Genomic DNA, 237,076 nt, shown 5'->3' with positions numbered 1-237,076 from the left:
AGCTTAGAAATGCTGATGGTAGATGCATGTTAGTATTTTTGAAAGGACCTGAGTCCTTTGCAATGTAACTTGAGTTGCCTTTTAATGTTTATCCTAAGTCTCCACTTCCCTGTTGTACAGCACGTGGATCAGCTGGCAGCACCCTGCAGGTGTGGCAAGCTGTCCTTCTCTCGAATTGCCTGAAAAGCCCTCACAAGCTCAGCAGTAAGAAGCAGTGACATTTGGCTGTAGCACTTTTTGCTTTTCATGGTTTGCATTTCTCATTCCTTCCAGGAGCCAGCTGCCTGAGAATTAATTCACGGCCTTTCTTATCAGTTAGGCATCTTTTGCCTTGTTTTATACAAGCTTTGTACAGTTTCTGTGTTGACTTGGTCAGTAACTTGCAACTATGCAACTATGAAGCTTTATATTTACCTGAAACTTGTTAAAGTGGAATTAGCTTTTACAGCCACATGAAACAGGATATATGTGTGCATATATATATATATATATATACACACATATTTATATATGTATATGTATGCACATGAGCCAACAACTTTGTGGTTTTCTTTGTATTCCTGAAAAGGGCAAGGAGTTCTTTTGCCAGCTTCCTTAGCACCGAAATAAGTGCTAGAGACAAACAAGCAGATTAATACATCACAACTCAAGCTAAGAAAGTTAAAGATTTCCAATAGGCTTTTCTACAAATTTATTAATGTGCTGTCCTAAGTGTCAGAGTTAAGAAGTTGTAGAACAATGAAGGATACACGGATCAGCTACAGTGTTAGTGTATCCGGGTGGCAATAACTCTTGCCATAATTCATCACAGAACAGGCATGAAATGATCTTGTCTTCTTCAAAGGGGAATGTTTAATAGCTGTTTGCCCTACCATGGGGGCGCAATGGGTAGGTGCTTCCGTAGGAAGTAGGTAGTATGCAAGGAGTGACACCAGTTGGAAGGCTTGAAGAGGCAATGGGTGATCAGTGATCAGCTTGTTTCATTTGAACTGCTGTTCCTTACCAATTAACCAAGAGGTTTCTGAGTACCTCAAACTCACCAGCTGAAATAGAATGGAGAAATGGTGCACTTGAGGTGCAGTTCAGAAAGGAGCAAAACTACTCCCCACAATTTCACTGACAAGTAGTGCCACCGCACACGACACAGATCAGAAGCAGCACAGAGGACACTGCCTGCAGCAGATAAATCTGCAGCAGATAAACCTGTACTCTTGATACCACCTAACGTTTAATTCTGAGGGGATGCTGAGCTGAAGCATCTGTGGGCTTTAAGGTCTGTTTTCCAAATGTCAGTAAAAAGACCAAAGTCTATCTCTGTGTATTTGGTATTAGAATAATGTATCCTTGTAGTGCAAAAGCTTTTTTTATGATGTCCAATTGGAACCTCTCAAGGCACAACTTCTGCCTGATTCACCCTCTATATCTATTGAGAAGTATTTGTGTCCATTGTGTTTTTAACTGTCTTTCAAGTACCCCATAGGTTGCTTCTAGTTCCTTTTTTAGCCTTCTCATTACCCAACCAAGTCCAGTTCCCTTAATCTCTTTCCCTGCCACCTGTTTCAGACCCCTAATTATTATGGTAGTCTCCTGCAGGGCAATTGCCAGTTTCTCAATCTCTCTCTTCACAGGGCAGCCCCAGACTGGACACAGTAGTGCAGATATGATCTCACCAGTATCAAGTAGAGGGGGATAATAATTTCTCCCAGTTTACTGGCCATGATCATCCTGGTGCAGCCCAATACACTATTTGCATATTTGCAGGTTTTGAACCCGGATCCCACAGTAACCCTCAAATCCTTTTCTGCAGGGGTCCTGGTTCGTTCCTGTTGTGTACAGATCTATCCATTTGCAAATCTTTGCAGTTCTCCTTGTTGACCTTCATGAAGTTGCTGTTAGCCCAGTGCTCAGGTTTCACAGGGTCCATCTGAATTCTCCCACCAATCAGCACAACTCAAAATGAAGGTTTCCACCTCAACATATTCAAACCACAAAGAGAAAAATGTAGATTAAACTGATTTACTGCTGCTAAAATCAACGTCAACCTTCTATATATAATATGAACCCTCCTATCCTTTCACTTGGTTAGGAATAATTCTACCCCAAATCAGCTCCTTCCTCTTAGTTCCACGGAAGTACGCCTGTATTCAGCTCCAGGGACCTATGTCGAGTTATACCAGTAGAAGATCTCAACACCTTTTCTTGTGCTGTCTTGAAACTGATGGCTACAAGTCTTTTTTTCCCCTGAAATGCTGAGGACTTGTGATGACCTGTAAATCGGTTTGCTATGTGCTGCAGGTGTTCTGCACTGACACACACACTTCTGTCTGATATGTTGATATTTAGATTTCTCTGTCCTTCAACATTTGGTAGCAACTTAATATTTTGTGGAAATCCAACTACTTTAATTTTAGGTAGACATAAAAATGCTGCCAACCACATTAGTGGAAAGGAATAAGTGTTGTCTCAATAAACTGCTAGGGGAAGTCAGTTCACATAGTGAAATGTCTGCCAGTAACTTTGCTGACCACATAAATTCAGTTCTGTGTGAAATGTATTTGTGAAATCAAATTAAGAGGACCAGTTATGCCTTTTACAATATAACTGCAAAGACAAAATCAGCACTGAAAGCAGAGACCTCTCACTGATTTCTCTGAAAGCTGTAACAGAAAATTTCATGCAGTTTGGCAGTTCTACTCCTTACTGCTATAAATATATATAGACTAGTGCCTCAAAATGCTCATATTCTTATTCCTTTCAGGATCAGGGAAGAAATACCATATGGTAATAAGTGGGGATGGAAGAAATTTTATTGTGCACCTAGATAAAATGTAATTATTTAATGATTATGATCATAGTTTAAGAGTATGGATAGATCTAAAATATGATTATCTGCTCAGTTTTACAGATGCATTGACAGCAGGAATGGAACTCTATACTTACTTATTCTTTTCAGTTACAAATAATATAAAACAGCTTTTTAATAGCATAGGGAAAAGTATTCTTTCATTTATTTTTCACAGGAAAAAGACACATTTTTAAAGACAATTAATGGTTTCAGATGCTTCCACTTCTGAGTAGGCTTCTTTCAGGACCTGAAAGCCAAAGGCTTGGGGAAGCACCTTGGAAAAAGCAACATCTGAAGTATCCTAAGTAGGACATACGACACCATGAGTCATTTCTCAAAATCTCTCCAGAATCAGTGAAGATGGTAAGACGATGTCATGTGGGAAGCATTTTGTAACCAACACTAGAACTGCTGTGTATAAAATGAGACTATAACCCAGCTCTGAATAGCAAAGGGGATATATCAATAACTGGTGTATTTTAACAGCTATGTGAGGTACCAGATTACTTTTGCTGTGTATATTGTCACCTTCTGATTAGAAAGGGAGATACATAAACACACACAAAAGTAACATCATGATTCTACAATATTCTAATATGCAAGACATAATTCAAGATCTAACCAACCAACCAAAAATACATCATTTTCCTATTTTAAGTTTGGCAAATATTAATCTAAAACTCACCATTTTTATCTCTATTCTCTTGTTCACATAAAAGGCTTGCTTTCTGCTACAGGCTACTTTAATGGGATTAGTTACTAAAGTCAACAGGAAATAAATCACTCTTTCCAATAGGGCCTATTTGAATTGGACTTTTTTTCCTGACACATCAAGTTAAATCTTTCTTAAAGAAAAAAAAAAAAAAAATCGAGATATGACTAGTCAATTACCATATTAATCCATGGTAGACATTCCACAGATTCATAGAAAGGGACCTAGAAGGTCCTCGGCTGGAAGAGACCTTAAGAATCGTCTAGTTCCAACTCTCCTGCCCTCGGTAGGGACACCTTGCTCAAAGCCCCATCCAACTTTAAACACTTCCAAGGATGGGGCATCCACAACTTCTCTGCACGATCAGTTTCAGGGACTCACCATCCTTCAGTGAAGAATTTCTTCCAAACATCTAATCTAAATCTCTCCTTCTTTTAGCTTAAAACGATTCCTTCTTGCCTGTGTAAAAAAGTTGCTCTCTTTTTTATAAGCCCCTTTTAAATACTGGAAGGCCACAGTGAGGTTTCCCCAGGGCCTTTTCTTCTGCAGGCTGAACAACCTCAGTTCTCCCAGCCTGTCTTCATGCGAGAGGTGCTCTCTCCTGGTAAATCGGAAGAAGCTGTGCACACATCTACCCTGCACAGGCACAGAATCTCCATTACATACACGATGTTAGATTGAGTAGTTGTATAAAAATGTTTGTGCCTAACGATGCTATTTGCATATTGTAAACTGCAGCAAGTGTGGGTTTTTTGATTGCTTTGCAAAAATAATTCTACCTCCTCTCTCTCTCCTCAACCTTTCCTTCCAAAATATCCCATTTATTTTTTTCCTAGTGACATTACAACATTTGTCCCTACATAATAGCTTTCTCTTTGTGTCTCTCTTTCAAGATCACGACCTTCACCAGCTACATGCCCCTGGAACAATGAAACTGTCGAGGACAGGAAAAAAATGAGGCATTTAGCCCATTAAATTTGGAAGCCTCTCCCAAAAGTGATCATGTTGACTATGGACATCTGTGTCTTCAAAGTGAAATGCAAAATCCACTTCTTTGATCTAATCCTCTGCTCAGTAACACCACATTTATAAACAAACATGTATAATATAAAATCAATATTAACTTTCTCCTGTTGAGCAGAGAGAGAAGAAGGCTCTTTCTGTGCCAATTTTATTTTTGGGAGGCAACTGGACATCACAGAAAATAGATGTTTTATATAAGGACCTAGATAGGTGGAGATTTTTCAAAACTAACAGCACATTGTGCACTGCCAGTGTGGTAAGTGAGTCAGCTTTTACCATTAGTGCCTTGCAATTCTAACCACATATTTAGCTGAAATCCCACCTGAAATCTGCCGATGAAAGCAGCTTTAGCTTGCACACAGCAGTGACAGGGAATGAAGATACACATCAGGCTGATGAGCACTAAAAAGTAAATTGTTTGTCCAGATGGAAATCAATAGCTCTCTTCACACTCTTCATTCTTTGGCAAGATCAGGAGCTTTGGATGGCAATTAAAGCTTACCCAGCTGCCAAGTGTCCTAATTACACAAACAAGAAATCCCACATTTCTCCTTTTACCTGAAATATCCCTTGTGCCACATTCATTAAGCTCATTACAGTCAGACCTCCTGCTGTTGCTAGCACTGATGTATATTTTAACACAAAACCCCCAAAGAAATCCTTGCTTGCACCGGGCCCCACCAGTGAGCCATCCTCCCAAAGCCCTGCAGATGCTCTGTGGTGGCCACCAGCCCCTGTGCCACAACGGGATTTTCACAAGGCCCTTCCGGGCAGTGTTTTCCCTCATCCACCCCACTTTCAGTGCTTTTCACCTCCCATTGAATTTTCCAGCCCACCCTCCCTTACTCAGGGCACTTCCCATTCAATCACTGCCCTCCTGAATACTCATTCCGTGGCCATTTGTTTCTTCTGCTCACACTGAGCTTCCCCACATCCTTTCCAGCCGTTGCCCTGCCCACAGAGGATGTGCATTGCTGGCCACGTTTGGGCTGTGTCCGAGGTGCAGTGCTAACAGGCTGTGCAAGGGCTGTGCGTGCAGGGCACCCACAGGGGCTGCCTGTGGTCGCTCACCTGCACGAGCAGGTAACCGGCTGCCCACGGCGCTGGCTGCGTGCAGCACAGAGAGCCTGCGAAAGGCAGCGCAGACTGGTGGCATTTTGACCAAATCATTTTGATCTGATTCTCTTGGAAATGAAGCCCAATCTTTTACGTATTTTGTAATTACAGTGTTCATCAATCCTTTGTGAACTGAGGCAGGTCTGGATTCTGAGGAAAGAGCAGATTTTACTTCACTTGTAAGGAACAATATAGCAAAAATTTCTCATAGAATTTCATAATTACTTTAATTTTCCTGGCATGTTTTTGGAGCTGTATAAATAAAAGTAGCTAATGGACAGCTGAGTTTGAGCAGTGCAAACAGTTTCCAGGAATTCCTCCTAATTATCCTTGACCAAAATATGCATTTTTTCTAGAAGTTTTCAATAAATCAGGTCTGAATCTAATGCAATTAGTGAAGCTGTGCAAAATATGCTAACGAAAAGAGACACTAAATCTTAGGCCTCTTTTTTTATCATAATGATTAACATTTTATTATGAATTAAATTGGAAAAACCTATTTAGTACCCATGGATCCAAATGCAAGGGGTCTAAAAAGCTCTAAAACCCCAAACGTAATATAGCAGTCCAGTCAGCCCAACAGCTTCAGACCACATTGCCCAAAACATTCTGTTGTATAAATCACTTTGTTTATGCACAAAATGATTAGATTATATTAAATAAGACTAGATGAATGGGGTTAACAATATCCACCATATAACAACTAAGTTATGGGAAACATCAAGGGAGAAAAGAAAGGGCTAGAGGGAATCCATCAGTCCCCTTGAGCCATCCATAACCTTTTAATTTACATCTTAGGAAGAGGAAGGTTAAAAAGACCATTGTGAACATTAAAAAGCATTAGCTTGTGTTATGCTTTTTTTTGGTGCCTTTAATAGCATTTTGGTTGTCATTTATTCTCAGCCTCTGGTGCACTGCTCTGGAAGGGCAGAGAGGTCTTAAAGGCAGGCATAAATGAATTTATACTGCCAGAGAAACACGGGGGTACCTTAGAGCTAATAAAAATGGTCTCCACTATCAGAGAAAAAAAAATATTGAACAGTCAGTACCATTGTTGATGCAAAAAGTAGTTAGAAATTTCACTTCATCTCAATGTGTTATAGTTTGCCAATAAATGCCATACTAATTCTCTTTTAATACAAATAATTCACATGCACATAAACCATTGCAAATAAAGCCTGATAGGAATCCTCCTTGAAAGAGAAAAAGACCATCTGTCTGCCAGTTAGGCACCAAAGGGATGCCCTGCTATTTTATAAAAGCTGCCAGTCAGTTCTAGGTGTGGGATCATCTATCACAATAGGCAAAGTGCCATCTCTCACACTGGTGAAGTGCTGTGTAATTTGCAGTGCTGTGAACATGGTTTGTAGTTATATTTGATAGGGCCACAGGACATGAATTACATAGTTTTTACGTTTCGCTGCTACTGCAAATTCTTAACTGACATTAGCTCCTAGGGATTTTCCAGCAGGGATGAGGAGGAAGAGGGTGGGGGGAAAAGACATATTCTGAACTCTTTAGGAGACTTTACTTAAAAAAAAAGTTTAGGAAAAAGAATTAATAATGTCTATATAGCAATATTTTATTATTACTATTCTTGTTTTGTTGTCAGTTCAACTGGACAACATCCCAATAGGACTAGCGTGCCAAAGGACACAATTTTTAATTTTTTGTTTTTCTTTTTTTAATGTCTAGGGCTGGAAGTATCTGTCTAGATATGTCACAGCAAGACCAGTTTTCTTCTCCTATTTGCAATGATTTGTAAGCACTGCTGTCAGGGAATATTTGGGTCTGGAAACCAGGTCCATAAAAAATGATAGCTTATAACCTCTTATGAACCTTTTGGGTGCAATATTGATCATACTTGCTGACTATTGTGACAAATACTCTCCAGGACACAAAGCAAGAAGGCCCTTCCTGCAGAGACCTTCACAATGGAGTTTGAGGAGAGAGACCCTAATCATAGTGCAAGAGTACATACTCTGAGATTCCCTGGGGTTTACTGTCATTAAGGAACCAGAGGCTGAAATGTTGGAATGCCAATGCCATCCTCAAACCCTGATCCCAGGGAAATGCTGAATGATTGAAGATTAGCAACTATTTAATCCATTTTGGCCTGGAAAGAATTTAAGAAGAATGAGAAGCTTGAATCAAAACTTGAGTAAGCCTGAAGCTATCTTGACATGTTTGTGAAATAAATTCCCTCCCGACACTTTTCTATTATTTCAGTTCTTGGATCATCATTCTTTGCATGCTGGGACCAACAATGCCTTTTATTGTAGCCTGCCCAATTTTCCTCTTGCACACAAAGGGAAAGCTCCCTTGGTGAATGCCAGAGGCAAATACTGCTTTCTCAAAAAGTTACATGGGAGAAGTATGCTTTGGCTTTTGTTTGCATACTGTAATCTTCAGCCACACTGAGAGCAGGCTGAGTCATTCATAAATATGGCCTTTGGACTTTAAAGGTTGGCCATGCTTTTCAAAATAAAAACCTGTTAACACAATCATCCTGGCAAACGCAAGCAGTGGTTTTAAGTGAGGTATCACAAAGGACCCATCAGGATAAACACCCCACCCATAAACTGTTGCTCTGCAGTCTACAACAAGCAGTACCAAACCAAGAAAACGTTTTCAAGTGAAGGTGGTCTTGGAAAGGTCTAGGAAAACCTACGATATTTTTCACATACCATGGCTTGGGGAAGAAGTTTACAGAAATGCCTGACACAGCTGAACTTGAGAACATGCGGACTTCTGTCTACAGTGGCCAGCTTAGGAAAGAAGTGGCATGCAAAGGACCAGCTCATGGATGAGAAGACTTCAAGAGAAACGACAAGGGCTGGTTGCAAATAAGAGAATAAGATTTGAGGCCTAGAAAAGAAGCACAAGCTATTTTCTAAAGATAATGAAAAACTCGAACTTTTTCAGGGGCTTAAGGGTATTTAACTGCAAATTAACTTCCTTCACTCAACCCAGAATCAAGACCTGCTTAGAAATTGTTGCGCTATTTTCTGCTGAGTAATCATAACACTTGAGCATCCAGCATACTTTGAGCACGGTGGCTGGGTGTGCATGGGATTGTCTCCTGTTAAATAGCACCAATGTCTGTCCTAAATGTCGTAGCACCTTTGCAGCTGGGTTTTGTGTACACCTGTTTAGTGGAGACCAACTCCCTTACACGTGCCTAAATGCCAGTACTCAATTAAACCTGCTATTTTTATGAAAATGAGTTAGAAATATATAGAAGAGTAGCATAGAGTTACTTTATACAAGAGCCATAATATATTTTAAATATATTGGGGTTGATGAAAGACTGAAGGATGGCAGACAGACACCAAAGTCCTCCAAGCTCATGCAAGGAGTGGGAAGCAGCTGGTCCTTGTACTGCATTCTGGCTCACCTGCCTCCTAAGCCCCTTCTTCCCTTCCATTCATGCCAGTAGTCTCACCACCTCCCTTCCATTCAAGCTCTCTGACTTGGGTAACTTCCACTTCTCCATTTCCTTGCCCTTTTTGTCCTCCTAAAACATATCTAGGCTCCAATATTTCACTACAACTCTACTGACAGGTCTGGGCTGACCTCGTCGTGCCTGCAGAATGGCATCACTTTTGCCACCCTGGCTCTGGGCCACCCCACTGGCTTGTAATGTTTCTTTTCAAATTGGCCAAGTCTGGGGTCCCTCAAAGCCACAGTTCCTCGTGATTCATCCCACCTTCATCAGGTTTGGGCTTCTCAGAGTAAGCCCAAGGTCAATGGGAGCTGCCCTAGGTCCCTCTGGCCTCAGTATAAATGCTTTTATCATCTTCATATCTACTTCTTGCTTCTCCTTTGAAAATCCAGCCCTGGCCTCATCAGACTCTAATACCATCTCTGATATACACACATCCCTGGTGCTCCTTCCAGGCTCATCCAGACCGATGTTCTCTTCTCTTTCTTCTGTACCACCTCTCCACATGGAAATGTTTTGCTAATTCTGCTACTTTATCACATCTTGTCTTTTAAATCCCTCCTCAAACTCCCTCTCACCAGCCTGCTCACAATGCAAGCACAGTAATGCCCACTGATTTGCTTCAGCTTTATGTCACATTGCAGTATGACTTAACTCTTTCCCTGGGTGCTTGCTTGCTGGGGTGCCAAAGGAGCAAGGTGAGGGGACAGGACAGGTTCCTGAACACGGGGGAAGGCTGAGGAAGAACCAAACACTTCTCCCAGCTGCCCATATCAGTTAGTGGCCACCATGGTCCCCATCCCCAGGCTCTTCATCCCCTCTTCTGTCAGAAAAACTCAGCTCTTGGTCGTGCTTAAATTTGCAGTATTAAGCTCTCTGGCCAGGAAACTTGTGCTATCTCTGGTAAGAGAATTTCTCTGAAAACACCTAGCAAATTTCTGGGCACTGCCCATTTAGCAAAGGGAAGGCTATTTCTATTTCCAAATAATATGAAAATGAATTGATTTGGCAATATTTCTTTATAGAGTTTGATAAATATTTACTCGTGCTGATTAGGAGTGACACTATTCCTATGCCCAGTTTATTTTGCTGAGTGTAATTAGAATTATGTATCATTTCAGCTGACTGCCTCTTAGACCAATTTAAAAAGCCAATGCTGGAAGCCTTCAAGTGAGCATGTGAAGATGGAAAATGAAACAAGAAATTAGCCACATTTTAGAATATTTGGGCTACTGGATTTCTATTGCAGCTATCTAAATGTTGAAATTCCTCGCACCGTACTGTTTCCCTGTTTCTACATCCAAAAAGACATCAGAGCTATTGTCATCGTTTCTACATTTTAACTTCTTAAGGTTTGAGCCTGTAGCCTCTGCAGATCATGAAAAGGTCTATCCCTAGTGACATATGTATTTAATTTGTATTTAAAGTAATTTTTTTTTAAACTAGACCCAGGTTTATTTTATACAGAAGATTGCAAAGCCTTACGGATGACATTTTCTTAAGTTTCAAATTGTACTCCAATGAGTAAGATCTTATTTTAACTTGCTTATAAGGATTTCTCTTGGCAAGTGGTTGCAATGTGCTATTTTATTTGCCATTAATGTCCTGAAAATTAAGGCATCACAGGCATGTTTTCTCCTCTAGTATTAGAGCGGTAGTGAAGAGATGTGCCAGTGATGCCTGAGTGAATTTATGAGACAAGCTGTCATGAAGATGGAAAACAAGGGGAGAAGTGGCTGTGAATGAAGATGAGTGAGCCCATGCAGGAAGAGTGCTCCGAGTCCACACAAGTTCCGCCATGGGGTAGCTGTGACCTGCGTACTGAGAGACATTTATTGCCTTAGTAATGAAGGGCAAGATGAATATCCCAACCAGGCAGCAAACGGGCTGAAAATGAATAGCAGCAACTGGATACAAAAAATTTATAAAAGCATGCTGTAAAGCTAAGCAGAGAGATACTGGTATCATTTAGAGACCCAGCCTAGGCAAGTGACCCAGACTAGAAACTCTCCTGAAAGCATAGGTCTCTGTGTTTTAAATACACCAAAGAAAAATTCTGATTTAGCCAATCACCTAAGTGTATATGCTTGTATCTTCAAGCAATATTTTAAATTTGCAAAGCAAGGGTGCTAGCCCAAGCATATGTCATTTCCCACAGAGAAAACTGAGCTTAGGAAGAGCAGATCACCTTTCTGCCTCGAGCCTACACACCCTGATGCTGACTCAAGGGAGACTTTTCTCGGAAAAACTGAGAAGGAGGATGAGAATAAAATAACAGGTGGAGAAAAAACTGTTGAGACAGGGTGGGTATGTTTTGGTTACCATTAGGAGAAACAGGTTAGGGATGGGTATCTTCTCAAGTGTTAGTATCTCAGTGAAAATCTGACCCAAAAACTCAGCATTGCAGTAACGCATTTTCTGTGTCTGGATCTAGGGAGGAAAGAAGTCAAATCCATTTCTGCGACACAGCTGGGGGTCTTTAGTTGGGGCAGTTTTCCCACCCCCTCCTGTCCAGTACCCAGGCAATCATCTCACAGTTCACCACACACAGGTACAGGATGGACCTTGTTTTTAAAAGTCAGATGTCAAAAGGACACCTTTTCCCTCTCAAAGTGGAAAACTCCTTGTGCTAGAATCAAATAATTGAAAAGTTGCTGAAACAAGAGAGTAACAGTTAATCCTGCCCAAAGGGTAGATCTAAATTCTCCCTGGAAAGACTACTGCATTTGGGATTATATATAGTGGTTAACCAAATATTCAAGGGACATTAGTAATTACCATAACATCCCACCACTTACTCTGTCAAATGCACAATTTATGCAACAAACCCACAACTTCAAAAGGAATTTGTTTACTTTAAAAATAGTTGGAAATACATTTCCAACCCACGGTTTTTTCCCCAATGCCCTCCTGTCCCCACCTCAAAAAATGCGTGAAAGGCTTCTAGGTGTTCTGTGCAAACACCTTCCCCAGGGAATTTTCCCTCAGTGCCATTCATTTCTAATGCATGCCGTGCCAGGGCACACAGCTCCTTCCTTTCTCTGCTGTCCTGGCAGAGGTGTCTGCTGGCTGCCAGTAGGGGACGGCTACTCCTGCTGCTGGCCCCCAGGTCCAGAGCCCTCCTGCTGCCCCATGCATCTGCCGTGGGGAAAGTCAATTGGCTTTCAAGGTCAATGGAGTAAGGAATAGGGTCACCAAGAAGGTTGCTGAATAGAAATCAAACTTTATGCTGCCATTTCTAAAAATCTAGTAATTATGAAAAATACACATCTGAAAGGAAAAATACATCAGGGAGTTGTAGATGGGTGTCAGAAGCCAACAGTTACCACCCTTCTGCAAAACCGGCACCAGCAATCCAAGCACCAGAGGTGTACTGGGATGCAGGAGAGCTGATGCTTCTTTTAGCTGCTTTACCCTGGACACTGAACAAGCTGCAGCCCTGGCAGGACAGCCTCTGCCCAGGGGGAGCAGCCCCTCTCCATGGGAAGAAGCCAGCTCTTCCAACAGGAACCTACAGCTGTCAATGGCAAACCAACCAGCCCTTGTCGTTCGAGGCCACACTGACTCAGGACCCTAAAAATAAGAGCAGCTGGTGCCAACCTCTGTGCTCTTTGATCCCGTGGCCCTGATGCAGAGCTGACCCATGGCTCTTGGAGCACTTTGCCAGCCGGGCACTAGCCTGTCTGGACTTGTTGTAACCCATAGCTCTGCCATTTCAGTGAGGTGTCACACTGCAAACTGAACGCTTGCTCTTTAAATCTGATGCATGTTTGGTAACTTGCGTCTTACGTACACTCTGGGAGCAACAGACACTTTTAGGGACAAGGGATCAGGATTTGTCCCTAATAATGCCATGTTTTTAGAGAAGGACTTCAGTTTATGATGGCATTTATTTAAGACTGCGGCATATTTATAGGCAAATGGAACAGAGAAGTGGAATAAAAATACACTTTATAAATTAAGCTTATGCTGTTAACTGACAGTACTGGTAACCAAGAAAGAAATAGTGCTGGGTTATATAATTTTGCTTGATCAGTCCAGCTTAACATGTTAGGGTGAACTTGACCAGTCCTTTGAGCTTGTGCCCACTGCCTTCATCTGGACCTAGGACAAGGATCCCAGTCTCCCCCTTCCCTCAGCACAGGCACAGAGCTGGCTGCTCCTTGCAGCATGGCATACTGGCCAGAGAGAGCCTCAGCCACACAGGAGGCAGCTCCCACACTTGGACACAGCTTGTGTCCATCTGTCCCCCTGCCCAGTCCCTGGGCACAGCATCACCTGCAGAGCTCTCCTGACCACCCCTCTCCTGCCCTGCTTTCTGCTCAGCTCTGCCTCTGCCCTTGATGGCTTTGCAGCTGAGCCTGCGTTGGCAGAGCCTCATTACTAGAAAAGCTCTGTAAGGCTTAAAGAAAAGATCTTGCAGAGGTATGGGAACTGAAAGCCCCACTTTGTTCATATTTGTCTTCCCTTGGCAGTGTGCATGCCACAGGGCTATCATCTTGCTTCCAGGCTGAAATAGAAATTCAGTAATGCATACTTGGGGAGTTCTGTCACTACAGTAATAATTTAATAGTGACAAATAAGACAGGGAATAAAACAAACAGATGGAAAATGGTCATCCCCATCCACGAACACCTGCTCTGGGATGCAGTCTGTAGTGATCTATATACACATTAGAGACAAAATTACTTTACCACCTGTTGGAGAGTATCTGTTCAGATCTGGGAATCAACAGTCTAAAAAATACTTAGTTGTAGTTTTGAAAATAGCAGATTGTCTCATTCACAAAAAAAAACCCCTTTTGAATCGGGAAACAAAACAAGGGTAAAAATATTCTTTAAAGAAAACCAGTATGAGGCCCAGCATTATTCACCCCCCAAGACAAGTCACTGATGTTGTAACTTCCAGGACTTCTTCAAATGTGTGTTATTGAACCTGATTTTGTTCAAAAGAAGCATTCCTTCCATACATTTAGTTTCCAGGCTCAGGTCCTAAGGCATTTAAGCAGAAGTGAAGAATTTTAAAGATTTTTAAAGCTTCTGAAGCCCATATTGAATTCGGGAAACCTACGTACTCAATACTTCCAAAAGGCAAGGCCAATGCAATGGTATGGCTAAGCAAGATTTTTGGAGCATAATAATACTGGCAAGCAGCCCAGTCTGTATACAGTTTACCATAAAAAAGAACCTTTGCAAGAAGACCTTGTATCTGTTCCCTCAGAAAAATTAGCCATGTTTATTAGATTTTTCCAGAGAAGTGGAGAAATGAAGCAAAGAAAACATGCCTCTGTTCAACAACACCCTCCCAGCAAAAGCTTCCAGTCTCCATCCCTCTGCTGGAATGTATTTTCATTCCTGCATTTTGACAGTATCTAAAAATGCAGATGGCCAGAGTGCTCTTACATAAAACTGGTGTGGCCTTGTGCTATGAAGTCACTGTCCAGAAAAATTTCAGCTGTTTCTGTACATGAGGATTTTAAGACTGGGATTTCTGGTCTTTATTTGTAAGAAGGACATATTTAGATTTCCACAAACTGAGCAGAAAGAATTCTCTTTCCCCACTCTACCCTCCCTTCTGGTGTTTAAGGGAGAAGCAGAATAGGTCCTGAACATGCACTGATTCGTTCTCTTGTCTTTTTGAGTACATATAAACACATTAACATAGTTCATTAGCTTTCCCCCAGACAAAAAGCCCAGGTAGATGGCATCATGTGACAATTAATTTACTAAGGCAGCAACATTTGTGCACAAACAGAACAGACATAATTGCAGCTCCGGACTTTGAACTGAATCTTTGATGTCCAACAATGTGTTTGAAAAAAACTTAATAATGGGAAGGAAAGAAAAGCAGATGTAAACATGAGAATAAAATTGAAAGCAAGTGGGTTGAATTTTGCTGGTGATTACATAAAACAAGTGTGAGCACAGAGAATATATATAAAGCCTTACTGCATACTTCAATATCAATTATAAACCATCATTCCAAAAATAACTTTCCCGGCATAAAAACATATCCACAGGAGGAACAGAAGACTGTTATATAAAGTGATTCAGGGTCAAAAAGGAAGGTCCAAGAACAGTGATCTATTCACAAACTCTGAATTACTTCACCTCTTTGATGGAAAAATACAGGGCAAGCATAAGGCTTTCTCGCTTCATGTGGTTAAAACTATAAATACATCTTCTGCTGACCTGCAGGTACTCACTGATGCCAGGCAGACTAAAAAGGAATTCTTGCCAGCCTTTCACTCCTTTTTTTTTTTTGATAACAGGTACATGTTCACAGCCCTTAGCCACAGCATGGTTCAAAAATTACTTTGGGACTTTTACCAGTAATGGTGCATATTTTTATAGTCTTCTTGCCTAGATCTGTGGGATTTTCCCCATTAGATAATTGCTATTTTAAGAGTAATTTGTCAGCCAACACAAGAAAGATGAGATCCAAACTTTGCACTGTTTGTATCACCATCTTGAGTCAGTAATTGGTAATGCTGTGAAACAAATCACTTTAGGCATCTGAGGCACATAAACAACCTTTGACCAAACCAGGCACTGTGAGTAGACCTGGCCCCAAGAGAAAACCATTCAGCATGTTTCAGATGCTGCCTACTGCTTTTTGGCAGGGAAAACTAATTAACCCTGTATCAAGATGCAGCCAATATTGCTCCTAACCCCCTGTATCAGCCACTGGAGAGCCTGCCAGCGTCCACTGGATTTACCTTTCCTTGCAAAGGGCATCCCTACAGGCGCATGCCCTGTTGCTGCTGACCAGTATTGAACTTAGAGCAATGCAGACTGTGAAACAGGTCAGCTGTATGGGAAAGAAATTGTTACTTTTTTTCCTGCACAGAAAGGAATGGATTCAGCATGTGCCAGACTTGCCTCTTTTTTTTTTTTTTCTTGACAACTTGTGGCCCATTGTTTATCAAATGGCACCCTGAATCTTCTGCATCACATCTGCTTTGACTTAAATACTTCTCTTTAACATAATACACAAAGTGTATTATGGCAAACAAAAAATTTTAAAAAGCAGGACTGCTGTGGAAACAAAGTTTACTATTTCCCACATGGATTAGATGCTAATTTTCCTAATGAAGTAAAACATTTGCATATAACTCTGCTGCTCTCTATTCCAGATGAACCCAGAGTCTCATGCTGGCTCTTTTCAGTGTGACAGCTGATTATACACATGGTGTAATCACTTCACCTTTTTGCCTTGTGACCTTTTTTGTTTCTTCTAACTGAAATGAAACTGTTCCAAAAAACACCTTTGTCATCCTCTGCACCAGGGAGTTTTGGGGCAGTTCAAAACAGATGATCTGTGTCTCTAGCCTACACTGGGGTGATGCTCTATTGCATGTGATCCTGTGCCATCACCAAGCAGAGAACCTGCCAGCAACTCAGTGGACACAAGAAGATTTTGGCTGGATCCCAGTGCACTCCAGGATGACAACTGCTACAATTTATTAATAGCTTGAAAAATTTAGAGCAGTCTTAGCACTGCTCCAAATCCCTCTGAGGCTGCTTAACCCTCCCTGCTGCACCATTGTGGCTATCAGAATCCACCTCCTCAGTCCTCTCAGTGAAACTCTTCGAATTTTTGCCTTCAAACAGGCAAACAAAATGAGAAATTCCAGATGCAGTTCATGAGGACAGCTGGAGACACCTGCGAGGGCCTGCCAAAGACAGGCAGCTCCACAGTGCCCTGCTGGCACCACTGCCTTCTGTGCATCCTTCTCATCCATCCTCCACTCATCCTCATTTGCAATAAAAAAAAAAAAATTAAAAAAATCTCACTCCTTATAGTCCCTACCTGTGAACTATCAGACTATCTTGTGGGGTTCCAGGTGGCTGCAGCCCTTCCAGGCTAATAGCTTTGCTGTAAAGGAGTAATGCATCAAAGTGTTCAAGTATTTATGAACATGAAACGAGACCAGGAGACCCACAAAGGGTACTAGTACTCTAACACTCATTTAGCATTTTTTAATGGTACCATATTCTCCTAAAGACAATATGCACATTTGGGGGTTTTTAAAAACAGACAAACAATATTGTTTTGAACTTACTTAAAATTTTCTTTGGAAATTTTTTGTTCAAGCAGCCACATGATCTGTACTTGCTTACAGAAGGTCTTCAGTCCTTTTGCTTTGGGTTTTTTTAAGGAATCTATATTTATAAATAAGGCCTCTGATGACTAAAATGGCATGGGATCAATGTGTAAAGCTTTTTCAGGCTGTTATTAGAACATCTAAGAAAACCTGGTTCACTTTTTCCTCTGTACAGGCAAGTTTCCTCTGCCTCTGTGTACAGCAACAGAGAAGAGAAAAACACTGGGAAGATGTTGGAAAATATGATAGTAAAACTGCAAATACTGACAGGTGGGCTCAGAGGAGGTAAATCTCTCCATCATTTTGTTTTTAATGGACTAGATTTGATAGTGAAGCACTGCCTTCCCCTCCTGTTTAGGAAGGAGCCTATTTACAGAGGCAGAAGTGAAGGTCACAGGGCTGGAGCATCGGAGGATGGCATTAGCGTTTCACTACAATTCCCTAGCTCTGTGGAGCCACTGCAGTCATCTTTGCCTGCCTGCGTCCTAAACCCTCCCAGAGACCCCTCCTGCAAGCAGGAGTGAGCTGGCTCAGGCCGGGTTGTGCATGGGTTCATCCCCAGGAGCCGCTCACACGCCCTGTCCAGATGTGTCATTTCTGGGCTGCAGCTGGCCGTGAGCTGCTGGCTGCCTGCTTCAGCACAGGCACTCAGACCAGCAGCGAGGTGGCCAGCAGGCGAGGACAGCTCGGGCAGTGCAAGGAGGGCACTGGTGGCACCTCCCCAGCCATAACCTAGCTTTCGGATACGCAGTGTTTGTGCTGGCTGGCAGCTCCCTCTGCCCAAGGCAGGGCTGTACCCACAGCCTTGCTCTGCGCCCACGCTGCTGGCGGCCATGTGGGACCACGGGCAAAATGAGTAGCACAGTTTCTTGTTAGGAACATTTGAAAACAATTTGAGAGAAATGTATCACTTTTGGAAAACTCTGTGTCACAGAACTGTTGTGTTTCTGGAGCAGGGAGATGGGAGGTGGAAGCGCAGCTTTACACAAGCGGGAGGAAAAACCTTGGCAGTGCTTTCAGCCCCACAGAATCGGAGCTGCTGTTAGCACGGACAGAACAGTGGTTGCCCAAGCATTCAGGTAGTTTTTCCCAAGCAATACTCCTGAAGGACTATTTTTTTTCCCTTTTTTTTGGCCTCACAGCATCTCCCAGGTGCTGTGCTACTACCTCCCATCACTCTACTGAGCAGGACTGAGTGGCAGGAAATGTCCCAACAGGAGCCCAACCCCAAGAGGCAGCACCACCACCCACAGCACCCCTGACCCTCTTCCCTGCCGAGCCCTGCTGCCTCTATTCCCAGTGTGGATGCTCACCCTCCCACGTGACATTAACATTGCCCACAGTTTCTCTGCATCACAGATGAGCTGCGAAGCTGCCAGCAAGGGAAGAGGAAATGGCACCTTTGGGCTCCTGCCCCAGTCTCTCTCCTCTGGCAGCCAAAAGCAGGGCAGAGCCTTCCCTCAACTGCAGCAGTGAAGGCTCACCCAGGGGTGCTGGAAGGCATTGGGGGTGGATCCAGCCACGTCTCCATGCCCGGGTGGCACGGCCAAGCTAACCAGCTGGAGTGTGGAGGAACAAGGACTGCTCAGTGCTTTTAAAAGGGGAAATTATTTTTGCGCCAGACCATCCCAGCCTTCCGCCACTCGCCACACCATCTGAGCATTTAAAACATGCTTTCTGGCTCTCTCTTGCCAGGGAAAGGATATGAATAACAAGCTGGTACAGCCTTCTTATAATGCCACATTTTTCTGGTTAGTAAAATCTCTGGCAAAAACATGAAGATCCGGATGGCTTGCAATGTGCCAGCATACCAGATGCAGGCTGGATGCCTGTATGATGATGGACAGCTGGACATCGCCTTCTCTAGCAGCACCCTGGCCTGTGAAACACCCTGACCCTGGGGAGGTGGAAAGGTAGGGTGACTCAGAGAAGACATGTGCCCATTTTTCAGTAGCCCTTCTACCAAACCAAACACTTGGAAGCACTGGTGGAGCCGTGAGCAAGTTGTGGGCAGTAGTACTAATGAGACTTCACTTCCTATGGATTTGTGTCTTGTGGTTGTACTTTCCAGTGTCTGAAGACCATATGAGCACCAAGGAGACACTCTCTGTGGTCAGCATGTTTATGGCCTCTTCCTCGGCATTTCCACCTTGGATTCCTCCTCCAGCCTCTAACTGGAGCTGGGCTCAGGCCATGAGCTCTCCCAGGGCATCGACAACACCCTCTTCTCCCAGCTCCTCACCTTCCCTTCCTGGGCTCTGCCTCTGGCTTAATCTCTCAGAAACAAATACTTTCATTGCATGGTTGGCTGAAATAGATCCAGTGGACTCAAAAATAGAGGGCAAACTAGCAGGCAGAAGTGACTAACAAAAATGCCTATAGTACGAAAGCCAGCATAACAACCTTACATAAACATTAAATATAAAGCAGGAGCAGCCCACATCCTTGAGTCTAGAAGCCACAAATGAAAACTTTCTCAGGGCCAGGAGATGCTGGGCATGTACCACACACCCCTGGCGCTCAGGGCAGTGAGGGAGAGAGTCATGATGATGGCTCCCAGTTACCTCCCTGGACATCAGCACTGTTCCCTTCCCAAGCTCCCCCTGCATCCCTGGAAAGTTCAGCACTGCGGTCCCTGCTGTTCCACCTCCTGCTGTGGGTGTGAGGATCAGCGAGCATCCCAACCACTGCACAGTCCTGCCACAGGTCACCCAGCACAACAACACAGGGGTGAGTGGAAAAAGGCTGGTAAACTCATCTGTTTGGTACATACAGCTGGGCAGGCACACGCTGCATTTCCCACATTAAAAGTGGATCTGTTTTGCATATGGTGCTTACCCTCAGTGAAACTAATTATGTAGTGCCAGCAAGGAAACACTGAGCTTTGCTGACCTGCACATGGTTCAGTGCCACTGTCTCACTGTTGTTGCACTAAACACTGCTTCACATTCATCTCTTGCAAGGGCAGAGAGACTAATATTTCACTGTGAAGATACATGACAAAATAAACGGAACAGATCAGATGCAGAAACGAAAGGTTACCCAGCTCTATTTACAATGTTGGAGGTGTCATGTGCCCAAAGCTATATAGTTTTTAAAATAGACCAAAAATGAGGTCAGGCACGTTCTAGTGGCCATGGAGTTTGCTGTCAAAGGCAGGAGCACGGCGCAGCCACAGCACAGCGTCACGGTGCCCACAGGAGGGGACCAGCGACTGCCCCCGCAGCGGGGCTGCAGCAGGGGCGGGGAGCGATGCAGGCACGGCGCCCTGCAGGCACAGCGGGCAGGAGCCAGCAGCAAAGGTGGCCGGGCTGAGGCAAGGCTGCTCGTCGCCACGGAGAAGCAAAGGCCCCCAGAGTGGCCCTGGCACCTCTGGAGTGTTATCCATAAGGCAGGGCCAGACTGATCACAGCGGTGCACACAAGAGATACGCTAGGCATAAACAGGAATGAGAGAGGTTCAGACTGGGTTCAGAATTCCAGCCTGAATTATCCAGTGATCTTCTATTCTCCCTATGGCTTGGCTTCCCACGTGTAGAGGCACATATAGATAGCTTTTCCCACTCACAGGAGAACACATGTACTAAGACTGTATGGCACCAGGGGCCACAGAGGTTTAAAAATAAACACCTTTTTAAGACAATGAAGAATAAATACCCGTCACATGAACAAGTGCAAAATTAGCTGGAACTGTGTTGACTGTGGGACAGGAATTCACTTTGCTGTCAAGCCGGTTTGTGGCAGAGCTGACTGGCCACAGGGTGTGATCCAACAGCACATCCCCTGCTGCAGAAGATGACCAGGACAGCAGGACATGGCCTTGGTCTGTATTTACAGCTCGCTCCATGCATCCCACACCTTCTCTCTTTGCGTGATAATCTGCTTCCCACAATATTTTTCTTCCTAAAACTAACATGAAAACGAGAGCAGAAGAAACATAGCCTCAGCCTGCTGTTTGAACAGCCCTGGGTTACTAAAAGTAAAAAAAACCCCACAAGCTGAAGATGCTATCATCTGGAGTAGAAGAGAATAGACTGATAGTCAGCAAGAGGCTTCCAGACAAGCTGAGCGAAAGATGGCTCTCCTTCCCATCAACAGCAAAACATCACTCAGCAGTTGAATCAGGCTCCCTCTGCACTGGAAATCAGCTTTCGGATTGGGCTGGCCACTCTTTCGTATTGACTTGTCTGTGCACAGTGACACTGCCACCAACACCTAATTTATTTTGTCCATTTAGGAGACATCTAGTTATCTCAATTATTTAACAATGTGTAAAATTACAAACATATTCAACTACAATAGGTTCCTCTTGCGTAAACCTCTCCTCTTGGCCACATACATAATGAAAACCCTGTTGAGTCAGTAATAAAATCCAGAAAGCTTTCAAGCCTCAGAACTGAATGTTCAAATTTTGTAGCTCACTTCCTTTTCTAACCAGACAGCAGGGCTGCCAAGAGAATTTCTGGGCGTTCAGCCCCTTTTGATATACATACACACACACATATATATAGCACTCTACTGGGACTGGCAGAGTGCAGTCACTAATTGTTTTAAATGCAGTTATGAACAAATGCATTTTAAAAATAAATCAGAATACTACTTGTTTCCATCTGACAGAACAGACATCTCAGACCTGGACAGGGAAAACAATCAGCTCCAGCTCTGTCAATAAATAAATATTTGCATTTCACTCCAGCAGAGGAAAAATGCAGCACTAATTTGGGAACCAACCTCAAAAATCCCTGTGTGGAAATACCATGGTTCTTTATGCAAATAGACCGTCTGCACATGCAAATGCATGATTAAGGTACTATATGCATGTACAGGTCAGACATGATCTAGAGCACCAAGGTTTGGAGACCAAGCCTTGCTCCCATGAAGAGCAGAGCATCCTCACCCTGCACTGGAGCCAAACAGTAATGACTGAACTAGACCAATCACAACTGGGAAGACTTTGATAGCTAAATACAAGAGCTTTAAGGTTATAATACACAGAACACTTGTGGATCCTACCCAAAAGACTAAATAGCTTCTAAATCCTTTGCACTATTTATAACAACAACCACAACCACAATTATATTTATTTCTCTTCAGAAGCACTGCCTGCTTTTGTATTTATACAGTAAGCAGCATATTAAAAAGAAGACCAAATAGATTTCACATATGTCAGTGCAATCCAAGAGCAGCAGCCATGTGAAGGGCCGGACAAATGCTCAATGAGTTTCATATGGCATTGAAATACAAAGCGAAGTTCAAGTCTGAGAGTTTTCCCACACTTTGGCTAAGTACATTCCCAACAGCCACTGTATGGGAGCGGGGGGATCCAGGGCATGGTGCAGCATCCCCACAACACTTGGAGTTACTCATACTGGTGTGGGAGCAAAGAACCACTGAATGCGAGATTCTCTGGCAAATAAGCATTGGCTGAGGAATTAGACTCTGTGGCTCTTCACTTGACAGGCAGAGCAAGGTCATCCTAACCTACCCTGCACTCTAAACTGGGAGATTTTTACATCACTTTCATGATGAAATTTTTCCACTGTCAGTGGGCAATGAGTTAGAAGGGAGAGGGATGCTGTTTACTGAAAAGCTCTTGGCTCTAGAGGGAGGAAAAGGGAAATACATAGGAGAGGCTAAGGATGGGTTCCAAGAAGAAGATAAGAAAAATAAAACACAGACAAAATATGGAACTGAGGGTAGAGGTGGAAGCAGAAATACCAAAGAGAAGACAGAAGGGAAGACACAGCTAGAAGAACCCAGACAGAAAGCTGGATACAGGTTAAAAATAGCAGAAAGATGTAAATGGGAAACAGAGATGAAAAATCGGGGGATAAAAGGTGGTGGGTTCCCAAATTGTGTGCTATTGATTTACATGTGCCCTTTTTAAATGTAAATCCATAGCAAGATGACCCTGATACTACCAGGATACCATTGATCCTATCAGGGCAGCCAGCTTGCTCTGGCAGAGGGTACAAAATAAAGGTGCCTGACTAGAAAAAACCATGACATTGACTAAAATTACTGGGATCAAAGGGAAGACCCATTGCTCCCCACAAAAATACCATTCCTCCTCTTGAGAGGGGTCAACCTGCGCATTATAGCCACTCTGCATATGCTCCTATCATTCACAAGCACCCATAGTATTCTCAATTCTGCTCCAGGTACCTTGTCCTTAGCACACCCTCCTGACCCCCAGGAGTCAGGAAATAACATTTATCTCCTCTCTACAGAGAGACATTGAAGCACAGGGAGATGAATGACTTGTCCAAGACCATGCTGGCAGACTCTGGCAACCCAGAGCTTGAACCCAGCTCTCCCAAGTTCCAGGTCAGAACTGCAGCTGCTAATGAGAAGCAACAAAATTTAAAAAATGCAAATGAACCATCTTGAAAATTTTGTAAGTGAAACTCCTGCTGCAGGCATGAATGGAGGAAGTGCAGACTCCAACAGGCAAATTCTTTGCCATCCAATCTCCTGAGTCGCAGAAATCCCATTGATCTGGGCTAATAAATTTCCCTGAGCCCTAGACATTCTCTTGGCCCTCATCCCAAGCTCACATAAGAAGCTATTTCATAGGCGAAGTTCTTATTTACAGTTACTCAACTCCCATAATATTTTATCTGAGGTGGCATTTTTAACACTCCCCTCCCCAATACTGGATGAACTGTCTCTTTCTTTGCTTTATAGGTTTGTAACTAATCTAGTTAAAATCCCATAAATATTGGGATGTTTCTGTGCTCCCCATTCAGACAGGAGGCTGGCTGAGGAAAAAGTCCATTCGCATTAAAATGATGGTGACATCCAGACTGGAGCTGACAATTAGTTCATTTTCTAAGGCTACTGTCCCCGTGCCAGCTGCCCTTCAGGAGCTGACTGTGCATCAACTGTGTAGCCTCCTAAACATGTGGTACTTGGGCAAGAGTATCCGTAAAACCCATTGAGAGTCAGCAGGCCTTGCCAGGTCGCACAGGGGGTTAATGTGCTGTTTGCTACCCCTGGGGGGCCCAGGCGGGAGCCTTTGCTTTACTGCAGCCCTGTGTGCCACTCCAGCATCAAGGGATGTGGGGGGGTCATAAATGCAGGGAATGTGGCTGCAGGGAGCAGCCAGCAGGGTGCCTCAGGCCAGCAGGACTGCTGGAATCAGCAAGTCTCAGTCTGGGCCCAGGACGGGTTTGCTGGAGTCAGTGCTCACAACTGATGCGCAGCCAAGAGGGGCAAGAGGGCTGTAATGAAAAATGGGCTGTGGTTCAGCTTGCAAAGAAAAGGTTGTGCTACTCCACCCCTTCTCCTGGTTGTGCAGTGGCCCCGAGTGCTGCTGTGGCAGTGTCAGTGTCAGCATAGGATCCCCCTTCCCTTGGCACCCTCCTGTCCTGATGCTCCCCGGGCAATGAGGTGCTCTGTACATCGTACTTGTCCCAAAAGGAGCTGGCAGGCAAGGGAGCTGCAGCCAGGGCTCGAAGGTAAAGGCATCCCCCTCACCCCTGTGCTGGAAGGCCCCAGCAAGGAGAGGTGCCGAGCTGCTTTCACCAGGATGATGCTGTCCTGCACTGAACAGGTACCCATGGGATGGCCCTGTCCCCATGTGCCACCAGGATGGCAGGTCACCTGCAGTCAGGAAAGATGTCCTTGGCAGGTGAAGCTGGGGAAAAAGCAAAACCATCTCACCAAGACTCCTGGCATTCACACACACCTAAGATGACTATTAAATTTTTTTATACATGCATATATATATTTATTCATAAAGTGCTCAGCTAACCCTAAGACAAACTTCTGCTTCCTAACTCTACTTTTCTTCAACAGAAAACCTTTCCGAGAAGTTAATCAGCCCAAGATCCCCTTTTAAAAGTTAAGGTGTTTTTTTTCTTCAAGAGGTGCCAGCTATTTAATCAGATTATTGAAATAAACTCACTCCTCAACCAAGGATAACTTCTGAGGAAATCAGAGAGAGACAGATGCAGCCACCCATGCCTTGGGAACTTTCCAAAATCTCAAATGTCAGTTGTTTCAGTTAATTAACGTGTGCTAATTAATTGATGCCATTAATTTTGACCAGATATGTCAGCCTTAGTGTCAGAATAATTAAAGAGAAGCTAGTCCTCAGAAAAGACCTCAACCAATGTCAAAACGAACATATAAAAAATCTCCCTGAATGTGGAAGTGGGTTTGTGACCATTCCTGTCACCTTCTCATGTGTGTCCATATTATTAGGTGGGGAGGGCTCTGCACATTTTGCTTTCCCCACAGCATCTGGTTCCTCTCAGCTTTTAGAAACATGCCTCCTGATAAACATCCAGGATCTCAGCTGTGGTCCTGAGCACCAGCTCCTTGTCCACGGAAAACCACAAGCACTGCATGCTGGCCTGTGTCCCCACCTCCCCACGCTTCCCTGTGCACAGGGCTTGCTGCCCTGCTCTGCTCACTCCTGAACTCTTCATTTCACACCCCACCTTCATCAGGGCCATTTCAGCAACAACCATCTTCTCCTGCCAGAAGATGTCAGCTGCCACCGTGACTGTCCCTTTCCCTGGCTACATAAATGAGGAAACGCTTCTTACCCCACATCTCCACCACCCAGTCCTCTATTTTTGAAGTATGTAAGGCCTGAAATATAGAATTTGGGATTTTACACCAGCTAATATCAATAGAAACATTCTCAGGATTTTTTTCCCCCCAATGTAAATGGAACACTTTTATTTTTTTAAGCATGTCCCTGCAGCGCTTGCAGGCCAAACACTGCAGCATTGTGCCTGCCCGGGGAGCGCGCTATAAACACATCTGTCTAGCTGCTCTGTCAGGCCCACTGAGCTGTCTATAAACCAGGAAAAGTAAACCTGTACATTAAATATTTACTGTTTTCAGTGTGGATAATCTAGAAGTGTTTTTAGCAGCACAAGCAAGGCACACTTTTAATCAATGATTTTTATTTTGACATGGCACTGTTGAAGGCTGCATGGGTACATCTGTGAAAGCAGAGACTCTCCTCTCACAACCAGTTACAAACATTATCGTGTTATCACAAACTGCTCACCTGAAAGACCCATCCTATCCACCATTTTTCTGCTCTGATCCTAAATTATCCTGTAAGTCTGAAATCTGAGCTCATGGGGGGTTTCAGAAGCAGACTCCAGGTTAGTCAGTGAGAGAGGACAGTGGCAAACACATAGCTGACTGTGTACAAAAGAATAGAGATGGATGCAAAGTGTTAAAAGAATTAAAATGCAAAAGAAAACTTCTCTGAAAGTAAATAGGTGGTGGCCAGCACTAATTTTCTTTTACAAATAATGTATCAGCTAGCTTTTAATGCTTGCTCCATGCAGAAGAGCTTCGCTTTCATCTCAACACTGATAGTAGGAGCCATAATTTATGTACAACAACAGGAAAAGTGATGTTAATGCAATCATAAAAAAGTCTCTGCACCAAAGTAGTCTGCTGACAGCCTCAGCTAACCTTTTACTTCCTGAGGACATTGATCCCTGGGAAAACAGTGGGCAGTAGACAGGCTTCCTGGCTGGCTCCAAGAGGTGTCCTTCTCCCTGAGGCTCTGCACACAGCTGCTGGATGGAGCCCATGTGTGGACCCCTCCTCAGAGCAGCCCACCAGCTCTGACCAGCTGGCTCCCTCCAGTTTTACTTTAGTCCCCAGCAGAGAAAAGGTAAACAAAAGATTCCGTTCATGTAGCGTCTTCTTTGCTCACCTAGAAAAATCACCCCAACCAGCTCCCCATAACAAGACAAATCTTTTGCGTTTGATGCTAATCAAGTGTAGAGATGGTTTAGCACTTGTTCCTGATCACAGGCATGTAACACAGGGATGGGCAGCTATTTGCACATTCTTGGATCATAACTCCATCTCCACAAGCATTCCTAAGGCACATACATGATCTGCTGGCTGCCTGAAAATCCTCCCTATCTGCAAGGATGACATCGTATCTAATTATCTGTCTGCTATTGATTTTTCCACTGCACTATCATAGACTAGAAGCAAGAGGCAGAAGCAACTGATTTCCAGCAGTGGAGTATCCCTGGAGGAGGTTGTGGCTGGCTTCCCTGCATCATTTAGCTCGCAAAATAAGCATGCTCAAGAGAAGAACACAGCTAGCTGCCACTGCAAGGTGCTCACACAACATACTGGTGGGCAAAGGGTAGGAGTTCAGATGGAGCAGAATAGAAATGAGCAGTAATGCAGCAAACACAGCTAAGGTCTCACCATGTTTTAGTAACAGAGAACGAGTACGTAGCAGAGAATGAGTAATTATTTTGGACAAAACCAAAGGACAGGCACCTCAGGGGATTCTGAAATTAATCCTGTGACATTTCCAGCAGCAAGCCTGGAAAGTGCAGTAAGTGACAGATAGCACTGTGTGGCAGAGCACGTTCAGCATCCTGCCACAGCACGCCTCTTCTCCCATTTGCGTGCAAAGAAAAGAATAATTAATCAATACTCTCTTATTTTTTCAAGAAAACAGCTACAAAAACCTGTTATTAAAATCAAAAGTTAGGCAACTCCTTTGAATGCCCACAGATCAGTGACAGCAAATTATTCCATCAGGTCATAAACAGCAGGGAGGGAAAGCATCAGCAGGACGGCAAAAGGTTCCTGTACCTTTAACACAAACTAACCTAAAGGAAATGTAGCTGTGATTATTAATTATAATGAAATAAAGCACCTGCAGGAAAAGAAGAGTTTGCAATATAGTTCAAATGTAGAAAAAGAAAACAAACAAACCTGAACCTGCCAAGGAGAGCATGTTCTGGGCAGACAGTCCCACAACACAAACACAAGCAGGAGCTGGTTGTCTCTGAGGTGCAGCTAAGCTGTAGACTAAGGCAGACAGCAGCTGACAACCATTATGGATCACAGCCTGGAAGTGTGCTTTGATGAAGGATTTCTCAGGCACAGCCCAGTTGACAGCAATCTCAGGTTCAGCTGGCTCCAGTAACTCCTTGCCAACATGAGCAACTTTCTTCTGAGCATGGTTATTTTGTCTTAGCAGATGTCAGTGCTCATGAATTGCTCCACTGGGAAATCCTCCACTCTGAAGACCAAAGTTTAAAGTTAAGATGTTTCTACTGAGGTCACTTCGGATGATTAATTCTCTGTGGTGAGATCTCTGTCTGAGACTTTCATCTCAGCAGATGCTGGGAAAGAACCTGTGTATGCCTCTGACACCTCAGCCTCCTTCATGAAAGTCATGAGACACAGCTGTGAATTCTTTTCTGGAATCTATAAAGAGATTACAGGCTATATTGCTACCTTCTGCAAGCTTCATAACTGCATGGGATGAAAACAACAGACATAACTAAGAAATCCATATGCAGCCAGGTGCTAGCTAGGACCACCTGATTGTTTTTATTTTGTGCAATGGAGAGACACAGCCCACAATAGTCTTACCATTGCAAACTTCAGCTATAGGGATGTCCTCGATGCAAACTGCATCTTCTGGATGTAGCCTAGTGTTGAAATACACCTGCACGAGAGTAGGTGAACATGTGTTAAGTAATTCACCCATCTCACTGAGGTAATGGTAGTCCCTGATGCCAAAATAAAGTTAATGTCACATCCTTGAATGACCATGACAAAGGCATTTTGAGTCTGTGATTGGAGGAACTAAGCAGGAGCTGGCTGTAACTGCTGCATGTTTCTGCATCCAGCCCGGTGTGAGGAAGCCATGCAGTACAGACACACTGCTTGTCAGGGGTTCATCAGGAGCCTGCCAACTGTGACTGTCAGCAGGGATGCTTCCTGCCTCTGCCACATTACTGTGTCCCTTATGTCCACGTAAGTTGCAGGTATCCTGTGTCCATGTAAGCTGCAAGTACAGCCATGCAGCTCACACACCAAAGCAGCAATAAGCACAACTGAATATGACATCAAATTTTCCTTCTCTGCTTCCCTGCTGGATGAGGAGGCTCACAAGTCCTCCTTGCCCTTCCACACAATGGGAACTTCCACGACACCTTGACAGCCACCAGAGGAAAATGCAGCACACTCACAAAGCCTCTCAGTGCACAAATACTGCAAAGCAAACCCCCTGCATATTAGAAACCACAAGCAAGGCACAGACTGTACAAAAACTGACAGGCATGAGCATAGCTGAAGGGAGGGCAGTAGGGAAGAGGAAGAAAACAAATAGGAAATGCCATACTCAAAAGAATTTAGCATAAACTCTGAGCAAATCAAAGCAAGGAAAAAATTCTGAACCCACTTGAATTTTAGCTGCCGAAGCCTCCTGGCTACTTGGCTGCTCTGCCTGTGCATTGCTATGCTTAATTTGCCCCACTGGATTTGCACCTCCTGTGAGTGACTGAGAGGAGCCATTGACTCTGGGAGGACTGATTTAGTGCAGCAGGAACCAGCGGCCTGGCAGAGGCTGCGGGAGAGGCCCAGCCCAAGGTAGGTAAACACTGTCGTGGTTTAACCCGGCAGGCAGCTCAACACCACGGAGCCGCTCACAGACTGCAGCAGGGTGGGGGAGGGAATGGGGAAAAACAGTACAATTCATGGGTTTAGATATAGACAGTTTAATAGAACAGAAAAGGATGGAATAATAATAATAATAACGATAAAAGAATTGGAACATACAAAACAAGTGATGCCCAATGCAATTTCCCACCACCCCGACCAGCGTCCAGCCCATTCCCAAGTACTGGCCCCTGGCCAGCTTCCCCCTAGCTTATACACTGACCGTGTGTCATATCATACAGAATGTCCCTTTGGCCAGTTGGGATCAGCTGTCCCTGCTGTGTCTTCTCCCAGCTTCTTGTGCTTCCCAGCCTCATTGGTGGGGTGGGGGGAGGAGCTGAAAAGTCCTCAACTTAGTGCAAGCACTGCTCAGCAACAACTGAAACAAGTGTGCTGTCAACATTCTTCTCATCCAAATCCAAAACATAGCAATGTACCAGCTACTAGGAAGAAAATTAACTTTATCCCAGCCGAAACCAGGACATACCAGAAGAGGGAAGGATGCAGGGAAAAGATCAGAACAGAAAAAAAGAGAAGAAAGAGTAGGAGAGATGGAAGAAACACATAGCAATGGATCAGCAACAGAAAAAGAGAATGAGAAAGAGGAAATTAAACACAGTACAAAAAAAGGGCTGGATGCTGGATTGAATAAGATCTTTCTCTAGAGTCCACATGGTTGTAAACCTCTGGTGTGCTCCAGTTTGGTGCTGGATACTTACTGTCAGTGGGAGCACCAGCACCTGGGGGAGCCTCTGTCCCACACTGCCCTTCATGCTGCTCCATGGTCCCTATGTACAGCTGGGAAAAACTGATGCTGGCTGGAGGGAAATCAAGCCAGTTGTTTTTTCTTGACTTGTTTCTCTGGAAAGCCCTTTCCCTGGAGAGACACAGGCCTGTGAAAATGACAGGATATACTCAATAAATCTGTAATAGCTGCTACATAAGCCAACAGTGTCAAATTAATGCTTTGCATTAGCCAAGGTCCCAGCAATTCTCTACAGCACAAAAAGTGAGAAACCAGTAGAATACTCTTCATGACATGAAGCAGGGGCTATTTCTCAGTTCACATAGGCCAACAAAGTTCTGGAACAGTACATTACACTGAACAAAATCTAAAAAAAGGAAGATACACCAAACTTCTTCCTGTTTCCTGATCTACATCCAGGATATGTAGGCACAGCCTGGAGTGTAAATGCTGGGTCATGGTTTAAGACAGGGAAGTGTGTGCAGGGAAAGGCTCACAGTCTAACCTGAACACCAAAGAAACTCAAAGTATCTCAAGTGTTGTCAACTACTTGAAATTCAGGACAGGTTTGTTAAAAGGTTCTTCAAAGCTTTCGAAGTGACCTTTTCTTGAGCAAATGTAGGTTCAGTTAGTTTCCCATCAAAATTGTGTGAATGTGTGGTAAGACACGAAATCAAGTGAGAAAAGGCACTATTCATTGACTTTTCCTGTGGCATTTGCTGAATGTTGTGAAAATCATAGATCAAAGCAAAATGCTTGGTGTATGTCCTTAAATTAGATGTAATTAAACAAACAAGTGTTTGCATAAATCCCTGAAAGGCAAAACTGGCCAATTCACACATGCAGTGGTGTGTTAGCTTCTTCTTTTTCAAAATTTTTAAAATTTTTTGAAAATTTTCATTAATCAAGGTGTTCAATCACAAATGTTTTCCTCCTCATCATAATGCTGCTCTGTGAAGAGTCATCCTGGGAAAAAAGTACCAGTCAGATTCCCCATCTAAAAAGTACTTTGGATTTTTAAAACTAAAGTACCACAGAAAAACCCATACACCTGTAAAACCAAGGGAAGACCAGCCTAGTGGATAGCTTGGAGTCTGGAAATGGCACAGAGCCCTGCTCCTCCTTGTCACCAGCTGGGGCTCAGCTAAATCAGTAGGGATGGAAAGTCCTTACTACCATTAGTGGCAGCCATCAAAGCTTGCTGGTGGTCTCTCTCCAATTCTTGATGGACACAAAAAATAACTCCTGTCATCAGAAATGGCATTACAGGGTACATACTGGCAGTCTCCAGAGACAGCTGCATATCACTGAGAACTGGTTTTCCCTTTCAACCATTGTCATTTCTGGCCAAATTTTGAGGCATACAAGTAATGAATGAAACCGCTGCCACTTTCTGAAGCACAAGTTCTGGACAAAGAGTGCCTGGAGCTTTCATCCCAACACCTTTCCCAAACCCCCAAACCGCCACAAAGTAAAAAGTCACTCCAATTTACTTGAATGAAAAGAAAACCATGAAGACAAGAAGTTGAGGAAGGGAAAAACCCTACAATGGGAACTCCATCAGGCCTGGCCTGGGAGGGGCCTGGCCACCGCTGGGAGGAGGGTCGGCAGTGCTGAGGACACGATCCCCTCTGCCGGGCACGGCCAGGGCCGCGGGGACACCCCCGAGGAGGAGGAGGAGTTCGGGGCCGGGCTCCGCAGCCCGGGCGGCAGCGACATCTCTGTCCCCTGCGGGACACCCATCGCACCGCCCCGTCCCCGGCGTTACGGCATCCCTCTGCGGGAGAGGCTGCCCCATCCCACAGCGCCCACCCCGCCTCGTCCTGGCCCACCCCATCCAGTCCGGTCCGGCCCCGTGCTGCCCGCGGAGCCCTGCGGGGCTGGGGACAGAGCCGGGCCGGGGGCAGAGCCGGGCTGGGGACAGAGCCGGGCCGGGGGCAGAGCCGGGCCGGGGCCAGAGCCGGGCTGTCCTCACGGCCCCGCGCCCGCCGGGGCTGGGCCGGCAGCCGCAGGTGCGCGATGGCGAGGCGAGACCCCCCGGACAGGTCCCCCCGTCCTGCGGCCCCGGCAGGGTCCCAAAAGGTCCCTCATCACTCCCGCTGGTGTGGGAATGCACCGGGAACAGCACACGGCCCCGGGAGTGGCACTTACCGGAGCCCTGCGCACCGTCCTTTCTGTCGCGGCACCGGGCAGGCGACGAGACGACCAGACTGGGCTCCTCCGAGCGGCGGGGCTGCGGCTACCTCCCCTCCCCGGCTGCCCGTCCCGGGCGGGCGGCACGCAGGGACACCCGCTGTATGGGAATGCCGCAAGCAGGTTAATCACATCCCTCCTCTCCGCATCCTTCCCTCCCCGCTGTCCCCCTCGCCCCCTCCCCCTCCACTTTTCATGGCCTTTGGAGGGGTTTTTGCAAGCTTTCGCCTCTCCTTTGAATCCGCTTCTCTACCTTCCAGCCTTGAAGGCGACAAGAGAAACCCCAAACTCGTGTTGGGAACAGTAATCTCATTTGCAAAGAAAAATCCCTGGAATGGGGACTCATTGTAACGCCTTTGGGCAGCAGACCCAACTGCTGGGCTATTTCAATAAAGGAGCGAACTGCAGCAGAACGCCAGTTGGCTCCTCCAGCAGAGTTCTCCTAAATCATGATAGACAGATTGCGTGAAAAACAGGAATTCCAAAGAATTTCCTGCCCTGGGAACAGAAGTTAAGGCTATATTTAACAACATCTGAAGCTGTCAAGAATGCTTTGTGGTTGGATAACAGAGCAGAAAAATGTGAAAAATGCGGGCTACTGCTATACCAAATATGGAAATATTGTTACGTCTGGGGTCTAAATCCCATCTGGAAGTACTTACAGGCAGGAAAAGAAAAGACGCCACAACAGAAGCTAAAGCTCTCCTCCTATCCCCAAACATTAAACTTCAACGAGGCAATACAATTCAAGGGCGCCCCACTTGCGTGAGGGCCACTGAACCCGGGGATACACAGGCTGGCGGGGGGCTGTTCGCTGCGCGGCCATCCCGTTCCTGGCCTGGAATCCGGGCCCCTCGGTGCGGCCGGGCATCGCCAGGCTCCCGGGCTCTGCCGCGCCAGGAATCGTTTGGATGCTCGCGCGCACAGCAGCAGCAGCACGGAGCGAACCCCGGCACGGCCGGGTGACCCTGCGGGCAGTGTCACAGCGCGGGGCAGCCGCGGGCGCTCACGGCGGGCGCAGGTGGCCGGTCGCGGCGCGCCACCGGCACAGCCCCGGGTGCGATCGGCCCCTCCCGGTGACACCGTCGCGCTCATGTGCGCGGCGCACGGGGCGCGGACCCCGCGTACCGGGGAGAGGCCTCCGCGCCCCCCCGCGCTGCCGGCCGGGCCGGGACCCCCCGCGGTAGCGCCGGCGGCCGCGGTGCCGGGAGACGGGGCGGGGCGGGGCGGCCGCGGCGCGCGCCAGCCGCATTCCTGGGATGCCGCGAGCGCTGGACGCGGCCGCGGCCCGGAACGCGCGACGTCAGCGCCGCGGCGCACGCGGCGGCCCCGCGCCCTATATAAGGCGGTGGCGCCCGCCGCCGCCTCAGACCGCGCCGGTCGCGCTCCCGCTCCGCTCGCACGGGCTCCCGCTGCACCGGCGCTGGACATGGGTTCCGCGGGCACCCGTCCCGCTCTGGCGGCCGCTCTCCTCTGCCTGGCCCGCCTGGTAAGTGCCGCGGCTCTTCCCGCGGTCCGGGAGAGGGAGGGAGAGGAGGCGGATCGGGTGGCTCCGCTCGGCTCCCGGCGCTCACCGGACGCTCCGCTCCGCAGGCTCTGGGCTCGCCCTGCCCCGCCGTGTGCCAGTGCCCGGCGGCCGCGCCGCAGTGCGCCCCGGGCGTGGGGCTGGTGCCGGACGGCTGCGGCTGCTGCAAGGTCTGCGCCAAGCAGCTGAACGAGGACTGCAGCCGATCGCAGCCCTGCGACCACACCAAGGGGCTGGAGTGCAACTTCGGGGCCAGTCCCGCCGCCCTGAAGGGCATCTGCAGAGGTAAGCGGCGACCCCGCTCCCCCGGGACGGACCCCGCGCCCCGCGGTGCCGGGGTTCGGTAATTTCGAGCCCATGTATGGTTATGCTTTGTTGTCGGTAGCTTGGCAGAAAGGCACATGACTTCAGCAGTCTGGAATGCGATTCAGTATGTCTGGGCTCCGCTAAACGCACATAAGGAAAAGTGATTCCTGACTAAGTTATTGTTCTGGCCCCGCGTCCCCGGGGGGTTGTAGGGAGCTCCGCCGTACATTTTTAACAGACCAGCAAATACCTGTGCTTAAACCAGCGATTCGCGCCGCTCACTCCCTTCTTTCCCTTCCTGTTGGTCTCTGCAGCACAGTCCGAGGGAAGACCGTGTGAATATAACTCCAAAATCTACCAGAACGGCGAGAGCTTCCAGCCGAACTGTAAACACCAGTGTACGTGCATAGATGGAGCTGTGGGCTGCATCCCGCTCTGCCCGCAGGAGCTCTCTCTTCCCAACCTGGGCTGCTCCAGCCCCAGGCTGGTCAAAGTCCCCGGGCAGTGCTGCGAGGAGTGGGTCTGTGACGAAAGCAAGGATGCGCTAGAGGAGCTGGAAGGCTTTTTCAGCAAAGAGTTTGGTCCGGATGATTCCGAAGGCGAACTAACCAGGAACAATGAGCTAATTGCCATTGTGAAGGGAGGCCTGAAAATGCTACCTGGTGAGTGTGGGTTTATTTGGGTGACAGTTAAGGGGAGGAGGCCAGAGGGTGGCTATATAACTCCTTAGACCCCAAGGGAAAGAAAGAAACCTAGTGAGAGAATGTATTTAGACTAACCCCTCCTCTTCTTTCCCAGTTTTTGGATCCGAGCCACAAAGCCGAGCTTTTGAGAATCCCAAATGCATCGTGCAAACAACCTCTTGGTCCCAGTGCTCAAAGACGTGTGGAACTGGCATCTCCACAAGGGTGACAAATGACAATCCTGACTGCAAGCTCATCAAAGAGACCAGGATATGTGAAGTGAGGCCATGTGGCCAGCCCAGCTATGCCTCCCTAAAGGTAAATACAGACTCTTCTGGTGTTCCTTTTCTATCTAAGCTGCTTGAGGTAGCAGTTAAAGGCTGAAAAAGAATCTCCTGCTAATAATGTTATTGCCTTTCCTTTACAGAAGGGAAAAAAATGTACCAAGACAAGGAAGTCCCCCTCCCCCGTGAAGTTTACTTATGCTGGATGTTCCAGTGTGAAGAAGTACCGCCCCAAGTACTGTGGCTCCTGTGTGGATGGCAGGTGCTGCACACCCCAGCAGACCAGGACTGTCAAGGTCAGGTTCCGCTGCGATGACGGGGAAACCTTCACCAAGAGTGTCATGATGATCCAGTCCTGCCGCTGCAACTACAACTGTCCACATGCAAATGAAGCCTATCCCTACTACAGACTAGTCAACGACATTCATAAATTTAGGGACTAAGTTGTGTTGGGGGTGGGATGCAAAACAGAATTTTGAAGTACCCAGCCATGGAGAAAGGACCTTTGATGGAAGTGGTGCCTTGCCCATTTGGGGGCAACATCAAGATGTTACAGGAGTGCACTGTGCAACTGGACACTAATGCAACAGAGATTTAAGCATACTTAAAGCTTCATAATACTGGAGCAACTTTACTGCTTCTTTTTGGAGCACCTTATCTAATTATATACTGTTTTCTGTTTGTAAGTGATCAGATAAATGTTTTGTTCCGGTTATGAAAACTTTTCTATCCTGTTCAATTTAACACTGCTTCTCCCCCTCCCTTCAATCTTCTCCCACCCTTTCCCAACTAAGTTGGAAGTTACATTCCTTCCTGAGGTGGGCACTTGTGGGGTGTTCACAGTGGCAGCTATTATGTACCAACTGTAGTTTAATGGCAAACAGAAATCAGTTGTTTTAAAGCTGAGTATTTTATTTATCGAACTGTAGCTTTTTGTTTGTTTGTTTCCTCTGAGTTTTTTTTACCCCTTTCAGCCCCTGTAATACTGGAATAAGTTGTAAATGATTTTAATTTTATATTCAATGAATTAAAAGAATTTATTTATGGAATTAATCATTTAATAAAGAAATATTTACCTAAGTACTCTTAGTAGAGCATTCTGATAGGCAACAGGCTTAAATACAGCAAATGGAAGAGGTTTCTGTGAAAACTTTGAATTCTGAAAAGTTTAGATTCTCTGAAAGTTAAAACAAGTTCTACTGCAGATGCAGCAATGGACTAAAAAGCCAAGTCTAATTCTTTGGGTAAATGATGTTTTGAAGGGGTGTCTGCAGTCTACAACCCCCTGCTCTAGAAAGTTTACACAAAAAGAGCTTCTTGGCACTGAATGCAAATCTTTGATAGACTGAAATGTTAATTAGACTGTCAGATTATTCAAACTGTCCTGGGATTTGCAACATAAGGAACTTCAATAGAATGCAGTGCATGCACAGTGATGTTGAACATTGGGATGGAAGTGGTCGTCAGGTCTCACGTTTTTTGGTGGCTGGTTTTTGCAAATTAATACATTTCTGTGGCAGAGGAATGCTTCCTACAGGCTGCAGGAGGTAGTTTGCTTTCACTAAATTCAAATTAAATGAGCTTGAAGCAATGACTTTTGTTAATCCTAATAACCCAGTGATGAAAAGTAAACATACTGTTAACAAGAGAAGAATGTGAGGAATTTCAAGTACTTGTCCAATAGAGTAGAAAGCAAGGGAGCTACTCTTTTCCTGACTTCCCACTTTTTAAATATGCAATTATACTTTACTCTGTGGGACACAGATGACATTTGGCTAAGCAAGGGAGCTAGCTGGCATGAAGTAAAAAAAAAGACATTTAAAGAAATGAACTGGAGCAGGATCTGAGAAAGCATCCAACATTGTATCCTTCTGGTTAGCCTAAAGCTCTGCTACAGAGAAGAGTGAAAGGAAACCCGCAACAGGGTATTATTTTCTTCTCCTTGTGTAGGTATTTCTCTGTCAAAATATTCTCCCACAATCTTTATTAAGAAAGACACTGCTCATAAAAAACTGATTTCGAGGTTTTAGAATTGTGAAGGGGTGTCATCCAGTGTCATTAGGTAAAAGCAGAATTAGTTAAGGGTCAACTTTTTAGTAATTAGACATAAATATCTCAATAAAATAAATAGCCAAATACCTCAGAAGCTTATCTCTGGCAGCTAATGCTTTGCCTGAGAAATTACAGCCCTCCCTCTTCTGCTCAGTCAAGTTTTCTCCCTGAAGGCATTCAAAAGTTGAGCTGTTCTGGAATTCACCACCTGGCCCCCAGTCTCAGCTGTACCTAAACTTGTCTGTGCAGTATTTGTTGACAGCAGAAGGGTAAAACGCTAGGAAGCACTTTTGTTTGGCATCTATGTAGATCTAGCACTGAACACTTCACTATATCAGCAGCTCGTTGAGAAACCATCAGGTTTACAAGCTGAGTTAGGAGAGAAGAGGGATACACTGCTCCCAGACATGCAGCAGCTGCAGGCGCATTCCTCGCCATCGCCACTGTCACCTACACTTGAATGACATCCATCTTCACACCAACGTAAGTAGCAGCTCCCCAAAAACCACACGTATGTGTAACTGTACTGTGCACACACACCGTACCTGTAACACACACGTCATGGACAAACAGTGGCCCTGCTGACTCCTGCTTGAAGTGTGGCTCTAGCCAGGCACCGGGGTTTACAACCTGCACTTTGGTTTTTCCATGTTTTCCCAAATAAAGGGGTGCTTCTGTATTCTGCTCACTGGAAAAATGTACTGTTGGGAGAGTAAGGGCTGCAGAGGCAAGTCAGGTAAACGTACGAGTAAAATACAGTAAGTGAAATTATCCTGATATAAAGACAGTAAAATGAATCCTACTAAAAAAAACTGCAAGTCTTCCAAATTTGGGCTGTTAGACCGATCATCATCCATACAGTCCTCTCTTCTATTTTGCATTTCACAATTACATGGCAAAACTACTTCTACAACACTATAAAAGGAATCAGACATTTTTTGTGTGTCATCTTTGCACTTGCTTTGAAACCTTTATATCCTCTGTTGTTCCAGATGAATAAAAAGACCCCTAAGTAGCAGGTGTGCATATATAAAGGATTATAAACTCAGGTTCCATGAAGTGCAGCAGCAGGGTTTACAGGTAAAGTAATGAGCACAACTACCATTTTATTTCTTGTCAAAAACTAAAATATCAATATCCAGAGTAATACTAGGAGATGAGAAGTTCGGGACTCATGTACACGACAAGAAGCTGTGCATTTGGACCAAATTCAAACCCTGGAAGTAAAGCCACCAGCACCGTATGGCTCTCCCTGGAGCCAGGCAGAACCGCGGGAGCCCGGAGGGAGGGAGAGAGCGGCACCTTCAGCGCAGGTTCCAGCACTGTCCCCTCCGCAGCAGCCCTGTTACAGTCATTCCCCCTGTCCCCTCTCCCGTGTGCCCCGGTCCTTCGGCTGCTCCCTTCCCAGCCGCTGGCACTGTCACGCTGCACCGGGACGGGGCACTCGGCCGAATCCGGTGCTGCCGCCACAAGGAGCGCTTCTCACACTACAGGTTTAGGATCGAAGGAATGCGCAGCCTTGTATTCCGCGCGCTTATTTACAAGGGCTTGATGGTGGCAAGTGCTATAATATCAAGGTTACGCATAAAATCTTCCCTACTATTGAAGGCAACACAGTGAAGACAAAGTTTCAGCTTCTGTAAGTGCTCCATGACAGGAAACAAAACAAAAGCAGGAACACAGACAGACTTCCATGACTACACCAACTCCTTGTGGGATGCTGCCAGCTCACTCTCCCGAAGCAGCAGCAGGTGGAGGAAAAGCTGATACCGTACTGACAGTGGGACAACTGAGCTACTACAGTGGAACTGTGAGAGTCTCAGTATCCACATGTGAATTACTGCAGAGCCCACGGCACAGCCCATGGCAGAGCAGCCGCGCGGGCTGCCCGACCCTCCCACTGACAGTGTCTGGGAGCAGGCCCATCTCCCTGCTACTCGTGGGCAGCCACTGGGCTACGCAGGAACAGGCAGTGACCCTAAGATCACTGGGATTGCTGCAGGAGGATTTCCAGTCCACTGAACCTGCATGAATCCCTCATGGGTCTTGAGGACTGAAACAAAAAAAGTCTGCAGTGGGCAGTCATTCACGGCTGGAAGTCAAACCTACCTACCTACAAAGAAGCAGTTAGTTAAATGTGCCACACCAGAGGCCTGCTCTTGCCAGATGCTTATCCTTCTGAGCTGATCCTGCAGAAATGCATGTGCACAATTTAGCTCCCTTGTTTAATCAGTGAAATTATTTCGATGCAGGGCTCTGAGTGCTCAGCACACAGCAAGTGAAGGCTGTGTAGTTTTACCAGCTGCTCTGCCTCAAGCCAGTTTCTTTCATGTAGACATGTCCCCGTTTTCACCTTCACAGTTTTTTCCTCCATATCACATAGCCACAAATAAAACAGCACACAAAAACATGGAGGTGTCACAGTGAAAGCAGTAACACAAAACTAGCTTTGGAGATACCCAGAAATGCACTCCAACGCACAGACAACTGAACTGTGTTGAACTGCAGTGAGACTTGGTGTCTAGAAAATGTAAATCTTGCAAAAAACTACTCCAACCAACAAAATGATACAGTAAGCATCTGTCTCTCATTCTGTAAAGACCAAACACCAAGAAACTGAATAGATGGCATCCACTATGCTTTGGTTTCCCCCCCCCCCCATGACTTCCATGTACACAATTTATACTGGAGAAGATCCTGAAAGACCCCAAGGCACCACTCACATAAGCAACTTCATCTGTCTTGAAGTACAACCACTTACAGGATGGAATGCAGCAACCATCCAGGAGGAAAACATTACACAACCTTTTCTAAGTTTTCATTTACTAGACAGAAAAAATTAAAAGGTAGGGTGCACACATTTGCCCAGATGGGAATCCAGCTGGGACATGTACATGAACAACTTCACCTCCTGACGAATGCAGTTTCAACCAGAATGAGGGGACTGCATTTAAGTATGAATGAAACAATCAGCAGTAGCCCAGCAGTGTTTTGAGACTGCCGAACATCAGATCAAAAGAAGCCCAGTATACCAGCCAAGTCAAAGACACCAGTTTCTCTGAAACTACTCATTTCCTTCAGCATCTCAAACCAACCAGATTAGATCCTATTTAGTTCATTGACAGAATCAGACATCAAGATGTCATGGATGTAAAACCAGCAAGTCTATTAAGAACTTGAAACAAGAAAATGGATTTTTCTCTACAGAGGCAGATATTTGTGCTGTAGTGGAACAATGCCACTAAAATCAATATGGATGAAAGTAGAGGCTGGGAAAAAAGGTCAACAAAGAGATACCACTGAGAATTTAGATAACAGAATCACAGAAATGACAAGTTGGAAGGGACACAACAGGATCAAGTCCAACTCTGGGCCCTGTGCAGGAGGAAACCCCAAGAGTCACACCATGTGCCTAAGAATGTTGCCCAAACAACTGGTCAGGAAAGTGAAGAGTTCAGTACCTGCCCCTCCTCTTCCCCTCCTCAGGAAGCTGGAACTGCAGTGAGGTCTCCCCTCAGTCTCCTCCAGGCTGAACAGACCCAGTGCCCTCAGCTGCTCCTCACACGGCTTCTCCTCAAGGCCCTTCACCACCTTTGTTGCCCTCCTTTGGACACTGCAATAGCTTCATGTCTTTGTTACCTTGTGGCACCCAAAACCACCCCCAGGACACGAGGTGAGGCAGCCCCAGTGCAGAGCAGAGCAGGACAATCCCACCCTTGCCCGGCTGGCAATGCTGAGCCTGATGTCTCCAAGACATGGTTGTCCCTGCTGGCTGTGTGAAAGTGATGGGGACTTCTTGGCAAGCTTTTAATACCACCCATAAATTCTTTTTTGTTAGTATCTATACCTCATCCACCAACTTAATTTCTATCCCACTTTAGCACAGCTCTGCTCCCTATTGGCACTCTTGGCAAAACAGACAAGTTCTGGAGCTACAGTACAGACCCAGTAGAGAACCTGGAAGCAAGGAGTGGGAAGGCAAAAGCTGCTTTCACAGTCGTTTCCTCCTTCTCCTTGAGGCAGAACACGGATGATGGGAAGAAAGTGGCAATACCATGTTAAACACACTTTTGCTTTTCCACCAGCTGGAATGATGCAGGAACCAGCCAGCTCCTAGTGTAGTCATTTATTCTCTAAAAAAGACCCCCTTCTCCCTTCTCATTTCTATCCCTCATTCTCTAGCAGATTATTTTGAACTCATTCTGATTTGTCATGCAACCACAGGAACAGCTGTACTGATGCAGCTGATGCAAAAAAGTCTCATGCAAATGGATTAGATGAACACAAGGACTACTGTGACAGTTAAATAAAAAGGAATTAAATCCACCATTTCTATCACGAATTCTCAAAGACTTCCCTTACCCCAAAGGTAGGCAAAGCTCCAGTGGCTTTCCATATGTTATCACCCTATTGATTTTTCCTGCCAAAAAGCCTACTATAGCAAGATATCCTAAAAATGCTTTTCTGCAGGAAAAGTTAGCAGTGGTGAAATCAGGCCAAGACAGGGGAACTTTGCTTCCAAAGCAACAATGAAAAAGCTACACAGGGCCATTGAAGGAAGGAACCTCTCACAACAAAAGCACCACTAGAGCAAAGTCACTGTACCAGCGGTCTCTGAGACCTGCTGGGGCACAGTGAGAACACACTTCTGTTATCAAATCAAAAACAGCAAAACAACTAGCCCTCTTTTTACCTGGTTTTACATGTAATCTGTTACTTCCCTTTCAATTTCTGTATTTCTTTTGAGTTGCTTTTCCTGCCATTTCTTGTCTTGCATACATGTGACTTCTTTCCATTTCACCACAGATTTCCAGCAAATAAAACCATATGCACTACCATAGCAACATTTTAATACAAACACAGTGTAATCTTTGTTCACTGAAGTACACAGTTCATTTCTTTTTCGCTTATTAACAGAACCTGCATCTGCATACAGTTTAACTGAATGTCATAGCAACAACATAAACATCAATTCAAGATATTTTTTCCTTTGGAGGGCAGAAGAATAAATGTTTTCAGGAAAAGAGTGTAGGACTTCAAGCAGAATGAAATGTTTGTGACTAAACAGGGCTGAAGTTACATCATCACAGCTGTATATTTACCCTTGGAAAGCCTGCTCTTGCACGGTGTTATACATTCTCAGCTCCTACAGATGTCAACAGAGAACAGCCGCATGTGGCAGGGCAAGGACTGAATCTCAGCTATGCTGATACACAACACGTAGCTGGGACTTGCTATCAGCACTCCCATGAACTTAGAATCCATGTACTGCTTCAGACTAGAGTCCACGTTCTGCACCGCAAAGAGTTTTCCCCAATGCAGAGTAAAACTGCACTGTTGACTGGAGTAACAAAAACTGGTCCAGCATGTCTCTAAGGACCAGTGCCAGCCACACATTCTGTGGCATGACCCTCTTTTCCTCTACGGATCAACAATCCCCAATGCCAAGATAAATGCAGCAAAACTTAGAATTCAAATGTGTTCATTCAAAACTGAGCTGTTACACTGACAGGGGGTAGAACGTTGTTTACCCATGGCAACTCAATTATGCCTCATACCCCCAGGAAGTTATACAAAAAAGGAAAAGAACCAAGTTCTCTCCCATGGCTGACTCAGTCCTACCTCCCAGCTATTGCTGCGTGCTTAGCTATGCTCTATTTTTGTCCTTTAAGGTTTGTGAAAGGGATGACATAATTGAGCTTTTAATTTTTTTAAGTAGTGTGTTCATTCAAGAGAAGAGACTTTACTCTTTGTAAGCTGATAGTCCTACAGCTCAAGCATGCTGGAAAGTCTAAACATTAAAAGAAATGCTGTAACGACGTTACACAGAAATAGCTTGTTCCTTCTGTGACAAACAGTTTATAGAGGAAAATAAACGAGTAAGCATAGTAGGCTTAAAATCAAGCACTCAACGCAAGCTGGTGTTGAATGATGAAGATTAAAACAACATCACAGTTTTCATTCACAGACATGATCTGTTCTGAATCAAGGCAGAGTCCTGTAGGGATCTGTGTGTAATATGACTACAATAGTATGTTTTCAAAATGGACAGAACTGAAGCCTTCTAGACAGCCTCAGCTCCATGTCTTAAACTTCTAGTGCTTGACCAGAAATTTAGAAATACAGAAGATGCTTTTTCCCTCTTCAGTTTATTGCAAGGTGCCTGTTCCAGCTTAAGTTACTCAGAAAGAAATTAAGAACTTTCCTTAACTGCCTATGAACGTGTTAAAAACATCTGCTCAACAAAAGAATGCATAAACTTTGATTAAACCAGTAAACTCATTATTATGAAGAATTACCACTAATATGAAGAAATTTGATTTCTTGTAAAGAAAAATTGAAAAAAGTTTGAATAAAATATTTGAATTGCATTTTGGTTTGTATTTGATGAATCACCTCTGTTCAAACTAGTGTAACTGTAAAAACAGGTAAGTAGTAGCCTAGGAATGAATGGCAAATGCTACCAAGGCCTTTTAATCTCAGTTTGACTGAACTCTGAAGATGATTCTCAGCTTCATCTGAGAATTCATCTGGGAAATTTCAGTTCTAGTAACCACCACAGGAATGCTCCTTAATAATTTTTTAAAGCCTTCTTTAAGGTAGAGAAGGATTTAAATCTGAAGGACAGATTTAACAGCATCTTCATTTAAAAATAAATTATGTTGTGTTTGACTCACAAGGAAGCTTAACGTAGATTTATATAAGAAAAAAAACCCCACAGGCAAACCCTTTCCTACAATTAATGAAACCCCCAAGAGCACAGGAAAGTAATGCAAATCACAAATCTGTGTTCCTCTGCCAAAGACTAATCACACACACATGCAGATCAACACTACTACTTGCAGCACTCTCATTTTCACTGTGCTGTGAGTCCAACAGAAATGCCATGCTTTTACTCCAGATGAAACATTATCTGGCAAGTGAACTGTGGCAGTCTTGCTGTTCTGCTCTTTTACTGGTATTACTATGAATGAATTCAAGACTGGTCTAAAGTAATTTGTGGCTACCAAGTCAGTGTGCAGCAAATATGCAAGCAGCACCTATAGCTAGGAATCCTGGTCCTTTAAAAAGGGTTAAAAAAACAAATGCTCAAACAAGGGGTGGGCAGAGGACCAACAATGACTAAGAAAGAAAACAGAGCACAGGTGGCTACTGCCAGGCAAGAAGAAAAACTTTCCTGTTTTACCAGAGGTTGCAAAAATCACAAGAGAAAGGACATATGATACCACTGGGAGAAAAAGTAGTATGTGACTACTGACACTCTGTCCAAACTTCAGTAGTGAGACGTCATGGCAAACAACTTTTTAACTACAGTTTCTTTACAACAGAAAAAAACCCCTTCTAAAACTCTGAATGTCTCAAAAATCCTCTCCATGCAGCACGACTGGCGAGGACCCAGCAGCCTGGTGCCCTGAATCCCAGACTGAGAGATTGGAAGCCTGAGCCCTCTCCTGTACTGCTCCCACAGCCTCCTGTTGCCTCCACAGGTTCCTTCACTGCTTTCTGTTGTGTTTCTACCTACATCATCAGCACTCACGACTGAAAAAGCACCTTCACGGCAATTTAGCACACACACCCCAGGCCACCAACACGCAAAGGTGCTCATCTCAAGCAGGAGACAGAGACTGGGGAGCTACAAAGGCAGCAACAACCTCTGAGAATTGTTTAGATTATGTCCTGAAGACTTTACAAAGGCTGGCTCAGCCAGACCCTTGCAAAACTAAGGCAAAGGCTGATGCTGGTTCCTGAGAATGCCCTGGTGCAGTGGCGAGAGGGGCTCATGTGGCTTGCACTGCTTGTGGCATTGCTGTTCTCATCCTCCAACAGACCCCACAGGCACGGGGGACTTGGATACAGGGTAAGTGCTCTGTGATCTAGGAATCTTTGAAGAAGCTAACAACTGTCAGCAGACAATACCGTACAGGAATTCTTTTTTCTTTTACTATTTATTCGTTTTAAAGTAGGTAAATCTAGCTGATATGCCAGTTAGTATCTACAATACCTAACTTCAGAAGGTACTAGGAATATGAGACGCATACCACAAGCATTCTTTAGAAGTCCAGCGTTATTTGCATTAGTGCCAGTCTACATATCCATTTCTATGGATTTTAAAACCCAAGGTAATTTAGAAGATCTGGAGAGAAGACTATATACACAGTAACATGCCACCCTGCAAAGACAGTCTGACCTGACCATTAACACATGAAACAAGATGCAACTGAGTAACGAACAAAAAAAAAAGTATTGTACCGAGCACCCAAAATGTCACCAGAGATGATTACAGTCAAAAGTAACATAAGAGCATCTTCAGCAGCTCAGTGTTACACAGAAATACTGTAGAAGGGAATTGATCTAATGAAACAACCATGCTTTTTTATCCAGTCAATTTAAGCATTAAGGCTCAAATCCACATATAAATATAAATATATGATCAGATATTTAAACCCAAAAATTTGGCACTGAGCTGGTTAGGGAAAAAGGAAAAACAATGGTGCAATTTAAGACTGCAATTAAATTAGAACACAGTATTTTTTTTCTGGAAGCACAATTCCCCATTTTTTTATTTACATCCCTAAATATGCATTATTAAATCCAAAAATAGTCAAGCACTTTGAGCATGCTAGCTGTAGTAAAGGAAGTTAAGCCAAACCTCTAGGTGCTTAGTAGCATAAAAAAAATTTAATTAAATAATTAAAAAAATAAAAGCTCATTGCACCCTCTTCTCTCAAAGAACTGTCATGAATTGTCCCGAATCTCCCCTTCTTCCACAGATGAAAGGGATGAGCTTTCACTGTCCGAGTTCTCTGCAGGTTCACTGCCATCTGAGGATATAGAACACAAAAAACAAACAAGCAATTAGTTTCAGCAATGTTGTTTGCTCATCAAACAAAAGCAGTTTCGTATCTTCTTTTCCTTTTAACTGCACTTTTCTTTAGGACAGCTATTTCATAAGACATAACCAGTCTCATGACATGTGATAAAGCCCTGGGTAGGACAATGCTGAGAATTCCTTTCAGCTTTTAAATCTTGGTCTTTCAGCCAAGTTGGAAAGCAGAGTATTTATCCCCCACAAAACTGCATCTACTAACAATTTAAAATTATTCTTTCGGCTTATGTGTTGTTTTCTGGGACGCTACACACATATATCACAACTGTAATGAATTATAAATAATTTACACTTTTCTTAGCATTTCAGTTAAGATGTGGAACTACAGAGAAATTGTAAATGGAAATGGAAAATGAAAATGATGTAGCTTTGTGTTTCTTCCACATATTCCAGCACCCCAAAGATAGTGATAAGCTGTGTAACTCCCTAAGCTAAGTCTGGTGAGGGTCAAGGCGCACAGTAACTTGTGCTTTAGGGCATGGCCACTGTGCTCTGCTGAGATCATATAGTGAAACTCTCATCTCCAAAACTGGTCTTCAACCTCACAGCCCATGGATCCTTCTTTAACAGGCACTGACCCTGGTCACCTTGTGGTGAGGTCACCAAATGCCACTGGTTGGTGACACTCAAGCAGCACAAAAATAAACTACAGCAAACCAGGCCCATGATTCATATTCTGCTCTCATTGTTATTTTCAGTATTTGATCTATGAACTTAAAGATGTTTTTGAGCATTTATTATCAGAGGTTTCATTAAGAGAATGTTACCAAAACGGAGTTGATGAAGTATGGTTACTGTCTGGTCAAGATAAATTCTACAGCTGGCAAACATGGAAAATACATAGGACGCAGTGTGCACCTGTACACTTTCCACGGAATTTGTTCAAGAAAATAGAAGCATTTCACCCAGAAACATCAGAGGTCACATTTTGTCTATATTAAATCTAGTGTATAATCAATTAACATTTATATGCCAGATATGTACTGAGTAATGCACAAAGTAAGGCCTGTGAAAGCTTCTATAATCCCCTACTATCTTCAGCCATGACTGACCTTCTATGCTGAAATCAGAGCACCTGTAGTTTTTGCTATTAAGCAAGTCAAGCATCAAAACATCACATAAAAGAATGTGGCAATCTTCTGACTCACAGCAAAGCTGCACAGTCAGATTTTACTTTTGTCTGTTACAGTAAAATTTAACAGGAATTATAGATTGTCTTCACTCAAAAAGAGGATATTTGTATGGTGCTGATAGCATTGCCTATAAATTAAGATTGCCCAATCCTTCTCACCATAAAACTGTCTGCAGTTTACTTAAAATGTAAAATTGAAACACTGGGTTTTTCAGTGGCAGTTTCCTTCCTCAATCTTTACTTTCCTTATGCAGTTGAAAGTTTCAGCCAAAATACTTCAGCCATTTCTGAGAAGATGAATAGAAGAAATAGGCTTTATACTCATTAAATCCTAGCAGTTTCTCTTTGAAGGGGCTCAGCTCTAGCTATCCCCCAGTCCTTGGGGGCTACTACTTGAATCTCAGGGAGAATGGTGATCTTTCCCCAGCATATGCCTGTTGCTGTGGTTATGAAAACTTGACTCTGTTCTTCCTGGGAAAGGGGGTAGATCTGAGATTGCTCAGGAAGGAAACAGTATTTTAGCAGTTAAATTCCTGCAAGACTTTTCTCCTTGTTCTAGCCTGGGTCCCATGCAAACAGGGTTAGCAGGGTTATGGCAGCCTGAGCCCCCATGCTCAGCACACACCCTGCCACATGTCCACTCATCAGTGCGGCAGCTGTTTGCCTGGAATACAAAGGGAGGTCAGCCGGACAGGCTCTGAGTGGGACAAGTGTCCCTCCGGGCACGCCAGGAGGGAGAGAGGAAAGGCAGCATTGGTGGCAACAGGATAAGTGAGAGCAGGATTGATGGATTGGGAGCAGCAGACTACTGATACAAAAAGCCATACATGGCAAAGAAACTGGACTGCAAGAAACACAGAAGATGCTGCAGCAGAAAGGTCACTTCTTGGGAGATGGGAAGGGGCTAAAATACTTCTCTGATTACAACAGACCTCTCCCTGGACAGTCTGGAGGTTAACCTAAGATTTGCACTCTAAGCAATTATCTGTGAATGCAACTGCTAAAGCAAACTGAAAACTGTTTTTTTTCTCCTATGTTCTGTAAAGATGACGTACAAAAGAAGAGCACAATGATTGTGACACAGTCTGAAGTGATACTTCGTCTTCAGACAGAATAACAGCAACAAAAAAGTCCTCCAACTTTCATGTTCATGTTGTGAACATGCTTTTCCTCCAAGAATCTATAATTACTGTCACAGATTTCCACTCTTAACAGAAAAAAATACCAAGAACAGAGGGTCCAAACCTAACTCAAGGCCAAAGTTGATTATTATTATCTTAACCAAGAAGATTGCAGTAAGTTATGATAAAAGTTGTGAAAATCATGACATTTTTGCCATTAGCTGTAACTTTTGCTATGCTATACCCAAGACACCTTAACAGGGAGCTATTAAGTTAATTTTTATGGGCTCTATAGAAACACTTAAAAAACAACAACAAAAATCAATGCTTCTCAAAACCTGAAATGGCTGTTAGTGTTCTCAGAATCCCTGCAAGGATGACTAGCAATCAAATGATTCCTGCAGCACAGGAAGGTTACTGTCCTTAAGACACACACTTGCACTGCCCTATGATAGAGCTGTCGGCACTTCCCAGCTATTACTGGCTCCTCTCTTCCCCTTCTCCTCTGACTTCTACAGAATCAGGTAGGTGCTGCAGCAGCATGACCTCAAAATACCGTTGTTCAATCAGCACTTACTTGAATCTATAACCTTAAAAGGACAACCTCCCTATTAGCTCAGGAGACAATGACAACCCTATACAGATTAAGTATATGACTCAATCAATTGTAATTTGCTCCTGACCTCTAAACCATAGGGGTACAGCTGACTACTGAAAAGCCAGGGTCCTAGACCAAGAAATAATGGATAAACTCAGAAGCACCCAGCTTCATGTACTCCAGTGTCTGTATGTGCACTTCCAGGGTATGTATCACAGGGCCCAGTTACTCAGACCTGACTCCTACCTTACCACCTGGTGTGCTGTTTCCCTCTCAGAAGCCCTTGCAGTACATAGCACAAGGAATTTTTGTGCCATATCTTTGGCTGCAGATTGCTCTCACTTAGGGGATCACTTGGTGTAATCTAGCTAGAGCAGCCAAGATCCATGAAGGTCCAGTATCACTGGTACAATATTCTCAGTTCCGTATTTAATCAGTCAAATTATATACATTAGAGCCATGACTGAACAGCTGCAGGGAAATAGTAATTGCAAATACATCTCAAAGCTTTTCTGTAAAAATCTGTAAGAATGAGAGACTGGCCCATCACTGAAAATTATGGGATATGATAACTAAGGTGACCAGGAAGGGGACTAGGAGATGAGAATGGATTCCCTGTTACAGCAGCTGAAATATCTTTTAGCAATCTTTTAGCTTCAGAAAGAGATGAAGCCTTTATACTGGGGAGAAAAATGGAAATTAACTTAAAAACTAAAAGCGAATTCCTGCTATATCTGGATTCTCTTCCAAATTAACTCCAAGATGAAAGCTTTCTCTCAACAAAGTATTTTTTAAAAGACAACACTGTGTTTTTAACCCACCTTAAAAGTGACTTTGCCATTATAATTTCCAATAACTATCCCACAATTCAGAATTATTTGTCCAATGTTAGAAGCTATGCTAGAAAATAAAGGAGGATGATTCCTTTGCATGACTAGGAGGATTACTTAAAACTCATCTTCCTTAGACAGCCTGACTCTTCAGAAATAATCAACTCTGTCACACTTTGCTACATAAAAAAAACTAGCACAAGTCTGAATAGTTGTTTTACCTTAGTGGCTAAAAATATATTAAAACCCCCAGTGAAGCACCAGTAAACAAAGTTAGACAAAACACCTCCAGTACAGTTCATGGATGTATGCCATCAGCCAGCAGTTTTAAGACAAGAGCATTCATAACAGCTTTTTTTACAGCAATCTTATAGCTTCAGAAGGAAATACAAAACATATTGCTCATTCCTGGAAATATTAGTAGGTATATCCTTAACTACTGTTATATAACAAAATATATGCATATGTAATATATATATATATATATATATAATATATATATATAACAAAATATATATAACAAAATGATATAACAAAAATATCCAAGTATAATGTAACAGGAAATAAATATATGCTCACCTTGGCCAAGGACCACCATGTCATTCTTCAATGTTTTCAAGACCACAAATAATGTTGGATACTCAATTATTACTTTGCCTTTCAGATTGTCTAGAAGGCTTCTACTGGCATCCAGTTCATTGTACCTTAAAAATAACAGGAAGTTTACTTTGGATTTTAATACTAGCAAGGACATAATGTACATTTGCTGGGGAAAAACAAAAGTAAAAGGCTTTCTGTCATTTCACATGATTTTCATGTGATACCATGTCCAGAAGAACTATCTTATAATTCAAATTACATATCCAGTCTTATTCTCCAACTGCACAATTTTTTTAAACCCTCCTAACACATAAAGAACAAAGGGAGAATGAAAGACAAATTTCTCTGAGGTTTGAAATGTTTTATTATGTCTTAATGAATATCTTCAGCAAATGAGATATGGACATAGGGCTATCAAAATGGATACATTATCAAAATCTGATTCTAAATTAAATAACACTTAATATTCTACTTACGGGTTTTAACACTACAGGTTTAATTTACATGATTACTAGTGTACCTTATTTATCACGTTTGTGAATTACCTAGTGAAGCCCTAGGAAGATGAAATAAAAAGCTTATCTGAACAACTATTAAAGCACGGGTATACTGGAAGCACTTAGAGCTCTGTTTTTGTAGGAGAGACACCCTTGTTCTGATACAGGAGCATTGCAGCAATAATTTCTAAAAGATGGTACAACACCCCTGTTATGCCAGAGCAAATCTCTGCTTACAGCATCATCAGAGCCAAGCTCCCTGCAGAAATCCCCATGTACGTGGGTGCTCCAGAGGCACAGGACTTGGATGTGCGGTCTTTTCCCAGGAAAGGGCTCCTCTTCACCCCGGAGGGTGAAACCAGGTACATAACAAATGATACCACAGTAATGAAATGTAAATTCAGCACCCTCTCCACAATTACTCTCTCAAACTGTAACGTTCTCTCCCAACTGTCTAACTAGAAACTTGGATGTGGGATTTTGGGGAAAGGAAGGAGTATTTCAAAGGCTTCTGAAAGAGGGACCTTGTTGCTTTCACTTGCTGTCACTGCGGCATCCAAAGGATGCTCTGATACTTTTACGCTGCAATCTGAGTGATGCAATTCTTTCTGTAAGCAGCATTATTAAATTACCACTAAACTGTTGTATCAGCTAAGGGCAAATGAAGTTCAAAACCAAAATACACTGTAGGCAGTACGTGGAGTATTACCCATAGCTACTCTATCTCCTGTGATCATTAACATTATGCAGTTGTGTTTTCTTTTGCCAAAACCAACATGGGATAGGTGAAGGAAATTATATACTTTACTATTTACAATAATGTGTGATTAAAAGCAGTACACTGGGAGTCAGCACACAAGAAGAATATTGGAGGTAAACCAAGAACTGAGTTCCTGGGATTTAAGGGAGACTTAGTTTGAGCAAAAATTCTGTCATATTCAACTTCAAATCATCATGAAAATATTTGGTTTCATGTTTCTCTCAAGCCAAAGTAATTACGACCTCTTCTTACTGAAACCCTTTAAAAGGGATAACAGTGTATTACATTTCTTATTGAATGAATGCATTCATAACCTGTGGATTAACACACGTGAACAGAAACATATTTACTGCTTTATTTACAGTACTCTAAATGCAAAGTACAGCAATACCTTTCCTTTGGCAAGAACCCGAACACATTCCTTTCTGGTTAAGCAAACATTTACCACCAAGAGGCCAAAGTAATTCACATGCCACAATACACTTTCCATTATCTCATATTTTAGACAAAACATCTTTAGCGTCCAGCTTGGCATAAGATAAAACATTTGTACTTAAAACTATTTTATGATAGTAAATTACTGAAGTGTTAGATCACTGAGTCAGAGCTTTATCTTTTTTTGTTAAAGTAAATTTTATTGGTTGACAGTGATAGAGAAAACATTTAAATTTTTAGTGCATAATGTGAGCTGTAAACTTCAGGAAGAATATAACAAAGGAACTTAATGCTTCTCTTATTTAAACTTGTCTGTTACTGTATATGCTATCCAAAAGACCTCAGTCTACCACATTCTCTACTTCATACACAAGTGCAAGTTGAGGTTTTCTGCTAATCCACCTGTCAGGCTCTTCCTTGACTGTGCATGCTTAAGACATCTCAAAAGAAAACTATTATTTGTCACATCAATTCCAAAGTCTAGTAAGGAACAGCTCCTGAGCAAGACCGATTTTTCAGGTTATCTCTGCAAGACCACTTCATGATAAAAATCTTCACAATTTCATCCCAGAACTAGAACAACGTCACACATCAGAGGGTGAACAACAGATACCTAAGGGCAAGAGAAAACTGCTCTGTAGGGTTTAACCAGAAACCTACACACACACACACTTTCAATTTTTACTTATGAAAAGGCTAGACCTCTTTGGAGAAAAATGAAATGAAATGGCATTTGTAACTTCCTGTAGTGATTATTCACCAGGATGAGCTGAGGATGTAGGGTAACACTGGAATAGTAGACCCTTCCATGTATGTGCAGCAAATTGGTCTCACCACAAGCAGGAGATAGAACAGGGAGAACCTCACAAGCAGATATTACCAGATACCCTTTCATCACCACTTTTACCTACTAGTTTTCTATCTCTGGGACTACATAGCCTGCTTAGGAAGAACCCATAAGGAGCTGTAACCTTCTCCAAACCCATCCTTCACTGTGCATTTCAACTGACAACCCAGTAAAATGAACAACCAGTCTAAGTCTATCCTTTCACTTGGACTCTCAAGATTCAGGACCAGCTGTAGGAACCAGCTTAACTGAGGCTGTCATCCTAAGCAAGCTCCTTCAGCCCTTCATGCCAGGATGGATTTGAGATAAGCCTGGCTCCAAACTAACTGACCATACCAACAAAACCATTGCCTTAATACCCATCTTCACATCTTTCTTTTAAACCCTTTCCCTGCTTTCTCTTTTCTCCCACTGTCCCATTCATACTAATCATCTGCACTATGGCTTCCCAATCCCTGTATTCAGCAGGACTTCTCTTCGCATCTTCCCTCTCAATCTCCTTTCTTCCCTGGTATTTACTTTCCACATAGTTTCTCTTTCCCTTCCTTACGTTCCCTCAGCCTCCCTGAACAACACCCACCATCTAATAATACACTTTTCCTGATTATTTTCTTGCTCCAAGCAAAGCTTCATGCCCATGTCGCAAAGCAAAAAATAGGCCTGGATTTTTTCTTAATAAGAAATGACTCCATTTATAAGGACCACAAAGAGATGATCTTAGCAGACAACAGCTTTTGATTTTAGCTGGAATGAAATAACAATAACTACTTTTTGAAGAACCAAAATTAAACAGAATTTGCCTGCTAGCAGGCAGTTTAAAAGCCTACAAAAATTGTGACAATTGAGAAAATTTAGCAAGATTCAGCAATCCCAGATCAGTTCCCACATAAGCTGTTGTATTTGCTCTATGAACAGTTCTGTTACCTTTCACAAAATACTGAAATTAATGGCTCTGCACTTCTGATAGCATCTGTGAGTTTCTGCAAAGGCTAGTTTCACTATCTATAGTTATTCCACCACCTTCCAGGAATTCAACAATTCAGTCTCCTAATCTGTCTCCCACAGGCAGGAATGCCACATTAGGTCACTGCATCAGAACAAGTTCCCCTCAAATGGAGCCTGTGGCTATCATCGCAGTGGCGTAACTTGTCTCCATGAATTCAGACAGCAGGAAATTCCCTGCTGATCAGGTTTTCCTGAATGTCATCTACAGGAACTTCAATTTTAATAATAATAAAAAAATCTGCAATCTGGAATTAAAGATAAATTGTAGCCAGATTATTTCTTTAGTTTAGTCTTCTAGACACTGAAGAGAGAACAAACAAGTTTTTGCCATCTAAACAATTGTATATATTACCAAAACGTGGATTTGTATAATGACATTCATGATTCCCTGTGAGAGAGATCAACTAAACTGCTTGCACGTATTTTACACAAAGATGACTTTTCTTCCTAGAACTGAGTGGAAACATCGAGGTATTTACTTGGCATAACTCGGATACAATAAATCACGCTATCTGTTTTGGGCCTAGTCCTAAAAATCCATAACCAAACCTATGCTAACATATGGGAAGAAAGAAGGACTCTTTTTCACCAGACCAAAGAGGGTGGCATTTCCTAGGTATCTGCATATGCCTAGAAGGAGGCAAAGACTGGGTACAGCACTTAAAGTCTCTCCCAAGCACTCATTCTGAAGTGCTGCAGTACAGCAAAGATAATAACTAACAGATGGACTTTCATTCCTAAGTGGTGAATAACCTCTTCGTGTGGTTATGATTTGGTGAACATGGAAGCAGGGAAATGCTCTCTTGAATTAGGTATGACAGGAAAGTTGTATGGCAGCAAATACAATGTATTGAAATAATGCACAGTATTTATATTTAACTTCGTCACTAGAATGCTGACATTCTAAAAAACTTAAACCAGTGAATTTTATTAGTCCAGATACATGACAAAATTAGAAAACTCAATGAGCAAAACAGCAGAAATCTTAGAAACAAACAAAAAAGACTTGCCATAACACTTCCTTTATAACTAACTCTTATCAACAGCAGAACAATATTAAGGAATACTTTGCCGAACACTCTTTTAAGAAAAGAGAATGGGAACCTAGCTCAAGTTGATATTTTTATATGAAAAAAATACATACTACAGTTTACAGAAGTATTTAAAACCTGATAGGTCCTCCTTCCACTCTTGGTTATTTTTCTTCTCCTGGTCTAGGACCTCCATAATTTGCCTCAACAGACGTTCACTAACCTCTCCTCCTTACTACTGATACCTGCATAACTTAATCAAGACCAGTACAGACCAGATCCCTGGCCAAATCCCTTTCAAGTCAAATCCCTATCTTAAGTAACACTTCCATCAAAAACGTGCTTTTTCTGGGGAAAAAAAAAATAGATCAAGAAACCTTCTTTTTATCAACCATTTGGACCACAAACCCTGCTAGGAACCAACTGAAAAAGTACAAGAGAAAAAGCTGCCAGCATACCAGGGAAGTATCTTGGACATCATCACCATCTCCCAACTACACCTACATTCACAGAGTACATAAAGGCACATCCAATTAATGAGAAAACCATGAAGCTGTTCCTTTTCCTTGCCGTATTTCAGCCATAGGTCATCCTCACACAATGACCATATTAAGACAAATTGTAACAATTTGTAACAACTCCTCTCTTTCATGGGCTCTAAGAGGCTCTGCCACTAGAGAAACTCAAGAACTGTTGAAAATTCAGGTGTAAAATGGGGAAAAGAAAAACTGAACTCACAAACCCCTCTTGTAACATCCTGGAAGAAAAAAAAGTAATACTCAAGTGAAGATAGCAGGAACGCCTAAATTATTTGACAAAATAGTAGATGTCCAAAAAGATTCATTGGTTTGTTCACTTCTACCCTAGAAAACACACAAAACAGTTAATGGAAAGGAGAGAGAAGCAAAGTAAGACTACAAGTATGTCCCCACAGAAGCACAAAGGCTGTCCTTGTTTAAGCCTCTTGAGAATGAGGCAATTGCACAAAGGAAAAAAGCATAGTAAAAGTTGTTTAATGACAATAATGGAAAAATATATCAATTGATGGCAAAACCCATAAAGCAGATAAGGCAACTGCTTCAACAATTTAGTGGACTGAGCTGTAAGAGTAATGAGGTAAAAGGATTCAGGATCACAACAATGATCCAAAGAGTAATTGAAGTACAGAACATTCTGCATCTTTGAGTTACAAAACAAATTACAACAAAACAAAAGGAAAATGTGAAACCAGCAAATGTCAGTTTCTTGCATTTGGCAGAATTTGGGGCAAAGAATACAGAAATAGTGATACTGAATTTCAAGAATGCAAATACTTTCCCCATGTCATAAGACATAATGAAAAAAAAGAACAAAAATCCAGCTTCAAGTAAAGATGCTGTAAGTCAAGTGCATCACAGCAATAGTTCTTTACACACATGGGAATTTACTTACTTTGTGAAGCCGGGCAGCTTCACAAAGTGCTCAAAAGCTCAAGGTGTACAACTCTTTAAATATTATAGAGCTGACATATGAAAAAAGTGTAAACCACAATCATGTAAGGCCACTATATGACTCAAGATAAAGAAACAAAACAGCCTGAGTTACCACAAGCCAGAAGACTTAATGTGAATGTGAAATTTCACAAGGGAAAAGTTCTGATTAGTAAGACTAGTGAGGTGGCTACTGCAGATGAATGTCTTAAGTTTCAAAAACTGAAAAGGTATCAGTGGCATATTTAGTACAAGTAAAAGCTGTGCATTGTTCCCCAAAAATATGAAGAGGTCAAAATATGAAACTTGTATGACTAATACAATACTGGCATGATCACAGGGAAAAAGTCAGTCATAAGTCTACTTTAATGACAGCATTCTGATACACAGCCCCATGAAACCTAACTGTAAATAATTTGAGGTATAAGTTGTACCAAGGAGTATCAAAGGATGCAATTAGAAACTATTAATACATCAAGTTCAGAAAACTAATACGTCAAATTTCATTTGACAAATTAACATAAGCAGTACACTGCTAAACTAAACAAATATAAAACTGATGAGAAATCAGTCACTGTAAATTTGCAATACTTTTGTCATTATGCTTGGGTTAATCTAATGAACCTCCACTTTAAGAAGAATTGATATTTCTCTAATTTCGAATCCCCAAATAGCAACTATTAACTTCCAAATTTGGCTCATATGGAGAAAGTCTAAATGTCTTTAATGCTCTGTACTGAATGGTGGAAACATATTCACAAATTTATACTTATTTTCATGGGAATCAGTACCATAACCATACCATTAAGGTACAGGTTGCCAATGCTTTACAATGAAAAGGAAAAATTATGAAATAAAGAAAACAAATTATTCTCTTGGGTAACAAGCAGGAAGGTCAATTCCCTACTTGGCAATGTTGAAACAATCAGTCCTAGCACACTTCCGTCAAGAAAGAGAAAAAACAGAGGGATTCCCTTTTGGCGGGATCAGGAGGAAATAACAGGTTTTCTCCTTCCTGACAAGAACATGTAAAAGTTCTCCTCTCCTCTGTCTCTGTAAAAACACTGATGGCTATGCTGCCGTGTTTCACAGTGCTGCAGATTCCACACTCAGCCTATCACTTCAACTGTCCAGGGCAGAGTTTGTATCTTTGCTTCTAGAAGCCTTTTCAGCCTTCCCATGCTCCCAGTCCCTGAAATTAAGGAACTATGCTCACTTTAAATCAGCATCTCATTGTCTTTTTCTTCCAAGAAACCAGCAGAAAATCCTCTTTTTCCTTCATAAAAATATTTTAACAGCAACCCACAGAGTTGAATTAAGCCCGTCAATACATGTCACAACACCTAATCTACAGTGGAAGAGGACAAATAGTTTGAACCTCACTTTGGCTCTACAGCTCATTTTTACCAGCTCCTTCCCTCAGCCAACGGGCTACAGATTATTCAACAGGGTTTTTCCAACTATAGTATTTTCTTGAATTTCATAGCCTGTTTTCCTGCCTTCAAGTCTGCCTTATATGTGCATGCTACACAGCAGATGAACTTCCATGAAGACTTTTTCCATACCATACATATGTTACATAGTTACATACATACATGGGCGGTGCCCTCTGCTCTCCAGTAGAAATGTCGGGCTGGAGCAAACCACAAGATCTGTTCTTGAAACAGCCTTTTCCAGCTGCACATTCTAAGAGAGGACAGAAAATCTGCCTGTGCATGTGCTGGGTAGGCTGTTCCCATGCTTTAAGCCCAGATACGATGAGAAAAGAGGATACTGTGTACAGTTTTTCTGGTTTAGAATTTGGGGTCTGCCTACCTGCTCTGCAAACATGAAGTATCTGAAGGTCTTCAGATCTGCCTGTGGTGCTTATGAACACCACAACATGACTGGACAGGTCAAACTACCGGCTGAAGCCAACTTAGCACTTACTGTTCTCTCATCCTCCACCTCTATACTTACACATTCCTCCTCTACAAGTTGTCTGGATTTAACTTGCTGCAACACAGATAGCAGAATTTTGGAGTGGACCTTATGATTTCAAATAAATCTTTGCGCAATAAATGTCTCAGTCAGCAACTCTCTAGCTGGGACACTCTAGAAACCCTAATGCAATACCATTAATTGTAAAACAGTTCATCCAAAAGAATTCAGCATGGATTACAAAACACTGGATTGTTACTTTAAAAAAAACCAGGCGTCTACTGGTTCATAAAGGAATCCCTTTCAAGAAAAAAATGATTGCACAAGATAGTAAGATGGACAAACTCTGGGTTTTTTTGAAATCATCCCAAAAATCTTTTGAAAGGTCAAGTAATTGTAGTCAGACATCACAAACATTTAGCTATGCATGCTACAGATTCAGACCCTACACACTTATTATACTCAGCAATGAGTAGTTTTCTGCTTTCCATCTCTGTTGTGTAATACAGGATTTCAATGAAGAATGTAAGCAGCTAGGAAGGAAAGTGACTGCTTTTTACAGTAAAAGCTGTGTAACCTGGCATCCACTGCTCTGCATCGCTTTTGTCAGCAGAGAGACTGATATTCAGATAGAGATGGAGCATGTGAGAAATACACTGAAATGGCTGCAGTAACAAACCAGGAAGCCTGAAATGACCTGCAGGAAAACATAAGTATTCAGTAAGAAAAGCAAGAAGTTTCAATTAGAAAAACCCCACCAACTAAAATCCAACACTCTGGGAAAAAACAGCAGCAAGTATTAATACATAGGAGCGCTGTGTTTAAGAAACAGACTACAGGCCAAATTCTACTTCCCCTTGAACAGCACGAAGTCACCAGTGCCTGACTACAGTTGTGCAGTGAAGAATGACTATTGTAAGCTGGTTCCCTGCTTTTGTAAAGCTGGCAGAGCTGCTTTTGTGCCAGCTGCTGCAAGCTACAGAGGAGTAATGAATTCTACTGTCAATCTTCTGGCATAGGTTAAAGCCAGCTTGGGGTCTGTTCCAACTCATGCCAAGGCCAGCAGTTCAGCCAAGGATTTGTATTCTTAATTCCTGTCTCATGTATATTGTGTACTACACAAATGTGAAAAGAAATTGCTTCCTAAGTAAGACTAGAGAATCATAAATAAAGCACACCACTTTTCAACATTTGCAGAAAATGCAAAGGAGGAAATAATGCTTGAAACGTGTTAATTCTAGCACACTTGTTTTGCAAGATGAAGCAGTATTTTTGAAATGAGGTCATAATATGATAATAAAAAGAACTGATTCCTGAACCACATTAACAGCAGTGACTTTTTAAAGAAACTCAGTTATGTATGAAAAGCAGGAAGCAAAGACTATAAGCGCTCTTGGTTTTACATGAAGTTATTCACAAATGACAATGCAGAAGAAGTGCCTGAGGAAGACAGTATGAAAAATTAAGGAAAACATTAACAGATCAGTACTTGAGGCTACCTTCAATGTATTTTAATATAACAGGGTTTTAAAAATAATCCTGAAGTAACTCATGAAACAAGTTCTAACAGACATTTTTAAAGATAAGAAAATAAATAATCTACATACTACATTAAAAAGTATTTGGTTCCATTACATTTCTACTACTTTTTGAATTCCAAGATGATTTTCCAAAAGTGTGTTGGCTTATTTGCACATAGTAAGACAAAAAGCTTCACCTTCCTAAATCTATTACTGTGACTACTGCAACCTACTGATGTGATCTAACCCTTAGTTATTTAAAAACAATAGACTACAAAAGAAAATTCTCTTTGAGCACAGAGCTCAGTCATCCAAGGAAATAACTCTCATTTCTGCCAGCTGATCTTGAGACAGGGCAGTGATCCAAAATTACTAACATCATCCAGCCTTCTGGAAAGCAACTGAATTAAATCAGTTAAAGCAAAGTAAGTGTTCACCACCATAAAACAATGGCACTTAGTAGAGGAGAACCTCTGATACTTGTTGAGTAGATTTTCTTCCCTGTGGTCCACAAGAATTAAGTGGCAAACATGCCATTATTCTCATGTGCCCCAGCCAGTGCCGCCACAGACAGTTAAGAAGCTCCTTGATGTTGGAACTGGCACAAAAATCCTTTTGGTATTTTTTGCTTTCTGAGTAACTGGAGAATGAGCTACACCAGCACCTACTGATACAGAATACAATTCTACAACTGATTCTGTATCCATCCCTGTATGATGTGGCAGTTTTACAACAGGAAAGCAACAGGATACAGTCTGGTACAGCTCTGTACTCCAGCTCCTTCACGGATGTGGGTCTACTCGAAGCAGTGGACTTTGCAAAGCTTTTAAAGCCAACCAGACTGTATTTTCCAGGCACCTAAATATTCTGTCAGGGCCTACTCCTACCTTCACATCCTCAAAGTTTTCTGCACCAACTGATTTTGAAATAACGCTCATGTGGTATTCTGAATAGGCGAAAAAAGAACATTACTATACAAAAGACCTAACACTGATGTTTAAGAAAGCATTATTTTTTAATTCTATTAAACCAAATGCATGGAATTAAAGTGTCAACTACCTAAACTAGATTCACGCAAGATGTTACCGAGCCCAGTAAGAGAGGTATTTAATTTGTGGGGTTTAACCTTATTTAGATTTGTCTCTGAAAGTATCAGTACTTAATTAAATTATACTTAATTTTTAAAATTAAGTTTAAGTTGCAGTTATTTCTCTTCTAGAAATAGGATCACCTTATATGATAAGGCTGAGTAAATGAATTTCTCATGAGGTATCCGTAGTTACAAAACAACCTAACTCTGACTATTAACTTACTAATAAAAAAGACCAACGATCTGTTTGATTAAGGAATTCTTTTTGGGAAGGGCTGGTTGCTGTTTTGGTTTAGTTTTTTTGTTACATGAAGCTTGATAAGGCTATTCTCAGGAAAATGAGAAGGTGTATTTCCCAAACCACACTGTGTAATTTGGCTGTTGCACCTTTCCTTTCCTTACTGGAAAAAGCAATACTCTTACCATATGAAGTCACTTTGAAGGCATCCCAAATAAAGGTCTGAAGATAGTCAGGACACTAATTTATCCTGAAGAAAGAAAATACTACTTTATAAAAGAATGTAGACTATAAAAATCATCCAAGAGGCAGAAGTTAAACCTTTCTTGGAATAGCTACAGCCAAGGAGAGAATGGACACCAGCCACTAACTAAATATTGCATAACAGGTGATCGAAGCAAGCAGTACCAAATGGAAAACTATTCTGACCCACTCAAATGCAGATTTTTTCCAAACTTACTTTAAAAGCAAAAGGTTTTAAGTGAAGAAGACAGTTATGTAACGCTTGTTTTTTGAAACCCTCCTTTGCAAGATTCCTCATAAAGTAAGTGTAGCTAATGAGAAGACAACCAAGTGTAACTGAGAGTTATAGAGCATGAGATGACAGGTAGGACCAAGAAGACATGAGGAGAAATTATGCTTTAGGTTACCCCAATTAACTGTGGAGTGCTACCAATTAATACTGAAAGCAATTCTTACAGGCTGGTTTTAGGGAAGACAGAAATAATAACTTATCGCAAAGTTCCCTAGGAACTGTCACCACTGATGGTAAAAGACACACAGCAAGAAGAAAGCAAGCACTGTATTTGGCAGCTATCCACAATACCTGCACACCAGTGGCTTTCTGCAGTTCTGCAAAATTCCTGTGAGAAAACAGAAATCAGTACTTCATGGCTAATTTCTATTTCTGAAGAAAGAAAAAAATAAAACCCCAAAAATTTAAAGCATTCTACAAAGGACCTTCAAACTAAAAGGGTGATTTGCTGTGAAACACAAAAACCAGCCAAACTAAACCACAAACTCCTGTTTCATAAACAATTACAGGAAATACTAAACTCCTTCTGTAGCATACCTACCTTAAAACTAGAAGACTAACATTTTATAACCCATAATAATCCTGCTTAGATTCTCTCCAAAACACCACTGCACTTCCTCAATAATACACAATTGTAAATACGAAAAGGACTTTTTTCCAAAAGGTTCTGCTAAGCCTAAAACCAACATCTGACATAACAACGTGTGTTTACAACTTTTCTATCATCTAGTGCTTGTGGAGAAGAAATTTTTCTGGTGGGCACAGAAGTTGTAGATAATACAGCATTCATGTACACTTACATGTATGAGTAGCCTACACCAATCCTATTCCTTCAGTCTGCCCACCGAGTGATGGAAGATCTTTTTTCCGTACAGAAATATACAGCCTAAAATCATGCAGAATGAGGAGGCACAGGATGAGAAATTACACTGAGCTGACAGTGGCACTCAAGGCTACACAAACCAGCAGTTAATGCTTCCCACTGTTAAAGAAACATAAAGAAAGGTAAGGGAGCTCTGTCTCCACTCAGTTTTTGTTCCATAGGGAACACCACTAAGCAGCAAGCTGGTTATGTTACATCACAACTACTTCCACTGCAATTCCACATATTGATTCATAGAGTAAGAGCCAATATTCTCCAATTAACTTAGGGGCGAGGAACAAAAAGGAGAAGAAATCAAAACAAATTCCCTCTTACTTAACTGTAATGCAACTACAATAAAACTCTGAATTCCCTCACAGAGCCTTTGTCACAACAACAGCGTTGAGAGTGCCTGCTGGCACAGACACAGCTTATGTCGACAGAAGTGACTTTATGCTGACATAGCAGTCCCATCATTTCAAACAAACTTTGTTCTTTCCTTTCAGAGGAGGAATTTTTCTTCAGTATGCTGTTTCTTTGACCTGTCTGCACTGCCCCAGCTGGGCCTGCTCCACCAACTTATATGAAGAGATTCATGTAATTTCCAACTGCAGAAGTGCTGTCCTCAAGTCAAAATACACTTCTATTTTAACTTTCTACTGGTGTTCCTGTACTTCCAACTTTACATTCACTAAGTGGGATAAATACCAATTACTCCAACCTCATCATCAACAAACAGGCTGATTCTGGGAATACAGATGAGTCTCAGACTTAAGAATATTTAAGTTAATTTAATTTAATAAAAAAGAATTCTTGCTCAAATCTGCGACGTAAGGAAATATTATAAATACTTCAGAAGAGGCAAATGGTTAAGTAACAAAAAAAACCTAAAGAGCACAAGAGATAGTCAACTTCTGTATTAAACTGGTTTCTTTCCAAACCTTACATACTTCACTTCCAAACAGCTTAAATACTACACTTGAAAAGATTAAAATGTGGATTTTATCTACTATTACAAAACCAACTTTTCCTTCTTTCCTAAAAAAGGAAATGTGAAAGACCACTGCTGATACTGTAGTATAAAGGTCTTTTCAGCTCCTCACACCACCCCACCAGCAAGTAGGCTGGAAGGCACAAGAAGCTGGGAGAAGACACAGCAAGGACAGCTGATCCCAACTGGCCAAAGGGATATTCCATACCGTATCACACATGGTCAGCACATAAATTAAGGGCAAAGCTGGCCAGGGGCTGCTGCTTGGGAACTGGCTGGACACTGGCCAGTGGATGGTGAGCAACTTCACTGGGCATCACTTGTTTTGTATATTCTAATTCTTTTATCATTATCACCCTTTCCTTTTTTGTGCTAATAAACTATCACAACACAAGAATTTTAATTTTTTCTTCCTGATTCTCTTCCTCATCCCACTGGGGATGTGGGGTGTTGTGTGAGTGCCTGAGCTGTGTTTAGCTGCCTGTTAGGTTAAAACATGACATCCAGTCAGCAGGGACCTCCTCAGATCCCAAGGCCTTTAATACATGATCAAGAGAGGTCTTGCTGTAACATCCAATACCTCTTTCAGTACTCTAGGATGAAACCCATCAGGCTCCATGGACTTCTGAACACTCAGCTGAAACAGCTGGTCCCTTACAATTTCAGTGTTCCACAAATGAGAACTCACTATTCCCACACTTATAACACTCAGACACGGGGTACTGGTCAGTCCAAAGCCTTTCATGTTTTCCCCCTGCTTATAAGAACCATGGCTCTCTATCTTCAAATTCACTTACAACCAACAGATTTCTAGCTGGCAATTCTGATGGCAAATGTTACAACCATATTTCAAATAATGATTGCAAAGAGAAAAAATCAATCAACATCATTAAGAGCTTGCACTTGAACTTGAACTGAAAAGCACATTACGCATTTTTTAATATTACTGGGAAAAAAACCCAGCATAAACTGGAAGCTAAGTTACAGCTAAAATTCTTATAATATACCTTTATTCCCCCCTTGGAAATAATGTATCATATTTTAGGGAAGCATACTATTTACATTTGTTACATCTGAAGACCAGAATGTACTTTCAGATGCCTAACTAGGAATCACTTGTGAACCACAGTAAGTTATGATACTATGCTGATATATATCCTTTTCAGCAGCAATGACAACAGGATGGAGTGTTCAGAACGGTATTTATATTAGCAAAAAGTATTTATTTAAAGTTTGATTTTGAAGTTCAAGATTATTGTCTGTTCTGGAAACAAAGAAAACAATTCTGCACAAGTCTGAATTCTGAAGACATAAAAGCCCACACCCAGAAATAAGGTAACATGAAGAGCGATGAGCAAGTAACTTTGAGAAAAATGTGTAATTTTAAATGCAGTGACTGGGTTGTGATAAACACATAATTTTTGCTGCAGTGATTTAAAAAGATAACTCTCCTTGACTATCACTTCAACTCCCTGAGGGAGGTTAACATATCCAGAGAGGAACTTCCAGACAGGAAGATCTATGGATCAATACAGTTCTTTAGCATTTTAACACAAACCTGTGTTCTGTTACACTGGCACGGACTTCTGCTGAAGCAGTTTAGGTAGGGGCTTGCTTACTCAATAATAGCACCGAAATGTCAATGTTGACATATTAAAAGACAAAGAATCAGCATTTTTGCCAAATCATTTTTAAGACCATTTGTAATTACTGACTGAAGTTTAATCCATGAGATTATGTAATCTCCAACTGTAAAATTAAAGACTAAGAAACATGTTAAATCCTTTTGTTATTTTTAATTAGTAAGCACACAAACTGAAGAACCACCTCACCTGATAGAGTTTCGGCTCCTGTTTTCTATTTTCATTAAAATTCGTAGATCTGACTGAGGAGATGCTGTATAGATTTTTAATCTGAAAAAAAAAAAAGGCAGCGAAGATGCAGAAATGATGTACAATGACTTTTCTTCCTGTCATCCATAAGATATGCATGTCAACTGCCAAAACAATGTATTTTTTTCATGAAAACAATAATTTGTCACATATTGTTTCCTATAAATGAGGGTTATAATTATTAGCATGTTTTTCTAATTATTTTGAAGATGTAAATCCTCACCTCCACTGAGGTTAATTATGGTTACATTTTTCAGAATTATAATTGCTTTACTTGGTCTTTAAGCCGTGAGTCAGTTTCTTAATGTTTTGCTGGTTTAAATTTGGTGGCTATACCCCAGGGTTAGTTGGTTGGTGAATGTTAGGATGGTTTTCACCACAGGAATTAAAGATGTACTGCTGACTGGGAACTCAGCTCTGCAAGCTGATAATGCAGCTAATTTAAGCCATTTATTCAGAACCATTCCCTTCTTTTATTAGTGCATTATATCAACTAGGCAGAAAAGTTATTCAATACACACCTTTGACAAACTACAGGATCTGACTCCACTGGATCAATGTATGGCTTGAGGATATCAGCAAGTGTTTTATCATCAGGCACCCTTTCACCAAAGATAAAAATCAAGCATGTGAGACATTGATCATCATATACACAAATAACTATTATGAGTCACTTGGAGGAAGCTGTATATTAGCATGTTATAGTGGCACAGTTGAGTAGTTTATGGGAGGATCATAAATGTGTATCAATACTGCACAGATATGGGCAGCTTTATCTCCATTTCAGCACTGGGATTTCACAGGCACGTATGAGGAGTAAACAGATGCATATCTCTAGTTTCTAACCCTGCAAAAGAAACACGCTGTTCCTGCAGCCCTAGAAGCAGACAAGGGCATACTTCTCACCTCCCTTCAGGCTAGGAAAAAAGGAGAAACATCTGTCAATAAAAGCTTAGTTTTTTGCCTTTTCGAAACATGTTTGTGGACTTTCCTACAAAGCAAACAATGCAACCATTTCACCCTGTATGAAGGTCAGCTCCACAGTGCAGGTGAGGAGAGGTGGCAAATCTTGCTGAACATCTGCTCCATGAGAACAGAATACGTTAGGTGTAGGGGTACTGCTATCGTGAATATACAACCTCTCTATTTACATAAATAAAAGGACTAACAACCAAACATTTTGCCTGATTTGAAAAGTCTGCTAGCTTTCAAAGAGGAAAAGACTAAACAACTTTCAATATTTTTTAAATTGAAATGCCCTTTTAATTAAGACTAAAATTAATACCTGAGTTTACCTTGTATAACAGAACTCAGTAAGAACTGATCAAAATATTTTGCAGTTTAACTTCAGCAGATTAATTTAAACCTTATAAAAATCTTTTTTAAAGCTCTGTACCCTTTTAAAGTGTATTCAGCATGACAGTGAGGAAATACGAGCTTCAAATGCCAGTAGAACTTGTTCTCCCTGAAAAGAAAAAGAAATGCATATTCTTAGTGTTAGTTGGTAACAACTACTATTTATTTTTTCTATGATAAAGCTTGGTAGCCGACAGCATGGGTGCAGAAGAAAATACAGAGTTAAGATTTTGAATGGCTTCAAATAGTAAAAGGGGTGTGCAGAGAAGCTGAGATGTTCTTTGAAAGATGTAATGCTCCCACATCCTGCTGAATTTCAAGTCCTCATGGGATGAAAATCTGTTCCTTACAAATATAGTAAGATATCACCCATTAACTGATCAACGGTATTTCACATTTTAAAAGGGAGAATATTCCAGCTGCCCTTTAATTTCAGAAAAGGAAACTGCTTTTTGGCATATCACCCAGGACAGATTACCAAACCTCTGCAACAATAATAGCCAGAGCTCCAGCTGAGGCCAGGTCCTACAGAACACAGGGGACTCATCTTTTCCCAGCAATGATGGCCTCAAATGTGTCGTGGCCAGGGAGGGAAGTTGCCTTCTGGCATAATATGGACAAGAGAAGTCAGAAAGAACAAACATTTTACAGCAAGATCGTAAAACTTTTGGTACAGACGAAATGATGTCACATTCCCTTCTTCTGTATGTTAGCTGTTATTTTTATGAGGCATCTTCCCTTTCCAGCTAGCGCAATGAATACCTGAGAAAAGAAGCTCCTGAAGCATAGTTCGAGACTAGTATCACCTTAAGAAAGGCAGTATTAGGTAGAGAGTACTTTGCTACATCAGGCAGTCTATATTGGCCTTTTTGCTCATTTGCAGAAAATCTGCAGAAACCTTTCTAAAAGATTCCCCTACGAGAAAGCACAACCTAAAAGATAGGTTCCTGGCCTTTTGCTCTGGTTTAGAAATTCACACTCATGACAAACAGCAAAGATTTAGAAATCAGAGCTCAAACACCTGTGAAGGACAGGGACATCTAATGGTGTCTCTTTTTTAACTACTTTTTTAAACATTATTTAAGGCCAATGATTCATTGTATCCAGGATAATCACCCTCAGTTATGCAAAAATTCTGGTCTACAATAAAAAGTAAACACAGTGTTGTTCCAACATGTTGTTTAATTTGTTTATCAGGCAGATGAAACATCATCCAGCAGGTTCTAGCTGGCTGCAGAGATGAGTGTACGTGCATCCACCAGCAAAATAGTAAACTTAGGTGCTGTGATCAATTAACTCTTACAGCAATTTTTAAATGCAAGCACTTTTTATAAAGTGAGATTATCAAATAAATAATTCCCTTACCTAGTTGTTCCTAGGAGAAAACTGAGTTTTACAGCTGAACTATACTTTCTGGAGTACAAGTAAAATCAGACATATTAGTATTTACCAAGAAAAGAGCAAGCAGGAACCCCCTTCCCAAGAAGGTAGTAATTAGAATAAAAAGAATTAATGAAGCCCAGGGTCCCCAAAACAATGTGTGCCTCAGCAGAGTTGTGCAGCATGCCTTGTGATTCCTCCTTTCTCTCTGCTCATGTTTGCTAAAGTGGAGAATGAGAATGCCTTCCTTGAATGACAAGGTGAAATTAGAGATCATCAGGTCTGAAAGAGGTAAGAAGACCAGAGCTGGAGGATAACACAGAAAACATTATTAATCATACAGCATATATATAAAATCAGAAGCTGGCATAGTATTTGGACCCATGATTTTTATCCTGTTTTGCATATTGGTATGATAGTCTAGAATTACCAAATTGCAAAATGTTTTTAAATAACTCAAAATCATTGAGTGGAATTTTGGGACTTTTTTGCAAGGTCAGGGAAACAAGGTTTTGCAATTCTTACCTTGACAGCTGAAGGAAGCACCAGTGATACCATACACACAGAGTAAACTGGAATATCAATAGGGTTATGTAACCAGTTCAGTTCCCTTGCAATTAACAAGCTTGTGATTCCTCTCAGACACATTAATATCTGCCATTTAACATGGAATGGTATTATTTCAAAGCACTTTCCCAGGGAGACCTTAGTAAAATTTAGAAAGCTTTAGACACAGAACTAGGGTCACCACCATTAGCTGAAGGAAACACTAATGATAGGCACATTTATTAAAATGTTTATAAGGACTGTTCAGATGAGGGTTTTGTTCTACATTATTAACTAACATGAGGCTTGCTAGCATTTTTTCCTTTAACTCACCATCTTCCACAATTTTTTCAAACAGGCCATGTTTACCTATTCTAAATATTTGAAGATATAACCCTTTCTGTGATACTTTGATCTTTAAATCAAGACAGCCAAATCAATGTGACAAGACAAACCATGACACAGCTCACAGAAACATGCATGTGGCCCAGAGGACTGTCTCTAATACAGGCACTTGAAAAACAAATGCTCCAGAAAAGTACTTTAGCTATCTGCTATCTGTTGCTAGGAACACTCTTCACGTGTCTGTACAAACGGTTGTCACACAGCACATGCTCATTTCACATGCAAGACTGGTTCCCTGTGGGCTCACTGAGGCAGACTCAGTTCATCATCGCAGCTGAAAAATCAGCTTAAGAGGGTTCTTCTCAGACATCTGCCCCCCCTCCCCCTTCCAGGCACAATCTAGTCTATGGAATAGTGCACAGAAAGTGCTGTGAAGCTGAAGTTAAAAAAGTTCATTTCTTGTCAAGAAGTTCCACTATGAAAAACAAAATGTTTGATTTCTTTCTCAGCAAACGAATACCAAAACTGCAATTAATGACTTCATCTCTCTTCAAAGTACTCTTGCCTGGAAGTAAATGGCAAGCAGAAAGAGGCAAGACAGATTAAAAACAGGATAAAAGTAAGAAAGAGGAAAAAGAAGCCTGGAACAGGATAGCCTCATACTCTTCACTGTACAATGAAGTCTTGAAAAACAGCCTGCTGGGTGCCTGTTGAAGTGAAGCATCCCTCACCATCACTGATCTGTGCCCAGAGAACTTGATGTCAACTGTAGATGCTATCAAAGCTGCTTCACAGCAAGTTCTGATTAAAGTTAGATATCCTGGCTCCAGATCTCACTGACTTCATTTTCCATTATGGCTCACTGGGGTAGTATTTCCTTCAAATACAACAGACATGTACTATGTTCATTTTCTAAATGAAAATGCCTAATTGCGTAAGTCATCTGCACTTAAGTAAGCTCACTCCATGAAGCATTCCATGCCACTCTGCTGCCATGGGCTGGAGCAAGGCAGCACAAGCTGCAGAGCTCAGGGAACTGCACTGTCCCATTTCAGTATCACTACATCATCTCCTGCCAGCGTACCAGGAGCCATGGACTTGCAAGCTCATTCCCCACTTCCCATTTGACCTGCTGGCTGGAGCTTCCCAGCTGATGCTCCTGCTGTTGGTTTCAGCCTGGCCTCATCCTTCACCCCTTTCCCAGAGGCTTCCTATCCCAGCAATTCACCCCACCAACTCCATGGCAGAACATATCCAGTCGGGAACTCTCAGTTGTATTGAAAATAAGGGCACCACAGGAAATGTAGGGTGAAGCAGTACATTAAAAATAATTCATGAATAAAAAGTCAGATGTACCATGAGTTAACACTGTGGACTCAGACTCTACTTTCTAATGACCCTCCATTACCTAGATATTCAATATTACACATTAGTCTAATCCCTGTGTTGCCCAGCATTGGCACGTATGCTTCCACAACATCGGATTTAGCAAACAAACTCATGGAATCCAGGAAATGAAGAGTCTGGTTAACACATTGAAACGACACAGATCAGTCCTCCAGCGCTGGCACAGGCAGGAGATGACACAAGAACACATCTTGTACTTCCTAGTTTTGGACTACTCTCATTCCTGCCTTGTACTGCCCAACAGCTTGGCTCACAGGGAGAGTGTGAAGAGGACATGGGAGAAGCCTGTTCTCAGTTTTCCACGCACAGATGTTGAGCAGCTTCCAGCCTCCACCCTCTGGAGCAATCAGTCTATAAATCTTGACTAACAAATAGCATGAGAAGGGGCTCACATCTACAGGAGAGGGACACACCAGACCCTAAGCACTGTCAGGTGCTAAGCTCATATAATAGATATATGACTATTTGTGCAGCTTTACCTCATTCCAATGTGAGATTTAACAAAATGTTATGGGTGTCATGAAGTCCCATGAGATAGGTGCTAAATGCCTGATATTCACTGGTTTGATCAAACTGGATTCCTTAGAATCCATTTAAAGAGAGTAAGCAGTACATGCCAATTAAAAAAACAAACCCAACAACCAAAAACCAAAAGAAACCTGCCCAAAAAACAGATGTTAATTTTTAACATGCATCACTGAATTTGAACAGCCTGTGAAATAATTCCATGCCTATTTGCCAAGAAGTCACCTTCTTTGCCCCATTCTCTTAGTTTTTAAATCTGCTTCTACAAAACCAACAAAAATTACACAATACACATGAACGTGTAATTTGCTCAAAGTTTAATTTGTCCCCAATGCAAGCTATGCTTCAGTGTGTACCTAAAAAGGCTTTCTAGAGGAAAAAGAACACGGTACATGAAGGCAAATGTCTGTCAGCACAACTATGTACCATGCCCAGGATCTTCCCAACAGCGTCAAACCTCCCTGTGTCTGCCCCCTTTCTGTTCTTCTGTCCTCTTAGCTACTGACCCCAGCATTCCTGGGCTTCCTGCACTTGCTCTTGAAGGCTACTCCTTAGCCTAAACCTGTTAAGTGTCTTTATTGTTTTATTCAAAACATTAAGGAACTTCCCTGTTAAAGTGAAATTCAACTCTAAGCCTGAGATACTTTTTCCAGCATGAGGCTAGTAAAAAGGATCTGTAAAAGGCAGAATATGCAGCCAAAGACAGGGAAGTCAGTAAAGAGGGAGGTAACCTCTGCAAGGTCTGGGGTAGACCTGGTCTGTTCTGAGGGGAGACCTATAAATCTGGGGCAGAGAGACGAGAAAATACCTCAGATTTCCTTTCTTTCCATTGGTTCACCCTGGGTTTTCTTTAACAGAACTGATAAATATGTAACTTTAAAAGGTTACACCTCTACATCTATTTGATGCTTACGTTCTGCTAAAAACTACTTTATGTGCAAAACCAAAGCCCCCTATGCTTTTCTCCAGAACTGCCTAAACGATCCAGGTGTGTGTATGGAGCAGTTTCCAGGTGGGTTATTACTCTGTCAGAGACAGACCTCTGGTGGCCAGCCAGAGACTGACACTGTAGAGTGCACAGCTCCGAGAACACAGGGAAAATGCATCCTGAAAACACAGCTTGCCACCAAAACTGAGACCATGAACAATACAAGTAAAGGAGCCATCAGGGGGATGTGAGTCATCAGGGATCTCCCTGGTGTGAGAAGCTCAGAAGGCATTTATATTTCACCTCAGTACATCACTGAGTTGAACTGTAGACCTGATTTCTGTCACAACGAAATACTTTGTCATTTCTTTTATTTTTACTGTGAAAATACTTTGAAACACAAATTCTGAATATAAGAGAAAAACCACAGAGTGGATAAAGGAAAAAACATTTAAATTTTCCTTAGCCTTCTTCCTGAATTCGCATCTGTCTGTACTTGTCTCTCTAAGCTGTGCTGTATCAAACACGCTCTCCAGCACAGCAACTCCCGTCACAGAATACAACACAGGTACTGAAGCACCTCCTCAGATCTGAAGTCAGCCTTTTCAAAGACAGGGACTTGTGCGAGCTTTCTACATCAATCCCTTAGCATAAACCTCTAAAGAAGCATTTTCTTCTTCCAGCAGAAAAACTAAGTGTTAATTAAAAGGAAAAAAAGCACCACAGCACTGATTCTTCCTATTGTTACTCAGTGTTAGCATTTTTCAAAATACAGCACGAATTATGTAAGCCTTTAAACTGAGCTCAACCAACCTTAAAAAAACAGAAAACCTGAAGCATAAAATATTAAATAGTTTTTGAAAAAAAAAAAAAGTGCATCTAACAGATTTTAAAGCAAGCATATTGGTATGAACTCAAATTCTCATCATTATATGCTCAGTAAAAATAAAATATTGCTGACTGTAACCAACTGAAGACTCACATGAAATTGAAGGTGGTGGAATTTTCTCTTCTTTTTGTAAATCCAACAGGCAGTGTCTTTAGCTCAATATTACACCCTCGAGCTTTGTTCCTCAAGCAGTACAACTGGCAAAAAAAAAATACCATTTTTTTTTAAAATATGAAAATATTAAACCCATGAAAATTGAACAATAAAAAGCTGTAGAAAAGGCCATATTTAATTAAATACTCTGAATTTTTAAAAAACCAACCTGAATGGAAAAAAAAAAATGAAGTAAGCCTAGAAACTCTCTGAAACATTTTCATAAGTTTTTTTATTATTAAAAAAGAACATGCCAATTATCTCCTCATAGTAAAAGTTCTTTAACATACCATGAAGGTCACAGTGTGACCACTGTGGGTGCAATACCACCACAACGATGCTTTTTGGGTTACAACCCTGCTGGCAGAAGGGATGCACAAGCACCATCCCAGCCACTGACAAATTCTGATTTGAAGGTAGCACTAAGGGCATCATCCCATTAACATGCCCAGTATCACACCCCTAAACCTGCTACCCATGCAGTCTCACCATCTTCAGCACAAATTTTCAGGACATCATGGTGCTAAATACACACACACACAGAGTAATGACTCCAGCCAGAGAGGAAGCTGGAGTCTTCTGAATTTATTCTGTTATCAATGTAAATTCTGAGTTCAGTGCTGTATTTAAAGATATCTTCACAAGACTGGAAAATAAAATGGCCCTGATGCCTTTTTGTGACTTATCAATGAGTCTAAGTACTTCGGAGTAGACTTGGTTGGGCTTTTTTGTTTCATTTGTTTGCTCACTGTTTTTAGTTTGGGGAGTGTGTTTAGTTGCTGAAAGAGCCTCAGCAAAAACCCCCTCTCCCTTAGAAGGCTGGCTTTTATATCACTGTTGCTTAGATTTATTCTTTGAGGAGCTCTAGCTGCCTTCATTTGGTATGTAGGGAAGCATGTAAAAATTTTTAGGCAATTAATAAATCCACTGTTTATCTGGGAAGTGTGTACTTAAAAATTCAAAAGTTGTGGAGGTGTCAGGAAACATTCAGAATTTCTTAACTCACGTCTATCATTCAGCAGCAACAGTGGTCATGCATAAATTTTAAGAATGCATATAGTTAGCAATCTATTCTTCCAAGCAACTGGATGTAGCCATCTATTACTGCATAAACCTAATGACTTCTTTTGATTTCTGTCTCTAAAATTCAGGGTCATTCATACCTTCATAAGAGAGGCACCAGCTCTGGAGTCTGGATTGGGACTGCCTCAGTGGGAATTCAAAGGTAGCCTACCCTAACTCCAACACAGCAAGAGGATAATCAAAAACTTACAAGTCTTTTTGTTGCTGGACTATGCACCATACAATGTCGAGCAGCAGCATCAGCTGTCCTTCCTACATCTTCCAGGAAACGATAATCTGAAGGTTTAAAAAAACAAAGAAAAATGTAGCGCCAACCTAGTAAAACCAGAGAGTTTTAGAACACACAAGGTATGTTCTTACCACTCAAAAGGTTCAAGTCAGTAAATTCATTTACTGAGATAAATGCTGTTTTATCCCTGACTCCGTTGCAGCTCAATGCAAGCTTATGTTTCTTTACACACAATAGGCTGAAATGACAAAAAAAAAAACCCCAAAACATTAACATGTTCAGCATGAGAATGGGAAAAATAATCGAAACTATTTAGTTCAGATAATAGATACCTGCACGAATATTTCATGCATCGTGGACATCTGTACTTAGCTTCTTCTTTGCTGCAGGTTTCACACCTGAAAGAAGCAAAAAACACTTCTCAATAATGCAGCATTTTTGCACCTGACTGGCCTATAAAAATGCCTGCTCAACAACCAGGCACTAGGCCATCCATCAGCATTTTTAGGAAAAGCTATGTGCACCTTGAAAGGAAAAAGAGAAAATACAAATGCCCTGGATTAGGAAAGGTGGCAGACAAAACATAAGCTATGTGGAGTATCTCCAAACACATACATATTAAAATACAGTAGATGCTTGAAAGAAAAAAAACAAACCACGTGCTAATTCCAGAATTGGAAGCATAACAAGCCTTTATCAGTTTATGCTTTGTGGCCTGGTTGTATCAGTGCTTTTCTCCTTTTGCCTCACCTGTAATGTGCACTGTACCATGCTGGCTTATAATATTCCCAGTTTTAGGCAGATGGAAAGTAAATTTCAAGGATTCACACCAAAGCCTGAACAATGCAACCCATTTTTTCACTGAAACAAAAAGACCATGACAACATGGTCAGCCAAACAGCTTCTGGCTGTCAGCTGTGCAAACTCCAAAGTAAGGGAACCTTTCAGGCACAAATGTGTAAGCCTTACCAGTATAACAAACAAATATCAATGAAAAATTGAGTTCCTCTACAAATATGATCATGTGTTTTTAACGAGGCTATTAAAAAAGATGTTTCTGCCACTCTTAGGAAAAAGTTCTTGATATGTCAACTGAAATAATCATCCTTCTTATTTTAAATCTGACAAATAAAAACGAGAAATAACATTTCTCACATATCAGTCAAGTTTTCAAGAATAGTACAAAGCCACCATTTTCAACCATTAGGGGATAAATGTCAGCCCTAACCCATTTCTCTTCCTCTCCCCACCACGTGCTCGCTGCTTGCTGGTAGCGAGGGCCTGAAGAACAAGTTCAGCAATACCATCTCCTGACGAGCTCTGTGTATTAGCAGCACGAAGCCACTCCAAAAACCAGAAAAAAGGGTTTCAAACACTGCAGACCAGAAGCGGGGAGTTACTCTGAACAGGGATTCCTTCTCCGTGCTCTGCAGGATCTCCGCAGTGCCCGCTGCCCGTCACCGCTCCAGCGAGGCTCTGCCCAGCGGCCCCTCGCTCGGTCGGGCCGAACCGCGGGGGAGCAGCGCGGGGGCTGCAGGGCACAGGGCCGCTCGCCGGGCCCCCGGGGCGGGCCCGCGCCGCCCTCGCCTCCAGCAGCCCCGGGGACGGCGCTCCCGAAGCCCGTGCGGCCGCTGCCCCGCCGTACCTGTGCAGGGCCATCTTCCCGCCGCCCGCCGCCCGCCCGGCGCCGCCGAGCCCGTCCCGCTCCGCCATGGCCGCGCCGCGGGGCCTCACGGGGCGGCGCGGGGCACGCGCGGCCTCTGCTGCGAGGCGGCGCCGCCTGGCGGCCGCGAGCCACAGCGCAGCCGCGCGAGGCGATCCCGGACCCGGCGCTCCGGGACCTGCGGGAGTCCGGGGCTGGTGGCCCAGCCAGGGAGGGTTCCCAAGGCTCCGAGGAGGCTTCCCAAAACGCGTCCCGCGCCGCACACCAGCACGCTGCCAAACGGGTGCTTCCGCCCCGCGGCGCGACACTCCCCATCCAGGTGACACGGGACATCGCTCTTACCTGGCGGTGCCCCGCTGCCCCGCTCCATCGGCCCCGCTGTCTGCGTGGGATGTGCGGCTTTGCCTCAACTAAGGAAATGCACATCCGAGCAGCCTTATAAGAATTTAAGTTCCTCGTTTTTAAAATAGGTAATTTCTGAGATGAACAACTCCCAAAAATAGGGCGAGATTAATAAAAATATACATGAAGCACACATCTTCTAAAAAAATTATGATCTTACAAAATACCCCCAAACACTTGTCAAAACATCACCTCCAAAGCCAAACTAAGGGCAAATGTCAAATCATAATGTCAGTGCATTGATATTGAAAATGCAAAAACGTGAGACATTTTCTCATCTTTTTGTAGTATGGTTTGATCTTTTGTTTTATCAGATTTTTCTCGAAGTGGTCAAAAATGATGCTTTGATACAAAATGTAAGGTGGGATGTGCATGTACCTTACTTTGCAAAAGCAAACATTGTCCCTCTGGCAGTATTCCACGACACAGAGCACACCTTCCCTAGGGAAGAGAAGCACTGCCACCTAACAAAAGTGCCCTTCTAGAAGATTTTCATCATTTCTAAGAATGACCTATACAGTATGAAACAGAATAGTAAAAGACAAACAGATAGCTTGGAAGCTTACTTTATTGTACTTTGGTGGTGTGGTTTCCTGCAGATCAAGACAGACAGGTTGTTTGAACACTCCCGGGCTCCCCCAAATACAGTCTGGTATCACCTTGCTGTGTACTCCTGAGCACACTTTGAATTGATAATAGATAGAGGCATATCAATGTAAAGAGTGCTTTTCCTAATGGTAAAACTGTTCTTTTTTACTAAAAAAAAAGTTCATTGAACATTTTAATCTTAGTTTTAAAAACTCAAAATGATCTAATAAATTTTGCCAAAAAAAAAGGAATTTCTAAGAGGATGAAATGCTGATTATCATTTAACAGCAGCCATTCAGAAGACACGCTATGGTAGGTTTTTTCAGAAGTTACAAAATATATACAGAATATATCATCTTAAGATCGCTTTGGCATTAACAGTGTTAACTGAAATACAGAATTTAAAAGTTAAAACTACTTTATGCAGCTCTTCTACAACAATTTTTACAATGGCTGTAATGCAAACTGTTCTGACTATATGCGCCCTATACAATATGCTGTCTTATACACCATTTCCAAAATAGTACACAAAAATATTTTAAACACAAAATCCACATAAATAATGTTTTCATTATGTGAAGTATGTGACCAACGGTTTAAAACAAGTACCTTTACAACAGAAACATATCCTGATGTAGCCAGCACATACAGTCTGAAAGATAAAAAGGGACTCAAATAATCTGTTAAGGCCACAAGCACCCTGTGTTATGAAGAGCACCAAGGCAACACAGACAGGGAACACAAAAGAGGTAGTGTGCCATCTGTTCAGATGTGTGTGTCCACAAGGGACTAGAATAAAACAACGTTTAAGAAAAGAAGACGTATTGTACTGTACTGTGGGATGGTTCACTTTTCAAATAAAAGCTATTGCACATTTAGGAGCATTAGCAGGTATTGCTCCTTAGTATCATATGTCTCCAGCTCTCCTCAGGATGGTTTTTGTGCAGTGCTGTTAAAAAAATCGCTAAGAACACTTGATGTCCTGAAAAACTCCATGTTCAGATAATCCATTCCAGAAAATTATGCAAGGAAGCACCGAGAAATTTATTTTTAAATACTTTAAGAAAATTGCCTTAGTCTTTTCTTTCTTTCTTTTATTTTTAATGCCATTTCTCCTTAGGAGGAAGTCTTTTTCTTCCTGAGATTCTTTAACCAACAACACTTGAAATGATTCTTCAGTTTCCTAGTAATTTTGCCTGTAACGGATCATTACTTTTGTATTCAATCTGTTCAGAAACTCCATGCTGATGCAAAAAGAAACCTAGGACAGAAATCCTAAAGGAAGCATACTGAGCCACTTTCTATGAAGTGCTGCTGTCCTGGTTTGAGATGAGGAAGTGCATTAACTTGAACAACTGGAAGCTGATTTGTGTCCTGAGTGTGAAAAAAGAACTGTGTCTTACGCCAGCTGCCATCTTCAATCTGAAACACACAGGAGAAGCATATTAGAGTCACATAAAAGATGAGCTTCAAAACACAAATGAAAATTGTGCTTACAGAGCGAAAGAGAAGTAGTGCACAGAAACATTTCTTCTCTCATCAGTTCCTAAAGAAACTGTGTAATTTAACAAGTGCCATTTCTAAAGCCTGAATTTTCATTCTGAGCGTAACTGTTTCTGAATTTTCCTGGAGGACCTCCCTATTTCTGTGCTGATGTCTTCATACAGTCTCAAAATGCATGAGACATAATGCAAACAGCAAGTACAGATACCCTGTATCACTGCAATTGCTTTTACCCTTGAAGAGATGCTGAATTCAGTATCTAAAGGCTGGCATATGCAGAGCTATGCAAAGAAGCAAGCTATAAGGTATGGGAATCTAAATAATTGTTATTTATTTGCAGAAGGTTAGTAACATCTAAACAGTACCTCCATCATAATTAACGCTGCTGCTAAAAGTATTTACCATGCATTCATCCAGAAGCACTTTAGGTTCAAGTAGCGTATTTGCTTTAAATATTTGACCGTTCCATCCTTTGAAGGTAACCGATGTCTTCCGGCCACCTGCTTTATTTATTCCCCACATCGGTGTGTTCAGACAATGGACTGTGATGCTGTGGGTTGCTTCTGAGCTCAGTAAATGAAGGAAGTTCATCTGCACTTTTCCAACACCAAACTCCAGCTAAATACCGAGAGAAAAGCATTGTCAGACTTACAGCTGGACTGTGCTGACTGGCCACAGCGACACAAAGTGCCATGAACATGTAAGTGTGGTGTTCAGGCATTGGAGCATGTATACATGTTTATATACATTGGGGTCAATGCCAAAGAGCATGATTTGCATTCCTCAGCAGAGATGTTATGTTCTCTTACAGTGATTACTGTAAACAGAAGCTTTCATAGGACATTTTCAAAGCTTAAACATAAACATTTGCTAGTGCTTACAACATTGCTGAAGCACAGCTGGCCAGAAAACACTATTTTTAAATAAGGAAACTGAAACAAATGCTTCTGTGATTCAAACAAAGATATTAGCAGCAGCAGTGTTTTAACTGAAGCCACATCACACTGCTGTTTAGTCTTCTTAGACCACAGGTTCCAGCAATACTGATAGCCCATTACAGATGCAAAAGTTCATACGTATATTTTGATTTTAGACAGAAAATACAGTAACTCATTACTCAAGAAGAATTTCTCCAAGACCATTTCATATTCAGGGTTCTTCCACATGTAGGAATGCATATGTGAACTTCACAGTATTTTTGAAGCTCTTCAGTGACTACAGTATATATACAGAACTTCACAAACAGAAAATTTCTGCTCCCAAGAGTTCAAGAACTACATGTAAGGAGGAACATGAACTAATGATGTAAAGGAAACGAGTCCCTCCTTAACAGCATTTAAAAGTACCTAAGTGTTGGAAAGCAGTAATAATTTCATCCTTTCTATTGTAACAACCTTAGCATCTCTATGCTTAGGTGCCCTGAGTGATGAGATACTAATGTAGCTTAGAAGTATTTCAGGCTTATTTTTATGCCTTGTATAAGAAAGTATAAAGCAAAACAAAATAATTTTGTTGGCATAGTGAGAATTACTAACATATATAGTCTCCAGAAAAACTGTAACTTCTGTACCAGAATATATAACATGTCCTTCCACAAAGATGCACAACAACCCCCCGAAATCTAACACCTTTCCATGAGTTAAGTAAGTAAACATGCATTTGTTTAGAGTTCAAGCACAGACACAGTGTCTCTAGAAGCAATGCATACCTTTGTCACAGACAATGGTGTTAAACATGTCTGACCACCTGCAGTGAAGTTGCAAAAAACTTCAATGGCATCAGAAGGACATCCAATATTTGGGTCAATCCAGTATTTTCCTGTTAGTATATAATTTCAGACAAAAAATAAAACCTAAATATAATTACTACTAAATAATTTGCTAAAATATTCATACTTCTTGGCAAACATTACATATGTTATCACCATACCTTCACAAGGAAATGAAAGAAAAGGAACATGAAAATATTTTCACTATTAAAATTATACTAATAACAGATACTGAGAAAAATGACCGTAATAAACCACTTCTGATTACAGTTAGAATGGCATTACATGTTTAAATAGGATGGGGATTTTATTTGAAATATTGATTCGGGAACTTCTGAGATAAAATGACTGTCAGTGTATCTGACTGTGGTAATGTATTGTATATAATTTTCTCATTAGGAATCTAGAATCTGGTCCACACAAAATTCATTGCAAGATTAGCTATAAATTCTTGGAAAACTTCGAATCACAAAATTGCAGTCAGTTTCAAATTTTCTGGATACATCTGTTTACTGACAGATAGAATCTGTCTAATATTTATATAATACTAGTTATCTATATACTTTCACATTTAAAATTCAGAAATTTTATCTTAAAGATGATATATAGATAGTTGTGACAGGCGTACTGCAAGAGAATACAATAAAAAAGAATAAAACCATTAAATATAGCACATCAGAATTTTAATGTAGAAAGCAGCATTTGGAAGCAACACCTTTCAAAGGTACTTGTGTTCAAGCTTTAGTGAAAGTGGACACTTACCATCTGACACTTTACGTTCACAATTAAGCAAATCCCTGCAGATACGTGCTGGGTTATCCCGTGTGCCAAGAGGGTTCTTGATGCTGTGCAGTAAATTGCTAAGGTAGTGGAGCGTTTTGAATATCTCTGTACTGTGATCTAGTAAAGTTACTTCAGTATTCTGGTATTTCTGCCAAGGGCCATTAGCAAATGTGTTACCACAAAGAAGTGTCACAACAACAGTAAATGCAGTAAGAGTCAAATGGCCATTGAATAGCCAGACACAATCAAAGTGTTTATATGAATGCAATCAGCCATGTAAAACAACGTAAAGATAACATATCCCAGTAAACAAATTAGTACATTTTATTAAAATTGTCAGAGCAGTGATGTTAAGGCAGGTTTAGGTATGCACATTTGTCATTATGACACATTAACATAAAAATATGGATACAGGGGAAGAAAAGAAAAAAAAGACGCATTTTTAAAGTAAACTTAGAGGTTTCAGATTTTGAATACTGAAATCTACTCTGAGGCTTAACCTAGAAATAATGTGCAACTTTATTTGACTTCACCCATGTAAGGGATTTTCTTGCAACCAGTGCGGCCAGACACATATATGTTGATTTTTTTTTTGATCAAACCCTAAATGCCACTATAATTATCTGTCTGAACAGATACAGTCCACTATGTGTGATAGGCAGTAGATGTTCATTACTACCAATCATGATGAAAGGTAGAAGTCTTGCTGTTTCTCTTAATTTCATTTCTGCTATGTCCTGTAAATCCTAGCATGTTTCATTGCATTCTACAATCGTTATCTATTATTCGTTCTAAACTAAGTCTTTGAAAGGAAACCCTGTTATGTCCTCAAAAAATAAAGTTATAATAGCATACCCTGTATGATACTACAAATACATTTAAATATATACCTCCATCTGCAAGGCAGCATTTGACTCAAACAAAGCTTGAACAGCAGCATTGAGATCCACTTGCTTCTAAAAAACAGGTATTTCAGAATATAAAAACATGAATAAGAATATACAAAAATGCAGGTGGTAAATTCTTTGAGCACTGGCACAAGTAGTACATTTGAAGAGGATCCTGTTATTTTCACTTTCGATAAAGCACTGTGTTGTAGGTAAAGGTTGTTACAGAATTTACCCTTGGTCCTGGTGGTCCAGGTGGTCCCTGGAAAATGGGAAAAAACAGATATTAGGTACTTTACATCTTTATATAGTGCAGTCAAAATGGAAAAACACAGGCACAGTTTTTTATGCACTTACAGGTGGCCCAGGCTGGCCCTGCCGTCCCTGAAGCCCCTAGAAGAAATGGAGATAGAATGCAACAGTTACACATTAAAATCTCTGGTTTTACATTTATGTATTTATTAAATCACAAAATGCCCAATGTGTATAAGGAAGAAGGTGTGATACCAGCTGTGGTAAAGCAGTAGATTATTAGTTACTATTGTTAATGCACCCTGCTTTGTTAACATATGAATATTCATGTTGGAATTGCTGTGTTGTCTGGTTACTTGTTTCTCCAATTACTTCTGGTATTAAGGGAACATTAAAAGTCATAGAAAGTATTAATATATAATACACTATACATTATGCCAGTGTTATATGTGTGTTGACAATATAAGTACTAGAAGGGGTAAGTAATCACAAAAACATTGTAAATAATATCAGTAGTTGCAAAAAACTAACTGCTCCACTTTAATCCATGAGCATGTGCCAGGCATTTATCAGTTTAATTCATTAGCAGTGTCAATTTTCAGCCAGAGCATGTTATGTTCATTGTTTTACAGTGATGTGGCAGGCTTCCTTTTTATTCAAGAAGTTATGCCCTTATTTTCTCATTGTTAAGTGGCATCATTTTAGTGTGCAGGATGATTGCAGTGGAGAGGAAGAGAAGGAACAGCTGCTTTTCCTTAGCTTACAGTGCCTACAATGCACGTAGCCTTAAATCTGAGTTTTAGGCTGCCTTAGGATTGAACATGGACCTTTCCAATACAATAAACCCATCTGGGTTATTTTTTCTTTAATCAACTATTCCCATTAAGATGGAATGGTTGTGAATATTTAATAACATGCAATGACATTTGTATCTCTGTTAGATTCTTATCTTCAAGCTCTATATACTCAAAGTTTCTAGGAGCTGTTGTAACGTAAACAGTGGCACAAATGATGGCAAGGAAAAGAATAGGTGGCAGCGCCTTGAGAAAAAGAGAAGGAATGAAAGGCATGGGCTAGATCTGCACCTTAAATTAGTAAAAACCTTTCAACACAATTAAGTCAATTTAAGCAGAACATTCCTTTGTCAGTGCTGCTTCTACCAATTACTTGAGCACAATAAGCTGTTCCAGCAAAAGCCCTCATACATCAGTGTGGTCACGCTAGTACTAAATCTCTGCCAAAAGAGAAATGATCTGATGTGACGTGGTCATGCTGACAAATACTGTGAAACTGATCTAGTCAAATAGGAATTAAGTTGTAAATCACTTGATTTAGTAATAAGAAATGTTTCTGTTGTGAGATTTCACAGCAAGCAAGCAAGCAAGCAAGATCTGTGTGTCACTTCATGCTACAACTGCTGAACTCAGGCTGTGCTCAAGCTGCCAAAAGCAAGGGCAGCTAGAAATTGTTAAAGAAAGGCCAGATTCAATCTAACATGAACTCATTCATATTTTTTAAGAAAAGGATCTCAAACAAGATAGAAGCAATGTACCTAAGTCACGAGGCTGCAAATTTTCACTTCTTAGGAGAATATAATCTGCATTTCTTACTCTCTCTAGACAGTCTCAGACCTACTCTTAAGGCAGAGCATGTGGTAGTACCAGGGAATGCATCTGCCAGGGGTCACAATGACAGCTGCACACGTGAAGTTTGTTTATATGTCACCTGCCCTGGCCATGCCAGAGGGGCTCAGGTGCTGGATTCTGAAGGGTGTGAAAAGTGGGGGCCATCTTTTAGTTCCAAGCACCAGCTCTATACAAGGCTCTGTTGATGGACTGTAAATGGCTTGTAGGTGTTCTTTGGAGAATAGAGGAAATTCAAAACTGAAGCAACTTCTGGGTGTTTAGATAGATGATTTTCTGATACTTAACCAAGAAGACCTTAATAAGATAAGGCCTATGGATTGTAAATATTGTCAGCTTTTCAACTGATACATCCTGACCTTATTTATGTTTCATCCACTTACACCTATAGAAGGGACTGGAAGCCATCTTTCAGGTAAAAATTTAATGATTAACATCTTTATAAAACATGTTAATCATTAATGTTGGAAAATGGAAATAAAAGAACAAGTAATTTTAGCATATGTAGTACAAATAGTATGGAAATCCCTGTAGGATGTGTCAAGTATTTAGCTTTCTTTTACTCTTCTGAGTTTGATTATTGCCCAGCTGGAAATTTTCTTTTAAATCCTATTACTATTAAATATGCATAAAATATTGTTGTTATTCAGTATTACAAAACTGATTTGAGTTTACAAAGATTATATTCACTATTTTGGTGTAGTTCTTCAGCTGTTGCAAATCGATTGGGTTTCAGAGACCCATACTGTTGTATGCCAGCTGGGAAGGCTGACTCCACATTTAATTTATCAGATCACATGCTCAGGTACTGTTAGACTGCTCCAGGATACCTTCAGTCACATGTGAATATCTTACTGGCCTGTCTGATCATGCTTGGCCAAGTAGGTTTAGTATAAAATGAAAGAGAAAGTGTGAAAAAGAATCTTGAGAAACAAATTTTACATTGTAAGGATGTATTTGTTTATCTTGGTTCAGGGCTTGATTATGCAAATACCAAGTCAAGGAAAGGTACAAAGTCTTCAACAGTTTGTCCCTAGGTAACCACTGCTCTTGGATGAATAAATGTCCTTGTTCTGAATGCTGAGATTTAGACATTCCAGTGTATTTTTCAGATGACCGAATGCTTCAGTTAATGTTCTGTGTTCTTGGCATGTGTCACCATTTTAAGACTCAAAAAGTCTTGGGACAAGAGCAGTTCAAATTTATAGTGGTTTTTGAGATAGAACTGAATGTTTTAAAAATAAAAACCTGCACTGTTCCAATGAGTTTAAGGTATTTTGCAAAAGAGGAATGTCATTTGTCTCAATCCACTGTCTCCTTGCCAGTAAAACCCATGGGGGAAAAAAAAGGTAAATACTGAATGCTATTTTTTAACTATAGTGAACTACTTTGCAGAATATCACATTTCTTAATTGCACCAAAACTTCAGAGAGCTATAGCAATTATCTTTACAAATCTTAAAAACATAATGATACTGCACAGAGTAGGGCTTTTACCAATGTTCTTTCTTTTTGCTGCAGAGCAGAAAAATAAGGCTAAGTTACACTTTTCATGGACTAAGTTAATTGCTAAATGTTTTACTGGAATGTTCTGGATTACTTTTACAAATCTACTTAATTTAACCTTTGAGCGCATTAGAATTTAAGTGAGAAAAGTGTAATTCCAGTTCATAAAAACAAAAGCAGATACTAAACCAGTTAGTTTCAGTGTGTTCTTTAATTCTTTAATCACTTCATTTGATTGAACAGAAGTTCAAAGGCCGAAATCCCAATCTTTTTCTAATGCTGAGAGGCCCTGATTTTACATACAATAGTACATAGGCTCAACTTTGAAAGCATAAGCAATCCCAAGGACACTAGTATTTTCCAAGACTTTTTAAATTCTTGAAGACAGTATTTTAACAAAGAAAGAATGTGTGCTTCACCATTGACCTCAATAAGAAGACATGATTTTACATGCCATGTTTTTCTGGGGATAAAAGGACATTTCTTTCTAGTAATGAACTCTGTAACCCTGACAGACTAAAAAATATAACTAAATATACTACAAAAAGGTTAAAATCTATGTGATTCTAGGAAGAATGCCAATATAAATCTTAAAGGTATAAATTAAAGCTCAGAATACACAGTTGGATGAAAAAAAATTTGGTCTCCTTTGTGTGTGAAAGTAGTTAGAAAGAAATCCCTTTCTTGGAGGAAAGTAATGCCTCTGTATATGATTTAAAATTAAACATTCTTCTGAAGGCAGCCTTACTAGATTAATTCATCTCGATGAATTCAATAACTTTTTTAGGAAATAACTTCTTAAACATCAGCACCAATAATGGAAACAGATGTTTCTTTTTCACCATTTTGGATGTTTTTTAAGGATTATTTTTGGATTTTTTTTAAGTGTCAGCATTTTTAGCTCTATGCTGTCATAACAATTCTTATGAACAAACAGTAGAAAAAGACAGCTAAGATGGATAACAGCAGCACAAATTGAGGAACCAGTTTTCCTCTTATTCTGAGACAGCAATTGCCTCAAGAGCATTGAAATCAAAGAGGAGCGTTCTCCAAGACACAGACAAGAAGCTTCGTTCCAAGCTTTAATTCTTTAAGATGTTTTGAATATTTCAGATTTTTCAAAACTTTTAAAAGGCAGTTTGATTGAATTTTTTGGAGGTGGCGGCTAAAAGCAAAATACAATAAGTGAAACTGATTAATTTTAAGTGTGATGGCAGGGTAGAGAGAAACAGGAACAAGATCACATCTTCTAATTACTGGAAAAGGAGCTAATACGTCTGTCATGGAAGGTAATATCATTGTTATCAACTTTGTGCTCATGTTTGCTGTAAATATGATAACTTAATGACTTTTCACATAGCCATAATGAATTTGAGACTTTACTGGCTCTAACACAAATTTAAAATTAAATCCAGCATTCATGAATGTACAATAACTCTTGCTGAAAAATGAAAGACAGCAAATCCATAACTTATCAGTGCTGCCTATGGTTCCTGTGGTTGGAATACATTTCAGGGGCACCCACCCGCAGGTCTAGGCTTCTCCTGAGCTTGTTCCTCTCTAGACAAGAAGATACTGATCTATGAACATGTGCATGCTGTGAGGCACTACATCTTTGACAACAAATGTGACACAAGATTTTCCTTTTAGATCTGAACATGGACAGATTTGGAGTATGTGACTGCTGTATGACCAGGGGCCATACAGCCCAGCATCTCACACCCACTGGGCGTATCTACATAAGTCAACTTGAACAAGAAAAGCTCAGATTTCTAACACAGGCTACCAGCTTTCTTGGCCAGTGTGCTCCACAAGCACAACACAACTGCCTGGCATTCAGAGCACTCATGAGTACATTCAGTGTAACACAGGAATAGATTTTACACAGCCAAAGGAAAGCACAAAAGTTGTTTCATCTTACCATTTCACCCCTCATGCCCTTCTCACCTCTCGGTCCCTGTAAGAAAGAGCAGCTGTTATTCTGATATACTTTCTAGCTGCCTAGTACTGAGATAAGCAGATTGATATCCATGAGAATTATACTGCTCACATGAGAAGTCCAATCTCATCCGTGGAAGTATTTACAGCTCTGGGGGTTTAATTTTCCTGTACTAGTAGAAAATGAAATTACTTGAAAACATCTTGTAATTCCTTGTGGAAAGCTGTATTCTTCAGCTTGCAAATATGTGTTCTTTCACTAATTCTAACTGTGTTGTCCCTGTCAATCACCTGTGTTCTCCACAATTTCATCCACATTCAACACATCAGTGCTTCACCATCTTTAGAGAACATAACTCAGTACTCTTCATCACTGAAGAAATCCATTCACCACATATATATTTTTATGATGTTATTAGTTCTAGTCTCATAATCAGATTAGACACTATTTTTCTATCCCTATTTTTGGTCAGTTTTACACTTGTGTTCCCAAGCATGGCAACAATCTTACAATTCTTCTCTGGAAAAATTGTGCATCTTGATGGCTGCATTTCATAACACGTAGAAGTAATCTTCAACTAAAATGCTTTCTTGATGATGGCAAACTCTTGCATTCAATATGAAGTCTATTATAAGCCTTCATACAAGTACACACAACTGTAAAGTTTTCTTCCTCAGTGCAATTGAAAAGAATGGAGCAAGACAAAGTACTGATTTTTCCAACAAGTGGAAAGAATTATAGAATTCTTTCTATTTCACTTGTAAATATTTGCATTTATTACTTATATTTTATGTTTGTTATTGTTATGATTATTTTGATTTTTAGACATTCTCATTCACTCCAAGTCTAGTTGATCAGGCAGAGGAACCTTCATGGTACAAAGGGCTCCTAAAACTGCCTTACATGGTTGCGTGGTCTGGAGACATGAGCCATAGGGTTCTCTTGCAAAACAAATCTGGCTCTGGCACCATGAATGTCACAAGAGAGGGAAACAGGGATGAGGACAGAGCTCCCCCAGTGCAGAGAACCTGGGGTGCATTGAAAGTTGTCAGAAAGACCAAGATGATGTTTGAGCTGTAACAGGGACCTCGTCAGCCCCTGGAACAGCCTTGCAAGGGCTCATGGGCACTCCCAGAGTGTCTGGAGGGGCACTCTGGACAGTTCAACCCACAACAAATAAGAAATAAACTATACTGAAACTGTGGATACTCTCTAGATATATCTCAGACCAAAGGCTGAGAAAGAATATCCAGATGGTGATTACTATGTGCTGTTTTACATGTAGACTTGCCCACTGCCCCTGTAGACATGCCCTCTGCATACTCCACTTAGCCAGAAAGCCATTGCAATTACTTTTGTGTCACTGTTTTTTGTCATTTTTTTCTTGTTTGTATTACAGATGCTGGAGTCACATGCATTAACTTTCCAGCATCATATAACAAGGAAAGTCCTGCTAGTTGCTATTCGTAAACAAAAATAAGAAGGTTGGTAGTTTGAAAACAAGATGATTAAACACAAGAGTAATGAAATAACTAAATTGTGCAAGAGTGAAGGGAAACTTACAGGCCTGCCAGTTGGGCCTGCTATGCCTTCTTGACCAACAGGGCCAATATATCCCTGTAAACAAGCAAAGAATTTATTAGTTCACCATGTTTCCAAAATGAAGAAAATCCTCATGACATGTCCTGGTTTAAAGTTGCTCAGCACACAGACCTGTCAAATATCCAAAAGATCATGGTGATACTCTCTAAATATTGAGCGCACATTGCAACAAAATCAGTAAGGTAAGTATTTAAATAATTTGTAATAGTTGCGCTTGGACAGCCCCCACACATTCTTTAATGTGAAAACTGATCCACTAAAAACAGTGGAAACTTAAGCACTCTGATTACAAAAGACCACATATTTATTGAGCTACAACCAACTATATCTTGACCTATATTACTGCCCACAAGTACTCTTGTAAGGCTGCCAGTAAATGCTGCTAAAACGTCACTTTTCTGTTCCATTTCTCCTAGAGCAAACTGCTCGTGTCCAGTGTTTATCTTGTGTAGGAATGTTTAGAAAAATAAAGTAGCTATTAGAGCAGTCCCCTAAAGCTGCTGCTCTGCATCTGGTTAACTGAACAAATTCAGTTCTGTGAAGGCAAAGGCGGCAGTGAGAGAACATGCTGTAGTAGGCCTTCCATGCTTCAACCTTTCACACTTGATGCCATAAGCTGGATGCATGAAATATTAAAGATGTTTGCACATTTTTTGGTGAGTAGTGAAGCAGAATGTCATGAAGAATGAGCAAATGAAGGTTAGGAGCATTTTAGACAAGAAGAAAATGTTCATTAAAAAAAGACTACCTATTAATCAATAATGCCTGAGCACCACTGTGTCTTACTGCAGGCAAAGTTTGATCCCTATTTTCTTTTGCTGTAGAACACAGTTACACAATCAGCAGTTTTGCCAGTAAGAAGAATGTTCAACCCCAAAAGGAAAAGAAATACAAGGTCATAAGATTACAGTAGGAGATCCACACTTAGTCAGCAGAGCCTGCTTTTTTCTTTCAAGATTAAGGGCCCAGCTCTGTTTGTGTGTCTGTAAGCATGGTGTAACCAGAGCAGTATTGCAGTACAGGCAAAGGGCATCTGGACAGAAAGGTTTGGTTAGAGGGTTCTGGCCTTGTTAATAAGAAAAAATGAGATTCCCTAAGTTAAAAACATGTGCCACTTGCAAACCATCCTAACAATCACTTCATGGAGTGAAACACTTACAACTTGGCCTGTTGGACCTTTTGGGCCCAGAATTCCAACTAAGCCAATGTCCCCTGCAGGACCCTGAAAATGCAAAGGAACAGTTTAATCAAACATGAACATTAGCTATCCACTTGTTTCAAATTCCTGTAATGAGTGAAAGTAAGATAATTTCTAAGAGCAGGAACAGTGAAAATACCAAGCACTGACCCAGAATGTTTGTCCTTAGACACTGAGTACACAGTTTTGCCTACCATGTTCCAACAGTTCAGAGATATTTTGAACAAATTAGTGTTAAAGCTGATTAATTTTATGCTTTCATAATGTTCTCACTCTGTAAATAGCTTACAGTCTAAGAGAAAAGAACGAGCACATACTTTTGGACCTGGGAATCCTTGAAACCCCATTAAACCTTGATCTCCATCTTCTCCCTGTAATAGGAGCAGGAATCCTTATTATTAGTTCATGTTGCCAATTCTTGGACTACTTGTTTTGCATCAACCACAGTGGTTACGTACAGTCTGTCCTTTCAGTCCAGCGTCTCCTGCTGGTCCTTGGTCACCTTGTGATCCTGGAAGGCCTCTTTTGCCTCTCTTTCCTGGATGACCTAGAAGCCCTCTCTCACCCTGTCAATAAGAAGAAAATATATCTTCTATTACAATTATGGAAGTTACAAATGTAAATACAAGTTTCCTTTTAAATACAAGTCAGAAGTGTGGAACATGCTTTCTCTCTAAGTAGACTTATTCCATTCATTTCCCACAGGAAAATAATTAAACATACACTAAAATGCAAACATGACTTGATTGCTCCTTGACTTGGAAACATAAAAACCATACATGTTGGATCAGTTCTAATATGGTATCTCCCCGTGTAAGCAGTAAAATTCACAAAATGAAATAGAGAACAGACAGGTTAAAAGTAAATTCTAAAAATAATCCTCTGCTCAAGACACAGCGTACTTGTCAAACTCCCTGCTGTTATACTAAAAATCTACATTGATTCAAATGGAAACTAGACAAGTTCCTGCAAATCAAATACAATAGAAGGACTATCAAATACATAGAAGTCATGTCTAGCTCAGGAGATTACTGAGCTGCAATAAAGGCTGTGAATAAACAGGTTTCATGTTTTGTGCTTATATTCTTTCCCAGGTTTTACCTTTGTATTATTTGGCTTGAGTCAGTATGTGCTTTATTAATGCTTATTCTGTACTATATGTGGCAACAGTTTTCCCTCAACTCATCTATTCCTTGCCTTTTTCAGATTGCAGGCACTTCTGAGCAGGAACTACCTCCTACAGCTTATTGTCCAGGCAAAGGAGTAAAATTCAGAGTGGGAGCACTGGCAATAAACACTGCAAATAATGAATACAGTTTATACTGAAATATATTCATGAAAAGATAACAAAGACAGTATTTCCAGTTTCCAAGTAACATAAGGTTTTAAAGAATGGCTTACCAATAAAATCTCACAAAGAAAATTAGTTTAGATAAAAATAGTGATTTTAGAAAAAAAATTCTATTCTAAATAAAGAAAATTCTATTGTAAATGAAGAAAATAATCTGGAATGTTTCCATTGTTTGCTTGTTTTAAAACTGAAATGAGTCTAATTAATATGAGGATGTGCTAATATCAGGTACCTGGAACTGCCTGGAAAATGGAGCACACTCAGATTTCTTTCTGACAGGGCTGAACAAAAACAATTTAACTCCTGTGATAAATTTCAAGCCGGGGATTTAGGCTTGAGATTATGGTAATTCTCTGCTATTAGATCGCTTAGATACTTAAATCATCCCAACTGTTCTAGTAGCTACAGAAGTTTAGAAGTAAAAATCAGGAAACATCTGACCCTAAAGCTGGAATGAATAAATACCAAGTGTTTTGATGGCTTCTGGAGTTGGGAATAGCATTCAGATGGATGAGATCTCTATTTTCAATTTACAGTTTATAGAAATGAGGTAAACACCACTTGTAGTCTTACCTTTCAAATAAGACTTGCTGTCTGTTACTCACATGATTAACAGTAGCATGGTGGTTCCACAGCCACTAAATGCAGCACAACTGTACTAAAACAACAAGATCCCATGTATGTACCTTTAGTCCAGGTGCTCCCATGGGCCCTGGCATGCCTGGCAATCCCTTGGGACCTCGTGCTCCAGGATAACCTGCTAGACCTGGTAAGCCTGAGTTTCCTTTATTGCCCTTAACAAATTGAAAATAATGGTTACAAGCAGAATAGCCAAACGTTTCTTCATTGTATGCTGAAACAGGCAAATAACATAAAATCAGTCAAAACTACTCAATGCTTTCTATATATATGGACACACACTGAAAGTACATCAAAATATATAGAAAGACAATGATCAGCAGTATCATCTAGATTTCTGCTAATATTCCAAAAGTTAAAGGCTGAAAATAGTTTGAACTTCACAGTATTCATTTTTCAAGAAGAAGTAACTCCATGTGAAACAAAATGAGACTACCTTCCCAAAGAAATATTCAAAATTCTACATGTTTATTTATAAGGATCAGGCATACTGATAATACTAGTATGGCTGTATATACTCTGTAAAGATTCACACACAATAATCTTGCCATATGAAGAAAGATCAGAACGTTTGTTACGAAAATGTACGAGAACATCAAGCTATCAATGAAAGCAGTTGTTTTAAATGAAAAATCATGGTTACTGAGTACATGGAGTTAAGTCACTCTTGGCATGTTAAAAAATACAAAATGGAAGTTTGCTACCATACAAATGAATATTTCTGTGATGTAATTTAATAGAAATGCGTATATAAATCTTCCTTATTTCCTATGACATTCAGTTAAGCACTCATAGAAATAAAAGGGTTGTATAAAACATGATTTTTGTATTAAATGTGATTTTTTTTGGCTTTTGAATATGGTGCTGTGGCTTACAGATTGATGGACTGATAAACTTACATTGCAAAAGTTCTTTTCTTTTTGTTCATTGTAGCAAAAATCAGTTTTAAGCCTCCCTTTATTACAAATTGTAATGGGATAATGGAGTTGCCTTTACTATGATTGTATGAAATTTTCAGTGGAAAGGCAAAAATGTAAAAATTCTTTGGGGTAATTCTCCTAAATCCAGCTCCAAAGAATTTTAAGAACGTGGAAGAGGTTCATGACCGGAGACTGGAGAGGCTTGAGTAGGGTGCACCTGCCCCCTATGGGTAACTTGTTTAATTTCCTCTTCGTTCAACCAGATTGGAAATTTATATCTGAAACAGCAGTGCCTCGTCCGGCATCTTGATTAATTCCTAACACCAAATCTAACTTGGCAACCTTTTATAACAATTACTGGTCCATCTGAGTAGAACTACTGAGAAATACATACTTGAAATCAAAGTGATCAGACCTTCAATGATGAGAACTACTCAAGGAATCTTCTCCCCCTCTCTGGAGGGACTAATTGAAGAGCTGTGTCACTGCTCCCAGAGGCAGCAGGTCACAACCTTGGGCCCACAGCAAAGAACAGTCAGACAAAAACCCTGTTTCAAAGAATGCTCTTTGATATCTCAGATGCCTAATACTCTTTTTAACTGGTTTTGGGCATAGCTTCAGAATTATTTAGGTAGAGAGGCATTGGTTACAAATACAAAAGGAAAACGTGGGATTATCTCAGACCCTGAGAGGAAACAGTGTCTTTTGGGATCCATGGCTCATTTTCAGGAACAGATTTGTGCAGCCTTTCTAAGTAATCACTTTCACTTAGCTGTAGTTACTACTGTCATATACCAATGAAACAGTTCTTCTCACAGCACACTTCCCTTATGCAAACTTTGTATCTTGGCTGGAATATCAGGAGCAAAAGAGAAGGAAAAAAAAAAGTTGGTCTAATTTTCAAGATACTCAGGGAACTGAGAAAGGTCCCTTCTTTTTAAATATCTTAACCCTAGGAAATCTGTAATGCAAAATTGACATAGAGGAAATGTGGAAAGTTACTTACTTTAGGGCCAGGCTCCCCTGACAGCCCAGTCTTGCCAGGGTTCCCAGGAATGCCTTCTGATCCAGGGTACCCAACTGCTCCTTTCTGCCCTGGTTGCCCTGGTTTTCCCTTGAAACAAATTCAAATCAAATATAGCACTGTTGGCTCTCTTCATCTTCACTCTCCCATAACTAGATTTCAGTCACAGTGTTTCCTAAACCCTACCTAACAACAGACCCAGTGATATGAAAGAATACTCACAGAGGGAGCTCTGAGTTAGGATGTTTGCTTTAGAATTCTACTGGTTTAACCTTAGACTTGCTCTGTCATGGGATCTGAGCAACTTCAGCTGAAATCATAAGACTGACCCCTTTGTGTGCCAGGTCTGGAAGATGCCTGCAAGTGTTGATTCTTAAACTGAAGTGAGGAAACCGTATAAAGTCATCTATTTATCCCTGAAAAAACCCAACCATATACCTTTTCAGCCTTTATTTACTAAATACTCAGTACTGGACATCCACAAATTTGTGCTGTTCAAATTTGAACATACCAAAAATACAAATTTACAATATGGCAAGTTTGTGTAACTGTTGCTATACTTGCATAAAAAGGCCTCATATCACATCCAACGGAGGAACATTGATTTATTTCCTTGCAATTATTTCCCTTTAGACTGAGATACACTATCTTAAAAGGCTTGGAGTTCTGCACTAATGTCTCTATAAATGCAATTTCTCAAAAATGTAAAATGTTCTAACTACAACACATTTTGTCTGAAAAATTATAGGTAACAACAGCCATATAGAATATAAGTGTGCCAAACTTCTGGTTGCTTAAGTATCTTGCATTTGGCATGTGCTTTGAAACTTCCTCAAGTTCTAGTTTTATTGTCTTCTCCTCACTTCTCTGCATGTCTTGCTTTCCTTGTTTTCTGTTGTCTGCTGAAAGATCCCTGTAGTCCTCCAAAAGAAAATGCCGAGTATTTACAAAGGACACACAGTTCCTTGTCTTCAAAAGCCTCCCCTTGCTCTCTGCCCAGCAGGTACAAGCCCTGTGCAACAGCTGCATTTCTCCAGTTACTGACAATGTTTTGATGTGAGGTAGTAAAAGTTATCTACAATATGTGCTTGTGTGGTATTATTTATTAGGGGACCAAAATAACCTTGATGCATTTTGTTCTTTGTTATGTTTACAGAACACCTACTGCTTCCTGCTCTGTTTTCTCCCTCAGGGAGAAGGGAATGCAAGTCAGCTCCTCTACAGTAACTCAAGAAAAAACATTAAAAATTTCAGCTCAGGGCAAGCAAGAGAAATAAATAAACCTCAAGGATACTACATGTATCCATCGCGGACAAATGGATCCAAGCTTCTGTAGGCTGCAGAGGATCAAAGAACTGATGAGGTCAGAAGCGAACACAAGTACAGTTCTGTGCAATATAATGTGATAACCTCCAAATGGACTCCAAAAATGACCTAATTTAATAACTTTACAAGTGGTAAGGCCCTTGTTGTTAGTTGCACGTAACTTCCATATGCTGAGTAACTGAATATATAATTCAGTACAATTTAACAAAATTTTGAAAACTTTTATTCAAAAATGACAGAGGTTCCTTTATACCTCCTGGATAATAATAAGATTCTTTAGAGTGAACACAAGACCTTCTGGTAACCCTGGCATGATTCAATTTTGGTTTTGTCAGTTACTAGTTTCATTGTTTTATAATCTGAAGATAGATGGTAGAATTTTGTTACTTACAGGAATTCCAGGTTTGCCTGCCTGACCCGTCGCTCCTTTCTTCCCTGTGGGTCCCTAGAAGTCACAAGTACTTGTGAACTGACAAATGTCTTAAACTCAGTCCCCTAAGAAGAGCTGAGGAATGTTGCTGTCTAGTATTTATGTTCACATTGCCTGACTTTGGACTGGATTATTCACATTTCAGGAGACAGCAGAAAGCTTTTCAAGTAAAAGCAACTATATTTTTGGCAGAATTGTGTACGTTTTTCCCTTTTGTGAATCAGTTTTGAAAACTTTTTCAACAACAAGCATAAAATGTTTTTCATCATGAATCTGGCAATTTCTCCTGTATCAGCCACCCCTGTGTGAGGAAGTACACTTTTACAGCATTTCCTGTACTCTTCAAAAGGGAAGTCTTGAAAAGTAGGCAATGTAAATGCACTGAATGCCTGTGGAAGAGAATACTAGAAAATAACAGTGTCACATATCACAGATGTAAACATTCTTTTTTATCTAAGATCTACACAAAAGATAAAATTTACTTAAACCAGACTTTTTTTCATCTTGACTGATCTAGAAATTGGTAGTCTTAGAAAACGGAGAGATACTGAGCAGATGACATTCTTGTAAAGTGGTTTAGTGACACAGGAGGTCAAGCACCAAGGAAGAAAAGCTCAGAATGGGTCAAAAGATTCTCAGAGAACTTTGTTAAAGGATAGCCTCCACAGAATATAAAGATCTAGAGCATTAATTTTATCCTACCTCTAAAAGATGCAGCCAGTGAAGAACAGGGACAAGAATAACACTTGTTATCATAGAACAAGTAGAAAAAAGTTCCCAAGATTTTTCAGACTAATTATCTCAAACACTCCTCTTAAAGCAAAAGTTATGCTGTAACTACCATGCTGCAATATGACACAAAATGCAAAAAGGGGGAAAGCTTGGGTCATTATAAGTGTAACTGTTGTATAATTAAGTAAACATGAAAAAAACTAGCAAAATTTTGTTTTATTGCTCAATTTAATGCCTTTTTTGTTAAGAATGGCATGAAAAAGTCCGCCAGTCAGAACTAGAATGTGCATATTCAAATAACTTAATATTGTTTTCATTAAGATTTCTGGATGCACATAAAGTAAAGCCAGATGATTCAGCATTGCAGTTTACGGGATTAACTTTGCAAGGCTTGCTATAGCAGCACCAGTAATGCCACTGGAGTTAAGACTGCATGAATGTTTTCACTACTAACATTTTTGTGGAAACCTTTAAGCTCTTATGGGTTGCTCCATGCTGGATATTAGCTCCATATTTGTAAATGGCAGTATTAGTCTGAGGAGCATTTGCAAGACAAAGAAAACACTCTCCAAGAGGAATGGCTGATTTTGTCCCGTGATGTGATTGACAAAAACAATATATCCGAGTTCACAGCTAGAGTACATGCTGACAATGCCTCCACATCACGTTTCCTTACTGTTGCTCCTCAGTTCTAGTCTACTACAGATTCTTGTATTTACCTACAAAATTTTGAAACTCTAACAGAGTTGCTCTATGGAACTTCTCAGATAAAATAGCTCATTAAAATTGCAATGGTAATTGGTATTGTAAGAAATCTTTTAGCCTAAATCTTTTGAAATCTCAAAAGCCAATGACATTCAGCCCATGGGAGAGTATAAACACTTTTGGCAATTTCCAACACATCACCAAGATGAACTAACATTTCTAAAGAGAAAGATTTCGACTTTGATCTTTGTCAGGACTTGCTCTGTCATTATTGCTCCAGTATTCTGTAGTAAATTCATTTTTTCCAGGTCTCTGAAAACTCAGTACAGTGCAGTACTAGGAGGCTTCATTTACAGATCAGAGAAGCAAAATCCCAGTTTCTTTCCAGAGCTACTATCCCACAAGAAACTCCATTTTAGGGGATAACTGACTATCACTCAAACATTTCCAAAAGAGCCTCTCTTAATGCTTTATATCACTGCAAAGTAAAACTACTTACCTATCAAATAACACACACTTACTAACCAAGATAATTATATTTTTTAATTTTTTTTTTGTCCCTGCAGGTATGAAAAGGGAGCTCAAACACTCAGTTTTAACCATATGGAACAGTTTCCCAAGGATAGTCAGTGAACAATAAAACCCTACAAATTCCAATTAAGTGCAGTTTTGTTTCACTTTTTTCTACTTACTTCTGAGCCCCTTTCTCCTTTTGGTCCTTGCTCTCCCAATTCACCCAGCTCTCCCTTTGAAAAGAACATACATTAAATAAGTGAAAAGAGTCATTTGAATGCAGACGAAAACAGATTTTCAACAGTCAATAGAGAAATCTCACTTGTCGAACACTTACTGGGGGCCCCTGTTGTCCAATAGGTCCTCTGAGCCCTGGAAGACCTATATGACCCTGGGAAGGAGAAAATATAACATATTGCTATACAGGTAACTCAGGCTGGCATGCTCAGTGAGCTACAGACCTCCTTGTAAAGCCCATCTTGGGAGGTGCCAGGTGGGCACAGATTCACTGACGCGACCTAGATAAAGTATGGTCAGATCTCCAGGATCAAACCCTGTGGAGATTTTATTCTTTACGTTCTCTACTCCAAGCTGCAAGTGGGAATTACATATTGTTTAAACATTTCTGCACTTCTGTAAGCACAGATTTGGTCCATTCATTTATTCCTATGTCTATCTGTATTACTATGTAACTTGGATATTCTGTGTCAAGGACTGTCTCTCTTGTATTTCAGCAAACTGCACCAGTGATAAGCATCAGTTACCATCCAATTTTCATGTGCTGAAAGACTGAATATAACTCATTAATAATTTTTAGGATTAGATTTACAATAAGTAGTGCTTAAATGTCAGAGAAAAATATTAACTACTACAGTATTACAGAAACATGGAACTGTTTAGGTTGAAAGCGACTTTTTGAGATCTATGGAGCCCTCTTTCTCCAGCAAGGCCAGCTAGAAAAGATTGTCCAGGACCATGTCTAGTCAAGTTTTCAGTATACCCACAGATGGAGACTCCACAACCTCTCTCGGCAGTCTGCTCTGGTGCTCAGTCATCCTCACAGTAAAAAAAAGCCATTTCAAAAGGAATTTCATGTGTTTCAGTTTTTGCCCTTTGCCTCCTGTCCTGTCACTGGACACTATGGAAACAAGTCTGGCTACTTCATCTTAATCTCCTCCCAAGAGGTATTTATGCACACTAAGGTCGCTGGAGTCTTCTCCAGCTGAGGAGTTGCAGCTCCCATGTCCCCATATGAAAGATGCTCCAATGTGTTACAAGAGTGCAGCAGTGCAGTGAGGCTCCAGCACGTGCATCTCTGCACACTTGTGAGGGAAGATGGCGCTTCTGCTGCATTACTCCACATGTAGGCATGGCATGCCATGTTCAAAGACTAAAACCCAAGAGGTATTACCTTGTAACCCTCATCTCCAGGCTCTCCTCTATCTCCACGTTCACCAATTTGACCCTAGAGAGCAAACCAAAGAGCAAAATGTAACAGCTGAACTGAATATAATGCTGCAGTGAAGTATGAACAGAAAGCTGGGATTTCTCTCAAGACAAACTGAGAGGGAACTGAGGAACACAGACATAAAGGTTAGCTTGGCTAAAGGAATAAACGTGGGGTTTTTTCTAAACAGAATGCATTGCAGTCAGACACAGTCTAAAATTTTTTGTAACTGAAGACTAAAGCTAAAAGATAAATCTTACATGGGGCTTAATGAAACAGGATGGAGGATTGACCTCAGAGGAACTTCTCCAGATTTATACTTACATATATAAATAAATAGATATTAATTTAAAATCCAAATGGATAAATGAAGTGACTCTGGTTTCAAGACATGCAAGGAAAACTCTCTTATGGCCTCTGTAAGATAGCACACTAAAAATTGGATTCTTTTCTGGAATGACGTGCTGTACCCAAAATTTGCTTTAATTTTGAAGTTTGTCCTAATAATTTTGACAGGTTATAAATGCTGCAGAGACACACTCCACATATGAATTCAGTACAAAAATGGTTACAAAATGCAGCTCTCTAAATCAGCTGAATTAGTGTGCAGTGATAACAAAATAAGTGAAAACATATTTTTGGTTAGTAAAGCAATTAAGTATAACTCAGGGTAAACAGCAAGGGTAAAATTATTTTCTTAAAATGCTGATCTAAACAGACTAATGGCATTAGTGTATTTAAATAGAGGGCACAGATGTTTAAGCAGGAAAGGGCACACAGCAGCATTTTCAGAGAGAGATTACTCATTAAAGGAGGATAATTCTATGGTTTTTTTACTGACTCCTGAGACAATGATAAAAAGCTTCACAACTAAATGCATTGGCTCTTGTCTTGAGATGCACTAATGTAATTTTTTTGAGAAAGAAAGACCTACTGGTTCACCTATGGGCCCAGGTGGTCCAAGGACTGTATTATCTTCGCCTGGGTAACCCTAAACCAAAGATAAATATTTAAAAATGTTAACTTGGAAGTTGAACCTCATCTACCAAGCTCACAAGTTCAAATGCTAATGAAAAGCAGAGAACACATTGTATAGATGCTAAAAGTGAATATTATGCTTATGGTTTTAATATAATGGATACGGTAACTCCAATTTAACATTCACCTAAATGTCCTAAAGACATTTAGGACTAAAAAAACCTAAATATTTGCTCTATTCTCAAAGGCAGCTATAAGAAAAAAAAGGATTATTTGAACAATTTCCATGTAATCATGTTTTTATTTAATGAAAAAAAAGATAAACAGGATATTTGAAAAGGGGGAAAAAAGAAAACTTCTTCCACTATTTTGAGAAATACATTTAACATAAAGAAAAACAAGTATACAGAAGACTCCAACATTAAGCCTGAAATCTATTAAAATTTAAATACGAAATAACTGCCATCCAAGTTAATAAACAAAAAATTATCTATTCCAGATGATGCCTAGCAATAGTAATGCAAAGAGAATCACATTTTTAAATACGATTAAGGACTTTTAAAGTGCATCAAAGTGCTTTTTCAGAAGTGACCAAGAAACCTAGACACTTAGTTCCCAACAAATTAGTTTTCAGTTATTGTTTCTTATTTCATACAAAACCTGTTTATAACATCAAGCACTAAATGTCTATTCACAGAATTTATTGCATAACTTGCTCTAGTTTGTATTTCCCTGTCAACAGCAACTCCAATCCAATCTTTGTGAAGTGAATCCATGTACCTGCCTTCTTGGGGTCACACGGATTTCAGCATACAAATCTGTTTTCAGGATTTGAGACTTGAGAGAACAACAGTAAATTTGACACTAAAATAGCAGTACTGAGGCCACATCCTGTCCCTAACATTTTATATTAACCACAGACATTTGTCCATTCTAGTTGGACTTTCAGGCAAATCTGTGGGTGTACTAACAGACTCAGAGTTAAGTAAATATTTAGCTGGTTCTGCACTGATTATTTTTGTCAGCAGTGCTCTCCAAGGGCAGTGGTGCTATCTGATACAATAGACTGTGTTCTGTACAGTGGGTACCTTGTGTTTTAAAACCACAAACATTTTAACGGTATAATTTGGGACTCCAACTCTGAATGACCCTTTTCCTCACTTTGCATTTCTTTTCATAGTCTCTGACAATACTAACAAATACTGCAAATGGTGGCTTTTGCTGCTTGCTGTGGGAAGCAGTAGGTGTGCAGTTACATTTCCTCCCTTTATAATTTCACAAAACAGGACAGTAAAATGCATGTTCATACCTTTTCTCCTTTGGGGCCTGGGGGCCCTGAGGGCCCTGGAGGACCCTGGTGACCCTGAAGAAGCAAACCAAACACAAATTATTTTAAAACAAATAAAGAAAGAAATAATTCCAAACTTTCTTTTAGCTACTAACTACATTTTTTTTCTGCTGGCTAATTATTCTAAATCATGTTATGACAACAAAATCAATGACAGAAAAAGGACTGTGTGCAGGAAAAACTCTAGGCACATTGGGAAACTACAGATTCTGGCAGGGTTTAAGGCAGGTGATTGGAGCTGGGCTGGTTCTTGCTTGAGGGTTAGGGTCACTGATGGGTGTTTGTGTTTGGAAAAGAGACTGGACAGTCTGCTCTGTAAGAGGATTACTCAATCCATCTATGATGATTTTCACAGCTATTTTTCAGTGAAAGCCACAATATCTTTATGTCCTTCAACTAACCTCATTCAATCAGTTTCTGTTACTGAAATGAAAATTGCATGGCCAGACAGTAAGCAGAGGTGGTGGTGTTTGCTGAACCTTCTTTATATATATACCTGTAGTAGTTTTATAAGAACTTTACTTAGAAGGGGTGAGACACATTGGATAAACAAGGGTTTAAAGTTTGTGGTAAAACCCCCCTGCTAGTGAAAACACACAAAAACCTCACAAAAACCAGCCATCCTTGCTTAAGGCTAACATTTCTGAATAGGCAAACATGTTGTATAAACATATGTGAGTATCTGGCTTTCCTGAAAATGTTTGTGTAGTCTAGATACAGATCCCTAAGATATTTGAAATTAGAGTACCACAGACTTACTTTGGGACATACGTGTACCTGAATTCAGTAAAAAACGTACCCCATAACCTGGAATTCCTGGCTCTCCTTCAGGTCCCATTCCTCCTAGGTGTCCCTGTTAAATGCAGTTATCAGTGAGAGAAAAAAAGAGCTCCTTTGTAAAGTGCTACAACAATGACTACTTTATAAAGTAAGCACATGAAAAATCTTGAAATACTGACACACTTGACACCACAGACAACTTTCTTGTAGGTCCTACTTAATTTATTAAAGAATACTGGGCTTTTCATTCTTCTGTGGAAAAAATGGTCAACGTTTTCAGTCCTAACCTTATAGTCTTTGTGCATAATTTAGATCTAAAGGATCTCAGCTTTGAGGGCTGTGGAAGAACTAAGTGCTAGTATGCCAAGAGAAGTGGAGGGTGGGCATCACCTTAGAAAGCTGAGTCCTTCTCTTGAAACTATTGGCAATTAGATAGTAAACTTTGCTTCTGGTATTTCCTGTGTTCAGGAACACACTGCTGCATTCAGTGGCCACAGGATTGGACTGAGACAGGACTGACACTCCCCTCTCCAGTGGGGAGTCTGAATGCTTCAGTGCATGTGCCACACAGTATGGAGCAAGTTTGGGGAGCTTACTATGAAAGGAGCTAAAAGTTAATGGAACAGACTTAATTCAGTTAACTTTGGATAAAATTCCTCTTTGATAGGAATAGTAGTCTTCATCTGAAGTGCTTTGTTTCAGCCATAGCTAAGGCTTATTGTATGTGTTAGTAAACCCCTTGATTTTTGTTCTTGGAACTGGAAAGGTTTATAAACACCCATAGCAGTGAGGTTATATGTGGAGTGTGGGACATTCCATGGTGTGCTCTGCCATCCCACTCCCCTAATTGTCAGATGACCAAAAGTGTGAGAGGGCTCCTTCCGGATGCATGCCCCAGGTTTCTGTCTGGAAAGGTGAACAGGTCTCGTTCTGATGCTGAAACACCTCCAAGCTCTTAATTAAGCATGTTTTCTACTAACCACAGGACCTCGAGTTCCTCTTGCACCTTTGGGACCAATTTTTCCAGGTTGGCCAGAATCACCAGCAGGTCCGGCTTCTCCTGGAGGGCCAAGCTGCCCCTTTTCCCCCTGTTGGTGTTATTGTATTAAAAATAATAAGAGACGGACACTAAGTTTCAAAATGCAGTTTATGCTTAATCAAAATGTGGAACAGCATTATTTAATAGGTATGACATTTACTGTATGTCATTTCCTGTAGATATTAGAATGTCTGAGCCCAGAACTCTGCAGTATAAAATAGTCTCTGCTAAAGTCTTCCTATTATTTTTCTTGTTTTCTTTTAGCCAAAGCTTAATGTTTTTTAATAGAACTAGAAACTGTCCTGAGTTGCAAAAGTACATCCTGATACAAATTTAAATTTCTTTATTTCTTGAATGTTACGGTTTGCAGAATGATGACAATTCTAATTGCTATGGCTAACAAGAAAAAAATTGGCTTGAAGCATGACACAAAACAGGGATAGCTCTGGTTCAGTGGAATTTCATAATGTAAATTTGAGTCTCAGATAAAAGGAAGGGAACTGGGGAAGATGAAAAATACTACCTTCTTTCCTAAACGGCCCCTCTGACCTGGATTTCCTGGTGTTCCTTCAGGGCCCTATAGATTTATTAGAGAGAGAAAAAGAAATGATTGAGAAAGGCCTGGAAACATGTTTAACCTCTGCTCCAAGCTGCATAACTAAGTAGGCTTTTGTAAAGCAGAGAGGTGGGAGGAAAAATGTCATTAACTGTGGCTGTACACAAGTTAGTAGGACTGTTTCTAGTTATGGCAAAAACAAGTGGGCAAGCATCAGGGATTATTTATCAAAGTAGTGAAAATGCACTGAAAATAGGGGAGAAACAAAACCAATAAATCTTGTCCACACAGAATATATTACTTAACAGATTTGTGAAGCTTATTTGTTGCTGTGTAAGCTACTTTTTAAGGAAAATGTAATATTAGTCTCACCCCCAATGAAACACTCAGACAATTGGCTATAGGAGACTGATTTCCATGTTTAGACTAGGATGTTGTGATCTGTCTGCATCTCTAGAAGGAGGTCAAACCAAAATTGTGATGTGAACACTCCCAGATGCCAGGGAGGATGAAGGGAGAAGAAGGCAGCTCTGCAGCTGCCTTTGGAACGTGTAGAACAGAAAAGTGAAAAATCCCTCCCTAACCACATCCTCCCAAAAATTGAATTGCCAGACCTGCCTGTCTCATTGAGGCACAGAAGCACTGCTGATGCTGTTTATTATACACAAGTATAATTACATCCAGTGTATATATGCCAGGATTGAGCTGTTTTACAATAATTTCAACCCTTTAAACTTTCAATCTTCCCCAGAACCGCCAATTCCAAACAGTGAGAGGAAAAAGAAACAAAACTGCAACACACTAAGGGTGCCAACAACTAAAAGAACACTTTTTTCTTTCACTAGGAAAGTAGTTCACTGTGAAGAACCCAGGACTAAAGACAGCAGAATGTAACACGGATGCTTAGAGGACAGAGTGGACAGTGCTCACAGCTGTGAACAGCTGGCGCTCCAGCTAATGTTTTGTCAGACCCCACCATCACGTAAGAACTACACAGAAGGCAGCCAGAGGACTGCAAATGCGAAAATGATTTTTGGTAAGGGAAGCTGGTCTGACTTAAGGCTACAATACTTGCTTTGGAAACTGTGCTCCAAAATATTAGTTCTCATGACGAAGTTGCGTACAACTTCATAGTTGGATTTTAGATGCTAGGAGTGGTGTCAGAACGAATAGGCAAACTGATCTAACCATGTTGATGGTGAAGTCTAATGCTTGTCTACTATTTGATCTGTATATGGTTGCTGCCATATTGTTTGGAGAAGGGAGATGTGAAGTGAGAGGCTCCAGGGTGTGTGGTTTGTGTGTCCGGATGACAAGTGGTGAGGAATCCCTATTTGAAAAGAGGTCACATATTTAAGACAGGAAAAGCATTTGTCTCCTCTTTCTACCAATCCGGAACCACATCTAAAGCTTACTTAAGTATGGTCATCTCGAATGACAAAGAAAATCAGAAAAATCAAAAATAGAAGAAGAAGGAAACATTAAATTTGCTTACTAAAGGCAAATGAGCAAAAATTCCATTTCAACCTGAAAACACTTACAGGAATGCCCACTATTCCAGGTTCACCAGGAGGGCCAGAAATTCCTGGTAATCCCATCTCTCCTTTTTCACCGCCTTCTCCAACAAGTCCCTGGTCTCCAGGGTCTCCCTAAAACATATTAAAAAAAAAAAAAAAAACCTTAGTCAACCTGCTGCTACAGAATTACTTGTTCATAAGAAAAGGGAATTCTGAATCTCTGAGAATCTTAGCAGTCAAATTCAGATCAGGCTCTAAGTTAGGGTAAAACCCTTTCTATCTCATTCATACACTCCTATAGCCACATTTTGCCTCATCCATCACCAAATATATGAAGTTGTTCTCTCTGACATCCCCTGTCCTGGGACCTGCCACAGTGCCTGGCACAGCACTGATCCAATTCAGGGAGCAGAGCAGCCTTGGGCTTGCTTTCTCCATCACTCTAGTTGCCATAGGCAAAAGCTGTATTCATGTCTCCAACTGGGTTTTCTTTGTCAAGCCATTCAAGTTTTCAGCCCTTGCAAGGCAGATATGGACCTAAAAGGTACAGGAAAGCCTGTACTTTACAGGACCTCCTATGTTAAAATTAAGTGCACTCAAGTGGGCTCTGTTGATCTGGTTTTGACCTAGGATAAAAGAGGAGATCTAGGTCCTTAAGCTAATATGAGTATTTTACATCTGCTACAGAAACTTGATGTACCTTTGGGCCGTCTTTTCCTTGAACACCATCTTCTCCTGGAGGCCCTGGTTCACCCTTATAGAAAGAAACAGTTGAAAACAACGTTATTGCCTAAATTTCTTGATATAGAGGTATTGTCTTGGAAGAACTCATACTAGTTTTATACATGCTTATTATCTTTTGGACAACTACTTTTTGCTGTTACAGTTTATTTATCTTCAGTGTCACAGCCCATGAATATCCAACACAAGAAAATATAAAAGATGATCAGCATTAGAAAAATGAGGCAATACTATGTCCATATAACACTGGAGATTTAGACAGTAGCAGTGAGATTTTGTTTAGTTTCAGAGTACATAACATGCAATTACAGTAAACTCAAAGATAAACCTATTCTGTCCTGAATCTTCCATGTTTATGTGGATAGCTACTATATTGGTATATTTACAGATTTACTGTAGGGCCACGAAAAACTCAGCCTTTACCATCAGAAATATTTCAACGTTATAATCATGGAACCACACAGAATCATCAAGGTTGACAGAAAGCTCCAACCATCAGCCCAACACCACCATAATCATATTCCCAAGTGCCACACCCAGATGCCTCGCAAACACTTCAAGAGACAATGACTCTACCACTTCCCATGGCAATATACTTCAATGCCTAACCACACTTTCAGTAAAAATTTCATTTCTTATATCCAATCTAAACCTCTCCTGGTACAACTTAAGGCCCTTCATTCTATCACTTGTTAGCTTGCAGAAGAGACTGACCCCCACCTCACTACAGCCTCCTTTCAGGTAGTTGTAGAGAACAATGGGCCTCCTTTTCTTCAGGCTGAACAGCCCATGCTCCCTCAACTGCTTCTCATAAAACTTTTGCTTCACCAGCAGCGTTTCCCTTCTCTGGACATGCTCCAGCACATCAATGTCCTTTTTGAAATGAGACCCAGAAGTGGACACAAAGCTCAAGGTGCAGCTCAACCAGTGCCAAATACAGGGAAAAATTCACCGCCCTGGTCTTGCTGGCCACAATTTTTCTGACACAGACCAGGATACCATTTGCCTTCTTGGCCACCTGGGCACATGCTGGCTCATGTTCCGACGCTGTTGACCAGCACCCCCAAGGCCCTTTCTGCAGAGCAGCTCTCAAGCCACTCTTCCTCCATCAATACTCTTTCTAACTTGCCACAGTATTACACTGTTTTCTTTTTCTTTAAAAAAAGAGGTTATCAGAAAATAGCTTCTTATTGAATTCTTCTGATAAATCAAGATTTCTCGACCTGTACTTCATAAAATACTTTTCTGTTGTAGAAGAAGGCTTGTGTCCATAGCTTACCCTTAAACCTTGGTCACCTGGTTCTCCAGCCTTCCCAGCAGGTCCAATGTCTCCCTGGGATGTCACAAGGAAAATAATTGGATTTTAAAGGACAATATTTGTAACAATAACAGGGTTTACAGCTGATGTAGTCATCATGACAAAAACAGTATTTCTTAATGGTCCATTTCCTGTATCACTGTCTACTTGGCTAACAAATCAGATCTCTCTGATTTGCTTTTATGAAAATTTGAAAATTTAAACGGCATAAGAGAATAATTTCAACATTTACCTTTGTGCCTGGTTCCCCCTGCAGACCAGGTTCTCCTTCAGGGCCAGGAGGTCCCTGCATGGTACAAGAGCTATTGTTACATGATCACTAGTAATAATTTTGCAACAACTAAATAATACACCCAAAATTGAAGCGGAAGAATGACATGACACACTGGGAAAGATTAAGGTCTGAAAAATCAATCAAGACAACACAGTTCTTTGTTCTTTCTAGAGCCAAACAGAAAAGAAAGGAGGGTATAGAAGGAGTTCAGGAAACACACTGTGGGTCAGGAACATACTGAAGACTCAGCAGTACCACTAAGCCTGTACCTTTCACCATAAATTACTGCTGAGCAAGCATCTATCTTCTGTAAATCTGACTGACAACTTCATCTCTGTTTAGGCTTGGAGCCAAGTAGATACAGCCTTTGGAGAACAAAGCCTTTTTTGGAGGCCTCAGCCCTTAATGAGTTAATGGTATCAGACTGCTTTCTGTAAAGTTTACATATAAAACTTAGTTCTTAATAGTCAGTCTGGATTTGGGGTGACTGAGGAAGAGCATTTCTTCAAATAAGCCAGATCCCTACTGTTCTAAGTGAGCTCATCCCTTGGGTACTTCATTACAAATGTGGCTAATACATTCTGTCACATTTTTCTCAATGAAATATTAAAAACAAAGCAAAAAACAGAAGCAAAAGTTAAGCAGGAAGGCTGTCTACAGCTGCTTTCCTTTATCTACGATTTGAAAGAACATGTGATTAATGGTGTTTTACTACCTAACTGCAAGGAGAATGGTGCTCTCCGCCCCCCCCCCCCCCCCCCCAAAAAAGGTTGTTTACTCGATTAAATATTCACCTTCTATGACAGATATCATGAATGTATGCTCAAAGACAGGGCTTACAACAGAAAAAGCTACTTATTTTAGACATTTTTTGGTAACAGCTTTAAGTAAGAGTCTCAGTAGCTCATGATATTTAAGTCAGCTGCAAGCAATAAAAAAATTTTATAAACATACTGTCCAGGCTTAGTCAGTTGTTTGAGTATTTGTAATTGCTATATAAGTGATTAAAAGCTCACCTCAAAACCCATTTCTCCAGTAGGGCCAGCATCCCCTGGTTGTCCTCTTGGACCCTGGCATTAAACAAAATTTTGGATGCATCATTCAATTAACATTAAATTACATTGTAGTGAGTTCAATTTGTCTCTTCACAACTCTTCCAGCTGGAATAAAGAAATGTATTTCATTGTCTTTCCTCCTGAATCCAACAGTGTATCCAAGTCCCATGATGGCATATAGTACCAATCATTGCCAGCCTTGACACACTGAAATAACAGATCTCAAATAATAGCACAGATGTCTTTTCTTTTAGACCAAAAATAAATTATTATCTGAACTAAGCTCTTCTCTTGACTAACTGAGACTTTGTTTAATTAAGGTTTGTTAGACTGTCTGGTTTGCTTTGTGGAAAAGCCTACAGTCTGGTATGGAATTAACTGAAAACAACTACTGTTTGTTTCACCATGCATTTAGCAGCATTTGTACAGAACGGTCACTGAGGCGTAATAGACTAAAGGCTGGAGCCTTCTTAGTAATATTAACAACTATACCATAAGCATTTTATTATCAGCCTTACATGTAAGTAGTAAAATTACAGGGATCATTTCCCAAAGTGGCGCGTTCAAATTCTCTGCACATGTAAGATCTGGGCTCACAGAGTAGGATTTGTGTGTTGAGGAGTAGAAGTTGCCTGTAACAGTTTACAGCTGATTCTATAGCCACTGTGAATGTATGTCAAGACAAATCAGCCTCTGGGTATAACCAGTCTTTGAACTTCGAGAAAGTTCGTTTCTATTTACCCCTTTGGGACTCATCTGTGTCTAAAGACATCCTAAATTCAAAACATTTTCTTGATCTACAATCCTCATGTAAAAGAAAGATGCTGCTTCTATTCACGATAGAAGCCTTTTGAACAAATATTTACTCTATTTTGTTTCACTTCCTCTTATAAACTATGCATATGGTTTTGCTCCTCCTGATGACCTGGCAATGACAATGTGAATATTTTCTTCCCTCGTAACAACAATGTCAATTGCATATTACTGACAGAATTCCAGCAGATGCATAAATATGACCTTTTATCTTCATTTAAATATGAACAACTGAAACTGCAGTTACTTCCCTTTGAGAATTCAGTTGGTCCTAAACTAAGTTCATTGATTTTCATTTGCAGCAACTCCATAAAATTCCACTAGGCAAGTGTCACAAAGCTTCAGTTTGATTCAAAAGTCCAGTATTTCTTCACATTACCATGGAGATAAGGCTGCTGGATTGGCAATGTATCTTTCTCCCGAGACTTTCAGAAGCCAAAAATTTATAGAAGTATCAGGACTCCTTTTAACCATTAACATCAGGTAATTTGCAAAGAAGGGTTTTACTGAAATGTCTGACAATTAGATAAAGTTTGAGTGTAATTTAGATCAACCCCGTTAATACAAGTAGTTCTAATTGCTTATATTTCTCTGCTCCTCCACCAACAGTTTGGGGTTTTCTGCTCTGTGTAGAGCTAGTGACAGGGCCAGAAAACCTCAGCTGCTGGCTTTCACACAGTGACCAGCTGACAGAGGATGAAGTCAAGCTGCTTGGCTGGGCACCTAAAAAAAGCGCGTTGTGTTGCACAGTATCTTCTGTCATTTTATCACTTCTTTCTAGCTCTGCAGACCATTTTCTGAAGAGATTTTACTCTTTCAGCACTTGAAAGAAAAGATATCCTGTTCACAGGAGGAGGTTTGTTTCTGACACTGAATATGCAGTTTCTATGATGATGAGCACAACAGAAATGTAGGCTGCTCAAGAGTAGGCCTCTTAGGTAAGGCAGACAGACGTTCTATTGATATGAAAATTCAGATTTGAACAGAAGATGGCAGGAATTTGACATATAAACCTTTCATTGTAAGGCTCTCACGTGTTGCAACATGATGATAAGATATAATAAATGAAAGAGACAAAGTAACAGGAATCCAGAGACAACCATTAGAAAATACATTTTCTGTGAAACATTTTGCCATTCCTACAGGTTGGCAGCTCAAGTTAAGTAGGCAATTCTACCCTAAACAAAATTAACCAAATAGTTGTTGGTGCTTTTCTAGCCCCTCAAAATGTGCGATTACTTTCTTTACACGTCAGTCTATGGATTAGTAGAAATAATATTGGAAAAAATATTAAATACTAGTAACACTAAAAATAATACAATTTTTATCGACACTTCACTTTTGAGATCTAAATTAACTTTGTGCAATTTACTGTGCAAAATTACTTTCCAGAAGCAATGTAAACACACAGTTTTTGACAACTCTATTAGATTTCTGCACCAGAAAATGGCAGCCTTCTCCCTAAGGCAGCATATATTCTTTCACTGTACTTATATAATATGTTTTCCCCCAGAGATGGTGCTGCAATACTATTCCTGTCATGGCTATATCTTGCAGTATATTACACATACTTGCTGCAGATTCTGCATGATCTTCTGTAACAATATTAGCCACATGAAAGTGAGCATGTCTTTGACATAGTAACAAGAATCCATCCAGCTGAGGAATGTCTGAGGTTTATTATAGCAGTTTCTTACTGAAAATTTAACCTGCCAAATAGATGTGGTCCCTGTGTTCCTGAACAACAATCCTAATATTTGCCCAAAAAAACACCACTAAAGTGTTGGCACATACATTTACGTAATACACAACATAGTAGCTACCTCAATGTGGTGTAAAGCCACATAATAGTGTGATCTATGTTCTGTTACACTTTCTTATGTTGTGCATCCCTTACTATAGAGCTTCCCAACAAGATTAACAGGTTGAACAGGTTACACTAAGCAAGGGAGGCAGACTCCAGCTCTGCAGTTTTTGAACAATCACCCCACCATTCCTACCTAACCACAGCTGGCAACAGTGGATCTTGGTAAAATGGAGCTTGAGTTGTCAGGGAGCTTGTATAATACATGGAAAAACTTTGAAGCAGGCATAAGGATCAACTTACTGGCTCTCCCATTGGTCCCCTGTCTCCTGTGGTTCCTGGAGGCCCAAGCAAACCCTGGAAGATTAAAATGAAATAAAAAATCATTGGAAAAAAGCTGCTTCATATTCTGAGAACAACCACTTCCTCTTTTGTTTCTGCTCACACAGTAACTAGCACAGAAACGTCCAAGAAATATGTGCAGCCTTTTTTTCTGATTGACATGCATTGACCTATCACCGGCTTCTGCAGCAGGTGAGGGAGTCCTGAATAAGTCCTTCCTCAGTTTCTTTTACATACAAATGAATCTTAGCTGAACCACCATTTACCAGTTCCTTGTAATTCTCCTTAGAACAATGTGCTGCTTCTATGTCCAAACTGTCCTAGAAGCTGTACTTTAGATAATCAGTAAGATTTACAGCACACTTTGTTCAACCTTTCTCATAGCATTTCTATCTCACACTGTTCTACAAAACGTAGCTGTAGGAGCAATAGATCAGGATCTTGTACTTTGCAATAAATATACCATTTCACATCATTTCAGCCTAATGAGGTTTTGCTTCATTCATTTCTGTATATATAAATACATCTGAAAGTTCTAGTGAATGAAGAGGAAATGAAAACCTCTTGTGTCAAAGGTAAGAGGGAACAAGCTCCTAAATCTGAGCAGAAAAGCAAGAGAAATGTGGTGACAATCAACATTTTGAGTTTCAACTGTAGAACAAAATCACCATTGTTATTGCTTTGTTTCTGCTTTTCTGCTTCCTTCTTTGTTGAAAATCCAGTATGATTTGGACTGACTGATAATCTGCTCTGTAAAAAAAGCCTCAAATAGAACACATTAGATTTCTATTCAAAGAAGCACTAGAAGGAAGAATTTTCTCCTATACATGATATACGTTTAATACATTTCTACATTTATCCCTACACTGAAAACACACACCTACCCCAAAATCTAACAAACAATTATTGTTCTATGCCACAATGACTTTCATCTTTAAAACTGCAATAAAACTAAAAAAAAAAAACGGAAGAAACTTCTAAGTTTGCACCTTCAACCACAACAGCCATTTCTTCTGCTTCAATTTACTGTCATGTTGTATTCTGAGGACCAACATCCATGAAAACACTGGTCTTTTAGCAGGCTAAATCATGTCACACTTGTTCTCACTTCTGTCCCTGGTTCTTTGTATGAATAAATGCAAACTGTCAGAGTTTTCCAGCTGCTCTGAAGTAGATAAACTTCCTCATACCCAAGTGTCAAACAAAGGATGAGATTTTCCAGATTTTTTGGGTAGAAGTACTAGGGAATTTCATACTCACAAGTGCACCCTGATCTCCTCTTTCTCCTGGATTTCCAGCTTTACCCTGGTTATAGAGAAATATAAAAGACAATGTAATTGTATTTTCAAGTAATTTCCAAACACAGCTCAGAAATCAGTAGTTACTGTGTTAAAGCTTACTACAAAGACTGGCTCCAATACTTACAATGAGCCCAGGAACTCCTTTCTTTCCTGGAGCACCTCTTTCTCCCTGATAAATAACAAACCATGTGTGAATTCTACATACATTTGCTTGATAATCTGCATACAGTTACTGTGAGTTTAAATACTGGGTAACTACACGAAAGTGCAGATTCAGGCTTAGATGTGCTCATACTGTAACAAGGAAGCACCTGGAAAAGGCAGAAATTTGCAAATCTCTTGGATTAAATGGAACTCTGTGGCTTCTGCCATGATGGGTTGGGGTTTTTTGTTTTCTTTTATCTGTTATGGTCTACCTCAGTGTTTTATACAGTACTGAGCAATGCAAGCACTCACCTTAATGCCTTCTGTTCCCAGTTCTCCTGGAGGACCATCGAGACCTCTTGGCCCCTGAATATTGAACAAGTCATTTGGAATACTAATTATGCATTATTTTGGTTGTCACTAAGGAGATGTTACATAAGTTTTAGGAGAGGAGAAACATCTTGTTAGCATGAAAACCAATTTTCATTGTATGAAACAAAGCTTCAAAGAATAAAATAAGTTTCTGGTTTGCTGAATTATGAATTTAAGAAGAAAGATTTTTTGAAAAGTATGTAAACAAAACATTCAGCATCTCTGTTGGAGCCAGATGGCAGGCTGATATTTTCTGTTCTCTTTTTCATCCACCTTGTACTCATGCAACAGACACATGCTTAGAGGAATTTAGATGAGCACTGTATATATGGAGTGCTTGCTTTTGAGCACATGATAAGATGTATATGCAAAAACCGATCTTGCTAGTAAGACTCTAAAACAAGCAGATAAAGTTCTTCCATTAGAAAACCAGTTTGAGGCAAGATTAGAACCAATTTATAACTGTGAACTATTGTGCTCTATTGTTGGACCAAACATTTCTGTAAATTGATTTTTATAACCAATAGGTGAACAAAGATAACCTGTTACATTATTGTTGCATAATAGAGCAAATAATTATTGCCAAAACATTCAGAATTTTATTATTTAAGATTGGAAATCTAAATCCATTATCTTACAAGCAAATGAAAAAACCTTAAATAGGTCATGAACAAAATGGAAAAGAGTATTTTATCCATGCTGGTTTAGGAGGTTATTTCCATAATTGTAAAAACCATGACTGTTTAGGTATGGAACATTAAATTAAAACCAGTTAATAACAACTTAAAACTAACGACCACTTCAAAGGAAGAAGTATCAAGACAGGCTTTTTACAGCAGTATGCATTGGAAGGATGAGACATAACAGCTTTCTGGGTGGCATCTGGGCTGGGCTGGCATCAGTGGGAGTTAGTACACTACTGTGGCAGTGCCCAGAGGAAAACAATCTCCATTTCTATGGTGAATTTCAGAGTTGTAGAGAACCTTACATCTTGGGTCATAGTTTATAGTGAAGGACATCCAATCATGACTGATTTTCAGAGTTGTAATGCTTTTCTAATAGATAGTAATAGGGGCCTGTAAAATGACTTTGTTGGAAGCACATCTGATTTAATTTAAATTACTTTCCCTGCAAAAATATCTGTGACTTCCATATTTCTCTTGAATGTTTTGAGAAAAAAACATACCAGAATTTGTTCTCTCTGACTTGGACTTACTGATCCATATCAAAATCTCTGTCGGAACATGTGGTGAGCACCCATCCACTTTTCTCTGGAGCAAAAGTGAAAATGGCTGACTGGTAACCCAGGAACAGTGTGCAGCCAGAATAATTTAGGCTTTCTCCTGAAATGAAAACCTCTCAGGAACAGGCCTTTCATGTGAGCTGATATATAGTTACAACCCCTGGCAAAACCAGAAATATCCCATGAGAACTCATCTGTCATGATTTCAGCACTGCTACTTCTGGCCAGCACAAAGGAACACAGAAACCATAGGAAAAGAGAAAAGAGCAGGGAAAGCTGAATACTTTTGATACCTCTGTAGTTTGGGACACAGCTTTTGTAAGGCAATCCTTGGGTTAGTCTGGCCACCTTTTTAGTTTTGGTATAAGCCAGGACTGAGCAATTACAGGCATTTTTTTTGGGATAGACAAGAAAAGAGGCTACAGAAGACAACACTAAGCTGCCACATGGCACTTAATGAGAAAGGTCCCAAACCAAAGAATACTGAAGTCTGTGGAAAAAGCCCTGTGACATCAATATGCTCAGAGATTAGAAACAAAACATTAGTGGTGTTTTCAAAGGCAAAGGAGGCCTTTATAAAAACATTTATATTGGGCCTCATGTTAAGATTATGTAATTGGATAACTCAATTGTTGAATTACTATATAGCATAATGCAAACATATCTTGATCAAATTAATTTCAGGTTACTGCTCTGCACTTTTGTTCCATAACTGCTATTTGCAACACACACAAAATGGGTTGTGACAAAAATTCAAGGCAGATTTAGCAGGTTTATTGTCCCCTGATCTGAAATGTCTCAAAGAACAGGAGGAGACTGAGATGAAGTGAGGACAGGTCATTCAGCTGTGGGGGCAGAAGGGAGAGAAGCTCAAGGAAGACCTGTGGAGGAATCACCTAGGGCAACTCAGGAAAGGGGAAATTGAGAGCGTTAAGTTGAGCAGTTGCAGGATAGTTTTAGATTTTTTTCAGATATTTAGATATGCGACCTGTCATTTCTCTTTGTGCATTCTCTACAGGGCTGACCAGAGGTGAGAATCTCAAGATTAAATATTCAAGGAAGCAAAAGGACGTTTTCATTTTACAGATTTGTGTAATAAAGAAATATCTTTCTAGGTTTTATCTTCTATCATTAAGATACCAGACAAATTCTTTGAACACTTCTGATGTAATTTTAATTATAAAGAGGATCACAGCTTGCAGTTTGAGAAACAGGCCTGTCAGGAGACTGCAAAATATTCTCAGTCTGTGCTATGCACATAACACACCAAACCTTTCTGGTATTCACACAGATCTCCATTTCAATGGAGTTCACCTTGGCAGCCCATAACAACTGATTCAATCACTGAAAGTTAAATGAAAAAATCTACCATTTAAAACACCAACCTTGTACTATATAACTTTGAATTGAAAACAAAATAACAGAAAGCAACATGATCCTCTGGGACATGCCTGCCTTTAGCCAGCTGCAGAACAAAGGGCAGGAATCCAAGGGAAAGGCAATTTAATATCCTGAAAAAAGCACACCATTACATTCTTATAAATAGTATGGTGTGACTCCTTATTGGCATGGATGAATTGGATTGTACAATTTCTTACTGTAGCTAGTACAGAATGAGAGATATACTTGATCTGCCTGCTGTTATTTAAATTACGTTGCAACAGAGCTGGAGAGTAAGGCTGCTGGTCAATTGCTACTACTTTTTTCTTTGGCATGGTTTCAGATCTCTCTCTAAAATGGAACATTTTACATTGAAAACTCTAGGATGATATTCTTTGAAAAAGTTAATCTAAGAAGGTAAAAAGCACAAATTAACTATTTTTATTCTTTCTCGTCCTGTCTCCCAAATACCAGAAGAGCGAAAATAAAACAAGCACAATATATAGCTACTTCTCTTTTTTGGTGGCTGACATGGAAGAATATTAGAAAACTTCATCAATTTAGTTGCACTTCTTTCAAACAGTTAAGACAGATAAACACATTCAGCTATCAATGTATCACCAAGCACACTGGACTCTTGTTTCACAAGTGCACACAATTTGCTAAGTTCCATAGTCCCTGCTGTGAGAAGTATCAGAGATATCGCTCATTAAAATTAAGCACTGAAGTCCTCAAGCAACTGAGGTTCTTCATGCCAGTACAGATACAACTAAACCAGCAACAAACCTACTGGCTGCTAGAGACATAAGCTGCTGCTTCCTGACCCCAAATTTACAGCAGTTCACTAGGTCATTTATCTGCATTTTCAAGTCAAAATTTAATTATCTGCATTCCAGGAAAGTAAGAGCAGAAAAATTACTTCTTTTGAGCTTTAAAACACCAAATACCAATGTGAAGAATACTAACTGCTAAGAATTTTAGCACCTGTTGGGAATTTTGCTTAGGTCTCACTTATGAAATTAATCTAATGATATAGGATCTACAGCTATATTAGTCCAAGATTATGGTATGAACTGAAAGCAGAACCAGTCTCTGACACTATGGTTTACTTCACACTTTAGCAAACAAGAACAACAAAAGATCACGCAACAACTTCATGGCTGCTTGCACTGCCAGGCTTCCAGAGTAACGTTATTTCTTCCTTCTGGTCCTGGAAAGAAATATTTTCTCCTACATATAGATACTCTCACCCTCAGTGGCATTCTGCCATTGAAGTATCTACAAAATGGTGCTGTCCCTCTATGTTTCACGATATTAACACTAAAATTAAAGTGTAATAAACCTTCCTCATGATTCTAGCCAAGTGCATCAAGTCTCACACATGAGCTGAGGAAGCTCTGTGCTAGTGCTATGTTCAGTGGCATATTCCCTGAATTCTCCTGAGAGTGAGATACTCCATAGACTCCTAGACAGCCTGCCTTCAGCTGGCCAGAACTCCTGGGTGTACTGGAGAGTGAACAGCTGGATGCTCTCAGACCTCAGACAGAAGTAAGCTGCTGGGTAATCTTGGAGGCAAAACCATTGCTGAATGGTCCAGAATTTATGAAGTGAAGGAATTCTATTCTGTGACAGTGCAGAAGTAGAGGGTCAGTGCTTCTAAGACTTCCCACAGATTCCAGCTGTGAAGACAGGATAAGTTCTTGTTTCCATACACAACGAAGGGAAATTTCCATATGCTTCCATTTAACTTCTGCATCTGACTGTGGTATGCATTTTTTTGAGGCCTTCCACACAGAGCTCAGGGTTCTGATACTTCTCTTTCTGAATCCAGTGATAACAAACCCCAGGTTTCAGGGCATCTCAGATATTTTCCTTATGTGAGATTCCACTTTTGGTCTGATATTTTGATCTTGAGAGCAGATACAACTCTCAGTAGCTTCAGTGGGAGTTTGTTCTCATAGCCTAAAGACCTGGGTCTGTTCTGAGACCCTCTTTCATGAAACATTCCCAGTCATGCTGGGTTGAGGCAAAGGCATAAACCACAACTCCAAAATGTGATGTTCACAGAGTTTGGGATATTTGGGATTTATTTTGAGTGATCTTTAATTAATAGCACTGTACTCCATGATGTGCTGCCAAAATCATAGAGACATATTTATCAGGAATAAGTGGAGCTGTGAAGACACACTGGTCCAGCCACTGGTATGAGCTGTACAAGTCTCACAGGAATCCTGTCAAACTGGTAGGTAAGGTGAGAGACACTTCACTAGTGTGGACTTTGGATTAGTGTTTTGCATACAGTGAAAAAATGGTTCCTATTTCACTGATAAAAATGAAATGGAAATGACAATCTCACAAGTGGAAGTTCAAGATTCTAGCACACAGTATCTTCTGATTTCACTTCTTCCTCCCTCAGAACTGTGTTTGGATGATTTTGAATGTATTTCCAAAGACTTAAATGCAGGTATAGATAATAGTCCTTAAAACATTTAAATAGTCCAGTGGTAGTTATAAATGACAACTTTTGCAAGTTTATATATACAGAAAACAGGCCAATGGTCATCTTGGTTCTAGTTCTGCTCTCAGCTGAAACCAGTGGCAAAGCCCATTTCACTGTGAGGTGAGGAGAAATGAAGATTCATATTGTCCCCTACATGAAAATACAAGTATAATCTATCTGCTTTCAATACAAACGAGCAGAGTCCAGAGGACAAAGGAAGCAGCTGTAAATGGGTTACATTTCAGACTCATACTTGCAACACACCACTCTCTGCTCTAAGTAACAAGAAGGAGCAATAGTACTTACTCTTCTTCCCTTAGGTCCCTGTGGCCCTGATGGTCCTCGTGTCCCTGAAGGTCCCTACATGTCAAACAAACTTATTATTCATTGTCTTCTAAACACAGATTTCTGAAATTTACAAGGCTTATGCACCTTGAGCAACAATCAAGGCAAGAAATCCAAATCAATCACTTTCACTCATGGTTGAAATTCAATTAATTGTGTTTGTACAATTTATATAGAAAAATCTAAATAGCAGACTATATAACTTTATTCTCGCAAAAAAAAATTATGTGACTTTTGGATAGATTACTTCTGTCTATCATCCCAAAATTTTTAAATGATACTTGCATTTCAGTAACATTGTGTTAAAAAGCATTAATATTTTCTGATAAAAGGTTCAGTTTTTATCTGTATTGAAGACCCATGGTAGACAAATTATAACAATTATACACAGCAAAATAGAACATAATTTTTTTTGATTAACAATTAAACTAAACACAGAATGAATATATTTAAATTATATTAGGCATCAATGAATTAAAAAAATGTTATGCAATTATTAACCATCCTTGAAAAATTCTATCCCCCTACTTGTCTCAACTGAGTGATTTTTAAATGGGTGAATAAATAATATAATTACTTTTCCCCTCTCTCATGGATCATCCTGGAAAAGAGGAATTGAACAGACTCTGACTGAATTCACAACTGTTTTATAGATTACAGTACAAACAAGAAACCATTCCTAGCTTCAGCAAAGCAAAAAGACAATTTAAGAATAGCACATTTTATGTCAACCAAAGCACCCCTCTATACCTACAGGTAATCCTTCTGGCCCCACAGATCCAGGGCCTCCTGGAGGTCCTGGATAGCCCTAGAATTAAAATAAACATAGAAAAGACAGAAAAGTTCAATCTAAATGTTATTATAGCAACAGTAGTAAATCCAGTTACTTACCTGAATAACTGGAGGTAAGTTAACAAAATATTTAATTCTGCAAAATTTATTCCCAAAATTTTGTTTTAAAACTAGATGCTTTATTGGATATATCCTAGTAGTCATTAAATCAACCTGGGAAGTTTTCCCCCACACAGGCACTAGCTGGCAGGGGTGTACTGAATCAAAAGCTGCTGAGTTCTAAATGAATTTCAACTCCTCTTGAGAAGGCTGTGACAGTGGGAACAGAAAGTGGACACATCTTGGTGTGGGCAAAACTGGCCCAGACCAAATGGCAGGACCAGCTCTTGTCTGAGGACTGCAGTGACCTACTACTGGGAAAGGTTCTCACTGCTGTAACTTAAGTGGATTTACCTATGGCAGTAAGCATTAATAACAGCCCAGGAAAAGCAGTTGTTAAGACTGGATACTACATTAGTAAATCCTTGTTTATTAATCTCCCTAATAAGATTTTTTTCATGGATCAAAAGCCACTCGTCAAAGGTAAATCTAGATTAGAGAGATTTAATGAAGCACAGAATGCTTCAAAAATCAGTGGTTCTGCATGGATCACTAAGTTGGTCTGCAGACTCAGAGTACTTGATCTCCTCCTTGCTAATGGATGTCCTAAGAATAATTACTGCAAATACGCAATAATATCTTTGTCCATGGCAAGAACATCACCCACTGCACCACGCTCAGCCCACATCTGCAATTTCTGTGTAAGGCCATGGAGATCTCAGCCCTGCCAACCACAGCAGTGTCAGAGGGAGCAGGATGCAGCACCTACCACGTTACAGATAAAATCCCCATCATCTCCTGGCAGTTAAAACTTTAAGTGCTCTATATTCTCTCTGGAGCTTTCACAGTGCTTGCAAGCAAACACACAATCAAGCCTTAAGCATCTTTTCTAGAGAATTCCAACAAGAACATGGCCATGGGCACATGTGTTCGATCTTCACTTCTGTACCCCAACACACAACCATGGCAGTGACCTCTGGGCTGTGCAGTTCTGCATGAAGTGCTGTGTCCTGTTTTAGGACCAGTGGTGTTGTCAGGAAGTCAGGCCCCTCACAAGAGTGGCACCCAGGAGCTGTTTGGGAAGCGCTGGGCAGTAGAATCAGAGGTGATGCTAGTTACTAGTCTATCTACTAGAATAACCTGGGTTACCCCAGTTTACTCAGGAAGTGGATACCTTACTTTCCCTCCTTTTTATTTATTAAGGTTGCTTAGAGTAATTTATCAAAAATGCAGTTGCTCTGTTGTTTCATTCCGCAGATCACTTTGCAATATCACTGCTGCAGGGGGCATAAAACTATTTAATAAAACTTTGTAGGAACTATGCATCATAAATACTACTCTCCCATAAGGCCTACACAGCCAGAAGGGTGAGAATTTATTACTGTTTTGGAGAGTAAAGTGCCTTTATAAGTAACATAATTGTGGATTCTACATTACTTGTAACTTACCATGACACCTTTTTCTCCAGGAGGACCTACAGGTCCTGGACTGCCTCGCTCTCCCTTTAACAACAAAAAAAAAAAAGAAAAAGAAAATAACATTGAATATTCTTTCCCTTTTTCCATGTCCACTGAGCATACCTGGCAGTGCATAACTATTGGTTGAGAGACTGCCCTTCAGAAACAGTGCAGAGACCTTTTTTTTTTTTTTTTTTAATTTCTGCATTCCTTCCTCCTACAAGCCTAATCATCTTTTGGAAAAGTGATAAAACTGAGTTCTTGTGTCTCCTATTTTCCTAGACTGAAGAGGAGGTTTGATACTACATCAGCCTCTGAGAACTGCTGCTAGAAGATCCATTTTCTCTCTGTTGAGTGCGCCGTATTTATAGTACGTTCCTTAATCCATAAAACTCAGGATAACAAACAAAGAAAAAAGAAAATTTTGCTTCTCTCTTCCTCTTTTCTTCAGTATGTGTTAGGAAAGCACAGATCTAAAAGGAAGGCCAGCCCTTCAACAGCTGCTGAAGCAACATGAGTGGGGAAGCAAGAAGGGTCTCTTTCTGGTCTTACATGCCTTTTCACCTTTCATTCATTTCACATCCAGCCCAAATATCAGACTTAGCTGCAGATTATCCTCAGAAGATTACACTTTTATTACAGATCGTACACATGACATAGTAATAACACTGTATTTTATATTGCATACTTTAATTATGCTGGAAATACATTTGTCATTTAAATCCACATAGCATGTTTACCTTGCACTACTTAATCCATAAGAGAGGAAGACAACAAATTCTACAGAAACAGCATAGCAGTGACAATTATTGCACCATGAAGAAGCTTCCTTCCAATTGCTGTTGATAAATTAATTAGTCTTTTACTGCCTTTCCTCTCCTAGCTAAACTCCTAGCAGCAGCACAAGGTAATCTTTGCTGGGCCAAGTGTAATTATGAAGAACAAGAATCCTTTGACAGGAAATTCTAAGACAATATTATGATGAAAGCCATATGAGATTTGTCTAAATTTTAGTTTTAACAAGCAGGGATTTCCACTGATGTATTTCCTTTCACAGATTATATAAATTATAATCAGATTTTCATGGAAGTACTAATAGTAGATTAAGACTTTCTCAATAAAATATCTAAATAGCAGACACCATTCTAGGTGAAATAATTTAGCCCTGCAGGAAAGAAATACAAATGGTGCTGCATCATTCTGACAAACAATTATGGTTTTATCATAATTGAAGCTGACATGCCATCCAGTGATAGTTTCCTGTTTTTGAGTTTTCAAATACTTTACCTAAATAAAGCCATGTCAAATACACTTAAGCTATTTATACTGCTCTAGTCACGTTGAGTCTGCCAAACTTTGCTTTCACAAACACAACTGTTACTGCACAGCAGACAAAACTCACAGTATTGTCTTTTTTATTCAGACAATGTATACAGCCAAGTTTTACCTTTCTACTTTTGCCTTCGTTATGCATTAGTGCAAAACCAGTGACTACTGCATAAAACAAGCATAATTTATGCCAGTTTCTCTGAAACAAGCGCAGTGTATAGTAAAGTGATATAATGTAAGATATCAAAACTATCAACTCTAAATTGACTGTGAAGTAAAATCAAGGGTATCAGATACATAACTCAAATAACAACATTTGGATTACCAGTTATTACATCCCCGTGCTCTGAAATAGCTACAGGAATATTAGCTCTGACAGTGGTCTGTAAATGATCTCTCACCAGTACTTCATCACCCCTACGGTTTTCAAAGCTGCTGAGTAGTCAGATCCATTATTATACCTTTTCACCAAGGCTTCCAGATGGCCCAGCTTCTCCAGGTAAACCAGCTGATCCCTGTATAAAAAGAAAGAAGACTTTTACTTGCATGGTGCTTATGCCAGTTCATGGTCAGCAGCTCTCCAGCAACAGAGCAGGGCCCATTTCGTGCACCTGTGGGAAAGTGAGGGCTGCACGAGTTAGCCTGGCTCACAGACCATGCAGAAGGACCACTGCATCCAGACACAACAGCAGCAAATAGCTACTGCCAGAAGGGAAATTACAGTAGTTTTATCACAATACTACCCTACCAGCTTAGATCTGCCACTGAGCTCAATCTTGCACTGCTAAAAGCTTTACAAACATACCATTAAAGGTGATAATTGCTCTTCTAGGCCTTCAGTCTGACCACAAATTTCAAAGGGAATAAATTCAGTGGAACAAAGTAAAATGCAGTCAAAACAAAAATTATATTGGATCAGGTGTTGTCAGAATTTTCCCTTCAAGATTAGGAGCCCAAAATGCCTTTGAAGTCAGAGGATCAGCACCTTTCAGGCATTCAAAAATGAAAAAATTCTCTCCTGAGGCTCGTTCACAAATTTCCACTGAATAGAATGAGTACCACCATATGGGATGGGAAACATGAGAGAAAGTACTTTTAAAAACCTTATTCCCAGTGCTTAAAATACCGACTTTATTATGAAACCTAAAAGAAAAAGAAATTATAGTGCAAGGTTCCAGCTGAGAAAAATATGACACATTGAGCGTGAAGAAAAAGCACTAAGTGCCCAGAGTACATTGCACAACTGCTCTTGGAGCACGGCAGAAATGTGGAAGCTCCCAGAAGTGATATGATACACAACTGTCCAATGTCTGTAACACTTTAAAAAGGGGGAAAAAAAAGTCAATTATGTCAATTCACACATTGGCATTGCCATTTCCGTATGTGTAGGAAGGAACTAGCATTAGTAGCACTACTTGGCATTGAAGAGTGATTTAAAAAAAAAAAGCACATTACTTTTTAAAAATAAAAATGCAGCCTTTATCTGTAGAATTTGAATACAGATCAGCCGCAAGTAGTTCAACAGAACAGGTGCAAAGTAAGTAGAGATTTTATGATTATTTGTTGTCTTGGACTGCTAGCTACTCTGGAAATCCCACAATTTAAACATACTGCAATGAGCCATTGATACAGCTATCTTTGAGGCTGACAATATTGGCACAAATTACTTTATGGAAGGAACTAAAGAGATAAGCAGGCATCTCTATGGCTTCTGGACTGATATATTATGTGTGGGAACTTGTGTATTGTATGTCAGAACTGAGATGTCTCTTGGCTTAGCAACAGCCAAAGATTGGTCCTGCTGATACTGGCACTAAGGCAACAGCCCAGACGTCACTGGCAGCAATGAGGGACTTCTGTGACGAACTCTGAGAGCGAAAGGTCCCAGTCAGAGCCAAGAGCAGGCCTCAGTACCAGGCAGAAATCTGCGACAAAGAATTACCCTGTACTCCTGCTTATCAAGATAAGAGGTGTGGAGGTACAGTTTCAAAATGCTAAAGACTAAACACTTTGATTCCCTTATTCCAGAAAGAAGACATCATTAGAGCCAAGGTGAAACTCAGACCTGTTCTCTTTCCACAGAGACACTCCCGATCTCCCACCCAATGCCACACTGTTTACAGGACTGAAGATGTTGATCAGAAGAATGGGGAACTGTGCCTTGCCCCAGCAGTGAACCATTCAGTATACAGCCTCTGATCAAGTTCTCTTTTCAGTTCAGAGGTACTGTCTTCCTGACTTGGTTGCTCTGGGCTGAAAGAGCAGGAATGACTAGGAAGCAGTGACTGTGAATGTGCTTTTGTATTCCCTAGCACATTAGGGCAAGCCTACGGCAACCTCCGGAGCGAGGATAGAAGCTGGCTAGTAAATAGCAACTTTCCTATACATTAGGAATTCCTCAAAAGTAGTTAAGTAAAAGCAAAAACACTAAGAAGGTTGATACAAAGGATGTAAAAGAAACTTGGCATGACTGGAATTGGATATGTATGGAAAACAAAACAATGGTCAAGATGACTTGAAGTGAAGCCAGTGAAATGCTAAAAGCAACAGGGACTTCAGAAGGTATGAAGGGGAAAGAAATTAATGACAGGTAAACCAAATGCTCTTCCAGCCCTCCATTCAAAACAGAGGTCAACTGTCTGAAACTGAGAAAATGCTAGGGCTGGTATGTACAGAGGCAAGAGTGCAAAAGAACTTCCTTAGGAATATAATTTTGGATCTTCAAAAAATTAATAGCATTCAGTGAAAAGAAAGTACAGAGGGCAAAACATCTTGTTCTGTCAACATATTAGCCATAAAGTGATGTTTTCCCCACAGACTTTCTGTAAGATCATGTGGCTCTTAAAATCCCAGATTTGGACTGGCTTGTTACAAAGACCAGCTACTAGAACTGGATTGAGGTTTCAACTCTTTCTCCATTTTATGTAAGAGAATGAATACAGTCCAAAGCTGATCTGTAGAACCAATGTCTTCCAGCATCCCTTCAGTCCTCTGGGGAGCAGTGGTGAATTCCAAATATAAAATTGAATGTATTAGAAAACAAAAAAGTGAAGCAAAAAAAATCCTGAAGTGTTTAAAAAAAGAAATCAGCAGCTTATTAAGAAATAGTCATCAACTTTCATTCACAAGGACTTGTGTAAAAGTCTCCAGTGACAATAACAGCATAACAGCAGCATTTTAGAAACCTTCTTGACAGGAGCATTTTGTGGAAAATGAATCAGAGACCAGATCTCACAACTAACACATGCCTGTGAAAGACAAAAACATCTTGCTGGGGCATATGCTCCGTGTTAGAAACTGGACTGTAGCTGAATAATTGAAAACACATTGCACACTTAGTGCAAACCCAAGTATGGAGTAATCCATTGAAAAACCTGGTAGTTGGAAGTGAATATACAGCTGGTTCCAAACATTTCTGTGGCAGCAGTTACCCGCCGTGTTCTTCTGTGATAATTGAAAATTTTCCAATCCAATGTTATTTCATTTACAGTTCAGCATTCTCAAACATTTTTATTCAACATTCATTTAATGAGATGACATAATAAATTTTTAATACTATCTTGTCACAATAACATTTTTCTATTAATTTTCTGTCTGTTGAGAAAATTACTTGGTTATCAACCAGAGGTTATAATCCGAGTGAAAATCTGTGATTTGCTACTGCCAATGGAGAAAGTGAGTAAGAGCAGAGATGCACCATATTTGTACCTTGCAGCTGATATTTCACTCAATTCATTAAAGGACTCAAAAATTCAACTACTTGAATATTTGAAGGGCAAAATGTACTGGCACCAATCACTTAATCTACAGCAATTTTAAGAAAGAAATATATGGGTTAAATTTTGCTTCCAGTAACACCAGTGTAAGGGTAATTCTGTTTAATAGTACTTGTAGAGGAATCCTTGCATATAAAGGAAGCTGCCTGAGACAGTGGGAGCAGGATGTGCTCACTGATAGAACCTGGGAAGCTAAACTGCAGATACCATGTGCAGGTACTGTTCCTCTAGCTGAAACCAAACGATAAAGAGAACCACTAGCAAAAAATCCTTCAAGAAAAATGAGCAACAGCTTGATAAAGCTAACCTCTAGTACTGTAACCTCTTTCCCCACTCTTCTGGGCAGGAATTACAGTGTATCAGGTCTCATAGGGTAAAAACAAGAATCACAACATAAGACGCAGAAGTATCATTATTACCATTCACTGTTAAGGCTTCATAGAACTTACAACAATCTCTATCCAACTGGTTTCTGAAAGCAGCTGAAATAGTTCCTTCTTTGGAAGCCCTTGGCAATGTCCCATGCATTCACTAGGCTTCGAAAAAAAAAAAAAAAGGCTTTCCTCAATTGACTTATCTTTTGGCCTATGGTTTAAAATTCTCTTTTGTATAACCCTAAAGCCCAGACTTCTCAGGATAATTCAAAGAACTCCTTCTGTTGAGCATCCTGAACACATCATTTAAAGTTCACTTAATCTTTTCTTCAAGCAAAAGAAATTGCAGTTTCCATTCTCCCTGAATTATGCATCCCTGGTGCCTAATCCAGCTAATTTTTACCTCCCTGAAAGATGTGGTAATTGCTTTATGGTAATTCTTCCCAAAAGCAACTCAGCTGAGAGGCACATGGCCTGACTGCAGCATTTTCTTGCCATTCACAGACTCTTGCAGCCTGACCATTTGCAGCTGGCTCTGGAGCTGCCATCGACAGCCTGAACATCACTGGTTTTCCTTTGCTGCACTGTAAGGTTTTCTTTTCATGGCAAAGCACATTTTGTTTCAGCTTGGTTTCCTTCTGTTGTTTCAAAAACTATTTGCAACCAGTGAACTTTGCTGACATGTAATTTCTGAAGATTATTTTTCCAGGATTTGTGTTCATGAACTCTGCTTTTTGACACCAGTTGCACATACTGCAGCTGACAGTTATACCCTTGTACTCTGTCTCAATGTGTGTATAAATGTCAGTGATTTCTAATGCAGAAGTGTATGGGCTGAATTTATTTTACAGAGGTGGCAAGGAAAAACAGGAATTAGCTTGTACTTAGCTATTCAGAGTGGCACAGCCTGGGTAAACACTAGCATTATCAAACGCTAAAAAAATCCTGGAAAACAACTGTTTCAATTTCAGATGAGTTGCATTTTGTGCCATAAAAGCTGAGAAATAAATCATTTCTTAAATCATTCCTGACATTTTAGCAAACAGATTATTTGTATGAAATGCTTGAAGTTTGTTTCAAATATTTGCTCTCCATCACTGAGCAGCATCTTATCTAAGCACAAAAAAATCCAGTTGCACATGTCAGCAAAGTCAGATTTTCCCCCCCCAAAACATAAGGGGAATTTTCTCAGTAGCTGAAGGGGTTGTTTCTTTTGGCATGACTTCCAAAAGGTTTTGTCTCATCAGCAGTGTACATTTGCTGTGTCTGCTGCTCCCTTACTTCTCACTATCTTAACCAATCCCTCTTCAATTGGACCTGATGGTCCTGCACTTAACCAAATACCCTGCAGCAACGAACAGCTGCTGGTTCTACCACAGCTCAGGGCTCTGCTGAACCAAGGAGCCCCACCTGAACCTGCCTCCCTTCCCCTTTAAACAAGCACAGCATATGCTGTAGCCAGATAAACAGTTTTTGTTGCAGGACTTGGTTAAGGAATAGTGTCTGAAGTCTGACTTTAAGCACATTCCTGATATACTCTAAAATGTGTGTCATTTAAGCTTATGACCACAGTGAACATTTTATAAATTTGGTCTACTCTCTTTCCACAGTGGACAAGCACCCAGAAATATTTTGGCACAAATGTGCTCTGAAGAATCAGCAGCTTCGTGTGACCTAAGAAATGTTGGATACTATGGCTCCTAGGCTATTGACAGAGCTGTATTTCAGCACTTATTCCACCTTACTAGGCTGAATAACCAAGTGTTATACTCCAATCTCCTGCTCTTGCAATTTCCCTGTTAGTGCAGAGTTATCTGTACTTTTCTAAGCAGGTATTAAGCAGGATCTGGGAAAGCAGCTACAGAAAAGGAATAACTATTTTGGCACCTCAAACAGCAGTGGCAGATATATATTAGTGAAAGACAGGAGATGAATGATACCAGGAGAAGTAAGCAAATCAAAAGAAACAGAAGAAAAATATTGGTGCAACCCTTTGGTATTAATAGCAGACAGGCACATGTGGTCATGGTGTAATTTGCTATGAATTCAGCATTTACAGGATTTATTATTGCAAAATTGCTTCTTTGGACAGCTTATTCAGGAAACACACTAGTTATCATTTGGAAAACTGGAATGCTGTGTTGGATTCCCCATTGCTGAAAAACAGTAGAATATATTTTAACCATGGGCTTAAAAATACGTGTTCTATCCTGTAATTTGAAGAAGTCTGTCAATGGAGATAATGAATAAACAGAAAACCATAGACAAGCCAAAAAGGGAGGCTGGTGGGGTCGTGGTGCAGAAGGGAGAAACCAAATACACAGAATTTTTTAGACACTGAGCTTACTATCGACTTTTTAGCAATTTCTTTTTCCCTTTGCCTTTACTATTAAATAAACTGTACCGTAGTTGCACATTTTTTACTGCTATTTGTACAATTCCTCTTTGTATTTAGTGTCACCAAGCATCTGGTAGCACAAAATTCAACAAGGCATCAGTAAGGACAGATACCTTACTCCATACCTGTTTTTGACTCCATCTTGAAATCTGTCCCAGCCACAGATAGCACTTGTACTTTGCTCTTGTACTTTGTCTTCTGTTTTTCAAACTTTTCGTTTGTTTGTTTTGTGTGTGGCATGTTTGACTCCAGAGATTACCTCATGCCACCAGAGCCAATACTGAATAGCAGGGAGTGGATTTATCTGTGAATTAAGAAGTTTGTACTCTATGTGCATGCCAAGGGAAAGAGAAATTACTTGTTACAAACAGAAGCTGTTGAGAAGCTGGAAGTAAAACCTGCATCCAAAGCATACAGAAGTGAATATTTTGCACCAGGGCTCACATCTGGAAAATCATTTTATGCATATGAGAAAAACCATCCTCTTCCTGTCTTTCAATTTTTTTGGAAAAGGTGAACTGTTACAGATTTCAGTGGTGACTGAAGTGAAGGAAAGAGGTTTTGAAAGGTCTGAGAGTTGAGTGTGCTTGTGTCTCCTCTTGGTGTTTCACCATTGGCCTTAATGACAATATAATATTTATTATACCCTTAAAGATCATGTAGTGGGCCCTAGTCCTCTTCTGCCAGATAATGCAAAGGTAACATAATAGGATCAAGGGCCTATGAAGCTCATTTGATTAGATACATGTACATAAAGCAAAAGACATTCTACAGTCCACAGTTAAAAATAAGAAATATTTATCAATAACTTAGAAACTATTTCAGTTGCCAGGTATCATGTGCAATCCTGTATCACTTGCAAATTCTTCAAATATCACATGTGGGAAATGGTAATTATAATGGGCCATAATTACGTTTTTTTATAATACTGTAACAGAGCTCCAACAGCCCCTTGTTTGGCATAGAAAATATTATTTCCTTCTTGCAGCTTGACCCTGAATATGGTTAGGTAGGTGGTATGATTATTTTATTCAACATCACTGCAACGTATCATCATTGATTGTGTATTTGAGCTAATAATTGTGAGATAGAATGGAGCTCTTCTAGTGGTGAAAGATACTACTTTCATAAAAAAGATCTGAGTCATGGAAAATTTGTCCACTGAATTCAAGACCACTGAAAAAATTCTATGTCAAATCCAGAAACTTAAGGTTAAGCAAGTAGCTTCTGTGACTGCTTTATGTACTACAGTTCATGTAAGGACTTAAGACTGAGCCTAGCTTTGTCTTCTGTTGAGGGTTTTGGTGCATGTGGCACTATTCAACGTAGTAAGTGCTATCAATTTTCCCTAACTTGTTACAGGCTGAAAACCAGAGTTCACATGTAATAAAAGCTGCATTTAGAGATATGCTGGATGACTCTCAAGGGGACCTTATGGTCTGGCATGGCACTGTTGGCTCCTGTTTAAGCAGATACTTCTAATTGAGAGTCCAACTTCTCAGTGCCCTTCCCCAGAACACAATCTCCAGAGTGCCCAGCAGAGCTGGACTTGACTCACAAGCAGTTTGTAAAATTTCAGCACTAACCAACCATCTGATGAGTTGCCTGAGGTACATCTGCTCAGTATTTTGCAGACAATGGGGAGCTAACTCTGACTACCAACTAAGGTGGACAGAGTTTATGTGAGTACAGCACTAAGCCCAAACCAGTGTGTGGTATCTCTCCTCGGCATACATCAACTCTAGAAATAAAATCAATGTAGTCATGTTCTAGACAACATTTGGGTAACTCAACTATGGGCCAACAAGTTCACATCTGCTCATAAATCCCAGACAAAAGTTAAAAATACAGAAGGGCAGGGGATGAAATTAAGTAGAGAGAATTTCAAGGCAGTATGTTTAAATGACAATTATCAACTAAAAAGGCACCTACAGTGGAAGAACTGAGAGAGGTAAGGCCTTTAAAAAAAGAAGGATAGGAGACTGTGGATCTCAACTGAATAACAACACACTACTGTAAAAGTGAGCACATTTGTGCAAGGAGTAGACTTGCAAGAAGCAGTGTTTCCCTTCTCTCAATTCTGAACAGTTTAGGCAGTAAGCTCAAGTCATAGATGTTTGCATGAATTGGAAACAGACTACAGGGGAGTTAGAATGTGACTTAAATAATCTCAAAAACATGACAGGCTAATTGAATTGGGACTGTTAAGTCTAAAAAGAAAGAATGAGAGGGGCACAAAATAACAACCATCATATGTAAAATGCTGTTTCCAGCAGAAAGGAATCAGGTTACACAACCGAGAGAACTTCTTAAAAAATAGAGAAGCCCTGGTCTTGGAGCTTTTTAATAACTGTTTAGACAAATATTTGTCAGAAATTATGTAAAGATAACAGATCCTGCCTAGGCAGAAGAGGATGGACGATGTGTCACCATGAGGTCACCTTGAGCTCTGTGATTTTATGGAGGGTAGACAGAACAAGCCTGCAAAATACATCTCAGGCTAAATGTAGCCTGTCAAATGATTTAACTGGAAAAGGATCACTTGTTCACTTACATGAACATGCCTTGGAAAATCCCTACAACCACCTGCAACATTCACACAGCATACTGGGAAAAAAGCAGAATTCTGGAAAATGCTTAAAAGGGGAAATTTCTTTAAATAGTATGAATCTGAAGGGCTACAAAGGTATAACTGACATCCTACAGCTTTGAATACAGGCAAACTTCATCAGACGATGTCTGCAACAAATGATTTATTCGCTCTCAAATAAAATAGAATTAAAAATCAAACCAGAAAGAATTTGAACTTACTGCTTCACCAGTTTTTCCAAGGTTTCCTTGGTCTCCTTGTTCTCCCTGTTAAATGTAGAAAACAGATGATGTAGTTCACTAGAAAAGTAATTTCTTTCATATGTGTATATTAAAGTCCTCTCTTTTCCAAGAGTCTCTTTATTTTCTAAATTACATCTGCCAATTAAAACTTTAAAAGCTAAAATTAAGCAATCAAAAAAAATTGTCAGTGGCTAATTTTGACTTTGTAAAATGATGTCCTAAAGTATTCAGTATTTGCCTGCAAAAATAAAAACTGTCAATTAAGTGCTCACTAAACACATTAAGTCAACAAATACTATAAATTAATTACTCTATTTTTATTTAAATTTTCCTTTCAGCAAATTACCATCACTATTTCACTACTGCTTCAAAGGTAAATGTCGCCTGTGCACTGTATTGATAACTTTAATTTTGTTATGAAATATTAGGAGAATTGACATTTGAATGACATTTTAACAAATTTCTTCTTTTCCAAAATGGGATCTTGCAAGAAAGCAGAATCATCAGTATGATACACACTTATCTTCAATGGAAGCATGTGTACTCATATCCCTTCACTGTCACGGTACTGTAAATAGCAGTGTATAACTCTGCTCCAAATACCTTCTATTTCATACACAAAACCATCACTTACCTTTAAACCTTCTGGTCCAGGATCACCTACATAACCTTTCTGTCCTGGTTTTCCCTAATATAAGGATTAGAACAAAATATTGTAAATATTTTATTTCAAAAATATAATTTCATCCCAATGTATCTATGTATCAAAATAAGTGCATTAGTAATATTTAATACAAAAATTTGAAGCAAGTGTATTTAGAAATTTAAATCTGAAAATACACTGTTGAATATTTCATCAAATACTGGAACAGTAAGCAAAATTTGTATTAAGCCTTACAGCAGTTAACACTGAGTAAAAACTGTCAAAATCCAAGACTGAAACACATTTTAATTTCACTTTGAAAAGACATATTAAGGAGACAAAAAAAAAGCAAGGCCACGTTCTCTCCTAGTTAATTCCAGCAGAACAGGGACTCAACACTAACAGAATTTGATGCCTAGGCTTCAGGGACTGGTGTCATAACTGTTCTTCCTCAACCAGACAAAACCAGCTCAAATATCCTCTCCTCTTTATTCAGAAAATTGATGATTTTAAGCCTCATTTCTCTCCACTAGCATTTTGCTGCTGACAGAGCTTGCTGCTGTGATACTCTGGTGATAACACTGTTAGCTGGAAGAAACACAACATCAATCAGAGCAGGAGGCCACAAACTGACAGGATCTTTGAAGCACTTTACAACATTCATCCCTTCCTCTGTCATCACTCACACAAATTCACAAAGGCACAGAAAACCCTTAAGATTTCCCCCTTAATTTTCAATTAGATATTCATAATTATGTCTCCCTTTTAAGAGATTGTTTTCCCTCCCAGTATACTTTACTTCCTGTACAACATAAAACATGGCCTAACCATTTGGCTATCTGGACAGCACAGCCCAGCCTGGACAAACTTTCCCCATCTGCTCTGAGGAAAAGGCCCTAGTCCAGCAATATATAAAGCTCCAGGGGACTGGATCTGGCTCTTGAGCAAGTTGCTGATGAGATCGCTGTAGGCTGACAACTGGAGAAAGAAAATTAATTTAACATTTTAATGATTCATTATCAAAAAGATGCAGATTTGTGCTAAAAGGAAATTTTCAGCGGCTCTTCCAACAAACTGAATAATTGGAATCGCCAGAGTCCGTAATAAGAGCTTTCCATTCTGCATTGGCTGCCCTGAGAAAAGAGCAACTGAAGCAACAGATAATAAAAGGTTTCTTAAAAAGACATGGCATTTTTTCATTTGACTCTCTTCCTTCAGCTGCTCTGAGTCTGTCTTTCAGAGCACAATGTGTGTGTTAGTTCCTAGGCATCTGAGAAATTCTCTATATGGCTTAAAAGTACATTGTCTTAGCAGGTTCCATGATTTCTCACATTAAACCCCTTCTATCTCTATCATTCTCTCTGCCTACCTGAGTAATTTCATTTTGCCCAACAAGTTCCAGCTAATAAAGTCACTTTAGGAACTTTTTTTGTTTTTGCCAATGGACTAAAATATGGTACAGCCAGGAGTGCAGGGAGAAAAGACCATGAAGAGAGGTTCTGAGAGATCCAGATAAAGCAAATCGTGTCTTTCCACAGGGCTTAACAAAGAACAAGTGATGGGCTTCTGCACGTCACTACATGCTGTTTAACTACTTTGCTGTAAAGAAACTTAAGGTTTTTCTGTACAGCAAGACTGTAACATTAAAATGTTTTAAGTGAAATTCATTGAAAAAAACCCTAGTGGCCCCTATTAACTACCTTGATAATTTTAAGTCTTATGAGAACTGAATTGGAGTTACAGCTTGTAAAGGTTTATTGGCTGTCATTCCCCAGCTATGTACTAGCTGCAAAGGACATAGAACAGATGGAAGTTGATCAGAAAAGGGAACAAGTGGATTTAACTGGTAAAGCAATCTGAAGCACACGGATTTGGCTTTAAACAGAAATACGATACATTTACACATGGAGGAAAAGCCACTGGTTACACTAGGGATGGCTGATTTTCTGCTTGCAAACCCCTGAGAAAATTACTCTTCCAAGGTAGGGTAATCCCAAAGGAAACATCTGCTTCCTAAAATATTAACTGAAAGTTCTACCCTTCTCTCAGGAAACAGCAACCAACAGTACTTCCTTTCACCTCACAACTGGTAGGTACAGGTGTGTATATATTAATGTAAATATCTCCCACTATCACTTCATTTCGATCCCTCCATAAGCTTCCCACATGTCTTCAGCCCACAGGAAGGCACTTCTAGAAAATACTGCACTGGGGGTGTGGGGCAGATTTGAGAACATTTTCCACTATCATCAGAAGAAACTGCTCATCTTATGACATATAATTTCCAGCTTCTGCTTAACACATGTGTCTCAGAAAGGAATCTACTTGCAACAGTTCCTTTTTACTTTCTGGTTTAAAACAATCTCCACTCTTTTAAAGGCTTTTTCCTCTTCAGCAATGAAGATATGAAAAAATAAAATGCACCAATGCTTGCACTGACTGAGCTGAGCTACACTGACAGTTACAGTGTTAATATTTGGATAGCTTTTGAGAGCAAGGGTTAAGTGGGAGGAAACTGGATAAACACAGTCACATCTTCAGTATGTCTACTACTGTATTTTCACAGGACAATTAAGCAAATACCAAAAAATCGGGGTTTTTATGTAGGAGGATTAATTTAAGACAATGCAAGTATTTGACTTTGGAATAGAGTGGGTGGGAAGGCTTGGAAAGGAATGAATGAAACATCAAATGATGTGATCAGATTCAGCTAACACTTCTTCCAAAGTTGAAACAGACTGAGGTCTTTGGAACTGAGATATATCCTGAGTGAGCAGGGGAACATCCTCGGTTTTGTCTCCAGTTACTTTAGACACATGGAAATTATTTTTTGAGCTGGGACTGAGCACCTCTGCGTAGGTTCGTATTCACTTCTGGTCTAGTAGAGAATGATCTATTTTGATGGCAGCATTGGTCAGGTGGGTCCTGGGGTTTTTGGTCTCTTGCATGTTTTTTGAAGCATATGTTAGAAACAAGGGTAGGTGAGGGAGGAGGGAGAAAAATGAGGTGAACGTTTATGGCTGCCAGCTTGGCACATGCCTAAACCTGCACTAGGGATTGGATATTTTGACCTGAAATTGTAAAAGAGATGAGGATTCCAGAAGCACTAGAAACCTTCTCCATGACTGTTTCATAAGAATAATCAAAGGTTTACAATCTATCACCTACAGGGATACTTCACCTACTTCAGACAAGCCCTACAAAATTAAGGTAACAGTGGCTGAAAAGAGGACAAACCTATTTTGACTGCACCCACAGATAAGGTCTGTGAGGCAGGAAGCAAGGTTGTAGTGAGAAAAGCACAGGCAAGACTTTCAGATAGAACAGGTAGACATTAAAAAAAGGATCTGTAAACCAGGCAAACAACTGAAGCAGATTGACGAGGAGAATGAAGAATTCCCACTCCTGAAGGCTGCAAAACACAAGTTAAACACATCTGTCAGGTAAAGACAGAGCTGACAGCTGATGGTGTCTTGGGGCCATGCATGGCCAGACCACTCCTTCAGGTCCCTCTCAGAGAGTCCCCTCTGCCCCCATGGCTATTCAATTAGTGCAGTGACAATACGGTTTTGATAGGGTTTACTTTCAGATGTAACATTCACTTTTTAAAACTCCTTTCATGGAAAACAGAAGCAAAAGCTATGTAAATCAAATGAATGTCAAATTGCAACCAAGGAAGGGATAAACTGCATAATTTAAAAAGACAGATGTGTTCAGCACCTTATTGACTCAGTCCTGCTACACTATGTGAGATTTTATGTCATGGCTGTGACTCTCTCACTGACAGAATCACCCAGAGTTGTTACATGTGGGAGTGAAGCACCAAGGACAAGCAGAGATGAGAGCAGAGTTCAGAACAGCAGTGCAAACAAGCTGGCCTGGAGCTGTGGAACAGCTGGAGTCAAGAGCAGCCATAGAATCCAAGCAAGAGCCTGTGGGCCCCTGGACAGGGAGGAAAAACAGGCAGGGCTGCCCATCAAGCAAAATTCCCTTTTCCCCTATCTCTCATTTCAGGAGGGGATGTTAGCCAGCAAGCTACTAAAAAAATGTCTAGAGACAGCAACCCTGGGGCCCACTTCAGATGCACATACTCTTCTCTCAACAACTTGTTGTGAGAGAGAAACCAGAGAGCCGTAAGACATGCCAATGGTGTGCACATTTCCCACTGAGAGAAATAAAAACCTAAATAATTTAGGTCAAATTGACCCAAAATAGATTAAAAATATTTCAGCTTGCTAGGTTACACAAAAAATTTTCCTCTTGGGTCACTTTGACACCAGCTGATGGTGGCCTGTGCACGCCCGGTGACGTGGACGATGTGAAGGTAGGTGTCTCATTGCCCATGAGTCACCCACTGCAGCATCTTCTTTTCCAATTGCCACAGCACAACATGAGAGTTGCTGTCCAGCCACAAAGCCCTGCCCAAGGAGGAGATTCAAAGGACGATGCAGCCAAAATAAAAATTTCCATGAGGCTCTCGGCAGAAGCTCACACAGATTAAACTGAATATTGAACTGAGTTACAGAGTGTTTTGAAATTCTGTGTAACTTCTAGCACGTTTTCCTCAGCTGAAAAAAAAAAGAGGCTTCTGTGGGATGGTTTTGTGTTTGGTTTTTTGCAGGTTTTTTTTGGTGGCTTTTTTTGGTTTTTTTTGTTTTGGTATGAGTTTGTTTAACACCTAATCTATGTGGCAAGTAAGTATTTTAATATCATTTTTAACAGAAAGCAAATTCCCAGCTTTGACTAGCTAATGAATAGGAAAAATGACATAAGCATATATCCACTCTAAAAGCAGAGAACAGTGGAAAAGAATCTCAAATTCATGTAAGAAATGGGAAGTCATCCAGAATGAAAGCCAAGTCAGTGATTACCACACATAATCAAATCAAGTAAAGGCAGAAGATCAAATTGCATTCAATAAACTTACTGACACTCCTATAATCCTTAGTGCAGGTTAGTATCCAATTTAGCTTAGAAATTTTCTAAAAATAAGCTTCAAGTTCACTGAAATATTCTTAGACACTAGTGCATTTTTATAACTAACAAAAAAATTGGATGATAGTTTTAAACTTCTATTTCTTAAAACATGTCAGCATAAACAGCCTTGTGACATTCCAGCTTTACTGTTTTCAGTATCTATCCCCAGGTTTCTGGTAGATTTCTTAAAGCATACATCCTTTATATTTCTCCCTGTGAGCTGAGTAGGTTCTTCCCCAGTTTAAATATTTTGATATATCAGCTGGTTCAGTCCCTAGGTGGTTCAAGGCAGTTTCATCTGTCTCAGAGGAGCACTATATTTTGTGCACTATGGCAGTGATTTCCTTTCAAACCCTTTGCATGGAAAACCATTTCCCCTCCCAGCTCTGCTTTGAGCATGTCCTGAGGAAAAACACACATTCATTCAGGAGATGCCATTTTATCACGGTCACTTCTCACACTAAACTTACATTTCAAAGCAGTACTACTGAAAAATAGCCTACTCTAACAAAATTACTTATACTTACTCTTGGGCCGACTGTTCCAATAGGTCCAGCTGGTCCTACTTCTCCCTAAAAGAAATCAGGACTTCAATGATCTTGATGCCAAGTCTAGTTTTAAAAAAGAATATTTGCAGATAACTGTTTGTATTTATTTTATCATCCTAAATTTCATACATGTTTGTCTGAGTCCAAGTCTGATAGAAACACCTGGAAACAGACCATTTTGCCACTCTTAGCTTTTACTCACTCAATATCTGTCACTGAAGCCCATCATCTAGCTACTTAGAAGTCTAGAGGTCTACCTTCAGAATCACCAACTAAATTATTTCTAATGTTAATTATTTTTAGCCTACAAGACATGAGATTTTATTTTTATGATGATGAATTAAGAATACTTGATGAATCTGTAAGATGAAGAACTGCCCTTCTCCCCTTTCAGTTAATAGGGGCCTAAGTGTTTACTTAAGATTATCTAGGTCACTATAGTTAAATGGATATATGCTTTCTATCTCCATTGTGCTAACCCCCTTCCCTCCCATCTCCCCAGTTTACTAAAATAACCACATCCAGCTCTGGACATATTATCTGAGATTCCACTGAAATTAAAATAAACCACACATGGCACAACCCCATGAGGCTGCTAAAAACTTTTTGAAACACTTGCCAAAATGCAAAAAAAACCTTTAAAATTTTGCACAACACCATACACACCTAACCATTGTTGTCTAACCGTCTTAACCCCTTGCAACTTTGAAACGTAATCTCTTAATTGGATAATTTTTTCATCTTACCTCAACTCCTTTGGGGCCTTGTAGCCCTGGAGGCCCTCGGTCCCCCAGAGCTCCCTAAACATCCAAACAAACACAGTGAGAACTTACAACTGGCAATCATGTTGGTCTAGATTTTTCCTCTTACAAACCTGGATTAAAATCCAAAACTGAGGTAGCAGACTTAATTTTGTATCCCTGTTCATAGTATTTCCTTTAGTAAGCCAGGAAAAGATGCAGAAAACCAAGCATAGTACAAACTTCGGCACAGATTTAGCTGAAATATTATTCTTTTGATGTTGTGAGAAGAAAATAGGAAAATATTGGAACACAATAGAACAATTCCTCTCTTTTTAAAGAGATAAAGCACACTACCATATTAAGGTTAAAGCGTCATCAATGCACAGACCTTTTATTAAGGTAGTCTTTAGAATAACATGTGTTGACAACACTGCAATGGAAAGAAACCACAAAGTGCATTTAAACCACCAAAACTACTTGTGATTTTCAGCCCTTACTTTTCTATTAGGATTATAATGAGCTTCCCAGAGATAAAGCACCTTAACCTCTGCCAACTCAGAGTTTTCATGACTGCTCACACCAATATTTCCAAAACTTTGTAAAAAAGACTTTGCAGCTAGCAGTGTGTCAAAAACCTTGGGCACCCTAATTACAATGGGATAATTGGGAAAAGCACTTGACCTGGCATAGAACAAAAAAAAATGTGTAAACATATTATTGTTCTGGGAAACCTAAGCTTAACCATATCAGATAAAGCAACAAGAACAAAGAAACTGCCCTTTAGGAGAGATATGATTATCCTCTGAAGAAAGCAACGGTGGGAAAGTGTAAGCCTTATTAACTCTGTACTAATGAAGCTGAAGTCTAGATATTGGTCAAGGCACTGGTCCAGCAACATTTTACTCAGCAGGCAAAGTAAAATGGAAGAGAAAAATGGAACAGGCCATCTCAAAGTAGTGAGTTTCATCAACGAGGCCATCAGTCTGGGAAGGACTGGGGTGGAGTGTTGCCTGACATCCACCACAGAAGCGACAGGAGGGCTTTCAGCAGCACTACATAAGTAATATTTTTATATGGTTAGTAATGAAATTGTCTTGGCATAACAGTTGTTTTATTCTAACAGCGAAGCCCGTTAGGAGATAGGGCTTTCATTGCAGTGTAATGGCATTGTGGAAATAGCAGCAGCACTGCTACTGTACACATCCTTCCACTGCACTTAACTGGATCCAGAAACAAACTCCAGACTGTAAACTGAATATAAATGAAATTTCCATCTCCTCCTTGGGGTTTCAGGCAACAAACAGAAAATGAAGGTAGTTATTACACATATGCCAAAGCATCTGGAAAAAAATGGGAGTCAGCAAAGGGGGTATCCTGTATTTCACATCCATAACTTCGCAGTCGACCATCCCTTCCAGAAGAGGTGAAACTCCTAATGATCACTTTGTTAAAAGGTGTTATACAAACAAACGTAAGTTAACAGGGAAAGGAAGCTCTTAGCTACTTCCATGGTACAATACACACTGCTGGAAAAACTACAGCGGTAGTCAGCATATTCTGATCATCTTTTCCTTTCAGTTTTCTTGGTTAGAGAGCATAAATACTTGCAAAGAACAACACAAGAAACAAACAAAGTTATTTCAGAACTTCTAAAAAACATTCTCATTCCCTTTTTCTTAAAAATGTATGTTACGTTGTTTTTTTTAGTAAGCGGTGGATCAAGATCAAACACCTTCTAAAATATTGTTTCCAAGCTGAGTAATGTCCTGTAGACCAAATTACATAATAAATCATTTGAACATTGATTTAGAGAGGTCAGATTTGCTGATTATTGCACTAATTTGGGGAACATTCACAATCCAGGACTTCTACTGGCATTTAGAGACAGCTGATGACATTCAATAGAGCTTAAACTTCCAAGAGGTTGAGTTTATCTCACACCGACTGTTAAAAAATAAAGCTTACCCTGCTTTCTTGACTTTTAAAATAGATATTGCTTCTGAGGAAGCATAAACAAAAACATGAGGAAAATAGCAGCATAGTGAGAACAGTTTTCTAAAAATAAAAGCTGGAGGAAATTTTTTAGAGCTGCAGTCAACTCAAGGCAGCTGGGAATCCCAAAAGCCAAACATTTCCAGAGTTACACAGACCTTCTCCCTCAGTACTGGGAGCAGTGTAAGAGTTTTTCCAGTTTGGTAATCCTTCTTTTAAAATGTAAGCCACCAGCTCTCCCTGACTAGGGCAGGCTGTCTAAGCTTTTTGTCTCTAATACCAAATGTGCTGGAGAGCATGAATCTGGTTCAGCTATTCAGTAATTTCTCTATCAAAGAACATGGAGTCTCAAACTTTGTAGTCCACCTCCTAGCTCCTTTTTTTTTTCTGGAATCTGTGAAAAGGCAACAAATCAGTAACATATGTATTAAACATCAACAGAATTCTCGCAAAAGCTCGTCAGATATAATGTGCAACAACACAATCTCACTGAGGAAACTGAGCAACAAGGATTAGATCTGTTGCATCATTCATGTATAATCCCGGTTGATTAAATCTGAACTGCAGTTCAAGAATTGTTGTATTTCTCTTCCAATATTTTCCCTAGACCCAGTCTTTCATCCACACAGGGTTTTTTAGTAAACGCCCTGGTAACTCAGAAACACAAGAGCAACTGCCACTGCAATGGTCAGGCAAACTCGTTCATATAAAGCTGCTAACGTTATACGTACATGCATACAAACAAGTTAGCAAAGCAAAAAATCAGAATTGAAGGTGGACACCTGTCTCTAGAAATACATTTTAACTTCTCCTCAATTTGCCACATCAGATAAGTCGTTCTCAGCCTTCCTAGTAGATTGATGTCTATTTTGGTAAAAGGCTCTTGATACGGTTGAAAGAGAAGAGATACAGAAAATATTAGCTATGGCTTCAGCAACTGGGTTATTTGAGAGGTTCTTAAGAATGATCACCTTTGGCATGGAGGTATTGCTACAATCTCCTGGTACCAATTAGATTTTATCTTTAAACTATTTACTGCTCCCCATCCTACGTTTTCTTGAGTAGTTTGTTACAGAATTTCACAACTCTGTTGATAGAAAATGTTGTAATTTCCATGCCTGTTTACTCATAGACAACCTGTATGTTTTGTTCTTGGACAAATGCTGGTCTTGCACAGTTGAGTCCTGGAATAAAAATGCCCAGAACTGTACTAAGGAGATAAAGCCTTCTCATGCTTTGTGCAGTGGCATTAATGAGACATCTTGCTTCATGTGTTCTACAGTTTCACTTAATTTTTAACTGGATTACTGTGCTCCTATTTCAGAGAGATCTGGCAACGTCTTTGGTCTAAGTTTATAGTAGGATTTATTGTTTTAGTCCTTGTATGAATCAATCTGAAATAACTGAAGTGGAATGAATTAGCAAAAATTGCAGTCTTTTAGATAATCTAAAGATGCTCAACTTTGTTTCATATATGAATTTCATTCTGCCATACTTGTGCCTATTTACCACAGAAAATACAATGTAAGAATAGTCCCAAGGCTGATGATTGAGGAACTTCATTGGTATCTGCCTTTCAACAAGTAGTCAATCTTTATATATTATTCAATCATCTTCCTCTGGGTTAATTTCTGAGTCACCTGCACTTTTTGTGTTAGTCTCCACCATTTCCAATATTAAAAAAAATTCCTACATCTGCTTTTGTTCAAAGCTGCATTGAAAACTCTATCCACGTGAATTCTTGCCTAAGCTGGGTCTAAAATTTTAGCCTACTAAAGAGCAGAAGCTAAACTATTCTGGCACAGTTTTGTAGATAAATTTTATGCTTTATGGTTATAGATATTCTTTTATCCATAATTTAATCTGGCACATGAATTTTACACTTTTACCATATCTTCAACTACTATTTCTTTTAAAAGTTGTTAAAAGGTGGAACCTGAGTAATACAAAGATCTGCATACATTTGGTATGCATTTTATTTAAATACAGGTGAAACATTTGCTCCTTTCTAGCTACATAGCATTTTCTCACACTTATTTTGCCATTACAGGCTTCCACCTAACATGGTAATTACTCTCAGAACTGCGTGGACAGCATTAAGCATTCAAATAACTTCCTCATATAACTACCTGAGGCAAAGTACCTGCATTGTGTCAGTAAGCTTATCTTCTCATAATGCCAGTCTCCATCTCTCAGAGCCTTATCCTTGGAGATTTACACTATTTACTGTTATTTTTAATAGGTTTTCATATAATCTTACCTTAGGACCTTCAGGGCCATTTAATCCAGGTACACCAATATCTCCCGGAAAACCCTAAAGAAATCATACAGACAAATGATTTGCAGAGTAGGAATGTTTTCAATGTACTTGTTTTGATTTTGTTCATTCATTTAATAAACCTGAGTCACAGAAACAAGAAATAAATTTGTTCTACCATCCCAAAAAATGTCAAAATCCATTATGTTTCCTTGAAAGGACTTGGATAAGTGACAGATTTTAGGCAGCTTTCGTTAAACTCAATTTAGCAGATGTCAGCATGGATTTAATTTCTCTTAGGATAAGACGTTTTATCCGCTAAGCAATGTTTGAAATTAAACCATTGGACTGTTTTGGAGACACAAAAAAACACCACAAAGCAGCCAGCACCAGGTCCTGCACTTATGAATTCAACTATCTTTTTAGTAAAGTTTAGAGAGCAGCTGAAGCCTTTAATCCTTGGCCACACTTTAAGGACAAGATCACTGCAAGATTAAGAAGCCTTTTGCCTCCAAATCAGCAGGTGATAATCTAGGTCTAGCTGGCAGTAACTGAAGGTCACCAGCATGTAGCATTATTCAGAACAGGCCTTTGTGAAATAGTTTGTAGTATAGGTCAAGCTGTTAGTAAAGAAAAAGTAAATATGCACAGAAAAGGAATCAACTAAAATTATCAATGTGATCCACCTGGCCAGTAGGCATTGAGTTGGGACACCATGAGGATGCCTCTGCGTCAGAAGAATTCAGGTACAGCTAGATTGCTTTATAAGAAATGGATACATTTTAAGGAAAAAAAAATTATGCAGCTAACCCTTATGCAATACAGTAGTGAGTTAAATTTCATAAAAAAACAGAGAGGATACCTGATCTTTACATATGTAGGATAAAATAAAGCAATGGTAATTGAACTTTTAGTTAGCACGTGGCTCATTCAGTCCCCTGCCAAGATTGCATTTAATTTTGCTTTTTTAATAAGCTTTTACGATTCATTAAAGTTTGACCATCTGAAAACAGCAAGATTGCCAGTCCCTCTGAGCAAAATATTTATTATTACATCTAAGCACATCTGTGATCTAACACTAGGAAAAACAAGTTTTCTTCTTCATTAAGAGAAGATCATTACAGATTAAAATGCATAAGTATCACTCTTTGCATGCATACTTTTTCCAATAATGGAAACAAAAGCACATACATATTCAGAACAATTATTAAAAAATCAGATTTAGGATTTGGATGCTAATGAGTCTAAAAGAAAACCACTAAAGAGTAAAAATGGTCTGAGTTTTCAGAAGATATGGAACAACTCTAACCCTAAATATTTCACAATACACCACGGTGGTTTCCCTTTTTTTGACCATAAAGCAGCAATTACAAGTAGAGCTGTGCAACAATTCCAACATGCCTCTAGGTGGCACAGAGAATATTATGTACATGTGACCAAGGCCCTTAGACTCACACCTAAAATGCTCACTTGCATCATCCTCAATTTCTATACAGTCCAAAAGAGGAGGGTTTTTTTTAAACCCTGACCACCATTATCTACTGAAATAACACTGAAGAGTTAGGCCAATTCCTTGGAATTTTTTAGCTTGTCCTTTCTTAGTTTTAAATTTGTTTATTTATACACCTTAAATAGTTACCATGGGGTGAGTTGTTTCATACATCTGTAAATCTTTAAGTTTCTAATGTGTGAACAAGTGCTGAATACTGACACAGACACAATTTCCTCTTGGTAATAAACATTCCAGAAAACAATCTGTCTAGAGAAATGTTAATTTAGAAAGATTCTAATGCTTTTATAAAGGCATAGATCTACTTTATGCATTTATTTAAATTCTTCTAGAGGGAATTCAGTTAGGACGATGTAGATGTGGACAAGTACTACTGCAGATAGAACAAACATGGTATTCTGAAATCTTTGCATGTCAGGCAAAGTTTTAGAATACAGGAGGGTTACTTGCCTGAGAACATCAACACTAAACAGTGAATTAAAAATTTTAAATCCTCATAATTTTTATCTTTTCTTTGAAGCTGGATTAAAACTTTTCTTCTTGAGTACAACCATGGAGAAAATGCAGATGCTATGGCAGTATTAGAACATTGTTTCTAAACTGTTCTCACATTAATAATCCATGAAATAAGTGTATTTCATTGTATTTCATATGTATTTCATATGTATTTCATAAGACAGTTCCAGAAAAAGAATGAACCAGGAAGGAGATCTTGAAACACCTCAGCAATGGTGCTTGCCTTTCAGATTCCTCGTAGTGAAGTGGGATACATCTCTAGCGATACCTAAATTTGCCATGAGTTATTCAGCAGCCAGCTCCCTGGGAAGTTACTCCAGATTAAAAATTCATTATTCTTCCATAAGTGAAAGGCCATGAGATTAATGTATAGTTTCCAGCTGCAATGTAGATTTCAGCAGAGACTGTTCAAAACAAAACATCCCTCGATATTATGACTTCTTCTACGGAAACACAGTGTCTTAACTTCCATCAGCCAGAAGCCTGGCAGCTGCTAGTATACAAATTATTTTCAAAATCTTGTTACAGATGTGGTCTTTTGCCAGCAAAGCACTTTAGAATCCACTTCATTTAATCAAAAGAGACGTGGCATCAGAAAAACCTGAAGTGTAAACTATCTTAACACAAATGTGCTTTAACCTTGCGGTGGAAGTGTTGCTTTTTGTACTGAACATTTAAATACAAAATTAACATATTTATTGCTCTCATTTATCTACATAATGTTTAATTAACAACAAAATGCAGAGATGACCAAGTTGTTACTATGTTAGGGCATGTCTCAGTGCCCCAGAGATGAGCAATCTGCCAAAGCTTTTGCTTTTCTTTTGTTTGTTTTTCTGTGTGGCTGCTAATATGGAAGCAGAATATCAGAAATATTTGGAAATTACACTCCATTTTAATGGGGAATTCTCTCATATTTGCAGAATCCAACTTCAAACTGTTTTCACACAACATTTGCCAGCATTGCTGTCCAGCCATCTTCACACCCTCGGTGCCCTCAAGGGGATCAGGACACAAGCACTGGAGGAAGGGCACCACACAGGGAAAATGTCTCCAGGGCCTGCAGTAGTCCCATCATTCACCAGATTTCCCTGCTCCAATAAGAATTAATTCAACCACATGTTGCAATTCATTTGAATGAGAATTTAGAATAAATTTTCAGAAGCAAGACTGACTGGGTGTAGCTACTGAACTTCAACAAGATACCTTATTAGAGATTCATTATTAATTATTATAATCAAATCACAAAATGAGGTTTTCTGCAAAAAACTACAGTCTCTTTAAACTGAGAAAATGAGCTGTGATTTTATATTCTCCAATAAGTGTTTACTATTGTTCTGAAAGGATGTGTTACGCAGACATTGAAATTTGGGAAAGGACCACAAAGATTCTGTGCAAAGGCAAGTAGAGAGTATAAACAATTCTACAACAAGAGCAGCTCTTCAGATATATGCCAGAACATGCAATTAATTCAGTCTTTAAATTGTCTATTTCTGTATTTCCTACAAATCTTTTGCATGCAAGTTATTTGATGCAATATTGAAACAGAGGCCATGTCATCACTGCACACATGGCATTGGTTGCAAAAACTCAAATAATCATGTGATAGTGCATGTGAAACATGCACTAAAAATAAAGTTTTTGTTAAATGAAGATCTCAAAGCAGCCAGTGATTCACTTACAAAATGTTGTGCCTTTTTGACTCTTTACTGTTATTTGAATGTATCCTTTTCCTTTGTAAGGCTACCTTGAGCATGAAACACACCAGCTGAATTCCATGCAAGTACCTTCCTGAAGGAGTAAGCTAACGACTTTGGATCAAAACACTGCACAGATGAAAAAAGTTCTATGGAAGATAGTGACTAATGCTCTCTGCTTCAGATGAAGCTTATTTATAACACACAGAGAACATCTGAAGGCACATCTGAAGGGAACTACCACCTTCATTTTGGAGGGATAATTAAATGTGATTCCTAGAGCAAAATTTAACTATAAAATATTCTGAATACATGTGGAAGCCTGTTAAAGGCTTGTCTAATTTCATTCGCATTAACAATAAGCACTGCATACTTCACCGTACACAGTAAACAGAGACATTGTGGGTTAAAACAGTCAGATCAGCACTTTGCAGTTGTCATACCAATAAAACAAAGCTCTAAAGAAATTTCATATTTTGGCAGTTCATTTTCAGATGCATGACAAAGCAGCAAAATGTGTCAACTGATGAAGAATACACTCCATAAAGTGCTCACTGAATATATCCAGTGGTTTGTGAGCAGCAGGCACTCAGGCACGCGACAGACCCTGGCTCTGCAGAAAGACACCCAGAAGAGAATTTGGCTCGACACTGCAGGACTCGTGCACTGAAAGAACCACTTGGCAGCCAACCCTCGTCTGGCCACCCAGAGAGTGAGAGCGAGACCTCTGTCTGCCCCTCCCTCTGCTCGCCCCTGCCATCAGCACTGCAGGTCTCAAATGGACCCTGGCTATGGGTGGGTGGCTTATTTCAACTCTGATCTGCTGTACCTTGGCTGCACAGCTGCAGAGGAAAGATTTAGGAAGCAATTCACTGGTGATCTGCATGTAAAACCACAAAACCCAGTGAGGATGATTGAAGTCTGCCTGCCCTGCTGCCTGCACTGCGTGCAGAGATAGTTATAGACTTCAGCTGCTGTAGTGCCAGAGTCACAGCAGTTTACATGGGAAGAAAATCAGGGATAGAACTGCTTATTCTTTACGCTGGAAATGAAATACTCAAAGGTGTAGCTGGAAAGACCAAAGGATCCCCAATTTCTTATATCACATGTACCCAAAACAAACTTGAACGTGGGGAGAGGGCACATTTATAAATCCCACTGTCTTAAGTGTTGGACAGAAGGAGAGAGAAATAGCTGGAAGTGGTCTCTGAGAGTTTCTGCCACTGGGTAGACAGAGTCTTGCTCCTCCTGCTCCTGCAAAGTCCAACAAATCTCAAGATAGGTTTGGTTTGGGTTTTTTTTAGAATAAAATCTTTCATAGAAGGCATATGGTATGGATTGTCATGTCTATACCAATTCAAAGTACTCTCATTGTAAGATACTAACTCATCACATTCTTCTATTTCCAGAAACATCAAGGGAACATGTAGTACAGGATACAATGCGTTTTCGACATGGGGTCACAGGAAGTCTAACCATAGAGATAGTGAAACAGGAACAAGGAAAGCAGCCCTGTCTGACCTGTTAGCTCTCTGGTTTTGGAAGACGAGACATGATCAGATACATGACAGTAGACTTTTCTTCTGGAAAAATCTACATTATTTGCTCATACTTCATACATTCAGTTGTGCCTAAATAATTTCTGGCAACAACAACTAGCTTATTTTTATAAGACAATGTAACAGGACGGCAAGATACACTCTTCAGTTCAAAGCTGCTTATTTTAAATTCCTTTCATTACAGAACTTCTGGTATCTTCAATTTGTCCGAAGTCCCAGTATGCTGCTATCCTGCTTCTATTTTGCCATATGTTGACCATATTTATATGAAGTAAAGGTTGGAAAAACCTTTTACTTTATTTGGACCTGTCTTGCATGACTGAAGTTAAGAGAAACATTGCTTTGTAGGTTTAAAACTACTAATTTTGCAGACAATTACTCAAAAAAAAGTATCTGGACACTCAAGTTTTAATTATCTAGCATCACACACTTTATTTGCCTTCTAATGATGAAGTAATTCTGCACTCCTGAGCAAGAGGAAATGCTGGGCTTTTCAGACAGGAAGATTCCCATCCATATCTGCCCTGAGGGTAACTAGCCCAGAACAATGATCTTTTCCCCAGACACAAAGGAGTAACATGTCTGTGCTGGAATAAGGAACTATGAAGGACTACCAGCATAAGCACCAGGGGCAGCAGGACACAGGCTTCAAGACCAGCAATTTTGAGATTAACCTGCCACAGGTCTCCTTTGTTGGAAGCTCTGCAAAGAGATGATGCAAGGGCCTCTTTCATTAATAGTGAAGAGGCTTGAAAAATCTAAAATCCTGAGCCACAGAGGGTGGCAGCACAGGCTTTGTGTCTTCTGCACGCCCTTTGACGAAAACAGAGAGACTTATTCTGACAAGACCACCTTGTGTTGCTACAATGCACTTTCCAGTGAGTTTTCTCTCAGCAAGCGTTTTTGCCTAATAAGAGGGTAGGAACATAGAGCCTTGGTTTGAGGAGATATGCTCAAACACATATAAAGGTAGAAGAAAGATCATTGCTAATAAATGTCTTCCATTCATACTTTTTTTAAAAAAAGGAAAACCCCAAAATAAACAAAGAAACCCCACCACAAACCAAACAAAACCCAAAATATATTCATTGCAGGAGGCTGATTAGAAAGAACAATCCACAATTTCTGCTTTCATCTCTCCAGCAAATACATGTCTCTGTGTATAAATACGTCTTTCTGGTACAGACCACAGCATTTTTCCTCAAAGTCCATGGTATAAATGCAAAAAAGGCACCAAAATGTGACAATTTGGAGACGCACAATTTCTTTGCAGACGTCCATTGCACTACGGAGTTCTTAGGAAACTTCACTTCTAGATTCAACTGCCTGGCAATGCTTCCCAAGTAACAGGTGATTATTCTTTGTGTTTCTTGAAAGAGATGAATATGCAATCAGGCCTGGAATATATCATTTGTAAACATGCCATAGTATTTACAAATGGAAATGTGCCTGAGAAATCATGTGAGTCTCATTGCAGGTGTAACCCATAACAACAGGATTCAAGAGACAGCAAATCCTAATCACATAAGCAAATGAACTACTTTGTATTCAAAGATCCTGTACATTAATGTTTTGCAGAAAAAAAAATTATGAGCTGGAATCTTTTGTACTTTATGGAGGAGAATGAATTCATCAAATATGACTGAATAAAAAGATCTTCCTAATTCAACTAAGAAAACAGTCTTTTATGAAGCAAACCCATTTACCTCTTATTTTCATGATTTAGAACTGACATTCAATTTATTGCTATCAAGCAATTTCTTACCTCAGGTCCTTGAGGACCCAGTGGTCCACGGGGTCCAGGTTCTCCAATTTTCCCCTTGAAAAAAATCCAGTTAAGATTTCTGATGATAATTTATTTTTCACAACAGATCGTTACAAAGATTTTAAAAACATTTATTAACAAAAAGGCCAACAGAAATGTTGAGATTATTTTGACATTAAACAGGAAATTTTATAGCTGCCTCTCTTTGGATACTATTAAAACCAGTTCTTCACATCACTTTGAAGTCACAACAAAAATAATTCAAATTAGTTTAAGACAAAACTGGGAGTTTTGGGAGGAACCATATAAAAAACCCCTTGAAATATATAGCTGTTTTTACAATAAAAACTATGTATTATTTAAATGTTCAGAAAGTAACTGTTACGGATATTGGCTTACACAGTTACTTATATATTTTAAGTATCTAATCATAGCCAACGAAATGGCAGTTTTTTGCTTAATAACAGTAAAATTAGGTCCCATCCACATGTTATATTGACGCCATTAAATACAAATTTCGACCAATAAAAAAAATGGGCCAAAATATTTCTCTAAGTTATATCTTTTCTTCCGCATTTTCACAAGCCTTCTCCCACCATAACTAGATGTTACTTGAGCAAAATTAAGGTCTGACCTGGAAAGCATTTCTCTAATTTTTAACATGAATGATTTAATTGTAAATTTATTCTACAAAGTTCAATTTCTATTACTTGCAGGACTGAGGTCTCATAGTTTAATTTAACGTAAGTCACAAGGTTGGTCACATTCAGCTTTGTGCTTAAAACCCACAGCTCTTTCAGGAATAGGCTGATTCACATGCTTATCTTTAAATGAAAATTCTTACATCTTTAAAAGCAAAAAAGATGAGTTTTCCCATCTAAGCTTAAGCAAATTTCTGTAAGTTTACCGCAGGATTAGTGTTAACATTATAAATCTTATGGGGCAAGGAAAGTGTTTTTTATTGAATTTAAGGGTCTATGACATTCATGAGGTCTAAAGTAGGTTTACCAGATATTGGCTTAATTGCACATAAGAAAATTGACACTGGCATGAGTATTGGTAACTTTTAATTATGTACTGAAAAGAGATGGGTATTAGTGCTAAGAGCAGGCCAGGAAAAGCCAGGTAACCCTGTACAGTATGCCTTTTCTGCATCAATATTTACAAACCCAGCTGAAGTGGCAGCACTGCACAGATGCCTTTAAAGTTGCTAAAAATCAGTAAATACAGGAATTAATGACTATTCCCATCCCTGTGAGAAATGACTGTCTGTAGTTAATGATATCTCACACACTCCCTCCAAATCTGGCTTGTCCAAATGGTCATCTTGAAGTTCCCAAAGCTGTCAGTGGATTTGTTTCAAATATTACCATCTTGTCCATTTCCCCACACAGTGATTGTCACAGAGTATCTAATATCCTAAGCACTCTATTAAAATTTGATACATACACTCATATTTGTAATAAGTCTCACATCTTAGGATCTGACTCACTCATTAACACCAGTCACTAGAAATAAAAGCAGCTTAGACCTTATTATTTGTGCACTTTGAATTAGGTCACTTCTAGGGGATTACATGCACTGTGAACATAACAACCACATAAAAGTGTCAAATATCAACAGTAGTATAAAATATCAAGTATCAACAACATACAGCAATATATCAAGAGCAAAATTCAATGCGTAAACTTACTGGAGGTCCTGGTTTTCCTCTGATCCCTGGGGGTCCTGGTAAACCAGGAGCACCCTGAAAAATGAAAGCTATTAAATACACATGAAAACAAATCGTTTTGTTACATTGGAAGCAATAAATTGCTATATTTTGACACCTGAAACAGGCTTCAAAAGAATTCTGCAGGATGAAAACTATCTTCTAACATTCCATTTTCATCAAAAGAGCTCTCACAGGATGTGCTATTTCAGTGACTTCTGATGTACTAGCCAAACAGGAAAGAAGATCCTTATTTATCTCAGTCTGATGATGTGAAGGAGCCTGCCAGACCATGTGCTGCTGCTAACCACAGTAGGTCCAGGTGAGTTGCAGATGAACCTCGAGGGTCAAGGGAAAACTACTTTTTACAACAGTTTCTTAGCAAGATTCAGATCATACCATAATCCTTGTTTGATGCATCTCTATACACACAGATGCCAGAATTCTGCCTGTGCCCTTTACTTGTCTTTGTTCACATTTTCCATAATTAGCACAGAATTCCTTAAAAATATGTTAATTCACTGATATCCAGAAAGTTTTACTACTGCATTCTGATTTTATGCAACTGACTTGCTGCATTTTAAGAGACTCTCAGGCCTGAAGAAGTTGCTGAAATTGGATAATTTTGTAAAACAATGCAATTATAACTTACCTTGTCTCCTGGGTATCCCTGATCTCCTGGCTCTCCTGCAAGGCCATGTTCACCCTAAACAACATATAATATTATACAGACATATGTATGTGGCTTAAAATGGGTAGAAACAGGGAATGAGAAAGATTAATTCAATATTGACTATTTAAAATGAACGTAGATCTTTGACAATGCTAGGTATTGCACTGAAATACCTCTTCCAGGAAACTCTACAGACAAAAATCTGGGTATTGTTATGTTCAATAGTTAGTGTTCTGTTCAGAAAAATGTTTCTGGAGAAAAGTTGTCTAAAGTACCAGATCATGAGACAGACATAATTTTGAAAAGTTAAAGTCAGAAGAGAAAGAAATCAAAAGGAAAAAGGGAAGGCTTTGCCAAGCACATTATGCTCAAGATTTAATGGAGTCTGAAAGAACTATATATCTCCAAGATAATGAAAATATTTAAATCACCTTATCACCTTTCATTCCAGGCTGTCCCACACTCCCTAGAAAACCCTGTTAAAATAAAGAAAACATAAATCCAGTGTTTGACTATAATTTGGAAAGCAGCATAGGCATGGGGCTGTGGGATCATTTTATACCATACCGTGGGCCCTGGAATTCCTGATGGTCCACTTGGTCCTGCTGGCCCAATGTCTCCCTATCAAACAGCAAGAAAGGTGACTGCATTTGATGAAATGGAGTAACTTAAAGACTCCTGACAGAATTCTGCATTTTTCTGCACCACAGAGAGAAACCCAAAATATTTTTTAGGCTAATTTCTTAGAGAAAAAAAGGTATCCATATTGTAAGTCCTCCACGTTTACAGTTCCCAACAGCATCAGCAGAAACACAAGAAACAAGACTTGCCTCTTCTCCTGATTATAGAAGATTAGATTGGATTATAAATTCAAGAGAAGATCACAGTGTATTAGGCAATGCAAATTAAGAAAGCTTTCTTTTGTACTGCAGCTCCACATTCAGTGGCCATTGCTGCTGTCATTAGGGTTATGTGACAGCACTTCTCTGTAGGCATCGAATTTGGCTTAAAGAAATTATTCCATAATGAGTAGGGCCATAAAAAGTGGCCTTTTTATAGTCCTTTTACTTGGATTTCTCATCTATCAGTGACTTCTACAAGTTAAAAAAAACAAACAAAACAGAAAGAAGAAAAAGAAATAGAGATGTGACTCTTCCAAAATACCAAATGTGCAGAATCAAACCTATGCTCCAATGGGCATGCTAACCTTTTCTGTTCTAATGTACCTTCAGAGTCCTTACTACAACTCTTTTTTTCTGGGATTCATTTATGCAGTTTTATGACAGGAGAAAAAAATAGTGAATCACAAAAACTAAGAATCTTAAAAGATCAGCACAGCAACACCAATAATATTAATGAAAAACAGTGAACTAAAATTAAGACATGACTTAGAATAGTTAAAACTACATTACAAAGGGAAAAGCCCATCTAATTTCTGCCTATTAAACCTCTTGGGGAAAAAAAACCCAAAAAGGCAATGTTATATTTCTGTGGCTACACATGACTTTAGCAACACATATGAATAAAGAAATCTTTTGCCATTTGCTGAGAGTGACATGGAAAAGATGAGATGGACATCTATGCATTTCCAGTTGGGCACACATTCATTATTCTCTGGAGACTCTTTCAGCAATGTTAGCAATCACATTCTTCTGCAGCCACCATCAGACTTATGGCTCACTGAAGAAAAGGCAAGACCAGTCACTTAGTGTCCTAATGGTGCTTGGTAGAGCTCCCAGGAAAATTGCCACTCTACATTGCTCTAACTTTCCATGACTGCTTACATGATATATTCTGTCATGCTAGCTGATCAAGTAAATTGTTTACATTGCTGTCTCTGAGTTGTGCTACATATTCTAGTTCAGCAAGGCATTTCTGTGTTAATGATATTGAATGCTGAAATGCACACTTATGGTAACAATAGGATTGATTGGAAAATCACAGAGGGATACTGTGCTGGGAAATTTAGCTTGCAAAAGCGATGGGAAGAAATTCCAAAACAGCTTTACAACTTTCAGGTTCATTAAACTCCTGTCACAGTCTCCAAATATATTGAGTGACTTAATTAACAGCAAAGAACTGGAACTACACAAAAGTAAAACTGGAAAATTATCTCGCTGATAAGAAAAGTGTTGAATTAGTAAGTCTGTCAGGTTTTTTAATCATTCTCCACCTATGGCACCCTTGCTATATGTTAACATGCTTATCACTTCAGATAAAACTTGCTGATAGATAAAACCTGCAGCTACATAAAGTGTACCTTTTCCAACATTTCTATGTGACAAGAGAAACTAAAACCAAATTGCTTTTTCAAGTCAAAAAGATAAAATACCAGAAAAGGAAAACTAATGTTTTCCTAGTATAAAGTGGGTTTTCTAAACGCAAAAAAAAAATTTAAAAATTAAAAAGAAATACTAATTTGGGTATATCTAGCAGTAAATTTTCTGAAACTCTTCATCTTATTAAAACTCACGGCCTTGCTAAGTCTTGAAAGACTGACTGTTCAGTCAGCCAAAACTCTGAATTTGACAACAGCTTTGTATATTGAAAAAAATCATGGATGGAAGGAATTACTGGACTCAGCTTGCTGATGCTGCTCATTTTGCCATTGTTCTCATGAACAAAGACGAAAATATAACTAACTCTGGACACTGCACACAGCTGGGTTGGACAAGCTACTTGAATTAACGCACTTGGTTTCTGCCAGAAGAATGTACTTAATCTCATGTTCAATACTGCATCCTGTAATAGTATAAAGTGTTATGATTGACTAAGGATTTTAAAGCAAGCATTGGGAACTGTAGTTCTTTACTCAGTTTTGGATGACCACTAGCATCTGCCTGGACAAAAGAAGGCTGAGGCCAGGGAGCACAGACCCACTTGGAGAGCAAGTGTGGTCAAGGAACAGGGCTGCACCACACAGGCCGTGCTAGGGGATGATGGGGTCACCTGAAATTCCCTCAGGGACTTGGTGAAATTCTGCTACAGATTAAAGAGTGCAATGGTCCCTTGTAAAGAGACTCTGGAACAAAGCATAGCTCTTCCAATTATCTGATTGTGAAAGAGGAAACCAGAGTAACCAATGTGATGTTGCTGGAACCATGTGAAAGAGTCCCACATATAAACAAGAGAAGGCCACTCAAACGGAACTCACACTCTAAACAATTGTTAATTTCATGCTGTTCAAAATCTAAACACGCCATCAACTTTTTTTCCCCCAAGAAACAGTTCTCATTATGGTTATATTTCATCTATGTACCAGTGGCAAAAACTCTGGACTGATGATTGAAAATTATTTCTCTATTTCACAAAGACCTATTGACACTCAGTCTCTCTGTAAGTGACTGCAACTCAGCAAGAAGGCACATGCAGCTTTGACCTGCAAGCATTTATGCTCATGAGCTCTAGGTAAAGCAAAACTGCTAAGTTTTAGTTAAAATAATCAGTAAGAGTATCTTTTAGAAGTGACATATAGTAGGCTTTTTAAAAAACCTAAGATACATTTGTACAGTTATCAAAGTCTTTGAGATTAAATTCCAAAGACAGTCATGCACGAGAGAAAAACAAACCATAATTCTGAGCAAATTCTCAAGAGTGCAAGCTGCAGTCTCATGACTGCTTCAATTGACCGATGTCAGCTGACAAGAACACAGAAAATCATGGCATGACGAAGGCTGGAAGCTACAGAGGTTTCTTGATCACATTTTTGTTTTCACAGCAATGCCATAACAGTCCTAAACAGGCAGCAAGGGATTACTTACAGGAATTTTTTGTTATGAACATATAATTAAAAAGAGTAACAATTGAACTCAACTGTTGTGCTTCAAAGGAAAAATAAGATGACCATCAGTGTAAAGTGACAAACTTATCAAGAATGTTTCAGATCAGCAGATATCAAACACAAAGCAAACACAGGAGATAATCATGGCTTTCTTAATTCAAGTGTAAACATGCTATTTCTCCCTTGTTAAGAACGTGGCTGTGTAGCCAGACATGACTGAGACAATATCAAGAATCAGAAGTCCTCTATGAGTAAATACATGAATTTAAAAAAACCAAAGGAGTGAAACTACTCAGTATGAAAGTCTTTCCCACCTCCTGTAGGACTCAGAGCTTCTCTGGCACAATTGATAGATACAACCACTGTGTGCAACTCCACAGTGAGCATCACAGCCTTATTCTACAAATATTAAAAAATTAATCTGATATTATATACATTATAAAGTAATTTTGCTTAGAAATTCATTATGCTTTGAATTTGGTAGCCATATTCAGGAACCAATGAGGGCTGTTGTTGTTAAAATGTTTGAGACCATTGCACTTGTTTCACTGGCTTTAGTGCTATAAACTAGCAAACTTGGTCATTTCAAATAAAAAACCCAAACACACTGGATCAGAAACAAGCATACAGATCCACACCAAGTATAGAAATGCTCCATGCTGCCAACATGATAGCAGTTTTGCAGAGTGATATTATTTAAAATCATGGCTATCTAAAACAAAATCTGTTTAAATCCTTGAATTTTCGTAATTGTTTTTATTTCACAAAAACACAAGACAAACACTCTAATGCAGCCATATCAAAGTATGTAATAAAACTATACTCACTCTTAGTCCTGGAAATCCAGGAGGACCCACACCACCAACAATTCCCTTTAAAGAAAGTTAATCTTAGATTATCTGAATTTTACCATTTAAAAAGAAATCCCAGTGATAACATAAAAGTGATCTACAAAGCAAGTCAGTTGTGATTTTTACAGAGTTTCCAAAGAGTGACAGCTTATCACTATATAGAGATATATGCTTAGTAAGATCCCTGGATTGTGGAATTAGATCTCCAGATATTTCATGGAAACACTTCTGCTGTTAATGTAGGAATATGAGATTTTTTTTTTTTACCATGATACTTAAACTGGAAGGAAGAAAAAACCAATTTTTTTTTGAGGGTGAAAAACAAGTTTATCAAAATTCCTCTGAAAAATAAATAAGAGCACCATCTCACTTCATAGAAAGTCCTCTGCAAATAAAGGCTACACTTCCTTTATGAAAAACTATTTCTTGATACAAACTATGGTGTTTGTACTTCCTACAGAAGTTAAAAATCCAATAGTATTCCACTACTGCCTCTGCCACAGTTTAACTCAGAAGAGGCTAAAACACTGCAGAGAACAGTTGCTAGGTCTCTTTGCCCTATGTGAAACAGGTATTGTAGCCCTCCAGGTCACCATGTCTCATGCAAGCTGTCCCAACACCTGGGGCCCGCTACTCAGTGGATAACATACAGAGGGTTCACTGCAGCCCTTTGGCACCTGCAGGGAAGGGGAAGCTTTATGTGAGCAAATCTAAGCCCATTCTGAAGGTGTCCAACTGGGCATGGCTGCTGAACATGGCTCAGAGGACATCTTCATGCTGTCCTCCCTCCTTGGGTGCCTTACACACTTTCTCCAACCTGCTCCAAACTATCCACAGGTGAAGCTGAACACTCTAGCAACATCCTCCAAGGCAGACTGACATCCTCAGAGAACTGAGAGGGTGTTGTGGAAATGAAGGCTGGCATTAGTCAGTTAAGCAGAAGAAATTAGGCATGGAGACAAATGTCAGTAGTGTCAAGTCAGCACATGGGAAGAAATGTCTTTCCTTCAAGTTCCTGCTGTCACAGGCCTCCCAGGCAGCCCCTGATCTCCACTGCCAGCTCACAGAGAGGCTCTGTAAATATGCCATTAGCATTGCAGCCCCCTGCAGCTGCAGCACTGGCCCCTTGCCTGAACAAGCCCTGCAGGATGAGCTTTGGGGGAGGAGGGGAGAGGGGTTGCTGCCTGTCGAAGGAGGCAGTAACATCAGCAGCTGTCTCGGCAGATTAGATGGAACTTGTTTGCAAATGCTTGCATTAAAACAGGCTTCTTTGTAATGTGCAAGTCTGTAATTTCAGATCCAGGCTTTCTGAGCTTGTTTCTATTAAAGTACTGTTCTGTGGATCTGGTGAAAAGACAATATCTGCTTTATCAGGAATGGAGGGAGACTTGGGAGTACGAGGAGGGGAAGGAAGAACTCACCTTTTAATATCATTTGCAAAGCGGTTGGTGACACTCAACCCCTCAGTGGGTTTTCAAGATGAAAACCATACTGATATCACCTGATATTCCAACAAGGGAAACTTTGCCTTAGGGACCAGAAATGCATAAAAATTTTTTCCTGTGCTCCAAAATGTTGGCACCAAACGTTGATAACCCACAAGCAAAATTCATGTCAGCTTTTCTAAAACAAGTTTCTAAGATGGGTGTCAGGGCAGACCTTCAAAAAGGAGGGAAACTCTGTCCAGTTGATGACTCTGTTCCATATCAGAAAAATCTTTAGACAAAAACCGATAGCAGTTTTCAAAGGAGCATCCAACAATACAAGATGATTTAAATCAGCTGCTCTTGTACCCAGCACTTTTTGCTGTTCTCTTCTCTTGCCCAAAGCCTTTCACTGATTTCTGACACCAAAGGAAACCTGAGTTTGGAGTCTGCAGCCAGAGTTTCCCTACAAATGGAGCAAGACAGCAAAGCTCCTTTGAGGGCAGCACTGCGAATGACGTGACTGTGCCACAGTCTGAACACCACACTGCAAGGGCACTTTAGGCCTGCACACACTGCCAAGGACAAAGCTGTTATCACACTGATTATAATGCACTAAATGACATGCTAGCATCATTGTGTTCAGTACCAGCTCAAAGGATGAAATCAACTGTCAAATGCACAAGCACACAGAAGCTGGGGTTTTACATGTAGGAAGAATCCTGTTTTGCTAAGGTGATCTTAGAATAATGTTATAAATAAACAACACAGTCATATCTAATACAAGAATTTTTTTAGACAACATTCATCAGTAATGCAGTGAGGAGAGCAAGAGATGTGACTCTTAAGGTAGTCATCACATGCAGCAGTGGAAAATGCATTCTCTTGGCAGCTTTCTGAATATTTTCTTTCTCTTTTTTATACTTTTTATAGTAGTTTCCTAGCAATTTGCATGGAAAAGTTAGCAGTCCAAAATTTTACTGTGGACTTCAAGACATCTCTTTTGAGACAAAAGTCTCCTTTAATTTTGAAGGGGAGTTAATATTCAGTGTTACAAATTTTATCATGTTAATCAAGACACAATTCGATACTTACAGGACTTCCATCTGGACCAGGGGGGCCTCTATTTCCAAAGTCACCTGGAAAACCCTAAAGCAGAATAGAAAATACCTGTTCTTCATTATTCAAGACATGAAAGGTGGTGTGAACACTGAATTCCTATAGCTATGATGAATTAAAACATCATAAGTAGATTCAGGGAGGGTGATGGAAGAATTGGAAAAGCAGAAAATATCAGCTACACAGTTCAAATGAACAGAATAGTGATATTTTTTGTCTCCTAAAATCATAAACCCAAAATGATACAACTATTCACAATGTAAGCATATTAAAAATCAGACAGCTGAATTACTTTAAGACCAATATTAAACAAGTGTCACTTGAATTTTTTTCTTGGAGCCTGTTTTCTACTTATTATTTTTAACTTAATTTTTTTTTTTCCTGTTAGCTTCAACATTCATGAAAACGTCTGTCCTCCTTTCCTTAACTCATCCCCAAATATTAATGACTGGCATCTCAGTATGAGATCTCATATTCATTAGAAATCAAAATTTTCATCTTTCTGGCATAACGACTTTCTAACCAATGTGAACACTTGCCATAGTCTGCATCTAGACACTGAAACAATAACTCAAGACATAGCAAACCTCATTTATTTTATGAGAGTTTTGACTTTAGAGACCAGATTATCAGAATAGGAAAGAAATCTGATTTGCCAAGTCAAGCGTCAAAGCTTAAAACAAAATTTCCATTTCTTGCTTGAGAAAGAAAATGGAATAGAATTCCACCACTGTACTGGCTCTAATCTTCCTTCCTTCCTGTTAGGGTTTTGAAAATTACTTTACTTCTTTCAGATGTTCCCCACTGCAGAAGCACATAAGTTGTTGGGGAAAAGTGATTTGATTTTTTGTTTGGGTTTGTGGGGGAGGGTTTTTTGGATTAATTTTTATCAGTTTAGTATTGCTAGGCAGATCTCACTATTTTACTGGAAGAGGCAGATGTAGCTAACTAGAAACTCATGCTATTAGTTTGAAGCAGTACCATGAAATATTTTCATGATTGCTATCACTGTATGGAATTGGGAGAACGGAGGTAGCACAAATCTACAGAGAAATCAAAATAATTTTTAACTACAGTGTAAGGTCCATATAAGAGTTTACCAGAAAATTTGCAAAATACTAAGCTGGAAAGGGATTCTACCTGGAAAAATCCAAGCTATGGCACTCAAACCAAACAGACTTTTATTGGAACTGATAAATCTCACACAGTATTATTAGAGTACTGAGGTAACCGAGAGATGCACTGACCTCAAGAAATCAACCACAAAGAACCTGAGCACTACTAATCCATCCCCCATGGGGAAAAGGAGCAAATTCCATCCTTACAATAATTTTTATGTGAAATGCTCTTCTTTGTCTTTTCAGTGTTTCAATATCTTTTTACCCCTCTGTGTGTATCAGGAACAGTACTTTGAGGCATTAACCTTTCACCTCAGTAAGGCCATGTTCAAACCTGCTACAGGTCAAATGTACAATTTGTTTGGCCTTTTTAAACTACTTTGTTTGGAGGGCATCCACACAGCTGTCCAGCTCAGGACTTGCTACAGCAGGGTCTTTCCTTAATGGAATGGGGGATATATATCATACAGTATTATATGAACAGTAGTCAGGAAGACAATATAAAACTGTGTCAAGGAGATGGAAAAATCATATCATAAATCAAAGCAGTTTAAGCACTGCTTAAGCCATATTTGGCTTTAGTAACAAGCCAAAATTCTATAAAAATGAAGGCTATGTTTTATGCATATATATACATGCATGTACACTGTCAAAATCTGCTGAAACAACCTAATAGTTATTAATTGTCAGCATCATGCATGATAATGTGAAGTAATCCAAGACAGTCTCCTATAGCATCTTTTGGATTGATTTTAGCTGGAGATTTGTTCTGCTTTCTCCTGTTAATTCAGAAAAGCTAAACACAGGAATTCCTCTCACAACAATGAATTTTTTGTTCAGCATCTGATCACAGAACTCACAAATAAGAATCTACAGCCGTAACTGTAAGATCTAACAATACAGGTCTTCATATTGTTGCTGCCTTATCATTTAAAAAGTAGAGGGTTCTTAGGTTAATGGTTGATAAAGCAGATTTAATTGATTCTCAAGGTGTACACCGTTGGTCAAATTTTTTCCCAACTCTGAAAATGTAGTGTAAAATTTTACACATGCAAAACAGATATTTGAGAGTGACTATGTTGTTAAAAGCTACCAATTAAGAGGATGTAGACAAAGATTAACCTATGACCCTTTCCTAAACAGCATATTTTGGTTGTACTGCCCACCATTGGTAGACGTTGGAAGAGGCAGAATTGTCATAACACTCAGGCATATTTTTTTGAAACTCAAAGGGGAAATGAAGGATGCAATGGGACAGTTTTACCAGCCACACAGAATCACAGATGCTGGTCACAAGTGATATAACACAATACCAGCATAGCAAGAATTACAAAAGTGATGGACCACCTGCAGTCACCATAAGGGCATTCTCAACAGCATGTGTCTTTGAACTGATACTGAAAAATCTATCTTGGTAAGTAGAAAAATGAAAGCAAAATGAACAGTCACAAAAGTCTAAAACTGGAAGCAATATAATAATACTACTGTGCAACAAGTGTTTTATTAAATCAATATTATCATTTAACATTATTGTTAAGCATACAAAGGATGACTATTCATAACTGTAATATCAAACAGAACCTGAACTATTTGTACAGTTACAATGGACTTAGTTACTAAATTCTTGGTAAAATTTACAAGGTCTATTCTGACACATTGACAACTGGTTTTAACTAATCACAGATAGAAGACTAAAAATCTTCCCCCAAATGTGTACGCAAAAGCAAAATGCATCATGCTAACAGGACAGACAATGCATTAAAAATACTGCAGAGCTAGCCAAATTTCATGTTATGGTGATACAATGGAAAGAAATTGAACACATACACTTCTACCATGAAATATTTTCTTAAAATGATATTGTATGCAAAACCAATCTAAAATTCAAACAAATCCTCACTCTATAGATTCAGGCAATTGAGTATTTTGTTCCAGTTCAAATATGCCAGAAATGTTACAAATATGAACAACCGTTCAGTAAACCTACTAAATATCAGCATTTTGTGAATTATAAATGTTTACAATCCCTTGTATGATCCACTTATTCTATACTTTAAAATTACTTTCCAAAAATGAGATTATACTTGGGATCTGATTTCTTTCAAAAAGATCTCTGCCAGTCGACAGGTTTGGTTTTTTTTCTCAAGTATTATTAGGGACAGTTTTGCCCAAAGAAATAAGTTGCAACCTAGAACAAAAGGTGAGGAGCCTGAACTCAGGCACTGCAGAATTCCCATGCCAAATTTCTTTTAGTGACAATGTCCTGCCCAAAGCACTGTTAACTCCAGGGCACTGTGCCAAAAGACTTTGTCATTACAGCTACCATTGTTAGGCGTTAAAATAACACATCATCTCTAAGCCTGTGATCCAGCAAAGTACTTCAAGCCAGGTTCCCATGTGATTGCTCTCCTGGTTGGACCCACCATTAGTAGCCTTTAGTCAAATAAGTGCTTTATAGATCACAGAAAGGAATCAGAAATTACAACATTACAAAGAAATCAATACTGAATGAAGGTAATCACAGACATTGTACAGAGGTGCTTTTGGTGCCCTGTCACCTATGTGAATCCTCTCTGAATAGATTTGTATAAACAAAAGTCCTTATAGAACATAGCCTGGCACTGACAGAAGCTGTGTTCTTACTCTAAATGGAAAATAGCTGCTTACCACAGCAGACACAGCACCAAATGACTGCTCACAGCACCAAATGACTGCTATGGATGGGGACAAATACTGCCCAAACCACTACACTGGCAGTCAGAAGCCTCAGTAAAACCTGCCACAGAGACTGACAAGATAAGCCAAGACGTGTTTCAGTGTACTCTGCTGTCACCTCCACTTCCTATTCCACACTGAACGCAAGCCTTTGGTTCTCATCCACGTTCTCCTCTTTCATAAATGTTGCATGAGACTCACTAGCACAAGACACTGTGAACTTCTGCAAGGTATTGATGGCACAGAGCCCTTCCTGCCCAACACTCAGATGCAAAAAGTAGCATTTGATCTGAATTAGAAGCAAACTACAATATGGTCTGATGGTAGCTTCAGAAAGAGCACACTGTGTTCATTAATGATGGCACTTCGCTTGCCTTTCTTTATATCAAAGCAATTCTTGTAGGCTAGTGGCTTTTTTGGCTGGTATTAGATCACACAGAAAACAAAACATAATTAAACAGAATCCTCTACAACTTTCACAACATACATCAAGGGCCAAATGATGATGATCATATTACTGCTGAACAAACTTGTTCAACATGGTAGATGAAAATAATCTGAACTGGTGAGCACAACTGACTGCACAACTGGAGAACCCTATGGTGTTTTCCAATCTCAAACCACAAGAAAGTTAAAATTGGAAACTCCTGGATAGCTTCAAAGAACTAAAATAATATGGTTGCGACAGAAAACAAAACATTTGGCATTGAAGATACACCACAGGAAATATGTAAACCTTGATAATGTATACTTGGCAGATTTGTGTTTATTCTCAGCTGTAGAAATATATGTTAAGTAGAGGACAGCTTTAATTTACCATAGTCCAGAAATATCAGACATTAGAAGCAGTTGATTTTCATCCAAACCAACACCAGACTTGTAAAGCCTGCATCATATCCGCACCTTGTGCTAACACAAATTTTACAGAATATATTTATGTGTTTCTGTCACCTTCTAACCCTCCTCACAGCTGATATCAGTAACCTATCACAAGGCTCACAGCAATTAGCCTTCCACACTTCAGAATATCTAGTACTTATAACCTGCACAGAATCCGCAGTTCTGAAAAGTACTAATTGAAAACAACAGAAAGTAATCTATGGAAAAAATAAAACTAACTTTTTTCAGCTGAATAGAGTCACAGAGTTAATTCTAGGTGGATTGACATTGGCAGCAGAAATTGCAACAAGTATTAGAAGCTTTACCTGTCTCCCTTTAGGACCTCTTTTTCCATGGAGGCCTGGGATACCCTGAGAAAGAAATAACCCATGATAAGTAGGTTTTCTTTTCTTCAGTACTTAAATTCAAGTAACTAAACCCGCATTTGATTAGAAAAAGACAGTGTGAGAAACACCACCATAAAAAAAAAAATTTAAAATGGATGTCCTATAGCAGAATGTCCTATAGCAGAAATGCAAACTTTGCTTGTCTTTACTGTGGCAAGATCTGAACAACTGTGAAAAAGGGCCTTGTCCTGCTTCCATCAAAGTACATGTCCAGACAGCCTTTTTGCTCAAGTGAAATAAGAAAAAGCTCAAGCACAGAGTGATAGAGATTAACATTTCCATGGCTGGTTTTACTGCAAAGATTATCCGACAGGAGACAAATATTAATTATTGACAAAATGAAATTGCTTGAATAAAAAAAAAAATTCATTCATGCTCTGCTGAAGAAAAAAAAATAACCCTAATCCTTGCAGCTGTAGACTAAAGTAAAATAATACTTTACAGCTGCTCCCCATTTTACTTCAGCACCAGGGCATTTCACTGATTAGACTAATTGGGTATGACCTATTCATCTTATTTTCTTCACATCAGTTTTGCTTTTAACCAAAAAATATTCAAATGAATCATTATACTTTGTATATTTTCCCCCATTCTAACATATATTGCATTACCACATAAACATCAACATTTCATTAATGTTCCACTAGGCCTACCCTTTCTCCTTCAGGTCCTGGTTGTCCTGCCTCACCTGGAGGTCCAATGAAGCCCTAAAAACATAAGAACAATGCTTGATTTCAAGACTGCTTGTCCCTCAGTACTGGCCAGATATATGCTCATGACACAGGGATTAAATTCAGGCTCATTTGAAACTACCAGTGAAGCTCTAGAAATTTAAATGGGATTAGGATTTACTCTCCAACCAACAGCAAAAACAATTTCCTGTTAATTTTCCTGTTAATTTCCTGTTAAAAGGGTACAGAATAAGTTAATAAAGAAGTACTAAGAAAGTGTTCTAATAAGACAAGGTTGCATCAGATGCATTACTTATCAGAATAGATGAAATCAGCAACTTTTTTCTGAAGTTAAACTTATTCATGAACTCCATCAGAAAATAAGTTCTCATCTTATTTTGTGATCATTGCTAATGTGTGATCATTGCTATCTGTAAGAATTCTTACAAGAAAAAAGTTTATCTTAAGATAAGCAGAATGTTTTTCTTATAGTTCAGTCACAATGCATCTCACTCCCACCATTCCTCAGTTGTATGGAGAAATGGATTCTGCACTATCAGATTCAAACTGAGATTGGAATAAAAATATTGCATTAGTTACTAGAATAGAATTCTTTGCTTTCATATCTCTCCCCAGTTCTTCAGTTGTAATGATTTAATTTCTTGGGGGTTGATCTTTTTTTTTTTTTAATTATGAAAGATGGTGCCCATCTTGTCCTCCAGACGTAATGAGAGTAAGGAAAACAAAAGCACTTCTACAGTTTCTTAAAACAGCTGAGAAGTAGAGCACAGTTTGATTACAGGAATATTTTAAAACTAAAGCTCTAAAGATACTTCATATCATGTTGCTGTACACCTCCATGGCACAGCAGTATGTGTCAAGGGGGTTGTGTCATCATTTTTACTGGAAGTTACTTTTAGAATTCATATACATGATTTAGCCTTAAGACATGACAGGTGTTTTTCCCTAAAATTACTCATTCATTGGCCATTTTTAGCTTTGTGTAAACAGAGAAGCAGTTACTTTTCAGAAAGTGACTGGGATCACATGTCTTGTTGGTTGAAGGGAGGAAAAGACAAAATGTAGATGAGAATCTGAACAGAAATAAACTGAAGAAACATAAAAGAGACAATCCCTGAGGGTGTAATATCTGTTGGCACTTGATCGTGCCAAACTAATTTTTCCCATCGCTGTAATGAAAACTGAAATTAAAAAAAACCCCATCCCAAAACCCCCAGACATATGTTTAAGAAGCTGCTGCAGGTAAAGGCTTCTAGTAACCACACTAAAAAAATCAGACAAAAGAAACTCTTGCAACACCATAAGATTACATTAATAGATACTTGAGAACACAATACACTGCTGAGCAAACTGAACATGAGCGGAGGGCCTGAAAACACCCAGCAAAAGCCTCCTTCAAATTCTAGATGCAACCAGCCAGATACAAGTTTCTGGAAACCTGTGTCTACTCCTTGAAGGTGAGAGTCAGTCTGAAGAAATACTTATATGTGCACAAGCATGTGTAAGCATGCACATTTCTATTTAAAGAAAACAAAATTACACGGCACCCACCCAAAAAACCAAACCAAAACACAAATGAGCAAACCAACAAACCCATAACCCTCAAAAAAACCCAAACCACCAAGAAACAGAGAAAGAGCACCATAAAACACCAAAAAAACCCACCCCAGCCAGGAAAAAACCCAATCTATTTTACTTCCAAGAATAACCAAAACCAAACCTTGGTGCACAGAGCATTAAGAACCTTCAGTCCCTGGGATACATGTAACTATGACTGAGTCACTAAAATCTCAAGATCCCTTTTGTGGTTTTTATATGACAAGACTGTTTCCCTTTATCTACTTCTGCAGCTGTTACAGGTTGCAAATGTCAGATATGTCTCCCTTCTTGACAACTTCCATTATGGAAATAATGCTTCAGGCCTGAAACATCCTCACACACCCAGCATTGCTTCCTTCTCTCCCCTGCATGCGAGAGGAAGGGCAACAAAGGAAAACTGCTCTATGCTGCTCTCCATGGGGAAAAAATAAACTCTTGCATGTATTTTGAAAGAAACACTGTGTTTTCTCATTTGTAGGTTCTATAAAGGCAGTGGTTCTGCAGGCATACAACTGGCAGAGCTGAATCAAATTCTTCACCCCCTTTCTCATCTACTGTATAGGTAAACATAGACATGCATATCAAAATGCTTCAGATGCTTACTTACTCTTACTCCTTTAGGACCTGGGTTACCTTCTGGTCCAGCTAAGCCCTGTTACAAAAAGACATGAGTTGTAATTAATTTTAAACAACCAGATATGCTCTATGTAAAAGAATGGCAGCAGCACTTGTTAACTGTAAACTGGCAACACATTCTTGAAATTTTTAAGACTGAAGAAGGTGTCATCAATAGTGCCCTGAGACCATGTTCACAAAGGTCTCCCATTAATGCATGGCTGAACCACAGACCATAACAGAAACTTCCATTACATCAAAATTATTTCTTCTGGGAGAAATATTTTTTTCCAGACACAGTGATCAGGCATTAGGGTGACATAATTTCACAAGATTTTTTATGAGCTTTTATATTTGGACACATTTCAATTATGTTTAAGCTAATGTCAGAATTACATATGTGGTCCAAATGTTCTAAATATTTTACGTGATTCAACACAAAAATGTTATCATCCATTACTCTATAAAATATTGCAATGGAATTTAAAAATATATAGCCATTACAATTCAATCCAACAAAACACTGAAGTATTGGTCAAATTCACCTTTAAGCAGACACAAAACCACAAAGTAAATTATTGTCAATTTGGCTCATATACCTTTACATGAGGAAAATTCTGAGTATTTCTACTTTATATCTTATTTGTATTACTGCACTGAGGTATCTGTTACCTTGTACGTAAATCAATATTTATATAAGTACTTGTGTTTAAAGAAAGTTGCTTTCTGGCTTTATTGGTTCTACTCAAATATCCAAATGGGAAAAAACCCCAAACTTTTAATGTTCTCCTTCGCTAAAGGACTGAAGAAATAGCTTCAGCAGTGAAATAAATACATTGATGAAAAATCAGGAGGAACAGGCAGTTTCCTACTGCGTCTGGACTTGAAATACAAAGAAGACAAACCACATAGAACCACATGAGGTTTATGAAGGGAGTGTAAAGTGTTCAGACATTCAGTACTTTGGTAATGCCATTTCTATACTCCAGAAAGGAACAGCATTACTGCATCTAACCCATCAAAGTTTAAAAACCATGAGACTCAACATTCCCTTCAGGTCACTGCCAGAGAAAGAGGTTTGTTTCAAAGAAAAATGACAAGATGTAAACAAATACATTTTTACAATTAGCAGTTTCAAAAGAGTTAGATATGGTACTTTTGAAAAAAATAAAAGAAAAACAAAAAAAAAATGCAAACTCATTTGTATAGTTACTGCACCTGCCTGCCAGGGTAACCAACTGCCCCAATACTGCCAGCCATTCCTGGAATTCCCTAAGCAGAAAAGGAAGAAAGAAAAGGAAAAGAAACAACAAACATGTTTAACGTCATGGTTTGGATATTTTATCATTTCTCTTTTAACATCTACTCGCATGACACAGCTTAAGCACATGGAAAAATTACTCTTTAAGCAAGCTACATAGAATACCCAAAAATTGACTCATCATACGTAAGTAACTCTGTCAATTTCAGTTACATATCCTTTAAAAAAAGTATAAGATTTTGTGAAATACAACAGTGCATATCTTATTTCCATAATTCAAAAATAATTCAGGAGGACTATAGGAGGCAGGTCCTAATAATGAGGTAACTTCACTGGTCTTAGCTGTATTTGAAACAAATATATTAAGCTTGTCATTAAAGAAGAATTTTTGTCCTTACAAAAACAATTTTTGTTTTGTTTCTTCCAGAATTGGGTCAATATAGCACTGCATTAATCGTGAGTGTATACAACTCCCTCCACCTTCTTCTTCTGATGTTAGGAATCAACTTTTTTCCCACTAATTATTTCTATCTCACTGCTAGATTATAGCCATCACAGAAAACTTCCCATGAGACTGCAATAAAAATCACCACTCCTTCAGTTAAGGTTTGGGCATAAAACTCACGAAAGTCATGGATGACGTCCTTGAGTTTTCATCTCCCTTCAGGTGTCTACCATCTGTTATCACCACCATTTCCTTTTCAGTGTGATCCAAAAGGAGACTCCTTCCATCTACTCTGCCATTAGGAGCCTCATCAATGCTAACAAGAGGCATTAGCAATTGGATGTGTTTGAAATGACATTCAGATTGCTTCCTGAACTGACATGGAAATGTAAAAAAGCACTGAATAACTAACTATTTCATTTCCTACATGCTGGGAGATATAAAATGCATTAAATCCGTAGAAGTTTGAAAGAATCCAAAATGTGCCTCTTATAAGAATTTTACATCCACATCCTCCAAGCTGGTGTGGCAGTTGAAAAATGAGCTGGTCTTTTCCATTTCATTCAGACTACTTTTTTGCCACACTGGTCTCTAAACAATCTGAATTCTCACTCAAGAGCTGCCCAATATTTCCTTAAGCAGTTTACACTGATTGCTTATATTGAACACTTAACATGGATTACACATTCTCCTATCCTAATTGTTCATCTGCAGAGTGCACTGCACTGTGCTTTCATCCCTTACCTGCTCACCCCGTGGCCCTTGCAGTCCTGGGTAACCCTTAGGACCCTGCAGGTAGAGAGAGAGATCCATAATGAATACAGTTAAACAAACAAAATGGACCTTCTTTGCCTACTCTATTCTCCCTTTATCAAAGAAAAAAAATCCACACTTGTCTGCCTGCAGCATTAGTGTGGTTTACATTCAGCAGCTCATATGAAAACTGAGCTAGAGAAAAGAAGTAAGAAAACTTCTTGGCAGTTTAGAAAATTTCAAGACATCAGTATGCTTAAAGACCGTTCCAGACTTGCACCCTTTTAAACAAATGAGTACATGGGATGCTGTCACCAGTTACTGCCGAGATTGAAGAACCAGATTCTGTACTGTGCATTTCCCCATTCCAAATCCTTGTCACAATGCCCTTTCTGAACGAGGCAGTTCAGAGGAAGGGTGTAAGTAGAGGGTCATCCCAGATTATTCTAGGACACACTCAGGAAAGCAGGCCTTCCAGGACACAAAACATCTCTTCTTAAAATTAATATAGAACAAATTTCGGCTCTTATACTATGGAATTTATATCAGCAGGGAGAACAGCCTCATCCCAGAAATCTTCTGTGCTGAAACTACAGAAGGACATGAAACTCTTGAACTTCACTCCCTGTGCATTGATAATTTCAAGCATATTTTAGCCCTTAAAGAAAAAACAGAATGAAAATAGAGCTGGAATCTGCCATTTCCATCAGTACACTTAAAAGAGGAACCCCCTTCTTGAACATCTTTACACCAGGCTTAACATACCCAGACAAGCAGGCCTAAAAGGGAGGCTGTAACAGTTGCATGACTGATTCAGAAGCCAAGTGTCTGGTCTCCATATCCCTTGCAAGAGATACTGGAAATACACAAGTCCAAAAGCTACAGCTCAAAAGACAAGGACCAAAACAATCATTATTCTAGATAGAAATCTATCATAAACTTGGACTCAACAACATTAACTGAGCAGCAGGAGTGTCTTGGCTGATGTTAAACATCTGTCTGCCTTGCAGCATGATGATACTCATCAGTCAGTAGAGACTTGAGACTCAGTGTAATAAAAAGAAATTCTGCAACTGATTTCAGCAGATCAGGTATTCCAAAGTTTCAGATAAGCTTCTGTGTGACCACAACAGTATTGCTGCACGAAATTAACTTTATTATCATATACAAAATTAAAAGATAAAGTTATTTTGCTTCGTGACAATTTTGGTATAAACCAGTAACTCCTCCTTAGCTTTTGAAATACGTCTCAGAAAACTACAAGTTTTTACAGTCCCAGCCAACCCCTTATTCCATGAGTTTTATTCATTACAGAATTTTATCTTCTCTCTATACTTATATAATCAACTAAAGCAGGTGTAGCTAGAAGAGATCCCTGAGTAGTTTCTTATTTTTGTACTAGAAAAAGAGGAAACCTATACACAGAAATGCTCAATGAAAAGTTTATCACAATTTAGTTTCAAAGTGGGTCATTTTAGCTGATTAACACCTGCATTACAGTCTCAAAAGAAGGCACAAAAGAAAGTGAGTTTTAGGACTGATTACTGCTGGGCATACTTCTGCACAACAGCATTTTACTTCTGTCAGAGGAAAACTGCTCTGAACTCATATTTTAGAATAGCATGTCCATATTTTTATTCAGCTTTAACATGGCCTTAATTCATTCTAACTCACTCAGTGCTGGTTGGGAATGGATCTAAACCACACTAAAATGAGTACCATTCCAAAGAGATGGTTTTCACACAGAGGTTTCTTTTCCTGAGACTTAGCTAATCCTCTTAAAATTCTTAGTTTTTTATTAGCTTGAGTTTGTATTCTTGAGTGTACCCATATAATTAAGATGCAGTTTACTCTGAGCTAAGATGAAAATTAAGAATAAGAATACAAGTTCACATGCACAGGTTTGAGAAATTAATTTCCTTCCAGATTTTAATGAAGATTAATTCTCTGACTTAAAAGCTCAGTGTGGAACAGAATGGTTTGAAGCTTCCAATTACAGACTTCGAGCACAGATTTCAAAAACATAGCAAGTTGTAAGAATACTTTGGTCTGTGTGAGAGAAAAAATATTTACTGACAACTAAAATGTAGCAAGTTTAAGTGTCTGACTTCTACCATATGCAGCACAGTGGGACCCAGACTGAGTGAAGTCTGTACATAGCTGTTTGTATATAACAGCAAGGACTATTTAGGCTGCGTCTTTCCATCTTACTGCTGCCTATTGTGTTTTAACAGAATTTCTATGTAATTGTTGTTAAAATCTAGCACAACATTGGCAACTATGCTAGAGCGCCAAGAAGTTCCTGTAAAAATCAGTAGGTAAAATGTTATGACTAATGCTACAACCCTCAGCTACAGAGAGATATTAGTCTTTGAAAAGTATCAGCTAAAAAATTTCTGGGCATGGGTTAAGTCTAGCATATAAATGGACTCACATGATTCCTCACAATGCCTACTTATCAGCTCCACAGTGTCACCATACTGCCTCCAGTTCTGAAAAAATGTTTCATCAGAGAATGGCTTTGTTTTAATTTTCCTTCCTAGATCCATTCTATCTTGTTTGCTGATGTTTATTCCACAACTAAGATTTCACCTAGCAACTCAGCCCAAATATCCCAAGGAATGGAAATACCACTTTTGTCTTACAGGACTGGAGTTTCCTTCTTCTCGAGGGAAATTGGACTCTGCAAAGAAGCACTGGGAGACACTTGGTAGCATAATGCTGACACTGCCATAGGTACATTGCTATTGAAATTTGCTTATCAGCCTTACCCTTACATGAGGGCAAAGTGAAGACAAAATGAAATATGGAGCCCTTCTCAGGTTGAAACCAAGTTTTTTCCTTCCACATTTCTTACCGTGTTCTACTTCAGTATGCAAATTTTATCAGGATTTTATACACCCAGATTCTCATCATTACTGTTACACACATTAGACAGAATAAACAAGAGAAACAATTGTGGCCAACCTTTGTAAAACCCTTTTCCAGTGCCATTGCAAAGCACCCGTAACTCCTCAGCACTGCAATGATTCGAATGTACTGCCATGGGCTCCGGCAAGTTCATGCCCAGGAGTGCTGTCCTTGGGCTGACAACCCACCCCCAAGTGCTCTGGCTTGTAGAGGCAAGTACTTGCCTCTCTGTACAGTCACATAGGGCCATTTAGGGGAGAGGGAAAGAGGGGCCTTCTGCCCTATGAAGTCTCTGGACTGATATAAGGAAAGTTTTAAGTGTTGATTAAAAATGATTTTAAAAAAATGGGACACCATTAACTCATATGCAGGACTTTTTTAACCTTTCTTCTTACCTGAATGAGAAAGAATATTGGAAATATGCTATTTTTTATATATATATAGAGAGAGAGAGAGAGAGTGTGTATCAAAATATAACATTATATCATAATATCATTCTATTATATAAAATAATTACATGCAATAATTATATAGTAACAATATATTGTTGATTTATGTAATTATATAATTAATTTTATAATATAATTTAATATATCTCAATACATAATAATTTCTCAGTAGTGCTAGAGTACAAAGCAGAGAGGATGTATTTGATCCTTCTGCAGTTTCTCTCTTGTAGCTGGTTTTCTTCACAGCTACTTTGCTCACAATCCTTTGAAAATAATTTGAGATCACAATGAGCTAACAGCATGTTTACCTATTTACACATACCAAAAAGCAATAACTAAAGATCAATTCTTTAAAACACAATAACCTGTGGGCTTGTCTTTTTAAAAAAAGAGTGAAATACTTTTAACTGTTCACAGGTGTAGGGCTGTTCAAAAGCTGGTATTCTTAACTTCTGCTTGACCTGGATTGTGGCTCAAACGCGGTTCTAGTTAGTGTCTGATGTGTACAACATGGAAACAGAGTAAAATTTCCAGTGATCAAGTGAGCATGATTCTCCACAGAATTTAACCATCAGACAAGGAGTGAATTCTTGTGGCAGGAAGAAAGTATGAGGCCCACAAGATTTTCATTTCCTTGTCCCCAAATATCAGTCTCAATCCAGGACAAGTGACAGCTGCTTCCCATCTAAAAAGCTTTAAACATAAAATACTTTGTTCTCAAAGCAAACCTATAAACCTGACTAAATGAAAACACAGTACTTGCAGAATCTTAAGATTGCCTGTGATCAGCAGTGACAAAACCTAGCAGTGTCCAGGCTTGGAGGTTAGCTCTCAACAGAGGAAATGCAAATTCTTGTCACAGCTATACATTTTCTCTGTTCAGTGAACACTGGTCCATGTGTTTAGCAACATAAATTTCCACGATCCTCATGGTGTTAATGAGAACGTTGTTTTCTGGTCATATTGTTACTTGTTTGGGTCAATTCTAGAAATTAATGACTAGATGGTAAAAAAAAAAGAAAAAAAAGTGATGCATTTTAAGATTGAGACAATGTTGTATGAAGCCACCCTACAACATGACAGCACTGACTATAAATTTTGTTGCAATGCCCTTTTTCTTTAGATTCAATAGCAGGTAAGCATTAATTAATATTTATTCTCCATATGTTAAAGATTAAGGTCAAAAATACCAGGGCCTACCTTTCTAACGATTAATTCCGTCCTTTTGCAGCTGTCTCCAGTGTTACATACTGCTTCAAAATTCTGCTGTGGTATTTGTTCTCCATGTTTTTCTATTATACTTGCAACACCAAACTATATTCAGCAAAGATATCATTTAATAGCAGTTTCCTCCCATCTTTCTTGCTGATTTTTGTCACCAGTTTCCCATCACCTGAGTAATTGGAGCAGTCTACTGGATTTATGCCAAGTGACCTCTCCTTCCACATAAAACATATTCACTAAGGCTATTGTGCTCATTTTCTTAAGGTGGTCTCATTTCCTCTGTCGACATCCTTGATGTTCCCTTCCAAAACTGTCTCTACCTTCTGCTTTCCTGTATACATAGGACTATGATAATTTGGATATATTTCTTAAATGCAGTATATGGCACCTGAAACTTCTCATGTTAAAAAGTACTGCATTATGTAACATCCCAAATTGGAACTTATTCCACCTGAGGAATTCTGGCACACATTTGGAAAAAGACAAATAATTCAAATGCAGAAATACTGAGCTCATGATGCCACAGAACTTTTTCTATACTATGAAATACACAATAAAGAAAAATACATGAAAAAAACTTTTATATGCTGTATTATAGCATATAACTACACTGAAATTGAACACAATTGAATTTAAATGGTTGCATTTCACAGGTAAGCCTACCTTCCCTAGTAGCACTTCTCTCTGAACAGGGAACAGGGGCACACCATGCCTTTTGGAAAACACCAACCTAAACAACTACAATTTACATCCTGCTATGATGACCTCACTTAATTCAATTGCAAGGGGAGGGTTTGCACAGAAGACACAGTACCAACAGCAAGCCTAAAGTTCTTCTGTAGCCTCTTGCCCACCAGACATCCACCTGATGGGCACTGATTTGAGCCAGGATGAGTTACATGGAAATGGAAACAGAATCTTACCTTCTGGCCTTTGATCCCAGGTGGGCCTGGAAAGCCCATGGGGCCTGGATCACCCTGTACAACAGAAACACCCAGAATCACTGTGTTTCACTGGAACAGGACACAGGACAATTAATATGTAGGACTTAATATCGTCTCTTCATTCTTGGACATTCGGTATGAAGAAGTAGCTAATGTTGTTTGATTAGGCATAGATTTTTATTATTTTTTTAGAGGAAGAAAATTGAGAAGGCAACATGGTGGAATACTGCTATTCTCTTCAGGTTCTTTGAATTTCACAACCATATGATGGTATATGGGAACAAGCATCAAAACATCTCAAATGCTGGGGAGATGGAAAAAAGATGCAAATTTTTATGGTTGTTACAGGTGGGGAAGGAGAGAAGGGTTTTTCAGCTCTTTTCCTTCTTGCTCAGGACTGACAGTGAAGAGATCCACTCTTTCATGATTACTGCCTGAATTCAAACCCAGTAAGTTAAGGAATGCATCCTGGAAGTGACTTATCAACCAGTAAATTTAAGTCCATTAATTAGAGCGAGCAAATTTGATTTGAGGGAAAAAATTAAGAACGCAAAAAAATGAGAACTATAAAAATTCATATCAATTCCATAAATTTGGATTATAGATGCAGTCTACATGTATTTAGGATAGTCATACACATATAAGGGTGGGCTTTAGACTGCTCTGTGGCTGCTTGGGTTCATGCCAAAGAACATAGCTTGAGTTTCAGGCAGTCATGTACAGCTCACCACACTATGATCTGATTGCCAAAAAGCTGGCTAGATTAAAATAATGCTATTTCCACAGAAACTTCAATTTCTCATGAGTGCATCAACAGACATTTCTGAACTTTTTCTCAGCAGCCCATAAATGTTGACAATATGTATTTGTGAATTTTAGGGTTTGACAGCATGTATGCACTAAAAAATAATTTGTGTCCACATAAGCAGCTAGTAAATGATAGTTATTTGCTAATGTTTTCCTCATAACACAGAGTGGTCCTTGACTCTTACAGTGCTTTCTTCTTGGCACAAATATTCCACAACTGATCTACTAGCAAATGCTCATAATACAACTTAGCATAAATGCAAAGTACTCTTAAACATACAGCATAGGCTAACACATTAGAATGCAAGCATCCAATTACATTTTTAGTATTACCAGGTTACTATGTATGAAACTTCAGTGTCAATCTAAGAATGAAACAATCACAAGCTTTCAGGCCTACAATTTCTATCAAGAATAGAACATTTGAATATTTATACTCAAACACTTGGGCAGAGAAGACAACTACTGGTTTGGCTAAAGTGGCTGAGGAGGCAGTAGCAGGAAAAGTCTCTGAAGTGAAAGGACAAATCATAGCACCAAGAGTCCTTTTAAAAAAGTGGTTAAATACAATACAATGTGCAGTAATGTGTGCACTTGTCATCACCAAATTCTGTTTAACACAACTTTCTGGACTAATGCAAGGTACTACAGAAAACTGGAATCTGTATTTTGTTATATCAGTATGAATCTAATTCAATTTCATTTTTCTAAACATACTTTTATTTTAATAAATTAAATCAAATATATAATATAAGTTTAAACTTTTAATATATTTTTAAATTTTCCTTAGATTCATTGTCTACCTGTGTCTACACTGGTCAGTCTAACATAATTAACTCCTAAAATACAGCAGTGTTAAAGTAAATACAAAGCATTTTACTGTTATAATGTGTCTGAATATTAAACGAGACTTTACAAAAGAATGGGACAGACAAAAAATTTTTCTATAATTAAGAAAATAATACCTTTTCTCCACATTTTGCCCGTCCTGGAGAGAATCCTGGGTCTCCTTTAGGGCCCTGTTGCAGAGAAATTAAGCTTAATAATACCATTGGGAGAGAATTTTTAATAATACATGCTAGAACAAGTATTTGTAAATGTGCTTCCTATTATAGATATTTTTCTCATAATTTTTCAGTAAAGAACTAGGAAAAAAATAAAATAATGCAGGTTCCCACTGAAGTGAGATCTACATTTGCAAATTTCGTGCAGTCACAAAACATTGAAAAGCAGATTTATTGGTAAATCCAAGCAGGATTATAGCAGACATTCCAGCCAAATTGCTCTACCCATGTCTCCGTCACTTCAGGACACCAGCTGTTCCTCCAACACCATGCAGGATTATCAGGCTGTATTACTGAATGAACCATAACCTTGTACAGGTTTCCTCAGGCTCATCTTTCCCACAGTGCCAGAATACATAAAATTAGATTTTCTTAACAAATCTATTTTTCAGAGACACAAGAATAAAGCCAAACCTCATGGATACCCTTAAAATACTTTAAAAATGCTGCCGGATTTTTTATCAGGAATTAAATGCTGAGGACATCAACCACTGGTTGGAACTGCTGGCCCTCACTCAGGGCTGGATCCTTTGCTGGAAGGATATTACTGTTGTGCCATGTTTCAGAAGCAACTGCATAAAGGATCCTTCAGCACAGGAGGGAAGAATTCATGCATCTTAAAGACAGAATAAAATTCTGCATTCTTTTACTGCTAGAAAATTCTTGCAACTCATCTGCCACGTTTTAAGATCAAACAAGAGTGTGTTTGTTTCAGTGTGGGCCAATTGGATCTTCATAGCCAAAACTTCAAGAGCACCTGGTTAATTTTTATTTAGAGAAAAACATTTTAGAATATACTTGTATTGAAAGGACAACTTATAGTCTAACTGAAAGGATAGAGATCACTAAGCACCTAGCAATATATATATTTTTTCATATTGAAATAAAACCTATATATATACATACACATATGTACAATTCCTTCCATTCTTAAACTCATGGGCAGAGCTACATAACTGATCAGAATTATCATCCAGTAGAGGGAGAAAATAATTATAAAACAAAGCCTAGCAGTAATTGGTTACAATTAATTATCTTCCTAGCAATATATTCTATTATATAGCCAGCGTACGGTAAAAATTAATTATGAATCTTGAACTGTTCCTATAGAACTAGATAAAAACAAAAACCAGTCACTTGGTTTTACAGCACTTGGCACTGAAAGCTTTATTAAACTTCTTTTTATGTCCTCAAGCAGATTTCAGCACCTGTCATGACATGTCAGATTCCTGCAATTAGGAATCATACTAAACAAATTATGGTGCTGCCTTTTTCCTAACAAATCTATCAAATTGTTCAAACTAAATATGAGTTGAAGGCATTCTGCAACTGCACAAATCTGTCAAATCTGTTTAAAGGGCCTATGTTACACAAGTTTGAAGTTGTTATTTGAGCTTTCAGTCCAGTATTTTTTCTTTGATTTTAAATATCACATCAATAAATCTTCAGAAAAAGTTTCTAGCATATTAATCAATAAGAATGTCTGAGATATTAGAATATTTCAATATCAAAAGTTGGACATGGACAATAAAATAGCAATTTATAGGCACTGACAGTCTACATTTTCCCCTTTTTTTTTAAAGCAAACCAAAGGTTACAACAAGTAAGCATTTAAATTTCAGTTTATCAGGGGCTGAGCTGATTGATAGGAACTCTTTTGGGAAGTACAGATTACTTGCAAAGACAACAGTTTCCAAGTCATCATTCTGCATACATAGGTGTTTTTCTTTCCACTGAGTAATCTGCTATTTTGTTTTGATATGAAGTTCAATTTGATTGATTACATTCAATTAAAATATGTTTATAGTAGCAGTCTCCATCTGTAAACAAAAGTAGGCCAATTATTTCTTTTATAAGAAACAGTTCTGGGGCTTCCAAAAAGTCATTAAAAAGTTCTTGTATTTACATGGTGCCATACATAAGTAAACTCACCTTGGGACCTGGCAATCCTGGCAATCCTGGGTTACCATGTGGTCCTGGAATACCCTATTAAAAAACCCAAACAAATGAAGAAGAACAACAAGCAGGATTACTCAGTACACCACTGAACAAATGTGAATGCTTTGTAGAGAATAATTTTACTGCATCTTTCCTGCTTTTAGAATCACCAGTTATGATTTTGAAAGGATTCACAAGAAATAAAACATACACATTTTTATAAAAAATTGAAAGTGAAGTTGAGTACCCCCCCTTTCTTTTAGAAATCTCAGTTTCTGTTGTCTTCCCAGGTAATTCTTAAGAGGTATTTGGCATAGTCACTGCAATGTTGCTCTCCAGCTACAACACTTGAAGGCATGGGATAAAATCAGTAAAATCATATTCTGAGGTACCCAGCTATACACTGCAAACGGAAGGAAGTGTGTGAGTTCTCAGTGACTTAAAAGGTGTCTCAAAGCAATGCATCCCACCTCCTTTTAAAAAAAAATCTCTGATTCTCCTGATTCTCCCACAGCTACTGTAGAAAATGGACTTGTTACTAAAATAATTCAACTTAACCTATTCCAGGAACAAAATAAGCTATCAAGACTATCTCTGCCTTCCAGTATAAGTGTCTGTTTCTGCAACATATTCAGCAATCCCCACTCCTTGAAAAATTGCACATTAGGAAAAATATGTGTTGCAATGGCTGTCAGCAGCTATTCATCTTCCAGGTACTGAAGGACCAAACCAGCGAAAACCTGTCCCTGATAAATTGGCAACAAAGCTTCTGTTGACTTCACTAAGGCCAAAATTCTCCCAAAATTCCCTAATCCAAATACCAAATATAATAAGAATACTTTTCAACTTTATTGTATATTCAGTGGTCTAACAACAGAAAAACTCGGTGTTTGTCTTTCCGACACAAGGCTGAATTGTATTCATTATAATCTATCAATTATACCTTGCAGTAACACTGAAAGCTGTATCTCTTAAGTGCTCCCTCTGACTAATGACAATGTTGACATAACTCCACAGAAATGCTAATCCCATGTGCTGTTTGAGAGATTAATTTGCACACTGGCAACTTTGGAGGCACTCTCAGGGATTTAGGAGAAAGGAAACAAATAGAAAGTGCCAACATAGCTGCAGTGGCTCCTACTTTTGCTTCCTGCAATGTTACTGTGTTGGGGCACAGTACTGCAACACAGAAGTGCAAAAGCATTCTCATGGAATGAGAGGCATCAGAGGAGTTTCATGTCATCATTAGTTCTGAAACTGCTGAAATTTCGTCATTGAGAAACTTGGAACAAGCGAAGACACAAAAAACACTGTCAGATGTGGACTTCTTTATCATAGAACTGCAGGGATCAAAATCAGTTTTCAATGGAAATCTCTAACCATTAATCACACATTCCCCAAGTGTCCCAACCATGTGGATCTCTGTCAGGATCAGGCTTGGACACACACTCTGATGAAGGTCCAGGCAATGCAGCTCTGCACTCTGCTGTTTCCCTTTGACATCTTGAGTCACATTTCAGGATCACAAATGGCAGCTCATGTGAAGGAATACAGAAGTCACACTGCAGGCTGCTAGATGAGGAAATGAACTTTGAGTCAACAAAGTTTTCACAGGCTTTTTGGCTCACAAATCTCCCATCATAACATACATCATCACTAGCTGCACCTGCTTGAATTTATCAGTATTGTACAAACTAAAGAACACTGACATTTCAAAACAATTTATTTTTTATCAAATAGTTTTATAGACTTTTTTGGCACATATAAATATATTTTAAACTCAGAACTACTGGTAAATATTAATCTCAGCCATTTTCATCCTTTTCCAGGCACCCTACTGTAAGCTGTCTCTTCACATTGAAAAGCATATCCTACACAATAATTAATCTAGAGAATTCACAAAGTAGAGCATTGTGCTTTTAAGTACTCTATACCTGTAAAAGGACCTGCAGAAAAAAAATCCCAAACAAATAGCAGCTGGGTAAGGGCAATCTCACCAACAGGCATGGCTTTAAACATATGGACTGCCTCCTCTAAAACAAAGACATCTTTCCAATTGTGAATATCTACTTGGATATATGAGATTCTGCCTCTGATGCCAGACATATCCTTGCCACAGGCAGTGTGCAACAAAAAAGCCGAGTTGTAAGAATTGTCAGCTCTTACACAGAAGGATCCAAGAAGCCATGAAGAGATGAATTTGAAGGAATACCTTTCATTTTATACTTTTAAATGCGTCTCTTCTACTCCCTTGCCTCCAAACTGCTATAAAGCATCAGTCTGGTTTTTGGCCTCTTTGACCAGTGCCCTTCCTACCCATCAGGCCAAGTTTAGAGCATCCTGTGCTGTGTTGGCTTTCAACATACTATTGAGCAGCATCTTGTTTAATCGTTCCTCAAAGGCAGAATCAAAACTCCTCCCACACATCTGCTGAGCCTGCATATAAACTATTCCCTTATCTCCCACTTTCAATTTGCCTGAATGAGGGCACTCCAGCCACAACCGTTCACATCCCCAGCCACCATGGCCTGAAATCATCCACACAACAAACCTTCACCTGCTCCCTCCCAGCTGCCCTTCTCCTGAAACCCCCCCAAATCAACCATGACCTCAGGGACTCCTCAAGCAAATGGTTTTTATACACAATCGCACAAACATGTATTTGCCCTCTTTTGCCTCGTCAGCTAATCCATACAGTGGCATGGGCTTCTGGCCCTTTCAGGCAGTGGGGGCACAGGTTTGTGCTCACTGTGGCAAAGCCCGTGCTCTGTCCCCAGGCACAGGGCAAGGATGCTGTCCCTACTCCTGTTGGGGTGCACTCATTCACACAAAAAAACCCATTTCCTACTGTAGCTCATCTCTTCAGCAAATCATCCTGATATTTATCAAGCTATGATCAAGCTGCTGAAGCTCAAGAGATTAAAAGAGTTTTTTGGGAGTACTTTTTCGCCCCCAATCTGTCTTGCAGTGGTTAATTTTGTAGCGTGTGCCTCCTCCTCAGAGGCTGTGGCCTGTATTAATCACTCCCCCTCATTCCAAACACAAATGAACGTGACCTTAGATTGCAGCAGATGGGAGCAGCATGGAAAAACTAGAAGTTAATACTGGGAGCAGCAAAAGCCAGGTGCAAATGTAACAATGCTCAGTGTATACACCCATACATGGAATTAACTCTGCTGGAGGCTCACAGCAGGAGAAACGGTTTGTTTGTCTTACTTTAACCCATCTGACAAATGTTAAGAATCATACACTTTCATAATCGCAAAGCATACCAATGAAGTTGAGAAAAACAAAATTATGCAAATTCCAGACTGTTTATTGGTGACCTGCCTAGAGGTGCAGAAGAACATAGTTGTTTTACTCACCCGAGGACCTCTCTTCCCTGAAGGACCAGGTAAACCCGGAGGACCTGGAGGACCCTGGTGACAGAAAATCAAAGCAGTTGAGGCTAAAACCTGAGCCAAGGACAGTATCATAACTCTACATGAAACCAGTTCTGCTAACTGATGACCTTCTGCTCGTGCTGACCTCCTCAATTTAAAAAGCTACTCCCAAACTACAAGAAACTGTGTTTTTAATCTGGCTGCAAATCAGTTTCTATTTAGAAAGTATCTTGTGTCAGAGAAATTGGAGCTAACAATCTGGATAGTAACTTTTACTCAAGTATATTGGTACTAAAGGAAGAGAAGATCAGGTGAACCAAGCAAGTGCAATGTATTTCTAAACAAAGGATAGAGAATAATTAAGGCTTTTCAATAAGCACGCTGGCATGCCAAACCATTTAGGAAGGTTGAAGTAACTGTGAAAAAAATAAGATACCACCTCACAGAAATGACAAACATGAAATAGAGAAAATAAATGGGGACAAATTACTGCCCAGTTTCCTATTAAAAGCTTCTAGTAAGAATAACCAGTGGCACATTTGTCCTTCTATATAATGAATATCATTCTCTTTAAAGATAATGCAGACTTTTTAAAATGCTAGTATATGATCAAATGTATCTTTTACAAATGAATTAGATTTTTAGTCACTGTATTCGACAGTGTAACATCCCCTACATACCTAGTTGTTTTGAACATAGAAACCTTTCCTTTTCTATATAACGACTGCTGTTCAGATTCAAAACCCCAGGATCTACTTCATTGTACTCAAATACAAATAAGAACTCTAAACTAAAATCTGCACTACTTTATATTATATTTCATCTATTAAATTAGTGTCCTACAGAGGGATGGGCTGTTCTTAAGGGTGAATTCACCCCCATCCACATTCCTGCACAGCAAGCCCCCACTTTAACAGAAACCATGTACTTTCTGCAAGGGCATATGGGCATCAGGAGAGTCAGACCTCATGAAGGAGGTCAGTGGATGATAGCATTTAGGGGTTCAACCTGCTCTTTCACCCAGGCTTCCTCACCCTCCCCTGTTCTGTACGTACGACATCCTCTCAGCTGAGACACCAGGCAAAACACTGAGTATCACAGTGCCCACCACCAAACAACAATGCTGAAAGCTGGCTGAAAGGAATGCCAGGAAAACCAGAAGGGTAATTATGGTGGCTGAAATGACCAACATGAAGGTTTTGCAAAACAGAAAAAAAGAGATAAAAAACGAGAAGTGAGGAAGGAAAAAAAGACAAACGCCCTTGGGGGTCTTATTAGCAAGCAACATTTCATTAAGACAAAAGATGGATGTCTAAAAACCTAGTTTTGTGTGATACTTCTTTTTTCTTAGAAAGGTAATGTCACTGTCAGAGAAGAGAGTGTTGATTACAGAATTTAGGCATCATTAACTAATTACACTAATTTGGCCAAAATACCGATCACTTATGGACAGTTCTGGGAAAACAACTGTTGTTCTGAGGAATTAAAAATAAAAATTATTTCCTTTCCAATTAATCATAATAAACATAGAAGTTTAATTGTAGTTGGGAATTTTTGCATGTCTGTACATGCTATGTTAAGTCAGGCTGAAACCCATACCTGCACTTCCCTCTCTGTGCAATTTAGAGGACACAAGCCTTTGTAACAGCCCTGGTCTTTAGATCAAACCACATGTCATGCTTTTAGCATAGAACATTCTCTATTCACCACGATTGCATAAATGCTCACTAACACCCTCATTTTTCTGAGGTAAAAAGACCTCATGTTTAATAGCACAAGAAATGTAGCAGAGTGACACATGGAAAACTCTTGACCTGGCATTCTTGTCCAGGTTCAAAAATGCACTTGAAAGGGCACAGAAAGTTCCCACCCTGCTCTGCTGAAGCAATATGCTTTCAATATCTCCTCTCAAATTGTAAGTTAAGAGATGCCCTTTGATTAGATAACTATCATGGGACTGAAAAAGAAAACCTATCTTTTATTAAGTGAAATAGTTGCTACTTGTGTGCATTCTTTTGTGATTTCTGATCTTCTCAATCCCCGTTTCAGACATTTCCTTAAAAATACATTCATAGCTAAACCTCACCATTTTCCTAATAGAGGTCTTAGTGAGTATTAAGATCCCTGATCTTTGTTGCTGATTTATTGAATGAGGGCAATGAGAACATTTTTCCCTATGTGACTTCTTAATTTTTTTAAACATTATCTGCTTCCTTTGCAACAGAAAACAAATACACAAACAAAAACACAAATCCAATCAACCCTCACTTTGATTACACTAATTCATAAGTAACTATCCCTTTTCATACAAAAAGAAAACCACAAAACAAGGAAAATCTAATCACAACCAAGCCCTCAGAAACCCCTAAAAGAAGCAGCAAAATATATTTTGAACTAGGCAGACAGAGATTAATGTTGCTTTCCCAGGGGATTTTAAAACAGTCAGCTGTTGTAGATGAAGTCTCTGGTTCACAACAATAAGCAGCTGCCCCAGCCACTCAGGTGTTTGATTAAAATATTAACAAGGACTCTCCTTAACTAGAGACATTACTCTTTAGCCTCCATCACAGACTCCCTGCAACTCAGGCAACATCTCTGCTGAGAGCTGACTTTAGTAGAGCACACCTAAGCCTTCCAAGTCATGCTTTCCCAGCTAGCAGTTCAACATTATTCCATCCTATGTATTTCTACAATCTGTGAAAGCAACTACAACCTCAAATCAGCATGACTATTTTTATGCTTGCTAGGAAGCTACTTAGGCCTCTCAGGCATCCATGAAAACCACAGAAATCAACATCTGAGAGTGAGCCAATCTCTCTCAAACCAAGGAATAAGTCACTTGTTTGAATAGCTTTTCCTTCAACTACTGAAAACAGTAATTAAACAAACCTGAAGCAATTAGAAATGTTAATGTGATTTTTAGCATTTGACATTTTAACCACCACTACCAAATAAAACAAAAGTTACTTTGTATAAATATTACAGATGCAAATTTAAAGTTAATTCATTTAATAAGATCATTTTGCTCAAAACATCTAATTTGTATCTTAAGAAAGGTACTACAATTTACCAGCTTTAGGAATTGTAAGCATTTAATTTATCTATTGGGCAGAGAAGCTCAAATTTCAAATAATCATTGTTTAATCCTGAAATAATAAAAGCAGATGCTACTCTTTCAGAAACTTTCACGGCCTTTTAAATGGTCACTGGAATGAATGTAAGGAACTTTCCTAGACGTTTCCAAGGTACTGAAGCCCTTCTATGGATAGATCTTTTAAACTTGCCCTATTACCCAGAGGTAATAGGAAACATTTCATTTACATATAGCAAGGCTCTAAGGTTTCAGACACACAGCAGTAAATTCTGCATTAAGTAGTTAAAACTTCTGCACAGGCATATGTTGATCCTCATGCCATTCAATATCTAAGTCCTATTCACTGAACTTTCTCTTATGAAACAGCTCTGAAGTTTCTCTTTTAAAGACTCTTGACTACATCTCAACCACTTAAATTCAGCTGACCTCAAACCATTCCTTTTAAAAAGACTAAGTTAAAGAAACATACCAGCTTAACACTTGATTCATCAAATATGAAGACAGTCCTTCAGGAAAACAAAAAACCCATGAAACTTTCTGCACATCATCACCAAAATACCTGCAGTGCAGCAGTGAAGTAAAGAGAAGCATCAGGCTCCAAACCTATTCTAAAACATCTCCATGAAAGAAAATTTCACTTCTAACACTGCTAATATTATTTGTTCTATTGTTCAGGTATTACTGTGATAAGCTATGTTTTCTTTTTGCCCCACCTAAAATTTCCTACTCTGTCTTGCCATACTTCAATGTGAAGAGGCAAAAAAGTATCTTTATTAACTACCCCTTTGCAAAATTATAACATATGTTCCTAACTTTCATTACTAAACACACTTCTGTTTTAAACTCTGCTCAGAATCATATTTTCTGTAACTATACCTCTATTACTACAATCATCTGCAATCCTTTCCATCTGTCTACATCTTTCTTAAAGCTCCTCGTCTAAAGTTGAGGACACTTCTCTGAACTGCAACCTCATCATACTCAAATCAGTAAAAAAAGTAGCCTGTCTCTGCTACTCACCACTCCTCCTAATGTATCAAACATCACAGCAGTGAGATGCATCAAGTCTCTGCTGCAGCATGATATCAATCTATGATCCTCACGACTGTCAAACCATGGTCACTCCCCCATCACCTATTTGTACTTTTAATTTCTGTATTATTGCACTAAATTTAATCCCATCAGTTTTAGACCATCTGGAATTCCAATTCTGTCACTCAGAATTCTTCTTTGTGCTCCTAGCATGCTTTGTTTACTTCCTTTAAGCCCTTCATACAAATATTAATTGAACTGTGGAGCAACAAGGATCCTACCAAATTTGAATGTCCACCTATTGTTTTAATTCTTGTTTCATTTGCATTTCACTGGAAACAATAAAATCTGCACGCTTCTCTTTCCAAATGCCCAAGAGCAGGCAGTCATCTCTGTATGATTAACCTCCTTTCTTTACAGCTGTGGAAGTCTCCCTTTCTCAGTCAAGAATTCCTACAACAGTCAAAGCAATATCATCAACATCAGAGGAATATACATATTGCCTTGAGTTATGGATTAAAGTTTTTCAATATTGTTGTACAGAAGATAAGGAAACTGCAGTAGGTTTCAGGAGAATTAAATGAAATGCTTGAATATTTTAAAATAATATTATCTTTTTGCTACTAAAAATAAACCTGCAGGAATCTAAAGTTTTTATCTGAATCATCAGATACAGAGATTTCTCAGCCTAGGAAGGGAAACGCATGGAAGGGATTAAGTAACCAATATATCCCCTGTGGTCAGGGAGAGCCTCAACAAGCAATGTTGTTCAACTGAGAAATAAGCTAAGAGAGCAGTAGGCAAAGTGTGAAAGGCTAGCTAAGAGTAAAATAAGTGAAATAAACTAAGTGTCAAAGGGAAGCTACTGCTGTTCATTTAGCACGACATTTAGGATCTCTGAACTGCTCTCTCAGTGTCCTTACTCTCCCACCTCTTGACTGCAATAGAACATGTCATCCAGGACTCAATTCTGTTTATTGCAGGGCTTGCCATTTCCCATTCCACTTGGCAACCATTCCAGACTGCTTCTCTTTACCAGCTAGAAGGAACAGCACCATTTGGTCTTCTACCATTCTTCCTTCTGGCAGAGTGTGTTGAAAATACAGAAAGCTTTTCCAATGCAGGAAACTAATTCCTACTTCACTTCTCTTGGAAGGCCACATCCTGTGCAGATAGGCCTGAAGATGCAATTACCTGCCAGCAAGTAACATAAATCAGCTCTTCAGCTCACATCAGCCTCTCCTTTTACCAGTGTGGGACTATGTTATTGCAAACTACTTTAGGATTGTGCAATGAAAAATATCAGCTTGAAAATTAAACAGTTAAAAATACACACCACATTCATTTTTGTAATCTTTACAGATTACCAACACCCTCTGCATCCCAAAAAAGAGTGGCTCATCAGATGAACAGAGCAGCATTCCCTTGAAAGAAGTGTTTCAGGAGCTCATACTATTCCAGTTTAAACTCACTTCATATTTTTCTTGGGGGATTCTGGCCATTGCAACTGCTAGAATTTTAATCAGGGTCTTAATAGTTTTGAAGAAATAGATGTCCCTGTCTTATACAGTATCCATAAATGAAAGCCTAAATTTTGGAGTCCTGCTTTGCAGTGGTGGGTGAATTCCACAGCTGTGGGATCATGGAATACAAGAGGCCTAATTATACAAGGCAAGAATCAGTTCTGGTAGATGATTAAAAGCTAAAAGAAGCTGAGTAGTTTAAGAACCACAGAAGCTAGTCCTTGCCTGTCAATTCCAATAGAAGGAACATTAACTTCTGAGTTCAAATCTTGAAAGAAGATTCAAACCAACCACAACATAGTAAAAGAAGTAACAAGAGGGGGTTTCATGCCTCATCAGGACTTTTTGCTGCAAGGGAAGTTTTCAAGTTCCTCAGCATTGCTTTTTTAGGCTCCACATTGCAAAGGCTCTGTGAGCACTTACATACTAAAGTGCTACTCACACATGTAAAAGCTGCATTAACTCTTGTCCTCTCTGCATGGGAGGACTAGACTAGAAAGCAAACCAAGATCATCTCTTCCAGTCGGAAGCCAACAACAGTAGCAGACACTGAGCCACAAAATCTCTACAGAGCACAGTTCTTAGTTCCATGCAGAGACCTCCTCTCCCTTTGGTGTCAGCCTCTCTGGCAGTGCAGCGTTTTAGCTTTGCTTCTGTTCCAGTAGGTGCTGCTGGCCCCTTCAGCCAACCTAGGGCCCACAAAGGTCTAGATTAACTTCCCAGCTCTGCCACAGATCTTTAAGACCTCGGGCATATTATCTAAATCCTGACCCAGCAAAACACCTCAGCACAAATGCACCGTATTCCCTACAGACTACAATCTGCATTCCTAAGCAAGACAAACTTCTCCATCCCCAGTCTGTAAGACAGGCATTGAAGATGGTAACACAGACATCATTCAACACTCCAAATTAGCTGTTGTCTTTGCCACTGTACGTGTGGTGCCCGTGTCTAGAAAAAAAAAAACCCGGAGCATTTGCTTGGTGTTTGTTAGTAATGCAAACGACCAACAACATTATCAGCAGCCATTTCTGTGACACATAATGAACAGATTTAACTTTCTTGGCTGTAATTGACTGAAATCACAACAAACAAGCTACAGGTTGAAATTAAAACCTTCCATTAGTAGCTACTAAACATCCTAAGCTACAAAAATGGAAATTAACCTCATGCTGATGACAGCTACATGCTTAGAGATATGTCACCAAAAATGCAATCATAAGGGACAAAGAGAGAAAAAAAGACTGACTTCACAATCAAAGAAGATTAAGCAAGAGCCCCTCTGGAGTAGTGTGAATTACTTGTTAACACATTTTTCAATTGTGTAACAATTCCTTTGTGCTTGGATCCTGTTTAGAGAAAAAACTGAACTTTTGAATAGATTCTTAGTTGTTAACTAGTACAAGAAAAAAATATTTCAGTGCTGAAAGAACAGACACAATAAATTTATGGTCATATTCAAATATATATTAGGAACTGCTTAACACATATTAAAGTGCTTTCAGTAATGAGCACACAGATGAGCACTTACAAAACCAAAACCAAACAACAAAGCAAGTGAAATTATTTACTTCATGCTATGGTTTAAAATTTTAACCAAAATCTCTCACAAGCACGAAGCATAATCTATCATATTTCCCAGGCTAAGCAGGAGCTGATGTTCTTTCTGATCTGATCTGAGCTTCACATATATGGACACATTTTTATGTATTAAAAAGTTAATGAGCCTTGTGCACACAATAAGAAAGGATAAATGAGTTTCCATTAAAAACACTACTGTGCTTTTGCAATTGCATCCAAAATCACTTACCCTGTAAACTGGGGAAAAAAAAAAAATCTCTAAATCTTGTTAAGACTGTTCTAAAAAACATTTTATATGTGGGTTTGCTTGACCCCATAACCTTGGGTTATGAATGATTGCAGACTGGATTCTGCAGCTGGTGTCTTTCTACAACTAAAAATTTTGACAGCATTGCTCAACTAAGAAAACTGTGTCAGTCTTCCAAGCAGCCTGGCTGTTCTTTTTATGGATTAGCACCTATGTTTGTGAACTGCATTAATTTAGCCTGCAATTTTATTAAGTGAGCAGTCTCTGTAATTAACAGTTACAAACATCCAGCTGCATTCCAAATTTTAAAGTCTGGGTTGCCTACCACTTCATCAGAATGTGAATATCTTGGATGTCTTTATATTCTTCCAGTAAGTAAAAGTATATGACACTTACACAAAAATTACATGCAAGAAAGAGACATATTTAGGGCAGGCAAACATTTGTACAATACAACTGGGAGAAGTTGCAGTGACGGCTTTGGCATGCTTGGAGAGGTTTCTTTCGAAGCCTCTGTTAAATGTATGATGCTGCAATATAGTATAAAGAGTAATAAAGAGAACTTACAGGAGGTCCAGTTTCCCCCTTTGGACCTCTGACACTTCCCCTTTCAAACATTTTGCCAAGATCTTCATAGTCATAAGCATAATTATCAATACCATTTTCATAACTGTTTTCTGTATGATAAGTCTCATCAGCATCAAATGCACCTTCCCGCCCCAGATGGAGTTGATTATCCAGAGGGAGCTCAGCAAGCAAACTGTACAGGGTTGTGTGGAAGATTTGCTGCTTTTTGTTTGGTTCATCTAAATGCTGTTTTGCTTTTTCCATTCCCTTGCTTTTAGTTTTACTCTGTTTTACAGGGGAGATCAGAGAAAGCTCACTATGTCTGCCTGCATCTTCCGTGGTATTAGCTGAACTATTTGGATACGATCCTGCAGGGGTTTTAGTGATGTTTCTTTTTTTGCTCATCTCCTGCTGCTGAAGAGCCAGATTGACGTTCTCCTGGAGTTCTGTTTGAGGCCAAGCTTCCAGCACCAGAGGTTTGGTCTCTGCAAACTCCCATGCAGAGTCATTTCTTAACTCAAAGTGGTCTGGTAGAAAGTGAATCTGAGCAACATTGGTAACAGGCGCATTTGATACTTCTTTCCATCTATAAGCTGATATATCTTCCTGGTTTTCCTCATCAGTGATCATCTTTGAAAAAACATCCAGCCCATCCGACACAAGTGAAGCCCCATGCAGAGATCGATACGTTTCAGCCTGGCGACACTGCTGTTTCACATATTTACAATAGTTTGCAGAGGCTTCTGCAGAGGGAATAATATCAAGCTGACATATAACTCCTTCAAAGCTGACAGAGTGAGAGTTCATCCTTCCCAGGGTAAATACACCCTCTGAATCAAATGTCTCCACTTCTGAAAGTACTTCACTGCTGTAGTACTTGTTTCCACACTCAGCAAATACTGAGACAGTCTTGTCTCCAATGCCAATGGCAAACGAATGCCATTGTTCATTATGAACACAATAATCAAAGTACACAGGCTGCTTCCCTCCAGAGTACACCGCTACCTTTCTCGGTAGCAGCTGCACACCAAACTGGAGCCTGCTTTTGTTCCTAATACTGAAAAGAAAAGCATTACTGACTCTATAAGAATACAACCCAACCAATAAGGTGAACTGATGCCCCAGATTCGATGGTATGACTTGAGTGACAGGGGACTCAATATGGGCATCACTACTTAGCACAATTCCTGATGCAGTTAGACGAACCCCCTGAGGTAATGGAGAGGATGTTGAGGGCACCGTTGTCTCTGATGGCTCTTGAACATCTTTCACAAGGCCTAGTTGATGAAGAACATCTATTGCTGTAAAAAGAAATAAAGGCACACTGTTGATTTCATTTACAAGCTCATTTATTCAGATCCATATAAACAAATGTATATACAGCATTTTAACAAATTTGTACCTCCCTGAGCATATACACTTCACACAGTAAGGCCACCAAATCCCTAGTGGAAGGCACTGATCTTTCACATAAACCAAACAAATAATTAAAGCCAGATCAGAATTTCCATCTTAAAAAAACCCCAAGCAAAACAAACACACAGAAAGGCCCACAAAATGTCCATTGTAGGTTAACTCACTTATGAAAGTGAAAAATCCTCATTTGCTCTCTTCAAGCTTTCCAGTGATCAATGAATACACTTTGGTCAGTTCCTTATTTATTTTGCTAATCCTGTCTACTCTTTGAGCAGAGAATTGCTTTTTTTTTTTTTTTTAAGAAAATCTTTTCTTCTGCAAAAAACCTATGCTTTTTCTCTTTATCTGAAAAGTTGGAATGAAAGCATTTGAGGGAACAGTTGCTTTGTTAATAAGAAAGGACAAGCTATTCACAACACAGTAACACCTCAGCAGAGCACCAAAAGGTAGTCACTGGCTCAAAGCAAAATCGAAAAGTAAGCCCTGCCAAGGAGCTACTATGTGATGCAGGGGTAATTCAACTGGTACCTGGGAAGAATTGCTGTGCTTTCACAGGGACCTCTCCACTCACCAAGCAGGGCCCTGTGCCATTACTAAGCTGGCTACAAAGGGAATTGTTTGTATACTGTATGTATCTGTGCCAAAGTTAGCCTGACTAAAAGAAAACAAAGATCTTTCCAAGGGGAGATGCAACTGAGTGCACCGCCATCGCCTCCTTCCCCTCCACACAGTTTACTTGTTAGAGCCACGGATGAAGTGAATTTGGAGCAGTGGAAGTAGTGAGGAGCAAAGAAAGAGGAGAATTGTCAGGACCCAAGGGGTAGTGCTCCCATCTTCTGGCTCATCTCTCCCCCTAAAGTGCACAAGGCTGCAGCTACCCTGACAAGACACTGAATTAAGAGTGCACTCTACAGCAGCAGACATTAAAGAGACAGAGCAGCCAGCTGGCCCACTGATTTATGTTCTATAGGTTTGGCTTTGACATACAGAAGTCTGGATAGATCTTCCTACAGGGCAGAATGGGCAGTGGTTCTTTCACTAGATTCTCCAGTTTCTCATTCAATGCAAGCTATGTGTTTTAAGCCTTTCCTTAGTCTGGGCCTTAAAGTGTCTCCCTCTTTTACCTGGCTAAATATCTTCACCTAATGGGTAGAAACACAATTATCTATCCTCCTGATTAACTGAAATCATATCTGTCCTGGGATAAGAAATCAAAGCCACCTTTGGGTAAATCAACAGCTGAAGGTTGATTTACCCAATTAATTTCATATTGCCTAAATCAGATTTGGCTAAATTGGAGTTGGTGAGCATAGATACCTTTCTTCAGGATAAATATAAAGACACCGTTATATCCCTTATGATGCAGCTGAAACACTACAAAGGCTTGAGTAGTAGCTAAACCACCCATCCCCAGGACCCTTTCTGTAGGGTCTCAAAATAAGACAGCATTTATGGCATTGATTGATTAGTAAAATTGCTTGTGAGAGTGTCTGTGAAAGGTACAGAAATATTGCAGATGTTGAATCAAAATGCAATCACAGAAACATGGAACGAGAAGATTATGAACTAAAACATATGACATGGGAAAAGGCTGAAGGAATAACTTTTGGCTTGGCCTAGAGACAGGAAGGTTTGAGGGAATCTGATTAAAATTGTCCATTATCTGAATTGAGGCCATAGAGAAAACAGAGAAAAGCTGAGGACTAACAGGCACAAGCTGCAGCACAAGAAACTTCAGCTCCGTACAAAGAAAAAGCATTCTCACCACAAAAGTGGTTAAGTGCTGGACCAGGGGACAGAGACATTGTGTAATCTCCATTCTTGGAGATTTTCGAAGACCAACTGGACAGGACCCAACAACCTGAAATAACTTCAACACTGACCCTGATCTCAGCAGGAGTTAGGACCAGATGAGTTCAAGGTCCCCCTAACCCAAATTTTCTGATTTTTTTGCACAAGGGGAAACTGAACACTAGTTTTCACAAACAGCATTGCACAGAAGCATACAATATCATCTGTTCCCATCCCTCACTGGAACAACTTCAGTGAAACACCTATATTAAAAATTACTTGTAGTATCCAATTGTGGATACAAAAATGCTGCTAGCAAGAAATTTTCCTGCTTCTTTATAAGCCCGTGAGATACTTTTCTCTCTCACGAAGATATTAGCAGAGTTCTAAAAACTATGAACACCTGTGACCTTGCAAAGCCTTGTTTATGGCACAGTAGAAAAATATTTTGACAATGGATGTTTTAGGATTTTAGCCTATCACCCCAAGGCATGTCTGATCCTTTGTCCAATTAGACTGTGAAGAAAAAAGTCTATAAAAGAGTTTGTAAAATAATTAAATCAATCAATCTTGCTGCACTACTCCTGCCTGCTGGATCTCTCTCCTCCTGCCTACGGCTGCGGGACACAGTAATATCCAATAGTTGCACTGATCAAATAAGCCTGGCTGGGCAGACACAGGCACTTTCTACAGTATTTGGCTGAGGGCACTTTTACTATGGGCATACTTATGCTAAGTAAAAAAAGCTATTAAATGGCACAACAAAAATCTGGAGTAAAGAAGAAAAGTTAAGAAATTGCTGCAACATTAAAAGAAAAGAGCCATTGAAACAAATGGATGTTTGCACTTTAAGTGGAAAAAAAGTTCCCCTTTCCCAGTTTCCCTTTCTCTGTTTACTGAATGTATTCATAGCAAACTTTAAGAATAGACAGATGTTGGCTTAGTTTCAGTGGTAAATTATGAGAAGTGCCTGAGATTTCCTTGAGAGTGATTTATAAATTGGAACCAAAATACCAACCTGAATGCACTGTACATCTTGAAAATTAATTACACACCTTGTAGTGTTTCTAGTCATGTTTGAGATTCACAGATGGGCCAAGATCATCCTGGCGAGTAGCCAGTGCAGACGGAGGTATGGAGAAAGAATAGTTCTGCAGAAAGTCCTGTGTGTGCCAATTTCTCAAGATGTTTTGCCTCAGAGCAATTAATTTACTATGGCTGTATTTTTATCTGTCAGGCTGATAATAGAGGTCAGGTTATAGTAGAGCTCCGAAGCACAGTGCATCTACTAATGAACCATCACACTTTCCCAGGACCCTGTCCTGCCTGGTCTGCCTGTAGCTCTGGAGGAGAAAGCTGTGCTTGCACTGCCCTTGTGAAGGGAAGCTGGAAAGAAACACAGGTCCTGAGCTCTGGGCAATGCAGTCTTACACATGTAAATAATCCCCAAGGCAGAATACACTGCTCCGCTAATTCTGCGCACTGGCTGGGCCAGCTGACTGCACAAGGAGAACAGCTGCTCATCCAACCTAAGGTTGTGTCTAAATATCACATCCTAACTTGAAATATTGGGCAAATACTTGTACTTTAAAAATATTTTAATTACATATTTTTATTTTAAAATAGTAATTCATGTGATCTATCCAAAGTATTATAAATTCAAGTATAAAATAAAAAGCCTTAACTGGTTTACAAGTCAGCATAAAAATTACATTTAGTAGCCTATTGCTACTAAATCTCAAACTGCAAGCAAATTTGCCAGATTTTTGGCAGTTCTGATTTGAAAAGAGCACATAGTTCAAAAGTTACTTAAAAAGGAAAAATCATCAGCAAGGATGATGAGGAATAAGGTTATTTCCTATTTTTTATCCTGCAAATAGATTTCTGCAAACAATGACAAGTCTTGAGAGAGCTAACACAAATAAATGTTGTGTGAATAATGACATCAAAAAAGTAAGTATGAAGTAATTATTCCTTGCTGACTTGCTGCCTGTTAACCCACTGTCAAGCCAAAAGGCTGTTCCAAACTTTTTTGGCCAGTCATTTCACTTCTGGTCCAACATGTATTTTTATTTTAAGGCTTTCAGAAGCTCTTGGCAGCACACAGGATTTTGGGAGCAGGCAACCCCCTCATTCTTCCTCCCAGCATGACAACCACTATTTGCTTTACCTATCAGTCGTCAGTTTTCTTTGTTTACCCATGTCTACAAAACATCTGTCTTCACTTACTGCTTATTCAAGCCATTAGTCCCCCAAATTGTAACAGCTCAACTTCTTGAAGGAAAATTTTTTGGGGGTTTTTGGTGTCAAGCTTTCCTTCCACTTTCTAGGAGAACTTTGAAAATTCACAACCTTCCTGCTTCATGAGGGAAGGCAAAATCTAACACCAGCTTTGGCAAAAAGCCTTCTGACCCTCTTGTGGCACAAAAATAACCCCACAAAGGAATTGGGGAGGGATTAAGGGATTTGGCTATTGGATTGTTTCACACACATCTTCCATTCAGCCCCTCTTGTTCATTTCCCACGTTCTTCCATACTCACAGCTACTCTGAAGGCAGGATCTCTGAGATACTCTCTCTGTTTCAGCAATCTTAATACATACATTTCTCCCTTTCTCATTTCCAGTGTGGGTAGGGGAAAAGACAAGGGCCATTCATCAATCAACTCCACCAGAACCAAGAGTACTTATCAGATTGCCCATTTTCTAGGTGATGGTGCATCTGGGTACATTAAGGTACCTGGCTGCAACAAATGCTCTCCCGGACACCAGATCAGATGACTGGCATAGGAAAGCCAGCAAGACACATTAATTCTGTGTGTCCTTAAGCCCCACTCAAAGTACTATTCCTAAAGACTGAGACTGTATCTTTACATATATTTCACTGAACATGATTTATAGCAGCATACCAAATCGAACAAGGTGTATCCTCTCAGGTAAAGTGTGAGAAGGGAGAGAAAAGGTTTATTTCTCTGCAGAGGAGGAGGGGAGGCTGGAGGGATGAAGACACTCAAACTGTCACCACACAGCTGTCTCCAGCATCCCTCACCTGCTCCCGCTATACCAGGAAGCAGCAAACTGCCTCCCTAAAAAAGCCTCTTCCCTTTCCATCCCTGCAGGCCTGGGACAGGGCAGGCCACACACATCTAACAGTGCTGCCCCTCCTCCAGTGAGAATTGGCTTAGATTATAAAAATCCAGGAAAATCCCATCATCACAAAAGCACATGGCCCCCACTGAGCTGGATGTGAAAAATCAACAACCCATCTTACCAGGCAAGCAGTGGGCAACATTGGAAGGCAAAACTACAAGAACAACAGCGGGGGAAGCAAAACAAAAAAAACACGACTGAAGGAAAAACCAAGCCTTGCCAATCTCTGGGAATGACAAGCAGGAAAAACACATTGGTGAGAAGAATGGTGGGAGGCTGCTGAGGTATCCCAAAGGGCTCTAGCAAAACACTGTCAGGAATGAGTCTTGTCTTAACCACGCACCCCATCTGTTTGTATTCAGATGAGTATTTGCAGTTAACACACTCACCAGCCAAGGATGACCTACTTCGTGCTTCACCTGTACAGCAAAGGACTGGGGTGGATAACTGATGCTGCCACTCTCATGGCAAACAAGAAGTGACTAAATGGCACATTAGCCTCCACCACTTTGGGACCCTTTTATTCCCACAGCAGTCTCCAGAGCAAGCTGCACATCTGGTGCTGTTGTAACAGCTGGCAGATTAAAAAAGAAACTAAAAACAAGACAACCCTATTTCCTCACTAGCATCTGCATCTGAATGCAAAGCCAAATGAATACCAAATTTCACATTTTGCTTTAGTGATGCCAGCCTAGACTAAGCCTTTATTATACAGTGGTTTGCCTGCACAGCCTTAAGTGCAAAGGTAACCCAGTTATAGCTTGCCACCCCCAAGGACTCCCACTTGTAGTGAAGACACAATCAAAGCCTTTTCACTGTACAAGGCTTCTTTTTTATGAAGAGCTTGCTTAAATATGTAAGCAATTTCATCGACAGAAAATATGAGCAATTTTCAAAAGGTCATCTTTTCCAAACTGGTGCTTTAAACTTTTGCTCTCATTATGCTGTAACTGGTATTTTCTTTAACTCATATGAATTAAGGAACTGAACCTAAGGTCACGAGGAACAACAGCCTTTTATTTTCATCTACTAACAGATTATAGAAATCCTGTTATAAACAAAGCATTCTCACCTTGTTTGGGAACTTGTGCAACACCCACAGCTACACATATTGCAATAAAAAGGAGAGCTTTCCTAAAAGAGAAAGAAAGAAAAAACATGTGAGAAAACATCTACAATTTCAGAACTCCAAGGAATCAGAAACCTTATTCAAGACCCAAATGGCAGGATACCACTGACTTCAGCAAGTCCTGAATCAAAGCCATCACATTGTACAACTTTCCACTGATACTGAGAAGGCGTTTTACACAAAGATCAAGGTTGTGTATACCCTCATAGACAGCACATATCTTTTACACTGGCTTTTATTAATAAAATGACTGCATCTGCTTTATATTTTCTTGCAGCAGCTTTCAAATATAAATTCTGCTATGTAGTAAATTTCTTTCTGGCAGAAAAAAAATGTACTGTAAAGAAACCATAAAATAAATGACAAGTTAATTCCTGTAGAGATCATTAGATATTTTTGACCTCCTATCAGTCGTCTCAATAGATCACATCACCTTACCATAAGTGAAAATGTTGTGTCAAACTTGGTTTTGTGTTATAAAGCTTTATCATGCTACAAGCAAGATATGCTCTCAAAAAAGTAAAAAAAAATCCCATCACATTTTAGCTTAAAACTCCATGATCAGGTAGAAGTGTGTGATACTGATAGCTATCATAGGCTCGCTGTCCTGGTTTCAGCCAGGTAGATAATTTTCTTCTTAGTAGCTAGTGGAGTGTTGTGTTTTGGATTTAGTATGAAAATAATATTGATAGCACACTGATGTTTCAGTTGTTCCAACAAACACATATAAGATTGATCTAGATTATATGCTCAAAATTTGCTTTAGAAGCATTGAATGTTATTCAGAGTACATTTTTACTGTAGTTAAGAACAGACTGCTGTTTTTTACTTAATTATCTTATTAGCCAGATTAACATCTAATCACTCTCTTATCAATGACTGAATCTTTTAATAAATGAGAAATATATTTTCTGTTATTGTTGGACAACCAGGCACAGATGTATGTAACAATTATAGTAACCTCTAACTACTCAGTTCTAAGACAAAATATTTCAAAAATATCAGAAATATAGTTCTGATACTAATTAGTCAGCGTACACTCAAGCCCCAGCTCAACCCTCTTGCTCATTAATTTAGGCAACCTCAGTGATTTCTCATAATATGAAATTCTAGACTGACTGAAAATGTTTCCTGGACCGGGTCAAAGAGCACTTGAGTATCCGGAATCAAGAGTATTTGAAAGTAACAGAGTTGCAACTGAACACCTATAGCTCCATGTCACCTAATCTTGCCAGCTAATTAGTCAGATTTTCACAGGGGGGGAAAAAAAAAAAAAAAAAAAAAGCAGGAAGAAAACACTACCATTTTATACAGGAATATATGGTTTAAACAGAAAGGAAAGGTCCTTCACAGATCTATAAGTACATATGCATACACACATATATATAGCAGTATTTAGTGGAAAGTCCTACTAATTCTTTAAAGGGTTTGGAATTCAAACATTTCAGAAACATCCAAGTGGGTGAAAACCACAGAACAATAATGTGGTTTTATCAAGTGGACTTCTATATTGTGAGAGCTTAAATTTTGGCAAATAGAACAAATGAATAACTTAAGGAAAAGCAAGGCACGAGAGTCATCATTTCCACTGTAAAACAGTAGATACATCATGTCTCTGAGAAGAAAATGCACAGAACTTATCGGATATTCCAAAACATGCATCAGTGCTTCAGCTCTGATCACAGAGGGAGGGAAAGGTGGAAACTACGCCTTACACATCCCAACATGCTTGTAGGGGCATGTTCTTTAATTAACCACCACTACAGTCCCTAGCTGTTCCTCCCTTCAAGCTTTCTCTGGCTACGGACATGAAATGTCTACTGGAGTAGTTCTGCCACTCCTAAAAGAGACCTGACACCAACTGTTGTCCAAACAGCACGTCCACTACAGGACACTCACTTCAGTTTTTTCAGAGTTCTAAAGAACAGAATTCAAGTTCAAAGTTTCTGCATCACACAATGCATCATCTTTTGATCGAATGAGAAGCTCAGTGACAGGAGACAGCTGCACCAGAAAGAAAGTCCATGCATTGCACTGTATCAGCTAAAACTCAGGACAACCCTTTATTTGACTTTCAAAGGTGAAAAATGGATTTACAATTAAAAATCACATAAAATATTTTAGCTGCCTACAAAATAAGGATGCTCAAAGAATGCCAAACCCCAAAATTAAAAGATGATTCCTCTAATAGTTATAACAGCCTCTTCTACTACACCAGCCAGGTGCAAAGCTGTGTGTGTCAGGTATCTGCCTCTGTCACCTCCCAGCAAACATTGTAGGAAAGCAAGAAATTCCAAAATGTTCCCATTACATGGCTGTAAATTACACAGATGTAACTGGATATACGGAAACACTTAGTGAGAAATAAAGACAAATGTCTGGTTTACACAGTGCTCTCCAGCTAATTTCAAGAACAGATGAGTGATCAGCTAAGACAAAAAACAGGGACCAGAGACAACCATAGGACTGGGGATCCTCTAACACGTGAGAAAAGTGAGACTTCCTTCGATCTTTTTTCACAAGTAAAGTTTTTTGTAAATGAAACCATGTGTAACCTAATTCATGCAAACCCTCGCTCTTAGTTGAGATCACTACTCTGTATATTTGCAGATCAGTCAGTTCTCAGTCTTCACTCTCACACCAGGCTCCCTGCTGCATAATGTATGTGTTGGCTTGACCCATCATCTGCCATAGCTGCATGGAACTTAGCTCCTTGTCTTGGCCAAGTCCACAACTCTTGGAGATGTTGGGACATGCCAATAGAAAAATGCAGAATCATGTGGCATGGAAGACTTCAGCTGACTCAAATGCTGGCTATTTTTTCCCCATTTAATATCACACATGAAGCTGTTCCAACACCTAGGCTTTAGGGCATAGCCAAGGGGTACCTCTTAAACTTCCTCCCCTTTTCCTACCTTTTCATCCTCTCTATTTAACATGCAAGTGTAAGCTGAGAGCCACTATTTAATCATTTTGGAGGAAGACACTACCAAATGTGGTTGAGCTAGTCTACCACTAAATATGGAGTTTATCTTCCTGATAATCTTTGCCATCTTGTGGCCATTTGCCTCTTCCTACAGAGTGGACAGCAACTATCTGTGGGGGTTTTTTGCACTAGGGGTGATGGATGGATGAGAAAACTGATAAGCTTCAAAGCAATTTATGGCAAGCTACAATGAAAAATTCTACCCTCTGAAGACTACTCAGCAGCATACAGAGCTCAGTTTGGTCAGTGCACAGCATTATCCTCTTCATTCCAGCATAGCTTCCTAAATCTCAAGTTTAAAGGAAGAAATACCACTAGCTGGCTGCTAGAGAAGACAAGAAAACTCATTCCCAGTATGACTGCCCCAGGAGCATTCAGCCCTGCACTCACCAGGGATGGTGGTTTCAACACCAGCACCTGCCCCACATACATTCCTTCACTGGATCTATCTGAGGACTGCTGAGGAGAATGGCCCAGTCTGGGTCCATCAAGCCTAAGAAGGGCTTTGGAAAGGTCACAGCACCCTGTGGACAGAGATGCCCTAGGCCTCCCAAAGACCTCAAGCTGCTATAAACTTTATCTTTCAAGATGTGAAGAGAAAGTTAACTTTCTTTGCTGCTATAATGAAATTAGCCAGCAGGTCCAGTGCTGCTGTCCCAATTTTAGAAGACCTACTAGCAACAGAGTTTGTGGGGACACAGCAGCCTGCAAAGCCTCTTTGGTGTGACAGTCACATGCTCTTTGGTCACAGATGGCACCATGCAATTAGCCAGCAAGGGGGAAGCTCCTGAATTCTTTGCCAGATTTCCCAATTTGAATGAATGGGAAAAGGGAGAGATACAGGATGAGGTGAGAGGTAGAGGGGCAGTGGTCTAAGAAGAGTTCTACAACAGGGCTGGGGTTCAGAGAGAGGAAATTCCCTGCCTGGTGGCTCAGACATTCTTTGGACAGCATCTGGCTTAAAATGAGAAACTACCACATTCAAAAGAACAGTCAACTCTGATAGTATTCCTAAAAGAAAAAAAAAAAAAGAAAACAAAAATATGTGATTTTACAACAGTTTTATGAGTAAATCTCTGATTGCTTACACTAGTTCTCTTCTCCAGATAGCATACGCTCTTTTGTTCTGTATTAAGGCAAAAGTATACAGTTTAAATTCCCACTCATGTGAAACACTCTTCTTTCACAGGGTTTGTCTCTGTATATTTTGTAGATCGTTCTTCAAACATTCTACAATTTGATGCTTGCAAGAAACAAAGGTGACACAAGTCTGTTCATACTTTAAAACTAAATATTCAGTCAATAAAAGGGGTGAGAGATTTAGAAGTCATGCAACTGCTTTATTTATTTAACCTGCAGAGACATCCCTATACAGGCCTAACCTAATGGCATTTCAACAAAAAGGTGGTTGAAGTTGCAAGGGGTTTCTTGGTTTGACATATGCTAAGGAAACCTGATCCTTTTGCAAGGAGTTCTGGTTTCCTAATACAGGCAAGCGACCAGGTTGTTTCCTCTCTAGGTAAGTAAATTAGGTAAACATTATAGAAGCATATAGATATATGCTCTGAAGCTTTCTCAGATTTTGAACTTAAATAAAGTGCATGTCTGCTACTGTAGCTCTTTCCTGTAATACAATGTATGTTTCTCCATCAGCAATATCCCTTTACAGATTTCAAATAAAACAACTCTTTTAAATTGCATTTAGACAATTCCTAAAGAAGTCCCAAAGACACAGCCATTAAACACAGATCTCCTGGGAAGGCTACCTTCAGGCAGCCCCTTAACTGCTCACAAGCATTCAAGTACACCCAGATTACACACTAGGTGCACTTTAGCAGCATAATCCTCACTACAACACTAAACAAAGTCTTCTGTCCCGCTCAGAGTGCTCAGTAAACTTAAGACACAGCCAGAACAAAATAAGCACTTTACAAAGAGTGACACATACTAGTAACCTCTCTAATATCATTACAGCTATCATAAATTCACAGCCATCTTACCTAGGCTGCTTTCAGGTAGGGAGCAGAGCTCTACCTTTGCAGCACACGTGGGGTGCATTAGAAATACCTCAGCCAATTGCAAAAACGTGAGTATAGAGCAGCTCATCTGGCTATCTCTATTATTAAGAGTAGCCTTAGCTCCTTAACGAAAATTCTACAGGTTTTTTTGTTTGTTGGTTTGCTGCGTGTTACTAGCTAGGTACCAAAGGGGCGCACGAGCTGCCAGGCTACTGTGGGCACTTGGGCACACTGTTCCCCGCGATCCTCGTTCCACCTAGGGGATCGGGGGGCACTGGTTCTCCCCGGGAACACCAGAGCCAGGCTGCCCTGTGTGGGCTCGGGCGGGGGAAGGAAGACACGAGGGCGCTGGACGGCACGGGGCACATCCAGAACGACACGGGGTGCGGAGGAGAGAGACCGAAGTGCCAGCGGTACAGGCGGTCTCCGTCCGGGCAGCCAGAACCCCGCCGGTCCGCCGGGGGCACCCGGGACCCCGTGGGGTTACGGCTGGCCCTCGGAAGGTACGGCTGGGGACGCTGCCCGCCGGGATGGTCGTCCCTTGCCCGCGGTGGGAGCCGAGCCGCAGCCCCATCCCCATCCCCATCCCCTGCCCGGCCCCGCGGCGGAGTGGCGGTGCGGTGCGCCCCGTCTCGCCGCGCCGGCTCCCGCTTACGTTTGTGCCGCGGGAGAGATGCATCCTCGCCTTGTCCTCTCGGCTCCCAAATGCATTTGTATGCATTTGCCCGGGCAGCGGAGATCCGAGGGAAAGCCGAGCGCCGCGCCGCCGCAGGGTCAGCTCCTGTCCATGAAAGCCCGCCGGCCCCGAGGTCTCCGCCGAGCTCCGCGCAAGCCCGAGGGCGGCCCGGCCGCGTACGGCCCGCGGGGGCGGGCGCGGCGGGTGGGGGGGGGCGCCGGGGGCCGGGCGGCGGGGGCGCCCCGCGGCTGCCCGCGGAGTCCGGCGGCGGAGCGGCGCTGCACCGCCTGCCCCGGCACCGGCGGAGCTCCCGCCCGCCGCGGTGTTGAATTTCAGCGCTGGCTGCCTGGCGATTACATCAGCACACACGGCCCCCGGGGCGGGCCGGGCCGCGGCCCCGCATGGTGCGCGCTGCCCCGCGCCGCTCTCCGGGCGCCGACCCGCACCCGGAGCCAGCCCCGGAGCCGGGCGAGCTGGCCCGAGCCTGGAGCCGCCGGGACGCAGTGCCGAGCCCGGCCCCGCCCGCGCCCAGGTGCGGCGGCAGCGCCGGGACAGGTGATGCCCTCAGTGCAGCCGGAGGGCGAGAAAAGCCTTCGGCTGCCGCTGGGCTCCAGCTGGGGAGACTCGGCAGGAAGCTGCAAGTTAAATTAAATCTGAGGACGGGCGGGGAGAGATGATGAAACGATCTAAAGAGAAAAAGCTGAGTGCGTTGGACGTTTTGTATCTCTAGTATAATTGGAGTTGGGTCTAGAAATCCTCCCTCTGAAAAATGTTTGAGTAGCAGATGTAGTTTAGTAGCATTACAATGCCGAAGAAATATGATACCCTTCACTGTCTTCCTAGAGAGACAAAGGTCTTTTTAGCTTTAATTTCCAATTTTCTTACCTTGTCCCAGTAACACAGCCTAATCAAACTTTATCCCGTAAGACATCTTTATGCAAACTGTCACTAAAAACAAACACGGTAGAGTTAAACAATACCAGACGTTGCAGTACACACTGTACAGCAAACACGTGGTCAAGTCCTGCAGCCTTACTTAGGCAAAACTTCCATGGACTTCAGAAGAAATTTGATGTGAATTAGTGTTATGGTACTTGTCTCTTACTTGGTGCTACAAGAACAAAGATTTCTCATCATACAAATACCTTCATTACATGCAGCAAATGCTTTCCGGTCGTGGGTACGTTGAAGAACGATGTCATGAAATAAAACCAAAGATATTCCTAAACAGCAGAAAATAATAGAAGTACTAAAACAAAAAGGCTGTAAAAGACAAAAATTTTATATTGTTGTCATTAAGGGTGCCCCTTTTTGCTGAGAAGGACTTCTCTGGGTGATCCAGGTAGCCAGCAACTGGCAAAAAGATGGAGGGAAAATTTTTGAGGGAACCAAGAGCAAACGTAAGATGCTGAATTTTACTGGGGATAAGAGACCAAAGTTAGAGGGGAGAAAGTTATTTTTAGATAATGCAGCAGTGTGTTTGATTTCACATTCAAATTAATTTTCAGTACCTTAAATCATTCAGAATTTGAATACTCCCATAGACTATGACAGAATTTCCTATTTACTTCACTTTTTGAAAGCCAAAGGTAAAAGCTGACAGCATTTTACTTTCTTGTCTATGCACCTTACGCTCGTCATACTGACAGCAAAACGGAAAAGCAAAATGTGAAAATGTGTATTTTCACTGAAGAGAACATGATGTGTGCCCAGGCAGATATTGGAGGCTTCTGCAATAAAGTATTTATTGTTTTAAATCACACCTGAATGGCTTCCAACAATGGAAGTATTATATTTCATTTAGGTTTTGTTTATCAGCATTACGATGAACAACCACATGTGCATTACTGATTTGGTTGGGTGCCTTTCCCCGAAATCTATCAATCTCTTAAATAAGACGTCTTGTATGAAATAGACAAGTAACTTCTTAACTCTTTAGCATCAGCATTAGGGATATTATGGAGAGAATTCTTCCCTGAGGGTGACCCTGGATAAATCCTGCCCTTGTTGCTGTGCACATCGAGTACAGGAGCCATCCTGCAGCATCTCCAGATGGGCTGGGGACTTCACATGCAGAGATCTCCCTTTCCAGCAGCATTTGCACTGCAGAAGGCACAACTTGAGATTCTTGCCAGCTGCACACACAGGGTGAAATTAAAGCTTGCTGACCCTGATTATGCAGTTACTTAAGACAGTATAAAGTCTAAAAATTAGCATTGGTTATTCAGTTTTCTATATTCAAATCTACCAAATTAATTTCACAAAGTAGGATTCAACTTCTTTTTGGCACTTTGCTCCTTGTGTCCTTGTTACAACCCCTGCTTGGGTTAAACATAGCCTTTAGGCTGTTTGGACAGGTTCTTTGGCCATGGGGAGGCACAGGCCAGGGGCAGGGCTACCTGAGCCCTTCTGTTGCCTCACTGCACGCAGCTCACTCATCTCTGTGTCACGTACCCACAAATGGGTCAGGAATGTGCTAGGGGTGCTCCTTCTTCCCTTCCCTGTGCCCCTCTACCTGAAAGCTCTTGCACTTCTGTTTTTTGAGAAGTGACTGATGTTATTCTGCATTTCAGTTGCTTTCCTTCCATAGTAGCACCCTACAGAGCTGCTTCTCTTTAAAGCTTCATGAAAAAATCAGTATCACTTCTATTCTTACACTTGCTTCTTCCAAGTGTTCTTACAGTCTAATAAGAAAACTGACTATGTTTAAAGCTATCAGATTTCCTGTGTTTATTTCCAGAGCTATATATAGTAGTCTGTATCCTTGCACACATGTAAGACATGGTCAAACTCTAAACCTATTAGCACTTATTGCAACACAGTGATGCTGGAGTTTTATTTCCTATGGCAAATGTCCTGAGATCCCATCTTTCCACATCTGCTATCTCCTGCTTGTCCACAGCCTATCCCCAATTTATCATCTTTCCAAGTAAACTCAGGGATTACTGAAATACAAAATTAATTCTTCCGGGATGTCACTTCTTGCCTTTCTGATACGATTACAAGCTTTCCTTGTGTTTGTTTGCACCTTTTCCAGCAGCTTTTTCCTTCTTTCATGATCTGACTTGCTCATCTGTCATTCCAGATTACAGTTGCTGAGTTCCAGCTGTGCTTTGGGGCACAAAACAGGAGCTACTCTTAAACAGTGTAAGTGATGAGGAAAATGGTTCCTATCTGTGATTCACCTTCCAGAAAATGTACTGGAGAGTGCAAGGGTTTTGCCGGAGCCTAAAAATAAAGGGAAAAAAAAAAGAATTTGAAGGAAAATGCATGAAATGGGAATGTGAGCACTGAGTGTTGGAGCCTGAACTTTATCCCTCTGCAACTGGGAGGAGCTTTGCCTTTGACTTGAGTAGGAGCAAAATGGGACCCACACAAGTTTCCTGGTACTGTCCCAAAATTAGGAATTTTTGGCAGAAGATCCATGCTGCTATTGAGTTCCTTTTGGAGAGCTGATTTTCTCTGCACACCACAATATATGGTGTTAGGCTACGTACCAAAACTGCTGGAACCTAGTTCAGCAAAATTGTTTAGAATTTTCTGTGGCAGCCAGAAAAAAATTTAACACATTGTTCTGGTTAAAGAAAGTTACCAAGTTATCAAATGTGATTAAGAAATACAAGAAATGGAAAAGATTACAGCATGTCTTTGACAACAATTGGCTAACGTTGAAGAAAGGGGGACTCCAGGTCTGAAACCATCAGACTTGCCTATTCTTTGTAGAAAATAAAAGAAATTGTTATGACCAGCATTTTTCTTCTCTCTCTAGTTATGCCTGTTACCTTCTGAGAGTTTTGAATATGCCAGAAATCTGGAAATGCCTTTAAAGAGCACAGCTGATGACTATTTGGATTAATCCTATCCCTTCTAATTTCCAACCGGGAAACTAAAGAGAAAATGAACATCAATTTACATTCTGAAGCATTCAGAGTGAAGAGGATTTTCTTGCCTTACAAGACCAATACACAAAAACCTGTGAGGGGAAGGAGCTGAGAGACAAAAGGAGAGATGCTGTGAGTACAGGAGACTAAAGGTCCTGGCATATAGAGCAAAAGAAATGGCACGGCAGAGTCAGGACTGACAAAAATGCCAAGCCACAAATAACTATATAGACTAGTGAGATTCTTTAAAATACTTAGTTAAAGCAAACAAGGGACTATATTCAGCCAGGAGCAAGAAACAGAAGAGAGTCTTAGTGAACCGCAAGACAGGGTAGAGACTCCAGACCACAAGACTCCAGTGGCTCCAACTGAAAGGTGTCCCACTGAAGCCAAGATACTTGCAATTGTTTACAAGTCCAGGTATTACCCACTTTGGAAAGTCACTGCTATAGCAGAAACCCATCATGAAGCAGAATAAAAGTTCACATGGAGGGAGCTCAAACAGGCAGCTGAAGCAAAGCCTTCTGGAGGAATAACCACACAGAGCCTCTGAAAAGCTGTGACATCTTGTTCCAGTGATGGCACATCATATGCCATACGAAGAATGCAGAGAAGCCTAGCCAAAGACACAAGAAATATTAAAGGAAGAGAGGAGCCTCAGAAACAGTTATTAGGAAAGTAATAAGGGAACACAAAGTACAAGAGCAAGAATGTGTAACTAGGGGACCATGGGAACAGCTCTTCAAATGAGAAGACTCTAATTACCAAATAGGCCAGAATGCCAAGAGAGAAGCACAGTAAATTTCCACGTTAAAGTGGGTCTCTGGAGCCTAAAAACAACTGGTGAAACTAAAACCAGGAGGAGTTAGGGAAAACCCAGTGACTTTGATTTTTGGTTTATCTTTATCCCATCACAGATTGAGTATTTTGCCATCCAAGCAGGAAGCGGAGACACCCACTCCAACAGGCACGAGGACATATGAGACATGAGATATTTTCCAGGATACTCATTGAACTGAAAAACCCCTTGCAGGCAAAGTCCATAAACATGACTAAGGGTCTGATTCCTACCATCCTGCTGATTCCTACTGGTGTGTGCTGAGAGACACAGAGCAAGATGGGCCTCAGCAGGTGTGTTTAAGGAGCATTTCCCCACCAGTATGGTGGCTGTAACATCCTGCCATGGACATTCAGGAAACTTTACAGGGTCCCCTGCATTAGGGCTTCCTCAGCAGGTCTCCCCAAAGCCTCCTGTCCACAGCAGGAGCCTTTCCCAAAGGGTCCTGGTTTTTTGTCATGGTATAGATCTTGCAGTATCCATCAGTAAAAGGAAGTAAACGACTATTTCTGTAAAAGAATATGTAGTTGGCCTAGGTAAAAAACCCACAAGTTTATAGCACCCAAGGACACTTATTTAACCTCCTTGGTAGTGCTCTGTAGTGCCCTTTCACACTGGAAGGATGGGTCAAAAAACCCTTTGAGACATCATGTAAGACATCTTTCTACAGGCTCAGATCTGCAGGTATTTCCTGAAAACCGTTCTCTGCAAAATAAAAATGGAACCCCTTTGGGGAGAAACCATCCACACTCAGATGTTGCTCGTAGCTGGCTAGCAAAATCTCATCAGAACTAAAAATTGCTCACACATCTGGAAGAATCAGGGCAGTCATCTGAGAGGTATTCATTCCCAAGCCACAGAGAGCTCTGCATTAGGCCAGTGCTTTTTGAAGACATTCCCTTTCTTTTCTCAGCAACTGTGGGAGATGCTTCATTCCGCAGTTCATCAGTCCTAGAAAAGCCTTTCCTGATCATCTCTACTTCCAGCCCTGGGGCTCCATGGGTTCTCTCACTGCTGCCCTGCAGCCAACAACACATGCTCCTTCAGTAGTAACTAAAATACAGTGTTAGGTTGCTTCTGCAAAATTAGCTTCTCACCACAGCAAGGGGTGTTTGCAGAAGCTTTGGGCCTCTACCTTTTCACCTGATGAGAGGTGATATATTGGTGCTTAGTGGCTAACATCATGTTAAATCTCTGCCTTGGAATAAGAAGGCTTGTTGTCACATTAGAAATCTTATCAGCATTTTCTCACCGATTATAAATGCAGAAAATTCCATGAGACTCCTGCTTATGACCTTCAAAATGATACAAAATAGACTTGTGGCTGTCTCAAACAATTATATTTCCCCTGCTCAAACTTTGAAACTGAGAAATATCTTAATACTATGAATAGTTTGAACTCCATTTTCTGGAAGTAAGAAATTCAATTGCAAGACATAAATAATTTGATCAATTTCACCCAGTTGCTCAACCATTAACAGTTAATGATTGCTCTGATGTGTCAGAAAGTTTCCTCAAGCTTCCCACCAATCCTCTCTAGTGGTTTTTAAATGTCCTGAGTCTTTTGACACACAGCCTACCTAAATCATGTGGAACAATGGCGTAATTTAAAACTGACAAATGTTGATGACATTCAACAAAACACGAGTTTCCAGACTATTTCCAGGCAAGCATTAATATTATCAATGAGAACAGAAATTGTAGTACTTCCCAATTCTGTTATGTCTCACATGAGTAAGTCATCATCAGACATCTTCAGTACTCTTTAGCTCCCAATAAAGGAGAAAAAATGTGGCTTATTGTTGTCTGGTTTCTTGGAATCTCTGGATTTAAGAAAGCAAAAAGTATTGTCAATAACAACATGGTATTTTTGTATGAGGAACATTTGACTTTCAAATTAAGAATTTTAGATCAGGCATGTATAATGCAGGAAAAAAATTTCTACAGAGAAAGATTTTAAGTTGATTGCTTTTTCTGAAAATACCAGACAGATGAAAATGTGGAGTCCAAGACAAAAATACACTGGCACTAACTTCAATGCTGATATTTTTACAATAGTTACATAATTAATTTTTGTAAATCCCTTACAGCTGTACCACCAGTATAGTATAGTATTTTTAATAGGCTGTTTCATCACTTTATTTTTAGAGATGAAAAATGATCATGTTTTCTAAAATTGATATGTGAGGAGGAACTACTGTTGTGGGAAAGTAAAGGACTAAGTCTTTCACCAGGCACAGAATTATTTAAGATAACCCTTACACCTCCTCCTCCCCACTCATGTAATGTAAGAAACCGAATAAAATCCTCCTATAAACACACTTAAAAATAAAAAATTAGGAAAAAAATGAATACATCTGACAGATGAGCCTTTTTTTTCTGCTGGGATCAAAGAAGTTCATTAAGCCAGATGTGCCTGGATTATGCTTATTACTGAGAGCCATAAAAACCTCATGGTTGTTTAGTTATCCAGTGTTGGCTTAGACATAGTCAGAAGTTGGACAGCAGATGAGTAACTGCACCATGTTGACCCAAACACACATGCAACAGTTTAATGAATTAACTTCTTCAGAGCTGAGAAGTTCAGAACTCATCAAAGAATTGGCATTAATTTTTGTTTGCAACCTCACATTGCACACTGGAGTCCTTACAGGGTTCTGGATTACTTTTCACAGGCTCCAACCTTCTTCTGGTGCGCCAGGTCCTCCAGATGGGTCTTGCACCTTAGTACCTCCGGGAAGCGTAGGGGGGAAACCTGCAGCATCTCTCCTGGATGGAAGCGAGCTGCTGCTCTTTGAAAGGCTCCCAACCTGCATGAGTTGTAATGGCAAGGCAAGAGACATTGGGCTGGCACAACCATGCTACACCACCAGACTTCAGCCATTGTCTTTGAAGCAGGAGATGCTAAACCTTACCTCAGCCTCTGTTTTCAACCACGTACACAATATACTCTTTATTTCTCTTCAGAAGCTACTGAGGCTGCTTAAAGTTTTCTGAACTATCCAGCCTAGACAGCCATTCACACAGATCAAAATGTAGACATCTCTAAAACTAATAAGAGAGGAAAAAGTTCATAAAAATTCTACAGTGTATTATTTTTCTATTTTATAGTTTGGGGCTCACCTTTTTGTCTTGAGTACTTATAATAATAGAATGTGCATACGAAAAATAGCGTTTATGGCCATCAGATGTTCAGCTTTAAAGTGGTCAGCCAACACATGCAAGCTGGCTGCCCTTTTCCAAAGATAAATACTCTCTCTTAATAGCACACCTCCAATGATTCAATGTTATGTATGCAAATGTAAAAGCATTCTGATGTATCTGTTGGAAAAAAATAGATTTTAATAAAAATTCTCATAAAAATTAATATTTTGTATCTCAGAGATTATTCTATATTTTAAGGACACATTAAGTTGGACAAATATCACTCAATGTTTTTACAATATTTGCACCATTCTTGTAGTGACCCTAGGCTTAAGGAAATAATTTTCTAATCAATAATATTTTACAAGTGTTTTTGCTTGTTTGTTTTTGTTTGGGGGGTTTTGTTATTTACTGTTAAATTTGGGTCAGTTCATTTGGAGTATTCATAGACCCTATGTTTGTTAAAGCAGATTACTGAGCAAAGAATGGCAATTAAACAGCGTTAAATCTTTTTAACAAAAGTAAAAAAAAAAATAAAAGCCTCTCTTAAATCCATCTGGATATTTCAGTGACATTTCTTTATATGAACATAACTTTCATTTTCAGAAATATCATCTATACCAGGTCCAGTTTACTTCAGCAAAATTCCAGTAACTGTCAAATGCACCCAGGGGTTTTATGCTGTGACATGGAAGAAGAGCATTTCACAAGTGCCTTTGGCAGCCAGCAGCAGCTCTTTGCCTCCTCTCAAAGGAGACATCTTCTTTTTAGAGGATGGAAAAGATTTTGAAGACCTTTGGCTTAACAAGTTCAGTAATAACTTACTTTTGGGCTTCATATGGATTTCTGTAAGAAACCATGCGTGCTAGTTACTGCCAGGCAAACACACTCTTGTCCTACACATAGAATTGGAGATGATACGGTAATCCAAAGAAATGAAGACATGCATCTATTTTAAGAACATTGTATTATCTTTATGATACTTCTGAGGAAATGCTGGTGCCAGCAGGAGCAGTAGAAGTGTGATCCCTGCTGTCAGACTCTCATCAAGAAGAATCTAAGTGGCACCTTAGTTGCCCAGTTTTGGGGCCCTCACTTCAAGACAGACATCAAGGGGCTGGAGTCTCAGAGAAGAGCAGCGGAGCTGGGGGAGGGTCTTGAGCACAAGTCTAACGAGGAGTAGCTGAGGAAGCTGGGGGTGTTTGGGCTGAAGAAAAGGAGGCTCAGGGGGAACCTCCTTTGCTCTCTACAGCTGCCTGAAAGGAGGATGTCGTGAGGTGGTCATGGTCTTCTACTGTGTCCTAAGTGAAAGGATGTGGGGAAATGGCCTTAAGTTGCACTAGAAGAAGTTCAGATTGGATATTAGAAAAAACTTTTCATTGAGAGTGATTAGGCATTGGAATAAATTGCCCAAGGATGTGGTAGGGATCACTATCTCTGGGAGCATTATTTCACTTAGAAGTCTAACAGGAAAAAAAATCTAATCATCATTTTGCATATCAGCAGGTAACATATTACTCCAGATTTGTAAACAAATTTAACAGAATAGTTATCAAGGAAGTAATTGCTAAGACTGACAGTTGCATCCTTGTTAATGTTAGGGAATTTATTTTCCATTCTTTCCTATGCCCTTCCAGTTCAGCTACTTCCCTCATTTGACAGTCTTCCATAAAGACACTGAAGAAAATGATACCACAAGGCATGTGGAAGAGGGAGTGTTTACAAAACTTATAAATAGACTGTGCTGTATCCAGAATAATTAGCTGTAAGCAAAGTAATAAAAAATGTGGAGAACTTACAAGTATGCCAGATGATTGAAAATCCAAGATTTACTCAGATGTTAGGGAGAGGCTGCATGCTATGAGCACATAGGATAAAAGCCACTGCATAATTTGGGGCAGGGAAAGTAAGCAATGAGCTACATTCAGACAAAATGCATGTAATACATCTGAAATATCCATCGAGCCAGATGTTAAATTTAGCTCATGACCCTAAAAATACATTTCTGAAATCTTATGCACAATGTTCAATGAAGGATGCATTTTCCAGGCTGTTTACTGAAAACTGAATTATTCTGAAATAAGAGCTTTAAAAGCTTTAGAATTCTTCAGAACTTTGCCATTGCAATTACAGCTTCTGGGGAGAATTATTTAAAAAAAAAACCAGTAAGCACTGAAAGTATACCTCACTTCTATTGTGTGAGCAGCTAGATCTCAGTGAAAAACCCTGTCCCTCCTTGCCCCCTGCTGTTATGTTTTAAAAATTAATGCAGGACTCCATCAGATCAATGTTTATTTCAGACAGGGAGTTTTTGGCTGAGCTGTAGCTGATGTCTTTGGCATGCTTTAAATAGTTTATCGGAATGAATCACCTGCTTTGGTCATACCACATTTCATTGTTGTCTCTTGTTTGGAGAAGTAATGTGTAACAAGGGAACCTTTAAGAATTCAGTCTTCAGTTTGGGAGACACTTACATGTACTCATGCTCTGATATGTGACTTCAGTCCATTAAACAGCAGCAACCCTGAACTCACAAACTCCATAAACATACCTCCCTGATTTACCTCCTATAGCCTAAAATAATAACTGATCATCTCACCTTGTGTTTCCCAGAATAACATAATACAGAACAAATCCTCAATGGAATAATTTAAACCATTTTGCTTTACTAAGGGTCTCAATGCATGATACTAAAAGGAGCCTGCAGCACTTTCTATCACAGGCTGAGGAGCTGGATAAAGAGGGCAGTGGACCCAGTTCAGGGGGGTATGTGATCCTGTTAATCTCCAGCCTTCACCACTACTTGGTAATTTCTAAACAGAATATTAAATGCATGTAAAACATAACAGATATTGTTGGTTGCCATAATATATGGTGATTCCCTCAAACTGAATGGCTTCTTGGGCCATTGAGATCCCTTCTTACTCTCAAAAGTGCACTTCTTGCAGAGGCACATTCAGAGCTTGAGGCAAGTCTGGCAGCTGGAAATAAATGCTGGCTGTGCTGCATCCCCTGAATTGCTCACTTCAGTCAGGCACTATCAGTAACATCATGTTCTCAATAGGATGCAAGATTTGTTTCATCTCATTCAGTGGCTTCCTCTCCTGCAGGAACCAATCTGCCCAGTAATAATATCAGACAAATTTATCACAGCAGAGTCTGGCCCTCTGCAGCCTTGCACCTCCACAATCTCTCTAGCATAGTAGCATGGAGTTTCTTAATACAAAACTGCTTCCTTTCTAGTCTGTTGTATAATTCCAAGTACTCTAAATTCAAAAAGCTCAGTGGATGGTGACACTTCAAATTGCATTGGGCAATTTTTTTGTACTGTAAGTACATAGAATCTGAAGATATACTCCTAAATAATTCCAGCAGTGTTAGTGACTTTTTTAGTTGTCAGTTAGTTGAATTGGCATTTCTAACACCACACTAGAGTCCATAGCACAGGCTTATTATCTTCTGCCTGAGCTCACACATCCAGAAGTTGACAAACAGCAGCATATTACACTCTGATTATATTCCTGCCCAATTTTAAAACCAGGAACAGTCAACTAATAGGAGGGTGTTTAGTTTTCCCATTTAACTCAGCTGCACCTCCTGAAAATGTCCCAAGAACCCCAGGGAAGCCCATTCTTCTGTATTTCACTTCTGCATGTGCCTTGTCCCTTTTCCTGCCCTTTCCCCTCCATTTAAGCTCTGCAAAGCTGCAGTCAGAGTGTTTGGCACCTTGTTTGGTGTTCTGCTTTCACTGACAGCTGAGCTTGCCTCTGCTCCCTGTAAGGGGAAGAACACACACAGAGGTAATTAGGGAGGCAAACAATGCTGCACTCTGAACAGGGAGCCGTAGAGCTCTGTCTTGTATGCAGCTTTGTTTGTAACTTACGTTGTCCTCCTGCAATAGCCTTGTTGGAATACTTTGATAGCCTCTCACAAAACATTTCAGCACAATCAGGGAAGGTTTCCTTGGCAAACCAAACCAGTATTTCATCTCTTGGCTGTATACAAGCATGGACTTCTTTTCCATATCGATTTTTCTCCTCTTTCACTGCTGCATACCCATCTATCATAAGGTTTCATCAATAAATACTTGGCTATACCTCTACATATAGGAATTTAAAATAGAAAGTCAAAATAATTTTCAGTAATATTATTTTATTAACATTTATTGAACATACAAGCATCCCAACAATGTCATTCAGAGGTTGAAGCATGCCCCAGCTAACTCAAAGGGAACCATGACAACATTTTTAAAACTTTACCCATCATATTGGGGGGGGGGGGAAATCTCACCCTTCCCCCCAGTGAACATATTTAGAGCAGTTCAGCCAGCTTGATTATAGCTGCCCAAAATGCTTTCAGAATGTTAGAAACAGCTCTCTCCATTTGCTAGGTCTCATGACACATGATAAAACAGCTTTATCCTGCCCTTGTACTTAGGTGTTGTGGTTTTTATCTTTTTTCCAAGGTGTTCTGACATTTGTTAAATTACTTCTATATTGTTTGCTGACAGCGTAATTTACCTCAGGAAATGTTATAGCCAATTGTAGGAAAGTCTTGAATTGCTTTCCCAACAGCAGGTAATGATATCTCACACCAGGGCTTTGTTTTGGTCTGCTTGCCTTTGTCAAATTTTCAGTTTTAATTTACCTTGCAATTGTGGAATCCTAAATGTACTACAGTAGGAATTCACAGTGAGTGGAATAGCAAATCACTTAGAAATTTTCCACCAGACAACTTGGATACTGTTTAATATGCAAAGGAGTAAAATAAGTATGTTGCAGGGGATTGGTTTTTAGTCTCTCAGCAGAGCAAGAGAAGCCACGCTCTGGAACGATATTCACAAGTATAGCTCATATTTTGCATGTCTTCTCTTCAAGAAGAGTGGTTAAGAAACCTTCATTTTTGCCTAAACACGATATATTCATGAGTCCTTTGTTCCATACTGCATACAGTATTTCAGCATCCTTAACTGACAGTAGAATGCTGCAAGGTGCTGCTCCAACTCCTTGTAAACAGCAAACCTGAAATTTATTATCTTGCTTTACTTGAAATTTAATCAAGCTGAGCAAGTACATCCTCTTTTCTATAGAATTTCTACTTGCAAAAAGTTACCTATTGCTTTTAAATATACAAATATATAAGCAAAAGTTGCACTCTATGATATTCTTCTCAAAGAGATTTTAACTTGTTTTCTACAGAGGCATCTCACAGGGACACAGCTCAACTCTATCAGTTTCATATAAAATATTTACAGTAAGCAGCAAATGCCCATGAGGAGAGTGAGGGTTCAGTGTTTTTCACCTGTGTTTTGGATTCAACCTCAATAAAACCAAGCAAACAACTGCTTTCCTTGCCATGCCATCATGACTGAAGCAATAGTTGCCAATATGTTAACATCCACACCACCACCTAAAGCTGAACACATTTCAGGGCAAGAAGAGTCACAGATAATTTTGGTGAGATACTTGTGTGCCTGTGACAGGAATAGGAAAAAAAGTCCTGAGAAACCATGGGGGGGGGGGGAAATAGCATGAAGATGCTGCTTAAAAAGCTTCTTTGGGAACATCTCACTGATCATCTAAGCATGCAGTTTTACTGAAAATATACTTTCGCTTCTCTGATTTTTCAGGTACTAAGACAAGATTTTATAGAGGTTATGGTTAAATGTGACTGCTTTAGGGAACAGTTAACTCCACTGTTGGGTGTTACTCTGTAATAGAATAACTTTTCTGACCTTTTTACAGACCTGTCATACAAGTGAAGAAAAATTGTAAGAGGATGCCTGCCCCAAACCTTTGAAAGGTTGGTTTATAGACTCCATAGCTTTATCAAACAACTTCAAATGCTTTTGAATCTGGAAGAATATACATGCCTGACATGGAAGTTACAGTCTCTTATGTATTTAGAGCATGTTAGGACATCAATCTCTTAATGCAGAAGGAGAGTTTCTCATCCTGAACCTCATGCTGTGCCTTCTCAGGGAGAAACACAGGCAGTTTATTTCCAGGGCCTTGCAGTCAGGGCTGTCTTATGTGATGATCCAGAGACAGATGGACTACACTCTCAGCAGCCTCTGGCCTGACTGGTTCTGAACCAGGACCTTCCCTTCACTGAACATTAAAAGCTGCTTAAGGAAAAAAGCATGAAGCAAATGCCACTAAACCCCAAATACCTCAGTCTTTAAAGATTCAGAGGTGTTTCAGACTGACATTGTAGTGGGAATGAGAAAACTTGAGGTCAGCCTGGCACATCTTGCTGTGTCATGGGCTAATGGGGATGAGACAGATTTGGTGAGGGTTTCCAATGCCGGTCTCAGGTGAATCATGTTATGCCATCCTCAGGGTAACGGGTCAGCATTATGAGGGGGTCCAATACCACCACCAGGAGTTCTTCAAATTCAGTGGCACGTGTACTACCTGAAGGGCCACTTTATCTTCCTCAACATATAGTTCATTTGATCTGACCAATGCAAGCATGAAGAAACTGTGCTGAAGCCTATTTTTACCACTAGTTTTGAACCTCTTTGCAGTGGAGGTAGGCACACAGGCTCTACAACAGTGTCAGTCCTGGTGGCAGAGGTACTTCAGACACTGCAGACAGGTGTGCAGGACTGGTTCAGTGGACAATGTTCCCTTTGGACAGCAGAGTCAAAGGCAAATGCAATTGAAAATGCAGTCACTACTCAGGTCAGATGTTTATATTCCTGATGTACAGTCAATCAATTCTGTCCTCATTTAAATTTGCTTTCCATTAACTGCACCAATTTCCATCATGCTTATACTAGATTTATACTAATGAGAAGATTAGAACCAGACCTGCTAAATTCCCTGAAAGTTGTCTTCATTTCAGTTCTGGCTTTTTTCAGCTCATCTAATAACAAGACATGACAGACTTAGTGACATTTCTTCAGCCAGTAACTGACAGTAACAAGAATAATTGAAGGAAGTATTGCTGTTCTTTACAAAGCATTTGTAAATGAAGAAAACTTCTTTACATCTGGCATTTTCATTTAACAGCAGGTACTTTTCATAATTTGCTAGGATATATCCATAAGAGAAAGGTATTAAACAATCCAACAAAAGCAGTTCATATCTATAAAGCATATTAAATACTGATGTCTGGCTTGGGCCTGGGACAGAACTGAGCTGGTGACAAAGCAAAGGAGCCATCTCCCAAGATGTCACATAGTAAAAACCAACATTAATTCATTTGCCATCTCATTTTCCATCCTGATTCAACAACTTTTTTTAAATGAATGAATGCAGCTCCTTGATGACTTTTCCAGCCTTGTTTTAGAAGAGGAAATGGAAAAGACTGTGGTTGATGCATTAAAAACAAGGGGAAAGTTGTGTAAGCTTTGTCATGTTTCCTCTTAATTCTAGACAAGGATGAACTCTTTTTTGTAGGAAGCTTATTAGAATGGGCAAGTATTACAAATATTCTGGAAATTAACAGTTTGTGGCTGGTGACCTTTGGTGGTGAAAGATTGTTCAAAGAGCCAGATCCAATAGGAAGTTTGTAATAGCAAACATTGTAATTGACAATGAATAAACACTTTAAAGTAATTAATTTCTACTGGTTTATGCTTTTGAGGAGGCTCTCCCCTTTTATCCCTCTCAAAACCAGAATAAACTATATGCATCCTCCACTATTATAAATGTGACTTTCATGAGAAGCATCCCAGATGGGGAGGATGGAGACAGTTCCAGTGACTATATCTCAGAACAGGGCCATTGCACTCAGACATTGGTACTCTGATGGGTGTCCCATTTCTGCCAGTCCATCAGCACTGCTCTAGCAGAAAACACCATCACTCAGGCTTCAAATTCCCTTTTGCATTCATGTAAAGCAGCTTTACCATAAACGAGAATCAGCCCCAGATGTCTTTACAGGAAATAGTACATGGGAAAAAACACATAGTGCTACAAAGATAGAAACCTTTTCTCTCTCCATCCATTTTCAAACCTGAAATTTTCCTTAGACATATAAAGACACATATAATTAAGGACATTGAGCTGGCTGTAGGAATGCAAATTTGTAGCCCTGCTCTAAATTAGGCCATCAAAACAGAAGTGGTAAGACAGACCACTAATCAAGGAGAAAACTATTTATAGAAGGAAGGAGGGACCATGTCTGCCCATAGATCATGAAGCAGCCTTGCACCTGCAGTGCCCTCATTACACAAGTGACATATTCTCCCCCGCCAAGCATCTCCATATTTTTTGCCTGGAGCATGTCTTCACCTAGGTGCCCTTAGCAAGAGTTGGGGGACAGGAAGAAACACCTTCTGAATTTATACAATGTGGTCAGAGGCTCCTGTTTGCCTGAAATATCATATTCATTGCTTCCCAGGAGCTTACAGTAAGGACATCCCAGACGGGTTCTAGGCTTAAATGTAAAAGGCTTCCCTGAGTTCATTCAGGAGTTTGAGGCTGGGGAAAGGAGGTTCACTGGCCCATACACTTCCACTGCAATACAAATTACTATCAAATTACCCGATGTTTCATGGCAGGATAGGAATTTGTGAAGTAGCAGATCCCCCGGGGTTGCTACTGAGCAGTGTCCAACTCCTCCGTGCGCAGTTGTGGGGGCAGCAGTGAGGCTGTGCCCTGCAGCACAGTCCTGCTCAGCACCCGCGCATCTGCCAGACTCCAAACATCCCCAAATACATCACTGCTGTTAAATGAAACTCCATTGCATAGTGGTTGCTATATGAAGCTACAAAGAAACCATGTGCAGCTCTTTTGATACAGACCAGGCAAGACCGATTCAGTAAGAAAGTAGAAATTGTGGGTATTTGTCATTTTCCTTCTTTATGCAGGTGTAGGCTGACAAGACCAGTGAGAGCATTGGAGTTGAGAAAGCTTTCTTCTTTTACATAAAAGCGCATACTATGCAGCTCTCAAGTTTGCAATGTTTGACAGAAATAGTTTGGATGAAAGCAGAGCTCTGTGCAGTTTACTCCTGTGCTGCAAAACCTGGTTTTGCTCCTTTTCCAGGAGTAAATCAAAAACCAGCAGTGAACAATGAGTGACATGCCAGGCAGCTCCAGATCACCATGGTTTCAGTACACCAAAACTTCTGGAAGAGCCCACCTATGCCCACTGACAGCACAAGGAACATGGGGATATTTGTCTCCCAAAGCACTTCTGAACTGGTTAGATATCAAAAAGGCTGGAAAAATAGAGATGGAAGCGCACAGTTGAATTGCACTTCATACTTTTTGTTCTCTTCTATATTGCTTTGCCTCTTCCTGAAAGCCTTGCAAGCAGCCCTTTATTTTGAGGGCAAATGTTGTTCAATCAAAAACAAAGACAAGCTGGATTCTTCCCCTGCCTAAAGGTCATTTCTTGCCCTGCCCAGGACAGGTAATGCTGGGTCAGTCCCCCATGTTGTGGGGGAGAGTTAAACAGCATGCTTGGACACCTCCACAGGAAGTCAGGCACAGCAGGCATTACTTAAAAAAAAGGCCATCTTTAAGTGAAATTGTTAAGATGCAAATTGTCATTCAGCACAAAGCCTCCTTTCACCAAAACACAACGTTTAAGCTCACTCCCCTTCCCTCAGAGTTCCTGTCTCCAAAGACCACAGTCCTCCTTTCATATGTTACCAAAATGATACTCCCAGAATAAACAAGTAATATAGCAGCCATGTCAGAACAGCAAAAATACTTTTCTATAATAGTGTTTCTTGCTGAGCAATAGATTCAAGGGTGGATGAGGTAAATCTAGCCATGTTTTACTTCCCGCCACTGCAAGGGGCGGAAATAACAATGTTGCTACTGCTGAGTTAGAGGATTGCTCTTTTTCAGCTCTGCATTGACTATTTCCCCTGCCCTTTCAAGACCACAAAGCTAATTTTTACTACCAGCTCAGTAAATGCAAATACTGCCAGTGGTGAGCATAATTACCTTAATGCACCTACATGCCAGTGTTTCCACTCATCTGCTGCAGATTCAGTAGGGCAAGTCTCATGACCTACCATTGTAGGTTGCCTGTTCTATTGCAAGAGCATAGAAGAAAACAAAGATGTGCCTCAGGAGGCCAGGGTGAGGTTGTTCTGTCTGTCCCTCTGCAGCCAGCATGGAAGGAGACAAGGTGGGAATACTGTGCAACATGCCTTACTCTCACCAGCTGTTCTTGGAGAAGTTTCTGCCCTAAAACTAGACAAGACCCTTACTTTTCTGTCAAAAGCTGTAAAAGCTCATTAAAATGTTGTATCAATTTGTGGGATAAAGTTTGTGATCTTAATAGTGAATAAAATTGCATTAATAAAATTATTGCTGTCTGCCTCAGCAGCCAATTTGAGTTGCCTACCAGTTTTCTGAAACAAACCTAGAAGATATTGCCTTTAAAGGAAAAAAAAAATGTAGGTTTTATCTAATGATATATTCACTCAAATAGATTCCATACTTTTAACATGGCAAAGAAAGTCCTTAATATATCAGAATGCTCTTGACTCCCAACAAGATGAACTGTTTGGCACCCAAAAATATAGTTGAAGTGGTTAGACATGTCTGAAGATGATGCAGTTGAGGTAAAGGCACTTTAGATGTGAAAAATTAGGACTTAATTCAGTTGGAAGCAGCCCAAATGCTTTGCACTTGAAAGAGAATTTGGGTAAATGGCTCTGAACGTGAACAGCATCACATCTGTGCTAGAGACAGACACATCTTCATTTCTCCCACCTGAGATGGGTTTCAAGAGAGATTGCTAGGATTTAGTTATAATGTAGAATTGCAACACAATGTAGAAAAGCAACAACAAATGTAGAAAAGCAGCACAAATGATTTCAGTGGTGGAAGCTCAGGGTGCAGAGCTGCCCATCCTCAACACTTATGCATACAATAAATAGGCTTTGAGCTATCTATATATAACTATCATAGAACAATATTATCATATTCATACATAAGTATCATAGAAAGGAAAGAGTAGAGAGGAACCAAATAAGGTTCAAAGCCCCCATCCATGTGCAATAGTAGATGCATTCAACCTATCACTAAAAACTGCAGCATGAAGCACATCCATTTCTCCCCAAAAAGCTAGAAGCAACCCCAACATCATTCTACAACTTTGTTCCAACAGCTTGTCCATACCAAGCAGGGCACTCCAGCCACAACACATTGTAACAGCCTTACTTACACATCACTCCTTAGAGACACACCCAGAGGAGCTTCCCAGAACCAGCATTCACCCATCTGAAGAGTAACAGTTCTGCAGGAAAACACCTTATTAGCTGCCCCCAACAGAAAGAAGAGCTGGTTGGGCCTGGAGGGTATATAGGGACACCAGGTGATTGGGGATGATCAGTGTAATTGGAGACAATACATCTCATCTGGAGCTTCATATAGAAGGTCATCATGTATACAATCATCAGTCTGTGGTTTATGTTTTTTGTATCTATGTTGTTTATGTTTTTCTGGTTTATTGAATAGCAACCCACATACAAAAGGGTGAGGGAGAACAGCCCCAACTCATCCAAACCACAGCACCTTCAAAAACTGCTAACACGGAGTTAAAGTTTCTACCCAAGCAGTCACCTTCCTTTTCCCCAGCTAGTTTTTTTGGAGGGGGAAGAATAGATATATTTACATTTCTTTTGAACTTATAAATCAAGCTGGAAGGAATTCAAATGCCTAAGAGCAATTTATTGTAAATGCTGGGGGATAGGAAATTTGCATACACATTCCTGTTAATATGAGTAAGCAAGAAAAGAAAGCACAAGCTCCACCTCTGTATAAAGCACATCCATCTTTATGCTAGAGTGATTTATGTGGTAAAACCAATTGCCTATAAGCATCTTTTAAAGTAGAGTCAACCACTGACAGTAAACCAGGTATTTAGAGAGATTGATAAATACACTGGTCTAAGCAGATGCAGCTCAGTGGCTGTCCACACCACAGAGGGAGCCTGTACCAATGGTGAACATGGGTCATTGTAAATGGCACCTTCCAAAGTAGGTTCAGAATTACATCCAGTAGTGGGCACCATCACAGTATCTTCCAAAATTATATATGACACTGCTGGTTTTCTGTGACCTGCAAAAATCAAAGTGCTTCTCTTAAACATAGTACACTTTACTGTGCTAAGTAAAGACAGAAAACAAAGGTCTTCCCCATGTCCTCCAGCCCTAGGTTTGCTTAGCTAAACCAGGTCTGGGGCCAAAAGAGGGCAGTTGGTTGATAACCCAGGTTTTTCTCACTACAGGTGACATCATTACTCAAAATGTAATTTACTGAGAAGATTTCTGAACTGACAGGCCACTGTGAAGTGCCCAGAACACCTGGAACACACGCTGTGCATAAAAAGCTGTGTCCAAGCTTTTTTCCTGGATCTTTTTGCACTTGTGAGCTGAAAGAACACGAGATTATTCCGTACTGGGATGTTACCAGCTTCACCAGACATGTTGTGAAACATATCTGTACAAACCCTCCTTCCTGTGCCACCCACCCTCGGGGTCTGGCATCTGCTGTGTCTGCTGGCTGCTCTCAAGGGATGCCTTTCTAGCCAGGTGCCTCCAAGATTTACACAGTGTGTATATGACTTCCAGCTACAGACTTGATAATATCTAAACACCCACTTTTCACCTCTTTAGGTGAAATGGGTTAAGTCCATATGGTTAGCTTTTATTTTTCCACATTCTAGAGCACATAAATCCACACCAGATGTGCGTGAGAGGGGATGAACTCCTGTTAGACAGCAAAAATCTGCATCAGAGCCTGTCTTTACATCTCCAGCTGCTCCTGAGGATGCTTTTGCACGGGCTGGTACTGGCTGGTGGTTCCACTCATGGGGCCCTGGGGGAGCAGCTCTGTGTCCAGACATGGTCAGGGGATGACCTCCCTTTTCACATTTCACCACTGAGGAGCATCTTTCCTAAATATGATAACCCAAAGGTGGATTTCACTGCAGGCTGTGCCCTTTGGGATTCAGCCTCCTAGAATTAAAGTACCAGTAAATTTTAAAAGTCAAATACAGAAGGTGGAAGCAATATGAACCTTTTAACCAAAGTGAAGAAGACATCACAGTCTTGCTTTGACAAGACTTGCATGGTGATTCCATACACCATTCTGCTCTCAGTAATTACTAATGATTTAGAACAGATGAATAGATTTTGATAATTTTTTAAAAAGTTTTTTTAAAAACTCTTTCTCTACTTCATAGATTTTTCTCTATCTTCACAGGCTAAAAATTCTTAAGGGGTTCCTTCTGCTGCAAAGATTTTTTTGTCAAGGGAACATGTGTCTTTTATTTCCAGAACATTATATACAGATATATTGCCAAGCATGACATTTTTTTCACAATACATAATAGCTTAAAAAAGAAAAAAGTTCTTCAGACTTAAAATTAAATCATTCAAGCCAGTAAGAACATTAACAGGAGCTCATTTATGCTGTTCATTTGAGAGATGCTACTAATACCAGATGATAGGCAAAGATTCCACAGAAAAATGTTCCCTAAGCATAGCAAATTTTAATGATAATTTTGCTGAAAATTGAGTATATTTAGAGATAATGCTCAGTGAAGGTAATGGTTCTGCTTACCATAGCATACACTTAATCAAACAAAAGTGCTCTAGAAACACTCTTAGAGTGCCTTTATTTGACTGAGTCCAGCTGGGAACTCCACATATGTTAGGCATAAGATTTGCAGTTAATTGGCAAAAGCTTAAAAGATTTGAGAAAGTTTCTTCTGCACAGGAGGACATAATCCACATCCACAGAAAGTCATATTTGACTCACAGATACAGCTCCATCTTGAAGACAAGCTCCTGCTGACTATATCTAGCAGAGCTGGAGCTGAGGCATCTTCTACTGCCACACAACCACCCATTTGCATGAACTGAGACCATTCCTCCTACACATGAGGACATGGAAGAAGTGCCACTGCCAAGGAACCCCTCACAGCAGCCGAGTCACTTTTCTTACATAAAACATCTAAACAAAACAAATTCTCTGAGTAAAATAACATTTATGGGAGCCGTTGGCTTATGCTAGGGACAGCAGAAAGTTCCTAAATAGCTCTAACCCAAGAGGATGTTTACAGTTTAAGATCTGTTTGGTGCCTATGGTACGATTTGTGCCATATGTTCTCTTACTTACAGTTTTCTCTGCAAAACATTTTTATTAGATGTGGAGCATGAGGAACTTACACATCTTCCCACTTCATTACAGTAGGATCACCCTTCCAGGGCAATCTGTAACCAAGTAACATGTCCCTTGAATTTTTTATCTGGTCTCTGGCAGTAGAGAAAAGTTGTAGCTGATGAGTCTGAACTACTGAAACGTGATCTGATAGAACAGAAGATGCACAGAATATGGAACATAATTGGTTTTCTCATGACAGTCTGTATTCATCTTGGGAGAAAAGCTCATTTGGAGACTGTTTCCAGCAGATAGCCTGGGACACTCTGGAATGATTCTTTCAGTAAAAAGCATCATACTTTGTGTTATCAATCCTACTGAAATTGCAGCAGCAGAAGTGCATGAGTGAGCATACCTTGTCATGATCACTCTGAAGTGAAAGGCTGAAACTCAGTTGCCATGGAAGGGCTTTTACATTCTTATGAGCCTTCTTGAAGGGACTAAGAGTTGATGCTCTGGCATACAGTGGAAAATCAGGGAGTAAGCCACAAAGGCACAGGGAAAAAAGATCTGAAATGAAATAATATCAGATTGACCAAGGAACTGTTCTTCTTGAATTTCTGACTGAGATTTCACTCCCACAATACAGCAAATACTTCAAGATCCTTCTTGTGTCTGAAGAAAGGCTTTTCCTTTACTGACAGAGATGTATTTCTGCTGGTGCTTTCTATTAGTTAATGCCTTATCAAGAGGTATCCACGCAGCAAAAATAATAGGGAACTGAGGGACTTCTGGTTTTTATATCAGTTGAATTTTTAATAATAATCCTATAGGATATTTTCAAAATCATAGGTGACTAGGGAAGCTGAGCTTTTGCTTCACTGGAGGAAATAAGTGGGCAGCAATTAGCTTTGAAAAGTCAGAGTGAGTAAATTAGGCATAGAATTCAGAACAAATAAACATGGAAATATTCTGCTATTTTTCTAACATGATTTTCAGACTGCCCCCATGGGGCGTGTTGATTATTGGATTGATGCCACTCAAGGGCAAACATTTCTACCCAGCTTCTACTGTCTTGCTGTTGTACTTGATGATGGTTTGTCATCTAGCAAGTAAAGAAGTGGCCCTTGCAGTGCCCAGACTTACAATGTTCCATTTGATATTTCTGCTTACACTTTTGCTGATCCTGCTATTGCTGCTTGTGCATCATGTCTTTGGGCAGAGCCTGCTTCATCCACACCCTTCTCCATCAGAAAGAAATGGGAGACTGTTTGGAATGGCTTTGCTTTACTTCAAGTATCACTGATCATAATCAGTAGAAAGAAAGTGCCCCTTTACTCTCTGGTAAAATGGAGTCAGCAGTGCTTAGCTCAAAGCACAGTGCAGCAGCAAACTTGATAACCACTATTCCTTTTAATTTTAGCCTTTTTTTAACTCCCTCTTGAAAGTGTACATATATTATTTGAGGAACTTTACTAAAAATAGATCAAGGGTGATAATTTGGCTGTAAATATGATACATCTGGCATCTTTGAAGTAAGTCGTTTAATGATTTCACTGAAATCAAAACAGCTCACTAACTGATAATTAAGCATCTTCATCTGGTGGGTCACAGCCTATAGAATTAAAACTGTGAATAGTAAAATGAAAGAAACATAAAAGACTTTCTTTTGATCTGGAGATTTTCTCCACCAGAATGGGATCACAAATGCTTCATTATGTTTCATAAACCGATGGAAGTTCAAAGCTAACATGACAGAGAAATTTGTTGTCCTTATTAGAGTAAGTATCAATTATTCAATCAGTTATAGTTATTGGTTATGATAATTCTATTAGAGTGTAAGAGTGAATAAAAACAGCAAGAATGGAAATCATACACAGTCACAAAAATGTTTAGACTTTCCTTGGAGCATCATTACTACTGCTGGAAATAAATCCAGCATTTTACTATGGAATGCCAGAAACAAAATAAGCAAGATGTTGGAAACATTTAAAAAGATGCAAACTTCATTTAATATGCAGTTGTGCCCAGCTGATTGCCAAAAGACTAAGGATGTGCCTCTACTTACTGAGGGGCAGCAGAGAAAGCCCATTATTGACTGTATTTCCAGTCAAACAATCTGCAAAGCTGCCTGCAGAGAGGAGCTGGGGACTCAGGAGCAAAGCAAAGCACCTGCACAAAACCTGATGGGATGGGGTCCCTTGCTCTGAGTGCAGGAACAGTCCGTGGCTGAGGTCCTGCTGCCACGCTGCTCAGACTCTAAGATCTGAGAGAAATGAATAAATAACAAGGAATTGGTCGGGACTACATTTAATTTGATGTAAAAATATATCCTTCATTGCTCACATACATCCTCAAAAACTGGGTGCTGCTGAAAATGCCTGCCAGTTTTGTAGCAGGAAATTTGTAAAAGCTCTTAAAAACATAACATATATGTGAGTGCTGCTTTGAATACTAATCCTAAATGGAGACCCTGCGTCTTCAGCAACTCTTTGATATAGTTGTATTCTCTGGACTTTTTGGGAGGATGTTTTTTTTTCACATCAATACATTCTTTGTTTTATGTAGGGAAAAATATGAATGAGTTCTGAATATGTATATCTCAAATATATATAACTGCATATAATGCCTAAAGGAAATCTATAGGAACCACTCACTGATGTTAAGCAAACAATATTTTAAAATTCACATCTGGTATAAATGAATGTGATACAGATCACATATAGCCTGAATGAGCTTTTACTTAGTGTAGGAAAGGCATTGATACATAGTGTAATGCAGAACGGAGAATAACCAGAGTTTTTCCATTCATCTTGAGACCTTTCTGTGGATGTTACAGCTTCCAAACTTTTCACAGCTAAGAGTTTTCATGGCCATTTTGGAACCAGTATTATCACAAATTATTAATAATATGGAACAATAATTAATTTGATTGGATGCTGTGATACAGCAGCCTGGAGAGTTTAACTGTGGTACGCATAGGAGAGTAACTGTGGTTTAGACATTTGAACAGAAACAACCCTCTTTGAGAGTTAAATCAGGTAAAAGACAGAAATAACAGTGTCCTTTTTCATTTCCTCCCCTGTTTCCAGTGCTAGTACTAAAACAATACCTCCAAGAATATTCCTGCATAAGCCACCATATCACAATGATGTAAAACGTTACTGTGCAGAAAAATGAGAAGTATGCAAGTCAAAGACATAATAAATGCTTTCCTGAAATTGAACCAAACAACTTCCCCTTGAAGGTAATTTGCTGTTGTACTTCTATGGTAAAGTTGGTTGCTTTCATTATCCCTGCTGGGAATACAGGCTGTTAACACTGTTAAAGTAATTCTGCCTCTGTAAAGGTTTCTGTAAGAGAAACTACTCTGGATGAGGCAGACTGTAGGGCTGTCTAGAATGGTTAATAGCTTTAATGAGCAAATCATGACAAACAAGACCTTTAGGCATGAGACTAACAAACAAGCAGCTACAGGGACTTAGTTTCATTCCTAGTCTGTCGTATTTCTGCTTTTGGATGACTAGAAGTGCATTTTGAAGAGAGCTACTGACACAAGCACACAGGTGAAGAGAGCAGAGAAAGCATTTCTAAGCTTGTACGGAATGACAACTCTATTTTTAAGAAAAGTTATACCAACATTTTGCAGGGTATAAACTGGACCTTGTGTATGTGCATTGCATGTCCACTGAACACCTAATACATGCCTATGATTGGAAAATGCAAAAATTCCTCAAAATTTGCATTTGCTTGGGAATGGGAAGGAAGAAATCAAGGTTCTAAGTTTAGCCAGGTGCTTAGTATTTATTTTTGAGGGCTAATTCCTGGCCTTACTGACTGCAATGAACTCTTTCTGACTGAAAAAACAGCACAGAGATATTTCCACTTTGTCTGGTTTTCTCTGGTTCACAAGCCCTCCAGCTCTGAAAGTCTTTTTGAATTGTGACGAAGGCAAAGAAGCTTTTCAGATTCAAGCAAACTGTCCTTCCTTGAGGAAAACTTCCCAACCACCACTGATGATGCAAGGGACAGAATATCCTGTGCCAAGAAAGAGCAAAGAACTGCTCAAATGCTTCCAGTTTTTCTTGATCCTCAAGGCAGGAAGAAAGGCTTGGAGTGTTTTTGCTTGCTATGGCTGGCTGTGCCTGGGGCACAGAGCATGTCTTTGGTGGGACAGGGCAGTTTCTCAAGAGCGAAACAGAGTTCATCAGGGAAATGTGTGCCCATGTCTCTCCAGCACTTTTACAGGACCTACCTCAGTAGTCCAACAAGTGGGCATTCGGTCCTCTGCACAATTTTCTGTTCTTTTTGCAACACTGTCATCCCTTTTATCCAATTTGGTGCACTGGTAGGAAAGACACAGGAGATGGATGTGCCTGAGCTGCTAACACTGAAAGGTGCATTAGATGCAATTTTGCTAAAATTACGGTCTGTTCAGTGCAAGCACAGCTTTACAAGAGTTTTTGTCCGATGCATGAAACATAGTCTCAAAGCAAATAGAGGCAGATGAGCAAAGTCTGATGTACAGTGAGTATTTTAAACAATGAAGCAGAATAACAAATAAGCAATTTCTTCCAGGCCTTCCATTGGCTGTGAGTCTGTGATTTTCTGTGTGCCTTATATAAGGTTTTACTGTTCAACATGTGAGTGAAATTTTCATCTACCTTTACCAGCTCAAATTATTACCCTCTCTCTTTTATAAGATCAATATACTCAATAAGAAGGGTTTCAGCTATTGAGTTCAATATAATTGTAATGCTATTAAACATCTTTTTTCTTGAGCAGATGCTCCAATGAGTCAACCCCAACTCATCACTTGGTTTCACAGAGTTTAAGATTATGTTAAAAACTACAACCCCCCTGATTATTTGTTTAAAGGAATCCAAATATAGCCTCTTTTAATGTTTTAGTACTAGACAATAAAACAGCTGTCAGCAATATGTTCTTCAGAATGGCATTCATATAAACACTGTTTGTTGTTTCTAATTTAAAAAATACAGCCATAGTCAATAGTCACCCACAGACAGGTGTGCAGTCCAAATATAAATTTTATATTTGCCAGCACATACGCAAATTAGATATGAAGATGGTAATGTTACACAGTGGAACAGTAAGAGCTCTAAAATTACTATCGAATGCCTTGGCACTGTCAGATGGTTACCAGGTGCCTTACTCTATGAATTTCACATTATTAAGGACGCATTTAAGAAACACAATTTGTGGTGCAATATGTCACTGAAGTTGCCAAATTCAGATATTGAATTATGCAGGGTAAAATTTCTCATTTAAGTGGCTTAATGCATGGATATTTTTGTCCCATGGGCTGTGTGAGCGCTTAATACAGACATTTTGAAGTGGGCAAGCTGAGGATCCCTGAATAGGGTCCCTGAGTAAAAATGTGAAACACCCCTGTTTATGGCTGGGTTGAATAGATCCACAATTGTCTACAGTTCTGAATAAAACAAAGTCCCAGCTTCAGAAACCAGTTTTTCATTTTGCATACAGTGAGTAGAAAAGTATCTGATAAAGTCCTGGCCATGTTGATGTCACTGGAAAAACTCTATATAGAGTTTTTATAAACTCCTGTCCACTGACTCTAAAAGTAACTATTATAATATCAAAAAATGTTTTAGATAGAGACCAAGCATAGGAGTAAGATTTGCCTCATTTAATATAACACATTGTGTGAATTAAAATTTACTTTTGTCTTTGTTTCTTCTCAGCTAAGAATCATGTCTGAGGATGTGTGAAAGAAATAGTGTAGACCTTCTAAGAAAAGACACTGAAGTTCCCATTGAGTTTTTTTTCACATGAAATAGTGCACAAACATTATTTTTAAAGAAGGAAGGAAGGGTAAGTTGAGGAATGAAACCAAACGTTCTAAGATATTTCTCTATGAGAGTATTATTTCATTTATCCAGGAATAGTGGGCATACCAGACAAAAGCAGTGTATTTTGACATGAGGGCACGATAGCTGCAATCACAAACATTCACACTTTCACTTTGCTCACAACCCCCTTTTTTTTAAAGTTTCTGTCCATGCCTGGAATTCATTATATGTCTGCACATTTCGTATACAGCACACTTCTTATACAAGTGTGAGGCTGGGAATCACCACCACGTGTGCTTCCATCTCTAAGCACTGGAAACACACTCTCTGCTCTCAGTGGCTAGGAGCACCTTCCATGAGCAACACCATCAAAAGCTATTGCAGAGACAGAATAAACACAGCAGTTTACTGATAGCAGTTTATTGCTTCGAAGGAAATGTCTGAAACGGGTAGTGACCCAGAAACCTCTATTATTGGGCTATGATTTTTAATGTAATGAAATTTTGATAAGCCCAAGTTAATCTTGAGTAATGTACTGGTATGGAAACAATCTAGTTCAAAGGATGATTAATCTGTTCCAGTGTGATAAATGTTAAGCAAGGATAATTAATTCCAGATTTTTAGATTCAAGAGCTTAAACTTCTGCATGGCTAATCAAATACATAAAACGGTAAGATAATGCAGGAAGTCTGATCACATCTCACATACCCCACCAGAAGGCTCATCTATCATAAAAGAAATATACTTATTCTTGAAGCAACTTGACAGCACAGTCAGACTTTGCACCTAAAACTACCCACATCTAGACATCTATCCAAAACATACTGGTTGGGCATTTACCTTGGAAGGACTTCTCTAATCCACATGCTCTTTTGCATGACTTTGCAAGTGTATGTGAGTCTTCATTTGGATCTCCAGTTGGAAGTACTCAATTTATATAATTCTAGATCAAAGTAGATGTCAACTCATCAAAATCTGGAATCAAACCTGGCAACCTTGGACATAACTCTAAATAATTCATCCATGTTTAGTGTACAGTTCTTAGATGCGTCTCTTTATGTTTTGGGGCAGTGAAGTCTGACATGCATAATGAAGTATGAGATTCACTACTATAAACCAATATTTATCCAGGAGGTAAGTTACACCAAGTACACTTTTCCCATATTTAAGAAAATGATGCTGTGAAACTAATAAGATCTTAAAACATAAGGTTTTGAAAAAAAAAAGAAGAAAATCCCAGAAAATTTAGGATAGTCTTGAATAAGTAAGGAAATTGGTAGAGAATATATTGTGTGGGGGCAGTGGCTGTTGGAGTCTTCCTGTAAGATCCAGGCTACTTGTTCTAGAGGCAAACAAGAAAATTATCACCTGAGAATAATGACTGAGTTCACCCTGATGAATTTTTGTCATGATTGCCTTGTTTCCAATACTTGATTGGCCAAATTACAGCTGTCACTGAAATGTGCCAATTTTGAGAAAAATGAAATGGTTATTTGAAACTCACTGTAGGGTCATATAATGCCTGTGAAGTACATCACCCAGAGTTTCTGAAACTTCCACAGCTAATGTAAATAACAAGATGTAAAGCAAAGACAAAATGGAATTGGGCAACAAGTCTTCGGGCTACATTACATTTTCTGGACTAGAATATTCAGATATTAGACTCTAATCTGTGCAAAGGTAACTCTAATGTAACTCTGATCTGGCTTCAAAAATAGATTTTAGGAAATTATTAAAAACTATTTTTTTCTGCCTGGAAAAAATTTAGAAGGAAGGAAATAACTTCAAAGTTGTTCAAAGAAAGCACAACCACATACCAATGGGTCCTTTAGAAACTGTGGAGAGTGATTAGAGCAAGGAATGTGAGTTTGTCAAACGTCACAGTGAGAAAGGAGGGCTTGTAAGAAACCATGCTTGGGCACTTGAAGCTTTTCTACTTTGTTTGACTGTTCAAAAAACACCTTCACATATAGAGCCACTATTTTTCCATTATGTGATACTGAAAAGTGCTTCAAAGTGGGCAGAATTGTATGGATGGAAAAAGTTCCTATTTTAACACGAAATTGTAGTTCATTAAATACAGTGAGAAGACAAAGAGAAATTAAAGATTTGATATTCACCATTTAAAACCAGATATAATGCTAAGACCTGAGAAATTATTAGGCTGCTAGAAAGAAAGAAGGCTTATTGTATAAAATTTGCCCTATTTTCAGATATTAACTTGGGTTAATTGAAGCCAGAAGAGCTAAAACCTTGCAAGTAATATTTTATTAAAATTAGGAACTGCAGTTGGTACCACTGTACCCAGTATCCCTAGCAGATGAGAGTATTGCTTAAACACACTAAGGTCATGAGTTGAACCATGCCAAGAATGCTATCAACAAGCAGTACTTAGGAGGAGTCAAAGAATACCTTGCACTACACAGCAGCATGGAGTTTTTGCTTCTGTTACTGGGATTTATTTCATTCTGTTGAGCTTCTTTATGTTTTAGATCTTGGGATGATAGGTCTCTCAGAAACTTGTCACTAGAAGACAAGATTTCCCCTCCATTATTACATGTGCACACTGAAGGAGAAATTGGCAAGGCTGCCACCTCTGAATGTTCCTGTCTGGGGAAATCTCCCATGAAATACAAGTATGCAAAGAAATATATAAATGTCTGTTCCTGCATCACACATGCTTCATAATATGTTGGTGCTTGACTATAACTGCATTGAGTTACTAAGGCTTGGAATGACACCAGTAAATGTCAGAACGATATTTGAACACTGACACAACTTGAAGTCCATTTTTGTCTATTCATAAATATCCATGTGAAATTTCTCCTGAACCACAATCTTATTAAAACAAGACTTAATAAAAGCAGGAAATTTATTTGAAATTGAAAGAAACTGGATTTTTCTTCCAGTCTTGCAAAGGATTTGCACAGTATTTGAAAGATCCTAGGTTTGGCTCTTTCTTCAGATTTCTTCAGATTTTTCCTCTAGAAAGAGAGCGAAATGTTGATACAAACCAGTTTGTGTTTTGCAGCATATTAATATATTGATTTTCTCAAGGAAAGAGAAGGGGAAATCTTACTGTGAAGGAACAGCCAATGTCCTGAGAGCAACCTGAAATGCTAACTTAGCATTTTTGCACTTCAAAAATGTCTTTGACTTTTATGAACAGCCATGATGGTAAAATTGAGGCTGTTAAAAATACATGGTTTACTTCAGTAGTTTATAATTCACAGTGGCATTTAGTGGGTGGAGTTGTAAATTACTAAGTGGACTGTTGCCACAGCAGAGTAGGTTGCTGCTCTGCAAAGGAGAAGCTTTGCTAAGAATAGGAATGTGGTCACGATGATAATGAACAAGGGCTCCGCATGCCTGAAACATTGATGGGAGATTGGAAGACGGTTGTTGGATGTGAAACAGCTGCTCTAGAAATTAGATGTTATCAAAGATCTGTTTGAAAGATTGAACTGGATGAAAAGCATGCAAAACTGGACCAGTAAGACCTGGTTTCAATTTTCAGTAGCACTACCGAAAGACAGAGTGGCACATGAAATATTTATGCTGTCGATAAATTGGAAGGTACCGTTTTACAGCCAAAAATATGCTATGTTTATTCTGCTGCAAAGGGAGGCAGAATTGCAGCAGTCTCTACACAAAAAAAAATCTTTTCCCCAATTGCTTTTCAATGAAGTAGATTAATGTGCCATGAAAGCATTACAATATGTTAATCAGGTATTTGATCTGCTCTGTCCAACACTCAAAAAAAAAAAAGTCAGTTACTTCCTGGAAACAATATTAATGTTCCAAATAAACCTAGCTTTTTAAAGGCTAGGATTTAAAGGACTTCTCTGAGGGGGGATGATTTACTTATTGCTAGAATGATTTGCCTTTGGATTTTTAGGAGCTGTAACAGTCTTATTCAAAGGTTGCAAGCCAACAGCATTATATCAGAAATCCTGAGTGGAGGGTGCACATAAATATGGATGGCAATATAAAACACACCACATTCAACTTTTGGAAGCTTTACTACTGAGTGACAGCTGCTGTATGATTGCTGTTCAGCCAGAAGTAGACAGGAAAATATTCTGAACCCAAATGCATGACTTGCGTGATTGCAATAATTTCATGTTTTTGACTGCTTAAATTCCCAGTCGGTGGACATCAACACAGGGGTCTCACTTTTCTGGCCTTAAGAAACATGTTTGAGCTATGTCAGCCTTAAAGTGATCCACAGGAAACTTCCACTGAAAAAGAAAAAAAAAAAAAATTGTATGAAATCATTGTGTCTAATTCACACGCTGCACAACCCATTCCTATAGGGCCCTGCTTTGATCCCTGTTTGTGCTGGCCAGCTCTAGGCCCCCCAGAGCAGAAAGAGCTGCACACAGATGTTACACTGCTAAACAGCTCATCAGTGGAGGAAACCAGGTCACTTCTCCTGTAGGAATATCACCAACAAAGTGATTTTGTCACAAAAATGTCTAATCTGGCTCTTTTCTGAGTAAGAATACTGGACATGTTTCTAGCAGAAGACATTTTGAACTTCAGTCTCTCCCTAAACTTTCCCAGATACCCATATGTTGATTTCATTCACAGTTAAATAGACAAGGACTTCCTTTTGAGAACTTCTCAAAAGGATTGCTGTGCTAGTAACCTATCACACTCCACTGAGTACTCATCCATATGGAGCTCAGTGATTGTTTTATCTTCTATAAAGATATCCCTTTTGGAGGCCTGTGCCTGGTATAAAATTATTGAGTACCTCTGCTCTTACTGGAAAGTAAGAAGAATTTATAGCAG

The 237,076-nt window shown here is 39.8% G+C and overlaps 3 protein-coding genes across 3 annotated transcripts; 1 reads left to right on the top strand and 2 right to left on the bottom strand.

Moving 5' to 3' along the window:
* Positions 1-34,076: 34,076 nt before the first annotated feature.
* On the top strand, positions 34,077-36,525 carry CCN1 (cellular communication network factor 1; the record flags this gene model as incomplete). The annotated part of the gene is given in 5 exon segments (XM_082287526.1): positions 34,077-34,221; positions 34,224-34,457; positions 34,793-35,140; positions 35,277-35,479; positions 35,589-36,525. Coding segments are annotated over 5 exon segments (1,230 nt in total). The 3' UTR covers positions 35,889-36,525.
* Positions 36,526-45,751: 9,226 nt separating this feature from the next.
* ZNHIT6 (zinc finger HIT-type containing 6) lies at positions 45,752-76,320 on the bottom strand. Its single transcript, XM_082287211.1, has 10 exons — positions 76,244-76,320; positions 74,931-74,996; positions 74,730-74,836; positions 74,560-74,645; positions 73,227-73,330; positions 67,154-67,222; positions 66,279-66,359; positions 65,698-65,778; positions 50,645-50,769; positions 45,752-46,319 (listed from the first exon to the last, which is right to left on the bottom strand). The coding sequence occupies exons 1-10, from the start codon at positions 76,309-76,311 to the stop codon at positions 46,234-46,236; spliced, it is 873 nt and encodes a 290-aa protein (XP_082143337.1). The 5' UTR covers positions 76,312-76,320; the 3' UTR covers positions 45,752-46,233.
* A 2,206-nt stretch (positions 76,321-78,526) lies between these two features.
* COL24A1 (collagen type XXIV alpha 1 chain) lies at positions 78,527-204,537 on the bottom strand (the record flags this gene model as incomplete). The annotated part of the gene is made up of 60 exons (XM_082287615.1): positions 78,527-78,673; positions 79,157-79,372; positions 80,463-80,572; positions 81,285-81,453; positions 82,196-82,261; positions 82,428-82,454; positions 82,550-82,585; positions 87,514-87,549; positions 89,095-89,148; positions 90,293-90,355; positions 90,649-90,702; positions 90,790-90,897; positions 92,369-92,476; positions 94,248-94,355; positions 95,983-96,036; positions 98,151-98,204; positions 98,309-98,362; positions 99,383-99,436; positions 100,353-100,409; positions 101,706-101,759; positions 102,544-102,597; positions 103,505-103,612; positions 104,087-104,140; positions 105,661-105,768; positions 106,337-106,390; positions 107,657-107,710; positions 107,928-107,981; positions 108,986-109,039; positions 111,945-111,998; positions 113,244-113,288; positions 113,409-113,453; positions 113,741-113,794; positions 119,230-119,283; positions 120,023-120,076; positions 121,608-121,661; positions 123,407-123,460; positions 132,305-132,349; positions 132,960-133,013; positions 138,473-138,517; positions 139,240-139,293; positions 143,489-143,542; positions 150,533-150,586; positions 152,226-152,279; positions 152,896-152,949; positions 153,348-153,392; positions 153,484-153,537; positions 157,525-157,569; positions 160,068-160,121; positions 165,130-165,174; positions 165,864-165,917; positions 168,109-168,153; positions 169,335-169,388; positions 170,567-170,611; positions 176,082-176,135; positions 177,875-177,928; positions 179,906-179,959; positions 183,277-183,330; positions 191,339-192,639; positions 198,766-198,827; positions 204,482-204,537. The coding sequence occupies 60 exons, from the start codon at positions 204,535-204,537 to the stop codon at positions 78,527-78,529; spliced, it is 5,073 nt and encodes a 1,690-aa protein (XP_082143741.1).
* Between the last annotated feature and the right edge of the window lie 32,539 nt (positions 204,538-237,076).

This window comes from Coloeus monedula, assembly GCF_965178545.1.
Source record: "Coloeus monedula genome assembly, chromosome: 9".
Classification (NCBI taxonomy): Eukaryota; Metazoa; Chordata; class Aves; order Passeriformes; family Corvidae; genus Coloeus; species Coloeus monedula.
The sequence above is the reverse complement of the archived record's forward strand: the minus strand, read 5'-3'. Positions and strand labels throughout refer to the sequence as shown.

Bases quoted from the DNA above. Each gene is read 5' to 3' on its own strand.
- ZNHIT6 (XM_082287211.1), bottom strand. From the start codon at position 76,311: ATGGCGGAGCGGGACGGGCTCGGCGGCGCCGGGCGGGCGGCGGGCGGC. The intron at 74,997-76,243 runs GTACGGCGGGGC...TGCTTCTTTCAG, and splicing joins GGGAAGATGGCCCTGCACAG to GTGTGAAACCTGCAGCAAAG. The intron at 74,646-74,729 runs GTAAGAACATAC...TTAAACCTTCAG, and splicing joins TGACTTGAACCTTTTGAGTG to ATTATCGTTTCCTGGAAGAT.